The sequence below is a fragment of the Lissotriton helveticus genome, chromosome 9, assembly GCF_964261635.1.
Source record: "Lissotriton helveticus chromosome 9, aLisHel1.1, whole genome shotgun sequence".
NCBI lineage: Eukaryota > Metazoa > Chordata > Amphibia > Caudata > Salamandridae > Lissotriton > Lissotriton helveticus.
Genome location: NC_136070.1, coordinates 804,371,612 through 804,659,969, shown reverse-complemented (window position 1 = coordinate 804,659,969; position 288,358 = coordinate 804,371,612). Strand labels below are relative to the sequence as shown.

Below are 288,358 nucleotides of genomic sequence, written 5' to 3'. Positions count from 1 at the left end.
ACACGGTCCCCAAAGTGCACAAAGGCACCTTTCCACCCCCCGGGAGACCCATTGTGTCTGGAATCAAGTCTTTGTTAGAACCGCTATCACGATTCTGTGATTTCTTCCTCAATCCCCTAGTCCAACAGACTCCCACCTACCTCAAGGACACTAAACATCTACTAAATGTAATCAAGGAAATCAACTTTGATCCGAGCACTGAACTACTTGTGGGACTAGATATAGAATCCCTATACACTAGCCTCCCACAAGACGCCACGCTCAAGGTACTGCACGATGTCCTCATGACCAACGCTTGGACTTACAACACCCCCCGCAGCTTCATCTTAGACTGCGCAGCACTAGCTCTCAAAGAGAACTATTTCGAATATGAGGGCACCTATTACCTCCAGACGAACGGTACATCGATGGGCAGTGTTTTTGCTCCCAGTGTGGCCAGACTGTATGTGGCCCACTTCGAGGAGACATACATACAACACCCAACCAACCCTTTTTCCATCAATATAAGAATGTGGCGTCGCTACATCGACGACATTCTCATAATATGGAATGGCAACCAGGAATCGCTTGACAGATTCATGCTATGGGTCAACCAACTAGACCCGTACCTGCGCTTCACATGCACTAGCAGTCCCACGGAGCTACCCTTCCTAGACCTGAACATCAGACCAGAAAATGGAGGACTCTCCACCACCACCTTCTACAAACCCACAGCAAGAAACTCCTTGCTCAGGTTTGATAGCTTTCACCCCCGACACCTGAGGGAAAACCTGCCCTATGGGCAATTCCTGCGCATCAGGCGTAACTGCAGCAGCATAAAAGACTATAAGCAACAATCCAGCGACTTGGTGCACAAACTAAGGGACCGTGGTTATCCCTCCAGGATAATCAACAAAACCTGTAAAAGAGCCAGGAATCAAAACAGGGAGGCTCTCCTAGAAACAGTCCAAAAACCGGAAGAAGACCCTGTGCTAACCTGTGTAACAACGTACAACACAGCATCTAACCAAGTGTCTAACATCATCCACCGCAATTGGAAAATCATAAACTCTGGCACTAGACAGTGGGAAAAGCCTCGCTTCGCCTACAGAAGAGCCACCAACTTAAGAGATCAACTGGTGAACACCAGACCTCGTCCAAAAAATCAAGACAAAGACAACACCATCATCAATGCATGGGGCTTGCCAAAAATCACTGGCCACCAACCCTGTAATAACTGCAGTGTATGCCACCTGACATCCCCGTCAAAAACACTTAGTTTGGAACCAGGCAAGACCTGGACACAAAGACAGTTCACAAACTGCAACTCCTCCAATCTAGTATACTTGATTATCTGCAGATGCGGCCTCCGGTACGTTGGCATGACGACCAGGAGAGTACGCACAAGAATGACAGAACACAGAAGCACCATAAGATGTGGGAAAAACATCAGTAAGCTCACAGACCACTTTCTGACCCATAACCACACACCCAATGACTTCACGTGGACCGTCATTGAGAAATTTGACAACCTCAGGGATGAGAAACTCCTATTGCAAAAAGAACAACGCTGGATTTACCGCCTTTCCACCCATACCCAAGGCCTTAACGATTCCATTCCATGGAACAGTCTGGCCACATAGACACTCTTGCTAAACCCTTCGGGTAGCAGTGCCATCATGCTCCTGCATGAGCGCCCCCTTCTCAGTCCATTCTTCTCCGTCTAATTCTGTCCAATGCGGCAGAAACGCACACTTGCTGATACCGTCACGTGATCCATGCTCGTGTAACTGACCTTGTCAAACTATAGAATACCGGCAAACCTGAGAACCGGTTCAGACGCGCTTTTCCTCCTGCGCATGCGCACAATAAAGATCGCTACAGCAGCCAAACGCGCATGCGCTAGTAACGCGCACCACTCCTCTGCACACGCGCAGCGAGACTCACCATGAGACAGCGTTTATCGCGCACCCCTCCCTCTTTCTAACCTGAACAGGTGCATCGAGTCAAACAAACAATATAAATACAAAGCCAGGCGGCCCACTCACCTCACACCGGGCGCCGCAGAAGGACGAATAGGTCCAAGGAGGAACTAGACCGAACTACTCGTGAGTAAAACCGCTGGTCCAACAACATGGGGTAAGCGAAAACACTTCTCTCCTTACAGGTTAGACAGCCTTGTGAACCTCATTTATCTCCACAGGGTCTCTTTCTCTGCCAGGCGACCCATGAGGCTTTTTACCAAGAAATAACAGAGTGAGGACCCAGTACCAGTACTTTCCTGTACCTCGTCTTGTGATTTCGTTTTTTAGCCCACCACCACCCACTTACGGTTGTTTCTATAGTCTCACTAGCCTCATACAATTGCTATGAGCTCACCCTAGCCGGATTTAAGCCGTACACCACCCTAAGAGCCGGCCACTATGAGTTCTAAGAAAAGCCATCCTAACATGACTCTCCCCTGTACGTCTTGTCCTTGTCCCATGTGTTTTATGTAGAAAAGCTTGAGGGAATCCCCCTCTAACAGCTACAGCGCCTTAGCGAGCGCGACACATAGCCAATGAAATAACACAAACACTTAATATAGTTTATTAGTTTATTATTTAACTGCACCTTATCACTTTACTCTTTGGTCCTGAGGAAAGCCAGCTTATAATAGAAAAGGCACTGGCAGAAACATGTAGACCACACTGGACATGGGAGATCATCATTTACTCCACTTTGTCCTTTCGCCTTTTAAAACAGCTAACGGAGGCCCAGTTTATTAAATACTTGTTAACCCTCGGGTGCTGGGACCCCTTGTATAGCTTTTTAAACTTTCACTTCTCACTCCTTCACTGCACACGCAGCAATATACCAGCTCCGCAGTCACCTGGCGTTGCAGCACACCCGGGGCACATTCGGTGCCACTGTGGTGGGCCCGATGATGAAGCATGCCACCGACTAGGTCGGTGGGTGAGGGCTTTCAAAGGAAAACATTGCTTTTTTCCTTTTTATTGTCTGACGTACCTGAGTCACGTATTATTCCCCTCTCCCCTTAAATTTAGCTAGTCCTCATTGATACTTACATATAACATAGGGGATACGGGCTAGCGTACCTAGTCCTCTCTCTCTCTTTGATCTGTACAATTTGGAAGGCAGACATACCAGCATGGTCCTGCTAGTTTCACACACATTGCTACACAAGACTAGAGACCCCAAATAAAGTCGAAGAGGAACTAGGTTGCATCTGGCATATGTAAATGCATATTTATTTATAGCCACACTATACTAGGCACCATGGGGCTGTATCAAGGCGCCCGAGAGGGCAGAAGGGGCATGTGTGTCATATTTCCTAGCCCCTTTGCATATTACAGAAGGTGATGCAGATGCATATGCATCCCCTTCTATAATAGATTGCACTGGTGTTACAGGTGTATTCCCAATGAGGTATTCCCTCCATGCAATTGAGGGAACATTTTGCCTCTGCACCCCTGCCATAGTATAGACATGGTGCAGAAGTAAAAGAGCTGTCAGGGGTGCCCGAATTGTGCACCTTACATGAGGTGGCATATAGTTTGAGCATTCCTCCCAAGCACCTCTCCCCACCATCCCCACCTGGAATCAAGGAAAGGTGGCCGAATGGATACCCCACACATCCCTCTACAGAAAGTCACTTACTGCACCCTGCTGCAGGGGGATCTCTTTACCATTTTGAAAGGCAGGCCATGGTGCCCTAATTGTGCACCTTACATGAATTGGCATATAGTTTGAGCATTCTTCCCAAGCACCCCCCCCCCACCATCCCCACCCGGATTCAAGGAAAGGTGGCCCAATGGATACCCCACACATCCCTACAGGAAGTCACTTACTGCACCCTACTGCAGGGGGATCTCTCTCCCGTTTTGAAAGGAAGGCCATGTTGCCACCTGTGAAAGAAAAACAGACTGGCTGCTTTAAACAGTCCGTCCACCTTTCACTAATGCACTACCCCCTGGGCTGGCACAAGTTAATGGCTGTTCTTGGAGCAGTACATTAGCTGTAACAGGAGGCACTGGTTAGAGCTGCACCTGGACACACAGTAACAGGTGCACTATGGCGCAGACCAGGGTTTCTGGGATGTTGCAGTACTGCATTTCAATTACTATATCTAAATTGTGAAAGGGTAGGTAGATTACTAAAGGCGTTGATTGTAATTAGTTTGATTTCGGTCCACAGAAAATTATGGATGTAACCCACTGCAGAAAGCGTTGCTTACCCTTAAACACACTGTGGAGACGAGAATAGTGGGAGTGTAAACAACAGCCTAATTCAATGAGATGTAAAAGAGAAGTACTAAACACAAATAAAAGTGATTTTATGGATTACTAGCAGCCCGTCCCAACGTTGTCCGGGTATGAAATAGAATGTGTGTATTTGGCAAGGGAAATTTATTTTAAAATCTCGCGGTAGACAACCTTTTTTGTTTCATAGGGATGGAGAAGGCCCAGCTGCAGCCCTGGTTGATGTTAGCAGGCGCGTGTAATTGGTGTAGTGATCCGCCGCCTGAGCCCGGCTACAGCCCTGGTTGATGTTAGCAGGCGCGTGTAATGTCGTTGAATGAGAGTGTTATCAGCCGCGGGAAAATCCGTTTAATGAGAGAGTTGAGTGACAGCGAGTAGGAGAGGCTGCAGTAATTGTCCCCGCAGACACGCTCATTTGCGTGTTCCACCGCTTGAGGCCCAGATGCAGGCCTGTTTGATGTTAGCAGGCGCGTGTTACCCCGCTTGAGGCCCAGCTGCAGCCCTGGTTGATGTTATCAGGCACGTGTAATTAGTGTACTGATCCGCCGCCTGAGCCCGGCTAGAGCCCTGGTTGATGGTAGCAGGCGCGTGTAATTTCGTTGAATGAGAGAGTTCAGTAACAGCACACAGGAGAGGCTGCAGTAACGTTACTTACCAGGCCTCCAGGTGAACGCGTTTGTCACGCCCCTAGCACACGGCCACAGCAGACGATCTTCTGATTAATGTACGACCCACATGGCATGAAGGGCGGAATGTAGCACACGCCCCCAGCGTGGCCCTTGATGCGGCGCAATTGCGATCACATGGCATGAAGGCCGGACATACGCCCCCAGCGTTTCTCACGCCCCCAGCGTGTCATGCCCCCAGCGTGCCCCTTGATTCTGCGCAGCAACGTAATTGGCGCTTGTATGTACGACTCACATGGCATGAAGGGCGGACACACGCTCCCAGCGTTAGTCACGCCCCCAGCCCACGCCCACAGCACAACGCAGACACGCCCACAAGGGACTACTTTGCTGGCACGGTTCTTTTACCTTTTAAATGTATAGAGGAGTTGGCCTAACGGCTAAGGCGCTCGACCTTGGACCTGGGGATCTGGGTTTGAGTCTTGGTAACGATGCCAAACATCCTGTGATTCTGGGCAAATCACTTAATCTCCCCGTGCCTAACACAAATGAATGTGTGTCCTCATGTAACAAAACTGGTGATATGTAAAGCGCTCTGATACCTGATTCAGTTTGGGTCAAGTTTGCGCTATATAAAACTCTGCAAAACAAAAAATATATATATGGTGGCCGTCTGCATAGCCTATGTCCTTCTGCTGCAACTGCCCTTTTCAATGCTGTATTGGGTGTTGTAATTGGTGCTGTGGTTACTGAGATTACCCGCCTCAAAGGTTTGGGCTCTCTCTTTATAATATTAGTATGGATAAATACATTTGAAGTTTTGGAAAAACTAACGCACGGATGAACGGTGTCTAAAATAATTGAATCGGTGGTTAGGTACTACAGAGTATTATAACACGTAATACACAGAGTGCTACAAAAGATGGAAAAGACAGTGCATGAGTCAACTTGGGGTAAGGATTCTGTAAACACTGAAGCTCTCCAAAGGTTGTACACAAAGTGGCTTAAAAAGGTGGCAATCAGCAAAGTAACACAGGAATCGCAGTGCAAACACAAAGGTTTTCATTCAAAAATAAGGAAAGGCCTCCAAAAGTGAAGACCTGTTGCCCCTATCATCAAAACCCTTGGGTCCAATGTAAGGGGGTGAACAGAGAAGGCCACAATAACTGAGTAGGCTCTCAGGAGACTGATGGGCAGATCAAAAATTCAGCTCAGTAGGTATAGGCCTTTTAGCATACAATCCGTCTCTGCACTGCCAGACCAAAAATGCTTCTGTTAGGCAGTCAGCAACAGGTCAAAAAGCATCTTGAAAATAGTAGAGAGGTTCAGAGGCTGCATAAGACAACTGTGGAATTTCATTAAGAAGGTTGCATTTAGGATCCACCATGAAAGGGGCAAATCGAGAGCCTCAGCAAACCGCGTTGTTGGTGGCCCTGAAGAGTACCGAATGCCCCCTCTGGAGAGGTGTCAAAACCACTATTATGTTGAAGGTCCAAGAAAAGCACAGCTTCAGTATAATGGGGAAGAAGGTTATCAGCCTTAGACGGATACTTTTCAGTGCACAAGAAATCCTTGGCTAGCATGTCTGAAGTGTCAGTTTGAACAAAAAGATCTTTAGTTGAGTGAAACTCTGGGCAAAGGGTTAGTCAAAGCATGCCCATGCTTTCTCCCAAGCCACTCTAAGAATTTCCTATGACTTTTGTGGTAAATAAATAAATAATTACCGGTACTATTTTTCTATGCATTAACTAAAAAGGATAGCTCAATAAATAAGAGGCAGAATCTGTGGTATCTGAGTCATACGGGCTTTACTTAAGTGGCTCGAGCCAATGGACCATCGGGTACCATCACCTGCTAAGGTTCAGGAAGGGACAGACAGGAAAAGAGGGGACAGGCGGGACAGCTAATATCTCATTAACATCATACAGTATATATAGTAAAACAGTACAATTGCATTGAATACAGTAGGCGTAACAAGTGACAAACGGAAGATAAGAACATATGGGCGTAAAAAGAAGGCGTGCACAGGGCGTGCACGGAAGTGTGTGGTGTAAACGTCACAGAAGTGTCATAAGTGGGTGGATACATGGAGGGGGCTTCATGGGCAGCTGGAACCTTTAACCTACTGGTGCGCGCAAACGAGTCATGACGTGTAACTGGGGAGAGCTGGGGGCTCTGACTTCTAGCACTAGAAGAGGAGACTGAAGTCTGGGATGTCAGAACGACCTGTACCTATAGCATATCTGATATCTTGTGTTTGGAGTACATGTTGCTTGAATCTAAAAGTCATCAGGGCAAAGGCTACTTGTCACTAAGGCTAGTGCATGCATATATTACTTCATGTATTGCGTGTGCTATGGATCTTCTATGGATACTAATGCAGTAATTCACTTGCATGGAGACAGGAAGACTAGACTATAGATGAAGATGTTTATGCGGTTCGTTAGCTAGGAATGTGAAGCCGGGGAGCTGAACAGATAACTGTAGGCATAACATATTCTTGGCAGGCAGGCAGACTAGGCCAGGCCGGGCACCGCGCTGCTTGGCAGGAAGTAAGTGAAGGGTCAGGAATGCGGGCGGGGCTGCATCTCTCCTCGGAGTGGTTCAGGAGACTTGAGGCTCGAATCTGGTGTCCGGGCCCTGTGAGGCCTAGAAACGGGTGCAACTCGATGATTTATCGTGCACAATGTAAAGACGTTGGCAACATAGGCCTAGAAGCCTAATTCACGTTGCTTTAAGAAGGACTGGATAACTGGCATACTAACGTTGGACACAACTATAAATGCGTCTTTATTCGGTCAAGGGGGTAAATATGCATATTAATCATGCACATATAACATATGATGGGGAACACGTAGGGACACACAACAGGGCAAAATTCGATTTTCCTCACTTTGAAGCCATTAACCTTGCTCCTGGAGGGCTATCCAATGACACATGAGATGCTTACTGAGCCATCTTAGACTATACTGTTAGCAGTTTGGGATCAAGCTGACAATTATCAAGCTTGAAGGCGGCCTCCAGAAAAGTGACATCTTGGTCAAGGTCTCTTGAACCACAAAATCAGGTGGTGTTGGGAAAAGCAGAGGAGCCGAAGGATCTGCTCAGCCCATAAAAGCTGATGGGGCCTAAAAAGGTCCAGCCCGGGCTGGTGAAAGATTTTTGCTTGGGTGGAGTTGACTCAATAAGCTGAGAAGTACTGTTCGAGCTTTTCCAGTACTGGCTCCAAGGAAGACAAAGAAGGTGGCATCAGGGATCCACGAATGGTCAGTCCTGTGATCAGTATCTCTTCGTGGATGATTTGTCTATCTACTCTATCCTTGTGCTTTTATGGGAATAGTTGTTGGAGGTCTGCTTCCTGCACAGTCATTTAAATTAAATGTCATTGTATAGCAATGTGCAATACCCGAGTCTGAATGGAATTCATTCAGTTCAAGACAAAGAACATTTCTTTTTTTTAAGTTGTCCCCCTTCACCTAACAAGGCAAAGAGTGCAAATAAAGTCTACATTTATGATTCAATAGGCACAAAAGTGAGAAGGTTTTGATGAGAAGTGGGGTAAAAGTAGCAGAAGTGAGCTCTGAACTACTGCAACAGGCCCTCTGGTAAATGGTTAGATAAAGGGCTGCTTGTATGCAGTAATTTGAAGCATCCATGTTTCTTGTTTTTTTATATATCACTTCATATCACAATTGTTGATAAATGCTATAAAGAACAGGTTACTTACATTTTGTCTCATTTTATCTGGTAGAGACTAAATCTAGCCACAAATTCCTAAACAGAATGTTCCCCAGACTTCAGACTGAACCAAGAAACTTTTTGAGCAATACCTCTGTGCACTGGTAGGTGGCATCAATTGGCTCCACGTCGGCATCATCCACGCTGAAGTGACGTGCACGGTACCTATATAGGCACCACCCCAGCGTACTGATATCAGTTACGTTTCATGACATTTCTACACCAAAAGCATGAAGCCACAAAGGATGCTGATGTACCAGAGTGTAGGCACTAAGCACCTCATAAGGGTCAACCCAGATGGAGAAATCTATTTGGAAAGTAAGGAGGATGGGTGGGTTAGTAAGTAATCTGTGGCTAGATAGAATGCATAATCAGTATAATTGATCTTATTAGCAGTTCGAGCTTTTTTTAAGCTTGTTTAGGAGCAATCATCTAGGTCACATGGTTTTTATGCTTTACAGTAGTTGCACAGCAGGTTTAAGAAGGCTGCACGTGTGGTGTTCACAAAGGACATTCTCTCATTGGATTAAGGTTGTGCATCATTAAGGATGATTATTTCACTCAAAAAGCTGTCCCACTGACAGTTGTAGGGCTGAGTCAGAGTTAAATTTAAGCAGAGACTTGTACCACTATTAGCGTGGGTGTTCGGTGCCTGGTTTTTACACACTGTTTGATTTTAGCATCGGGTTCATTCACTTTTTGCTTTATTTACTTTTCAGTGCTTTATTGATGTATAGATTTTTCGGTGTAAAGGCACATATATTCATAGCATGGGTAATTTGTTATTAATTGATAATAGGCATGCACGTTTTTGGTATAACTGATGTCTGAGTACAGTATGCACAGCATATTAAATGAATTTTGAAGTGTTTAAAATTTCTATATAGTTTCTGATGGACTGTTTTTAAATTCCAGTTACCCCTGACAAAGGGCTTGTAGCCCGAAATGCATTGGGTGGACATTTAATTTGGTTACTCAGACTGAAACATGATACACCTAGCTGTTGGGAAAAGCCCAGATGGGCATTCTAGAAGCATTAAAAGGTTTTAAATCACATCACATCAGTCTGAACTTTAAATCTAAGAGAGATAAAAATGGATATAAATGATTTACTTACAAGATTACTGGATTGTTTATTGTGATGATTGGCTGATCGCATGCAGTGAAGCTGTAAACTGTTGAGTGACGATGCACCAGGCATTCTTTGTTAGATAGAGTGTTTACCACATAAGGCGTTAGGGAAGATAAGTAACTTTCATCTGATAGAGATGTCTAGCAGCAGATGTCTTACCTTAGAATAGATACCCAATCGACACCTCTCCAGAAGTGGACCTGCCAGCACATTTAGATCAGGAAGTCCTCGGGGACTGAACGGGTTATGACGAGCCTGACTGTCAAAGCAGAAGGGCTTGCTAAACGTGTGCGAGATGACCACATCACAGCCTGACAGATATCCAAGACAAGGATTACATGAGCTAACCCAGTAGTTGCAGCCTTGGCTCTGGAGGAATGAGCCAGCAAGTCCTCAGGGGGTTGCTTCTTGGCCAGTACGTAGTAGATTTTAATGCAGAGTAAGATCCAGCTTGAGATTATCCTTTTCAGCACTGCCTTTTTGTTTTTTGGTCCAGCAAACACAATGAAGAGTTGATCAGACAGCTGGTGTTCCTCAGTACGATCAATGTAGAACAATAATGCTCTTTTTAGGTCCTGGTAACGGAGTCTCTCCTACTCTTTGGAAGGGTGAGAAGGTGAGGTAGAGTAAAGAAGGTCAACAGTGTAATGACTGGGCAATGTGGAAGGGTGTCACCACTTTCGGCAGGAAAGAGGCCCATGTTCTAAGCATGAGTTTGTCTGTAAAGAATGTGGAGTATGGAGGGTGCATGGATAGTGGTCCCAATTCACTAACCTTCCAGACGATATAATGGTCAATAGAAAGGCAGTTTCGATGTTCAGAAGATGTAAAAGACCGTCATGATTGATTCGAAGGGCAAGCACATCAAGAATGTCAATACAAGATTTGAGTTCCATTCTGTCATGATGAATGGTTTTGGAGGAAACATATGTTATAGACCTTTTACTAAACGAGTCATAACAGGTGACTTAAACAGGGAAGGCTGATCCAGCAACTGCAAGAACACAGATATGGCTGAAAGATACACTTTAACTGTGCCCAAAGCAAACCCTTGCTAGGCTCGTAAGAGATCGAACAACAAAACCTCAGATAAAGGTGTATAAAGGTAGATCAACATTTTAAGAAGTGCGCCAAGCCACAAACTTGTCTCAATGGCAGGTGTCTACTCTCTTTGTTGTGGGGCATCTGGATGCCAGAATAACATCACAGGTTTGTAAATGTAATGTAAATGTTTTTGTACTTGTATAGCGCGCAGCTACCCGGACCGGGTCTCCCGGCGCTTGTACTCATACCGCTAAGGAACCCTTCCTGGTTTTCCTTGTGAAGTGTCCACTCCTGGGCACCCCCATGGTGAAACCAGGCATTCTCACGCTGTTGGGGCCGTTGTGGAGATTAAGCAACCTATTACCCAGAGTTGCAGCATAGGACCTATGATTAGAATAGGCACTGAGGCGAGAATATCCGGTCAGAGGAATTTGTGCCCGAGACCCGCCGAGGCGGGTATCGAACCCTGGTCCCGGGCCAGAGCTCTGCATCAAGGTCTGCCGCTCTAACCATTGAGCCACACTTCTCCAGGTTTCTGTGGGGAACTCAGAAACTGTAAACTGCCACCTTTCAATCTCTACACATTAAGGCAGAGTGTGTGCAGGTTCGGGTGCAGAACCCTGCCCTGTTGCTGTGACAGTAGGTCCTCCTGAAGGGGAAGGCTAATCGGAGGTATGACACTTATGCTCAGGAGTTTGGTTTAGTAACAAATGCCATCTAACACGGTAACAGTAATATGAATTATAGTAAATGAATTATACTATAATTCATATTACTATTACCCTGTGAGATATTGTTACTATATTTACCCAGGTCTGATCTGGGTTTATGGGTTTTCTCCTGTTTGTATCACAAGAGTTTGGTATAGCATACTCTCCATGCTCAATCTGGAGCAGAAGAATGACAGGGGCCCGGTCTCTCCTGATCTTCCTGAGAAATCTTGGTAGGACTGGTATTGGTGGAAAGGTATACAGGAGGACAGAGCTCGAAACCAGACTAAAAACATCCCCGAGCAAAAGTCGCTTTTGAAACTCCAGCAAGCAGAAGACCTGGCATTGCACATTCTCAGTGGTGGCAAATAAATCCAACATTCTCCCCAGACGTAGAAGAGACTTTGCACCACCTCCATATGGCGACACAATTAGTGGTCTACTAGGCATTGACAACTAAGTTAGTCCGCTCTTGCATTTAGAGAGCCCACCAGATGTTGAACCACCAGGAATAGGTGCAGACGTCCAAGCTATGTCGAGAGATGCAGGACTTCTTGAAAAAGGTCCAAAACTCCACCCATCCTGTTTATGCAGTACCACATTGAGGTGGTGCCGTCCCTTGATGGAAGAAAGGCTTTCCATGCCAGGGAATTGCTGTCAACTCCAGAGGTTAATGTGGATGTGAGACTCTGCTGGAGACCAGAGTCTTCGAATCTGGACCTCTCCCAGATGGCTGACCCAACCCAGGAGTGACACATCTGTCACTACAGTAAGTTATAGGTGGGGAAGGGAGAGGGGTCTGCCACCCACCCAATCGCAGTTCAACAAACACCACTGCAGATCTTTTGCTTTTCCCTCCAATATCTGAATCAGATTGGAGAGATTCCCTTGATGCTACGCCAACTGACACTTCAGGTCCCACTGCAGAGCCCAAATATGCCAGGGGGCATGTGTTACCAGCAGGATGCGGGAGGCCATGAGGCCCATCAGCCCCAGAGTTAGTCTCACCAAAATCAAGGATAAAGGCCCAAACACTGGAATCTTAGCTTGAATATTTTGGACTCGCTGCCCCAGAGGATAGACTTGAAACTGCACTGTGTCCAGAGTAGCTCCTATGAAACAGAGCATTTGAGAGGGAGCCAGTTGTAATTTCGGCACGTTGATAGCGAACCCCAGCTGATGCAAGAGGTCAGCCATAGTCTGGAGGTGGGAGACGACTGATTGGGGCGAGCTCGGCTTCAACAGTCTTGCAGTCAAAGTATAGCAAGACTGGAACCCCTGACTTCCCCAGATGTGCTACAGCCACAGCCATCACCTTGATGAGCACCAGAGGGGCACTGGTGACACCAAAAGAGAGCACAGCAAACTGAAAATTCTCAAAGCCCACCATAAACCGAGGTAATGCCTGTGGGCAGACAGGATGGGATGTGAAATTTGGAGTCCTGTAAGTCTCGCACAACCATCCAGTCTCCGGGATCTAGAGCAGACAGAACCTGCTAACTGAATATTTTAGATTTTTCCCTCTTAAAGAAGAAGTTAAGAGGGTGCAAGTCTAAAATAGGGCAGAGGGCCCATCCTTCTTGGGCACCAGAAAGTAGTGGGAACAGCAACACACAAGCTATTTCTGATCAGGCACCCTCTTGATGGCCCCTTTCTTCAAAAGTGCCTGTACTTCCTGACAGAACAGGGAGAGGTTTAGGGATTGTTGCATGGGTGATGGGGTTTCTAAAAAAGGAATAGAGTAACCCCACTGAACAATTTGAATTATTCACTTGCCCAATGTTATGGACTGCCAGTGGGGCAGGTGATGTTTGATCTTGCTGCCCACTCTGTGACCATGGTGGTAAGTAAGAGGGCAAACTAAAGGGTTTTGAGGCTGTGGTTGCTGGGTTGGGGAGGGTCGGACTGGGTAGACCTCTAGCTGTGTGTCCCAAGAGGCTTGTGGGAGCTGCAGCCACAGCCACTAAAGGGCTAGGGAAGACTGTGGGCCTTGGTGGCTGCAGTCACGAACGGACTGGGCAGTCTGTGGGTCTTGGTGTCCGGGTTGGAATGGAAGTGGTTGTTGGACCCTACTGTGGCCACGTAAGGGACTAAAGGCAGAATTGGGTTCACGTGTGATCATGGAGAGACCCAGGGACTGGGCAGTGGCCGCCTGTCCTAAAAGCAATCCAATGTGGAATCTGTCTTATTGACGAAGATGTATGGGACATCAAAGGGAATGTCCATAAGCGATGCCTGGACCTCCCCCGACAATCCAGCAGATCTCAGCCGGATGTGCTGTCTTTGTGCCACTGATGATGCAATCACTCTGCCTAGCGAGTCGGTTCTGAGACATTATGGCTTCGGCCTTTTCTGAGACCATGGGTAGCACTTGAGCAACCAAATTCCAAACCGTGTGGCTGTATCAGTCCAAGACGCATGCAGTATTTACCAACTACAGTGCTAGGATGGTGGAAGAGAACATCCTCTTGCCAAAGGTAGCCATACTCTTCCATTCCCTATCCAATGGTGTGATAGGGAATGCACCAGGGTTAAATTTGGAGGTGAGAGCTGGGCAAGCAGATTCTCCGGGGTGTGGTAAAGGGTGAGGGAAGTTGGGTTCCCAGGAGCAGGGAGATTGAGCACAACTTCCTTGTGTGCAGGAGCCCCTGTGCAGAGCTTGGCCCATGACCTACGTAGGACATCTGTGAGGTCTCAATTTTAGGTGAGGAGAGGTTCTGTGGTGTTGACTCCTGGCTGAAGCACTTCTGTCATTCGTCTTGACTGCCACTGAGGGGCTCAACCAACCGTCTCACCACCATGGCAAAGGAAGCCCCTTCCTCCCTAGCCCCATTAGGAGGAGAGACTAAACCAGTGGCTGAGGAAGTGTCCATACCACTAGCATCTGTCAGTTCCTCGTAAAGTTGTTATCTGGCTCTTCTAGGGGGTTGTGGCATCCATAAGGTTCTTCAGATCCTGCCCAATCATACTCCTCCCCAGGCCTGCCAAAAAAAAGCCGGTCCTGGCTCTGACTCGGAAGGGCAAGATCCAGGCGGGGCTGGAGCAGAAGTTAAGCGATGCCAATCCAGCTCTGTAGCAGAATTGGGTATGATGAGGGGGCCCCACGAAAGAGCCAGGAATGCTGGAATGGGCACTGGGGATTGTCGGGATCTCACATTTAGGGTAATTTGGGTTAAAAAAGCAAATTCAGGCAGCTCGATTAGCACCTTTGGCGGCAACAGCTGATGCCATGGAGCCCGAAGGCGCTCCAGAGGGGATGGCCCACCCAAAGAAGAGGTGCATAGCCTCAAAATTTACAAAGTTGGGTCGGGGTCACTAAAGCTCCGGGAAACTCAGAGAGGGGCAGAGCAGACACAGAGACAGTAGGAGCAGGCCTAGATTGGCATCATTTGTGTGCTTCATCGGAAGATTTGGACCGGCACTGTAGAGAGGGCTTAGACTACTTGACAACTACTAGCTCAATGACAAGCACCTGCAAAAGCTCTGTAAGTGGAACTGGGACCTTACTCACGACCAGGACCTGGAACGTAGTGGAGGCGACCGGCATTAGGTGACCAGGAGCATTAAAGAACACTCCCACGACGCATTGGGGTTTATGGCACGGCAGTCCTCATAGGCATTGCAGTTGTGGTTTATGGCACGGCAGTCCTCATAAGCATTGCAGTTGTGGTCTGGCTACAGGCACCAGAGGCAAACCAGATGGGGACCTGTCAATGACATCTGCCTTTGACAGGAACCACGGGGTTCAAACCCCACATATTTTTTTAAAAGGCTGTCTAAAAATGTAGACAGATGTAGCTATCTCTGGATCTGTGCTGACTGGAGTGGAAAGAACTGATGTCAGCGCACTGCCGTGGCACCTATATAGGCACCGTGCATGTCACTTCCGACACAGATGACGCAGAGCCAGTCCAGTGCTCCTACAGGCGTTTAAAGGTACTGCTTGAAAGATTTCCAGAGCAAGTCTGACTCCTGGGGATTATTCTTAGGTAAGGACTCTGCAGCTACAAGTCTCTATCAGATTAACAGATGTTTCAGAACAAAGGTCTTTTCATGATTCCATTTAAAAGTTTCTTTTTTTAAATTTTTTGCGCATACATTTATTTGAAATATCTCTTATTTAGCGTAAGTTTTACTGACAACAAAGCTCGTAAAGCACAAGTTACTTACCTTCGGTAACGATATATCTGTAAGAAACGGTAGTTAGTATTAGATTCCTTACCTTAGAATATCCTCAGGCGTCAGACTGGATCCGGAAACTTTTGCGTAGCAGTTCCCTTGCGCGTCGGTAGGCGTCGTCTGCGGCTCCGCATCCGTCGTAGGCGTTGTTGACGCCGGGATGACGTCGCCGGAGTACTTAGATGCCACCCTCGCGCGCTGACGTCAGTTCTTATGCATAGCTTTTCCGCGCCAGGAACGCAGAGACATGATAAAAACCAACACTGGTGCCATGAAACTAGGGCCCTGAAAGGGGATGACCTTAACCCTAGATATCGGTTCGCAGAACAGGGAGGATGGATGGGGCGGTAAGGAATCTAATACTAACTACTGTTTCTTACAGATATATCGTTACCGATGGTAAATAACTTGTGCATCTGAAAGAAACAGGTTAGTATTAGATTCCTTACCTTAGAATAGATACCCCAGCAATACCAACCCCGGTGGTGGGTCTGCAAACCAATGATCACACCAGAAAGTCCTGGAGAACGGAACGGCCGAAAAAGCCATCTCTCCGGACTTGGCTGTCCAGGCAGTAGTGTCTTGCAAACGTGTGCAGCGAGGCCCACGTAGCTGCCTGACAGATGTCCTGCAAGGGGACTCCCCGGACCAGGGCAGTAGTAGCCTCCGTGGCCCGTGTGGAATGGGGCCTCAGCCCAACAGCAGGCTCCTTTTTAGCCAAAGAGTAGCATACCTTGATGCACAACACGACACAACGAGAGATGGTCCGCTTGTGCACCGCTCAACCTTTCTTAGCGCCCACATAACCAACAAAGAGTTGGTCATCCACCAGGAACCAGCGTGTGCGATCAAAATAGAATGAGAGCGCACGTTTTGGGTCCAGACGGTGGAGCCTCTCTTCCTCTTTCAAGGGATGCGGAGGCGGAAAGAAGGTGGGCAAGGTGATGGACTGCCCGATGTGGAAGGCTGTGACTACCTTGGGCAGGAAAGAGGGTCGCGTCCGCAACACAACTTTGTCCGGATGGACAGAAAGGAAAGGAGGTTTAGAGGAAAGAGCCTGGAGCTCACTCACTCTCCTGGCAGAGGTGATGGCAACCAGGAATGCAGTCTTGAGAGTAAGGAGACGAAGAGGACAGTTATGAAGTGGCTCGAAGGGAGCGCACATCAGATAAGTCAAAACAAGGTTCAAGTCCCACTGAGGCATCACGAAAGGAACAGAAGGAAACATATGAGTGATGCCCTTCAAAAACCTATTTACAACTGGGGACTTGAACAAAGAGGGCTGATCATGGAGCCTTAAGAAGGCGGAAATGGCAGAGAGGTAGCCCTTGATAGTGCCCCGAGCAGAGCTCTGCTGGGCAAGAGAGAGAAGAAAGAGGAGAAAATCTAAAAGAGGGGCAGAGAGGGGATCCACAGCCTTTGCTGTGCACCATGCCACAAATTTGTTCCACCTGCAGGCGTTTACCGATTTTGTGGAGGGACGCCTGGCTGCCAGAATGACATTACAGACTTCAGGAGGCAAGTCAAATGGCCTCAACTGCCGCCGCTCAATCTCCACGCATGTAAGTGGAGACTGGACAGGTTCGGGTGGAGGACCGTTCCCTGCTGCTGCAACAGAAGGTCCTCCTGAAGAGGCAGACGAATCGGGGGATCGACAGACATGCTGAGTAGCTCGGGATACCAGTATGTTCGTGCCCAGTCCGGAGCCACAAGGATAACTTGGGCCCGGTCGCACCTGATCTTTTTCAGCACTCTGGGCAGAAGTTGTATAGGCGGAAAGGCGTACAACAGACCGCAGCTCCACTCGCGACGAAAAGCGTCTCCGAGTGAGTGCCGCCTTGGAAATTCCAAAGTGCAGAACTGATGACATTGCGCGTTCTCTTCTGTGGCGAATAGATCTAACCAAGGCTCTCCCCACTGCTGAAAGAGGCCTTGCGCCACGTCCGAGTTCAGACGCCATTTGTGATCCATCATGCACCGACGGCTGAGTTTGTCCGCCCTGGCGTTCAGGGAACCTGCCAGGTGTTGAACCACCAGGGTCACGCCCTGATGTTCCAGCCACTGCCAGAGGCACAGAGCCTCCTGGCATAGGGTCCACGACCCCACCCCGCCCTGTTTGTTGCAGTACCACATGGCGGTGGTGTTGTCCGTGAACACCTGCACTGCACTCCCCCGTACAGAGGGGAGGAATGCCTTCAGTGCAACCCTGATCGCCCGCAGCTCCAGAAGGTTGATGTGGAGCCGGGACTCTGCCGGAGACCAGAGGCCTCTGATCTCTGCCTCTCCCATGTGGCCCCCACAGCCCTGGAGGGACGCGTCCGTCACAACTACGTGCTCCGGTTGGGGTAGGAAGAGGGATCTGCCGCTGACCCAATCGCGGTCCGCGAGCCACCACTGCAACTGTCTTGCAGTGCCCTCCGAGATCAAGACAAGGTCGGACAAGTTGCCCTGATGCTGGGCCCACTGAAACTTCCGGTCCCACTGCAGAGCCCGCATCCGCCACCTGGCGTGAAGCACCAGAAGGATACAAGGGGCCAGCAGCCCCAGAAGCCGCAGCGTCAACCTGACTGAGACTCGGGATAACGGCTGAAAGATCGGAATCAGAGCCTGAATATCCTGAACCCGCTGTTCGGGAGGATAAACCCGAAACTGCGCAGAGTCTAGAACCGCTCCGATGAAGAGGAGCTTCTGAGAGGGACACAGGTGTGACTTCGGCACATTGATGGAGAACCCCAGCTGTTGCAGGAGGTCGGCCGTAGTCTGGAGGTGGCTGACGACTGTCTGGGACGAGCCCGCCTTCAACAACCAGTCGTCGAGGTAGGGGAAGACTGAAACCCCTAACCTGCGCAGATGAGCTGCGACCACCGCCATCCCTTTCGTGAACACCCGTGGGGATCTGGTAAGGCCGAAGGGGAGCACGGTAAACTGAAAGTGCTCGTGGCCTACGGTGAACTGCAGGTAACGCTGGTGGGCCAGCAGGACGGGGATGTGAAAGTAAGCATCCTGCAAGTCCAACGCTACCATCCAGTCTCCAGGGTCCAGGGCAGCTAAGACCTGAGCCAAAGTCAGCATCTTGAACTTCTCCTTCCGGAGGAAGCCGTTGACGTTCGCAGGTCCAAGATAGGGCGTAGGCCCCCTTTGCCCTTCTGGGGAACCAGAAAGTAGTAGGAGTAGCAACCACACCCTACTTCTGGCCCAGGAACGCGCTCGATGGCCCCCTTGGCCAAGAGGGCCATAACTTCCTCTCGCAGAAGATTCAAGTGATCCCCCGACACGCGGTGGTACTGCGGTGGCATGGCTGGAGGGGTCACCTCGAAGGGGAGGGAGTAGCCCCTTGGGACGATTTGCAGCACCCACCTGTCTGAAGTGATGTTGCGCCAGTGAAGGAGGTGATGGCGAACCCTGCCCCCCACTGGCGTCATGTGGGCCTGAAAGCTCGGACTAGGAAGGCTTTGAGGCGGATGCTGCGGGGGTGGATGTGGACTGGCCTCGCCATTGTCCCCGGGCACCGCCACGGGGGTTACCACGTCCGCCACCGCGCTGGATGTTAGTCTGCGGCCCGTGGCTGGCAGGACGTGTGGGGGCGCCCCTTCCTTGGCCACGAAAGGAGCGAAAGGCAGCAGGTTGTAGCCCTGGAGTCCTTAAAGCGCTCAAGAGGCGACGGCCATCAAACGGCATGTCCATAAGGGTGTTTATTAGCAGAAAAGTATCCAGGCAACAATAAAGTAGACAGTTGTCTACTTTATTGTTGCCTGGATACTTTTCTGCTATCAATTGCTTTGCCCTGATCCAGGAATCTGATCTTATTCAGGGGGTCCTTGTTTTAATGCCATAAGGGTGTTTGGGACATCAGCCGAAAAGTTGGCGGACCTCAGCCAGATGTGGCGTCGAATCGCCACCGTCGTTGCCATCGCTCTACCTAGCGAGTCTGTTGTATCCAGTCCACATCGGATAGAATACCGTGCCGCATCTCGACCCTCGGCAAGAGCTTGGGGGAGTTTAGTCCGGGCCTCCTCCGGACATTGTGGCAGCACGGCCGCGACCGTGTCCCACAGAGAGTGGGTATAACGGCCTAAGAGGCACGCGGTGTTAACTGACCGCAACCCCAAACTTAGGGAGGAGAATATTTTCTTTCCGTACTGTTCGTACCTCTTGGATTCCCGATCGGGGGGAGCCGTCGAGAATGCGGTCTGGGAGTTAGAGGCATGGATGACCAGGATCTCGGGGTGGGGTGGGTGGACAGGAGGAAGCAAGGGTCGCCCGGAGCCAGGCGGTGGTGTCTGGCCACGTTCCTATCTACAGGCAGACCTGTAGCGGGCCTGGACCAGGTGCCCAGAAGAACGTCAGATAAGGCCTCATTAAACGGCAGCAGAGGCTCCGAGGAGCTTGCCTGCGGTTTAAGGACCTCAGTTATGCTCAGGAGTTTGGTTTAGTAACAAATGCCATCTAACACGGTAACAGTAATATGAATTATAGTAAATGAATTATACTATAATTCATATTACTATTACCCTGTGAGATATTTTTACTATATTTACCCAGGTCTGATCTGGGTTTATGGGTTTTCTCCTGTTTGTATCACAAGAGTTTGGTATAGCATACTCTCCATGCTCAATCTGGAGCAGAAGAATGACAGGGGCCCGGTCTCTCCTGATCTTCCTGAGAAATCTTGGTAGGACTGGTATTGGTGGAAAGGTATACAGGAGGACAGAGCTCGAAACCAGACTAAAAACATCCCCGAGCAAAAGTCGCTTTTGAAACTCCAGCAAGCAGAAGACCTGGCATTGCACATTCTCAGTGGTGGCAAATAAATCCAACATTCTCCCCAGACGTAGAAGAGACTTTGCACCACCTCCATATGGCGACACAATTAGTGGTCTACTAGGCATTGACAACTAAGTTAGTCCGCTCTTGCATTTAGAGAGCCCACCAGATGTTGAACCACCAGGAATAGGTGCAGACGTCCAAGCTATGTCGAGAGATGCAGGACTTCTTGAAAAAGGTCCAAAACTCCACCCATCCTGTTTATGCAGTACCACATTGAGGTGGTGCCGTCCCTTGATGGAAGAAAGGCTTTCCATGCCAGGGAATTGCTGTCAACTCCAGCAGGTTAATGTGGATGTGAGACTCTGCTGGAGACCAGAGTCTTCGAATCTGGACCTCTCCCAGATGGCTGACCCAACCCAGGAGTGACACATCTGTCACTACAGTAAGTTATAGGTGGGGAAGGGAGAGGGGTCTGCCACCCACCCAATCGCAGTTCAACAAACACCACTGCAGATCTTTTGCTTTTCCCTCCAATATCTGAATCAGATTGGAGAGATTCCCTTGATGCTACGCCAACTGACACTTCAGGTCCCACTGCAGAGCCCAAATATGCCAGGGGGCATGTGTTACCAGCAGGATGCGGGAGGCCATGAGGCCCATCAGCCCCAGAGTTAGTCTCACCAAAATCAAGGATAAAGGCCCAAACACTGGAATCTTAGCTTGAATATTTTGGACTCGCTGCCCCAGAGGATAGACTTGAAACTGCACTGTGTCCAGAGTAGCTCCTATGAAACAGAGCATTTGAGAGGGAGCCAGTTGTAATTTCGGCACGTTGATAGCGAACCCCAGCTGATGCAAGAGGTCAGCCATAGTCTGGAGGTGGGAGACGACTGATTGGGGCGAGCTCGGCTTCAACAGTCTTGCAGTCAAAGTATAGGAAGACTGGAACCCCTGACTTCCCCAGATGTGCTACAGCCACAGCCATCACCTTGATGAGCACCAGAGGGGCACTGGTGACACCAAAAGAGAGCACAGCAAACTGAAAATTCTCAAAGCCCACCATAAACCGAGGTAATGCCTGTGGGCAGACAGGATGGGGATGTGAAATTTGGAGTCCTGTAAGTCTCGCACAACCATCCAGTCTCCGGGATCTAGAGCAGACAGAACCTGCTAACTGAATATTTTAGATTTTTCCCTCTTAAAGAAGAAGTTAAGAGGGTGCAAGTCTAAAATAGGGCAGAGGGCCCATCCTTCTTGGGAACCAGAAAGTAGTGGGAACAGCAACACACAAGCTATTTCTGATCAGGCACCCTCTTGATGGCCCCTTTCTTCAAAAGTGCCTGTACTTCCTGACAGAACAGGGAGAGGTTTAGGGATTGTTGCATGGGTGATGGGGTTTCTAAAAAAGGAATAGAGTAACCCCACTGAACAATTTGAATTATTCACTTGCCCAATGTTATGGACTGCCAGTGGGGCAGGTGATGTTCGATCTTGCTGCCCACTCTGTGACCATGGTGGTAAGTAAGAGGGCAAACTAAAGGGTTTTGAGGCTGTGGTTGCTGGGTTGGGGAGGGTCGGACTGGGTAGACCTCTAGCTGTGTGTCCCAAGAGGCTTGTGGGAGCTGCAGCCACAGCCACTAAAGGGCTAGGGAAGACTGTGGGCCTTGGTGGCTGCAGTCACGAACGGACTGGGCAGTCTGTGGGTCTTGGTGTCCGGGTTGGAATGGAAGTGGTTGTTGGACCCTACTGTGGCCACGTAAGGGACTAAAGGCAGAATTGGGTTCACGTGTGATCATGGAGAGACCCAGGGACTGGGCAGTGGCCGCCTGTCCTAAAAGCAATCCAATGTGGAATCTGTCTTATTGACGAAGATGTAGGGGACATCAAAGGGAATGTCCATAAGCGATGCCTGGACCTCCCCCGACAATCCAGCAGATCTCAGCCGGATGTGCTGTCTTTGTGCCACTGATGATGCAATCACTCTGCCTAGTGAGTCGGTTCTGAGACATTATGGCTTCGGCCTTTTCTGAGACCATGGGTAGCACTTGAGCAACCAAATTCCAAACCGTGTGGCTGTATCAGTCCAAGACGCATGCAGTATTTACCAACTACAGTGCTAGGATGGTGGAAGAGAACATCCTCTTGCCAAAGGTAGCCAGACTCTTCCATTCCCTATCCAATGGTGTGATAGGGAATGCACCAGGGTTAAATTTGGAGGTGAGAGCTGGGCAAGCAGATTCTCCGGGGTGTGGTAAAGGGTGAGGGAAGTTGGGTTCCCAGGAGCAGGGAGATTGAGCACAACTTCCTTGTGTGCAGGAGCCCCTGTGCAGAGCTTGGCCCATGACCTACGTAGGACATCTGTGAGGTCTCAATTTTAGGTGAGGAGAGGTTCTGTGGTGTTGACTCCTGGCTGAAGCACTTCTGTCATTCGTCTTGACTGCCACTGAGGGGCTCAACCAACCGTCTCACCACCATGGCAAAGGAAGCCCCTTCCTCCCTAGCCCCATTAGGAGGAGAGACTAAACCAGTGGCTGAGGAAGTGTCCATACCACTAGCATCTGTCAGTTCCTCGTAAAGTTGTTATCTGGCTCTTCTAGGGGGTTGTGGCATCCATAAGGTTCTTCAGATCCTGCCCAATCATACTCCTCCCCAGGCCTGCCAAAAAAAAGCCGGTCCTGGCTCTGACTCGGAAGGGCAAGATCCAGGCGGGGCTGGAGCAGAAGTTAAGCGATGCCAATCCAGCTCTGTAGCAGAATTGGGTATGATGAGGGGGCCCCACGAAAGAGCCAGGAATGCTGGAATGGGTACTGGGGATTGTCGGGATCTCACATTTAGGGTAATTTGGGTTAAAAAAGCGAATTCAGGCAGCTCGATTAGCACCTTGGGCGGCAACAGCTGATGCCATGGAGCCCGAAGGCGCTCCAGAGGGGATGGCCCACCCAAAGAAGAGGTGCATAGCCTCAAAATTTACAAAGTTGGGTCGGGGTCACTAAAGCTCCGGGAAACTCAGAGAGGGGCAGAGCAGACACAGAGACAGTAGGAGCAGGCCTAGATTGGCATCATTTGTGTGCTTCATCGGAAGATTTGGACCGGCACTGTAGAGAGGGCTTAGACTACTTGACAACTACTAGCTCAATGACAAGCACCTGCAAAAGCTCTGTAAGTGGAACTGGGACCTTACTCACGACCAGGACCTGGAACGTAGTGGAGGCGACCGGCATTAGGTGACCAGGAGCATTAAAGAACACTCCCACGACGCATTGGGGTTTATGGCACGGCAGTCCTCATAGGCATTGCAGTTGTGGTTTATGGCACGGCAGTCCTCATAAGCATTGCAGTTGTGGTCTGGCTACAGGCACCAGAGGCAAACCAGATGGGGACCTGTCAATGACATCTGCCTTTGACAGGAACCACAGGGTTCAAACCCCACATATTTTTTTAAAAGGCTGTCTAAAAATGTAGACAGATGTAGCTATCTCTGGATCTGTGCTGACTGGAGTGGAAAGAACTGATGTCAGCGCACTGCCGTGGCACCTATATAGGCACCGTGCATGTCACTTCCGACACAGATGACGCAGAGCCAATCCAGTGCTCCTACAGGCGTTTAAAGGTACTGCTTGAAAGATTTCCAGAGCAAGTCTGACTCCTGGGGATTATTCTTAGGTAAGGACTCTGCAGCTACAAGTCTCTATCAGATTAACAGATGTTTCAGAACAAAGGTCTTTTCATGATTCCATTTAAAAGTTTCTTTTTTAAAAAATTTTGCGCATACATTTATTTGAAATATCTCTTATTTAGCGTAAGTTTTACTGACAACAAAGCTCGTAAAGCACAAGTTACTTACCTTCGGTAACGATATATCTGTAAGAAACGGTAGTTAGTATTAGATTCCTTACCTTAGAATATCCTCAGGCGTCAGACTGGATCCGGAAACTTTTGCGTAGCAGTTCCCTTGCGCGTCGGTAGGCGTCGTCTGCGGCTCCGCATCCGTCGTAGGCGTTGTTGACGCCGGGATGACGTCGCCGGAGTACTTAGATGCCACCCTCGCGCGCTGACGTCAGTTCTTATACATAGCTTTTCCGCGCCAGGAACGCAGAGACATGATAAAAACCAACACTGGTGCCATGAAACTAGGGCCCTGAAAGGGGATGACCTTAACCCTAGATATCGGTTCGCAGAACAGGGAGGATGGATGGGGCGGTAAGGAATCTAATACTAACTACTGTTTCTTACAGATATATCGTTACCGATGGTAAGTAACTTGTGCATCTGAAAGAAACAGGTTAGTATTAGATTCCTTACCTTAGAATAGATACCCCAGCAATACCAACCCCGGTGGTGGGTCTGCAAACCAATGATCACACCAGAAAGTCCTGGAGAACGGAACGGCCGAAAAAGCCATCTCTCCGGACTTGGCTGTCCAGGCAGTAGTGTCTTGCAAACGTGTGCAGCGAGGCCCACGTAGCTGCCTGACAGATGTCCTGCAAGGGGACTCCCCGGACCAGGGCAGTAGTAGCCTCCGTGGCCCGTGTGGAATGGGGCCTCAGCCCAACAGCAGGCTCCTTTTTAGCCAAAGAGTAGCATACCTTGATGCACAACACGACACAACGAGAGATGGTCCGCTTGTGCACCGCTCAACCTTTCTTAGCGCCCACATAACCAACAAAGAGTTGGTCATCCACCAGGAACCGGCGTGTGCGATCAAAATAGAATGAGAGCGCACGTTTTGGGTCCAGACGGTGGAGCCTCTCTTCCTCTTTCAAGGGATGCGGAGGCGGAAAGAAGGTGGGCAAGGTGATGGACTGCCCGATGTGGAAGGCTGTGACTACCTTGGGCAGGAAAGAGGGTCGCGTCCGCAACACAACTTTGTCCGGATGGACAGAAAGGAAAGGAGGTTTAGAGGAAAGAGCCTGGAGCTCACTCACTCTCCTGACAGAGGTGATGGCAACCAGGAATGCAGTCTTGAGAGTAAGGAGACGAAGAGGACAGTTATGAAGTGGCTCGAAGGGAGCGCACATCAGATAAGTCAAAACAAGGTTCAAGTCCCACTGAGGCATCACGAAAGGAACAGAAGGAAACATATGAGTGATGCCCTTCAAAAACCTATTTACAACTGGGGACTTGAACAAAGAGGGATGATCATGGAGCCTTAAGAAGGCGGAAATGGCAGAGAGGTAGCCCTTGATAGTGCCCCGAGCAGAGCTCTGCTGGGCAAGAGAGAGAAGAAAGAGGAGAAAATCTAAAAGAGGGGCAGAGAGGGGATCCACAGCCTTTGCTGTGCACCATGCCACAAATTTGTTCCACCTGCAGGCGTTTACCGATTTTGTGGAGGGACGCCTGGCTGCCAGAATGACATTACAGACTTCAGGAGGCAAGTCAAATGGCCTCAACTGCCGCCACTCAATCTCCACGCATGTAAGTGGAGACTGGACAGGTTCGGGTGGAGGACCGTTCCCTGCTGCTGCAACAGAAGGTCCTCCTGAAGAGGCAGACGAATCGGGGGATCGACAGACATGCTGAGTAGCTCGGGATACCAGTATGTTCGTGCCCAGTCCGGAGCCACAAGGATAACTTGGGCCCGGTCGCACCTGATCTTTTTCAGCACTCTGGGCAGAAGTGGTATAGGCGGAAAGGCGTACAACAGACCGCAGCTCCACTCGCGACGAAAAGCGTCTCCGAGTGAGTGCCGCCTTGGAAATTCCAAAGTGCAGAACTGATGACATTGCGCGTTCTCTTCTGTGGCGAATAGATCTAACCAAGGCTCTCCCCACTGCTGAAAGAGGCCTTGCGCCACGTCCGAGTTCAGACGCCATTTGTGATCCATCATGCACCGACGGCTGAGTTTGTCCGCCCTGGCGTTCGGGGAACCTGCCAGGTGTTGAACCACCAGGGTCACGCCCTGATGTTCCAGCCACTGCCAGAGGCACAGAGCCTCCTGGCATAGGGTCCACGACCACACCCCGCCCTGTTTGTTGCAGTACCACATGGCGGTGGTGTTGTCCGTGAACACCTGCACTGCACTCCCCCGTACAGAGGGGAGGAATGCCTTCAGTGCAACCCTGATCGCCCGCAGCTCCAGAAGGTTGATGTGGAGCCGGGACTCCGCCGGAGACCAGAGGCCTCTGATCTCTGCCTCTCCCATGTGGCCCCCACAGCCCTGGAGGGACGCGTCCGTCACAACTACGTGCTCCGGTTGGGGTAGGGAGAGGGATCTGCCGCTGACCCAATCGCGGTCCGCGAGCCACCACTGCAACTGTCTTGCAGTGCCCTCCGAGATCAAGACAAGGTCGGACAAGTTGCCCTGATGCTGGGCCCACTGAAACTTCAGGTCCCACTGCAGAGCCCGCATCCGCCACCTGGCGTGAAGCACCAGAAGGATACAAGGGGCCAGCAGCCCCAGAAGCCGCAGCGTCAACCTGACTGAGACTCGGGATAACGGCTGAAAGATCGGAATCAGAGCCTGAATATCCTGAACCCGCTGTTCGGGAGGATAAACCCGAAACTGCGCAGAGTCTAGAACCGCTCCGATGAAGAGGAGCTTCTGAGAGGGACACAGGTGTGACTTCGGCACATTGATGGAGAACCCCAGCTGTTGCAGGAGGTCGGCCGTAGTCTGGAGGTGGCTGACGACTGTCTGGGACGAGCCCGCCTTCAACAACCAGTCGTCGAGGTAGGGGAAGACTGAAACCCCTAACCTGCGCAGATGAGCTGCGACCACGCCATCCCTTTCGTGAACACCCGTGGGGATCTGGTAAGGCTGAAGGGGAGCACGGTAAACTGAAAGTGCTCGTGGCCTACCGTGAACTGCAGGTAACGCTGGTGGGCCGGCAGGACGGGGATGTGAAAATAAGCATCCTGCAAGTCCAACGCTACCATCCAGTCTCCAGGGTCCAGGGCAGCTAAGACCTGAGCCAAAGTCAGCATCTTGAACTTCTCCTTCCGGAGGAAGCCGTTGACGTTCCGCAGGTCCAAGATAGGGCGTAGGCCCCCTTTGCCCTTCTGGGGAACCAGAAAGTAGTAGGAGTAGCAACCACACCCTACTTCTGGCCCAGGAACGCGCTCGATGGCCCCCTTTGCCAAGAGGGCCATAACTTCCTCTCGCAGAAGATTCAAGTGATCCCCCGACACGCGGTGGTACTGCGGTGGCATGGCTGGAGGGGTCACCTCGAAGGGGAGGGAGTAGCCCCTTGGGACGATTTGTAGCACCCACCTGTCTGAAGTGATGTTGCGCCAGTGAAGGAGGTGATGGCGAACCCTGCCCCCCACTGGCGTCATGTGGGCCTGAAAGCTCGGACTAGGAAGGCTTTGAGGCGGATGCTGCGGGGGTGGATGTGGACTGGCCTCGCCGTTGTCCCCGGGCACCGCCACGGGGGTTACCACGTCCGCCACCGCGCTGGATGTTAGTCTGCGGCCCGTGGCTGGCAGGACGTGTGGGGGCGCCCCTTCCTTGGCCACGAAAGGAGCGAAAGGCAGCAGGTTGTAGCCCTGGAGTCCTTAAAGCGCTCAAGAGGCGACGGCCATCAAACGGCATGTCCATAAGGGTGTTTGGTAGCAGAAAAGTATCCAGGCAACAATAAAGTAGACAGTTGTCTACTTTATTGTTGCCTGGATACTTTTCTTCTATCAATTGCTTTGCCCTGATCCAGGAATCTGATCTTATTCAGGGGGTCCTTGTTTTAATGCCATAAGGGTGTTTGGGACATCAGCCGAAAAGTTGGCGGACCTCAGCCAGATGTGGCGTCGAATCGCCACCGTCGTTGCCATTGCTCTACCTAGCGAGTCTGTTGTATCCAGTCCACATCGGATAGAATACCGTGCCGCATCTCGACCCTCGGCAAGAGCTTGGGGGAGTTTAGTCCGGGCCTCCTCCGGACATTGTGGCAGCACGGCCGCGACCGTGTCCCACAGAGAGTGGGTATAACGGCCTAAGAGGCACGCGGTGTTAACTGACCGCAACCCCAAACTTAGAGAGGAGAAAATTTTCTTTCCATACTGTTCGTACCTCTTGGATTCCCGATCGGGGGGAGCCGTCGAGAATGCGGTCTGGGAGTTAGAGGCATGGATGACCAGGATCTCGGGGTGGGGTGGGTGGACAGGAGGAAGCAAGGGTCGCCCGGAGCCAGGCGGTGGCGTCTGGCCACGTTCCTATCTACAGGCAGACCTGTAGCGGGCCTGGACCAGGTGCCCAGAAGAACGTCAGATAAGGCCTCATTAAACGGCAGCAGAGGCTCCGAGGAGCTTGCCTGCGGTTTAAGGACCTCAGTGAGGAGGTTAGTCCTCAAGGCCATGACGGGGAGTTCAAGGGATGAGGCCTTGGCCGCCCGCGTCAACACCACACTATAGGCAGCCCCCTCCTCCGTAGCCACGGTAGGGGGGGGAGACAAAACCAGTGTCTGGCGAAGTGTCCAGACCACTGGCATCCCCAAGCTCACCTGCCCAGTCCTGATAAGGCTGGCACTCACGTGCCAGAGGGTTCTCAGACCTCCCAAATCCTCCTCGCCACCCTTCTCCTGATATTCAGGATCAAAGGATGGGGTCGGGTCATAGAAGTAAAAATCACCTAGCGGCGTCGAATACGAATCGAGGGTAGGACCAGGGACGGCGTAGTCCTGGGACGGCGCCGGGGGCGACACCCTGGGGGTCGGCGCCGGTGAGGTCGTTAGGTCGACAGGCGACGACCCGGATCCCGAGCCGGATCCGGCGGGGCCCTGCGGCGCCGGGACCAAAGTCGCCGGGGCCGAAGCACCCGACAGCGCCGGGCCAAAGCACCCGGCCCGCTTGGGGACCCATTCGGGGCCGCTGGGCCCGAAGGCGCCGCAGAACCTGACGGAGGAGCGAGCGACCTCATGGCCATGAGGAAGGCCTCGATCTCCTCCGGCGTCGCGTTCTGCCCAGGAACCAGAGGGTATGGAGCAGGCCGCGATGCCTGCGGCTCCGACAGAGCCGCGTGGGCAGTGTCGCCCGAACCCCCGGCCGCGTCACGCGAGCGTCGGGGGGAGTCAGAAGAGCGATGACGCCTCTTCGACTTCTTGTGCCTCTTAACTGAGGACTTGGAGCCCGAGGAATGATGCCGCCTCCCGGAGCTATGACGACTCTGGCTCCGCGACCGGTCCCTCGACCTCCTTCCGGACCGGGACCTCGAACGGCGCGGGGCTGACTGCCGGAGCTCGAGGCGTTTGTGGGACCGCTCCCGCCTAGCCTTCGACGTCAAGGCCCGGCAGTCAGGGCATGACTTGTCGTCGTGGTCGGGCCCCAGGCAATGAAGGCACCGGCGATGGGGGGTCGGTAACTGACATCAGTCGGCTGCAGTCGACGCAGGGTTTGAACCTGAGCATCCCTACCGGCACCGTCGGAGTCGGTCGACTCGAAAAGCAGAACAAAAAGATACAAAAAGTTTAGTCAAAAATTGACTAAAGGGTGCCACTTTCTCCGGACCTGCGCTTGCTGGCGCGGAAAAAAGAAGAACTGACGTCAGCGCGCGAGGGCGGCGTCTAAGTACTTCGGCGACGTCATCCCGGCGCCAATGACGCCGACGACGGACGCGGAGCTGCAGACGACGTCTACCGACGCGCAAGGGTACTGCTACGCAAAAGTTTCCTGATCCAGTCTGACGCCTGGGGATATTCTAAGGTAAGGAATCTAATACTAACCTATTTCTTTCAAATCAGGGCAGTAACTGTCTCTTGAGAGTGCCCAGCTCTTCTGTCAATTAAACATTCACTAACTCGGAAATATCGCAAGTTAATGTATGCACTCAAGATGACATAAATTCCATAGACCATTTCTGTGCCGGCAGAGTATAGAAATCATCATAAGGCTCCAGGGGTGTTGCTATCATAGTTTCAGTGGCACCAGGTGTTTGAATGGCTTCACAAATATAACCGTCTTTTTCTATCCAATTGAAGGCTGGTAACAGTCGTTTTCCTTGCCTGCCAAAGGCCCAATACTTACCTTTTCTTTATGCAATGGAACTTAGGACCATATCTGCTGCTTTTATTGTTCCTGATCTTTATTTTTTTATTGAAGAGTTGTGTATAACAATTAATATTGCCTTTCACTAAATTTTGTTAGGGGCATTTTACATTGCTGCTGTGGTTGGTGCCAGAAAGGAAGAGGGCTTTCTGGAACCAAGATATATTACAGTACTGGAAGCTATTGACTTAGGCTAGTGTGTAGTTGTCACCACCAGAAGACAATTTTCAACTCCAAGATCATATTATTGCGAACCATCTACCGGCACAACAACCAGTTTGCTTGCAGTTCACACTCAAACAATCAATCAGGGTTTTGTAGAACGCTACTCCCCCGTGAGGGTCTCAAGGCACTGAGGGGGTGTGTGAGCACAGAGGCCACTACCTTATACATAGTAAGTGATGCACTACTTACCACAGATAAAGATGACACCTATTGCTGAGCTGCTAAGTTGTCTTCAACAGAGCTGACCATCTCACGGTCCTACACACCCTGGAGTCTTGAATAGAATTCACAGGCAATGTCTTTCACTGGGTCTCCTCCAGCCTTTCCAACTGGCACCAGTTTGTTCACAGGGGTACCTCCAGGTCCCAAAAGATTCCGGTCACCTTTGGAGTTCCATACAGTCTTCTGACATCTTTACCCTCTCATGAAGCTGTGTGGTGCTCTACTCACAGATAAAAGCATCACAATTCACCAATATGGTGATGATACACAACTCTCCTTGAAAGCCTCCTCTCCTTCAGACATCCAACAGACCTGGATGTCCAGAGCCTACTTGAGGCTCAACCCATACAATACAGAATTCCAGTTATTTGTCAAGCACAACAAACTAGAAACAATACATATCTGGTTCATTAACATTAACCTTAATGGCTTTCTACCCCACCTCCACTGAATGCCAGTCACTTCAAGTCACCCTTTACAGCAAACTCACTGTAAAGGAACACATTGGTAAAAACACACAGATGGTCTGATACTAGATCTCTCTTCTAAAGAAAGTGAAACCATTTCTTCTAGAAAGCTACTAAAGAACTGCTATTCAAACTCTTATACTCTTACATCTTGATGCTGGTAACGCTGTCCTCCATGGTCTCCCACAATCCACAACGGCACCCCTTAAGTGCGTACTACACAAAGCAGAACATCTCACCCAGGGCTGAATGAATATGATCACATTTCCCCATCCTGACAAAACTTCTTTAGCTCAGCTAGGCAGCCAGCACCATCTTCTCAACATCAGGACATCACAACGACAAATCTGCTCTGATCTTGCAGACAAACTCACCACCTCTGGTGGTTCCTGAAACATCCTAGCCACAATACCATCATACTGTAGACTTGGAGTGGAAAAAAAAACAAGGCTACAGGATTTTACATCTATGCACCCTGGATCTGGACCACCATTCCTGTATCCATCATGACCACCACTACTGCTCCAATTCATTAAAGAGTTGAAGACACACACCGTTAAAGAACACTACATCATTTTGTATTGACCATCCACAAACCAACTACTTCTCCTATCACACATTGACTGTATGCTTGTATTTGGCCCTGTACACCCATCTGCAGCCTTCTACCTGGGTTCATTCTATAGAAATACCACATACATACCAAGTAAGTAGTGCTTAATATGAGCCAGTGAAGCCCACAAACATTCATTTTGGGGGACCAGCACTTATTTTTCATCTTCAGACATTGAACATGAGCAAGAGAGAGAAAACCCCACAAAGCACAAATAAGTAGGAAGAGAAAGGCAAAAATAACACTGCACAGAGAGAAAGCAGAAACCTGTATGAATGAGATAAAGGGGCAGGGAGTGTCCGATAGAGGAAGGAAGAGTCATGAGGTTGATTAAAAACTATGTAGCCTTGGTAATAGGCGTTCCATATATAAAAAGCACTGGCCTGGGGTTTCTGAGCAGATCTTTGGGCACTGGCACTAATTATGTTACAAATGAAACACTGCACTTAAGGTACTGATTTAATGTAGGGCAGCCCAGCTCAATTGTTCTTTGGCCACATTGAAGAGTGCTTCTGAGAAGAGTCTCTGCAGCAAATCTGCACACTCCAAATCACTCAGTTCTCTGAGATAGGTTCCCCTAGATTCCCCAAGCGAGGAAGCATGCCTTGCACAGCTCCCAATTTCATTTGACTGAATGCAGAATTTATGTTTATGACCCTAAAGGTATAGAAAGAAAAAGTACAATTGAGAATAGAATTGTGCTAAGAGAACTAAGACAATGTCATGGACACACAAGGAGGGTGAGGAGTGATGTGTAAGGGGCAGGGATAGTGACATCCATTGGCGTCCACAGAGGGGGGGCAAGGAGGGGCGCTTGCCCCCCCCTGCGCACGCCCATGTGCACAAATACATCCCGGAGGGAGGCCTGACGCCGGGGCTCATCCTCAGGCAGGACATCATCCAACCGTCCGCCTTAATTTTAGGCATTGCAGGGAACAGCACAGCTCCCTGATGGGGCCACCTCGCACTCCCCTGTGCACAAGAGCAGGCCCACCCCGCCCATTATCATTCTGTGTGGGGCTGATTGCCACATACAGAATGACAATGGGTCAGTCTGGGCTGGCACAGCATGTGGTGGCCTCCTGCAGCCTCGGTCTAGGGCAGGTCATTCTGTCACATGGAAGTGTAAAAATGGCCATTCTGCTGCTAGGTGAAAATGCAGTTAACCAAAGGAAGGCGGTGAAATAGCAGCCAAGGTTGCTGCTTTTTTATTTTATGCAACTAACAACCATAGACAAAGCCAATAGTTCTGGCTTGTTTTAGGTGTACCGTTACTTGTTCCAAGTGTAACGTTACTTGTTGTATTATATATCTGGATGCAATGACAGAAGCCACAAAAATACCAGTCGGGCAGCACATTATATTAGGCACAGATTTATTTCAGCAAACACCCTTTTGGAGAGACCCCCCTAGTTTTTTCATCCCACTTAACGCTCTGGAAACAACACCATGTCAGTCACCCCACGTCAAGGCACTGTGCATCATGCATGACTCATGCCTTCCGCTTTTTCAGATTGCCAATGTGCAGGGGCATAGTGAACCCTGTTCCAACCCACCCCTTGCTTTAGGAACTACAGCAAGGGTGGAGTTCTTGATAGGTCCCATAATTAATGTGAAAAGGTGAGTGAGTAAGTAAGTGAAGGGATGGGTGGATGGATGGGTGGATGGATGGCTGGATAGATGAGTGAAATGATGGATGGATGGATGGATGGATGAGTGAAAGGGTGCATGACGGGCGAGTGAATGGGTGGATGGATGGATGAGTGAAATGATTGATGAATTGATAAGTGAAAGGGTGGATTGATGAATTGATAAGTGAAAGGGTGAATGGATGGACGGATGAGTGAAAGGGTGGATGTAATGCAGGATGAGTGAGTGAAAGGGCGGGTAGATGGACAAAAGGATGGATTAATGAGTGAAGGAGTGAAAGGGTGGATGGATGAGTGAAAGGATGGATGGATGAATGATAGGTTCAATGGATGGATTCATGAGTGGATGAGTAGATGGATGGATGGGTGGGTGGATGGATGGAAGGATGGATGGCTAAGTGAAGGGGAATTGAAAGAGGAAGGGGGATGGGTAAATGGATGACTGAACGGGTGAATGGCTGGATGGGTGAGTTAATGGATAGATGGGTGGAAGAGTTGATGGATGAGTGTATGGATGGATAGGGTGAAAGGGTAGATGGATGGATGAGTAAAAGGGTGGATTGAGGGATAGATAAGTGAGATGATGGATGGAAGGAAACGTGATGGATAGGTTTGTAAATGGATGAATATGGACATTGTTGGGCACACAGATGGAAGGACAGAATGAATGGTGAAAGACTGAATGATGAATGAAAGTATGATTACACATTGTAAGCCCCATTATCTTAAGCAACATTTCCTATACATTGACATTCCCATTTATATGAGTGATTGTCTCTTTATAATATGTGTGTGTTGTAACGCACTCCAACGTTCTGCCCCACATACTTGGGATGAGTAGCACTATAGAAGAAATTAAATACACATGAGAGAGGGTCTATGTGAAGATGAGGGTCGCCATTGGAGGGTGGTATCAAGGCCAGACTGGGCGGACCGAGCATCAGGTGTTTTCTCTGGGAGCTGGAAAGGTGGGCGTGGTTTTGTAACCAGAAAAAGACCTGGAAATTTGCTTAAAGCTGCGCGTATACTGACAAACCATGAAGTGCACAATTGTCTCAAACTAATGTTAACTTATTTTTACTTGTACTTTAGTGGTTGTCAATTTACTTACTTACATCAGAGAAGGTTGCGCAATAGTATATGTCTGTAAACCTTACCTTTTGTCCTGAATTTTGACCCGCTGTCCTGAATTTTTGTCCCGAATTTTGACCCTTTGTCCTGAATTTTTACACTCACTGTCCTGAATTTGCACCCATGCCAGTTGGCTTGTAAATCTGCCTGTAGCGTTCAGCTTTTGGGATGCCAGTGAGGTAATTTTAGGGTTCAGGGTGGGTACGGGTTTTGGGGTGGCAGTGATCATTTTAGGGTTCAAGGTGGGTATGAGTTTTGGGGTGCAAGGGGTAATTTTAGGGTTCAGGGCAGGTATGGGTTTTGGGGTGCCAGTGGAAATGTTAGGGTTCAGGGTGGATATGGGTTTTGGGGTGCCAGGGGTAATTTTAGGGTTCAGGGTGGGTATGGGTTTTGGGTTGCAAGGGGGGACATTTTAGGGTTCAGGGCGGGTATGGGTTTTGGGGTGCCAAGGGGACAATTTTAGGGGTCAAGGCGGGTATGGGTTATGGGTTTTTATGTTTAAAGTATTTTTATTAGAGAGGTACAGTGGTAGAGGTAGACAATCATACAAAGGGTCAGTGCTCGTGCCAGAGGCATCTCTGGAATGCAGTTCAAATGTCCCGGCCTCTGGGGCCGTCCAGCACCCGACCCAACATTATGCAACATGCAGGAAACAAAGGCCTAAAAGCCATACCCAAACCAATCCACCCCCCCATTAACCAACAAACCCACCCCCCACCGTCCCTCCCCCCACTCCGTCCGGCGTCATGTAAAACCAAAGCCTTGGTGTAGACTCTAGCACTCACCCACTCCTCAGCACCACCCGCTAGCACTACCCTTCAACCCACGCCAACAGTTCTTCACAACGGTGGTGTAAGCCTCATGAGCCTCAGGTATCTAGGGCATGTTATTTCCTTGAATTCCGTGGACAGTAGTGCATGAAAGGGCTGCCACAACTCCTCAAAGCCATCCACCTCCCCAGCTAACGTGAGAGAGAGCTTTTCCATCCCCAGAACATGCCACAGCCTATGTAGCCACCCTGTCAAGGAAGGAACAATGGGTGTGCGCCAGTGTATTAAAATGTTCTGAACTGCCGAACCCAACATTATCTCTATCTGCCTCCCCCGTCGGGATTTTAAAGGATACATTAATCTGTTAGGGAGGCCTAGCAGGGTATAAGCAGGAAATCTGGGCAGTTCAATCCCAAAGCACACATCAATCTCATCAAGGATCTCTGACCAGTATGCCTGAATAATTGGACAGTCCCACAGGATATGAGTTAGAGTGCCTTTCTGCCCACAGTTGCGCCAGCACCTATCATCAATCAGCCGGTTCATCTCGTGTAACCTCTCCGGAGTGCGGTACCAATAAGTAGAGACCTTGGTAAACGTTTCCGTGAGGCCCACATGGTAAGCTGAGTGCCGCGCTCGGTATGATACGTGTTCCCATTCCTTATGACTAAGAGTCCTCCCTAATTCCCTGTGCCACCTTTCCCTCCCGGGGAAATGGAAATGTGAAGGCGGACGCTGCAGCATCTTATATAGATCGGAGATCAGTTTCGTGTCTGAGGTGCGTGTCACTAACCATTTTTCATACGGCAACAGTTCCCTGTCCGCCGATCCCCTAACCTGCGGGTGAAGGGCCCAGTGTCGAACCTGCCAGTATCTCATGCGGTCCGTTTCGTCCAACTGGAATTCGTCTTTCAAGCTTTGGAAGGGGACAATCCCGTCAGTCGTGTACATGTGGTATAGTGCCTTACAACCCTTCTCCCTCCAGCGCGAAAAGCCCCCAGGTTCTGTCCCCGGCGTGAAGTCGGGATTGTTCACTATAGGTGTGAAAGGGGAGGGGAAAGTGGTGAAGTCAAAGAGACGATTGGTGGCGTCCCACACCCTTAACGGGACCCGTGTGATGAAAGAGGCATAGAGATTCGGGGGACGGTGCGATCGGCGGAGAAATGGTACGTCCTGCAGCGGGCGCCCGGCTACAGCCTGATCCTGAAAAAGCCAATGCTTGTCGGATTCCAACCTGCTCCATTCCACCAGGTATCTCAATTGAGACGCCTGGAAGTATTTGCGCAAGTCCGGGACCCCCAATCCGCCCGATTCCGGAGCCAGAGTAGTAAGTGCGCGGCGCATTCGGGGGGCGCGGCCCTGCCACACAAAGCGGGACACTTCTGTCTGCATCCGTTGAAGCCACCCCTTGGGGGGCTGTAAGGGCAGAGCGCGAAACAGGTATAAAATTTGTGGTAAGACCGTCATCTTGACAGCTGCCACTCGCCCCAGCCAAGAAATGGTCCCCTTGTTCCACCTCCCCATTTCTTCCTTGACTTTCGTATACATCGCCTCGTAGTTGATGGTGATCGTCGCTTGCAACGTGGGGGCCAGCGCGATCCCCAAGTATTGCACCTGGTCCCGCGACCAACGGAGGGGGAAAAGCCCCTGCAGCTCGCGCTTAGTCGCGGGTCGAAGGGAGACATCTAATGCAGTGGATTTCGCTACATTCATCTTAAAGCCCGCCACTCTCTCAAAAGCTTCGAGTTCGGTCATGCTAGCTGGTAATGACCGCCCTGGGTTCTCTAGCGCGAAAATCACATCGTCGGCATAAAGGCTGATCGCGTGGGAGTAACCCCCCATCCTAATGCCCGTCACATCCGGATTCTGTCGCACTCTCTGAGCGAAGGGCTCCATATAGAGCGCGAAGAGGAGAGGGGATAGAGGGCACCCTTGTCTCGTACCTCGCGCAATGTCGAAGCGCCCCGAACTGCAGCCATTCACCCGCACCACCGCGGACGGGAACTTATAACAATTAAACACCATGTTACGAAACTTCTCCCCCATCCCTAACCGTGCCATCACAGCCTCAAGGTAGGGCCAGTGTACACGGTCAAATGCTTTCTCGGCATCGACCGAAAGCAACATCCTCTCCCCCGGAATACGCGTAGCTTTTTCCAAAACGTGCACCAGTCTCTTCGTGTTGTCAACTGTCTGCCTGCCTGGCACGAAGCCAGCCTGGTCCGGTTCAATCAAGCCAGGGAGGTATCGCGCAAGCCGCGCTGCTAAGATCCCCGTATAAAGTTTCAAATCTATATTCAAAAGAGAGATCGGCCTATACGAGCCGCATTGGGTCCTATCCTTCCCTGGCTTGGGTATCACCGACACTGTTGCCTGCAAGAGATCTGGCGGAATAGCCCCTGGGTCCGAGAAGGAGTTATACAGCTTAGTTAAAATAGGGGCGAGCAGCGAGCAAAACGTTTTATAGAAAAGGGCCGTGTACCCATCCGGGCCCGGGGCCTTTCCATGTTTAAGCTTGGAAATTGCCGCAATCACTTCTTCAATCCGTATCTCCCTTTCCAAATAGACAGCTTGGTCCGGGGTCAAGGACGGAAGGGGCACCGAATCCAAGTAAGCCTCCGGCTCCGCAATCCGAGTGTCATCTGCAGCGTATAGGTCAGCGTAAAACCGACGGAAGACGTCTGCCACGGCAGCGTCATCTGCGAGCAGCTCCCCGGTCGTATCCCGTAGCTCCTTCACCCTACGGCATTGGTGTACCGCTCTAAGTTTAGCCGCCAGTAAACGGCCACACCGGTCCCCCCCCGTGTAATAGGCGTGTTTCGTTCTCAACGCAGCGTACTCCGCTCTATCTAAATCCAAAGAGGACAAGAGTTTCCTGGCGGCTTTGAGCTGCCTCCAAATTCTCGGAGCCCCAGTCCGGCGGTGAACCTGTTCCAGTTCCCGTACCTTCTGGGTGAGCTCGTCCCGTTTTAGCGCTCTATCCTTATTGTCCGCAGCCGAAACTGCAATGAATTCTCCCCGCAGCACCGCCTTAAGGGCTCCCCACTGAGTTGAGAGTGAGGTATCCGAGTTAGAGTTATGCAGCTGAAAGTCTTGAACCGAGCCTGCGATCCGCTGCACCACCGTTTTCCTGTGAAGGAGTGTGTCCCGCAACCGCCAAACCCCGCGCTTCGCAGTATCCAACCGGAGCTGGAAAGTCCCCGAGACCGGCGCGTGGTCGGAGAGACTGATAACCCCTATTTCCGAGGCCGTGGCCATGGCGCGGACAGGCCCCGTAACCAGCAAGTGGTCCAATCTGGCGTATGTCTTGTGTGCATGCGAGTAGTAAGAAAAATCTCTGTCCGCCGGGTGTAGGCTCCGCCAGAGATCGTGCATGTCCAAATCTACCAGCTGGGCCTTAAGCGCCGGAGACAACTCACCAGCCTGGGGACGCCGCTGCGCAGATCTGTCCGCGGAGGAATCAAAGACCATGTTAATGTCCCCTCCCAGAATGACATTCCTGTCTGGAGAAGCGGTAATGTCATCAAGGGCGGTGCGCATAAACCTGTCTTGCCGTTCGTTCGGGCCGTAAATTGTCCCCACCGTGAACAAGTGGGACCCCAATTTGAGGCGATAGGCCAGAAGTCGACCCTTCTGTTCCACGAGCTTATGCAACACCTCCCCCCGGAAGGACTTGGAGAACAGGATAGCTACCCCGGCCGTTTTAGTCGTGTTGGAAGAAAAGAATTGCGTGGGGAAGTGTCGGGACCTTAATCTGTGACAGTCCGCAGCCAGTAAGTGGGTCTCCTGAAGCAGACAGATGTCCGCTTGAGAGCCTTCAAGCAGCGATAGGATCGCTCTTCGCTTCGTAGGATTATTCAACCCCTTAACATTAAGGGTTACCACCTTCAGCGTCGCCATGAGATGTCTGAGCCCTCCCCTTTGCGCAATGTATCGACTGCTTGGAACCGAGAGAGTGTAAGTAATGGCGCACATGAGTCAGAACAGGTATGTGTGTATGCCCCTAGAGCGCCGGACAGAGTGGCCCCAAGCCCCCAACACCCCAACTCACCCCCACCCAACACCCAAACTTCTTCAACTCCCCGCCATCCCAATGACCCCAGTCTCCCTCCCCCACCCTTCAATTCACACCCCAACTGTCCCATAACTACCTGAAAGTGTCCCAGACAGGCCCAGACGGACCAGTCCGTGGAATGTTACCTTAGTGGACGTCCAGCCACACGTGTTCAATCCGTCGCCCCCACCCCTCACCCCGAGCCAGCAATTGAAGCGTTGCCATGGTGAACTCCCCCCGGAGCACATTCAAGCGGTCAGTGCCGCCACCACTGTGCCTCCAAGTTCTTCAGAGGCTGTCTGGATAGCATCTTCTCTCGCCGCTCTGATAGTCGGAGAACCCGGCCGTCGTGACACCCCCCTCGTCCTCCTGCGTGACACTCGTTGCCATCCATCGTCAGCTGTGCGGCGCCTCCTCGGCGTTTGGGACCTTTCCTCCTCCGCAGTGATGCCCAGGATTTCGCAAGTATCTTGTAGGGATCGCAATTGGTGAGTCTCTCCACGCCATGTGAAAATTATACGGAAGGGGTGACCCCAGGAGTAAGGCGTATCGTGCTGTCTGAGGAAGTCCGTTACAATCTTAAACGCCTTACGTCTCTGAAGTGTGAGCGTGGACAGATCTTGAAACAGCGCCACAGGGTGATCGCGAAAGGTGAGTGACCGTGTTTTCCGTGCCTCCACCATTATCTTCTCTTTCAGTGGAAAGTCCGGGAGGAACGCTAGAATGTCCGGCGGAGGGCCATTAGCCCGTCTAACTGGCCCCACCCTGTGCGCTCTGTCGATTCTGATGGGGAAATCATCCCCTTCACCAAGGACTGACCGAAAGAGTTCCTGCAGGTATGTGACTATATTCGGGTTCTCCTCTGAGGACGGCACACCCCGGACCCGTATGTTGTTTCTTCTTGACCTATTCTCCAAATCCTCGGTATGCAGTTGGAGGTCCAAGTGTTGTTCTCGGAGGGTCAGCACTTCCTGCTGTAGTAAGGTAATCTCCTCATCCTGCCTGTGGGTGGAACCCTCTACTGTAGCCACCCTCTCGCCCAGTCCGTCCACCTCCCTGCGGAGCTCTCTCACCTCGCCCGCCACTTCCTGTTTCAATGCTTGGAAGTCCTCCCGCAGCGTGCCAAATAGGGATTCCAAAAAGGATCTAGTGACCGGGGGTTCCGCCGCCACATCCGACTGTGAGGTCCCAGCAGCTCCAGGGGGAGAGGCGGCCTTATCTCCTTTGGTCTGGGGTCTGCCGAGCATCTCTGGCAACGTGCGATCGTTCCGCTTACCACCCCTCTGAGTGGTCATGGTGCAGGTCCCCCACCGATTAGCTTGCCCGTCACCCCTCCGCTCCTCACCGTTCCTCACCGCTCCAGGGGTCCGCTTCCAGCCCGGGCCCGGCGTCGAGCCCCTCGAAGACCGTAGTCCACCGTGGTCCAGTAACGCTCCTCAGTTCAAAATGGGATGATAACTACTCCAAAGGCTCTTACGGCGCCGTGTCGCCGGGGCGGGCCGCGGCACTCGGGCCCCAGAGCTGCGTTAAGGGCCTCGGGATCCGTGGTCAAGGGCCGCTCCCCAACAGCCCGACTCCCGTCAGCGCACTATTTCAGCTCCTCGAGGCGGCTCCCGCTCCTCCACAAGCTAAGCCCCAGTCCTCGCTCCTGCTGGCAGGGGCCGCCACCTGGATCGCTGCCGTTTCTCAAGGTGGCAGGGGCGGGGAGAGCCTCTGCACCCACATCTGCAATGTGGCCCGGGCAGGTACGGGCCTCCCTGGCAGGGTCTCACTGAAGCAGACCGGGGCTGGGGGGTCGTGGGGCTGCCTGCCCGCAAAGATGAAGCAACCTTCTCGCCACCACCAGCGTTCACATGGGGCGGAGCTCCAAAGACCGCTACCTCCGGCTCACCGCGCTGCCCGGAGAAGGCCGCAAAGCCGGGCAGTCGCGTAGCTCCCACCCCGGCTGAGCCAACGACCCGGGGCAGGGAGTGCACCAGCCGCCAGCCAAGGGGTCCTCGTTGCTGTCAATCCGCCCGGGTCTCCTCCGAACGCACCAACCTGACGGCGGAATCAGCAGTCCCCGCTCCGCTCACGCCGCCTGGGTGCTGGTCCTCTCGCAGGTTCGGGGAGAGAAGTCCCGGCCTCAGGCCGTCGCCATCTTGGGCCGCCGGGGAAGGGCGGAAGCTCCACCTCACAGTGCCGGGCAGGTATGATCGGGACCCCGACCACGGTCCGCCTGCACAGAGCAGCCTCGCCTCACCCCGTCCAGGCAAGTCTCCGTTACTCGGCGTCTCGCAGTCCACAGCACCGCTGGGACGATGGCGCCTCTCCGGCTCAGGTCCGCTCCGGTCTGCCGCGCAACACTCCAAACCCAGCGAGTGCGCGCTGTACCGGGCCAGGCTGCGATGGTCAAGCAGCCACCGACTCTCCCGCTCACTCAACCGCACAGCGCCGCTCCGGGGGGGAGAATTCAGCTGCAGGTAGGGCTCAGGGCCTTAGTCGGGGTCGGGAGCTCTGGCAAACACGTCCGTCTACCCCGCCATCTTGGCCACGCCCCGGTTATGGGTTTTTAAGGGGCTAGGGGGGTAATATTGGGGGTTCATAAGTGTGCTCTAATTGTTGTCCAGTTTCAAATGCCAAATTTACTTTTTTTTCAACTTGGCCTGAGCATTACCCGATCCTGATTGTCTGCCCCTATTGATTAACATTAGCCACGACCCTTTGTTTGCCAGGTTAGCCCCCCCTAGAAAAATTTCTGCGGATGCCCATGGTGACATCTGGACTTAAGGGACGGTTTAGAAAAGTGCATGAGTGCAATATCCGGTTGGATGTCCTCCAACTGCTTAAAACTTAACTCTAATAAGACCAAAGTCTTAAAGTTCAGGAACAATCCACTGGTGTGGACACCAGAATAGTGGCCTGAAGAATTGGGTCCCTGTCCTACACCCACCAAGAAGGCCAAAAACTTGGGGGTAGGTGTGGACAACACACTTATCATGGGGGACCAAGTTAGCTTGGTGGCCTCAGCCTGTTTTATGATTCTTAGAATCATAAGGAAAATAAAGTTCTTCCTGACAGAAAGTAATCTTAAGACAGTGGTCATGGCCCTGATTGGTTGGACTATTGTAATAGTCTATATTTGAATATGAAAAAACAACAGATGAATAGGCTTCAATTAGTCCTGAACGCAGCGGGCAGGCTGCTGTCTGGAACTCCTAAATTTGTTTCTGTCAAAGGCGAGCTCATGAAGCTTCATTGGCTACCTATAAAACAAAGATCCCGCCTTAAAGCTCTTTGTATAGTCTTTAAAGCCATTAACGGTATCGGTCCGGAATTTCTCAGGCAAAAGTTCCAATGTTATGTGCCAAGGAGGACACTGAGATCTACCAGTGCTAAATTAATGCAAGTTCCCAGGCTGAAAAAAGCAAATTGGGGAGGCAGGAGTTTTACTTACGGTGCCTCGAGAGCCTGGAACGAGCTCCCCTCGTTTCTCAAAAATGCTCCAAATCATCTTACGATTCGGAAGAGCTTGAAGACATGGCTTTTCTCACAGGGATACTTTCTCTGTTTCCCAAGGAGGACCAGTACTTAGCGCCAGGACACCCAAGGGTAATCGCGCGCTCTACAAGTGCTAATAATATAACATGGCTTGTCCAGTCCTAAGTTTCCTGTTCACCAAGAGCAGCGAGAAGCAGCAGCGAAGGAGCGGGAGACAATCGCAGAGAAACGCAGAGAACGCTGTGGCGGTTTTCTGACCCCCCTGCCTGCCCGTTCCATCGCCCGGCCCAGCCCGCTCGGATTCTACCGAGGCTTTAGCTTCTTACCAGCCCACCGTCCCTGCGAGCACTGGCTTGAGTTGTGTCCATGGGTAACGGTACTGACCGGCAGAGCTGAGCTGAGAGGGCTTGCCTCAGGCTCTCTCCAGCCTGAGGTTCCCCCGACAGTACAACAGAGCAGTTGTGCTGTGGCCCACCGTTGACACTGATCAAAGCATTGGAAGTTTGAGAGGGTGTTGCTTGATTGTGAGGTGAGCTAGCGAGAGAATCCAGAGGACCCAGACCGGAATTTTCTGTGCGCTCTCGAAGCAAGAGCGGCTTCGGAGCATGGCACAGCAGGCTGCGGTCCTCTGACCTGTGGGACTGTTCTTCCTTATCTCCGTCACCTGTTGCCCGCAGTGGCAGGCAGGCAAGCCCAATTAGCCCCTGGATCAGCGAAGCGTTGCAGGGCGGCGCAAACTTACGGGACTCACAGGACTGGTTCCTTCCAGCCCCCATTACCGGCTTCTTCTAACTGCCCCGGATCAGCGGAGCGCGTGGGGCGGCCTTGATCGGATTGAAGGCACTGAAGGCAGTCCTTATTCTGTTTGCCTCACGGGTCTGTGTCTGCCAACTGTAGGGCGCTGGGGGTGCAAGGAACTTAGAGCAGCTGCTCTTAGTCTGTCTAACCTGCGAGCTTGAGCCTGTCACCCTGCAGAAGCGACCTGGAGGCTCCGGAAATGGTCAGCAGCGTCTGGAACTCGCCTCCTTGCTGTGCTTGTCTGGTGCTTTCATCTTTGGGTCCTTACCGCCACTCTAACGGTAAGAAGGTTCTGACTCTAAGCCGGTGCAAGATGTCTGCTAAAAAATTAGGCTTGGGCCGTGTACTTTCCTCGTCTCCAAGTTGTACAAGCAGATTAAGGAGATCATTTACAGCATCTCTGTTATAAAGGTCAACCAGCCATTACTGGCTTCTTCCGCAAAACTCCCCAGTCTGCTTGACCCAGTCTGCTGGAGCCAATACTGGGTCAATAAAGCTTGCTCCTTAAGCCCATCCTAATAACATCACCTCATTTATCCTTGGGGTAAGCACGGAAGATTCCTTGTGGCCTCACGGGGGTCAGACAAAGTACTGCGAAGGGGCCACGTCACAGACGACCCAGACAAATTTAGGACTGAAGGATGACTCAAGTGGGCAGCTATCGGATCCACCTCTATGTATAAATATGGGCCCCGGTTAATGCGTCCGCCATTCAACCCAACAGAGCCAGCCGAGTATACAGCACATTTCTCTAAACCAATCAAACTTAGAGCACCTTACTTCTGGTTCATTCACTGCATCAGTCGTTGACTTTTATGCAACACTGGACTCGGAACATCGGTTTACCCAGCAGAGTCATCAAAATATTACTGTGAATAGGGAAAAACCTAATAGTATGACTGCGGCTGTATCCGTTGTCTCTCCGGAACAGGGTGGCGCTGACAAGGGATCAAGCATTGACTGTGCACTTGGGCGTACCAGTGGCCCACAGAAGGTCTCAGGGGGGGATGTTCTGGTTACGGATGAGAAGGCAACTGCATGCGGAAAACTCCATCAAAGGGAAGATTTCACACTCCCAGACATTGATATAGAAGTACAATCAAGGGGTTGGGAAGTACCTAATGATCAAGTTGACAAAGATGGCTATTCTAAGATTAGATTTAGGGAGAAGAATACCCCAATAGTAAGCTCTTCCCCCAGACAACTCTCATTGCCTTTCTTATATTGCAGCACAAGTCACCTGATTGGTACTTCCGTGGAGTCTGATCATGATGCACATGATGTACATGATGTTTTCTTGCCTTGTTCAGAAGTGAAGATGGGAAATGAAAATGAGAAGCATGATGTGCCCTCTAAATATTTGGTCTGTATTGAAAGAATACTAGGTTCCATTCTGTCTATACTGGAGAAATTTGTATTGAGCTCAGACCATATGCTTGAAATGATCTCTGTAATGTTGTTCGAAGTGCAAAAGGTAACAAAATCTATCATCATTAACCATTCGCCTAAGATATGTACGCAAACGGGAGAACAGACAGATGCTAGGACTCTTTCTCCTGTTCCCCGGAGAGAGCGGAGTGATGCGTCTGTTCAAGCAGGAATACCCCTTTTTCTATTACTCCCCATTGAACCTTTGTGTAATCTTGACAAGGAAGAGCTTTGTTTAAACTCACTCTTCGGGGAGTCCATAGTGGACACCCCTCAGGGAAACGTCACACTAAAACCTTACCCCTTGTTTATCAAGGGAAGAAAGGGGGGCAGTATGGATAATAGGAAAGATGAGAAAATCAGGAGCTTTGTGGGGCAAAAAGGGGGGGGGAGATGGAGGGGGAGGCCCCATCCCCATCCACCTCTCAGGGTCAACCCCCTACTTCATAGAGGAAAGCAGGGTTAAAAGCTAGGAAGAAGGAAGGTTTCACAATAATTCCTAAAGGGGATAATATGGAGAAAAAAAAACGGAAAAATATAAGACGATTCCCTAAACGGAAAATGGCAAAATTGCATTTCCCACAGATCCCCGATTGTCAGTGATCCCCAAATTACAATGGAGGAAGGTGGTCTTAAATTTCCAGTTGAGGAGGGTGCTCCTAGATACCAGACTATAGTACATTTTACATTAGACGGGGTATGGGGTGACAGGAATGGCAGATATTCCATCAAGTCCAGTGTTGCAGTCTCCACAAGTACCTTATTCCCTCAAGACCAGTGAGTCGTGCGCTCCCTTGAGTAGAGGGATTTTAAAGGGAGGTGGGGCTGCTATACCTCAGACACGGCCTAGAGCATTGGGGGCCAGAGTGGATGCAAGCTTAATGGTGGGGTCTCATGTACTGGGTAACTTACAGATGGGATGTAATAGAACTTTCACAGGGACAACAACATCGTATAACAGAAAGTCAGATATCCCAAACACCACTACAGTGTCGCATTTAACGACTCAGTTTAATGAGGAGGCACAAGCTGTCAGTCTTGCTGATAGAGTGCCTCTATGGATCCCTCCAAAAGACCCTGTAAAGAAAGATAATGGGGTACAGAATGTCTCTTCCTCCATCGTGGATTTTATCTGGCTATTTGACGGTGAATCCTGTCCAGTAAATAGCGGATTCATTCGGCACTAAAGTTGGTGGAAACTAGGGATATCTCGTCCGTGAAGATTAACTTGCATGAGAGCTTCTTCTATTCCAGGGTCATTTTTAGCTCTCTGATTGTGGCAAATTTGGTCCTGCAAAACTGCGAACATTTTCTAAAACGAGGGCTGGATTTAATGCCTATATTAAATTCTAAGGAATATCACACTTTGTGCCCTACACTTCAGTACCCGAAAGTACAGAGGCCCGGTAATCCTGTGGTGTTAGACGCTTTGGGCCCCGACTCAGAGTTCCCATCGGGTAATGGTCTAAATATTAAGGTGTCATTAGATAAAAGTGGTCGCTCAATAAATTTAGTGTCAGATGCCGTAGGCACCTATCAGGACACAGACATAGATGACGATTTGGCTCAGTGGAGTTGGGTTGCAAAATCCTTGAATGCCAACTGCCCGGTGGTAGAAAGAAATGGTTCATTGAGGAAGCCGAGGGGGGGGGGGTACTTCTGTCCTGGAATATGGCCGTTTTAGGTCATAAAGATGAGAACCTGAATTTTTTAAAATCCTTGAATCCCCCAATTATATGCTTACAAGAAACCTGGTCATGTAAAGATTTCAATTGTGATGGCTTTTTTGTTTTCTCTTGTTATGCCAAGCACTCCGAAAGGGGTCATGCTAGCAGGGGGTATTCATCTTGCTCAACAATACGATAAATTCGAATCAGAAAGTCTTCCACCATCCATCTAAACTTTGTATTTGCCTCAAGCTATCATGTTTGGGAGAATCTGGCAGTCTTATTTTCTTTCTGGTGGCAAATCTATATATCCCTCCAGGGAGAAACTTTGACCATTTGTTAAGTACACTTTTCTCATGTATTCATGAGATAGCTACCCTGGAAGAATGCCACTTGGTTGTATCAGTGGGTGATCTGAATGCGAGAATGTTGACTTCTGCACTGTATGCCAATCCAGACAAAGAGAAAATTTGACATATTCCAGATTCTCTGCTACCACATAAAATAACAAGCATTGGCATAGCCAATAGGTCTCGCCTTTGAGACCTTATAAGTCTTTACTTATACAGCACAATATCCTTGGTGCAACAACATCAACTGTTGCATGGCTAAACACTTATAAGGTCCCAAAGGCGATGTGTGCACCATTACCAACAACACTGCACCTCGACATCCCATACCTTATATTCTTTGGCAAGATTATTCTAATGCAAGACTATCCTACATTAAGGCTAAGGTAACATAGCACACTAAAGTCAGTACACAATGGTGGTGATCGAGGGTCATCACAGATCATCAGACCATTAAAGTGGCTGATTCACTACACTATGTGATAGGGAAAAGGCGGTTGGAGAGCTGATAATGTCGTCCTGTCCCATGACCATTCAATTCCAATCAGTGCCTTAAGAGTGATTGAACTGCTAGGGGAGGAGTAGGCAGGACATAGAGAGGTGCTAGATAAATGCAGAGTTATAGTAACGTTTTATAGTCATTGGTCAGGTCAGATATCACCTGAATTCTAGATTGTGAAACTGGGGAAACCCTGAAGAGAAATACTAAGAATGAAGGAAGAATCTGCATCTTAAGTTCAAGAAGAATTCAAATGTATTTTGTTTTATGAGTGCTGGAGGAGAAATGTGCTAGTGACATCTTAATATCTAACGAGAAGATGCAAGAAGGTGTGGTTCTAGAACAAGAGAGCATGAAAAGGCTTAGAGTCGAAGAATGGGGCAAGCTCGAAATAGTGGTCAGGATGCTATTAATTACTGGATTTTGTGTACAAGTTGTGTTTACTTAGGCAGATGAGGTGTTGTTCTTCAGCACAGGAAGCCTGGTGGTGTACTGTAATCCAGTGGCACTGGTAAAATCTAAAGATGCCGGCCTTTTGCTTGATGTTCTTGTGAATCACATTGACTCCACCTATAGAAGTCATCAGATATCAAAACAAAATAAGCTTATTTTCAAGAGTGATTTCAGACCCAACAACAAGATGGAGGAATAAGGTACAAAATGTGAATCTACAAGTTGCAGAGGATTGTTACAGCTAAGTGACTTGCTTTTTGCAACAGTAACTTGTCACTTTAGAGTGGAGTCTGTTGTTTGTGTTGTGCTAATTCTTACATTCTATCCAAAGGCCCAGAGGATTCCAGCCCTTGTTTTCGTGTCGGCCTGTGGCAGCCGTGCGCGGAGCTGAGTGAGAGAGTGAGAGAGCTGAGCGAGAGACGTCACACGCTGCACGCCTCACGGATCACGGTCCCTGGCATCCGGCCGCCCCGGCCCCCGGCCAAACCCGCTGGCTCCCTTCCGCACCTGCGAGTGCAGTGCATGGATTGCACGGACTGATCGTTCTGGTCAGTCCGTGTGAATAGGCGAGGTGGACCAGCAAACGGGAGTGAGCCGCGCCTCGCAGCAGGTGCCCGAAGTCTTCCACAGGCGCTCGAGCGGGGACAGAGGCGGCTGGTGTATGCGGCCCCCGGCTGCCGGAGGACAAAACGGCGGGACCTTTGTGGACAACAGAACTCCGACAGTCCTCCATGAGTACCTGCAGGGGCCGCTGGGGCAGGTTTGTTAGTGCAGCCTCAAAAGCTCCCTTAGGACTTTAAAAAAGCCTTTGAGGGACTCTAAGGGGGCTCCAAAAGTGTCTACAGGACCCTACAGGACTTTAAAAAGCACCCAATGAGCATGAGCATCTGAGGGGGATTGTAGCTGCGATTTCCCCCCTCCCCCCACAGTACTTTTGAGCTTCCAAGCTCCTAAGGCAAATTGCGCAGGTTGGACGGAAGGGGATTCCTCTAGCAGCTTTGCTTACTGCTCTCTTAGCCTACTCCAATTCGGGCCCTTCGGTCCATTTTTGCCTCAAGCTGTCGACAAGAATAGGTCACAGAGGCAAGTAGGGAGTCTGGAGTCAAAGTTAGGCGGTTAAACACCGGGCTCACTGCACCCTAAAAACACCACAGGCGCAGCAAAAGCAGATCCAATCTGCTACAAACACAGCAGACAGCAACTTAGAGCCACTTCATGCGCTTGTCCACCCAGGCAGCCGGAACGCCTGATCTACAGAAGGCAAAGGACGGCAAGGGCTGTAGGACTGCCAAACAGACTTCACAATCTCCGCGCCTTTGGCGTTTAGGCAGTCCCCAGGCGTCTGTAGGGGAACTCATGCGGTCGGGAAGGGGAACTAAAGGGAAGGATTCAAACCCCTGCGGGAAAAACACCACTGAGCCAAACCTCATTACAATCGAGCACGATGAGGATCAGGACACGGCTGCAGCAAAGCAGCAAGCCACAAGTACAACACACAGTATCCAACCAAAGATATACACAAAATGCAGCTTTTTAAAGGATGCTGCCTCGGCTATTTTCTCCAGTAACAAATCCTTATTAGGCCTGCAAACTCCATTGTTACCAGCATCATCACCTTCACAAAAGCCAGTATTTATCACAAGCCTTTTGCCTCTAGACAAATCAAAGGTACCACAGCATCAAGACGAGGCTATGATCCACAGAAACAAGAGCACCCCCCAGAGGTCTCCGACTAAAGGAGAGAACACCCACGAATTAGCTAACGATCAGCCAGCATCTCCATCACAACCCACAGACAGAGTGGAAAATGCCTGCCTGGTCAACAGTCTGAGGATTACGTCAGCAGGACACAAAGAGAATGAAGATGCTACTTCAACATCACAACTAGACGACAAACCAGGAAACTGGACCTCCGAAAGGAACGATGTCAAGCAGGCGCCCGGGGTCGAACCAAGGAAAACAGCAGATGAACAAATCAGGGAAATAAATCTCAGTGCCTCTACAAAAATGCTGACCAGAAGCCACAGCACACCGATTAAGCGAATAGATATAACAATCAAAAGTCCACCAACAATCATAGACATGCACGGATATGCCCAAGGCAGTGCGTCTATCAAATTGGGAGAACCGGGGGGATGCTCTCAGGATCCAAGCCAGAAAGAATATGCCAGGGCAATGGTGTCTTAACTTAACACACTTGAATGGGAAGACAAGATTGCTACTAATAATCCAGACCAGAAGGAGCACCCTCATCAAAACTCCTTACAGGAGTCTCCCAGGGCCACTGACCAGGCAGCCCACAACACCAATAAAAGCAAAAGCAAAAATGAGAAGGAACTCAGGGAAGAACAAAATTCTGGCACCTGGATCTCTCTTTTAAACACAATCCAACTAGCCGCCAAAGCCCTACAATACCAATCAGAAAAAATGGAGTTACAACTCACACTTCTGAACACTTTGGTTGTTTTAACAGCCATCATTGACGAAAAGCTGGGCAACCTAAACAGCTTGATAACAAGAGCACAAACAAATACCTACCTCAGTTGCAACTGCAACTATATAGTCGTCAAACTAGCTATGTTGCCCTCAATGCTAGCTTGTCTTCTAAGCGACATAAAAAATTCAACAGCAGAAAATGCAATAAAAGATCTGGGCACCAGCAAAAGCGAAGAGCGGATACCCAGAATGGAAAAATGCGGCAAAGGCTCAAAGGTCAACCCGAGACCCAAAGCGACGAGACGGCACAAATTGGAAACGGGAATCTGCAAAAACTTAATGCCAAACAACGCCGCCAACAAAAAACGAAAGGGCGGAACCAAAAAGCACAAACAAATACAACTAAATATTTTTCCATTTTTTCAGGCTCTCGGTAAAAACACGTAACAAACGTCAGCGATGCAGAGTCAACACATCAGGCAAACCTGGTATCAAATACTCCCGAACAACAACACAAATTAAATAGAAGAAGCACAGATTATGATGTACCAAAGGTTCAAACCTTGCCAATAAAAGATAAAACTAATCAAAACGAAGGACAAAAACTAGTAACACTGAAGAACTGCTCGCCTTCAAAAGCAGACAGCGGAAAGACCAGCCAGGGGCAACATTGTCAAATTTTAAGGAGAAATCCAAGATCCTCAACCAACGAATCTACCTCTTCAGGGCAAGCAGGGTCAGACGTGTAATTCAGAGACAATAAGCCCAACTGAAATTACGCAAATATCCCCAAATTTAAATCCTTATACATGGGATAGAAGGGGAATCACTGGACCAATAATAGGGCCAAACCAGGAAGCACCGCCAAGAGAAACAGATGCTATGAGCACACACACTATGCCCAGACCAACAGCGAACCCATTGGCAAAACGGCCACAGGACAAGGGGATAGAACCAAAACAAACTCCTTTAAAACACACAACAACAATATCAAATGCAAAGACCCCCTCAGCAGCTGAACCAAGCAAGTGCCCGGATACTAAGGAAGAAAAACCATACAAAGATCTAACGGCAATAATACACTTACTATCAACGAAACAATAAAAACCAGAAAACAGTTGTCAACCAACAGAAATTCTGGTTTTCCTCCCTGAATACACGTCAAAGGAACAACAGGACTTGTTAAACCGCGGTAACATCCTCAGATTAATTAAATCCATCCCAAAGATAGAGGGTATAAGCTCAAATGACTTTGTCTCCGTAGAATTTTTATCTGCAGCCAATCCTCAAAGCTCGGAAGCAACTAAGACATAGCAGACTTGATCCTAGCAGAACAGGAGCTATTCTACACCTGGGGAATTAGGATCGCCCCTTTCTTAAAACCAGCTTACCCCTTACCATTTCTGAGTATGCCGAGCTTAGCATCAAAGACAAATCAGGCAAACCCTACCAGTATGCTTAGAGGCGCCCGGGGAAGCTCACCAAAACGGAGCATAAGCAGCCCATGGGATCGACCAGATTTACGGTCGGTGGCATCAGCAGAGTCACAACAAGGCCCAACAAGGAAAACACTGTCCCGTACCATCATAATACGCTCCGAGGAGGACTGACGCTACCTCCAAGAGAGAGGTCGTAGGGGGGGAAGGGAACCAATCCTAGGCTTATGTTCTTGGAACATTAACGGTCTAATCACAAAAATAGACGACGCAGATTTTCTGGATTACATCTCCCTTTTCGACATATTAACGCTCCAAGAAACATGGCTCAAGGACCCACAGCAGATCAAGGGCTACACATGTTTTGCCACACCAGCCTCAAGGACCAGCAGGTTTGGCCATCACTCAGGTGGATTGGCTACTTATGTCTCCACCACAACAATAGCGTCAGCAACTATTATGGACTCAACTTCAAATACAACACTAGCAGTCAAAATAAGAATTGCCCTTGATGGAAAAGATGAGGAGGTATGCATAATCAACTCATATGTACATCCAAAAAATAAAGCGAAAGACCCAATTAAAATTACTAATCAACTGGCCAAGTATACCACCCAAATGGAAAATCCACTCTTCCTTCTGACAGGGGACCTAAATCAAGACCTAATTGGCTCGGCAGAAGGGGAGGAGGTACTGGCTTTAAATAGAACTCATAATATTCCATTGCAAAGCGTCCTCTTCGATAGGAAGAAACGCCGTAATAGTCGCTTACTTAACGAACTTAGAACATCAAAATCTCCGGGCACTGAACGGGAGATTTCCGGCAGACTCTCCTCCAGTCACTTCCTTTTACTCAATTAGAACAAGTTCCATATTGGATTACACCTTCGCAAGCCTTGTGCTGTTTCCTTACATCTTGGGGTTCAGAATGGGCGATAAGGGTGATAGCGACCATCTCCTCAAGGAATGTCACATAATATCAAATGTGCCTACCTTAATTAGGCCACATACAACAATGGGGCCGATCCACTCTTTGAACCAAAAGAGGATCAAAAGCACGATTGCTAATACGAACCTTCAAGCCGAAACTGCACTTCAACTTTTCGACATTCAAGCATCGATTGCGGCCGGGCACATCACTTACTGGGCTCACTTTACTGCAATACTGCTAAAAAAGCTCGCAGTTAACTATCTCTCAAAAAACAACCTCCGTATAGAGGGCAGTAAACATAATCTAAACAAACAACAGAGAGCACAACTAAGGAACCTCAAAAGTTCAGCAAACTCGACCCTACGCAAACTGAGAAAAGCTCCTAAAAACATCAGCCTACGAGCAGTACTTAAACATCAAAGAGCAGCGCTAAAGCGATTTAAATGGAACATCAAGAGAGAGGGTGAAAACGAAGCGTGGGACAACTACTATACAATACAAAGAAATAAGATCTCACATCACTGAAGAGACGTGGATAAAATATCTTTACAGCCACTTCAACGATGACATAGGACCTAGGAGACCAAACGGGGACTAGCAAGATCCCAGAGAGAAATCAGAAAACGTGTATGCTAGAGACACGGGGCCAGGCCTTATCAGTCACAAACACCATCCACTCAGAGACATCGAGGTGTCAGCAGTCAGATTTAATCAAAAAACAAATAGCTAAAGGCAGGAAAGAAGGTGCCCCTGGCCCAAATGGCATACCGCCTGCCCTCTACAAAGCAAAGAACAAACAGTGGTCTGAAATCATGCAACCTCTATTTTTTGAAATCAGATTACTAAACAGAATTCCAGAATCTTGGAAGGGCTCGACGATTGTCCCAATCCATAAAAAGGGAGACAAGGCTGAACCAAACAACTATCGCTTAGTAGCCCTCATTGACAATGAGGTGAAATACTTTGCCAGCACTATACTAGAGGAGCTTACACTTTGGGCTGAGTCAAATATGATAATACCGCTGAATCAAACAGGCTTCATAAAAATGACTGGAACATCAACAAACATTCTCGCCATGTCATTAATAATCGATGCAGCAAAATCATCCAAGATTCCCTTACATCAGTGCTCTATCAACTTTAGCGCTGCATTTGATAACATCGAGAGAGGCAGACTTTGGGGTAAACTAGCGTAATGGGGCCTACCACAGCCGACCCTAAATATGCTGATGCTCCTCCATAGGGACACCTGGGTACAGGTGAAACTAGGAAGCGGCACCCACCTGTCCTCAAAAGTCCCAACTACTAAAGGCTTGAAACAAGGCTACGTGCTTGCGCCAACCTTGTTCAATCTTTACATGGCGGACCTATCGAAAGCGCTCGATGACTGTAATTCTCATTCGCCAAGGATAGGAGGGATATCCTTGAGCAACCTTTTGTATGCAGATGATGTAGTGCTACTCAGTCACACTTAAATTGGCCTTCAACGACTCCTTACTGGAATGCAGAAATACGCGAAGGAAAACAACTTAAAAATAAATCTCAGCAAGACACGCACAATGTCAATTAACACCAACAAAAAACAACAGAAGAGCTGGTTTCTTGGTGGCATTAAAATGGACCCAGCTTGTGAGTATAGATATCTGGGAGTCACATTTGATTAAGAAGACTCTTTTGCGCAACAGAAGCAGGAAATAAGAAGGAGAGGCTCATTGATTGCCTTGACAATGAAAAATATGGCAACCCGACTGATGGGTCCGACTATGACCCCGTTTCTGAAGGTAATACAGGCAAAACTGCTTCCCTCGATCACCTATGGCAGCGAGGCAATGCAGGGAAGGGAATGCAAGGACCTGGACAGCATACAGGTCAAGGCCTAGAGAACAATGTTCTCGCTCACGATTTATACATCTCCAGCACAAATAAGATTGGAGTTCGGCCTCCAAAAACAAGACCTAGTCAGGCATGGAGCATACATCATTTGTTGCCAAAAACTAAGAAGCGCTACCAGAAACACACTAAACTCTCTGCTATGGAGCGACAAACAAAGCAGGGACGCTTCAGAGACAAGAAAATACCTTCAGTCAGCCTTGGAAGTCACCAAACTCTCAGAGCTCTGGGACAAACAACTTGGGCACAGCAACTTCAAAAAAATAGTCTAGAAAAGTGTCAAATTACTCTCCCTATTGGAGGATAAGGCTTTATTTTCAAAAAGATCGCATGCATGGATGACTTTAAACTCCTACAAATCATTAACACCACAAACATACTTCAACCAGGGGTACCCCAAAGCCATAAAAATGAACATTTTAAAGTACAGACTAGGGATTCTGCCATGCACAGGGCACTTACCACCATGGCTGAGGAAAGATGGCAATGAGACCTGCAGGCTATGTAACGCCAACAATGGTGACGTCCTTCACGTAACTTGTCTATGTGAAGAACTGCAACAGGCACGCCAACTGCTTCTCAAAGACCAATTTAAGTGAAGAGGGATTGGCACCAGCTTGCCTGCCTGAATCCATCAAAGACGCAACTAAACTGCAGATATGTGAAATTCTTGAGACTGGCCGAACAGAGAATGCCAAAACTGGCGGAAAATACTACAGACGCAGCTTTTTAATAGAGAGACTGGCACTGTCAAAATCGTGATTTGTCCTGCTTGGCTGAGTTTCTTCTTGATTCACAGAAACTTTCTACTGCACGAATAATTTCAATTGTTTTATAATGATGTTTTAAGAATCTTTGAAATCTGTGTTGCAATGGTTTTAATTAACTATACAAATAAAAATGAACCTATCTAAAAATAAAAAAAACAGTTGTTTGTGTTGTGCATTAGGTCATCCATCTCCTCCTCAGTGCTCTTTGGTTCTCTCTTGAGTATGTTGTTTTAGTATCTCCTCAACAACCCAGGAATAGGTGTTTGAGTACTACCGCTGCTCAAGTGGACGCCTTTTTCCTCATGGGAATCATTTTGGCCAGAATGAAGCAGTTGCCCTAGAGTACACCCTAGCTGCGCGTTTCATTGTCCTTTGCCTTGTACAGCAGCAATTATTTTGTATTTACAGTACATAACGTATTTTAGCACACACCTATTCGATTCCTTCGGCCTCAGCACAGGGTTAATAAACACTTCAAACCTGTAATACAAGGTGGTGTCCCTCGAATGTGTCACCACTGGCTCAGTGCTAGAACTCATGCTATATTTAAACCTGGTTACAAAGTGAGCTTGTCTCCCGCAGGAAAGGGTTAACATCTATGATCTGTTGCTTTGGATGGAGGCACCCGCTGGCGGTGCATGTGGGCCATATGATGATGCTGTGGTTTCTTCGTTGGAGGTTGGGATCCTGTGTTGCTGCAGCGCCACCCACTGGAGGAGCCTTTCTTGGGATGGTCGTGGGAAAGAGTCATTACTCTGTGACCCATTCAGAGGTTTACCCGTAAAATGATGTGCATCGGGTGCGAGGTACTTCACTGGGGTATTTCATTATCACATGGCCATTTTACCTAACTTTGTGGCCTTTTACCTAGAGCAATTGATCACTGTTAATCCAGACCCCATTGGTCAAAATACACAACCATCACTGCCCTTCTCTGCCTATCAGTCGGTCATTCTTCAAGGAACCAGGAAGGGGGAAGCTACCAGCACCCCTCGAGTCCTCTGCCTTCTTAAAGCTTTCTGCATTACTTTGTTATACAGACCGTCTATTAAAATGAATGTTTTTCCTGCAATTCTACATTTCCCCTGAGGCAGAGTAAGTTGTCTGTGTCATTGAAACTTTTTTCAGTGTACTCTCTATACTCCAGTATGCGCCTGGTAGCCGGGCTTTTTAAAAGACAGCTTCTCCTGTTTCAGCTTTGGCACCAATACAGACCCAAACACAGCAAGTGACAGCTGAGCTGTTGGCTAAATAGAAACCAATCCGGGCCACTCATTTGTTTCAGAAGCACACTTCGCAGTGGCTCTGGCAGGAACTATTTCAGCATCCTCTCCAGCAACCACGGATCCGCCAAGCTTGCTTATGTACTCTCTTGTATTAACATACTAATGTTGCGAAATGGTAAGGTTCACACCCGTCACACTGAACAACAGGACTTGATGTTCCAGCGATAATCTCGTATTTAGAAAATAAAAATAATCTCCTCGATCACCATTAAATGCATAAATTACACAGAGGGAGAGAAGTGTTGATTTTGTCGCGCTAGATGCGTGACATGCATGTCGTCAGGGTGATGTCTGGCATGAGGATTCTGTAGGTTCATAGGCCAACGTTAGTGGGTCGATGCTGTTTTTTGGAAAAAACCGTAATGATTGCTACAGATCTCTTTCCTAGTAGCGCATGCGTGCTGTGTAGGCGAGACCTAAAAACGGACAAACAGGGTCTTCTCTTGCTTGATAGTATCAGAAGCATGGACTTGGCCATTTTAAATGGTAGGGTTCCGCTTGATAAATTAGCAGATTTTACTTTCAACTTCCATCATACACAAAGCCTTTTGGACTACGTGGTTGTCTCCTACCAAATTTTTGGGGCCTGGGAAAATGTAGTGGTATCTCCATCAATATGGAGTGACCACAGTCTATTGGGTTTGACAATAGCCTTCAATTTACCCACATTGAACCAAGGGAAGCTGGACCAGGACTCAGTGGTTTATAATAAAGCTAATGGCCGCCCCTTTTGGACCCCAAAAGATACCACAGAGGTAGGTGTGATGGTGAAGAAAAATTACGTAGAATGGCAGGGTTCTGATTTCTTAAACATTTTACAGTTTTTCGAGGCACAAATGAAGGAGATAAAAAATGTAAGTACTGACTCAACTGGCCCCTGTGTTGCAAACCAGGGTTTGCCACTGCTGAAAGTATTAAATCAAAAAATTAACAGTTTAATCAGAAAACAACATTTACAATTCTCCATTGGTAAACAATAAGAAATCAACCGCCTTAAGCGAGCTTGAAATCTTTATACATTTAGAGAAAAGAGAAGGTAGTTTGATGCCAAATGGATCGGTTTAAGGGAAGCCGTCAGAGCTAAAAACTCAAAAAAATACTGCCACGTAATCGCAGAATACTGCGATTCAAGACAGAGGGCTCCGCCTATTTCAATTCCAGAAAGGGAGTGGGTGGTCTATATTTCACTATTAGATCAAAATAATGGTACAGTACCTTTTTTGACGCCCTCTATAGAGGAGTCTTCTCTTTTGGAATATGGTCCTCCATCAAGGGATGAAGTAGTGGGTTTCATACAGAATAGAAGATCCTCCGGCGCACAATGGCCGGATGGAATTCAGATTGTGTTAATTAAAAAGGAGCCAGCGGCTTGGGGAGCTTTTTTAGCACCATTGTTTTATTTCTGCTTCCGAACTATTATAATCCCCTCCTCTTGGAGGGGGGCATTATTGTTCATAAAAAGGGCCCAAAGAGTCAACCTACTAGTTTTAGAGAGAATGCGTTGTTGGATGCCACGGGCAAATTATTTGCAAAAAGCTTACCCTGTCACCAGCAGCAATGTGCCAATGATCAGAACATCTTACCACCCGAACAGTTAGGCTTTAGAAAGAACCATGGAACCCTGGACAACATTGCGGCTGTTCAGACCATTGTAGAGAAATATACTTTCTCACGAAGCATGCCAGTTTATACGGCTTTCATTGATTTCTCCACGGCATTTGATAAAGTGGATCATCAAACTCTGTGGAGAAAGCTTCATCATCTCGGAATGCCACACCATCTCCTGGGCCTCTTGACAGAATTACATACAGACACTTGGTGCCAAGTGATGATGGGAGGCCAGCAAGGTCTATCTTGCAGGATCGAGACTGATAATGGGCTGAAGCAGGGCTGCCTGTTGGCCCCTCTTCTGTTTTCCTTTTATATATATGATCTTACAGGCACGTTAAACTCAGTGAGGGGGGATGCCCTTAGAATTGGTCCATTGTCCATAGGTTCCCTACTATTGCAATTTTTGATTTAACTCCTATTGGCTCGCAACGTCAAGTGGATGCCCTAACTAAATATGTGGAGGATCATTTCCTGAAAATTAATATTTCCAAAAGCAAAATCTTAATCTTCCCCAAGAAATGTCATAGAATAAAGAAAGGGTATAAGTGGTTGTTAGGGCATGAAGAACTAGAATTGGTCAACTCATATTTGTATCTGGGAGGGGGGCGTGGCCACGGCGGAGAGCGGAATGGCTGCTCTTTTGTGAGGCTCCTCCATGCGGGCTCCCGGCGGAGACGAACACGATGTGATCCGCTGCTCCAGTTTCTCAAAACCTACCTGATTTGCTTCCTGATGCCGCCCTGTGCCTTTGGGTGATTTTTGCCACCTTGGGAGCGACCTACGGCGGTGTGTGAGGCGGAGGAGAATCGAGGCCTCCGGACCTCTGCGCCATCTTCTCTTCTGCGCCGGAGCGCTGGGTGAGTGCGGCGCGGGTCTCGGCTGCCGGGCCTCTTGCTCTCAGCTGCTCCCTCCGAGCCTCCTAGCGCGCTGCCCTTCCCCCGCGGGCCCCCCGGTTGGGGCACCTGATTCCTGGGGCGCGACCGCGGCCAACCGGCCTAGGGGCGTGCTGGGACCGGGGCCTCGATTTGCGGGCCCACGCTGGTTTTCGGGCGGCGGGCGGGTGCGCTTGCCTGGGGGCGGCGGGGCTCGGGGTTTGCGGCGGCTGGGGATCCCGGCGGCGCTCCCCGGTGACTTCCAGCGGCCCCGCCCCACGCACGCCTGGTGAGACACCTGGTTTCCCCCCCTTCCTCCTGGGCCTGGTGTCAGGAGAGGGTTGCTCCCCGCCCTACGAGCCACTGACGACGCTTCATCATCAGTGCCCTGCCTGCACTGTACCCTGCTGTACCCTGCCATTGGCCATCGGCGACTGCTGGGCACCATTGCGCCACATATACGGACCGAGCCTTCGTTGCCTTCGCCGGACGTTATCAGACACTCCACACGTCCTTGGGGCCTACCGGAGCGCGGGCCTGCTTGCGGCCTCTTGCTACCTACCTTGCTGATTGGCGCCGTGAACGGTCACCGCTACTACTGCGTCTCCCACTCAGTCTCGGCGATGGGGAAGAGGGACCCGAACCAATGGAAGCTCAGCTTCGATAAGACCTCCCTCCTCACCACGGACCCTCCGCCTGGGGCAGCCTCGGGGGCTGCTGGCGCTGTAGACGCAGGAGACGCTGCGTCTATGATGGCCGCCATGATGGGAGAAATGCGTGCTGGCTTCAAGGCTCTGGACACTCGCTTTGACGCTCTCGACCAACGGCTCTCTGACATGAGCTCCACAGTACAGGCTCATGATGGCCTTTAGAAGGGGACTTAAGACCTGGCTCTTCACTCAGAAAACCTGCTCACCCACGCTAACTCTATCATACCAGCGCCAGGACACCTCCGGGTAACAGAGCGCTTAACAAAAGTGTTAAATAAATAAAAAATAAAATAAATAAAATGATCGTAGACTCGACTTAGCGGAGTCCAGGATATCGGATGTGGAGGACGGTGCCGCGAAATCGCTGAAACGGCTGGAGCGTGTCGAGAAAATTCTAAAAGAAGTGGCCATAAAAAAACGAGGACTTGGAAGCGCGTAGCCGGCGCAATAACATTCGAATCCTTGGTGTGGAGGGAACAACTGCCACAGGCCGGTTTGACACCTTTGTTGAACATCTTCTTCTTGAACTATTTGGTAGGGACACCTTCACTGCTGGCTTTGTCGTCGAACGTGCCCATAGATCACTGGAGCCCAAACCGCGCACTGGACTCCCACCCCGGCCTATAATAGCTCGAATCATGAACTTTCGCGACCGAGACGCCGCGCTTCGCGCTGCACGGGAGGCGGGAGAAGTGCAGTGGCAAGGCAGCAAGTTGTCCTTCTTCCCTGATTTCACACTCATGGTGCAAGAAGCGCGTCGTAAATATGCTGGAGTCAAGTCAGCCCTCCGTAACCTTGGCCTAAAGTACGGCATGCTCTATCCGGCAAGACTGAAGGTGGAGGTGAATGGCAGATTCCGCATCTTTGACTCTCCAGCTGAAGCGCAAGACTTTTGTCACGGCTACAAAAAACAAGGCTTAACATCTCCCTCTGGCTCCGGCCCGCATTCTCCACCCCGCAATGACACGCAGGCCAGCGCTGATCTTTTTGCCGAAACCGGCCGGGGCTGAATGTCCTGTGCCTCTTCCTCCTTGAACACTACTTGTTCTGTTATTAATGGTTGTGTACTTTCAGGTTTTGTTGTACGAACATTGACTATGTGGTCGCTTTGCCGGGCTGCCCGCGTGGCGCGGCGTTGCTACCCCCCATGGCGTACGCCTGCTTGCATAATTTCTTTTGGGGTTTAATGTCTTTTTTGTTGCAAGTATATTCTTTCATATTGTGGTTTTCACAATTGGTAGTTTCTATTGTGTTTCAACACTTGACTGGGGTCTGCCTCTCATGGGATGTTGGGAGGCTGGGTGGTGGGTGGGGGACGGGATGTGTGTTGTTTTTGTGGTCTTTTTTGTTTGTGTGTGGTAGCGAGATTCATGAGAATGGCTTGTCGGATGCACGATTACGCTTGATCGACCTTGGTGTGGCGCTATGGCCAGGATAGGTCTTCAGGCTGGCCCTTGCAGGTTGACGCTGATGACTTGGAATGTTCGGGGCTTGAACACCACGCGGAAACGCAAACAGGTTCTGAACTATGCAGCGCGTTACAAGGTGGATGTCCTCTTCCTACAAGAAACCCACCTTGTACAGTCAGACACTAACTCATTGGCCAAGGGATGGGGTACACATAGAGTATTTTCGTGTTATAGTAAATACGCAAGAGGGGTGGCGATTCTGGTCCATAAGCGTGTTCCCTTTGTGTTGATTGATAGCAAGACTGACGATGAGGGCAGATATGTGCTGATCTTTGGCGTGTTGTATGGGTATAAAATTGCACTGGTGGGTGTCTAAGGCCCTAATGTTGACTCCCCTGCCTTTTTCCAAAACCTACAGCTTATGCTGCTTCGTTCCGACATTGATTTACTGGCGATGGGGGGTGACTTCAACCTCTTGCTGAATCCTGGTAGAGACAGCACCTCCCTCTCCCCTGACTGCAAACCGCTTGCCCGCTCGGTGATGGCGGACATTTGCTCTCACTTTTCCTTAATTGATGTTGAGGCGAGGTTGCACCCACTCACCCCGGACTACACACACCACTCAGGTTTTCATAACACTAGCACCAGAATAGACTACTGGCTACTCTCCCCAGGCGTGGCGGGTGGGTTAAAGATCTCTCCACTCCCCCGCGCACGCTGTCCGATCACTCTCCTGTGGTGTTGACACTGGCGGTCCCGAGACTGGGTGGCTATGAACGGCAGTGGCGTTTCCCTGGCAGGGCCCTGCTGGACCCGGTTTTTACTGAGGAGGTCCGTACGGCCATTGATGATTATTTTGACATTAACACTGGCTCTGTGACCTCCTGGGCCACGCTATGGGAGGGCTTTAAGGCCACCATCCGCGGGGTTTGTATTGCCAAACATGTCGGAGCCCTACGTGACACTCGCACCACTTTAACCCGCATAGAGGCTGAACTCTCCGCACTGGAGGGGGAGATACTCAGGGATCCCTCTCCGGCCCGAGAGGCCAAACGCCTCGAGTTACTGCTAGAGTTTAGGGACGCTGCGGACAGGGAGCTACGATTCTTAGGTAAACATGACACAGCGCGTCAGTATGGTGAGGGAGAGAGGCCGGGCAGGATGCTGGCGCAGATGCTCCGCCCGCCACACCAGGCAGCTTACGTCACTGACATCCTCGACTCACAGGGCACACGGCATCACTCCACTCCCGACATTTGCGACACCTTTTTGTCATACTACAAACTTCTTTACACTTCTACACTGTCAGGGGACCACTGCAACCCGGGGTCGTATCTAAATGAGATAGCCATGGTATACCTGGAGAAAAACATGCAGGACCTCCTGGCTGAGCCAATTACGCCGGATTTCATAATTGAGGCTATAGACTCACTGAGGAGTTCCTCGGCGCCGGGTCTTGATGGGTTTTCTGCCAACTTTTATAAGGAATACAAAGAGGAACTGGTGCCACGACTTGTGGAGGTATATGCGGAGGCGTTGGAGTCGGGCATTCTACCCCCTACCCTCCAGGAGGCGGTCATAGTTCTGCTGCCCAAGCCGGGTCGCGATCCCTCATACTGTAGTTCTTATAGACCTCTGTCCCTCCTAAACCTCGACTACAAAATTTTGGCCAAAGTTCTGGCAATCCGCTTGGCGCTGCTTGTGGATACCATAGTCTCACCGGCCCAGTCCGGCTTTGTCCCACACAGGTCTACCTCCTTAAATCTCCGTACACTGTTTTCTGTTCTGCATAGAATTGACCCTTCCACCCCGGCGGCTGCGGTGTTTCTGGATGCGGAAAAAGTGTTCGACACCCTGAAGTGGCCCTTTTTTTTATCGATCATGCGGAGAATGGGCATGCCCGCAATGTTTGTGGCCACGGTAGAGTTGCTGTATTCAGCGCCCACTGCTCGGATACGTTTGGATGGCACTATAACTGAAAACTTTGCACTTTCTAGAGGGACCCGGCAGGGCTGCCCCTTATCCCCGCTCCTGTTCATCCTTGCGATGGACCCCTTGGTCCGTCATTTCCAGGAAAAGCACCTCCACAGAGGACTCCAATTCCGCACTGGCCCACTCCTCATCTCTCTATATGCAGATGACACGGTCTTGTATGTTCGAGCTCCTAGTACCAATTTGGAACCATTGATTCATGAGATCACGCGCTTCGGCGAATATTCCGGCCTCAAGATAAATTGGCACAAGCCACTTATTTTTCCACTGACCCCCTCCACCGTGCAATGGAATTGCTCCTTCCCTCTGGAATGGTGCACAGACTCCGTTAAGTACCTTGGAGTCCACGTCCATCTTGATATGGTGTCCATTGTCCAACTGAACTACGGGCACGCCCTGGATTTTTTGGAGGATAATACGGAGCGGTGGCTCCGTCTTCCGTTGTCCATGGCTGGCCGGATTGCCATTGTCAAAATGATTGTCCTCACTCGGTTTTTGTACTTATTCAATATTATACCGATCCCTCTTACTAAGGTTTTTTTTTTCACAACTTCGCTCTACATTGCTGCGCTTGGTATGGGGCGGGAAGAACCCTCGAGTGGCCTGGCGCACGTTGACATTACTTATGAGAGAGGGGTATTCGGGGTGCCGGATTTTTATCTTTATTACTTGGTGGCACAGTGCTCATATGCACACTCCTGGTTTCACCCTGATGCCAGGGTCCCTTACCTGCGGCCTAAAGCCGATACGGCGCTCCCGGTGCCACTCATCTCCGTCCTTCCCAAGGGGCTCCCCCGGGACCCGCAAGACAGACATACAGCCGATGTCCACCACGAGCTGGGCTTGGGATAAGTTGCGGAGACTGCTTCGCATGGACAGGTTGTACTCCTCTGCACTTCCACTTCCCAACTCTCACTGGCTCCCCATTACTGGCGAGTCGGTGGTTAGCCGCACACTGTCCAAATTCCAAATACACACGATTGGTGACCTGTTTCCAGAGGGACATGCTTTCTCCCTGACGGAGGACGTCTGTTTCACTACCCGTACATTTATGGACGCTTTTACTTTAACTAGACTCCGGTCCATGCTGCGCTCTGAATTCCCCACATTTCCATTGCCTCCTGCAGATGACCCCGCACTTACATTTATAATACAAAACCAAGCGGGTACTCACGTGGTGTCGAAGCTATACAAACTATGCCTGGCCTCTCTTCCTTCCTCTGTTGCTGCGGTGCGCGCCGCACGGGAGGGCGACTTGGACATTCAGATAACGGACGATCAGTGGGAGGCGTGTTGAGCTGTCACGAGAGACGTGTCAATGAACAGCAGGCATAAACTTATACACTTCAAGTTCCTACGGAGGATGTATCATACTCCTGCGCTTGCTCATAAGATAGACGTTAGTAGGCCGCACTGTTGCCTCAAATACGCCGCCCCGTATGCTGACTTCTCCCATTTATCATGGACGTGCCCGCGGCTGCATGCATATTGGCTGGAGGTTCACAGGGTCCTGGGTGACATACTGGGCATGACACTGCAGCATACCCCTGAAATTGCGTTGCTTGGTTATGTTGCGAATTTCCCACGCCCTCTCCGTAGACTGGCGCCCATTTGCTTCCTTTTGGCCAAGAGGGAAATTGCGCTGCTCTGGTGCGCACGTCGCACTCCGACCGTCGGCGCATGGCTCAGGAGTGTGGCCTACTGCAATGTTAATAGCGTGGAGTATTCGGCACTGCTCCCGACTGCTTCCCGCCCGACAGACATTTGGGGGCCATATCGGAGCTATGTTGAGAAGCTTACCCAGAAGACGCAGTCGCAATCCCTTTATTCCATTGTACCAGCGGGGGTGGGTTAGGGCGGGAGCGGCGCAGGCTGCGTGCCTGATATCACCTTGCTTATACACGCATCATATACAGGCCCTATCCTATGACCTGGGGGGGTTGAGAATGGGCGTGGGCACCGGTGTGCTTCCGAGCAAGATGCTTGTCTGCTATGGAGCTTTACCCCTCTTGCATGGAGATTTGTACACATTGACCTGTGGCACGATGGGTGGGCATCGTATTGCTTGACGCGACATTCTGAACCTGTACCTGTTACTGTGCTACTCGACTTGCTTAATGACTCTCGCACATTTTTGATATGATTTACCCTTTGGTGTATTGTGTTTCCTTCTTTTTCCTTTGCATTTATTTAATTTTTGTCTTTATGGTTTTATCGTATTGAAAATGGCACAATGTATTATTGCTCGAACCATTCGGATTACCCACATTCCTGCATTGTTCTCGTTAGCTTATTGGATGTTTTTTCACCAGTCATTACATATTCACTGCATTGGTTCGTTGAATGTAACTGTGAACTGCATTTTGTGCTTAATAAAGTCTTATTAAAAAAATATATATATTTGTATCTGGGAAAGGTTTTTGCAAAAAATGGGCGAAACTCAGAACATATTAAATTATGTGTTGGTAAGGCTGCCTCCCATGCTGGAGCTCTGAATAGATTTTATAAAATTTGTGGGAGACGTCATTTTAGTCATGTCATGTCAGTATTTAAGGTTAAAATTTTGCCCTCATTAACTTATGCTGCAGACATATTGGATAATAATTACTGTCTAGCCTTTGACAAGTCTGAAGGCCGGTTCTTTCGCCAAATTTGTAATCTATATTCACTGGCCGCCCCACATGTTTTACGCTTGGAATTTGGTTTATTCTCCTCTTTTATTTTAGCTTTGTCAGTGGTCCTGAGGTGGGGGAACGCTCTCCTTTGGGGTGATGAGGGTTCCCTTAGGGCGGCCCTGAGAATGGAAATCTTTGACAAGCTAAAGGATCAATCAGCATTTCTTAGATCATTTGCTTACGCAAATGACGTATTTGGGCTCAGTTTAAATAGTAACTCATCTATGCCAAAGCCTGCATTGGAGCTATTCATAAAGAAGTCTTCAAGCTCGGTTAGTATGGCAAGAGATATTGCTCTAAGTAAATCTAAGTCCCAAAATGAGTTGGTCTGTGGTAGTGCCTTGGGAAAAAGGCCACAACCTTATTTAATCTGGAATCATCCACATGGGATTAGAAGATTGATGCTTCGTCTGAGAATTAATCTGTTGCCCTTAAGAGATGTTACTGGCATATGGGAAAAAATCCTGAGAGAGGAGAGAATTTGCGAATTGTGTTCTACTCAAATTCAGGATGTTAAACATGTCCTATCTGTGTGTCCAGAATACCAAAGGGCAAGGCGTATGTTTTTATGACCATCATTTATTAAATGTAATATTCATTCGGCCCAGCAGGCCAGAATATTTGTTTTATCCCCACCAAATGAAATGGTCTGTTATAGGATGTTCTAATTTTTTTAAACTTTTCTGGCTATTTATTAGGAAATACTTAAAATCTTGCTATTAGTTTGTATTGTCTAATGGGTTGATATCAATGAAGTTTGTACAGTATAAAAAGCATATTCACCCTTCTTTCACACTTGTTAATCTATTGTTGTATTTTTAGGGAAAAATGGAAAAAAATTGGTATTGTATTTAAAATTGTCTTTTTTACTGTATTGATGCATTTTGTGGACCTCCGTAGGAGTTCCTTAACAAATAAAACTCTTTGACTTTAGAAAATATGTGAGTGGCGAGTTGGAGTGGGGCAAGATGGCCGCTGATAGCCCGTAGAGAGTGGCTGCGCTTTCTCCCTTCTCCGGTGCATAAAGGGAATCTATACTTAAAAAATGATATGAAGGCTATCAATCAGATGTAATGCTCTACGTAGTCAGAATCTTACTGCAAGTCTTGTTTGGACTCTATGCAGATACCGCAGACACAGCTGACATATATCCTGCTGTGCTAAAGCCCACGCTGTGGAAACGCTGCGCTCGCTTTTCACAGAGAATCCGGGCTTCTGTAATGGCCCCGAAAGGAGCGAGAGCACTGAAAGTGAAAGAAAAGGATAAGGAAAAGGAAAAGGATGCCGCGAATCAGAGTGATCCTGGTGTGCCCTTCTCTAACTCGAGGGGAGCGGTGCAGGTACGCAGGGCTGCCACGAAAAATAGAGAAGAAGACAACCCCGGAAGAAACGAGGCACAGATAAAGGAGAAAAAAGAGAAAGGAAACCTGGGGAAAAAAGTTTTTAAATTGCGGGGAAACGAAGATATCCCTCTTCGACAGCCTACCTTGCGTGTAGGATTTTTGATTATAAATGCACCAAACTCTGCCGCAGGCTGAACTCTGGACACTCAAACGCATACATCTACGTCGGGCTCACGCAAAGACGATCAACAGGATGCTGAGACACCGCAGGCAACACTGTCGGGCCCAGAGTTACAGGAGGACGAGATGGAGGAAGGAAATATGGCAGAGTTCGACGCTCAGCAAGAGACGTCTGAATGTCCGGACCACACGGAGAAACAAATGCTGGAGACTTTGCAGGTACGGGGAAGTAATAATGGCGGTGGTCCTGCCGGTCAGCTTGTGTTACCCGCTTTGCCTGATTTGACTGTTCTGATCAATATGAGCGATGGGGAGGGCGGCGAGGATCTGCAAAGGCTGGAACTAGCTGGGATTAATGGCAATAGCAGTGGGGCTGATGTTTTGCTGTTATACAACACAAATAATCCAGACAATCTAGACAATCAGGAGAAGGAGTGCTCTAGAATTGAAGAGACTGAAGAGACTGCAAAGCAAGCAAAGCAAGCAGCTGAGCCATCTGCTCGCCCAAAAGTTTATAATGGGGCTTATATGCGGATAAAACGAAAAGTGAAAAATGTGTCCACTTCTCAAATCCCGGTAGTCCATATTCCAGTTATGGCAAACGATGCCCCCCCAGGTTCTCCCAGTGATGACTGTTTTTTTTTCAGTGAATGATGCTGAAAATGGTAAAGCCGAGTCGGGCTTGACATCGACCCCAGAGGGAAGCAGTTCAGAACTCTCCGACCTAGAGTCTACAGACGGGGGTGTGGACAAAACATCATACAGGCCTAATGTCTTTCGTAACACACGGACAGCTAACAGCAGATTACGAAACAAACCAAGAAGAGTCCATTACAGGTGTCCAAAAGACTGGATTGGGACTACTCAGCTACCTCCCAGATTCACATTGAGGGGGAAGTAAGTAACGCCTTACATTCACATCCACAACCTCACCCTCAGATTCAGTCTAATACTCAGAATCAGCCTACTACTATGGATCTGTTATATAATATGCTAAAGCAAATGCAATTAGAGGCCAGAGTCGAAAGCCGGAGGGCTAAGCAGGCGAATAAAAAGATTCAAGGGTCTATGAGGAAAGTTAACAAGTTATATGTGGATATGGCAACAAGAGTCACTGAGGTAGAGGAGAGAACAGGTCAGCTGGAAGACGAAGTTAATACATGGCAGAAATTCAAGCAGGACCAGGAGGAGATGACAACGGACTTCCAATGGAAGCTCGAAGATTTCGAGAATCGCCAGCGGCGAAATAACATTAGACTCCTTGGAATAACAGAAGGACTGGAAGGGCAAGATGCTCGTACTTTTGTAATTAATCTTTTCAAGGGCGCCTTTCCGGAAAATAAGATGTGGAACTGGGAGGTTGAGATACAGCGTGCTCACCGGTTTCCGTTTGTTCAGAAAAAGGGACAAGAATCTGGCAAACCGAGAGCAATTCTGGTTTATGTGGGGAATTACCTGGCAAGACAAGAAGTAATGGAGAAAGCTAAGCCAGAGGCAAGGCGTACCTTTAAAGGAGTAACTTTTTTTGATAGGCCAGATTTCTGCCATGCTACTGTGGAAAGGAGATGGCAAATGAGGCAATTAATAAGCCCTTTTCAAAGTACTGGTGCCGAAGCATATTTGCTGTTTCCATGTAAACTGAAAATTGTGGTGAAAGGTCATGCTAGATTCTTTCTTTCAGAGATTAAGGCCCAGGAGTATCTGGCGGAGCTAAAGGAAAAGGGAGGACAAAGTAGCATGGTGGTTGCAGTACGACAAGGGGCATCGAAGCAGTATAGGAAGTAAAAAGAAAATAACTTCCGTTAGTATTATAATGCCAATATCATGATTTGTTGAATGGTAATTGAATAAGGATGTTTTCTAGTAAGAAGCAATCTGAGGACAGACTGATAGACCTGTCTAATATTAGATAAATATTATATTTGCAATTTATAGGTGATGGCACTGGGGAAGGGGGCCTTAGGGGTTAGGAGCAGTCACATATAGGTCAGGATTGACCTAATTGCCTGTATGGGGGAGCAGGAAGGGGGGTCAGGGGTGAGGCGAGTATTGGTGCAGGGTATGCTGCAAGGAGAAAGCATTTGGTAAAAAATATGGTGGTGAAACAGAGGGTATTGAGGGCTCGTGAGGCAGGTGAGGCAAGGGGACAGAGAGATGTGAAGGATAAGTGTACAAACAAAAAGTATAATAAAATAATTGTGGTGTATGGATATATAGAAAAAGCAATACAAGATAATAAATGGAAACCCGAATAGTTACATGGAATGTGTGTGGGTTAAATGATAGACAGAATAGGCAGCGGGTGGCAACACTATTAAAAACGATGAGACCTGACTTTGTGTTTCTTTAGGAAACCCATGTAGAGGGGATGAATGCAAGACTATTAGAAAAGTTGGGGTTTAACCTTTTAGCTTATTCCAAACAGGGCTCTAAGAAGAGATGTGTGGCCATTCTGTCTAGGAGTAAAAGTATTATAATAAAAAGGAAACTTGAGGATCAGTGGGGGATGTGGGCTTTGGTAGAATGCATGATTGGTCAGGAGTGGGTCACGTTGGCAACACTCTATGGATCAACAGAAGATGATCCAGAAGTGATTGAATTTATGGATTCTGAATTGGCGACATGGCCTCCTCGTATTATTTTTGCTGGGGATTTGAATATCAATGGGGCAGGGGGGCTTTGGGATAAAGGAAGGAATTTATATCACGGGAGAAAGCAGAGAGTACATCGGGCATTGACTAGTCCTATAAATAACAATGCTCTGGTTGATGTTTGGGGATCTATGAAATCTGATGATCCAGGATTCACTTACTATTCGCCCCACAGAGGGTTTGTGTTAGACTAGATTATTTTTTCATTTCAAACACTCTAATGTTAGGGACAAAGATACAAAGAATGCCCAGGATACTCTCTGACCACAATCCGCTGGTATTAACATTAAGTATGGCAAGGGGAGGAAGACCGAGAGAAACTGGACATTTGAAAGGGGGTATTGAAAGATGACCAATATGTTCAACATATGAAGCAATGGATTAAATCATTCTTTGAGATCAATAGAGGGAGTGCTAGCTCGGGGGTTGTTTGGGATGCCTTCAAGGCTGCGGCCCGTGGTGAAACTTTAAGTTTTAACATTTTTAAACAAAAACAGGAGAGGGCTAAAATAACGAAGCTGTCTTTGGCTGTGGAAGAGGCAGAGGGGGCCCTAGCAAGAGCTGTTATGGTAGGCGTCCCACCGGATCAAGCACTTATTAGAGTAGCTAAAGCAAAAATGGAAGCGCAGGAAAATGTAGCAGAGAAGGCTGCTAAAACATATCTTGTAAATAGAGAAAGATGCTATGAGTGTAGCGAGACTATAGGGCTCACACTAGCAGTACGGGCAAGGCAGAAGGTAGCCTCCGGTGAGATTAGGGAAATTAAGGATGCTGCTGGAAATACTCTTAGGGATGCGGAGGGGATACGAGAGGTTTTTAGGCAATTCTATGCTGTATTATATAATATGGGGCAGCCGAAGGACTTAGACAAAATAAGTAAATATTTACAGGATGTTCCGAGTCTGACGCTTTCGGAGGAGGATAGACAGAACTTAGATCTGCCATTTGATCAGGATGAGATTGAGACCGCAATGTTAAGTCTATCATCAGGCAAAGCTGCGGGTCCAGACCAACTCCCTGCAGAATTTTTTAAGACTTTTTGGGGCCGGGCCGATATTGTGGTTATCTTAAAAAAGGCTAAACCAGCGGATGTGCCAGGTTCATATAGGCCAATAACCTTGATGAACGTTGATACGAAGATCTTTTCTAAAATATTGGCCCTTAGATTTGCTAAAAACATTGAGAGTTTAGTAAGTATAAACCAGCATGGATTTATACCTGGGAGGGGCACTACTTACCATACAAGAAAGGTCATCACCCTGTTTGACGCCGCAGAGGTTCCAGGAGACCAGATGGCGGCGATGCTGCTGGATGCGGAGAAAGCTTTTGATCGGGTCTCCTGGGACTATTTGTGGGCTATTTTAGAAAGAGCGGGTTTGGTCAGGGGTTTCTCAGAGCAAAATAGGTATTATATACAACACCGACAGCTCGTGTACGAGTGAATGCAGGTTATACCCTTCCGTTAAAAATCATTCGAGGGACGAGGCAGGGGTGCCCCTGTTCACCATTGTTGTTCGCTCTGTACATGGACCCATATATACGTAAAATTGAAGCTAACAACAGTATTCCCCCAATTAAGACCCACAGAGGGGACTGTAAAATCTTGGCTTATGCAGACGATGTGGCGATAATTACATCAGATCCCACAGAGGCCATAAGGGAGGTGGAAAGGGAGGCTTTACGTTTTGGCCAAATCTCAGGGTACGCTTTGAACACCTCTAAGACCCAAATTATTCAGAACAATATGTCACGATTCGCTCCCTGTGCTCTCGTGCCCACCACCAGGGGGCTGAATTGTGGGGCTTTCCAGTGTTCTAATATGCCTCCAGACACTCCCCTGTATGCATATCCTGACTTCCAGGCATTTGGACATCATTTAGGAATTGACATCCATTCCCGCTCCATGCCGGGTTTTGTGAAAGCCAGCCTGCTTATACTTGAAGCCAGCCTACTCATGCCTGAAACTCCATTACCCAGAATTCCCTGCTCACTGCTTTGTCTCCACCCCTGCAGGCCAAGGATGGGTGGAGGAATTCAGCTCACCTGTGGCTGGCTGCTGCTAGCCTGCTCACACCTGATGCATATGATTACTGTGAGCTCTTTTAAGCCCCAGCTCCGTTCAGGCAAAGGTTGGTCATTGTAGCTGTTTACCGGTGAGACCAATCCTTGTTTCCAGAGTTCCCTGAGCTGTTGCTATTCTTGTTTCCAGTGTTTCCTGAGCTTTAATTATGCCTTGTTCCTGGCCTGCTGCTGTTTTCCCTGTTTGTTCCTGAATTAGCACTGCCTGCAGTGCTACCCTTACCCCATAGCCTTAGTATTCCTTGTTCCTGAACTGCAGCAGTTTCCCTTCTCCTGAATTAGCACTGCTTGCAGTGCTACCTTGTTTCCTGAGTTCCTGAGCTATAGCTATTCCCTGTACCTGAATTAGCACTGCCTGCAGTGCTACCTTGTTTCCTGAGTTCCTGAGCTATAGTTATTCTTTGTTCCTTGGCTTAGCTATTTATTGTTCCTGATTTGCACTGCTTGCAGTGCTCTCTTGACTCCTTGTTTCCTGAGCTGTAGCTATGTCCTGTTTCCTTGAACCAGCATTGCCTGCAGCGCTACCTTGACTCCTGAAGCTTTGGTAGTTCCCTGTTCCTGAACCAGCACTGTCTGCAGTGCTGCCTTGACTCCTGAGCCTTACCTCACTTATTGTTCCTGCCCCAGCACTGCCTTCTATGCTACTTTGTTTTCTTGATTCCTTAACCCGCACTATTCTAGTATACCCTTGTAGCCTCCCCTTCTGTATATCCGTTTCCAGTCCCTGCCTTGCTTCCCATTTCCTTGGTTCCAGTTCTAGTTTGCTGCCTTTCTATTCTGCAGTCTTACTTCTGTTACCTTGTATGTTTGTTACCTGCTTTCTGCCAAGTGTGCCCTGTCATTTCCTTCCTTTCCTGTTAAGCACTCCTCCTTGCTAGCTCCTTGTCTATTGTGCTTGTGTTTAGTTCTACCCCTTTGCTGTTACTGCCTTGCGTGTTCCTGTTTGATCGCCTGGATCCGTGGGCTCAGCTGACTACCTAGGTGGTGTTTCTTGTTCACTGTCAGTTTTGTCTTTGAGTTACATTTATAACATCACTATAGATATAAGCTCCACAGACCCTGCCTTTGCATGCATATCCTAAATGTGGGTATTTGCAGTCAGTATCTGTAACAGCAATTGCGGGTAAGAAACTTACTGAGCTTCAGTCTTACCATGTGGAGCTCCTGAGTGCTTTACCCCACACTCCCCTTTATTGTTAATGTTGTATTATATATATGTCTTGCAAGTCCGTCTTGGGTGTAGTTAGTCTGAATAATAAATTGCCTTGTGAGTGCCCTTCCTTTCTACGTCTTAACCATCTTGTTCACTTGTACAGGCTTCCCCTTTGGATCCCTTTTCTCCGCTGACTCCCTGTATGATCCTGGGCAGCACTGTACTCCTCCTTTCTGTGTACGTCTTCTACCCAGTTCCCAGTCCTTGTTCAAGTCCCTGACTGTGTTCCCCACATAGTCCCGGACAGTCCCTGACACAATAATGTGACATGTAATGATCCGCGGGTAGTTTCGTCCGGTATATATCTAGGGGTAACAATCACAACAGATTTAGATAAATTAGTGGAATTAAATATAGCCCCAATAATAAGCAAAACCAAGAAAGATCTGGATAGACTTCATAATTTACATCTTTCCATACTTGGGCGCACCAATATTATTAAAATTATTTTTTTGCCTAAATTTTTGTATATATTTAGGGCAATCCCGTTATTATTTGAATCAAAATGGTTTAATATTCTGGAGTACACAATAAATAGATTCATATGGGCGCAGGGAAAGACAAGAAGGGCAATGAGGTTTATGACATTACCAAGGGAGAGAGGAGGGTGGGCCTTACCGGACTTGAAATTATACTACTGGGTGGCTGCTCTGCAGTATATGTCCGGTTCAATGGGAGGAGCAGAAACGGAAGGCCAGGACTCTCTTGGGACAGTTGATATCTATGCATTGGTATTCGGTATGGAAGCAAAGAATGTATTTTTGAAATGTACTGATTCCTCTTACTTTAAAAGGACTACATTTAAGACGATATCGGCTGCCTATAACATCTGGAAGGCCTTTACTAAATAGTACGGATTAGGGAAATATAATAAGTACACTAGGTTGTTACATAATAACACACTACCTCCTGATATATTTTCAGATTCGTTTTTTGTAGAATGGGGTAGGCATGGTATTCAAAAACTAGGGGATATAATGGGGACACAGGGAATGTTACAATTTTCTGAAATACGGAAAAAATATGATTTTGATCAAAGGTATTTTTTCAAGTTTTTGCAAATTAGAAGTTTCATGGTGGCAAAAAAAGGAGGATTAGCAGGATTTAACTCAAATCCAGTTCTGGAGGTGATTCAGGGAGGAGGATGTACAATTAAAAGACTGTATGCAGAATTGCTTACTGGTAAACCTGATGATCTAGAGAAGCAGGAGCATAAATGGACGACCAAGTTGGGCATAGATAAAGACATTTTTCATTTGTCGCTAAAAATGGGGCAGGAACTTCTATGCTCAGTGTCACTTCAGGCGCAAAATTACAAAACATTATATTCTTTATACTATACTCCGGCGAGGATAGCGCAGTGGGGAGGAAGTACGGGTATTACCTGCCCCAGATGTAGTTCAGATCAGGCGGATATAGTACATATGTTTGCAACATGTACCCATCTGTAAACAATGAGGGAAGGAATAGAGCTGTTCTTAAAAAGATCCTTAGGAATAGAAATTAAATTAACACCGTCAATAATCATTTTTGGAGTAGGGGAGCCTGAAGTGCAACCAGAGTACGTCTACTTTATTTTTGTGGCCATGGGAATATTTCGCTTAATGATTGCAACAGCATGGCTTGAAAAAATCCCACCAACGTATCATGATTGGCTAGGTAGGCTGCTGTCGGCATATAATTTAGAAAATGCAATTTATACTAGAAGAGGGAGAAGGGGGAAGATGTTAGGGCTCCAGATATGGGGTCCGGTAACTATATGGAGGGAAGAGGAACCCTGTTAAATTCATGAAATTATGGAAGTACGGTTTTAGATATTAATTTGTATGCCTGAGCCCGATTCTTAAGGACAATCAACTGGATGAATTTAGCTATACTGTATTTATTCAGCCTTTTGGTATATGTATATTTTTCTCTTGCTACTCTTTGCCTACCGTTTTTACTATTATTTTTATTCATCTATGCTCTTCTGCTATTGCCTTCAGTGTTTCTTTTTGAACTATTATGTAAAAATTGGATTATGAAATAATTGTAAATGTGTAAATGATGTGACATGCTCTGTACCAAAAGGGGGGGAGGGGAAAAAAGGGGGTAAAAAACCCAATAAAAACATTTAAAAAATATATATATATATATATGTGAGTGAGAAGCACAAACACCCTGATATCACTGAACACACATACAGGATAAGGAGAGCTTTACGGCAGGGGAAAAGCAAATCTTTTAACAGAACACTCAAAAGAAGGAAGTTTCTAACAAATACTTAAGCATCAGGACACCAATATAGGCTTGAGAAGGGTGCAGAATGTAGAACTTTGCCTTTTCAAACATCTCACCAAAATGGGAAAGATATGAATACAAAAAATGGAGTTCAAAGAGCAGTGAGTTTATTTGGAATCAAATTGTGAAAATGCATACACAACTCAATACAGTATTTTCTTTTGACTATTAGCTTTTGACCAAAAGGTTACTCCTTATTTCCAATAGAAAGTTGGAAAACATTATTCAGATGATTTTCACTTAATTCGCTGCAGTTTTGCACCTCTCAGAAAGTATGCGTCGATATTATAACCAAACTGATTCCATCCCGCCCCTGTACGCCCCCTCTCATTGTTAAATGCATTATTTCCACATTGCCATGGCCAAATTACTTCCAGTAGCACTAGAAACATGATTTACTAATAACAGGTGTTGTAGATGTTCCTTTTGAAGCTTACATATTTAGGTCATCCACAAATATTACTTTTGACTATGGTTTCTTCTTTTTTCTTGTTTTTTGTAAACTCGATTTCCTCTTGGTATGCAGTTGAGATTCGAAGTGGAAGATTTTTTAGGAAATTGGCCACTCAGTTTGGAATTATACTCACCGCGAGAGGTGATGCAGAAAAAAAAAACCACACTTGAATATTCCTTTCAAAATGTTTACATTAGGGGCTCCAACACATCAGGAGGAGAGGTTTTTAGTGGCCATCTGCACATTTTCACTCCGCTTATAGAGTGCTCTTCCCCTTGGGCATTAGCACATTTATCCACAAGGTTTTCGACATTATTAATTTCAATCCACAACATCCTTTCTGAATCCCGTATGCTAGGATATTCTTTAGTACAGTAAGTCATAGAAATGTTCTAGTCAGGTGCACTCGAGGAACAATCAGTATTTTGGTTTTCTGAGATACTTTCCACATTAACTCCATGTGACCAGTTGCCGCGTTGGTGCATCTTTTGTGCAATTGGTGCACTTTGTGCTTCAAACCCATTCTCCAACAGGTTGTGTCCACAAAATGGTGTTCCCATTACCTCACAGGTACGCCTTCACTTGATACCGTCTCCAACATAGTGCAGATATTACATACATGCATTGGCAGGTTTCATGTCAAGAGCATACTCCTTTTTACCTTGGTGATGAGGCACCCTCTTCATAAACTTTCACTTTCTGAAGTATCTTCCACATACTATATTTATTAAGCGCTCCATGTTTGTGCCTCATTTAGTATGATTAGTATGCAGATATGCAGATTAGGAGGTTGGGTCACAAAGGCCCTTGGAGCCCATAAAAGAGACATTTGGTTAAGTTCTTATGAAGCTGAAGTGTCTTCCAGTCAAATTACGTTTTGACTCACATGCAATGTTAGAAATAACTTAAACTTAATTTAATTCTGTTTTCACGTAGGGCAGGATAACCGATAGAGCCCCCTTCAGGCTTACACTTAAATCCGACTAAACGGCTGCTGAAACACTCTCCACATTCAGTACTAAATGCACATTGTCCGTCCAACACTTCTTTTCATGTTCTAAACAAGAACTGTGATTGGTAAACGGTTTACTACAGTTTTGACAGCTGTAAGATTTCAAATGATTGTGCGATTTGTGGTGTCGGAGAAAGGAAGATGTGTCGCTAAAGCTTTCTCCACACAAATTACACAAATAGGGGTTCTCCCCCGCATGACTGAGCTGGTGTTTGCCCAGAGCGTAGGGTGTGGGGAAGCCCTTGCCACATTCTTTACATATGTTCAGTTTTTCCCTAAAGTGCATTCTCTGGTGTGAGGTTAGCTGCGTTTTCCAACTAAAAGTGTCTCCACATTCCCCACACTTAAAAATTTCTGCGTGTGCCAGCTTGTGTTTTAAAAGGTTTGCTTCTAAGCTGAACCACCTTCCACATACACCACATTTATTTGGATCTAAACCAGCATGAATTTCCATGTGCGCTGTAAGGTTGGATTTCCTGCTATAAGTCTTTCCACATTCAGTACATACATGTGGCTTTGGAGCTAGGTACTTGTCACTACTGGGCAAAATGGGTGGAGGGTCGCAGAAGTGATGCTCACTTTCGAAACTTGCAGGGAGTGTTTCACCCGGGTTTACGGTCTCCACGCTTCTTTCTTCAGTGAGCTTTTGATCCTCAATTCTCCCCATGTTAGTGAAAGTGTTCTCAACTGCACTTTGTGTATCTTGTTTCTTTTGTTTGTGACTTCTCTGATGTGTAACCAGATGAGAGTATTTCTTGAAGGTTCTTTTACATGTACTACATGTATGTCGTCTTCGCTTTTTATGGGATTTCATGTGCATCGTAAGTGTATATTTTCTTGTAAAGCTTTTTGAACATATGGTACATTGATATATTTTTGCTTCGGTCTGCAGTGAGGCACGCCCCGTGGAGTTTCTCGGTTTGTCGAGATGTTTTTCATAGTCAGTGGTGTGTTCTTGGCTGTCAAATGCAAGCTCTCCAAGCTCCTGCTTTATAAGTGGCAGAGGTTCCTGTTTGATCTTTCCTAACGCAACGTATGAAGGCGTCAGCTCTTTAGTACTTTTTCCTATTATGATCTTGTCCTTGGGCTTCTCCCCTGTTGGGCATAAAACATAAGAATTGAATCAATGAGTTAACTTGAATTATAAGGAAATCATATGTATGAAAATGCAGATTATAAAACATTGATTTCTATCATTCAAGTGGATACAAACAAGATGCGTGATTGTGGCCTAAATCCCACCATTAAAAGCCACATTGTTTCCCACTAGAAGAATCAGTGAATTAGTAGTAATTCCACATGGTTAGTCTTCGAGAGGATGCCTGATTGGACACGTATTGTATATAAATGTTTAAGACAGGGTTATTTTACACCAAGAAGAGCTAGTGTAATAACTGCCACACGGCCTCTATACTAAACCTATAGCACACAACTGGAATGGCAGTAATGGTTCACTGTACACCCTCAGGAAAAAAGGGGTAATCTAGATACTAGCCCGAATAGAACGTTCGAAATATTGGTCAGATAGGCGTCACCCACTCTGCTGGGGAATGCTTTGTCATCGGCCAGTCCGACCCACTGTGTTAGGATGATATCAGCACCGTGGTCTCAACCTCATTGAGGGAGATCAGAAAACTCTTGTTCTGGTCAAAAATGGGCCCCTGTAATTCTTAAAGCATCCGAGGTGTAAACCCGAACATTTCCTTTACACCCAGGTACACTTGGTCGGATTAAAATCTGAGTACGGATGATCATGAGAGACTATGTCTCAGGCATCCCATCACAAATCTACTTTCCACCATGTTTTGACTACTCACTGGATCCTTCAAAGGAAGGTCTCTGGTTTCCGTCAGGGTAGTCCAGGTACCCCACACGTCAGTCATTGGTGCACCTCAAAAAGTGCATGAACAGTAAGAAAAAGTCTTTCCTCTAAGGTTATTGTCATAAACCCTACATTCTTAGGTTTATCTGCCAAAGGCAGTAGTGGCCCATGCAGGTGAGTGTGGTGGAGTAGGGCGGGGCTGGGGTGGAAGGGTGAAAGTGTCAAACGACGGGATAAGGAAATGAATGAATAGATAAATAAAACTACTCCCTGGTGTGTCCCTTTGGCACATAACTCTAAGAGTGTAGGGTGACAACAATAACCGTAGAGGTAAGACTTGTTCTTACCGTTCACGCACTTTTTGAGGTGCACTAGTGACTGACGTGTGGAGTACCTAGACTGCCCTGACGAAGGCCAGTTACCCTTCTTCAAGGGATCCATTGTGTGGCCGAAATATGTTGGCAAGTAGATTTGTGATGGGACGCCCAAGACATAATATCTTGTGATCATCCGTACTCAGATTTTAATCCAGGAAAGTGCGCCTGATAGTAAACAAAATCTTTGGGTTTACACCTAGGCTGTTTGAAGAATAATTGGCCCCCACTATTGACCCGAAAGAGAATCTTCTGATCTACCTCTCTAATAAAGTTGAGACCACCGTGCTGGTATCATCCTAACATGGTGAGTCGGACTGGCCAATGATTAAGCATGCCACAAAAGAGTGGGTGAGGTCTATCTGACCAATATTTCAAATGCTCTATTCTGGATAGTATCTTGTAATATTGATTATCCCTTTTTTCCTTGAACAACATTTTCATTGGAGCACTTCTGCCACGTCTAGCCAGAGTATAACACAAACTAGAGTATGAAATTTAAAAAATGAAAATTGTTCTCCAAAGCACAGCAGGGAAGAATCATAATGGTGCACAGAATACCTGCACATTATGGGTAATCAATACTTTCTGTGCATTTTTCCATTACAGGAACGTGTCTACAACCATGAAATAGTTCTGTTTCCATTACTGACTTAATATATCATAAACTGATAAAACCACAAAATACATACAGAAGAGAAAAATCTGCAGCAGAAGAATAAAGAAGCTGGCACCCAGGTAAATTTCAGTATACAGCCCTCTTCGCACAGTAATCTTCAATCGATTCTTCAAGAGCAATTACATTCTCCTCCTTTATGTCAGCGTACAGAAAGACTCTTTTCAAGGTCTAACATGGATTTTCTGGCCCAGCAGTTTACTCATGTTCCACCTTATGTTGGTATTTACTAGAGAACGATAACCATGTTGGTGCTATGAGAAGAAGAGGTTTTGAGAGGCAAGATGGCGTCTGAGTGAGAATCGCAATCACTCACCTCCGCTCTGCTCCGCACCTCGCTGTGCTCACTCCCGAGCAGGACTGCCGATGAATAGTTGATGCTGGATGAAAAGCAACCCGAATGTCACCACTGTAAGGATGAAGCCAAACTGAACGGCCCCTTCGCTAAAAATTAACCGGGGAGAAGATCAAGACAGCATCGAGGGAGATGCGAGGGCTGGCAACTCTATCCTGGTTTTGGTGGCTCTACAAGTTGAACGGAGCCCGGCGGTGTTGATGCACGACAGCCTGCCCCATGCACTGGGAATGCATCGCTCGACTTCTGCTAACAGCCGCAGGGAGATGGATCTGCTCGGGCTGCAGGCTGGGGTTGCCTAGCAATGGAGAAATTGAGGGAAACCTCGGAAAGAAGCACACAGAGGCTATGGCAGCGCGAGGAGGTCGTGGCAGGATGCGCCTGAACACACTCTGTGGGTCCCGCAAGGAGAGTGACCCCAAACCAGAGATGGAAGCTAAAAAAACAGACTTTTGCAGTGGCAAATGGGCCAAATCGAAGAAAGGATAGGAGAAAATGAAGGCTCCCAAGAGTGCAAAAAATACTGAATCAAAAGGTATGTTGCCGGGGGGGCATGGAGAGAAAAATAAACAAATGGCAAGTACCAGCATGTTTCCCCCTATCGAGAGTGATAAAGAACCGGGGGCCCCTGGAACATTACAAATAGACGGAATGGGGTCTAATCAAGAAATGTTAAATGCAGAGAACTCCCTGAGCGCCCCCCTAGCTGTTTCTCCAGAACACATGGAAGAAAGGAGGCCATCCTGGGGGTCATGTGACGAGAATACTGTCCTTGGGCCCACAGAGGAACCATATAGAGATCCCCAAAGTGAGGCGCATAGCAAAGGGGGTAGCAGGGTAAAGAAGAACACCCTTACAATGCATGAGGGAGAGGGAGCTGGGTCTGAGCAGCTGCATAAAGGAACTAATGATGAAGGGGCCATCCGAAAAGGAGCCATGAGACAGAATTATCTCTCCCCAGACTCTATGGAAACATTTTATTCTCTGCATGAGGAATCAGCCGAGTCAGAGACCGGGCTCTCCAGCAGTAGTGAAGGAGTGGAATGTGAAGATACTTCCACGAGTAACTACAGCCAGCCGGAGGAAAAGAGAACCCAGAAGAGAACGAAACAGGGTTCTGATGGGAAGAACAGACATAAGAAAGACTTTGACGAAGAAGGTGAACTTGGATGGGATTACTCTGCGAGGCAACTAATAGGCCCCAATAGTCCGAAAGGAGCAGAAAAGCTTTCAAAAGAACATCAACTCAGCCAGGGGGAACCAAAAATTCATGATGAAATCTTAGAACCATCTCTGTCAATGATTTTTCAATCTTTAAGGTCGTTTCAGGACGAAATCAAGAATGAGAATCGCCAGGCACGGCTTGCCTCAAAAAAACTGCAAGGCACCATGCGTAAAGTTGAGAAAACATGCACAGAAAATGCAGACAGACTAGGCATGGTGGAGTAGCCTACGGAGGACTTAGAAAACACGGTGGATACACTAAAAGAGCAGGCATCCTCACAAGATAGCATGCTAAAAGACGTAATGTGGAAACTAGAGGAAGCCGAAAATCGGCAACAACGGAATAACCTGAGACTGCTGGGAATTCCAGAGAATGCCGAAGGAAAGGATGTAAGGGAATTTACCATAAATCAGCTGAAAAACTCTCTACCAAAACTGGCACCGTGGGACTGGGACAAAGAAATCCAGCGGGTCCATAGATTTCCCCTGTCAATTCCCAAACGCCCGGTGAATACACAAGAGTATCCACGTGTGATCTTAATATACCTTGGGAATTTCTCACTCCGTTAGGCCGTCTACGACCTGGCTAGGCCTAACATGAAAAGAAAGGGGGAAAACTTTTTTTACTTTGCCAAACCAGACGTCGCGTACGCTACCGTAGAGAGAAGATGGCGACTCCGGCAGCTCATAACCCCTTTCCAAAAAGCTGGCGCATCTGCATTTTTACAAAACCCAGCAAAATTGAAAATCATCCATCAAGGGCGGAACTTTTACTTTATCTCCAAAATACAAGCCCAGAAATTGCTAGTCGAGATCATATCAGGGGGGAAAAAAGCTATTGAGGCTAAATGAGTCTAGGAAACAAAAGCCTTGAGGCAGGAACCAGGATTGGGAACATATGTTTTTCACCTTTTTCGGCATTTAATCCACAGTAGTAATAGCAGTGGAATGTTGATGGATTGCAAAATGTGGTAACCTTTCAATGTACAATAGGATGGGCTTTGTTTCACTTCACTATTAGATTAGCATCTTTCCTTCTTCTTTGGTTTTTGTATTTATAGGGTTGAGCACAAGGCGAGGAGACGAGGGGAGGGAGGGGGGCGTGGACAACCCAGACGCTTTCACACAGGCTCAGGATTGAGCCTGACTGCCCTAAGAGGGGTGGGGGTGGGGGTGGGGGAGGGTGGGGGTGGCGTCATCCAGGATGGGTGGGGGAGGGAAACGGGATCACAGGCATCCGGCAGGTATAAGACATGCAATCAAGACAAATAAATCATGGGGCATCAAAATGTTCATGACCCAAGGGTGGAACGAATGGCATGACGGATTCGTACGATCAGGGAGGGGGGGTACAAAACCCTGAATGGCTAAACTAAGAATTCTATCCATTAATATTTGCGGCCTCAATGACCCGAAAAAAAGTCAAAGAGTAGCGGTGGGATTAAAAGCAACAGGGGCTAACATTATATGTCTCCAGGAGACACACATGGAGGGGTCACAACGACAAATTCTTAAAACCCTCGGGTATAGGTTGATAGTAGCCACAACGCAGGTAACCAAGACAATGGGGGTGGCCATCCTGGCAATGGGAGGAGGAGTACAATTCACCAGATCAGCAGCCAATAGGTTTGGCCGATGGACAATGACAGAATGTCAGCATAGTAACGGGAATAAACTATCTATATGTTCTATATACGGTAACGTCACAGACGATCCAGATGTATTGGAATTCATCACTAATTAATTAGCTCACTGGCCACTACCACTGATTGTCTGTGGCGATTTTAATTTGAATTTACCGTGTGATTGGTCACCAGAGTCTGGATTTGTTTATAGTGGGAGAAAACTGAGGGTATATCGAGCTCTTAAAGAATTGTGTACTACTCATAGTCTGCGGGACTGCTGGCAGGCAAAGCATCCTAAGAATCCAGGATATACGTTTTTCTCCAACCCACATGCCAGATTTGCCAGGTTAGATTATATATTTGTGACTAGTACCAAGTTCTCAAAACTCACAATAGACAGATTGCCACGAGTCCCATCGGACCATAATCCCCTAATTATAAGTATTGATAGTGGAGGAATACACAATGACCCGAGCATTTGGACGGTCGAGAGGGCCCTGCTCCTAAATGAAGAGTACTGCTAACTTATGAGTAAATGGATACCCGAGTTCTTACAGGATAACCTGGGTAGCACGTCAATAGAAACAGTTTGGGACACCCTCAAGGCAGGAATAAGGGGAGAAACCCTACGGTTTTCGTTAAAATCTAATAAAGAAGCTAAATTAAAAATGGGGATACATCAGAAGAAATTGGCGGAAGCAGAGGAGGGACTTATAAGGGTGGTGCAAGAAGCACAGGACATTGAGGGGGCACTAACGGTGGTGGCAGTTGCTAAAAACAATATTACTGATATTTTTAAAGATAAACCAATATGTAAGGCTACAATGAATAGAGAGAACACATATGAATTGAGCGAACAAGTGGGGCATCAATTGGCGGTTGCAGCTCGGCTAATACAATCAAAGAGATTAAAGATCCTAATAACGGACTTCAAAATGACCCTAAAAAGGTAAGAGCTGCGTTCCAAAAATATTATCAAGAACTCTACGAAGAAACCAATAAACAAAAAGATGAGATTGAGAAATATCTAGATCAGACTTTAACCCTAAAGCTCCCACAGGAAGATCAAGATAGTCTAGACGAAATACCTCAATGGGAAGAAATGTTATTGTCAATAAATAGTCTAGCCACAGGGAAGGCAGCCGGGCTAGACGGAATACCCACAGAGTTTTATGCTAAATTCAATAAACCATTAAAAGGGATTTTAAGTGAGCTAATCGCACATGTCTTTCAGGGAGGGCATCCGCCGGGGTCATGGGCTTGGGCTAAAATCATAGTGTTCCCAAAGAAAAATAAAGATGCTACAGAACTGGGATCTTATCATCCTATCACCCTAATAAATTGGGACTCTAAAATATATGCGAAACTGCTAGCCAGCCGACTCGCGCCAATCATCCATAAAATTGTTTCAGGCCTCCGGCATGGGTGCATCCCAGGAAGATCCACCACCGATCATGTGCAGAGGGTGATTACACTCTTTGAAATTGCCGAGGTAGCAGGAGACCCTAAGGCACTAATATTTTTAGACGCAGAGAAAGCCTTTGATAGGGTCTCCTGGCAATATCTATGGGCGGCAATGTTAAAGAGTGGAATAGGGAAACGATTCATAAACACTATTCGTATGTTGTACACAAACCCTGAGGCAGTAGTAATGGTGAATAGGGCAATGTCAGAAAAAATTGATGTAACCAGAGGGACAAGACAGGGTTGCCCTTGTTTCCCCTTATTATTTGCAATCTTTATCGACCCGTTTATCCGCAGCCTCGAAAACAATCAGGCAATCCCACCAATAAAATCCCAGAATGGCGTCACAAAGACTTTAGCCTATGCGAATGATATTGCGCTGGTTACAAGTGATCCAGGCGAAGCAGTAAAAGCAAAGGAAGAAGAGGCTAAAAAATTTGGGAACATTTCTGGGTACAAGCTGAACCAGGATAAAACCCAGATAGTTATCAACAACAAAAGTACATGTAGGGATGATCGGGTAGTAGAGAGTGCCACATATCTGGGTGTTATCATCACTGCCAATCTGGATAATCTGGTTAAGGTTAACATGGATGTATGACATTACAACGCATGCTTTTACATCGCATGCCGTTACAACGTGGTTTTTACAACGCAAACCTTTACAACGCATAGCGCTTTGGGGTGCTGGATAGTGAATAGTTTAATTTACTATTCCAACTCCAGTCCCCGTGGACACTAGGGAAGGTGTTGGATAGTAAATTAAACGTATTCCCTATCCTAGAGCGCCCCCCAGTGTGGTTCTGTAATTCTCAAACCTGACTCAATTTTAGTCTTGCCCTCACGTAGGCTTGTGAAGTAGGCCCAACGAACAAGTGGCCTGGCCTTCTGGTTCGTGCATATATTAACTTGGGTTTTTCTGACTCTGAATGAACTGCAGAGAGAGTGACGCTTTTCACCTGAAACCGACCTTTTGCAGAACCAGTTTCACTAGCTGATCGTTGTCTGAAATTGGCAATCACTGTTCAGGACCTCGTTAACCTTTAGTTTCCTTGCACATATCTTATCCTAATCAGCATCTATATTGTTTCTTTCCTTACGACTTTTCATTACATGGGTAGTGCTTTCAAATATGGGTTTGTCCGGCTTGTGGAAATTGAATTTGGGACAGTCCTAATAATTAACTTTTGGGTTGGGTTACTGTAAATTGGGTTTTTGTTAATGTGATACTCAGTTAGAAAATGTGTCCTATTGGTCAGAATTTGGTGCAGTGGGTGTACATTTATAATGAAAATATTGTGTATAAAAGGTGATGTCTTGCTCTATGAAAATTGAGCAGTTTCTTGAGTTGTACACCGTGTTGTATTGCTGGGATTTCTGCTACTAGCTACAGCTAATAAATTTGATCTCTGACGCCAACTAGAAGTATTCCGTGTCTCTGTATACCAAGGCAAGGGAACCCAGAGGACTTCGGGCGTGTCCCTGACGCCGCTGGGTACTTGAAATCCCAGTTCTTCAGTTGGCGCCCAACATGGGGCGACTTCAGTGGTTCCGGTCCAAGCCTGAAGATTGCGAGGAGCCACGTGAGGAAACTCTGGAGGAGGGCCCCCACTTCATCGACCCCTGCATGTCGACGTGGACCGAAGGTCTTTTCTGCGAGGCTTCCCGCTTTCCAACGGCTACGAAGGACTGCTGCCCTGACTGTCGCCTTGTCTTGGACCCTCCGATTGATGTTTGTAAAGCGAGACGATTGACGGTCTTCTGGTGGCGTGACATATATTTGGTTAAGTATAAGTGGGTCGCTCCCACGACTTTGTTTGGCTCCTTGGTTTTGATTTGGTTGCTGCAGTACCCAAAGCCAAAGGGCTTGTATATTACGAGTGTATCATTTTTTGACTCCCTTTGAAGTTTGAAACCAGACTTGTCAGGTTCTGCCTTGCCGCGCCTGCCTAATCTTTAAGAGACTACGACTTCCATGAGCCTTTGCTGCAGGAAGTATAAGGTTGGAAGAGACAGGAGGGAAGTTGCGCGTAATTTTGAGTCCTTTGTTTGTGTTTACTGAAGAAACGCTGGCTGCCGTCAGCGTCGCGCTGCTCAACGCGGGGGAGATTCTTCGTCTTCCGAAATACCCGATCAACCGAGAGGTATTATTGTTTGCAGGAGATCCGCTGGGAGCCGTTGCTCGCGGTACTGTAACTCTTGTTTTTGTACATGTCCTCCAATTGTATCAATGGAGAAGCATCGCTGATGCGTGATTACTTTTGGGGCATTGTAGTGAGTCCCGCGGAACAAAGCGGCAGGTCGCTGTTTGTTGCCGTTTAATAATTGGTTACACCGAAGGTAATTCTGGGGAAGCAAGAGCAGCGGAGCGTTGTAGGGCTCTACACGTTGCCGTGTGCTACGCTAAAGCTTTTTACCGGAGCTGTGTGGTGGAAGCATCTACCTGCTACCGGTTGGTGGTGTTAACTGTTTTGCATGACAAGCGGAGCGTAGTGGTGGTCGCAAACACACGTTGCCGAGTTGTCTTTTCTTGTCTTCTCCAGATATGGATTAAGAGTGGATAAACATCGTGAACATCCTAAGTTGTGGAGTTATTCAGGGCGCCCTGAAAAGAAAATAAGAGACATCTGATTTGAGTGATGATATAGAGAGTGTGTCTCTAAACTTGAATTGGATTATAAAGAACACCGGGGAATGAACTATGCACTATTCTAAGTGAAGTAACTTATAGATTTCAAAAAAGGGTCATGACAAAGTCTAGTTCCTCATTATATGGTGTGTATTTGTAGAGGAGTTGAGACAATTAGGATTTACGTTGGTGTATGACATGATTAACCAGTGTGTTCTTGGTTACAGGAAACAGGACTAGTTCTATCTTGTATTGGTTGGAGGAATAAGTACAGCCCTATAAGGTATTACAGTTCTAGTGAGAATTCTTGAGAGTAGTCTTGGTTATTGTACAATGTATATAATGGTTTATGCTCTGTCTTTTCAGATCCCTTGTCCCTGCTGACCCTTTCCCTTCCCCGGTCTTTTCTCTATTATTATCCCTCGCCTGATGGTTTGAACCCCCTGTGAGTACTTTCAGGGTGTTGGTAACATCGGGAGGTGGACCCCTTTGTTCATCGTTTGAATCCTGCGAGGCGGGCCCTGACAGAATTACGCGCCCAAGTAAAAAGTCTCGCCCGGTTTAAATCGATGAACAAACATGGCTACCCTTGAGGATGTGTTACAGGCTCTTGTGCTGGTACAGCAGGAATTAATAGCCTCTAGAGCAGAAACCTCTGCCTTAAGGGATAGGGTTGATAGATTGGCTGGTAACCCTTTTGACGCTGCTACACTAAATCCCCGTACCCAGGTCACTGTACCCCCTCCTATTCCTCTGGCAAGTCCTGAAAGATATTCCGGGGATCCTTCTAAGACGCAGGTGTTTCTCACTCACATAATGATGCATTTTTCATGCAAACCTGCGTCTTTTCCCAATCACCATTCGAGAGTGGCATTTGCCATCTCGTATATGATAGGAGATGCTGCGAATTGGGCAGTCCCTCTAGTAAGGAAGGATGATGCTATACTGTCGGATTGGGGGGCCTTTAGAGCTGAATTTGAGAGAGTATTTGACAGACGTGCTACTACATTTAGTGCAGATAAAGAACTGCTTGAATTGAGACAAGGGCGGAACGAGCTGGTAACTTACTTAACAACCTTTAATAGGTTAGTGGCGGAGTCTTCATGGCCTGAGGAAAAACAAATGTCCATATATTATCAAGGTCTGAAAGAGGGACTTAAGGATATAATTGCCCAAATAGATCCACAGCCCACTACCTGTGCAGGAATGGTCAGCCTTTCCTTAAGGCTGGATGGCCGGATGACAGAAAGAAGTGGAGACAGGAAGAAATGGGATAGAGGTTTTCACAGATGAGATTACGCTATACGAAAAAACCCACAGGGGGTTAATGAAGCTCATGAACCTATGGAGATTGGAGCTGTGAGGGCTCCTTTAACCAGAGAGGAAAGGGAAACCCGCCGAACACAGGGCTTGTGCATGTATTGCGGGAAAAAAGGACATTATGTAAGGGAATGTCCTTTGAAGCCCAAGACCACAGGAAGTTGGGTTAAGAAAAGATTGGCAGTCTCTAATACCGAGCCAAATAGTGAGCAGTCAGGAGAGAGAAATGATCACGTACCTCTGAAACTTCCCTCATTGGTTTGCGAGGTTATACAAGATTCAGTCTCGCACATAGTTTTGTCCATGTGTTTGGAGAGTCAACAGAGAATGCATCAGGTTTTGGTAATGATTGATTCTGGTGCCACAGGCAATTTTATAGATAGCGGTCTGGTGTCCTTGTTGTCATTAAAACGTATACCTAGAATACATCCTGAGGAAGTGTGGGCTGTGGATGGGAAACCATTAAAGTCAGGGTTGATCACTGAACAGACAGAAGAAGTGTTACTAACGGTTGAGGTACCAGAAGGGGAACATCAAGACTGTCTGATTCTGAACATAATTGAGGCACCTCAATATGAGGTCATTTTAGGCATGCCCTGGCTTGCTTTTCACAATCCTGAGGTAGACTGGAAAGAGAAGAAGTTAAGTTTCCAGTCCGACAAGTGTAAAAAACATATGACATTGTGTGGGGTCACCCAAGCAGCTGGGTTGTCTACTCCTTATCTGGTTGCTACTGCGGCAGAGAAAGAGGTGGAATTGCCCTCTGAGTATCACTCCTTTGAGGATGTGTTCAGCGAACAATTGGCCAATGAAATTCCCCCTCATAGAACCTATGATTGCTGTATTGATTTAGTGGAGGGAGCAGTTCTACCCACGTGTCGAGTGTATGCTCTATCTGTACCAGAAACAAAACATTTGAAAGATTACATAGAACATTACCAGGCAATAGGTTTCATCAGACCTTCTAAATCACCCGCTGCCTCTCCTTTATTTTTCATTTCTAAAGCGAATGGGGAGTTACGGGCGTGTGCGGATTACAGGATGCTAAATAAGAACACTATCCGTAACAGATATCCTCTCCCCCTCATTCCCGTACTGTTAGAACAAGTCAGGAATGCTAGCGTGTACACCAAGCTTGACCTCCGAGGAGCATATCACCTGGTGAGGATGAGAGAGGGGGATGAATGGAAAACAGCATTTAAAACTCGTTACGGTCTGTACGAGTACACAGTCATGCCCTTTGGGCTATGCAACGCCCCGGCAGCGTTCCAATATTTTTTGAACGATGTATTGAGAGATTTTGTGGATATAAGTGTGGTTGTCTATATAGACGACATTCTCATCTATTCGGAAAATGTTGTTGTCCACCAGGAGCATGTTAAACAGGTCTTACAGAGGCTGAGAGAAAATAAATTATTCTGTAAGATCAGTAAATGTGAATTTGGGGTTGAGAAGGTGGAGTTTCTGGGAGTTATGCTTTGTCCCGAGGGGTTACAGATGGCTGAAAGAAAGGTACAAGCTGTGCAGACCTGGCCCGCACCAAAGACAGTGAAAGAAGTCCAGTGTTTCCTGGGCTTTGCAAACTACTATAGGAGATTCATTGATGGTTTTTCTAGAATTGCAGCTCCTCTTTCACGCCTTCTTAGAAAAGGTGTGGGATTTAGTTGGTCACATGAAGCTGAGGCTGCGTTTGATTGTCTTAAAAGGGCATTCGTGTCTGCACCCATACTAGTGCATCCACAGCCTGCCTTACCGTTCATCGTAGAAGCTGATGCCTCAGATGAAGCTGTGGGTGCTATTTTGTCCCAAAGAGATGCACAGACAGGACAGCTGCATCCAGTAGCTTATCTATCAAAAAGGTTGAGTAAGGCTGAAAAGAATTATTCAATTGCGGAAAAAGAGCTACTAGCCATAAAGAAGGCCTTTCAAGAATGGAGACAACACTTGTGGGGGGCTTCCCATCCTGTAACTGTGTATTCAGACCACCGCAACTTGCAGTATATGAGAACAGCCAGACATCTGAGACAATGAGGTGGATGCTGTTTTTTGCGGAATATGACTTTATCATCACATTCCGTCCTGGCATTGAGAACAGGAAGGCAGACACCCTGTCACGCTTGGGGGACACTGTGATGGAGAAAATAGACACCCCATTGAATGCAATTGTAGAACCGAGTAAGGTGATTTGTGCGCTTAATGTGACTACGTTCCTTGAATCAATCAAAGGCCAAAAGACTGAAGCAGGATGGAAGAGTTGGCGTGCTGGCGACACAGATCGTTCACTTAAGCAGGGTTTGCCTTTTGTTCAAAATAAACTGTTTCTGCCGTCTGCGGAAAGTAGGAAAAAGGCTTTCGAATTGTGTCATTCTTCACCTTTGTCTGGTCATCAAGGTATCAAGAAAACGGTGTGTCTTGTGCAGAGACAATTCTGGTGGAACACCTTGTCTAGAGACATGTCTTTGTGGGTGGGGAAGTGTGAGGTGTGTGCTCGGGCTAAGAACCTACAATGCCAGAGTAAGGGTAAACTAATGCCCATGCCCACACCCAAGAAGCCATGGCAAAGTATCAGCTTGGACTTCATTACTGGATTACCTTCAGATCAAGGACACACAGCTGTGCTTGTAGTGGTGGATAGTCTCACCAAAATGGGACACTTTATCCCGTGCAGAAACCTTACCACAGCAGGTCAGACGGCTCAGTTGCTTTTGTCTAACGTCTTCCGTTACCATGGGATACCGGAAGTCATTATTTCTGATAGGGGTCCTCAGTTCATTGCCAGTTTTTGGAAATCATGGTGTTTGGCATTGCATATCAAAGCTTCGTTATCAACCAGTTTCCATCCTCAAACGGATGGTCAAACGGAACGGCTCAATCAAACTTTGAAAAAATATCTGCGATGTTACGCTGCAGAGGCACATGACTCTTGGGTATCGATGTTATGGCTTGCGGAGTTGGCTTATAACAATGCTTGGCACAGCTCATTGGGGGTATCCCCCTTTTTTGCCAATTACGGGTATGACGCCCGGGTTTTGCCCATCACCATCCCTAGTGATGTGAGTAGTCAGCCCTCTGTACTGAGTCAGGTTCGCCATTTACATTCGGTACAGAGAAAGGTGTCTAAGCAGTTGATCCGGGCTAAGGCGACGTACAAAAAGTGGGCGGATAAACATCGGGGCAACGATCCATCGTACCAGGTGGGGGACAAGGTATGGTTGTCCACAAAGAACATCCGTTTTAAGCTCCGTTCGGTGTTTCACCCCAGATACATCGGTCCGTACGTTGTATTGAAACAAATAAACCCTGTGGCATATAAGCTGAGGCTTCCGGCTTCACTTCGTATCCATCCTGTTTTCCATGTTAGCTTGCTGAAGCCTGCTCTTTCTGCTAGACAGAGGACACCTCCTTCAGTGTTGTGTGATGGAGGATTGGAATATGTGGTTCGCTGCATTAAAGACTCCAAGCGTAGTAGGGGTGCGCTGTGGTATTTGGTGGCTTGGAAGGGGTACACTGCTGAAGATGACTCCTGGGAGCCTTCCTGCAATGTGCATGCTCCTGTTGCTGTCCGGTCCTTTCATCGACGGTTCCCTGCTAAACCTGGGCCTAGGAGGCGCTAGGGGGGAGGGCATACTGTCAGGTTATGCCTTGCCGCGCCTGCCTAATCTTTAAGAGACTACGACTTCCATGAGCCTTTGCTGCAGAAAGTATAAGGATGGAAGAGACAGGAGGGAAGTTGCGCGTAATTTTGAGTCCTTTGTTTGTGTTTACTGAAGAAACGCTGGCTGCCGTCAGCGTCGCGCTGCTCAACGCGGGGGAGATTCTTCGTCTTCCGAAATACCCGATCAACCAAGAGGTATTATTGTTTGCAGGAGATCCGCTGGGAGCCGTTGCTCGCGGTACTGTAACTCTTGTTTTTGTACATGTCCTCCAATTGTATCAATGGAGAAGCATCGCTGATGCGTGATTACTTTTGGGGCATTGTAGTGAGTCCCGCGGAACAAAGCGGCAGGTCGCTGTTTGTTGCCGTTTAATAATTGGTTACACCGAAGGTAATTCTGGGGAAGCAAGAGCAGCGGAGCGTTGTAGGGCTCTACACGTTGCCGTGTGCTACGCTAAAGCTTATTACCGGAGCTGTGTGGTGGACGCATCTACCTGCTACCGGTTGGTGGTGTTAACTGTTTTGTATGACAAGCGGAGCGTAGTGGTGGTCGCAAACACACGTTGCCGAGTTGTCTTTTCTTGTCTTCTCCAGATATGGATTAAGAGTGGATAAACATCGTGAACATCCTAAGTTGTGGAGTTATTCAGGGCGCCCTGAAAAGAAAATAAGAGACATCTGATTTGAGTGATGATATAGAGAGTTTGTCTCTAAACTTGAATTGGATTATAAAGAACACCGGGGAATGAACTATGCCCTATTCTAAGTGAAGTAACTTATAGATTTCAAAAAAGGGTCATGACAAAGTCCAGTTCCTCATTATATGGTGTGTATTTGTAGAGGAGTTGAGACAATTAGGATTTACGTTGGTGTATGACATGATAAACCAGTGTGTTCTTGGTTACAGGAAACAGGACTAGTTCTATCTTGTATTGGTTGGAGGAATAAGTACAGCCCTATAAGGTATTACAGTTCTAGTGAGAATTCTTGAGAGTAGTCTTGGTTATTGTACAATGTATATAATGGTTTATGCTCTGTCTTTTCAGATCCCTTGTCCCTGCTGACCCTTTCCCTTCCCCGGTCTTTTCTCTATTATTATCCCTCGACTGATGGTTCGAACCCCCTGTGAGTACTTTCAGGGTGTTGGTAACATCGGGAGGTGGACCCCTTTGTTCATCGTTTGAATCCTGCGAGGCGGGCCCTGACAAGACTAGTGAGCAAGATGCCTGGTCTTGGTAAATTTGGTAATTGGTTTGTTTGTGGTAGTAACAGGGATTCCCGATTGGAGGATTCGTGTCCGATACCTCCGGTTGGAACTCCGACTTATGAGCTCTATTCTAAACACGGAGTGGGCCCTATTACTTATAATGAAGTATGGGTCCGCTACACAAAAAAGATGGTGTTTTGCAATGGCCCCCACATGGTAGTTTTGAAACAGAGATTTTAGACAATCTAGAAGTTAGGCTATTTAAGAAGAAAGCCCGGCCGGCAATGTTTGACTCTTTCCGCATTTTGGCGTAAGGAAGCCAAACAGCGAGAAATTAAGCAAGCAAAAAGAGATAGGAAAGATAAGAATATGTCAGTATTACAAGCTGCTAGGCAGTTTAAGGAAGATGGAGAAGAGCGTGTGAATGAAGTCTCAGATAGGCAGCATTGTATGGCCATAGATAAATGTTATACGGCCTTGCCGTCTTCTCCTCCAAAAGTGATTGAAGACCTTGAAAAAGATCCTTTGATCTCTCATTTACTGAGATTGCCACTTCCCTATGTACAGGGTGCTACTGCACCTCCATTACCCCCGGTTGTTCCACCCTTTGTTGTTCAACCTCCTGCTGTTGTTCAGCCACCCGGTGCTCCACAGATGGTTTTGCCTCCTCCTGCGCAACCCATTCTAGGGTCGCCAGCCTTGCTACCAGCTTTGCCTCAAACTCCTTTGCCTTCTGCTTCTGCATCTTCGACTTCTACTGTTCTTGTCCCTACACATTCTTTGCCTCAGAATACTTATTCTCCTGTTCTTATGTCTACTTCTTCCCCTTATGCTCGAAAACGAATGACCGAGACTGTTGTTAATTTGTTGTCACCATTGTTTGGGTCACTGATTATGACCCCTGTTTCGGAATGTAAGCAGAGTCGTAGTCAGCTTCCTAGTTCTGAAGAACGGACAGTGTTGGATTTGTTGGCTCGTAGGTGGATTTTAAATGCTCCGAGGTATGATTTGCCAGCAGTTATGGATATTTTCTTTCAGTGGAAACCGCCTAAGCAAAGGTATGTTTTTGATGTAATGTGTACTTTTCTGCGTCAGGAATGGGAAGATAATGAGTTGGGTCCGATTCCACAGGATGTGCTCGATGTTCAGTCAGATTTTGCTAAAGGGATGATAGTGGAATCTGATGTTACAGATGCCGTAGAGACGATACTTGCTTTCAGATCTAGACTTCCGCCTCAGACATTGTATGAACCTGATTCTTCTGTTAGGAGGAAAGTGAAACAGTATCCTATGAGAGAAGTTCCTCCTGTATGGAAACTCAGGGTATTCAGGCCGCTCCAGCTCATTTTCAACGAGTATGGGTACATGTCCCTTGGAAGAGAGCAGAGGTCTTGGCTCTTAAGCAGACCTTACCTGACCCTCATAAGAATCCTGCTGGTTATTACAAGGAGTTGTCCCAGACAGTTGAAGCATGTATTATGAATTTAGCTGACATCGATATGTTGATGGGTAATGTAGTCCCTCAACCTTTGTGGGCGAAGATTCGTCATGAGAATCATGCTGCTGAATTAGGTGATACCTGGGCGAATATTGCTGCTGCAGATGGTAGACAGGAGGGAGGTGCTAAACCTAGTTTCAGAATTACCAGGTAGGATTATTAATTTGATGAAAACGATGATGCCCGCTTTACGAGTGAATTGGGATAAGTTAGCAGCATGTAAGCAGAAGAAAGACAAGAGTGTATCTGATATCTTCACTAGGTTTGAAGAGACGTTTATTGATCATAGTGGTCAGGATATGAGTACGGAGGGTGGTCAAAGGTTGTTTGTGGATACATTTGTCTTTAATTTGCTTCCCGAACTTTCTAATAAGTTAAAGGACTCTGAGAGTTCATGGGCTGTTTCTTCGTCGGCCCAGATATTGGCTACTGCACAATATTACGAGAATAGGGATAAAGATGAGAAGGATAAAGTGGAGAAGAAAACTAAAGAGTTAAAGTCGAAAGTTCTTTTGCAGCAAGCTTATCTGCCTCGTCAGAATCAGCCTCAGTTTCAGCAACCTCCACAATTTCAGAGATTGTTACAGAAGCCTGAGCCCTATGCTCCGCGATTCTTTCCTGGCCCAAATCAGTGTGCTTATTGCAGAGAGGAAGGTCATTACAAGAATAGTTGCCCGGCTTTGTTACAGCGTGCGAATGGTGTATCTGGTCAGAGAGGTCGTGGTAGTTTTCAGCAAGCTCCTAGGGGTAGGGGACGTGGTGCGTTTCCCCAGAATGAGCGTTCCTCTTCCCTACAGACTTCTGCGAATTATTTTGACAGACAGAATGTTCCGAGCGGTCAGTCTGCCCAGTACTATGTTGAGGATTACTATGTCGAAGGTGAGAGTTCTGGTTATAATGATAACTAGGACAGCCAAGGACAAAGTGAGGGAGTAGTGTCAGTTCCAGTAGATCAGTGTGGACCTTATGTTGAAGTGATTACATCAGGTGTGGTAGAACCTTTTCTTTTGGATACTGGTGCGATGAACAGTTCTATTATTCACTCTAAACTTCCTGGCGCACCTTTGTCTGGCTTGACCAATATTTCAGTAGGATTTTCAGGCGCCCCAGTTCGTAATCCGGTTTCTAGTCCTTCGTCCCTTACCATTGGCCCTTGTGAATTGGAAGCTCCACTTATTTTAACGACTGGTTGTGGTGAGAATCTGTAGGGTTTGGACTTGCTGAAAAGATTGTATGCGACATTGCATTGTTCTCAGGAGTACAACTTACCCTCGGTAAGAAAGTGATTTTTCCAATGTATTTGTCTAAGGATTGTTTGCCACTGGAATTGCGTTCGCTTCCTGATACACTTTGGGCCACAGGTCCAAATGATGTTGGTCTTTTGCAGATTCCTCCGTATGTTGTTACCCTTAAGTCGAATGCTAGGCTGCCTCGTATTCCACAATACAAGATTTCGAGCGATGGTGAGAGAGCTCTTTTAGCGATTGTCTATGATTTGGTTGAGAAGGGTGTAGTTGAGGAAACGAGAGGTAATGTGTGTAACAGTCCTGTTTTGCCTGTCCTTAAACGTACTGATGCTTCTCAGCCACCTGTGTACAGGTTTGCGATCGACCTTCGAGAGGTCAATAAGATAGTCGTGCCACAGTTTCCTGTGGTACCTGATATCACTGCTTTGTTGACTTTGATTCCTTCTTCGGCAGCTTGGTTTTCTGTCATCGATTTGAAGAATGCTTTCTTCAGTATTTCTATTGCTGAGGAGAGCAGGGATATTTTTGGCTTCTCATTAGGAGGCCGAAGCTTCCGGTTTAAGAGAGCTCCCCAAGGTTATTGTGAAAGTCCCTCCATCTATAGTCAGGCGTTGAAAACTCAGCTTGACGGTTTTGTGTTACCTGTTGGTGCTACTCTTATTCAGTACATCGATGATTTGTTGATTACTGCTGATGATGAAAAGATTTGTAAAGAGGCTACTCTTTCTTTGTTGCGGTATTTATCTGACCTTCATCATAAAGTGTCACCTTCAAAGTTGCAATATTGTCGCCAAGAAGTGACCTACTTAGGTCATCTCTTGTCGAAGGAGGGAAGGAGATTGACCCCAGAACGAATTCAAGCAATTGCGCAAATGAATGTACCATCCACACAGAGAGAAGTGCGTGCCTTTTTAGGTATTACATCGTATTGTCGACAGTGGATCCCTAACTTTTCACTGTTGGCGAAACCTCTGTTAGCATTGACTCTGAAAGATACTCCGCATCCTCTTCCCTGGTCTTACGAATGTCAGAAAAGTTTTTCTGAACTACGCGATGCATTGTGTTCGGCTCCTGTGTTGGGTACTCCAGACTATAGTAAGCCTTTCACGTTGTACGTGCACGAGAGAGAAGGTTGTGCGTTGTCAGTGTTGACACAACCATTTGGGGACAAGCAGCGTCCATGTGCGTATTTTTCAGCAACGTTAGACTCAGTTGCTAAGGCGTTGCCGAGTTGTCTGAGAGCTACAGCTGCAGCGGCTGTTTCTATCCGACAGTCTGCTGGTTTGGTATTGGATAATACGTTGATTGTGATGGTCCCACATGCAGTAGATACCTTATTAAACAGGACTAAGACACAGCACCTTACTAGTGCACGTCTGTCAGGTTACGAGTTGACATTGTTGGCTAGTCATGTTCACATTAAAAGATGTAATGTGCTGAATCCAGCTACGTTGTTACCGATCTCTACAGAGACGGATCCTCAGGAACAGAATGATTGTTTTCTTCGTACAGAGGAAGAAACGAAAGCTAGAGTTGACCTGAGGGATACTTCCCTTACGGATGTTGATGGTACCCTATGGGTAGATGCTTCGTGTTTTAAGCTTCCGAATGGTGAAACGACTGCAGCGTATGCTATTACAACTGTACATACAGTTGTTGAGACAGCACGCATACCACAGAATTCTGCGCAAGCAGCAGAGTTGATTGCACTGACTAGAGCGTGCGTGTTGTCAGAAGGAAAGCGAGTGAATGTTTACACCAATAGCCAGTATGCGTTTGGGGTTGCCCATAGTTTTGGGCGTTTGTGGAGAGAGCGTGGGTTCCTTACTTCGCATGGGACAAAAATAGAGCATGGGCAGTTGGTGAATGAACTTTTGGATTCTCTCAATCTCCCAAAGCAGATTGCAATTGTGAAGTGTAGTGCGCATAAGAAAGTTGTGGACGATGTTGGTCGAGGGAATGCGTTTGCAGATGAAGTTGCGAAGGAAACGGCGAAAGACATGATGAGCCGTATGTATGTTGCAGGCCCAGCTAATTGGGTTATGGCTGGTGGAATGTGTGAAGACACAATAGAAAGTGTGAAAATGATTCAGGCTGAAGCGACTGAGAAAGAAGTGAGTGTTTGGAGAGAAACTACGGGTATGTTGGATTCGACAGGTTGTTGGGTTAAGTTGTCAGAACACCAGCGATGGCTGTTGCCATATGCGTATGTGCTCCCAGTGGTTACTATGGCTCATGGAATGACTCACATTAGTTCGAAGGGAATATGCAAGTTGTTGGCTCCAGTTTGGCAGAATGCTGGAATTCTGAAATGTGCAGAGAACGTGGTGAACCATTGTATGATTTGTCTGAAGTATAATCCTGGTAAGGGAACTCCAACTCCAGCTGGTCATTTTGCTCCTCCGACGTATCTGTTTGAGGTGATACAGCTAGATTATATACATATGGAGAGATGCAATAATTTGAAGTATGTCCTTGTGGTTGTTTGTGCCTTTTCCAGGTGGATAGAGGCCTACCCCCTAAAGGATAATACTGCCTTGTCTACAGCCAAGGTTTTGCTCAAAGAATATTTCCCTAGGTATGGTTTGCCCAGAATTGTATGGTCGGACAATGGGAGTGAATTTGTGGGTCAAATCATGAAGAAAGTATGCTCTGGTTTGGGGATAAATCAGAAGTTCCATGCAGCGAATCACCCCCAGTCTGCTGGACTTGTTGAATGTTACAATGGTACCTTGAAGCTGAAATTAGCTAAGGTACAAGCGAGCACTGGTCTTACATGGCCGGATGCCTTGCCATTGGCTCTTTTGTCAACAAGGACGACTGTGCATTCTCGAGTGGGACTTAGTCCGTATGAAATTGTGTTTGGTCGTCCGGCCAATGTTTGGGGTGTGCCTTGTCCTAAAGAATACAGCAGTATTGAGTACCCTATGTTGGTGGATTACTTACATGACTTGACTGCTAAATTACGTGTTCTCCACCAACAGGTCTATGACAGTTTGCCGACAGCTACTACAGATCCAGGACATTCAATCCAACCTGGTCAATACGTCCTCGTCAAGAACTTTCAGCGTACCAAGAACTTGGAACCTAGATGGACTGGTCCTTACTTAGTCCCTTTGGTTACTAAAACCGCTGTTAGAATAGCTGGCAAAAAGAACTGGGTGCATGCCACCCACTGTAAAAAAGTTCCTTTGCCTTTACCGTATGATCAGTGGGTGAGGGATGGTATAGCTGACACAGATTGTGAGAAAGTCCCCAGATTTGTGCCCTTTAGTGATGCTCATTTGACATGGACACGGTCAGAACGCGAGGATGATGATGTTCTGCAAGCTGCTGTGCCTCCTCATCTAAAGATTGACACCACCAATCCGGATCTTCTATTCAAGGACCAGACTGTACCTGATAAAGAACGCTACGATTTGAGACCAAGAAAGCTTGTACATATGGACAAATAAAGTGAAACTGAAATATTTTTTTAGATAGTGAATTTACACTTTGGCAGATCAAGAAACTTTTTTTTTTTGCTTTTTCCTTTTTCGAATCACCATCCGGACTCCGCTGCAGGGTCACGGTAGGAAGTTCTCAAGGGGTGAACCGCGCAGTGACACAAGGTCCGTGGTCCAGGGTCGTTAGTACGATCTTGGCACACACTTAAGTGAAGAAGGTAACGACCGTGAGCAGCACGTTAGAGGATGGAGTTTTTTGATGCTGACCAGAGTGTTAGGAAAGTGGGTTCTAAAGTCCGAATATGTATATTGATTCGTAGCAAATGTTTTTTAATAATGTGTTTTCTTATGCTTGTGAATATTACGTAAGCTTGTGTGGGTTGGATTTTCTATGTCACACAATTGCCGCTCACATCTACCTCCCAACCTATTCTTTCCTTTTCTACTGTTTCTCCACATGAGTTTCATACGTTACCTGAACATGAACAGACACGAAGATCAGAATTTGTGAACAATTCGTTTATACAGATGTTGCATCAGCATCAGCTAGTCATAAATACCACGAATTGTTGGGTGTGTGGTCTTATGCCACATACTACAGACAAGGGAATGCCATATTTGGTTTTGCCTTTTTCACCTAATGGGTCAGTTTGGGCACTCCAATCGATGTTTATCTATGCGAACGAAGCCTCTCCAGTGCGTTCTGTTAACGATAACGTGAGCAAGAATCTTTGATACGGGGAATAGTCGATATGATTAGAGATATTGACACGTATAATGCTATCCCTAAAGATGAGGTACGAGCATATGTCGGTTGGAATAGGACGACATATAGTGTTAGCTTGACGGAGAAAGAAAGACAGCGAAGGTCTCCTCCTATTTGGATTGTACCCCACCGGGGTCATCTTTGTTTGCAAGGTAATGGTCAGAATCCGAGAGCTCAGCTTGGTAAGAGTGTGTGTGTTCACACATACGTCTATACGTCCCAGAAATCTCCTCCGTTCGTGCCAGCTAAAGGCACGTATTCTGTTTGTCACGATAGAGCATACACATGGTTGCCATCTGATTTTTCCGGCACATGTTACATGGCATTTTTGCTTCCCCCTACATACACTGCTGTTTCCGATTACCATAAGACAAGATATGGTAGAGGTGTAGTCAATGCGAAAGATACTGTCGCACAAGAAGCTGGAGACTTCTTTAAGGATTTCCTACCCTTTTGGGGTCCTTTGGCTAATAGTAGGAATATTCGTCAGCTTACGAGAGTGGTTGAGGCCACTATAAATGAGACTGCAGGTGCCCTTAGCAATATTACAGCTGAGCTTCAAGCGGATCGCCTTATGACATTACAAAACCGCTTTGTTTTAGATATTATACTTGCAGATAGAGGTGGGGTATGCAAATTCACTAGATCTAGTTGCTGCGTTTTCATACCAGATAATGCCCCGACAGTGTACCAAGCCATCTCTAGACTACATAAGATTTCTGAGTCTATTCATGTGGACGAAGGTAACTGGTAGTTGATGGGATGGTTATGGGAATCGCTGTCCAAATGGGGATGGAAGATTCTGATGTTCCTTGGTATCGCGTTAGCTATCCTTTTTTCGTGTTGTTTATGCATCCAGTGTGGTCCCGCCATTTGTAGTCTTTGTGCTACAATCTGTGTGAGAAGACCCGTCCCGAGAGAAGTAGAGGATAATAGGACGATGTTTCAGCAACACCTTGATGACCTGATGAGAATAGATATAGACCTAGATTCAGATTGACGTGAGTTTAGGTTATTGCCTACGTAATGGCAAAAGGAGGATCTGTGGTTCTGTAATTCTCAAACCTGACTCAATTTTAGTCTTGCCCTCACGTAAGCTTGTGAAGTAGACCCAATGAACAAGTGGCCTGGCCTTCTGAGTTCGTGCATATATTAACTTGGGTTTTTCTGACTCTGAATGAACTGCAGAGAGAGTAACCCTTTTCACCTGAAACCGACCTTTTGCAGAACCAGTTTCACTAGCTGATCGTTGTCTGAAATTGGCCATCACTGTTCAGGACCTCATTAACCTTTAGTTTCCTTGCACATATCTTATCCTAATCAGCATCTAAATTGTTTCTTTCCTTACGACTTTTCATTACATGGGTAGTGCTTTCAATTATGGGTTTGTCCGGCTTGTGGAAATTGAATTTGGGACAGTCCTAATAATTAACTTTTGGGTTGGGTTACTGTAAATTGGGTGTTTGTTAATGTGATACTCAGTTAGAAAATGTGTCCTATTGGTCAGAATTTGGTGCAGTGGGTGTACATTTATAATGAGAATATTGTGTATAAAAGGTGATGTCTTGCTCTATGAAAATTGAGCAGTTTCTTGAGTTGTACACCGTGTTGTATTGCTGGGATTTCTGCTACTAGATGCAGCTAATAAATTTGATCTCTGACGCCACCTAGAAGTATTCCGTGTCTCTGTATACCAAGGCAAGGAAACCCAGAGGACTTCGGGCGTGTCCCTGACGCCGCTGGGTACTTGAAATCCCAGTTCTTCACAAGCGCAATGCGTAGTAAAGGCACTGCGTGGTAAAAGTTGCGTTGTAAAGGATGTTTCCCGGTTAACATGGACCCTCTTATAAAACAAACGGAAAAGGATCTCAATAGATTACACAATCTGCATCTAACTATAGTGGGCAGATGCAATGCGATAAAAATACTATTTTTCAAAAAAATGTTGTACCTTTTTAGGACAATTTGTTTAGAGTTTACGCCACAGGTATTCAAAGATATAGATAGCATGTTCTCTCGATTCATTTGGGGATATAGAAGACCGCGTAGGGCCCTCAGATTCATCTCTCTCCCGAAAGATAGAGGCGGCCTCGCCCTGCCTAATTTTAAAATGTATTGGGGGGCCACGATATTAAAATACTGTAATGTGTTATTAACCCCAAAGGGAATACTAGACAAGATGGAGATATACCAACACCACAGGAACTCATTCTGGGCAATGAGGCTAGTGAGTATCTAAAGCGACATGCATACAATTGCTACTTTAAAAGAGTACGCTTCAAAACCCTGTTAGGTATATACATAGCCTGGAATAACATCCGTAATTCCTGGGAGTTGGTAGATTCTCCCACTATACTACTCTTTCCAGAAATAATAATCTCCCGAAGATTTTTAACAATACATGTATGATTAAATGGCTACATGCAGGGATTACCTGGTCTGGCTGTTTTTTTTCTTCAACAGGGCTTAAAACATTTGAAGATATAAGAAATGAATACACACTAGATCAGAGAGAATTGTTTAAATTTTTGCAAGTTTGAGATTTTTTAATAAAGAAAGGGGGCGGACGATCCAAATTTCAGAGAATTCAGACCATTGAAATAATAAATAAAACTGTTAAGATTGGTGAAATTTACGGTAGCCTGGTTGCCACACTCCCTGATGACATAAATAAATTCATCACTAAATGGCAGGACAAACTGGGGACGACAGCGGAGACAGGTCTGAGATCTTACGAGCTATCACAATCACTATTAATGTCGGCTAGACTACAAGCCCTATATTATAAAACATTTTTTCAGCTGTACTATACACCAAACTGGATAGCCAAATGGGGATCCGGTAAAGGCACTGAATGCCCATGGTGTGCTTTATATGAAGCTGATATTATACATATATTTGCAACATGCAATACATTACGACCATTGATTAGGGACATCTCTAAATTCCCATCTGAAATTTTTAATGTAAGAATCGAAGTCACAGCGGGAGAAATAATGTTATGTATAGATGGAAATATCCAACCAAATTATATGCAGGGGTTGATATTTATTTCTATGGCAGTTTTCAGAATATGCCTGGCTTCGGCATGGCTGGACCCAAACCAACCGGCATTCCAACAATGGCGGGCGCAACTACTAGCCGCATACAGCTTAGAGATAGCCATGTATAGAAGGAATGGACAGAAGAAGAGGAAAAGGGGGCTGGAAATCTGGGATCCCCTGTGGCAATAGACACAAGGTCTAGAGTCTCGAGAGTAATGCCTAACTTGTATGGATAATAGCACAGAAGGAGAAAGGCTGTGATTGTATAATGGGGACATCACTAGCGCAGAATGAATTTTTGATGCATTATAACATATCTATTTGATTTTCTAATGTAATACAAATGATGTTATAAATATACCTGACGTATGTAAATATCAAAGAAATATAATGCCTGGGGGGAGGCGGGGGGCGCAGGGTGGTGTGTATGTATATGGAAAAATGTTGCAATAAAGACTATTTTAAAAAAAAAAAGAGAAGAAAAGGTTTTGTTGTTCGCTGTCCTTGTGGACCAGTCCCACACTCAATCTACCTATCACAGGAGCACCCCGTGTCCTAGTGAGTGTGAAGGTTACCCCCACAGCCCAACATTCAAACCACTCGTTTGGTGTTTTGCCGACGTCTGGGTGAGTGGGTGATATATTGAGTCCATGAAGCACTGTGGTTCCTGCAGATCCCCCCTTCTCATGACAAGTAAGGAAACTGCAGAAACACGTTTGAACAGGTCTGTGTGTGCCTCATAATCCACATTACGGCAGTGTGCCAAACGTTCCAGATATTACTAGATTACTAGTAATAACCGATTTTAGCTGTCCACTGCATTGATTTTTTTTTTTTTAAATAAAGCGAGAAAAAACAAGTAAGGCAAAAAGTCATCCTTGAATAGTTATTTTAACGCCATCAATTATGACTGCAATACAGATGGCGAGAAGAGCTTCTTAATGAACGATTCTAAATAGTTCTATAGATGCAAACAACGCAGGGAGTGCAGCCAGGAGCTATCTAGCACACTCTTCAGAGCTTATCAAAATGTAATATTATTAGGCATTCTCATAAGTATAAGGGAGGCTGCATGTCAGCAAAGCAGTTGTATGTTTATGCTTTGCTCAAGTTTTCATGAATGTTGGACTTGGCCCTTTTTGAAGGGTCATCCCTAAACCTTTTGCCTTTCTCTGAGCCTTTTTTCTGACATGGTGTTGGTGGTTTTAGGACTCTGGGCACTTCAGGACTGCTGTCCAGTGAAAAGTGTGTGTGCTCTCTGTGATAAATATAGTAAGATTGGGCTACACCTGTTTGGCCTATTTAATTTACCTGTTGGTCCCTTGTAAAGTGGTATCTCAGATACCCAGGGCTGGTAAATTAAATGCTACTGGTGGGCTTGCAGCGCTGATTGCGCCACCCACCAAAGTAGCCTTGCAAACCTATCTCAGGCCTCTGCCATTGCGGGGCCTGTGCGCGCAGTGTCACTGCCACTGTGACATGGCACCTAAAGTGTGTGCCATGTCTGTGACCCCCTTTTACTGCATGTCAGTCACCCCTAAGGTAGGCCCTAGCTAGTCCTATGGCAAGGTGCATTGTAGGTAAAAGATAGGACATGTACCTTAAGTGTGTGACATGTCCTGGTAGTGGCAAACAGCCATTTTGGTTTCTCACTACTGTGGGGCTGCCCTCCTATAGGAATGCATTAGGGATTCTCTGATAAGTGTTTCAGTGGTAATTCCTGATATGAGAGGAGCAGCGTGGTCAAGTTTGGTATGTTTGAAATAGTAATAATAAATGCAATGGTGTGCGCAGATTTATTATAACTATTTTAGAAATGCCACTTTTAGAAGTTGGCATTTCTGTGTGCTATGTGTCTGCCTGCCTGATGTGAATTGCATGTCTGGCTTTTGAGTGACAGGAGCTGGTGAGGTGGGCGTGGCTCCAGGAGGGGCAGGGTGAGTCAGCGCTAGGCTGAATGGGACATCTGCATTTGGAGTTTGTGGGAGGAGAAGTCCCTGGTCCCTGAGGATTGTGCCTGCCCTAGTAAATGCTGGCTCCGCCCCCTTGTGGTGTGTCTGATGACGAGCCCCGACCTAACAATGGAGAAGAGGAGCCCTGTCAACAGAATGCTCCAAATCCCCCCTGAACCAGTTGCAACTGGTTCCCCCAAAGCCCTGTCCTGCAGACAAAGGAAAAGGTGATATAAATATATGGGCTGTGATCCCATGAAAGGTGTGCTTGCTTTGACACTGGTGGCTGCTGCTGCTGGACTCCAGGAGTAACCGCCACGAGGCACTGCCTCCCTGCTGGAGGGCCCTGTGTGTTGGCCTGCCTGAGCCCAGCTTTGTGCCCCTGACCTTTACCCTGGACCTAGCGCCTCGTGTAGCACCTCTATTGTGGATTTGCAGCCCTGGGCTGCGACCTGGAGCTTCCCCTGCACAGCGTGGGGAGTGGGGGCCCACCCCGCATTTTTGCCAGGTTTCATCGGCGGGTGCCCACCCCGTGTTTCTGCACCTTGGGGCAGTGGGTGCCCACCCCACGTTTGGTACCGTTGGTGGGTGCCCACCCCGCTTAAATCATTGGTTCCGAGTGGGTGCCCACCCCGCATTACCGCCGTGAAGAGGAGCCGCCGCCGCATCACCGAGATCGGCCCGTCGGAAGTCAGGCGGTCGTGCCTGGTTGGGGGCATGGCCTGCTACCCCCGAGCCGGAAGGAGAATCCAGGCGGGAGCCCGCCCCGCACTGTACGGTGCCGGAGGAAGCCTGTGATCCAGCGGGCCTCCCGTGAGCTGGGGGGAGCCTGCGCCCTCACAAAGCCATCTGAAGAGGGCCTGGTGGAGCGGGAACTGCTGCTGCTGGAAGAAGTCCCGGGGAGTCCAGAGGAACCCAGAGGAGCCGGCCATATGCCCCGGTGAGTGAGGCTCAGTGCGAGGAACCTGGCTGCGGGCGGGGCTCCCTGTGAGAGAAGGGAGAAGGCCCGCGTGTGTCCCAAGCCACCGTCCTGGTGGTTTCAGCGGATGGCTGTTGTCTACTTCGCTCAGCCCCCAAGGAGTGGTGAGTGGGGCTGAGCCTCTCTTTTTCTTTTGTTGTGCTCCCCCAGGCCGCAGTGGTGAAAAGCCAGTGTCCCTTGGGCTACAAAGCAGCGCCACAGAGGCGGGCAGCTGCAATGTTTTTGTGGACCATTTGGTTTAGAGTTCCAGTGGGGCTCTCAGTGTAACGTGAGTACAAGGGCTGATTCATTGTTGCCCGTAGTGGGCAACTGCAACGTTGGGCTACATTTGTTGAGAGAGCCCCAGAGCAGGGCCCCAGAGCCCAGCGCTGTTTTTCCTGTTGGTCATATTTGTTTTTAGGGCCCCAGTGGGGGTCCAGAGGGCACAGTAAGTGCCCGTGCCCACATTTTTTGCCTGCACAGCTGCACCACAATTAGCAGCAGCTGCCACGTTTAGGCCTGCGCAATTGCACACTTTTGGGATTCTGCTGCATTAGCAGCCCGCCCTGTCACTTTGGGACAGAGGGCATTTGAGCCCCAGCTAAAGGCCAGTTGGCCTGAGGTCAGTTGTAAGTTGGTATGGTGCAGGGCCCTAATGTGATTTATGTCTAAAGTACCAAATGTGATGTAGGCACCCTGGTTTATGCCTCTAATGATGTCTATGCTTCCTATGAGGTTACTGCGTGATGTGTTTATGCTAATGAGGTTTGGGCCTAATGTGGTTATGCCTAATGTCATGCTATGATACTTTAGGATGGTGTCTAATGCTAATGTGATAATGCTTAGGTCATTATGGTACCAGTCGTTACTGGTTGTGTTTTGCATTTACTTACCTGATCTAATGGTTCTGACAGTGGCCCGATTGACCCTGTCCTGTAAATAATCCCCTGTGAATATTGCCCGTGCCAGTTGGCACAGTGTAAATGTGTGATTATGTTTCTAATGTGTTTATGATAATGCAAAGCCTATTTTTTATACAACCATGTGTGGAGTTTCTTTTGTGGTGTGCCTAGTGTGTTGCTCCTGTGTGTGTGTATTGCAGTATATACTAGAGTGGTCCCAGTGTATTAGTAATATTCATACAAAAGGGAGGGATGAAGAAAACAAAAGATCAACATAGCATCCAACATTTAAATAAAGAAAACAGCTATTGTCCCAATGTTATTTAATCACAATGGATATATGCATCTATGCAAAGAAACAACCTTTAGTCAACCTAACAGGGTAACTGATTTCAGAGTAAAGGTGCCCAGAAGGGGGGAGGGAGTGCGAGAGATGTGGTGGTGAAAGATATAGTTAGAGGTGGTGACATAAAATCACAAACAATTCAGGCATATATTATTCATATGCCGGCTGGTCAGGTACAATTTCCTCAAAGTACAAAGAATATAAACACAATTGCCATGAAACACATGAGTTCACAGTATATTATATTCATTACTGTTGAATGGATTGGCAAAAGTTCAAGTGTCGACGTTTCGACCCCATTGGGTATGTAGGTATCTTGAACCTTACTCATGGGGTCTTCCTCAGGACAGGTGAGAAATGTTAAGGGCTCCTTAAGAGAGAGAGGGATGGCGTGTCATTACCTGACTGTTAGACGGAGACCTGGAGGGTCGGCCGAGCACAAGGGGAGAGGCCTCCGGTGAGGGCCGTCTCCGGCGAAATCGTACAGACAAGTAACTTCCCCCCCACAGATGGACACCACACGAAGATCAGATTAACACCCTTTATAGGCAATTCTTGAAGTAAGGTAGTACGATACAAGGGGGATCAGGACACGAGGATCCTCTCAATTCTAGTCTCTAGTAGGGAAAGGGGGTAGCGGGACAGTCTTGGTACCTACTGGTACTGAGGTGAAACGGTGGTAGCTCACAATCCTCGAGCTCGGCGTTCGGATGGGTCGGACCGCGGCAGCGCCAGCAGGTCCCGAAGAGGTCATAGGTGGCAACGGACCGCGGCAGCGCCAGCAGGTCCCGAAGAGGTCGTAGGTGGCAACGGACCGCGGCAGCGCCAGCAGGTCCCAACGAGGATGACGATTACAACGGGCCGCGGCAGCGCCAGCAGGTCCCACGAGGATGAAAATTACAACGGGCCGCGGCAGCGCCAGCAGGTCCCACGAGGATGAAGGTTGCAGAAGGCCGCGGCAGCGCCAGCAGGCAGGACGATAGCTCACAAGGCAGGGCTGCGGCAGCGCCAGCAGTCCGTCAAGGATGAGTTCTTCTCGGGGTCTCTCGACTCCAGGATCCAACTGTCTTCCTGCTCTGGGGCTGCCTCAGTTATAGGTCTGGCGCCCTTTGATGTCCGGACCCTCGCACTGGGAGGTCGGGAGGTCCGGGATGAGGGAGTCCAGACACCCAGCAGGGGGGTGGAGCCAGCACCCGGGGAGGCTGGGGGCGATCGGCACCTGGCGGGGGAGAGCCATCGACACTTCTTTCTCCCATTAACCTGCCAAGTGGTCCGTCACCTCCTGGGTGGATGGTGGTGCCGGGATGTCGGGGGCCTGGCCAGGCCCAGGGTTGGGGTCGAGCTGAGGCCACGCGGCCGGGTGGTGCAGTGTCCAAGATGGCGGCTGGGCCGGGCAATGGGGCTGACGGGGGCCCGGGCCCGTGACACAGAGATATCCAGGAGCAGGCGTCCCGTAGGGGAAGGGTTGCGGGTTGTTTCTGCGGGTAGTACCCGGAGAGCCGGTGTCTGGGCCCTGTCATGGGGGGGGGAGCGAGCCCTTCATGGGGCCTGTCCAACATGCGTCCCCCCCAGCTGAAGGCGGGGAGAGTCACCCATCCTCTTGGGGACTCTCCTCGTCGAGGCGGAAAAAGCGGGACAGGCCATCCGCGTTGGCGTGGTCTTGGCCAGGGCGATGCTCCACAGTGAAGTTCATCCCCTGCAGGGAGATGGACCATCGCAATAGTTTGGGGTTCTCCCCCCGCATTTGCATTAGCCATTGCAGGGGCCGATGATCTGTTTGCACCCGGAAGTGGGTTCCGAAGAGGTAAGGCCGGAGCTTCTTGAGGGCCCATACTACTGCGAAGGCCTCTCGCTCAATGGTGCTCCAGCGCTGTTCTCGGGGCAGTAGGCGTCTGCTGATGAAGGCCACTGGTTGGTCGACTCCCTCGGGGTTCAGTTGGGAGAGGACGGCCCCGATGCCATGGTCTGAGGCATCAGTTTGGACGATGAACTCACAGCTGTAGTCGGGGGCCTGGAGCACAGGAGCGGTGCACATGGTGGCCTTCAGTCTCTCGAAGGCCACTTGACAGTCGGGAGTCCAGTTGACTGTTTTTGGGTTGGTCTTGGATGTGAGTTCCGTGAGGGGCCCCACAATGCTGCCATAGTCTTTCACGAACCGTCGATAGTATCCGGTGAGCCCCAAGAAGGCTCGGACCTCGGTTTGGGTTACGGGGGGGCGCCAGGACTGGATGGCAGCGATCTTGAGCTGGAGGGGGGCCACCAGACCGCTCCCCACTTGGTGTCCGAGGTAGGTCACGGACCCCTGGCCGATTTGGCACTTGCTGGCCTTGATTGTGAGGCCGGCCTGTTGGAGGGCCTGCAGGACCCCTCGGAGGTGGCGGAGGTGGTCTGACCAGTGGCGGCTATACACCGCGATGTCGTCCAGGTATGCGGCGCTGAACTCTTCGAGGCCCGCTAATACCTGGTTCACAAGTCGTTGAAACGTGGCTGGAGCGTTTTTCATGCCGAATGGCATCACTCTGAAATGGTAGTGTCCATCCGGGGTGGAGAAAGCGGATCGTTCTTGTGCCCTGGGGGTGAGGCCGATCTGCCAGTAGCCCGCCGTCAGGTCGAAGATGCTTAGGTAGCGGGCCGCCCCCATGCGGTCGACTAGTTCGTCGGCTCGGGGGATGGGGTGAGCGTCGGTTCGGGTGACAGCGTTCAGACCCCGATAGTCGATGCAGAATCAGAGCTCGGGTGTGGTGCCCGGGGCCGCAGCTTTGGGGACCAGCACAACCGGACTGGCCCAGGGGCTGTCCGAGGGTTCGATGACTCCGAGTGCGAGCATCTTGGAGACTTCTTCTTGGATGCAAGTGCGTACCCGATCTGGTACTCGGTACGGCCGGTGTCGGATAGGAGGACTGTCGCCAGTGTCCACGTCGTGCAGGCACCAGGGGGTGACCCCGGGTGTGAGGGAGAATAGGCTTGCAAATTGCAGCAGGAGGGCCCGACAGTCTTGGCGCTGCTCCGGGGTCAGGGCCTCGGAGAGTTGGACCCCGTCCACTGAACCATCTTTTTCCCCGGTCCCCAGTAGGTCAGGGAGGGGCTCGGAGTCCTCTTCCGCTCCACTGTCTGTAGCCATCAGCAGGCTGAGCTCCGAGCGCACGAAGTGGGGTTTGAGTCTGTTGGCGTGGAGGACCCGGAGGGGGTTTCGGGGGGATTCCATGTCGATGAGGTAGGTGACGGGGCTCTTACGCTCGATCACCTTGAAGGGCCCCGTCCACTTGTCCTGTAAGGCACAAGGTTCGGTGGGGGACATCACCCATACCTGCTGGCCCGGCTCGGATTCGATGGAGGAGGCATGTTGATCGTACCACTTCTTCATGTCCTCCTGACTGGTCTCAAGATTGGCTTTGGCGATATCTCTGAATCGCCGGGTCTGATTACGGAGGGTCAGGAGGTACTTGTAGACGTCTGGAGGGGTCTTCAGGGGGGCCATTTCCCACTCTTCTTTAACTAGGCTGAGGGGCCCGCGAACAGGGTGTCCGTACAGGAGTTCGAAGGGGCTGAAGCCGAGGGACTTCTGGGGGACTTCTCGGTAGGCGAAGAGGAGGCACGGTAGTAGCACGTCCCACTGGCGGCGTAGGGGTTCTTCCAGCCCCATGATCATCCCCTTGAGAGTGCGGTTGAATCGCTCGACCAGTCCGTTTCCTTGCGGGTGATAGGGGGTTGTGAATCGGTAGGTGACTCCGCACTGTTGCCATAGGGATTTCATATATTTTGAAATAAAGTTCGTGCCCCTGTCGCTGACGACTTCCCTGGGGAAGCCCACTAGAGAGAAGATCCCCATTAAGGCTCGGCCTACCACTGGTGCTGTTACAGTTCGAAGGGGAACCGCCTCAGGATAGCGGGTGGCGTGGTCCACCAGGACCAGGATGAATCGATGCCCTTGTGCTGTTCGGGGGTCCAGGGGCCCTACAATGTCTATTCCCACCCTTTCGAACGGGGTGGTCACAACGGGGAATGGTTGCAGGGGTGCCTTGAGTTTGCGTCCGCTCTTCCCGCTGGCCTGGCAGGTCGGGCAGGACCGGCAGTGGTTGGAGACGTCATTTCTCATTTCCGGCCAGTAAAAGTGAGTCACCAGGCGGTTGTATGTTTTGTCTTGCCCCAAGTGTCCAGCCAGGGGGACATCATGGGCCAAGTTCAAAAGGAAGTCTCTGAAGCGGAGGGGCACCACTAGCACTCGACTGGCCCCCAGCTCCGCTATTCTTTGTTCGCTGTACAGTAGGTAATTGTCCCAATAGATCCAGTGGGCCCCTGCGGTGTCTCCTGCGCTTTGGGCGAGCGCTTGCTGTCGCAGTCCCTCGAGGGAGGGACATGTCTTTTGCTCTTGCCGGAATTGTTCTTGGGTGGGCCCCCCTTCCTGACGCCACTGAGCCAGGTCTGGAAGGTCTTGGGGTTGAGTGGGCTCTTCTTGGGTTTGTTCCGGGGGGTCGGTAGGGCTGGAGTCTCCCTCTGGAGCGATCGGGGGAGGAGGTGCGGGCCACTCGGGTTCTTCAGATCTAGGGATGTTGTCGGCGGCCATGGACCGGGTTGTTACGCACGCCCAGCCCGGGAGGCCCAACATCCCCAGGTGCTCTCTTCTTTCAACGGCTGCCCACGGGGAACTCTCGAGATCGTTCCCCAGGAGGCAGTCCACGGGGGCATCGTCGCGGACAGTTACTTTTAGCATACCGGACACTCCTCCCCATTCGAAGGGGACGCAGGCCATCCGACACAGGCTCTCCGAGTTGTCGGCCGATCGGACGGGGCAGAGAACGTTTGGCAGGATTTGTTCTGGGGTCACCAGGTGGCAACGGATGGCCGTCACACTGGCCCCTGTGTCACGTAGGGCTTCGGCCTTACGCCCATTTATGTTCACCCACTGACTGTATTTCCTGGTGTTGGCTGGTAGGGGAGCCCGCGGGATCAGGTCTCTTCCCCCTAGGCAGGCCAGGGACATGGCGGCAGGTTCCCACTCGGGCTGCTCCTGCTCGTACTCTTCAGGCTCTTCGGAGACTTGCTCTTCTCCTAGGGCGGCGGCAGCCACCTGGCGGGGCCCGGGGGTCTGGTTCTTTGGGCAGGTCGGATCACTGGCATAGTGGCCGACTCGCTGGCATCGATGACACGTAACGTTGGCTCGGAACCCCGGGCGCATCGGGGGGTTGCCCCGGCCGGCCGGGGGCGGGGTGTTGCTTGCGGGAGCGGCCGGGACGGCGTCTCTGCCCCGGCCCTGTCCTCCTCCTCCTCCTCGGGGACGATGATGACCTTGGTTGGTATTGTTCTGCTCGGTTGGCCCATTCCGGGTCACTCGGGTGCTCTCCCATCGGTCAGCCTCGGCGGCGAGCTGCCGTGGGTCAGTCAATTTACTGTCGAGGAGGTGCTGCCTGAGCTCGACGAAGCAGTTGTTGGAGAGGTGCTCCCACACAATGAGGTTGAAGAGCTGCTCGTAGGTTGTTACGTTGCTACCCTTGATCCATCCCTCGAAGGCTCGGCTGAAATAGTTCACATATTCTATCCAGGTTGTACCCGGGATCCGGGTGCAGTTGCGGAACCTCTGGCGGTACATCTCGGGCGTCAGCCCATATCGACTGAGGAGGGCGGCCTTCATGTGGTCATAGGACGTCATTTGATGGTCCGGAAGCTGCAGCAGGGCATCACGGCCTTCATTGACGAATCTCCCCCATAGACCGGCTCCCCAGTCACTTCGAGCGATCCGGTGGGCAGTCATGGCGATCTCGTAGGCCTTGAACCACTGCTGTATGTCGTCGTTCCGATAATATTCACGGACCACATCTTTAGGGATGTGGACCTTCTGTTCGGTAGTACCTGGGGGGCGTGGTTGTTCGGGCACCCCTAGGTCTTTGTTCTGTTTGCGTATTTCTATCTCCGCTAGCTTGCACTCGTGTTCGTATGCCAGTCTTTTTTCTTCGAGTTCTCTCTGTCTCTGCTTTTCCTCTCGCTCTTCTTGGAGCCGTAAGTGTTCTAAGTTCATCTTTTGTTCTGCCAGTTTCAATTCTCCGTCTAATTTGAGCCGTGCCAACTCTAACTCATGTAGCCTATTTTTCTCTCGTTCTCGGATCTCTTCCCGGGAGAGATCCGTTCTCCTTTCTTCTGTCAGAGTGGCGTTTGTCTCCGGGGTTTCGGCGGTATTTGTCTCTGCCCAGGATTCTAGGGCGTGTTTGAAGTCCTCTTTCGTGCTCAGACCGGTGGTAGCAATGCCTAGTTCTATGCAAAATTGTTTTAGCTCTCGGTGGTTGTACTCTTCCAATTTTTCCATCTGGAATTCCTCTGCAGATCCGCTCTCTCTGGTCGTTATTGTGGATTCGTCGTAGGGTGAGTTACTCTCTGTACGGTTACGCGTTGGTTCGGATAGCGCCGCTGGCCACCAATGTTAGACGGAGACCTGGAGGGTCGGCCGAGCACAAGGGGAGAGGCCTCCGGTGAGGGCCGTCTCCGGCGAAATCGTACAGACAAGTAACTTCCCCCCCACAGATGGACACCACACGAAGATCAGATTAACACCCTTTATAGGCAATTCTTGAAGTAAGGTAGTACGATACAAGGGGGATCAGGACACGAGGATCCTCTCAATTCTAGTCTCTAGTAGGGAAAGGGGGTAGCGGGACAGTCTTGGTACCTACTGGTACTGAGGTGAAACGGTGGTAGCTCACAATCCTCGAGCTCGGCGTTCGGACGGGTCGGACCGCGGCAGCGCCAGCAGGTCCCGAAGAGGTCGTAGGTGGCAACGGACCGCGGCAGCGCCAGCAGGTCCCGAAGAGGTCGTAGGTGGCAACGGACCGCGGCAGCGCCAGCAGGTCCCAACGAGGATGACGATTACAACGGGCCGCGGCAGCGCCAGCAGGTCCCACGAGGATGAAGATTACAACGGGCCGCGGCAGCGCCAGCAGGTCCCACGAGGATGAAGGTTGCAGAAGGCCGCGGTAGCGCCAGCAGGCAGGACGATAGCTCACAAGGCAGGGCTGCGGCAGCGCCAGCAGTCCGTCAAGGATGAGTTCTTCTCGGGGTCTCTCGACTCCAGGATCCAACTGTCTTCCTGCTCTGGGGCTGCCTCAGTTATAGGTCTGGCGCCCTTTGATGTCCGGACCCTCGCACTGGGAGGTCGGGAGGTCCGGGATGAGGGAGTCCAGACACCCAGCAGGGGGGTGGAGCCAGCACCCGGGGAGGCTGGGGGCGATCGGCACCTGGCGGGGGAGAGCCATCGACACTTCTTTCTCCCATTAACCTGCCAAGTGGTCCGTCACCTCCTGGGTGGATGGTGGTGCCGGGATGTCGGGGGCCTGGCCAGGCCCAGGGTTGGGGTCGAGCTGAGGCCACGCGGCCGCGTGGTGCAGTGTCCAAGATGGCGGCTGGGCCGGGCAATGGGGCTGACGGGGGCCCGGGCCCGTGACACAGAGATATCCGGGAGCAGGCGTCCCGTAGGGGACGGGTTGCGGTTTGTTTCTGCGGGTAGCACCCGGAGAGCCGGTGTCTGGGCCCTGTCATGGGGGGGGGGAGCGAGCCCTTCATGGGGCCTGTCCAACACTGACTAAGAACAGTAAAATTAAAAACAAAGTCCCAACTAGGAGGGCAAGATTGATTATTATTACCATGAGTGATAGGGCGGGGGGTCTCTCACAAATCAATCGTGGAGGATGGGGGGGGCTCCGTTGCTCTCCATGAGGTACTCTTGGGTAGGAGTGAGGCGACACCTGTATAGTAAAAGGTGTCGGTTAGCCAAAGCGGCATGTGATAGGTCAGTGATCTAAATGCAAAGTACCAATACAAACTTACTGAATGTACACAGGTGGCGACTAGGGTCCCATTAATCAAAGGATTTCCTAGCATTCGGGCTGAGGAGTCCCAAAATTACTATTGACAGTGTTGGCAGACCTGAGTCAATCAAAGGCGACATGTAGAATGAATCTGGGCAGGAGAGGAGAAACCAGCTATTGGGTATTTCACAACTGGCATGGTGTAAGAACTAATATGCCTAAGGTAAACGGCAGCAATTAAGAAGCGATGATTCCGAAATAACGTGTGATATACAAATTATTGAAGGTGGTGGTGTGCTGATGTAGCTCGTGCCCAGGACGAAAACTCACAGCTGGGGTGGTAAACATGCATGGGAAAAGCGTTAAAAGTGGACTGAGCCATCCGGATTGTGAAAAGGGCAGCCTCCATACACTAGATTTCAGAAACCGCGTGAGTGAAGCATGCAAAAACCGACTTAAAGTATCTGCTGAAAGGTGAAGTAAAAAACATTCCCCTGCTGTCAACGAGTGCAGGGATCGTGTTGCAGTGGAAGCGACCCTGAGATTGCTGAAAGGGGGGCTAGGAGTGCCGTGGGATACGTGTCCCCTAGCGAGATAAAGCTAACGTGATGGTGCAATTGTTGGCCGGCACGGTGAAATAGTGCTCGAGGGACGGCTCAAAACTAACTTCTGAAAGCCGAGGAGCCATCCCTAAAGTGCGATGGAGCAAGGCCGTTCTGAAAATAATAATAGTCGTGAGCGTTGTGTGTGTATTGCGCAAACGCTTTACGCATTGCCTCTGGGATAAGCCGGATTGTTGTGCCAAGCTACCAAGGGGGTGGGCAAAGATTATCTTCAGAGTGTAACTCCCTTGCCCTGAATAGAGTGGTGGTTTCTGTCTGGCTTTGGCGCAAGCCTTAGGCAACCAGAAATCCCATTTCTAACAATGAATATGCTGAAATCTCGACTGTGCAGACGTGTATTTGAACTTCATTTTTTCATTATCAAAATGATTATGCATTGATTAGCAAAATCAATGAGTCTGTGATTTTATGAGAGGATAATAATGGAAGAGCATGCCAAGAGGCAGGGCTACTGGAGGATAACGCCACATTATGCAGCAGGGTTGACTACATTATGCAGCAGGAAAAAGCAAATTATGCAGTATAATGCAGCACATTTTGTGATATTACTACTTCATTATTTTGATATTTTTAACATCTTAACGCTGTCTCAGTAAAGCTTTCGCTATATTAGTACCACTTTAACGCCCAAATACTAAAAGGTGATCAGTCAATCTTTGTGAAGAGCCTTCCACTGCGATACAGCACGTACGTGCTGCTGCTTTTTAGTCATTTTTGATCCGTTTGAGCTACAAGCAAAATGTTTTTTGTTAAAACCTGCAAATTATGCAGGTGATGATGGATTATGTGGCAAATGCTGCAGATACATAATTATGCGGAAAACACCCCAGCCACTGAAGCACAAATTTCCAGTGGCCCTGCCAGTAGGCCAGGAAGACATCTAGAAGGATAACTCAATTTTGAAAGACAATTTAGTGTTAAGAGAAAAGCTTGTACAACGCTTAATCTTAGGGCATTTGCTGTACTGACATGAATGTGGACTGCCTTGGTGGTGAGATCTGCTCACATTGCACTTTAGGGAGTAAATGGAGGTTTATGAGATAGGGGTCAGACTGCGATACAGCCTGCTTGTGGCCACGAACACTTGAAACTTGTGGTTTGGGTTGAGCTCAGTGTGCGTTCACTTCATTTATTGCAGGCAGATTATGTTTCAGTAATCCATAAATTTACTTAATCAATACTTGCATCAGCTGTGTTGCTTTAAAGCAGTGGCGGGTCCTCCGCTAAGGCTTTTAAGCATGTCACTAAAGAAAAAATAAAATGATGATAACTCTAAGTTATTATCATTTTATTTTTTCCTTGTTGCAGCAGTTTTGCCGGCAGGACGGGTGGGGCTGCTCTGCTGACAGAGCAGGGGAAGGAAGGAGTGGTTTGCACTCCCTAAAGTGCTGCAGTACAACCTGGGTGGAGAACATTCCCAAGATCATATCCCCTGGCTGAGCTCTGAACTACGGGAATCAGACCAATCACAAAACGCTGCATTGCAGCGCTGTGATTGGCTCAGGGGAGCCTGGGTGCTTACCAATCACAACCCTGCATTGCAGAGTTGTGATTGGTTCAGGGGAGCCTGGGTGCTTCCTGGGGGCTCTGTTCCGGAGAAGACTATGGAGAGAGTAGCGAGACCAGCTATGATGTAAGTTTTTTATTCTTTTCCGCCTCTCCCGGCTCCCCCACTTCCCCGCCCTCCTAACCCCCACCCCCAATCTGTGGCAGAACCTGCTGCTTTTCAGATATTTTGTACTTCATTGTATGTGTGTGCAACTGAGTCTGGTAGGACAGTGGAACAGTAAGTCGCATTTCAGCATAGAGGCACCATGTCAAGCGTGAAAATCTGCTGCCAGTTCTAGCTTTCAGCTAAACGGACTTCACAAACAGAGACCTGGGAGCATTAACTTACTGCAGTAAAAAAAAAAGTAATACTACAAGCCCCAGAAGGCTGTGTGCTGCTAGCTAGAAATTCTTAACCCCTTCGCTGCGGGGTGTTTCCCCCCCCGCTGTGCGGGGTCGGGGGGGCAGCGCGCGGCGCCACTGTGCTTGTGACGAGCTCGGCTCGTCATAAGGCACAGTGCAGCTGCGCTCATGACGAGCGGAGCTCGTCACAACCACACCCGTTTTTCGAAGGTTCAGCACAGCGGGGTAATTATCCCCGCGTGCAACGTTCCAACAGCTGTGACGAGCTGAGCTCGTCATGAGTGCAGCTGCACTGTGCCTCATGACGAGCTGAGCTCGTCATGAGCATAGAAGAGGTTAACTGGCTGAAGGGTCAAACAATATGGGGCAACTTGGAGCTGCTGCACCAGCCAGGATCATCTCTGAAAGACATGAAGTCTTGGAGCAGAGTCTTTCGCATGTTAGTGCAACCATCTGCAGGCTAGCAGGTGAAAGCAATAGTCAGTCACAAGCCAGGGTCACCATCATCAGAAGGGCTTCGTAAGAGTCAGTCACATGATAGATTTGCCTCTGAAATATGGGAGAGATAGCTCTGGATGAGTCAAGAGTCAGATCACTCACTGAAATAGTAGAAGGACTAGGCAAACTCATTCATATATTATGATCACATCTGTGAAGCTGGCCTGAGCTTTTCAGTCTTGCATGTAACAGTGCAATCGAGTTTGGGGGTCCCAAGTACCCCCAAACTACCTGAACCTCTCTCAACAGTACTGCATCACATGTTGAACATTATGTCGACTTTGCAGAACAGAATAGGTATATTTGTAGAGCACACGTTCAGCCCGAATTATTGTGTTGGAACTATTGACAGATATATAATATTTCTCTTTGCCATATTCATGGCACATATTTATCAATCACTGAAAGATGAACGGTAGAGAGCACCCACTGGGATATGAATATGTGATAAAGGTTCAGACACAAATGCATTCTGTAGATGCGTCAATCTAATGATGCACGAGTCCTAAAAAGCAATTATTTTAACAGACTAAAAACCTGTACGCAACAAATGTTTTACTCCTCCTTTAAGAAATGATTAGCAAGACAAGATCTTTTTATTTCTTGTTATTCTAGTACATTAAGTGAGTTACTCGACCTGAAGGTCCAGAGACAACTAGTTAATTTTTTAAGTTCTTCATTAAGTTGTAGTAGTAGTAATGATCTTTATTCGGTAGCCAAGTACCCACAAAGTGCTCATATATAAAAACATTACAAAAGGTATATCATAGAACCATTTCATCACATGCCATAGCACAATTCATTAAAAACAACAATATTCATCTACTTTAGCCATTACTAATGTGCAAAATGTGTGCGAGAATCAGGCAAAACTGTGTGTAAATCAAGCAATAAATACATAGAAAATACATAAAAACTATCTTCCAGCTGTATAAATAAAAACAATATAAATAAGATAAAAACAGTCATTAAAACATTTTGATCTAGGCATTTTTGGGCACAGTCAGTAGTCTACCACGTTTATGCCATACCACCAGTAAAAATTTGCTCGTAGCAATGGCTATTACTGAAGCAGTGTCACTCCTTAATATTCTGAGGACCACTATGTATTTTGTTAATTTCAGATTTTGGCATACAGGAATAATCCATTTCCGGCGTTGGACATGGTAGCTCGGACAGAAGAATAATATGTGGGCCTCATCTTCATCTGCCAGACCACATGCCGGAAAAGTGTTAATACCGGGTGTAGTAAGGTGGATATCTGACTATGGTTACCCCCAACTTTTTGCCTAGTGTTTTGCTGGTTTTTGACTTAGTTAGCCTGGGATCCTGCTATTCAGGACCCCAGGCTTCCTGCTCTCTCTGTTAAAATGGACTCAATGTACCTTAGGTACATATCTAATTGGATACTGAGTCACCTTATCAGTCCCTGTACAGTGTACCTTAGGTACCCAGGGCATAGGTGTACCCAGGGCCTACCAGGGGCTGCAGCATGTATTATGCCACCCCTGGCTGGCCATCCAAACTGACACAACTGGCTGCTAAGACAGCTGGGGCAAGGTGGTGTAATCACCCTTTGCTGTAGATATAGTATACCTATATATAACCCCAAAATGGACACATATACTCCTATAAGTAACTCCTATGGCAGGCCTTATCAATCCTGAAGGCAGAGTGCTTGGAATTATGTGAGATGGTGCTCTAGCATGAGCTGAGCCTGTCTACAGCTTTCGGAACCAAGTCCTTTAGCTGTTTCCATGATAACGCTATACCATATACTCTTAAGTGCATTATAATCCTCGCGGTTATTGCTAACTTTGGTATAGCTTTATCAAAACATGTCGAGTAAGGTGTCATACGAATTGGAATACTACCCCCTCGCCAGTTCTGGCGACGGAGGTAGCATTCCACCCTTCTAGAGGGACACGACATGTGTGTAACTGTGAATCCCGGTTAAAGTTAACTCGAGCCTCAGCATCACAAGATGGATGCTGCCACCACAGACACAAGTCTGACCTCCTGCTGCTGGGAGCCCTTTCGGCGAGGGAGGCTTGGACAAAGGGTTTCCTGCCTTGGGAGGTGCTAGCACCACCCCAGACAGGATTTTTTGTATTGGGTAGGACCGGCCTGAAAGGAATGAGACATGCCTGGGGCACACAAGGTGCCCTGTGCATACACCGGTTCAAACCAGTCGCTGGGGCATCCCTGCCCCAGCTCTGGCGCGAAGCCGGACAAAGTATAGGGGGTGTAACCACCCCCCTTCCTAGTCCCACCCATGGGAGGGACCTAGTCGTAGTGCAGCCCCCTTTAGGAGAATAAAGGTAGGAGCTGGTCCCATTCCAAATTAGATTATCCTGAACAACTTTTACAAGAAGAAACTCTGGACTTCGACGTTCTGCTCCACAGAAGACTGAAGAATTTCCCTTGTGGGCAAGGAGTGTCCACCCTGCAACTGCAGGCAGCATCAAGCGTCCAGCGGCTTCACTTTGTCGTCTTCCCTTGATGATCCAGACTTCAGAGCCCGACGAGACCCGGATTCCCAGACCTCTCCGACCTCAACACACATCTGCAGCACAGCTGAGATCCGTGGGTGCGACGAGACACGTGGGACCGGCCATCTTGAAAGAAACTGCACTTCGCTTCCAGCACGACTTCTGAGGTAAACTCGACTAAGTGCTTTGGGGATTGAGAAGCCCCAGCCCCGAGCAGCCCCTGCACCGAAGACCAGCCCTCAAGCATCCACGAGATCTGCGTGCGGCCATTTTGCTTGGTTGCTGCTCGACGCGTTGTCTGGTCACTTGCCGGCTGGCTAGTGACCTCCTAGACGACGATCCTTGAAATCTTTACTACTGGTCTGGTTGCTCCAGACTGGCCCTTGCTCCCCTCCAAAAGAGGAGCACCCCGGACTCTCCTAGTCCGCACCAGACGCCTTTTCCACTCACCGCGCGGGTTGCCTTTGCCAAGGCCTGTTGACGCCGAATCCGGAACAGACACCGCCGACAGCGAGAGCCTCCGTGGGACAGCTCGTGCCTCCATCCTGGTCGTCGAAGACACCTCCTGGTCCACGTGGCTGCAGAGTCAAGCGTCCACTCTTCACCTGATCGCGACGACGACATCTGGTTCCTTCCTGGTTCCACTCCGGTCACTGGCTAGTGACTTTGAACATTGTCCCCTCTGCTTTCAGGTCCTCTTCTTCCTCGATCCACCCGTGGATCGCACCGGACATCTTCCACTTGGTCGCCTGCAGCATCTTTCTTCAAGGCTCCATTGACTTTGACGCGGAAACCCGACACACTTTGACACCTATGCACCCGCAGCCCGTGGGTGAGGTAACAAGAGCATTTCGGTGCTCAAGGGTAGATTAACTCTCCTAGTGTCCAGATTTCCAGTCGTTTTAGTCCTAGATAGTAAAGAATGTCCGTACTTACCTTTTTCGTAAACTATACTGTCCATTGACTTTGTTCCACATCCTGCGTGTGAGTTCACACTCTGCACACGCGCTCCGTGGGCCTCCTATTACTTACCTGTGGTTAGGATAGTGTAGTCCCAGCGAACCTACAGCTTCTGGACAGCTCCATTTCTTCTATCGATTTCCTTATACCATTTACTTAGTATATGGCTTGTCGTGTCCCTAGGGCACCATTGTAATTTTGTGCAACTTATCGTATTTTTCCTAAGAGATTGTCATGTGCTTAGCCCTCTGACCTCATAAAGAGTTCAGAGGTGTTTGTTATTAATAAATATATTGTTTATTTTCATAACAACCTGTGTGGTGTCCTTTCATCTGGTATTCAAGGGGTTATATGTGATAAAACAGCTGGCTTCACATGCCAAAAGAGTTTAGCCTAAGACTGCTTTGTCCATGTTACCATTAGGATAGCTGGTCTATAAGGTTGACTTACAACCAATCACCATAAGGGTTGTTTGGACTGATACAAGGTGATCACTAGAACTAGTGAACACCATATATCAGGCCAACTTCTCACACCGGGACCTCGCCCATTGACTCGTAACTGATCTCAATGGGAGGGCGCCAAATTGAAAACGGATATAGAGACTTTTGGCTAGAGGGGAAGAAATCAAATCAAAAAAATCCCCGTAACAAGAAAACAGCTTTATGTGTTAAAATCTGTTTGTTCATTTACCAATTGAAGAATTATTTAAATTGATATCTTGGATGTAAGTCCAATAACTAGATTTTATGATGCTAAGGTCAGTTTTACACATTCTTTCTGGATTAATCCATAACCTTGTCAATCCCAACTTGTTAAACCAGTCGGAGACAAATTTAACCCAGAGTATTGACTTGGCACCCCTTAAGCTCAACAATTCAAACAGGCAATCTCTAAATTCCTTCAGCTCGGGAGTGACCCATGATCGAATCCCTTAAACGAGTGGTCTAAAGGCGGCCAGATCAGCAATTCTTTTAAGTCCTAAATCATAAAACAACGGAATTAAAGGTGTACTTCTGGGGACAGAAACCAGGCTTCTAGAAAATCCATTTTCATCAGCAGTAAGTTGGGAAGCATCAGTACATCCCCAAATCTCCGCTCCATATAAGGCTGCCCCTTCTGCTTATGCCACGATAAACGTCCAGGGCTGGCGATGCTGCACGGAACTTGTTTGCTTTTGCAACCTACTAATAACATTGGCTCTATATTCTAGTAGCAGTGTACTTTTCTTTGTCTGATCATTCCACTTCATACTCCCCATTACCTTGACTCCTACATAATCAAAGCTCCTCACCCTCTCAAGTACTTCTCCCCCAGCCCGTAGGATGGAGTTTTTGGCAGCTCCCTTGCCAAAAACGATGTACTTGGTTTTATTGGCATGGAGCTCCAAGTCCCGTAACACACACAAATCGGTGAATTTGTCGACGAGAAGCTGGAGACCCATTGGAGTCTTACAAATTAAAAGGGAGTCATCTGCAAATAAGAGAATCGGTATCTCATTACCGTTTTGTAGAAGGGAATCATTTCTGCAGTTTTTCAGGACGTCAACCACATCATTTATATAGAGGGTAAAAAGCGTAGGGGCAAAGACACACCCTTGGCGTACACCCCGCTGTATGGGGATACACTTAGCTCTCCTGCATGCCCACACCATACCTGAGCAAAGTTGTTATCGTGTAGCTGGGACATAAGATGGATTAAATTCCCTGGTACACCCATTGTATTTAAAACAGACCACAGATTTGTATGGGGGATACGATCAAAGGAGGCTCTGAGATCAACATATACCACATAAAGATTCTGCTGTTGTAATATAGTATTGTGTGGTAAATCTGAAAATGTGATCTACGGTGCTCATCTTGGAGCAAAACCCTGCTTGTAGGTCTGACATGATCGCGGTAAGAACAAATTATAACAGCTTGTCCTGGCGCACAGTGTCTCAAACCAGAGTGGTGAATAGTAAGAACCTCCAATATTTTATATCAGCTGATTGGTGGATTTCTCACTTCTCTGATCTCTATGGGGAAACATCCTTTACAACGCAACTTTTACCACGCAGTGCCTCTATGACGCAACTTTTACAACGCAAACCATTACAACGCATTGCGCTGGGGGGAGCTCTAGGATAGGGAATAAGTTTAATTTACTATCCAACACCTTCCCTAGTGTCCACGGGGACTGGAGTTGGAATAGTAAATTAAACTATTCACTATCCAGCACCCCAAAGCGCTATGCGTTGTAAAGGTTTTCGGTGTAAAAACCGCGTTGTAAAGGCATGCGTGGTAAAAGCATGCGTTGTAATGTCATACATCCATCTCTATGAGCCCAAGAAAAACATACCACAGGGCACTGAATGTGTTATAATGCCACTTAGGGACTTGGCCTGCTTTGTTACTCTACAACCTGATGGCCCTGCTGTCACCTTTAGCCTTGAAGATACCATAAATTCCATTTGTGCGCTAAAAACAGCTAAGGCACAAGGACCTGATAAAATCCCGGGGGATCATCTATAAAGCAGAACCCCAGGTTTGGTCACTTTACTTTAATCTGTTTTCAAATGCCATAGTGAGAGGGGGAGAGATACCCGATTCTTGGAAAGGGACTGAGACTGTCACCATATATAAGAAGGGTGATGCATGTGTACCATCAAATTATAGGCCAATTAGCCTAATCGACAATGCCCAGAAGATTTTTGCCAATCTTATAGAGGTTTCGTACACACGCCTTGCTTGGGCTATTTGGTCCCTCCCACCTTCCAGGAATGCACACCATAAAAGATATTTGGCTGCTTACAAGGGGAATCGAACCAGGTAGTTTTTTCCCCATAGCTAGTTTCTTATTGGCCATGTCTTTATAAAATACCTGCTGGAGCTCTTTAAAGAGTCGATTGTGTATGCTCACGATTGGAATTTCTTGTTCATTCACTCCTTCATAATTGGCCAAGGAGTTGGCATAAAGCCCATAAATCTGTAAATCTGTGGCAGCAATGTTTGAATTGCCAGAACGTAGCTCCTACAATTAGATATTATCAGATCAGGCAACACTGCGTGGCATATATTCGGTACATACACCAATGGGGCTCCGACCAATGAAACCACCAGTGGGTCATGATCACTGTCAGTAAGCTTGTCTACTATCATGTCATTCAAAAATGGCCAGAGTCTCACATCTAAAATGACAAAATCAATAACAGTTACATGATTACCTCTTCTAAAAGTGGGGGCTCGATCCAGGTCAGACGTAGTACGTCCGATACATGCCCTGAGCCTTCTGCCCACTACTATAGAGCCTAGTTTACGACCAGTTGCAGGAAAGTTTACTAGAGGTTTCCCTGTTAGAATTCTAATACCCCACTGTTCATCTTCCTCTTCTGTGACTTCGTTAATATAGGAAGAAGTTTCATAGGATGTATTAAAATCACCGGGCAGTATTACTTTTGTATTCAAATGCAAAGAGTCTAAAGCTTTTTCAAGGATGGACAGAGTGGGAGATTCAATAGAGGCCGCAGTAGATCTCACATATATCCTTAAAACTGCCAAAACAAGTCCTTATGGTAACAAGGCAATGATCCCCATTAAATCTAAGCATTTTATCTGCAACACCGTACATGACTTGAATACATTATTCTTATCTTGACGAGGATCAGGAGACCACCGATTGCCCTCCCATAATGGTTGGGGCGTTTAGCTTCTACATTATAGCTTGTAAAACCAACAACAAAGGTTTTTTGAGTTGCCCAGGTCTCTTGAAATATGCAGATATCATGCTCACCGATGTACAATAGCCACTCAGGATCATCCAACTTATAAGCAATACCTGCCAGGTTCTAGGATATTAGATTAATACCAGCTTGTATCTGGGTACCTACGGGACCCATTGCATGCAGATAACTTGGGATTACAATCAAAGATGTAGTAGTTGTGTCATCAACACTAGTTCCACCCTCCACATTATCACTGTCAACATTTTCAGTTGTCCTACTCAGGCTGGTAGAAGCACATAATAAAATGTCTTCACTATTTCTATTAGGAGACACTCTGTTTATCATTCTCAACGCCCCTGCATTGCACCTCCCAGTATTAGCAAAATCGATGGGTTTATTGGTGGAGTCAACTATCATGCCTAAAATGTCTGAACTAAGCTAATCACAATTACTCTGTACATGCATTACACTCAGTCAATCAACTGCATTCAGGCTTGAAGTAGAAACTGGGTGACTAGCCTGTGAAGAAAAGTTAGCAGGTTGCGCTTGGGAGGTTCTCAGGAATCTATTAGTTCCCAGTGCATAATTTCTCAAAAGGTGACATGTTCGAAGTTCAAAATTAATGAGATTCTCAGCTAACTGGCTGTCACATAAAATAACCTGGATGCAATCAAAGGTTTGAGTGCCTGAGGGACACCGTCTAGCACTCAAAATATCTGATCTAATTACAGAGAGGAACTTGCGCCTTACCCTTAGCCAGAATATTACTCTGCTAATGAACCCATCAGTATCTTCGTAGGTTCTGAACTTGAGTTTGGGCCCTTGCGTCATGTAGATTTAAATTGTTGCAGTCTTGATTTGAGGTTCTACGGGTATAATCAATTGAAGTTATTAATGAATAGTCTTGTTAGAAGTGAGGAATAGGTTCATGTGAATCCCTCCGGTGAAGAGGAAAGTTTACAATAGCACCAGCCATAGCTATCTTATGCAAGTCATCATCAGTTACTCTTGTACTCATATTAAGAGCTGTTTGATTAAGATGCCTTACGGGTCGCACTGGGCGATTTGCAGAGGATACACTGGAGAGTTGAGGGGTTTCTGAGGACTTTATAGCACTTGAGACAGCAGCAAGATTTTTTGTCTGATCCAATCTATTTAGATCTACTGGCGCTTTCAGATAGGCTTGGTTCACTTTGGGGTTTGTAGTAGTTTGAACTGGGTCTTTTTTACAGCAGCACAACAAACTTTTTTGTTGTAGCAGAGAGACTTGATCCCCCAGGGCAACAATCAAGTTGCTAAGCAGGTTCAATTTCAGTGATAAGGTTGATAGGGATACACGCACAGTAGATATAATCGAGCCTGGTTGGCATCTATTCCCCGTGTGATCAACATAGCTATATTCAGGTTGCGACTGTAGTAAATTTGGCCCTTCAACATCCCCTGAAGCTTGAAGAGCTGCAAACCGATTATGACAGGGAATACTCTGGGGAAATAATGACTTCAGGAAACAGAGGGCAAAGGGTTTTGGAAAGCGGTATAGCTGGTTCCTCTTCCACAGCCTTAAGCTTAGATTTAGATGATGAAGAGATTGTACTCACAGCGGATTCTATTACCGCACACTGATAGTCTAAGGCTGCAGGGTTTATTAGGTGTCTAGGGACTGCTTTCTGCAGCTTTTTAACTTTAGCCTTTTGAACATATCCGGGACCCTTGCGGTATCACCTCTCCCTTCATCATAGACTACTGGGCTTAATAAAGACTCGGCTTCTTCAATTAATAAGTCAATTTCAGCCAATTTATCAGTCTTAGGGCACACATCCAACATATGCTTTTTGTGGCCTGGTTTCCGAGGTTTCTTAGCACTGGTTCCAGCTCTAATTGAATCACCAGCTTTCCTTTTACCCATAATAGGGGTTAGCTCAGTCTGCAGCAGATGGAAAAAGTGTTACTTACTCATCTCAGTATGAGAGGGTCCTTGGCGACCGAAGATTCCACCAGGTCCTTCCTTCCATGATAGTACGCTCCCAACCACAGTCACTAGCCACACGCTGCAATATGATCTTGGCTTATTCTGCGCCCCAGCAGCTGGTATGTATAGTGTTGTATTCCCATTTGGCATTGTTTGTATCTTTCTCTTTAAATAATATGTTCCATTTAGATCCTTGGTGGAGTAGATGTTCTGTGCAAAGTATCTGGTTGGCAGTTGCCTGCTAGTCTTGGTGGGAGCACCAACTACTCTCTGTTACTCTCAATAAACGTCATTATTTTATTATCTATTATTGGTACCAGTTTACTTCCTCTACAACAGATGGCGACGATTGACTAGCAGAATTCAGATGAGTACAGAGTGAGGTTTCATTATCTATTATTGGTACCAGTTTACTTCCTTTACAACATATAGATACCAGATGCCAGATGTTAGAGGGGGAGTCCTGCCCGGCCACCTACGGTCAGTGACGGGCAAGGATGGGCCGTCCCTTGGCCTGGGCTTTGCTCTGGCGTGGCCTGCGTGCGTCCCGCGCAGCGGGGACTCTCCATTAGTTAAATGAACCTCTGGGCACAAGGTAACATGACGGCAGTGCGTGAAGATGCGAGGGACCCTGGGTGATGGAGTCCGCTTGCTGGCTCATGCCCTGGTACATGAAAGCGCTGTATACATTCTGGATAAAGAGTGTTTTCCTAAATGTGCAGCTGTTGTGCAACCATAGTTAAAGTGATGTGTTTCGCCGCGGCCGGCCATTAGCATGCGAGAGCTGGGCCCATGCCGCAGACATTTTGGGGGGTACAGTAGTCTTCTTACGACGTGGCTCAAAATCAAACTGTATTTAAACACTGCTGATGGAGGGTGTGAGGGGTATACTGGTGCCTGTGTGAGCACTTTGACTTCTTTTCTTCTCATGGACGCCCTGTCTCTTGCCCCCTTCACCCTTCGTCTACCCCTACCAGGGGCAAAACAGCCATTAGGTTAAAAGGGCTTTAGCACCCTCTCCCTCAGCCTCCAAGGGCTGGACTGCCAGGCTGGAGGTCAGTCTCATGAGAAGTATTCCTACGGCCCTCTTTAGTGCCTACAAGTTTGACGAAGCTTCGTTTATTTTACATTGCTTTCTGAACCTCCTGCGTCCCACTCTCGACCTGGTCAGTCTCCATGCATAACCACATGCAAGGGAGATGAAAGGCAAAAAGAAACCCAGCACGGGTGCCCTGTGTAAAGTCGGGCGCTAGGCCCGCATGCTGGAGAAATGATTGTCACGCGGACACAGTCAGGTACAGGGTGCAACTGGCCTAGAGCACGTGCGCTCAGCCACTTTTATTCAGGCAGCGTCACCTGATCGGTGACGTCTGTGGTGGGTGGGTTTACAGTGTAGGGTATCCTCAGGAACACTGATGTGCTGACTGCACATCACTACATCCCTCCCAAACTTGGTGAAAAATCAAAACCCCGGAAAAAATCAAAAAACCTGTGGGAGGAAAATGAAACACAAAAATGAAAAAGCGGAAACACCGCTAAGTCTCTTCAGTTGCTCGCAGAATTGCTATGTTGGCAAACAGCGGCTTGTATACCAGTTCACGTTGGAACAGTCCATGAGAGCTTGGCGGGTCCGGCCTCCACTTGGCTCTGTTACTGGACGTTGCTCTGCATTCATGCTCCGCTTCGCTCTTGTGGTGACAACCATCAGCTGGAGAGATGGTGGGCGGCTAGGTGTTGTTCTTCTGCCAGTCAGTCCTGGTTCTTTGCGGTGTCTTCGGGCAGGCTTTAAAGTGTCTCTTCGCAAATGAAAGGAGTAGGTCCAAACATCCCTCTCACTGGGATGCCCCTCTCGCCAGTATTCCTCTCTCACAGGATGGCCGGGAGGCCCTCTTTGCCAGGCTTCCACGGGACTGGTGCTTTCGGTCGTGTTGCTCCACCATAGCCTTCGGGCCGCGAGTGGGACGCGCTACAAGCCTCACCGTTCTGTCCTTCGTTCCACCTGAAGGGTGTGTTGTGTAGCTCCTGTCATTGCATGCAAGGTCTTCACCCTTTGGGACCTGCAGATGTGCGGCTGTGGATCTATCTCTCGTCCGGGAATTGCTGATTCCAGAGTCCCTTGAGGCCTCTGCCTTTGGATTTCCACGGGCTGGTGTGGAGTGGTCAGTTCCTTTGTTTCCGGATGCCTGAGCACTCGCGCCATCCAATCTTCCGCTCAACCCCAGAGGTAGGTGTTGCTAATAGTCCAGCCTGCTCCCACCTACGGTCGCCTTGGGGATGGAGTCCTCGTCGGTAAACGTCTTAGCTCCGTGCCGCTGATGTTCTTCCCAGACCTTATGCTCCGATGCACTCTGACATTCCAGCTCATGTCACCTTCCTTTTCCGGTGTGTGTGTTGACTTGTCACACCTCTTTTCTCCTCCCTGGACGTTGTTGTCTCTGGTGGTGCCACGCCACTCAATTCCCTTCTTCTCTTTCTTTTCCTTTTGCGACGTGGTCGGTCCCTTCCTCTTATATTCTTCATCCAGGCCATCTCCATGTGGCGTGCACTCCACATGTGTCTCCCTGGTTGTGTCCTACCCCTAGGACAACGCTTGCTTGTCTTCTGCTGACCGGACCAGGTGTCGCACCTTTCTTCCTGTTGATATCTTCAGACTCTTTCTTGGTCCTGTCCATCGACCTCTTCACACGTTCCCAGTTGGTCTTCCTCCTTCTTTCCTTTTCCTTTTCCGCTGCGACGTAACCTGGGGCGACCTCCTTACATCTTTTCTGGCCGGGCTCCCTCGCGCAGCGCGCGCACTCTGCACGTGTCTTCCCGGTCTTGTCCTAGTCCTAGGACACTGTCTTCTGGTCAATCCAACCGCCAGGGTTCGCATCGCGACCTTCCCTTCACCTTCAGTTTTCTCTCTCAGGTAACTTTTGATGTTGAAAGTTCGTTGGTCCATGTTCGCGGACCACGTCTTAGTTGAACTTCTTGGACCTCTTGCCAGTCCACTCTGCCTATCTCTGGCAGGCTACCTTCAGTCCACGTGTCGGACTTCTTGTTATGTGGATTCTCGCTGACCTCTGCTTCGGTCTCCTCCTGTCGCAACCTTCCCGTTGGTTGGCTTCTTTGCTTGGGCCACCATCTGGCTGGTCGGCTTCTTTGCTGGGGTGACCATCTGGCTGGTCGGTTCCTTTGCTTGGGCGACCATCTGGCTGTTCTGTTTCTTTGCTGGGGCGACCATCTGGCTGGTCGGTTTCTTTGCTGGGGCGACCATCTGGCTGGTCGGTTTCTTGGCTTGGGCGACCATCTGGCTGGTCGGCTTCTAGGCTTGGGCGACCATCTGGCTGGTCGGTATCTTTGTTTGGGCGACCATCTGGCTGGTCGTCTTCTGGGTGCGATCATCGGACTGGTCGCCTTCTGGGATGCGTCACGTCGCGTGACTGTCTGTGGTTCCTGTCCTGCACGATGGCACTCCATCCGCTCTTCTCCCTCCTTGCGGTGGCGTCTTGTCGCCACATGGCGTGCATTCTGCGCCCTTACGATTCTGTTTCTTTGGATGCTTGCTGCGCACATCTTCAGTGCCTTTTTCCCTTTTGGCGCTGTCGTGTATCATCCACGTCTGGGGTACCTCTGCGCACTGTCGCCTTTGCGTCCCGCTTGTTCGCTCTGCTGGTTGTGGCGGCAGCCTGATCCTTGGTGGGCTGCACGTGGCTTGTCCTCTAGTTTCCTCCTTGTGACCAGTTACAATTTCCCTTTGACGTGGCTGCAGGCAGGTGGCTGCACTCTGTCTTCTCTTCTAGCTTTATTGATTCTGTGTGGCGTCCTTGTGCCAGTCTTATGCTGCTGTGTGTCCACTTTCCTGCTTGGCAGTCTTCACTTTGTCCCCGTGTTGCCTTTCAGTTCTTTTTGCTATTATTTCTTTTGTCCTCTTTTAATATAGCTTTAGTCTGCCTCTGTTAATTAATCTTTGGGATAGGTCTGAAGTACCTGTGTCCTTCACCTCATTGCAGCCATCATGTTGCTTATTTTGGTTGTTAGGCGCGATATCGCCTGCTGGCCACTAGGTGGCAGTGTTGCTGCATTTCTCCTTGAGACTCGTATTCTCGGCAGCTTTTCCCAAGGACGGGGGCACTTTCACCACTGGCTGCTGCTCACGCCTATTCCTCCGGACCCCTCCGGGCCGCGGGACGGCTCTTCTCCCTGCTGTGTTTTTGTTCCCCTGTGCACCTCGGACGGGTGCAGCTGCAATTACTTATGCGCTTGGCAGCCCTCACGCACTTTCGCTCGTGTGGTCGTGGCTTGGGATGAGACGGTCACTGGTGTGTTTGGGTGAGTCTCAGTAGCTTTGTTTGCACTGCAGGCCACTCGCACTCACTTCCAGCGGCGGGGGGGGGGATGGCACGGACGGAGTCCGCTCTTCGCTTCTCTCGCCCTCGCGTTCGCACTTCACTGGCTGCTCGGGGATTCAAGTTGCAGCTGGAAGTCTGTTTATTGTGCAGGGGGCTGGCCTCAGCATATGCTGGCTGCTCTGCCCAGTCGCAGGTTGCCCGCTGTCTCTCTCACGGCCGCTCCGTGATCACAAAACCCGGCGGGGTCTTTCATTTGGTTCTCCCCCACCGCGGCAGCTTCAGGCACGCTGTGTGCGGGTGGGGGGAGAAATAGGAGCTGCTCCGTGGCACTGCAGGCATCCTTCACTCTGGGGCAACTTCCCTTCAGGATCGTTCGCTTCTTTTCCTCACGTTTCTGTGGTGAGTCACCGGTGCCGCCCGGGATCACACAGCCCGGCGGTGCTTTTGCACCCACTCCTCTTTGCCCTCCCCCGCTGTGGCAACCACACACTGTTCATGTAGCTGCGCGCGGGGAGAGGGTGGCGCTTTTACCGGCACCAGGGATTTGCTGCTCCGTGGCGGGGCAAGGGTCCTTCGCATTGCGGGTAAGCTCGTGCTGGCCTCACAACGCTCAGGGCATCCAGCGCTCTGTCAGGGCTCTCGTTTACTTCTTCTGTTCGGGGCAGTGTTCAGGGTTGGTCATGTAAGCGGGGTGGGCTCCCGTTGGCCTTACTTCATATGGGGCCGCTTCTCGCGCACAGGCTCACTTCCGACCTGCGGGCCTCCTTCTTTCAGGCGGGTGGGCTCCGCACAAATTGTCGCCTTTGTGGATGCATCCAGTTCTGGTTTGGTGGCGGCTGATGCGGGTGGGCTCCGCTCGGCCTTCAGTTTTGACCCCACGCAGGGGGAGGCTCACGCTGGGCTTATAAGGTGTGGGGTAGGCTCCCGGTCACCTTCTTAACTCCAGGCAGGCCCGGGGCTCGGCACACGCCCTGCAGGCCTCTCGGCTGCTGGCGCCGATCACGGGAGGGTGCCCTTGATGCGGGCAGCTCCCTCCCCCTTTTCCCACAATGTTTTCTGTGAGCTGTGGCACGCGTGGGCACAGCTTCCCTCGTCGCCAGTGTAAAGTCGGGCGCTAGGCCCGTATGCTAGAGAAATGATTATCACGCAGACACAGTCAGGTACTGGGTGCAACTGGCCTAGAGCACGTGCGCTCGGCCACTTTTATTCAGGCAGCGTCACCTGACTGGTGACGTATGTGGTGGGTGGGTGTACAGTGTAGGGTATCCTCAGGAACACTGGTGTGCTGACTGCACATCACAACACCCTGCACGCTCTGTGTACAACCAAAACCAGACATTTTAGCTGTCATTAGACTGTAAAAAGGCAATACAGTGATAACATTGAAACTAATGGACAACAAGTTTGCCCTTAAAAGTAAACAAATATGACATTAGAACAGAAATATCAAGAGAAGATTCTGTGAAGAGGTTTATAACACAAGGCATGGAAGTTAGCTATATTCAGTGCTAAAAAGGGCAACATCTGCCACAGGAAATGTTACATACAACTTAACTTATATCTGTTATATAAAATTCAACAACAAAAAAAAATCTATGAAACTAAAGCATATAACACAGAGACCACAACAACTAGTTATGATAGCTGAGCGAAAAAATTGATCATGAATTTGTATTTAATGCCATGGCCAAGGATTCAAATCCTTACTGAACCACTCTGCCTTTAATCCTTCGAAGGTTGACAAATTAGGTACCATTGACTAGCAAAAACCATTAACATCTGTCATTTGTCAGTCGTCCCAACAGAGGTACTCAGGGTGAATGTGCACTACTCAAATATACCTCATGAACAAGTTACTTACCTTCGGTAATGATATAGCTGTAAGAGACATATATTAGTTATAGATTCCTTTCCTTAGAATTACCCCCAAGCGCCAGCCTAGATCCGGAGAATTTTTCTACAGCAGTATCCCTGCTCGTCGGTAGGTGGTGTTGGTCGACTACGCATTCACGGTTGGCGTCGTGATCGCCGGAATGACGTTGCAGTATCTACTTAGACGCCGCCCCTGCGCGCTGACGTAAGTTATTTACACGACATTCCATGCCAGAAGCGCAGAGCCGTGCAAGACACTGACCACTGGTGTACAAAACTAGGGCCCTGAAAATGGAGTCCCTTACTCTAGAAGTTAGTTCGCAGAACAAGGAGGATGGGTGGGGCGGTAAGGAATCTATAACTAATATATGTGTCTTACAGATAGATCGTTACCGAAGGTAAGTAACTTGTTCATCTGAAAGAGACTATTAGTTATAGATTCCGTACCTTAGTATAGATACCCCAGCAATACCAACCCCAGAGGTGGATCTGCAAACTAAGTTCACACCAGAAAGTCCAGGATAACTGAACGGCCAAAGAAGCCGTCTCTCCGGACTGGACTATACAGGCAGTAATGTTTAGTGAACATGTGCAGTGATGCCCATGTGACTGCTTGGCAAATCTCACTGAGGGGGACTCCAGGTCCCAAAGCAGTAGTGGCTGCCATTGCCCTGGTGGAATGGGCCATCAGTCCTCCCGGAGGCTCCTTTTTCACCAAGGAACAGCACATTTTAATGCAAAGGATGACCCATCAAGAGATGGTCCCCTTTTTCACAGCCCGACCTTTCATGGCGCCCACATAGCCAACAAGGAGTTGATCGTCCACCCGGAATTGTTTTGTGCGATCCAGATAAAAGGATAACGCACGTTTTGGATCCAGATGGTCGAGTCTCTCCTCCTCCTTGGAAGGATGCGGGAAGAAGGTGGGCAAAGTAATGGTCTGTCCTTTGTGGAAAGAGGTAACTACTCTGGTAATAAAAGAAGGTCTAGTTCAGAGGACAACCTTGTTCGGATGGACAGCAAGGAAAGGAGGTATAAAAGACAGAGCTTGAAGCTCAGTCACCCAGAGAGTAGATGTGATGGCAACTAGAAAGGCAGTCTTTAAAGTCAAGAGTCTGAGAGGAAAATTATGTAGTGGCTCAAAATGAGGACACATAAGATAAGTCAAGACAAGATTCAAGTCCCACTGAGGCATTATGAAAGGAATAGGAGTAAAAAGGTGAGTTATGTCCTTAAGAAATCTATTTGACTTGAAAAGTGAAGGCTGATCAGGAAGGCGAAGAATGGCCGAAATGACCAGAGGCAAAGGAGGTGTGGGTCCATGACAGACATCAATGTGTGACAGGAGTCACAAAGCTTGAGACCAGTATGTCAATAGGACATCCCTATGTGCACCAGGAGTCGAACGACTGGAAAAGAAAAGATGTCGCCAGAAGTCGAAAAAACGTTAGTCAAAAAGTTACGAAGGGTACCGCTCTCTCTGGATCTGCGCTGGCTGGCGTGGAAAAAGAAAGAACCGATGTCAGCGGGCAGGGGCGGCATCTAAGTAGATACCACAACATCAATCTGGCGTTCATGACGCCAAAAGCGAATGCGTAGTCGACCAACGCCACCTACCGACACGCAGGGGTAATGCTGAAGAAAATTCTACGGATCCAGTCTGACGACTGGGGGTAATTCGAAGGTAAGGAACCTATAACTAATAATCTCTCTCAGATATGTTAACATAGACATGTCAGGCATATTTTACTTGTGCACATTCACCCTGAGTCTATGTCTATGTTGACACGCAGCAATAAATCTCTCAATTACAGAAAAGTTTCCTCCACAAACTGCCACTATGGTAAAAGTGCAATGTCTCTCTGCACAACATTTCCTCAGTGAATTACCTTTTTCTCCAGTGGGTGGACACTACGCAACTATACATGTGATTTTTTTAAAGAAAAAGTTGATATTTAACTGCACCCACAACGGTGTTTACTCTCACCCTTTCCACTACACCCTATGCTTATGCGCAGCAGCAGTAGCCACACCTTGCTTTCATCATATGGTTCCTAAACTCACACACATCACTCAAGATGTCAAGAGTCCAAACTTCAAAAAACATTTCACACTAAAACAACCTAAAACTTTGGTGCAAAAGCAAGCATCAGTGAGAGCTTGCTAAATGGCCAGCACCTCGTATTTGAATAGGAAAGGATTGCTTGATTTCTGAAATACCAAATAATTTTTATACTATCTTAAGGAGAAATGAGTCTCATTCCAAAACGCAGGGTCCTCAGAGAGGAATGACCATCCTCCACTGCAAAGTTTGGTTATCCGAGAACCATGAGACGATGATCCAAGATGACATTTTATTGTAGCAGATTTTATGAGTAAGGCAGATGATCTTAAACCTGTTAATTTGGTATCAGTGAATCCTACACCTTCAAACCATTACATGATCATTTTTCATTTACGGTCCAGAATAAAAGTAGCCAACTTCACTCTAAAGCATGAGCATTACTGTAGCGCAAGAATCACTTGGAAGGAATGGTAACATTTTCCTATGTGCTTTCAGTAACCCAAAGCAGGGATTAGCAACAGAGGAAACATATGTGGTGAAGGACAGATTTTCATGAAGAATCATAGTAATTGATTTGATCTTTGCAACAGGGACTGGTGGGTCAACCATGGAAGAAGACAGTAAACATTTGCTCTGGCAAAGTTTCTCTACTGAGAAGTAAGATCTCTGGCTTGTCTGTGTTCAGGTTCAGGAAACTATAGTCCATCCACAGCAGAACAGTGTCAGAACAATAATTCAAGTTGGGCCAAAGAGCTGGTGTTTTTTGGTTCAACTTTTTAAAGGTTAAAGCAATTCTGTCCATAGAACTCTATGGATGCGGTGATTTTAGCACAAAGTACCTTTGATGCGTCAAAATCCAAGTCCGAAAACAGCTGCAAAGGCGGGAAGCATCAGAAAACATCAATTCTTGAGTCCCAGGGGAATGGAGGCATTAGTTCTGCCACACGCAGGAGAAGTGTTGTATCAATTCCCAACTGTGAGCAGAAGCGATGCGTCTATTTCCAAAGGCGGTTCCTTGCTGCGGGGCGATGTGGTGGAAGTTTGTCACACAGGTGCAATGCGTGGAAATCCAGACACCCTCGGGAAGATGCGGCGGCCAAGCAGACGCTGCGTCAATTCTTCCAGCCGTGGACCGGGGATGTTGATTTCTTCAGCTGCACAGCAGGGCCTGCGTCAGAGTTGGCGCGGGGGTCTCGGATGTCGGAGACACCGTGCTCTGGACTCGGGCTGCGGTGGTTATTCTGGTTGCGAACAGGCGCTGCGTCGATTTTTCAGCTGCACCATGGCGATTAGTTGGTTTTTTATCCGCACATCGTTGGTTTTTTATCCGCACAGCAAGCTTGTGGCAGAAAAATCTGTGCTGGAAGGGTGATATGTGTATTTTGAGTCTTTGAAGCAGCCAAACCCCCTTCTAGAGCCCAGAACTGGACTTGGCACCACTTGGCATGTCAGGACCCGCAGCAGAGGGGTGCCGGTGGGGCTGTGGATGAATTCTTTGATGGCCCTGATACTTCTTAACAGGAGGCAAGCACACACAAGCCCTTGGTGAATCTTCTGAAGCAGGATAGAAAAGCAAAGTCCAGTCAAAGGGGAAGTACTCCTTCTGGCAGGTCTCCAGCTGTGCCTCTTGGCAGAGTCACCTCTTGATCCAGAAGTGTCCCAAAAATTGAAGTTATAGGTCCAATACCATACACATTTTGGCCTTTGAAGTAGGCACACTTTATAGGAAAGTCTTTGTTGTTCACAAGATCCTATCTTGCCCTGCCTTGGCTCCAGACACACTCCAGGGGATTGGAGACAGCATTGTGAGAGGACAGCCACAGGCCTATTCAAGTGTCAGTGACGACTCCTCCCACCACTCTAGTACAGGAAGGCCCATCAGCTTGGTGATGGGCCATAAGGATATGCAGGGCACACCTAAGCTCTCTTTGTGTGACTCTCTAGATAGAATGCACAAACAGCCCCTGTCAGTATATACCAGACGTTGATTTCACAGGCAGACAGAGACACAGAATGGTAAAAAAAGAAACTACCCACTTTCTAAAAGTGGAATTTTCAAACACACAATTTAAAAACCAACTATACTAAAATGTGTATTTTTAAATTTTGAGTTACGAAACCCCAAACTCCAAATCTCTATTGCTTCCCAATTAAATTTACACTTGTAAGATGTTACACGGCAGCTCCAATGATAACCTATGGGAAAGTTAGTCCTTGCAATAGTAAAAAACTAAATTAGCAGTATTTCACAATCAGGAATGTAAAACATACCAGCACATGTCCCACCTTTCACATGCACTGCACCCTGCCCATGGGGCTAACTTGGGCCTCCCTTAGGGGTGCCTTACATGTGGTAAAAGGGAAGGTTTGGGCCTGGCAAGTGGGTGCCCTTGCCATGGCTACATGACAGTTTACAATTAATGTATAATTTTTGAACGGAAGATGGCAGTGTTAGACTTTGACAGGATTTCTCAGAAACAGTAAGCGTGGTAAAAGTATGCATGGCAGTGGAATGCGTGGTGAAGGTGTTTCTAATGTGAGTGAATGTAAATGTGTGCTAGTGGTATGCGTTGTAAAATCTAAATTTGCAATGTAAAGACGTGCGTGGTGAAGGAAGGCATGGTAAAACCATACTACTGTGGGTGGCACAATCAGCGCTGCAGACCCACTAGTTGCATTTGATTTACAGGGCCTGGGCACACACGAAGCACACTACTAGAGACTTACTAGTAAATTAAATATGATAATCATGGATAACCAATCATAATCACAGTTTACACAGGGTGCACTTGCCCTTCAGCACTGATCAGCACTGATCAGAAGTGGTAAAGTGTCCAGAGTACAAAAACCAGCAAAACGAAGTCCAGCATACAGTCAAAAATACAGGAGATAGAGGCAAAAAGGCAGGGAAAACCATGTCATGGATGCCAGGTCTAACAGCGCAGGGTACTGATTTTCTACTACTGCATGAACCTTTCACCTTGAAGAAAACTCCTATTGAAATACACTCAAAGTTCTCTAATGCAAATGACAATTACCGGGTTCCACTATAGTCCATAATGTAATCCTGTGTAAGCCATGTCTATCTCAGGATTCTACACACATGTTTCACAAATATGTTCATTTGAATGACTTCTGCTTCATAGAGTCGCTGTCTTTATTGACCACAATAAACATGAGTGCAATAAATATTAGAAACGTAACACTATTGCAGCCATTCTTGCTAACTTTTGGTCACCATGCCATGAAATGGGAAGAGTGAAAAGAATATCTTTCCAAGGCACCCATTGCCTCAAGACCCTCACGAGTGAGTAGCTCGCTTCACAAATCCCTGATTGATTGAATTAATATCTTAACTATATATTATAGCCCGCTGCTGAGGGACAATAACAAGATAGAGGATCTATAACAACAACTATAGCATGAGGCAGAAGGGTTGTATGGCTGATGGAACATTTCCTGCCACTAAGGGTATAATGTCCTAAATTAACAAGCATTGGCATAGCCAATAGGTCTCGCCTTTGGGAACTTAGATGTTGTTGCACCAAGGTTATTGTGCTGGATAACTAGACACTTATAAGGTCCCAAAGGCGAGACCTATTAGCTATGCCAATGCTTGTTTAATTTTGGGTTGAATAAGGAAGGAAGTAGTTGGGAACTGACACTAGTTTTACTGTGTTGCTCTGGAGGACTTTCTTGGAGTTTTCAAAGCACAGTGCCTGTGATGCATTTGTGGTCGGTTGAGGGCAAATACAGAGTTATTTGCCACAGCCAGATCAATCATTTAGAAGTCACACCTGATCATAGTCATGTTGACATTGGAGTTGGCGGAGTTACTTTTTTGAGACCAACATTTCCGTGTCATTTTTACCCTGGGTAATATGACCTGCAATGAAAACTTCTAAATGGTGGCATGTGTGAAATGTTGTGGACTGAATAAGGCGGTTATAGCATAATATTCATTTAGGCTCTGACTTTGGATATTGTCATTACACGCAGCACGCTCATTGCCAACGCACCTGCAGATGTTTTATGGCTTCCGTCACACATCCAGCCATGCAAAAGCCTGTCTAGTTATGGCTTTTGACGTCCAAAGGGAATTACTGCATCTATAAAACAGGTAGCATTTTCAGAAAAATGGAGTTCATTTTCTGTAGTGTCGTAAGACCAACTGCCCATGTATGCATAATCTACAGCTGAGTGGACGGTCTCTGGTCTGTGAGAGACGGCCCTGCTCGTGGCAACGTGACAGCGTGCTCGTCAGAACGGGCACGCTGCTATCTGCCCCTGATCTGGCATTGTGTCTGTGCTGAACACAGATGTTTGAGGGTGTACATCTCTCTCCTTTAGTAGAGACGAAATTGCAGCGAGAAGAGTGCGTACGAATGCTGCAGCGCTTAAATCGGTTTTGACAAATCAGCGAATGCATCTGAACATCTCTGTTCACATCCCACACTAACAAATGAAGGCCCTCCGAGAACCAAAGTGAGATTGATAACTCCTGCTGCATCTCATATCCAAGATTCTGAATATTGAGGGAGGTGCAAGGTCCCTGGGGAGCCCGACCTCGCTTCCCTTTGCTTAGCCCCCACCCCCGCCGCCTCTCTCACACCCAAGTGTTTCCAAAGAGCCGTCGAGTGGAGCAGCAAAAAAAACAAGCGCGGCAGGCTGCAGTGGGAGGCGTGCGCGCGCCTCGTGCGGCATCAGGGGGGAGGAGGGGATCTGCGCGATTCCCTTGTGAGAGCGATAATTGCTACCATATGGCGGCGCTAATGATAGCTAAAGGTTTTTTTGCCTAGGTAGCGCATGTGCGCTGCATAGACGAGACCTAAAAAGGGGAAAAAATAAGGATCAACATTGGAATGTTAGAGAAGAAGGCTTATACCAGCAATTATAAGCCCGGAGCCGGTGCTTTAAATGGGCAAGTACTGTCCGTTAAGGAGCAGCTGCATTTTTTTAATTGGAAAGAGAGAGAAGCTGCATTTCTCAGCATTGCTGAAATTCATTTAATGGGAGAGTACTGGCTCTTCTCAGGATCAAACTGGTACTTTAAAAAGTGTGTACCTGCACTTCTATTTTCCATGTAAAGAAGCACTACCCAGAGGTACTCTACTGTCTTTAATGGAGATCTCAACATTCGAATGTTAAAATTCAACTTTTGAAGAAAAAGAGTTGTCCTCGGAGAGGAAGAAATACATCTTTTTCATTTACTTTGAAACAGGGGATTCCAAATAATATAATCATATTTATAAGAAACCCAGGCAAGAGGGTCAAGAAGAAATTTTTTCCTCAAGCACTGAAGGATTTAGGCGGTTACATTTTGACAACGGTCTGACTTGCCACTAACCATCAAATTATTCCACTGGAAACAAGTAACAGAGGATTATGTTTCTGCTCTTAAGGAACTGGATTTGAATTGCAGGTCGGGGTCCCCTTATGATGAATTAATCAGGGACCAAATTTTTATGCACATGAACAACAATATAATCAAATTCACTATTCATGACAATTTTTCGACCAAAACCACCAGCTCAGGAGGGGGCACATGCAGAAATTGGAATAAGATTGAAAAACTCTTATTTCTCGACTCACTTGCTAACTCGACTCCTCCCACTAACTTTTCAATTAATTTGGCTGATGCACAGTTAACTGGCCGGTTACTGTCTGCCAGCGATAAGTTTGCGCCTCCCAGGAAGACCTACGCCATTCGTCGCCATGTCGCTCCGAAATGGTTCTCCACTGAGCTGAAAAATCAACAAGCTTTTACAATGCAACGGTCTCGCCTTTGCCAAAGTTCGAGCTATTGGCATTGTAAATGACAAAATTGTTATTTATGTGTTGGTTTTGAAAACAGATAAATGAATGGCATTGTCATTTACAATGTCAATGGCTTAATCTCCTATTGCATTTGCACCCACACCCACACCCACACACACAGAGAGCCACACACACACACACACACACACACACACACACACACACACACACACACACAGCCACACACACACAGAGCCACACACACACAGAGCCACACACACACAGAGCCACACACACACACACAGAGCCACACACACACACAGAGCTACACACACACAGAGCCACACACACAGAGCCCCCACACACACACCTAGCCCCCCCACACGCACAGAGCCCCGCCACACACACAGAGCCCCACCACACACACAGAGAGCCCCCACACACAGAGCCCCCCCACACACAGAGCCCCCAACACAGAGCCCCCCACACACACAGAGCCCCCCCACACACACCGAGTCCCCACACACACAGAGCCCCCCACACACACAGAGCCCCCCCACACACACAGAGCCCCCCACACACACAGAGAGCCCCACACACACACAGAGGGCCCCACACACACACACACACACACACACAGAGCCCCCCATATACAGAGAGCCACACACATACAGAGAGCCCCCCACACACAGAGAGCCCCCCACACCCACACAGAGAGCCCCCACACATACATAGAGAGCCCCCATATACAGAGAGCCCCCCACACACCCACAGAGAGCCCCCCACACACAGAGAGCCCCCCCTCACACAGAGAGCCACACACACACACACACAGAGCCCCCCCACACACAGAGCCCCCCCCACACACACAGAACCCCCCCACACACAGAGCCCCCCACACACACACAGCCCCCCACACACACAGAGCCCCCCCACACACATAGCCCCCACCACACACAGAGCCCCCCCCACACACAGAGCCCCACACACACAGAGCCCCACACACACACAGAGCCCCCCCCACACACACAGAGCCCCCCCCACACACACAGAGCCCCCCCGCACACAGAACCCCCCACACACACAGAGCCCCCACACACACACAGAGCCACCCCACACACAGAGCCCCCCACACACACAGAGCCCCCCCACACACACAGAGCCCCCCACACACACAGAGCCCCCCACACACACAGAGCCCCCCACACACACACAGAGCCCCCCCACACACACAGAGCCCCCCCACACACAGAGAGCCCCCGCACACACAGACAGCCCCCACACACACAGAGTCCCACACACACACAGAGTCCCACACACACACAGTCCCACACACACACAGCCACACACACACACACAGAACCCAACACACACACAGAGCCCAACACACACACAGAGCCCAACACACACACAGAGCCCAACACACACACACACACACACACACACACAGAGCCCCACACACACACAGAGTCCCACACACACACAGAGTCCCCCACACACACACAGAGCCACACACATACACAGAGCTCCCCCCACACACACAGAGCTCCCCCCACACACACAGAGCTCCCACACACACACACAGGGCCTCCCCCACACACACAGAGCCCCCCACACACAGAGCCCCCCCCCACACAGGGAACAGAGGCCAGGGGCATAAAAACGAGGGAACGGTGGGCATAAAAATGAGGGAACAGAGGGCAAGAAAAACAAGTGAACAGAGGGCAAGAAAAACAAGTGAACAGAGGGCAAGAAAAATCGAGAGAACAGAGGGCATAAAAACAAGAGAACAGAGGGCATAAAAACAAGAGAACAGAGGGCATAAAAACGAGGGAACAGAGGGCATAAAAACGAGGGAGCAGAGGGCATAAAAAACGAGAGAACAGAGCGCAAAAAAACGAGAGAGCAGAGGGCAACAAAAACGAGTGAACAGAGGGCAGAAAAACGAGAGAACAGAGGGCATGAAAAATGACTCAACAGAGGGCAAGAAAAACGAGAGAGCAGAGGGCAACAAAAACAAGCGAACGACGGCAAGAAAAACGAGTCAACAGTGGGCCGGAAAAACGAGAGAACAGAGGGCAAGAAAAACGAGAGAACAGAGGGCATAAAAACGAGGGAACAGAGGGCATAAAAATGAGGGAACAGAGGGCATAAAAACGAGGAAACAGATGGCAATAAAAACAAGCATTCACAATACAATAGGTCTCGCAGCATTAAAGTTTGAGTTACTGGCATTGTAAATGACAATGCTTTGCATTCATTTTTTTTTTATTTGCAATTGGTATATGAACATTGTTTGTGAATGGTTAGCTGATGTTGTGGTATCCCCGAGTGATGTGGTGGTGTCCCCGAGTGATGTGGTGGTGTTCCAGAGTGATGAGTGGTAGTGTCCCCGAGTGATGTGGTGGTGTCCCCGAGTGATGTGGTGGTGTCCCTGAGTGACGTGGTGTTATGTTATGTTATGTTATCCATTTTGTAAAGCGCGCAGCTGCCCCAGCAAAGGGGCGTCCCGGCGCTGACCACGGGAGGACACAACAACTATGTAGACCTGCCTAACAAGAAAGACAGCAAGAAGAAACCTGAGGTAGCGGAAACAGGAAGGTTTTGATAGCCTTCCTGAAAGATGGCAGAGAGTCCATGGCGCGGATATGGACGGGAAGGGAATTCCATAGTTTGGGGCCAAGGTACCGGAAAGCACGGCCGCCCGTCCTGGTGAGTCTAATTCTAGGCACCACTGCCAAATGAGACTCTGCCGTACGGAGAGGGCGGGAAGGGACATAGTGGGAGATAAAGTCGCCTAATAGGACGGGACTCGTGCACTTAAGGATTTTAAAAGAAAGACAAAGTGTTTTAAAAAGGATACATTTATCCATGGGGAGCCAGTGTAGCTTACGGATGGTACTAGAAACTGAGCAGAAGCGCGGCAAGCCCACCAGTGCTCTGACAGCAGCATTTTGAATGCGCTGCATTCTCAGTATTTCCGCCTTGTTTGCCCCTAGGAGAAGGGAGATCGAGTAGTCGAGGCGTGAGAGGATGGTAGCTTGTACAATGAGTTGGCGAACAGAGGGAGCAAAGTATTTTAAAATGGGTCTCAGACCACGCAGAGTGCCAAAGCAAGAGGCGGCTAATTGTTTAGTGTGAGCCTGAAAGGAAAGGGAGGAGTCCATCATGACACCAAGGTTCTTAACTGCATTTTTTGGGGAAGGAGTTGCTCCTAGGGCTGACGGCTACCACTGCTCAGTCCATATATTGACGTTCTTACCTACCAACAGAACCTCCGTTTTTCCGGCATTTAATTGTAGGTGATTGGCTGCCATCTAGTCGGCGACTGCCGTCATCCCGTTTTTGAATCTGGAGGCCGAGGGGGAAGAACCGTCCGCCAAGGTGACTACTAGCTGCGTGTCGTCAGCATAAGAGACTATCGTAAGGTCCCATAGCTTGGCGACCGCAGCTAGAGGCTGGACGTTTAAATTAAAGAGCAGTGGACTCAGGGACAAGCCCTGAGGCACACCCTGATCAATAGCGTGAGTCTGAGAGGAGTAAGGGGGTACTGATACTCGAAAGGATCTATTTGTCATGAATGGGCGGAGCCAGTCCAACGCTGAGCCCTCAATCCCTGCCTCCTCAAGCCTCCGGAGCAAAATCTCATGGGACACCGTGTCAAGGGCGGCGCGGAGATCGAGCAAGATCAGCGCCGCATTTTGACCTTTGTCCATGAGAGATCGCATTTGCTCGGTGGTAGCCAGAAGGGCGGTCTCTGTACTATGACCCGGTCGGAACCCATTCTGGGAGGTATCCAAGATGTTATTATCGTTCACAAACTGGGTTAGTACACTGTTGACGTGGGCTTCAGCGATTTTTGCTGCGATTTTGGTGGTGTCCCTGAGTGATGTGGTGGTGTCCCTGAGTGACGTGGTGGTATCCCTGAGGGATGTGGTGGTGTCCCTGAGTGATGCGGTGGTGTCCCTGAGTGGTGTCTCTGACTGATGTGGTGGTGTCCCTGAGTGATGTGGTGGTGTCCCTGAGTGATGTGGTGGTGTCCCCGAGTGATGTGGTGGTGTCCCTGAGTGATGTGGTGGTGTCCCCGAGTGATGTGGTGGTGTCCCCGAGTGATGTGGTGGTGTCCCCGAGTGATGTGGTGGTGTCCCTGAGTGATGTGGTTGTGTCCCTGAGTGAAGTGGTGGTGTCCCTGAGTGGCGTGGTGGTACCCCTGAATGGTGTCTGAGTGATGTGGTGGTGTCCCTGAGTGATGCGGTGGTGTTCCTGAGTGATGTGGTGTGTGAGGGTGAGGGTGTGAGGGTGAGGAGGGTGTGAGGGTGAGAGGGTTGTGAGGGTGAGGGGTGTGAGGCTGTAAGGGCGAGTGAGGGTGTGTGAGGGTGAGTGAGCGTGTGTGAGGGTGAGGGGGTGTGAGGGTGACGGGGTGAGTGTGAGGGTGAGGGGGGGAAGAGACATGCGCTATTTTAACCTAGCCAATACATCTCCGTAAAGAGTGCCCCACCCCACACTTAAATGTAAGTAACCCTTTTAGAGACCCCCCCTTTCAATTTTTTCATTCCACTCAAAATCCTCGAGTAAAGTTCACATTTCGACAACAGGTGATTAATGTATGCGTTTTTATTTAACGTGAACTTTACCCGAAGATGTCTGATAGAACCAGTTACATTACATAAGGACTTTATCAGAGTACATGAATAACATAAAAGATACAAACAGATAAACTCTAAAACCGCATACAAATGGTAGTAAGTACATAAGTCTACCTACTACAAATACAAATGGTCAAAGTTACACATAAACACACAAGTTGCAAATTTACTAAAGATGACATTTTAAGAAGACTTGAAGAGAATGAAAGAACATACCAAATAGTATTCACTGGTTGAAGTTATATGTTATGCATTAAAAAAATAAAAGTAGAACTAATCAATGTCCAAGCATATTTTCTCATAAAAAGAGAAGCGTCTCAAAAACCGACATCGTTCGTTGGGCGAAACCATCGCCCATGAATCTTCATATCGAGTTTGAGACGGAATCTTAAACAGGACCGGACCCCCGAGCTCAAATTAAAGGGATTAGGGGCGGGTGTGGTGGTGTCACCGTAAGATCTGATACTAGTTGCTGTTATAATTAGAATCTACGTAAGGAAGGTGTCTGGTAGTGGTACGGCACACATCCTTCCTTACATCTCCTTCTAACTGTTCTGGTCATCTAACAGTAACTGAGGCTCTCGTAACTTACCTTTCAAAGCCATGAACCGGCTTCGAACCATGCAAACTGTTGCATTCACTGGACTTCCCAACACAGAACTGCTTCTCTTATTTAAAAGCCGGCTTGCCTCATCTCAATTAGCTGAGGGGCGGGGCCGCTACCCCGAAAGACCAAAGTAGCGCAGAACTAGTGAGGGGTGGACAGGTACCAGTGCAGAACAGAGAGAGTACGTTGGAAAGTGGAACGGAGAGAGGCATGGAATGGTAGAGAAACAGAGAAGAGAAATAAAACAAGAGACAGGACAAATCTGGTAGCGAAAACGAAACTTACCAGCGGCTGTCTACAGAGAAGCTCACGCGCGCGACCCAATCCGAAGGCGCGCGTCGGAAGCCGCCTCCTCCATAAACAATGCTGCGCGCGCCAGAAGCCCCTACCCACCGTGCTACGTCAGAGCCTCGCGCTCCTGCCGGGCTGGTATCGGCGACCGGGGCTGGACACGTAGCCGCTCCCTCCTGCCATGATGCCGGATGACATGCCCCCAGTGATGGAAGCCCTGCTTGTGCCCGGTGAGTGGGGTTGGGAGGGTGTGTGTGTGCACGTTTGTGTGTGTATGTAAGCCCTAGGTGTGCCGGGGGGGGAAGGAAGAGGGGGGTGAGTGTGTGCGCGTGGGAATGTGTGTGCGCATGCGTGAGTGTGGCTGTGTGTGCGCGCGCGAATGAGAGAGGCGAGAGGCTGCTGAATGTTGAAGAGGAGATGTGCACGTGCGCGCCCACGAGGTGAAATCCGCCGAGGGAAAGCGCGTGCACATCCCCTGTCCAACATTCCCGCAAGCCGGCGACATAAGGTCTTTCGCTGACGCGAGACCAAACGAGTGAACAGAGGGCCGGAAAAATAGGGGAACAGAGGGCTGGAAAAACAGGGGAACAGAGGGCCGGAAAAACAGGGGAACAGAGGGCCGGAAAAACGAGGGAACAGAGGGCAAGAAAACCGAGTGAACAGAGGGCAAGAAAAACAAGAGAGCAGAGGGCAAGAAAAACGAATGAACAGAGGGCAAGAAAAACAAGGTAACGGAGGACAAGAAAAATGAGAGAGCAGAGGGCAAGAAAAACGAGTGAACAGAGGGCAAGAAAAACAAGAGAACAGAGGGCAAGAAAAACGAGAGAACAGAGGGCAGAAATTACTTGGAGAGAGGAGTGCTCCACAAGACCACGTTTCTCCGAGGCGAGGCAGAAATGACTCGGAGAAACACAGCGTCATTTTGGGATTCGGGGGCATGTTGCTCTTTCTCTCCTCTTCCCATTGGCTGGAAGGTAAAATTCTAGCCAATGGGAAGAGGGGAGAAAGAAAAGAGAAAGAAAGTTAAAAACACACCCCCGAATCCCAAAAAGACGGGGCTTGAACGGAGTGACGCCCCTCTCCTCCAATGGCTGGCCTCCGTTTAGGAAACCAGCCAATGGAGTAGAGGGGCGGGTTCAAGCCCCACTCTCTGAAACATCAGTTTTCTCCCAGCGAGAGCTGCGCAAGCGCAGCCTTCGCTAGGCGAAACCTAAAAACTAGCTCTACGGCAAGTGGAAAGAAAGTGGAGACGTAACTATCTACCTGAAGACAAATGGCCTTACCATCCTGACTGCCAAAGCGACAGACTTTTCTTGCAACTCTTTAAATCTCTTCTTCATTGATAAAATTAAAAAAATTAGGTCCAGTATTCTGGCTTGCGAAAATCTGGATTTGAGCTCTCGTTCCTCTCGAAATCAAAGCACCTTCACGCAACTCCCTATAATCTGTGAGCATACCCTTGTGGGTCTCCTTTCTAAAGTCAAATCTGGCTCCCCCACTGACTGCTGCCCTCCTAGCATTTTGTAGGAAAATGTTCATGCCCTCCCCAGTCCTGCCTTCAATCTTTTAAATGAGTTGCTGTCCCAGGGTATCTTCCCTGCTACTTTTTGAAGAAGGTGGGTGCAGATCCACTAATCTTAACCAACTATCGACCAATTTCCCTTCTTCCTTACCTAGCCACGGTCTTGGAAGCCTATGTTACGAGATGCCTCACTTATTTCTTGGAGGAATCCGAATTTCTTGACACCCACCAAGCAGGGTTCCGCCCGGCTCATTCTACCGAGGCGGTGATCTTTACAGTGTTGGACACTCTCCGTAGTGAGGTCGATGGTGGTTCCTCGCGGGCTATCGTCCTGCTTGATCTTTCCGCTGCCTTTGATGCTGTCAACCATAATCTTTTAGGGGAGGAGAACAACGCTTCTGCCAGCGCTACTGGCAGCCAAACTTGCCTCGAAATTTTCTGCATCTTAATGACAAAGGCCCTGATCAAACTAGTGAAGCCCTTAGTCAAATTATAATTGATGATGATATTATACCATGCTCCAATAGATATATGGTACTGGCGGACATACAGCATGAAGAGTCCAATGCCAATATAAACCATAATTCCAGCTGTGTAGCTATACCATTGCAAAGCCCTGAAGTTAGAAATGACCCTGACCCTAGAAGTTCTGAAGATAGTGTTGACCTAGAAACTGCTAATGACTTAGTCAAACTAGTCTCCCTATTGAGAGATGAGATTGAGGTTATGAAACATCTAATTATCAATCTAACTTCAACAGTAAAATCTATAACTGGCGGGGATTCTTGGGGTCAATCTGGGGCCACCCAAAATAAAATCAACTCTTATCCAATCAAATCCAACCAAGGAAATCTCCAAGCTTCGGAAAAACGTAGCACGACAGGTACCAAAGTGTTTGCTGCCTGTCCCATAGAAGGAGGAGATAAAAGGTTTTCGAGTTTTCCAAGTGCCACAACAACTAGGGCTCAACATCCCCCGATGAAAAGTAGATTTGAGAACCCAAATAAGAACGTAGAACAGAGAACCCAGATGAGTCCTTCTGGGGGTAGTGGTCCAGTGGGGATGGTCCAACGAATGGTAACAAAACAAGCCACTGACTCGGGAAGGGTGGGGATACCGCAAAGTAGCTCTTTTAATTTTTCTAACAAGGAGAAATTAAAAAATACTATTGAGCCTACATGGGGGGGGGGGTCCGCAACAATGGAAAATTTGCCACAAATAAAATGTATATGACTAATGTTCCAAAACAAGATAGGAGGAGTAATGGCAAAAGAGAGGGGGTCGACTCTCTAACGAACAAAGCCATACATTGGCTGCGCTACGTTAGAGGCTGTCGATCGGTCATAAGAGAAGACATTTTAAAAGCGACACGTTTGAGTTACCAAGGGGAGAGCCATGATGCCATCGAACTCACGTTGTGCTCAGAGGTATTAGCTGAGAACTTAGATCAAGCCCGCCAGCCTATTCGAGCATACAGTTGAGGAAGTTGCCCCCTTTTTCCTTTTTACATGCTTCCCCAATGACTATACAAAGAAATAGGTTTAGGACGAGTGGCTCTGGCCTGGAGAGCTTAGATTGACTACCAAAGACTGTGAAGGAAAAGGTGTATAATGTAATACTGGGGACTAGTGAAAGTGATGATAGTGATCCGGCTGCTGTCTACTTGGAGGGAGAGGGGATGGATAATGAGGACCGGGCAGTGGATTGCTCCGCAAATGGTCATGTATCTAGCGACATCATGGGAGTGGAACTTCATCTCCCAAATTTAGATCCAAGTATGAGCAACAGACCTATAAGTCTGACTGGTCTAAGTACACCCATTGGAGCAACTTCTGGGCTTTTGCAGGATTTTAGTCTGGAGGGGGGGGGGGAGTTAATCTTGTGGAATATTGCTGGGTTGTGTACTAGAATGCAATCGCCAGAATGGCTTACATTCATAAATGATTTTGATCTGTGTCTCTTTCAAGAGACCTGGGCATGTGAGCCCCAGTTCTCCCAGGGTTTTCTGAATTTTTTTGTGCCTGCTTTGAAAGGAACTAAAGGGCGCCCGAAAGGGGGGCTCACTATCTGGCTACGACAAGAACTCTTTGATAGAGTTAAAGAGCTACCTACCAAAAATAGTGATATCCAGTTGATTAGAATTCAAAGTTTCCCCTGCTACAGGCCCTACAATATCAGATCTTTAGAGATGAAAGAGAATCACCATTTAATGGCTGGACTGAATGACCAGAGAAAATTCATCTTCTCCCATAACTCTTCTTTTTGTTCACAATGTTCTCAGCAGGGGGGCCACCACAGTGCTTTAATGACCTAAATAGACTCTGCTAGGATAGAATGTGAGAATTGTAGCAAGGATGAATTTATGACTCCTGAATAAAGAGAAGGGATTTCTCCTTCCAGACTTGGTGGGTTATTACCAGGCAGTCCAGAGCAGAGTGGTAGTAGAACACCTTAAAAATAATGGTAGACGACTAACATTTCTTTAAGACTGAGCAATGTTTCCCTTTTGAATGGCGTGGGTCCAGAAAACATAGTGTGGATTGTAGTACTGTGGTTAGTGTGGGAAGACAACCCATTCAATGCAAGGCTATCTGCTGGGTTCTCTCCTCTAAGATCAATGTGGGGACCCCACTGAACACCTACAAGAGTGCTCCCTCAATTAATCAAAGATCGACAGATGTGAGCCTGGAGAAAGCTGGCCAACTATTGTGGAAATGGTAAATGATTACATTATTGTAGGCTGAATTAGATATTGGATTTTCACTTTTTATTTCTGAAAAGGGGAACACATAGGGAGCAGATAGGGACAAAACCTGAGGACCATGGCTCTCCAAGCTGCTCCACCTGTGAGGAAATGATGAACCAAAAATATGCAGGTTGCAGAGGCCTAATCTTCTGACTCTGTAGATGCTTTGCAGTGAGTGAACCCACTTCCTTTCTTAAGTACTTAAAAGAATGGGAGAGAGATATGATGTGTTTTAACAGGGTATCTTTGGATGAAAATCCGCAACGAAATGTTATAGAGGTCAGGGTGGCATTGGAGTTAGTCGGTAGTTCTTTTTCAATGGAGAGACACAGTGGGGCTGTGGATGTTCCTTCTTGGAACCAGCACAATGTCTGAATAAATGGGCAATCTGGTATCTGGAAAAGTCTCTGAGGTTAATGCCTCCTAGTGATTTTGTGAATCTGAGTTAGGGTAGTATAAATCTAGCTTTTTCATAAGACAGATTTATTTGTTAAAACTTTCAGAGAAATTCTCAGATAGGGGCATAAGGAACATTCTAGTTATAAAGCTGACATGCAGTGCAACCATCATTTTTATACTTTGAGCCCTATCTCAACACGTAAAATATATTTTGATGACTGTTGTACTACTGAATATTGAGAATTGGAATATCATGACACCTTAATATAGTGGACAAAATATAGAGGACCAAAATATTAAAAGGTAAGTGCATATAGAGGATGTATAGATTTACTATTCGTGACTCCACATCTACATACATTGAAGATATATCATCAAGGTACATATATGTGGAATTCGATATTGAAAATCTAAAAAAATACTTATCATTCGATATTCTGTTCCTCGATATATCATACATGAGATTAAAGTACCCCGATATTTCCTATTTGATATTCAGGATCCACACCTTTGAAGACCATACCTGATGGCATCCTTAATTTCCAATAGTATTATTGAATTTGCCAAATTCTGCTGTGTTTCGAAGGAGCCAAATACACAGGTATTTTATGCAGTTTTTTTCCATTTCATTCCAGACTGTCCTAGTACTGAGAAGGTACAAATGCTGTTTAGGAAAAAAAGATGCTTTATCTCGATATCTGGATATCAGATACTGCGGCATAAGAACTGATGGCAAATTCTGTTTCTGGGATCGCTTTTTCTTAGTTATCAGTATATCATCTGTATATGCTGCATCGTCTGTGAACCATATTGAAATGGTATCCTGTTTATATATTTATTCTCCCTTATGGAGGTCAGCTGCGGCTCATTCGCTGGTAGGAGCTCTCTGGTAGCTTGTGATAGGGAAATGTTTCACCTTTATTCAGGCTGTAGGTTCAGCATACGGTGCAAAAATCATAAGTATGCAATCATCACCAAGTAAGGATCTACGTAGGACTGAATGCAGCAAGGTTCAAGATACCTTATCAATGGCCTTCTCTGCGTCCAGTGCCATTGGACTGATAGGGTGGTCAACAGCTTTGCCCACATAACATGGCCAAATACTCTGATATTCTTGCTGGCTAGTCTTTCTTTTAGGAAGCATTTTTTGAAATTCATGTATCAGAATATGTAAAACTGTTTCAAGTCTTCCTGCTAAGATTTTGTAATCTACATTAGTGAAAAAAGACAGTGATTCTGTGTTTCCAATGGGTCTTTTCCCTTTTTATGGATTACAAAAATTGCGGTGTTCTAGGTCAGGCCTTTGATTTCACCTGAGCTAGCAAAATGATGGAACAAGGCATCCAGGGGATTTAACATTGAGTCTCAGCATTCCATTTGGAAATTCGCTGGAAAGCCATCTAAACATATGGTCTTGTTGGGATTTAGTGTGCATACAGCTTCAATGATTTGAGTTCTCTCTACAGGTTTATGTAGTTTTTTCCTCAGAGTACTGTATATGAGAAAGCAGTGTTAATGAAACAACGTATGCCTCACATTCCTCCGAAGAGATTGGCTTATTGGAGTAGTCCAACGAGAAGTAAACGACTCACAAAGAATAATAAGAAGCACCATGGATGGCCTGAGTATTCTTGATAAAAACAAAAACAAAATGACTAAATCAATGTACACCTCACTACAATTTGACCCAAAAATTAGGGAAGAGGAGAAACCTATATATGGGTGGAATGGGGAGAGAAATACATCTCTTTAATTATAGGCATTGAAACTCCAACGCATTTCTCATACTCATGTGGTGCCAACAAAGATTGGAAAACCTCACTTACCCACTCTAACACAACTGCTTAAAAAATAGCATCGCTGGGGCACATCACAGCCACAGCATACAAACTACTGTCAACAATCAACACACCTTAAATTGTAAGACACGGGAAAAACTGAACGACATATGAATAAAGTATAATTAATCTTTATTACAATCATCAAAGTATCCCTAAATCTGTAAACCAGTAAATCTGTTCAAGATTCCCCCTGCTCTAGCTCGAAGCAAGCTCTGGTCAATTCACTGGGCTTTCTGGACAGAGGACAGACCTCACTCCTTCCTTCCACGCACATGTGTACAAATATTTTGAGATTAACTACAAACACTAATATACAGCTGTCCCCAAACCTTCCTTCCAAAAGTCGTACTGGACGTCTTTGCCGCCAATACTGTCCTGCCCGTTTTAAAAACATGGCTATTACTAACAAACCCGTTTTTAACCCTAAGTTTCAAAATGACTGTAACAATGGAAAATATAGAATATCCGTCATACCATACATGGCAGGCTTGTTTATGCTTCACTAGGAGCGCAGACAACCTTCACTTACTCTAATATATCGAAACAAAGATCACCAATGTGGCTGTGGAATAAATTAGATCAAAATCAAGCCCCAAGGAAGAGTCAAATGTCGATTCACCCTCATCAGCTGGTCTTCCTCCAAGCTCCAATAAACCAGTTCTTTATGACGCTCAACATGACGAAATGAAACACACCCAAAAAACTTCTGTATAATTGGTATCTGACATTCCACCTTACTACTAACCCCTCCTTCTCTCTTCTATCAATTCTGTCCCCTGAAAACTCTACTTGTGCTCACTTCAGCAGGATACTAAACATATTACTGAACCTTCACGACCATATTTGCGAACACCCACTCATCTGCAGTCCGATACCTTCCGTTTAATGACCCCATGGCTGAAGGGAAGGCCACAAGTGCACAGAGGACCATCCTGAAACATCTTTAGAAATCTGTGAATAAACTACAGAGATTACTGAGGCTACGGCCAGTGGACAAGGGCCTATTACAACAGCTCCAAAATAGCAAAGCCGAGCTCAGGAAATTCAAATGGGGCATGAACAGACAAACGGAAAATGAATTTTGAGCCAAACTTTACCACGCTTCTAAAGAAAATAATAGTGCCCGATTCTGGCTAACAATAAATAAAATCTTAAAATCAGCACTTGGCGGCTTCACCTCACACATTACAGAAAACACTTGAACACTGTACTTGGAATCTCACTTTCACCAACAAACATCAGTTTTTTTGGCATCCGAGGACAATCAGCCAGCATCTCTAACCCATACGGCGACGACTGCCGTGGTCGCGGCAAAAGAAATCGATACAGCCAAGGTCAGGGAACAAATCTCTGAAGGGAGGAGAGATGGAGCACCTGGGCCAAACAGGATTCCCCAGCAATTTTTAAACAGGATCCAGAATACTGGTCAGAAATCCTTACTCCTCTCTTCAACTCAGTCAGACTGTTTGAGCATCTTCCTGCATCATGGAAGGGCTCCATCATTACACCAATTTATAAAACTGGAGACAAAACCAAACCAAATAACTATTGCCAGATCGCACTGTTAGATGTTGAGGCAAAATATTTTGCTGGAACCTTACTATCAGAGCTGCTAGAATGTGCATCAGAGCACAACATAATTCCCCCTTGTCAAACAGGTTTTTCCAGGGAGACCGGCACTACAACAAATCTTTTACCGATGTCATTACTTATCGACAAGGCGAAATTAACTAAACAAACCTTGCATTTCTGCTTTGTGGACTCTAAGTCAGCCTTTGACAACATTGGCCGTGCTAACCTGCGGAGGAAATTGGCTCTCTGGGAGATCCCTTTGCCCCTTCTGAACCTTCTGATACAACTACAATCCAATACATGGTTACAGGTTAAGCTAGGCAACGGTTCCCATCTTTCAAAGCGCATACCTACAACAAAGGGTCTAAAACAGGGTTATGTGCTTGCACCAACTCTTTTTAACCTTTATACAGCAAACATGACATCGGCACTAAATTACTGCAACTCGCATGCCCCTCGATTAGGGGAAGAAGCTACCTCGAGTATGTCATATGTGGATGACGTCGTTTTAGCAAGCCACACTCAAGTTGGCATTGGAATTCCAATAAGAAACACGGAAAAATCTAAAGACTGGTATAAGACAATGTTTAAACAGATCCACAAGCTCAACAAAGATGATGACTCGGATTCTTATCCAGCACATTATTCATATTCGGATGATGTAACACCTCAATCTTCAGTGCCACGTTCCAAAAGTGAAATGGACACCATTGATGCTGAAAAGGTTATTAAGAGATCTGTGAGTCTACCACTACCAACACAATCTTCCTCATTGAAACCAAGCCATGAAAGGAAAAAAGAACCTACAATAGGGCGTTCACTGGAGCAGCACCAAGAATTTGGAACTCTTTACCACCTGACATCAGAAGAATCCTCTCTCTCGCACGTTTCAAGAAGGAGTCCAAAACCTTCGTCATGGGTAAATTCCTCATCTAAGTACCTGCTCTCAACCACCACATTGTGCCTGATGAATCTAAGACTATCGCTCCTTCCCAGGATCACCAATATATGGGACCATTGCTCTCTTTTACTGACTCTAACTGTGACTGTAACCTTACACCTGTCTCCCCATTTTCCCTATGTTCTCAGCATCCCGGCCCCTCATCTTCATCTTGATTGTTTGATTTTGTTATCTCTGCACTTTAAACTTTTTGTTTGTCCACCACTGTATACCGTGTAAAGAGCTCTGATACCCTCACGGGTCAAGTTCGCGCTCTACAAAACACTGAAATAAAATAATAATAAAATAATACTTGACTACGCAACCACAAACTGTTTGGAAGTCAACACCAACAAAACAAACACCTTGACAATCAATGGGAAGAAATGATCTCATGCTTGGTTCTTGGGTAAAACTAAAATTGTGAACACCACATATAAATATCTAGGCATTAAAATTGATAAGGGTGGCTAATTCGTGAAACAGCTTGAGGCCATAAAAAGGAAAGGGATGATGATAGCGACAAAGTTAAGACAACTTAAAACAAGATTGACTGGACCAACCTTATCACCACTGCTACGTATGTGTTGCACAAGCAAAAACTCCACCGTCAATCACCTACGGCAGCGAAGTGCTGAGAGGCAGGGACACCTTATTGCTGGATACCACTTTGGCAAAGGCATATAGAGTTATGCTGAAGCTCCTGTCATACACCTCGCCTGCACAGATATGTCTTGAGTTAGGCCTAACAAAGCAACTTCTTGGAAGGCGAGGCTCGTACATTAAGTGCTGGCATAAAATCAAGAACTCACCAAGGAACACACTAAATTACTGGCTCTTGCAGGAATTGAGCAATATATCCATCTCACCGGCCAAAGCCTATTTGGAGTAATCGCTGGCCATTACAGGTTTAGCCGAACTATGGGAAGTTCCAACAACGCACTTGCACTTTAAGATTGTTGTAAACAAGGTTATCAAGAACCTTTCCTTTATAGAGGCTAAGCCCACCCTATCACACAGGAGCCATGCATGGATGAGTCTGTGCAGCTACAAATTATTTGGACCACAGGCATACTTCGAACTGAGGTACTCCAGGAAGTCAAAAGAATCCTTTTTAATATACAGGTTAGGAATCCTTCCTGTTATTCCACACCTTCCACAGTGGCTGGGAGAGAACTGCAGGAAACTATACAGGCTATGCGGGGAAGGAAACGAAGATATCGAACATTTAATATGCTCCTGCATTAATTTAAAAAAGGAAAGGGCAGACCTTCTAAAAAGCCACTTTAATGAACGCAGCATATGGACACGGAGACAAGAGGTGCTTGCTTGCTTCAACCCAAGTGACCCGCAGCTAAATGGGAAGTTAGTGAAGTTCTTGAAACTGGTGGCATCTAAGCAAGGCCCGCTGTAATCTTGTGTGAAACTAAATATCATAAAAACTAACATCTTTTTGATATGAAATCTAAGCACAGACTTTGATGCTTTAGAGGAAAATTGCCACACCGGGAACTTCGCCCTATTCCAACATTCTTGCACTTTTTATAACAGGTAAGAATTTTATAAGAGCATGAACCGGAAAGGGTAATTAATCAAAAATGTTTTATCAGGGTGTATTTTTGTAATGGTTTTAATTAATCATAAACAATAAAACATTTTACTTACTTACTATAACTGAACATTTGATTACTAATGTATACCAAAAAGAACAAGACCACCGGATTAACATTCAAAAGGGACATCACATGGGTGTCAATATTTTCTGTTAACCGGAGGGCTGTAATAATGTATAACAAACATCTGTTAACTTCAACCATAGATCGTATTGGTCTGTGACCTAAATATTTGTATTCATACAACAAAAAGGGAGAATACCTGTCAAACCGTATAGAGACAGAGAACCTAGAGAAAATATCTATGTGAAGTCTGAGAGCAATACAGATTCAGCCTCACCATACTGAGATGAATCCCATCAGCCCACCACACTGGCGGAGCATCGTCATTTGGGAATGGTTAACCTCTTCCACGCTCATGATGAGCTGAGCTCGTCATGAGCCACGGCGCTTCGGTGCTCATGACGAGCTCAGCTCGTCATGAGCCGTGGAACGCTCGCATGCGGGGATAATTACCCCGCTGTGCTGAGCGTTCCACGGCAGGTAATGCACCTGTGACGAGCTGAGCTCATCATGAGCACAGGAGCGCCGTGCCTCATGACGAGCTCAGCACATCATGAGCATGCGGGTGCTGTGCGCGCCCCCCTCCCCCCAGCACAGCGGGGGATTAACCCCCACAGCAAAGGGGTTAAGTGAATCTAGTGCAGTCCACCCCTAGCTCGGGGGAACTCTCCTGCACTATACTCAAAACTTGACGATCGGCCCAAGTGTGATCTCAATCAGTGGTGCTGAAAAGTTGCAGTGCAAAAGAAAAATTGTGAGAGTTAAAAATGGCTACTGGGACACACAAAATATTTTAATGAGTGCTATCCTAGTGCCAAGATTAAAAACAGAAGCTGATAGTTTGAGAAAATAAGTATCTTATAGCAATAGGACAAAGGTCAACATGTTTCAGCCTTATAGGTAACAATAACCTGGCTTTCGTCAGGACCATGAGTGGTATACGCTACTCAAAAATATTACAAAAATACTGTGAACCACAAACTTGCACCTCCAGTAAATTGGATACCTTGGCACATCCGTGCCAAACAGGTCCTGGTAGGGTGTATCGTAACAACGATTTAAAAGATTTGTTTTTGAATTAAAGTTTGTGGTTCACAGTATTTTTGTCATATTTTTGCAGTAGCGTATACCACTGGGTGGCGGCGGGGAAGGATGTCGGGCGGATCGCCACTGCCCACATGGGGTTGGCAAGCCGCCCGACATCCTAATGGGACCCCTAGTGTGGGGAACCTCGATGGAGTTTTTGGAGGTCTGGTAAACCTTTTCGCATAAATATGCTGGTGGCCCAAAGTCATGAACCAGCTAAACACTTCGATCTTTCTTTGTGCATTGAACCAGTCATAGTGGCATCCGGCCAAAGAGAGCATGAAAAGCAAGGCAGGTGGCATGATATAACATCAAAGAAGAGCACAAATATCACTAAATAAAGACTACAGAATAGAACTACTGTGAAGGGATGGCTGTACTGAGTGGACCTAGATGAATAGCAGAGAGTGGCCGATACATTTAGTCCTTCTCTTCTCCTCATTTCTGTCAAACTCTTCTGCCATTTAAACAGGATCATCATGGGATCCTCTCAGGATACCTAGTACACACAGGTAAGATACGATATCAAATATGTATGAAATTTGGGGAGATCTGTGGCTCAAAGGTGTTGCACTGCTTTATACTATATTTGTTATTTAAGTGAAAAGAACTCAAGAAAAAGACATCTAAAGAATGCAATGCCATCATTCACTGCGCCATTAAGCATTCTGACCCATTTCTTCTCGTACAGAATGTTTAACTGCTTGTCCCTGCGATCAGCAGGCGCAAATGTATAGCCAGTCCATCTTTCAAAAATGTATGGTCTAGTGGCAAAACTTTTTCTGTTCCGGTAGATCAAGTGACAATATATATATGATTGATAAACTGGAAAGCTGTTCTGGTTAACTCATGTCAAACGCTTACTCGCCATTCTTCAGATAAATGGATCAATTGGTACCCTACACATAGAGAATCACAAATCGAAATTACATACCGCACAGCTGTCTGGATCAACTACTTTTCAGGTTCAAGTCAAAGGGCCACACACGTGCATTATCTTTAAAAACATGAGGTACCTTCTTGTTTCAAACAGCCAACTCACCTGAAGAGGAACTGACAATGCATTCTGCCCCTACTGATAGTTCTTCATCGTTCCTTATGAGTATCATAGGTAGTCCCTGCAGATCACAGGCAATCACATCGTCACCTTCTTCAATGGCCACTTCAACAGAGTGGTCCTCATATTCTGAGGCATAGAGTTCCTCATTTCTTTCTATTTTGATGTGGCCCACGAGCCTTTGGTAATCCCTAAAAGATGACTCCTTGCTTTCCTTACTCTTAATTTGGTCTAAATAATGTTTTGTGACTTTAACAGATTGCTCTTCCTTTTTAATGACCACCGGGCACATAGTGTCCCCTACAATCTTGGCTGAAGGTTTCTTTGTTTCTTGACACTTGACAGTGGGTTTATGAAATTCCAAAACACAAGATTGTTCACCGTCAATATTGTTGTTCTGATCCGAATGTACCACTACCTCTTTAGATGTTTTCTTGCCTTCCATAATAACTCTATCAAGTGTGTCCTGTGGATTCTGTAGAAAAGGCTCTGCCAATTCCCGGTTCTCCACGCCTACAATACAGCCTTGTAGGCCAGAGGTAGGTTGATTCTCCCACTGTGCAATCACCACTTCCACAATAGAGTCCTCAATATCACAGGGAGTTGCTGCTGCCTGTTCTACAATATTCCCTTGGTCCGAGGGCACCAAACACTCTTTATATAAAGGCCCATTCACCGGCTTAGGCTTCCCCTTCACGGACGAGTTTTGAAGATGCCAGGCAAATAGCTCCTCCCATTGCTCTATTGTCCTTTGACCGCTGAAGCTTGGAATATATTTAAAACATGGCTCCTTTCCTTCATCAGTTTGTGGTGGATCTGGGACATTTTTGAGGGCCCTGGCACACTGCACTTCCCAACTTACTTTTACCAATTCTGTGGAGTCACGAACATCCCAAACAGATGGCGTCTGAATCTCTTCCATCTGTATGGTTTCCAAAATGTCCGTGTTATCCCCCAATCGTGTTACAGTCTCTTCTGTATTACTTCCTTGTAGTGAACAATCCTGAAAAGTCCTTGGAGGCTTCTCCCCTTCAATGCGGTCTCCATCCTGAAGTTTCCACCGAGGCAAATCTTTATTTTCTTCAGTCGTTGCTTGGCTCAGGACATTTTCACTGTCCCTAAAAATCTTGCTACAGGGTTTAGGAGTCACATTTTTGATTTTTACTGGTTCTATCGATTCCCAAGGATCAGTAAATGAAGGGGTCTCTTTTTTGCCCACCTCTATTGAGCAGCTGTAAGCTGTGTTGTCAAAGGAAGAATACGTTTCTGTTCCTTTCGTTTGGACTGTGAATGTTGAGTCTTGCAAATCCCAAACAGGGAAGTCTTTTTTTTCAACTAGCGAAATAATTTCAGACTTTAAAGGTGTCATCCCTAGGAAGAAGAAAAAATACAATTTAGCATCAGGATGGCAAGGATACCTAACATACATCACCAAATGTAAACTCACAAAGGCACATTTTCATGCCACCTCTAATGGATAAAGGCATCAAGGCTTCACAACTTGCCACCACAAGATTTCACTATTGATGCAAAATTCAACCATGCATGATTCCATAGAGTGCCACGTGTCCAGTTGCATGATGAATCTGACAGGCAGTGGTCATATCCCAATATAGACAGATTGTAAATCCCAATATTTTACACAAACAGAAGAAAGTTGGAGTAAGAAGATTACTTTGCAATAACACCACTACAAAGAAGACAAAAGTACAGAATAAAAGTAGCAGTTAAGTAATGTTTATTGTGGGGGATATGTATACTTCTTATATAGATTATTTTTTAGGCAGAAAAGTCTGAGAAAGACATTGCATTCACAACTGCAAAAAGTCAGTTCTTTATAGAGCCAGGCAGGACATATGGCTTAACTTTCGAATTCTGTTAGAATATGCTTTAGTCTCAAAGCTCTACTCAACCTTATATACAATCCCAGGGAGCTATGCATAGGTGGAGTACCCTTGAGGTGAAAAAGTCAAGCATGAATAGGTCTGAAAGGACTAGATGGTTACTTCACTCCTTAATTCATAAACACTTTACAACATTGGAAAAAAAAGAGATTCATGATATTTGACTCCAAACATTCCCACACTCGCACGGTTTGGTGCAAAGTCACTTATGCAATATCTGCTAAAAATTAAAATTGATGATTTAGCAATAATAAAGGTCAAGGATGTGGAGAACATGCTTAATTTTTTAAGCCCTTCAAGACAGCATGGAGTGAATCCTCAAAGTGCCAAGAAGCTGCAGAAAGCCTTAAAAGTAATATCAAAAGATTTGCCATTACGTTGCTGATGGCCAAGCGGAGGGTATCTATGTGTTGGGAGAGTAGACTGGCCCCTACTACCAAACAATGGCTGCAAGATTTAACCTATTGTCGGGACCAGCTGGTCTGCTATGCTGAAGAGCTGCCCGCATCTTCGAGGCCACGGGACATTTGGTCGCCCCTCACTACCTACTTACTATCTGTGCCCACTATCTAATCTCCTGTTACTTCTGACAATGGGATGAGTATACTTACCATATGCCTGTATTGCACTGTACCCCCTTGCCTCTGTCAGTTTGCCTTATTTTTCGAATGAAATACCTTTTATATGATTGTTTGTGTAGCCCTGACTTGCCCCCAATGGATGCTTCTTCTTTGTGTAATGTATAGATACTGGCTCGTATGCCATGTACTGTACTTCTTTGTGATGTTTGTTTTTTCTTGTTCAAAATGATCAATAAAAAAAAAAGTAATATCAAAAGATGTCATGTCACCTCCTTTCAACATGTGTGCATAGTTAATGGTGACTGGCAGCAGACTGGTGGGAATGGCCAGGTTCTTATATGGGTAGATGTCTCCAGTGTGAATGACAGTCTTACATGCTAGGAAGGCTGGTACAAAATTGAACAAGACTGGTACAAGAACAGAACCATGTCGGTCACCAATATATTAAATCAATCAAACAATCTCTATTTGATTTTAGATAGGATCATAAAAGGACAATCACAAGCACATCATAATTAAGATTATAAAATAGAGTTCTGCAAGCCATAGAAAGTGCGTGTCTAGTGTGCAATGACAAACGGCCTTCAAAACAGTTACAAAAATGTATACCACCTAAGAGAATATAATAAAATAGAATGCTAAAAGCACTTAACATGCCATTGATTTACGTGATCTTATGGCTACTTTTTAAAAGTTGCTAACCTTGACACATAGCTCAGCATTATCTAAAAGTTGCGCATAATAGCAAGGATACGTTGCACTGTCTGGATGCTAAATGTTTTTTAAAAAGGCTTTAAATATAAGTTAAAATACCGACTACGATATTCACATAAAAAACATAAAATGTAAGAGTGACTAAGAAGACACTTCATCAAAATGGAAAACTATTACTGTAGAAACCCGACCCAAGAGGAAAACATAATAAATGCCAAACTGACGCTGCCCTAAACCAGAAAAGCAGGGGCCTTTCCAACCGAGTTAAAGGGAGATCTAAAAACAGGACTGTGGCAGGCACTGGTTCCCCTTAGGTGAATGTTATCCTTTATAGAACTTTTGGCTCCTTTGTTCCTTAGCCTCTCAGATTGACTATACTCCAAGAATGTATGCTTTATCAGCCACTTACCTTTCTTGAAAAAGTCTCAGGAATGGTAAAGAATTCAGGAAAACATATCCTACTTCGAGAATCCTTCAAATGTCGTGTAGTTTCTAGGAATCTCCAGGACCTACGCATTTTGGATTACCTAAACTGAGGGCTTGGTGTCCAAACCAGCCCCGGAAACCCCAACAGGATGTGTCAGCCGTTAGACCAGCTAGCTCTACCGTGCCACTACCACCCCCCTGTATCCTACAGTGTTGTAGGCAGTTTCTGGCAACCACTGAACAGGACTACATGTTTCCTCAGTGATCGTGGAAAACAGTACAGTACTTTTCGCTCAGTCACTCGTGCTTAATTATTCTCAGAAAATACAAAGTATGGTGATTAGGACGTTTTCAATAAGTATTCATTGGTCCTGCATCAGTCTTGTGTAAAACATGTTTGCTGCGACAATCAGGAGACAGAAGCATAGGAAAGAAATCGCAAGTACTAATATAGTAAACAGTAGATACATTTCTACCATATTGCTTAAAAGATGAACTTATATAGTCCAGATAAGACAGTAGTACTTGCATACTCTTATAATGCGTGCTCTACGTAATTTGCCTAAATGTACAAAGCATAGATATGTAAGTGTAGCATGTATATGTGCATATATGTATGTATATAGCCAAGAATCCCCTAGGGAAGCTTCAACCCCCTCATCTGATGGTAGAGAATGAAGGACCCCCATCTCTGCTCAGGGATCGATACCCCGCAAGGGATGTCAGGCTGCTGCGTTTCGAAGATTCAGCAAGCAGGACCCCATCTCAGTATGGAAGGAATTCTCCTCTAATTTGCAGGGGGGAATAAGGGTGTTATATACTAGAATGGTCAATCCAAGGTTTCTTCTAGAATTTATATGTTTTGAAAACAATCATAAGTGTTATGAAAACAATAATAAATATTCTCCTAAAACAAATGCGATCATGCACAGAGGGCTTGTTGCCTAAGGATGAAAATAGCAGTGATCCTTACACAGAATAATTATGCAGCGCCTGAGGACATGTTTATGTACGTCAGGTATAGGGATTATGATGAAGTACTAAGAACCTGGTGTCAAAGAGACAGGAGCAAGCTACTAGGTAAAAGGTCATCTGTTCAGAACCGTTATTGTCGGGTGGATGGGACAATGTATGTAGAAAAGGGGGGGTACATGACAGGATTCGCTTAACGAACGTGACACAAATATGCTAATCACGGTAATCCTCCCCAGTGCTCACAAGATAAGCAGTATTTAATTATTTCCCCGTTCAATCCTGCTTCCTGGGTGGTCTAAACAGATACCCAAAGCATCAGTGGAGCCAGACACACTAAGTCAGGTATATACAGCAGTGCCAGGATATTGTGTGAGCTGACATGTGGAAGAGAAGGGAGGCGTCTGCACATCAGATTTTCACTAATTTGGAGTGGTGCAGGATTGGAGTAACCCCACATGCCTTACCCACATAAAGCAGCAGGGATGCAGTGCATTTTGTAGATTGACTGTAAAGGACTGAAAATGGGAAACCCACTCCCTACAAGTGAAACTTCAACGCAGCGTATTTGACGGAGCTATCCTCTGACAGAATCTCTAATGATCTTCCAGAACCTTCTACCTTCCTTGTGAGTAGCTGCAACGTCCAATTTAGCAAAGTCTGCCTCAAGCAGTTCAATTTTTCCTTTCTAATAGCCTTCCTGAAGTTACGATTAGCTAGGGAGCATTCCTTGTTAAACCAACTTGGCCGCTCTGGGATAAACTTCACAGGCTTCATTTAACTTTCTTTACTACAATAGTTAAGCTTCCTAAAATAAGCCAACATGGATAACTTCCAAATATCCTCGTAGAGAGAGAAACATGGAAGATCTCAAGATGTTTAACAATGAGAGAGCCAAGAAAAGACTCTGGATAAGGTAAAAACCAGGATAGCCTACAACGATCATTAGAAGAAGACGGAAGGGGCAGCTGCCTATCAGGGTAAGCCTTTTTTTAATTGGAAAATGCCCTACTACCATCAAGTTAACCAAAAGAAAGGGAGATAGAGGGAAGAGAAAGCTTAGGCTCACCCTCCAGAAATTTGTAAATCAGAAATAGATCTCTGCGGACAGAGATCAGGAGCCTAGCTATTGTCTACGGTCCTATTCACAACACTCACTGGGGTTGGAATAGTGTATGTAGAAATGGAAAAAGAGTATTACTCTTTTTCTTGGTGTCCCCTCACTCACCAGGGTTGCCCCACGGTGACATGCTTCATCATAGGGGCCATCCCAGTCCTCTACTGACCAGGGCGTGCTGCGACTTGCGAAATTACGTAGGAGCACTTACAATTAGACTATGTGTGGTGCGAGAGATGTGATGTGATGGAGTGGGGTGTGTGTGAATAACTAAAATTACCTGCCTAGTAAGCTTTAAATACTTTATTCTTGCTCCCAGGTGGTAGAGTTAAAACCGGGGTAGAAGTGGTAGGATGCCTAAATGACAATGTATTTAAGGTGTACCTATCAACTTCTGTCTGTCAACATGTTTCGTGCGTCCCCCAAGCACTTCCTCAGGACTACACAGGGACCAGCCCTGTGTTCGCCACTCCTAACCTATGCCCAATAAGCTAATAAAGGAAAAGATTAATTATTAATTTGGTGAAGAATGCTGCAATTAATAAAGCATGCATCTGGTACCTACGTAACCAAATGTAATCACGTGGTTCCTGAAAGAAAAAGAACATAAAGGAATAGTTAAGGGGTATTTAGTCTGTGACTCCTTGCTGCCAAATTGACGAAAATAAAGGTGAATAATATAACGCTGTGTGGGCGCTTCAATGCGAAAGCAACTTTTTTTGAATATATATATATATATATATATATCAGAATGATCGCCACACTGCAAGCTGCCGCTGCCGAAAATCTAAAATGACGAGGAGTAGGCCCTTCAATTGCTGGTGCAAAAAAGTGCTTTTTATTGAATTTGTGCCAGCTCGTCCGCCATGACGCGTTTCGCCTCAAGAAGAGGCTTGATCACATGACAAACTGCAAGCCAATAGGCAGACTATTTAAAGTGACTGTGCAAGGCAACAAATTATAGACATGGAAGAAATACTGTGCAAATTTGCGTCAATGGAACAATAAATAAATAAATAAATAAGTATTGTACCAAATATGAAACAGCCTGTATATACATAGCAGCAAACCTGTAAAATGGCAATTTAATATATTATGTTAAAATTAAAAACCATATATATATATATCCCGGCTGAATGGTTGACGCAGGTTGGGAGCGTTAAGGGGACCCAGGGAGGCCGTAATTCATAATTTCTGTCTGGCCTGCTCATCTCCATACAACGCGCCTTTCCCCAGTAATTTTGCTCACGGCACCCACAGGCTGAAAACATTGCATTCTGGGACTTGGAGTTTCACATGGGTCGCAGTGGCAGTGCGACCATGTGACTTGGGGCTGAAATTTGACCCTTCAATGGGGGTGAGCACAGGAGACCTAAAAGGCAGGGGGGGAGCTACCACCGGACTTACAGCGGCATCTGAGGAAGGCCACAGTGCCGAAATGCATCATGCCCATGCTGTTACTCAATAAAGGCTTTCTCTGCTGTCCCCGATGTGGCCTCTCACCTTCTTTATTCGGAGTGGTGTTAATTGGATATTTCGCGCGCCTGCCAGTGGCGTGACAGAGGCCCCGCTCCTTCAAAGCGGCAGGAGATTCTGGCATCAGCTGTTGCTGCTTGTTTTTGTTCTCCAAGGAATTGGATTCTCTCCTGCCCACCTTCGTTGCCGACGACGCCAGGGATGCTGCTAGGAGCAGCTCGTGACTTCACGGGGAGCCATTTGCACTGACAAATCGACTCACATCCCGGCTGAATGGTTGACGCAGGTTGGGAGCGTTAAGGGGACCCAGGGAGGCCGTAATTCATAATTTCTGTCTGGCCTGCTCATCTCCATACAACGCGCCTTTCCCCAGTAATTTTGCTCACGGCACCCACAGGCTGAAAACATTGCATTCTGGGACTTGGAGTTTCACATGGGTCGCAGTGGCAGTGCGACCATGTGACTTGGGGCTGAAATTTGACCCTCCAATGGGGGTGAGCACAGGAGACCTAAAAGGCGGGGGGGAGCTACCACCGGACTTACAGCGGCATCTGAGGAAGGCCACAGTGCCGAAATGCATCATGCCCATGCTGTTACTCAATAAAGGCTTTCTCTGCTGTCCCCGATGTGGCCTCTCACCTTCTTTATTCGGAGTGGTGTTAATTGGATATTTCGCGCGCCTGCCAGTGGCGTGACAGAGGCCCCGCTCCTTCAAAGCGGCAGGAGATTCTGGCATCAGCTGTTGCTGCTTGTTTTTGTTCTCCAAGGAATTGGATTCTCTCCTGCCCACCTTCGTTGCCGACGACGCCAGGGATGCTGCTAGGAGCAGCTCGTGACTTCACGGGGAGCCATTTGCACTGACAAATCGACTCACATCCCGGCTGAATGGTTGACGCAGGTTGGGAGCGTTAAGGGGACCCAGGGAGGCCGTAATTCATAATTTCTGTCTGGCCTGCTCATCTCCATACAACGCGCCTTTCCCCAGTAATTTTGCTCACGGCACCCACAGGCTGAAAACATTGCATTCTGGGACTTGGAGTTTCACATGGGTCGCAGTGGCAGTGCGACCATGTGACTTGGGGCTGAAATTTGACCCTCCAATGGGGGTGAGCACAGGAGACCTAAAAGGCGGGGGGGGAGCTACCACCGGACTTACAGCGGCATCTGAGGAAGGCCACAGTGCCGAAATGCATCATGCCCATGCTGTTACTCAATAAAGGCTTTCTCTGCTGTCCCCGATGTGGCCTCTCACCTTCTTTATTCGGAGTGGTGTTAATTGGATATATATATATATATATATATACTAGCTTACCCGTCGCGCGTTGCTGCGATCTCAGAAGAAAGGAAATTCAAGGAAACTTGTTATGATAACATTCAATTTACATTGTGTCATTTTAATTGAAACGTATTCATTTTAATATGGAAAACATTTCAAAGTGTCGTTTTAATTCTATTTATTTATTCGAGTGCTTGTGGATACACAATATTTTTTGTTTTTCCGTCTGGTGCGTACACAAATAAATCAGAAGGTTTTCCGACGCGTGAGCTGGCCACACACAGTTGTCAGGGGCGGCTCTAGGCTCATGGTGGCCCTGGGCAGGGAGCGTAGTTAGGGGGCCCCGGAAGAGGGGGTCCGGACATGGCGGAGCGCGGAGGCCAGTGAAGAGGTGGGGGGTCAGAGTGTTTACAATTGGAATAGAGCCGGAGGCTGCCAAATCCCTGCCAGAGGCCACCACGCAAATATGTATCCATCCTCAGAGGATTGTTATATTAAGGATATATATTGGCGTGGTGGCCCCTGGGGTTTGGTGGCCCTGTGCAGGTGCACAGCTTGCACATGCCTAAAGCCGCCCCTGCAGTTGTCCATGTGAGAAGCACGGATTCTCCAAATGGAGTCCACTCACTTGCAGCGATTGTCCTTGTGCTTTGTTGATGGTCATTGCAAAAGCGAGTCGCACCGGAAACTGTAAACGTTTGAATTCAAATGGCATATCTGTTGGGATCATTGGAATACGTGGCAACAGTACATCTTCCCCCTTGAATTTCCTATTCAAAATTGTAGCTTCGATGGCATTGTTAATCATCTTTTTCACCGAAAGTCTTGTACCGTGCAAAGTCGTGGTGGATTGATGTTTCGGAGAAGAATGATAGGCACGCCAATTTTCAATGTCAAAATGTGCGGTGGCATACCGGGCAAATCCAGTGAATTCAAGAATTCCGTTGGGTAATTGACAACTTCGTCTTGATTCATCACAGTATCAATGGACTTATACGTTGTCGCTTCGCCTGGTATTCCGTTTTGAATGCCGAAATTGATGGCATTTACATCGTTGTTCGTAGCTGCTAATATAGCACGTGCACTGAGCCACTGATGATTTTTGTAATTCCGCGCGATAGTCGAAAGATTATGAGGGCCCTGGGTGGCCGATATTTTAAAAAATGTTATGCCAGAAACCTTCGCGGGAGTGTACTCAACAACTTCCTAAAGTTTCATGGCGATCGGATGAATGGTGTAGTAATGCATAAAGGACAAACAGACAGACATACATTAGTTTTTATATATATATATATATATATATATATATATATATATATATATATATACACATATATAATAAATTAATAAATATTGTATCAATTAAAGAATACAATACATTTTTAAAAATACATTAGATTTAATCTACATTCTAACAAAAACTTAATTTAAAAAAAGTTAAACATACATATATAATAATGTATATATATATGTTTACTTTAAAACAATTAAACTATTTTTAATGTATTTTATCATTTTAAATTTATATATAAATGTAATATATATATATATATATATATATATATATATATATATATATATATACACACACACACACACACACATATACCAATGCAGTAACATAGAATCTATTTAAAAAAAAACATTATATTATAAATTAAGACATGAAACTATTTAAAAATCTTTAAACTCAAATGTCCCACTCCAGTCAGTCCAACAGTAGGGAAAGTGTTGAATAGCGGAGGTGGGGGGGGGGGATTACTATCCCCACTTCAATGAATGCAACAGTGGTGAAAGTGTTGGATAGCGGAGGGATAAAATGTACTATTCCCATTCGAGTCAGTGCAACAGTAGAGGAGGAGTAGAAATTACTATTCACACTCTAATTAGTGCAACAGTAGGGAAAGTGTTGGATACCAGAGGGGTACAAATTACTATTCCCACTTCAGTGAGCGCTACAGTAGGGAAAGTGTTGGATAGTGGAGGGGTAAGAATTACTATTCCCACTCCAATGAGTGCAACAGTAGGGAAAGTGTTGGATAGTGGAGGGGTACAAATTACTATTCCCACTCCAATGAGTACAACAGTAGGGAAAGTGTTGGATAGCGGAGGGTTAAAATGTACTATTCACACTCCAGTCAGTGCATCAGTAGGGAAAGTGTTGGATTGCAGAGGGGTAACATTAAGTATTATCACTCCAGTCTGTTCAAAATTAAAAACAAACAATATATCAACAAAATAAAAATATTTTTTTAAAGTAAATAAAAAAAATATAAATACGTTAAAAATAAAAATATATTTAATGTTAAAAATACAAATCAAAAACATATTATGTTAAATGAATATCACAAATACCTAAAAATATTAATATTAATATTAAATTTAAAAAATGTAAACAAATAAATATTTTTATTTACAAATTATTTATTAACAAAAACATTGTTACATAAATGTAGTCTATTTACTTTCTACCCTATAACACCATGCAACCCACATCAAAAAAGAATGTAATTGTATAATTAACATAATTATCAATTAAACAAATATTGTTTGTTGAAAAACAAATTAAAAACACAAAATGCAATTAACTTCCCACCCAAATCACATGTAATCTTCACAACCCACCCCTAAAATTCAACTGTAAAAAAAGTTATTACACAATGAAATAACTAATAGTATTTAACAACTAATTATAAAGTGAGTAAAATTAATTTACTCCCCACTCTTCACTTCTATAAACCCAAAACCCACACACAAGAGATAATTATACAATGACCCTAATTATGAATGAATTAATATTAATTATCAATAAATAATAATTAAAAATTAATTACTTCCCAACCTTTACCCCTAAAAGCCCCACAACTTGCAACTAAAATTATTGACACAATTTCCATATATAATTGTCAATTAATTAATATCAATTAACTATTAATGAATTAAAAATAAATTACTTCCCATCCATTACCCCTATAAACCCTACAACCAACACCTAAAATGTACCCCAAAAATTAAACACAATTAACATTGTAAAGTCTCAATTAAATGAATAGTAATAAATAAACAATATTTATTGATATATTCTAAAGATATTACTTCCCACGCTATTCCCCTATAGACCCACAACCCGCTACAGAACTAAAAAACACACAATTGAATTTGATGTTCATGAGCCATAAGCTTGTACTCCTAAAGCAGCTTCCAACCCACCTCACAGTACAACTGCATGTGATAGGAATCACTGATTAAGAAATACTGGCTCATCCCTCCTTTCCTATGAAGTGATCCCGCCCTCGGCAATGGTGGTAGTTACCTGTCTGGCGTGCTCTCTCTGATGCGGGCTGCTGAGCGGTGCTGAATGTTAGAAATCTGAAAACGTCTTCTCACGGAGATATGCGGAGATACGCGCTGAAGAATTGTGCTCCTGTTATCAACTCACCTCACCTCTTAAGTGGAGCAGGCGGGCATGCGGTGTGAAGGACTGGATTCGGACCAAGAGAGGTTCGTTTGTTCTTGCTTCCGGGGGGTCATCTGCCGTTTTGCAGGTCTACAGAGAAAGGCGGAGGCGCTAGCTGCAAGGTTGCCAAAGGAAAGAAGCATGATACAGGGGGACTCTTTACTTGTTGTCACCACCTCACCTGACCCCGGGTTCCTGTTCGGGGCCGGACCGCAGCGTTTCTGGTCCAGAGGAGGGTGCTCGGTCACTGTACTTTTGCCGGCCGCGCTGCTCTGAGGGCGGAGAACTACATCCCCCAGCCTGCACCCTGAGGCGTGCACTGCCTGCATCACCTGCAAGAGCCCGGAGGCGCTTAAATCGGCACTGCGCCTCCCGCGCCCGTCCGCGACAGGAAGAGCCAGGGCAGGGCCACCTCCTTTACATTTGTCATTGGCCATTTTCTGTGTGGACTAAATTGTATAGACTACTAAGCCGTGATCATTTGAAAGGTACTGTTTTACTATTAAATCAACAAGAACTTTGTAATTGCAAAACCGCTTTTTGAACGGTGATGTCATGCTTATGGACCGTATAGAAAATCTAGTTAGCGATTGTGAAAACTTGTTAACCGACTCACAAACCAATGCATTGCACACAGATGACCCTCTTGAATCCTCCCAGGCACCACTCATCCATATACCAGAGATGTTCCGAAAGTTCCCCATCTTAAGTAATAAGTTGCCCTGCTCTGATCCTAGTTCATCTCCGCAGAGATTATCCCAGAGATCATCTCAGCCTTTGGACCAGCAGGGGCCGAGTCATTTGGAGCCTACCGTTGTAGTGTGCTCCAACCGGTTTGCGGTACTCGCAGATGAACTAGCCACCAGTAACAACATGGCAGCACACGGACAATTGGAAGCCCAAAATAGTAGCCAACATGGGGGGGGAACTTGATCTGGGGAGTAGATCCACGCTCCTTATATCAATGATAAAATTGCTAACAGTGGAGGTGAGGGATTTAAAAACATTAGTCATAGATCTAAAAGCCTCATTAGCAGTCCAAGCGCCTCAATCGTCCCCTAGTAATAAGCCACCTATTTCGCAGCATGCAGACTTATGGCCAAAAAACCACACACAGATAGGTAGATCATGTCTCACAACTAATCTTTCACTATCTGCTACTTCATCCCAAAATGTAGGGCTAGCTAGGAGTGCTGGGATACCAGCACATGGTAGTAAACAAGCTAGCGTTTGGCCTATTCTATCTCCCTCTATCCCTCGGATACAATTAAAGAAAACAGCAGAACTAGTCGTACATTCTGCTGGACGCCCATCCCATTCTACCCAGACAGTTTACATGGTTAATGTCCCTAAGGTGGCGGGTCGGGAATATGGGGACTCACTAGGCAATAAGGTCACACACTGGATTAGACACGTAAGGGGTTGCCGCTCATTAATTAGAGAGGACATTGTGAAGACAATTAGGCATTCCCACCCAGTGCAGCGTTTTGACACCATTGAGCTTACATTAACATCACCCCACTTGGCCGAGGGGCTATTGGCTCTGGAGTTCAGGACTTGTCCCCCGGGTACATCAAATATACAATTTAGATGCTCACCGCTGATAGGCAATACCATTTTGGGGGATGAAGTTGGTGATCTTTCTAGTGGGTCCGTACTAAACAGTAATGATTGACTGATGGGATCCCCTTACCCTCTAGAAGTTAGAGTTGGAGACCCTGTCTCTTCACATAAGTCTGGCGTTTTTGCCACAACTGCAATGCTACGGAGAGCGAACACCCTGGACGAGTGCTCCCATCCTCTTTCCCATCACCTTCCCCAGAAGGTCCTAGACATAGGACAGGCAGCTGTAGGACCATTCATTGTAGATCCTTCTGCAGAATCTAACCTTCCCCAGATTAATTTATTGAAAGAGCAAGGCCATCTGAAAGCTGATAGCACAGGACTTAAGGTCCTCTGCTGGAATATAGCTGGCCTTTCTAGGAAACTACCTCTCCCGGATTGGAATACCTTCATTGAAGAATATTCTATTTGTATTTTTCAAGAGACATGGAGCCAGGTTATTGCCCATAAGGTGTGCTTAGTGTCTTACTTTGTCCCCGCAGTTCCGACACTAACAGGAAAAGGGGGCCCTTTAGGTGGGTTGTTAATATGGATCAGCATATCGTTAGACTGCTCAATGAAACAGGTCCAGTGCATTTCCCCTGATCTGTTACGAATAACTATGAGGGATAATAAAGGAGGTAGAATTTTAGAAATCTTTAATTTTTACGTTTGCGGAACCAAGGGAGGAGCAGAATCGCCAATAGTTACATCTCTAGAGGCTGAGCTCTCCAACTGCCCCGGTGACTCGCACATCCTAGTAGCGGGAGACTTCAACTGTACGTTTGAGCCTCTCGCTGCCGAGGATGTGCTTGACATTGAGGAGGATGATGCAAAGCGGGGTATACCAGCACTCTGTATCCCTCCAATAAAAAGGTGGACTAAACTTGCTGTACAGCTGAACTCTTTAGCCATTGAGTATGGGTTAAGAGCAACCAATGGCAGGACAGTGTCTGATTCAAAAGGGGCGCACACTTACAATAGGGTGGGCTGCTCCTCGCGAATCAACTACATTTTCTTGAACCTCAAACTTTGGCAGTATCTAATAGATATGTCAATCATACCAACAGTTGATAGTGACCATAACCTTTTGTCCCTGTCTTTGCATCCAGGATGGCTGCCTAATTGTGATGCTCTTGGCCCAGAACAACTAAGCCAAACAAGGGGAGTGATTCCATCCAATTGTAATAGGTTTTTGAAATGGAACAGAATATCTTTGAATGATAAAAACCTAAGTGACATTAGCAAAACTGTGGTCGAGTCCGCAGGAGCTATGAGAGAGGCCTCTATAGACCCAGGGTCTCTAGGTAAAATCCCTGAGATCTATGAAAAAACTATTGACACCTTGAGGAGCTTTTTTTATATACCAACCAGAATAGGCTCCCGCCTAGTGCATGAGAAACAGAATTGTAACGGCAAATGGTACACGAAGGGATGTAGGAGGAAAAAAACGCCTTGTTAGTGGCAGTTAAAAGTAAATCCCTCCCTAGGATCCAGTTAGCAAGGAAAGAATACAAGAAGGTATTGACCGATGCTAAAGCAGAGTGGGAAGAGCAGCATTGGCAAGACTTGAAAACTGCAAGCTTGGAGAAGGATGCTAGCCGTTTCTGGGACCTCATTAGATCTAAGACACGACCGGACAGTGAATCAATCACATGTAATATCCCAAGCCTTACCTGGCATAACCACTTTTCGAAACTTTATTCCTCTACTGAGGATGTTTTGTGGGAAGGCTTGCATACTGATCCTGGTTCAAGTAGGGGGGACCAAACTATTTATCCTTTCTCGGAAAGAGAAGTTGAAACTGCCATCCGGCGCTTAGTTCCAGCAAAGGCGGCAGGGCCAGATGGTATCCCCGGGGATCTCCTTCGGGCAGATCCCAAGGAATGGGCAAAAATTATAACCATCTTAATAAATGCTATTGTTAAAGGTTCCCCAGTCCCAGACTCCTGGAAGGGTGCAGAGGTCGTCCCTATTTACAAAAAGGGTGCTAGGGACGACCCTGCGAACTACCGCCCAATAAGCTTAATTGACTCAGTTCAAAAGGTAGTTGGGAGGGTGGTGTTGGAGAGAATCTTGGAATGGTCTAAAGAAAACAGGATCCTCTCCGACTACCAGGCAGGTTTCAGGGCAGGCACAGGGACAATAGAGCAGGCATTTAGACTAATGCTACTCTACTGGAAGGTAGTACTGATAGGCAAATACCTTGCATTTATAGATCTAAGGACTGCCTTTGACCTGGTTCCTCTGGGGCATCTATGGCAGGTCCTGGCTGATCAGGGGGTCCCAAAGAACATCTTAAACATCTTGATGCATCTACATGAGGGGAATTACACCCAAGTAAGGTGGGGTACCCAAGGACAGAAAACCGACAGAATATCGGTGAACAGAGGTGTCCGCCAGAGCTGTGTACTAGCCCCTACCCTGCTCTCATTAAATGTGAACGGGGTGGTTGAGCATCTACAGCAAGTTCCATCTGACGCACTAGCCCTGGCGGGGGAGAAAATCCCATCCCTCTTGTTCGCTGATGCCACCCTTCTTATCTCCAAAACCCCGGTAGGCTTACAGAACCTACTAGATAGTTTTCAGTTGTTTTGTGATAACAGTGGGTTGGTTATCAATTCCGAAAAAACAAAGTACTTAGTGCTGAATCCCCCTAGGAATATCAGGTCCTCGCCAGTATTGAACTCTGTTCCACTAGAGAGAGTTACCACGTTTGATTACTTGGGCATCCGCATTTCTGATACAATGCTTTGGAACACCCACATACAAAAAATGCTCCTGAATCATAAGAGGGTGACGGGGGCAATCCTCAGAGAGCATCGCACCTCAACAAGTAGGCCCATTGCCCCTGCAATTGATATATACAAGGCCAGAGGAGTGAGTTCAGCCCTTTACGGTGCTGAACTCTGGGGTTTTTCCAATATCGACCAAATCACGAGATCAGAAAATACATTTTTAAAAGATCTTATGAGGTTGCCGCAAAGGACCCCCACTAAACCCTAGTTGCAGGACCTGGGGTGCCACACATTGAGAGATTTGGCCAGACTGCGGCCCCTACTCCTGTGGACCCGCCTATGGCGAACCACTGAATTGGCAGGGTATGCAGCAGGGCTAGATGAATTGATGAGTATGGATGGCTGGCATAGGATTAAATGGTTAAGGGACTTGAAAATGTTGCTGTACGACCTTGGTCTTAAGGAAGCGTGGGAAAAAAGAACTGCCCCACCTAAAGCAGAACTCAAAAGAGTGTACTGGTCCTGGGTTCGCACTAGGTGTCTCCTTGATCCTAAATCGGGCAGGTTATCTGAGGAATTCATGCAACATAAGAGTTCCACTTGCTATGAACAATATCTAGATGTCATCCAAAAACCTCATGACCGTGCCTTGTTTTTTGCATTTAGGGTTGGTTCCCTTCCCACTCGCGATATACCAGCCCGGTGGAAGGCCCCGTATCAGACACCTATTGTTTGCCCGTTCTGTGAGGCTATTCCAGAAACAATAGCACACATTATGTTTGTATTCCCAGCCTATAGAGTGCCAAGGGATTGTTGGCTCAAGCCACTCTGCAGGGAGTTGGGCACTCATAGTCATCTTGCAGCGCTACGCATTTTAAGATCTGATGCGCGTCCCCTGTACGCATGTGGCTTGGCCAAATTCCTGAGCTGGGCCTGGAACATCAGAATGAGATTGCTGAAAACTCTCCTATAATGCTGTTATGTGCTATTTGTATTTTAGAAAACTGTACTTTTTCTGCTGCATGTTCCTATGAGCCATCTGCATTTGATTAATTCTATTCATTTTCATCTTATGGACTATATATCACACTTTTAACCCCATTTTTAACTTTTTAACATGTGTTTAATGGTGAACTTTTTCCATTCAGTCATTAACAGTGTTTTTATTGTATATGAACATGTTTTTCCTCTTTTATTATGTAGTCTTTTAACTTGTACAATTGTAACTTGTAGCTTTTAAGATATGTTTTTATATCGAAATAAAGCTAATATGACTGACTGACAATTGAATTTATACAAAAAAATACATAACATACATTTAAAATATATACTAAAATACATAGCATTAATTAAAAAAAATATATTTTAAACTATATTTTTGAAACTATATTAATGACTTCTATATTTTTAAAAGCGATATTCCTTACCTTAAAGTCGATATTCTTGACCACCACATTCTTGCTGTCGATATTTCTGAGTCACAATATTTAAAACTCGAAATAAGTGTAAGTCGGCATTCCCAACTCAATGTTTTGACTGAATACCAAGGGAGGGCCTTGATCTGGCTTTTAATGACTTTTAATTTATCCTGAAAGTGACATAGTTCCACTTAGAGAATCGTTGAGTATCTTTTACAGCAATCATCCATAAGAGACTTTGTAATAGAAGGCATGGAGTTGATGTGCAAGTTGAGTTTCCCTTGGCTAGATTCCTCTACACGGTGGCCCTCCATTTAGACCGCTTAGCAACTGGGGATCCAGGACTAGTGGTATTTACTGCTGTCAAAGAGGAGTCTGGTAAAATAACAGAAGAGATGGGAAGGGGTACTGTAGCAGATGAGTTGCCACTAGCAAACTCGTTAGTGGGCGAGGAGCCTAGGCATATCTATAGGCTCCTTTTGGTAAGGGCTATTTCATTATGATGCCACCCACTGCCCTCTCTAACATAAGGTCAGTAGAAGTACTTTTGGCTGGTGCACTAACCACTGCACGAAAGCTGGCAGCCTCACGTTCGACCATGGTGGAAATATGAGGTGACACTGGGACAAGGGCTACACTGCCAACGACCAGAAAAACACCAACTGTGTGCGTGAGCCGGCAGTAAAATCACACGTACGTTCCTATGGATGAAGATAAGGAATGGCACATTTTAATGCAAAGAACGACCCATCGAGAGATGGTTAATTTTTGCGCAGCCCAACATTTCTTGGCGCCCACATAGCCAACAAAGAGCTGATCATCCAACCGGAATTGTTTTGTGCGATCCAGATAAAATGAAAGCGCACGTTTTGGATCCAGACGGTGGACCCTCTTTAGAAGGATGCCGGGCAGGAAGAAGGTGGGAAAACTGATGGTCTGTCCTATGTTGAAGGGGGTAACCACTTTGGGAAGAAAGGAAGGTTTAGTGCGAAGGACAACCTTGTCTGGATGAACAACCAGGAAAGGACGTTTAGAAGAAAGAGCCTGAAGCTCACTCACCCTGCGAGCAGAGGTGATGGCAACCAAAAAGGCAGTTTTGAGAGTCAATGGTCTGAGAGGACAATTACGTAGCAGCTCGAAAGGAGCGCACATAAGGCAAGTCAGAACCAGGTTCAAGTCCCACCGGGGCATTACGAAAGGAATAGGAGGAAACAGGTGAGTAATGCCCTTAAGGAAGCGGTTTACAATAGGGGAGTTGGAAAGAGAAGGCTGAACAGAAAGGCCAAGAAAGGCCAAAATGGCCGAAAGATAGCCTTTTAGAGTGCCCAGAGCAGAGCCCTGCCGGGCCAAAGAAAGAATGAAGAGGAGAACCTTTGAAAGAGGGGCATAAAGGGGATCCACAGACTTTGCTATACAGCATGCCACAAGTTTGTTCCATCTACAGGCGGATACCGTTTTGGTGGAGGGATGCCTGGCTGCCAAGATAACGTTACAGACTACGGGAGGAAGGGCAAAAGCTGTTGTCTGTCACCACTCAATCTCCATGCAAGGAGGTGGAGTCTGGACAGGTTTGGGTGAAGGACCGTCCCCTGCTGCAGGAACAGAAGATCCTCCCGAAGAGGCTTTCTGATCGGAGGATCAATGGCCATGTTCATGAGATCGGGATACCAAACTCTTCATGCCCAGTCCGGAGCCACAAGAATTACTTGGGCCCAGTCGCGCTTGATCTTCTTCAGCCCTCTGGGCAGAAGTGGTATAGGGCAAAAGGCTTACAGAAGACCACAACTCCACTCATGACGAAAACCGTTGCCTAGCGAGTGGGGCCTTGAAAATTCCAACACGCAGAACTGCCGACATTACGCATTCTCTTCAGTGGGGAATAGATCTAACCAAGGCACTCCCCGCTGCTGAAAGAGACCTTGCACCACCTCCGAGTGAAGAGGCCATTTGTGATCCATCATGCACAGGTGGCTGAATTTGTCTGCCCTGGCGTTCAGGGAACCTGCCAGGTGTTGAACCACCAGGGACATTACCTGATGTTCCAGCCACTGCCACAGATGAAAGGCCACCTGACAGAGGGTCCACAACCCCACCCTGTTTGTTGCAATACCACATGGCGGTGGTGTTGTCTGTGAACACATGCACTACTCTTCTTTGACAGAAGGAAGGAATGCCTTCAGTGCAAGACGAATCGCCCAGAGCTCCAGAAGGTTGCTGCTCGGGAGGATGAACCCGAATCTATAGCATGTCCAGAACCGCCCGTTGAAAAGGAGTTTCTGAGAGGGAATCGGGTGTGACTGCGGCACATTGACTGGGGACGCTATTGTTGGAAACTCCTGCAGCGCTTTGGACAGAGCCCTCCTCATCACTTTTAAAACCTTCCAACCTCTTGCGGAACCCGCTCCGCGGGTCCCGCTGCGTCTGGGGCATTTTACCGGATCTTCAGGAACTCAAACTCTGCACCACTACAGGCGAGTGACAGGCGGGGCTGCGAGCGAGAGCAGGCGCTGTGTAGGGACTACCGTTCCCAGGAGCGCCTGCCAGCCCCAATCTTGAACACCTGGGCCGCTCTCCCTGTCTGCTCCTCCCCTTCCCCTGTGTTTAAGACTCGTGCGTTTGAGCCTGCATTTGGGACGCTATTGTTGGAAACTCCTGCAGCGCTTTGGACAGAGCCCTCCTCATCACTTTTAAAACCTTCCTACCTCTTGAGGAACCCGCTCCGCGGGTCCCGCTGCGTCTGGGGCATTTTACCGGATCTTCAGGAACTCAAACTCTGCACCACTACAGGCGAGTGACAGGGGGGGCTGCGAGCGAGAGCAGGCGCTGTGTAGGGACTACCGTTCCCAGGAGCGCCTGCCAGCCCCAATCTTGAACACCTGGGCCGCTCTCCCTGTCTGCTCCTCCCCTTCCCCTGTGTTTAAGACTCGTGCGTTTGAGCCTGCATTTGGGACGCTATTGTTGGAAACTCCTGCAGCGCTTTGGACAGAGCCCTCCTCATCACTTTTAAAACCTTCCTACCTCTTGCGGAACCCGCTCCGCGGGTCCCGCTGCGTCTGGGGCATTTTACCGGATCTTCAGGAACTCAAACTCTGCACCACTACAGGCGAGTGACAGGCGGGGCTGCGAGCGAGAGCAGGCGCTGTGTAGGGACTACCGTTCCCAGGAGCGCCTGCCACCCCCAATCTTGAACACCTGGGCCGCTCTCCCTGTCTGCTCCTCCCCTTCCCCTGTGTTTAAGACTCATACGTTTGAGCCTGCATTTGGGACGCTATTGTTGGAAACTCCTGCAGCGCTTTGGACAGAGCCCTCCTCATCACTTTTAAAACCTTCCTACCTCTTGAGGAACCCGCTCCGCGGGTCCCGCTGCGTCTGGGGCATTTTACCGGATCTTCAGGAACTCAAACTCTGCACCACTACAGGCGAGTGACAGGCGGGGCTGCGAGCGAGAGCAGGCGCTGTGTAGGGACTACCGTTCCCAGGAGCGCCTGCCAGCCCCAATCTTGAACACCTGGGCCGCTCTCCCTGTCTGCTCCTCCCCTTCCCCTGTGTTTAAGACTCGTGCGTTTGAGCCTGCATTTGGGACGCTATTGTTGGAAACTCCTGCAGCGCTTTGGACAGAGCCCTCCTCATCACTTTTAAAACCTTCCTACCTCTTGCGGAACCCGCTCCGCGGGTCCCGCTGCGTCTGGGGCATTTTACCGGATCTTCAGGAACTCAAACTCTGCACCACTACAGGCGAGTGACAGGCGGGGCTGCGAGCGAGAGCAGGCACTGTGTAGGGACTACCGTTCCCAGGAGCGCCTGCCAGCCCCAATCTTGAACACCTGGGCCGCTCTCCCTGTCTGCTCCTCCCCTTCCCCTGTGTTTAAGACTCGTGCGTTTGAGCCTGCATTTGGGACGCTATTGTTGGAAACTCCTGCAGCGCTTTGGACAGAGCCCTCCTCATCACTTTTAAAACCTTCCTACCTCTTGAGGAACCCGCTCCGCGGGTCCCGCTGCGTCTGGGGCATTTTACCGGATCTTCAGGAACTCAAACTCTGCACCACTACAGGCGAGTGACAGGCGGGGCTGCGAGCGAGAGCAGGCGCTGTGTAGGGACTACCGTTCCCAGGAGCGCCTGCCAGCCCCAATCTTGAACACCTGGGCCGCTCTCCCTGTCTGCTCCTCCCCTTCCCGTATAGACCCATATATAGATATAGCCACTCCCGCTGCGCGGTAGCGCGCAGGAGCGCCGGGAGAAGCCCGGGACAAGGGCGGGCCGTCTGTGGCCGTCAGGGGCCGGCAGCGGATGGGCTTGGCCCCCCCTCTGACAAGTTCATTATAAGGTGTGGCATTTAGTGGACCAAACTGATAAAGCTATTACATGGGTCACTTGTTTGTTAATCCTGTATATTACTAATTGTTTTCAGGGGAAACTGTGAAGTTTTAGTTTTGTTTTTTATATTTATTGGGTATTTCTTATATTTGACTAACAATTGTTATCTATCTAGGTGATACCCTTTTAATCTTTTTAGTAATGTCTAGCTCTGGTCCTAATTCCCTTCCTGATCGTGTAAATACATCAATTCTCGGCCCCCTGGATACATTTTTTGCTAAGGCTACCAAAGAAATTGATCGAGAGTTAGTCTTAGCAGAAAGGAGGGCGGAACGTCGTCTTTCCATTGAGTCCTTAAAGAAACAAGCTCCCCCTCCGAGTATATTGAAATCATCTGTTAGTATTGCTGAACAAATGGAGTTGGATGCGGAGCTATTTAATACTGATACCATACCCTTAATTTTTCAAGAAACTCCGACATCCCCAGGGGTCTTGGATGAAGCTGCGGATGGTATTATTGATCTGTCCCCAGTAACATCCGATAACCTCATTGATCTTAATACACCCCTTCCTCAGGAGTTAGATTCTCATATTATTAGTACTATTTTACCTCCACCTTTAAAGATACAAACTGAGATTGTTACATTGTGTGCCTCTAAGTTAAGCACCAAAAAAAGCGGACCAAGTAACAACCAAAATCCCAAAAGTGTGGTATCCTCACCAGCTAGGAAAAAAAGGAGGAGGGGAGGGAAAGGCAATAATGGGTCTTTAAACCCATGGTTGCCTCAACACGCCACAATATCTAAAGAAACTCTATCACAACAGGCTGGGGACAAAGGTATAGATGAGGTAGTTTTAAAACAAGGGGATGTAGATACCAAAAATAAAAATACATCTAGAGAGGAAATGTTGGAGGCTATTGAAAGTCTCTTAAAGGCTTTTGTTCTTCCCCTGGTTGAAAGGCTTAAGAGGATAGATGCAAAATTGGATCGCCTTTTACCAGATGTTACTATCCCACTGAAAACAACTGAGAACACAAATAAAATCCTAAACCAAGTCGGGAAGCCTGAAAATACTCGATTAAGTCAGAATAATTCCCCCAAAAAAAGTGTCACTGATTTAATTAACAAAGAACGTAGTGCTCCAGTAGGGCCAATCACTGGGACAGTTCCAAATACGGTAAATAAAGCAAAAGCACCTCTAGTGCTGACAAAGACGGTCCCAAATAGGATCCCTGTCATCCAAACCAAATACCCTAGTAGAAGTAAGCCTAGTCATAAAAATATTGTAGATCTACCACCAGACTCTTTTAATTTTGTTATTGTCCTAACGGGTGTCACTTCTGTTTCTGATGGTGTAACTGAATCAAATACCAGTTTAAAAAATAAAGTGATTCACTGGTTAAGTACGAATAGACCACTACCGCCACATTTGAATGGTGACATAGTGTCAGTTAGAAGATGCCACTGGGTGGGTATTCGCCCTAAGGACATAGAAGGTGACCTGGTTATAGTTAACTTCCGGGATCACAGGGTAGTATCCTATATAAGTGATTGGTTTGTGAATACTAGCAATGGGGGAGTGTTAACCCGGAATTTAACATATTTTATCCACAAAATATGTTACCCCCCCAGAAAGAAGCTAGGCCTTGTCCTGGGTGGGATATTTCCTTCCAATTGAAACATTTAAGGAAACAACCGATCCCTAATAGAAATACTGACTATTTTCCACATGTGGGCTACCGAGAGGCATACCCTGGGCCAAATAACTATCTCCCCATAAACCCAAAGGAATTTTGGAATATTCCTCTATCAAATATGTTCCATCCACTGACGCCTATGAGTCTCAATGATTGACTGTATCCATTTTCACCACCATTAATATCTGTTTGTGATGACAAATCCACCTCTATCACCCTGGAACATGTGAAATGTAAATCTCAGCCGGATGGGGGTAGTGTGGAGGGTGCAAGTACACCTAAGGAGACAAATAAAGATCAAAATAAGGATCAGGAAATAGATGGAGGAGATGATGTTCAACAAAATGAGCTTGCGGGGGGTGAGCAAGCACATTGTATAATTGTAACAGGACAGGAAAAGGTAGAGAGGCCTGTGGAGTTTAGAGACTTTCGTTTAATATCTTGGAACATAGCCGGTTATTCTCGTAGACTGGATGATCCAGTGTGGTTGAATTATGTTGATTCTTTTGACATAGTCTGCCTACAGGAGACATGGTGCACTAAAGATCAGAGCCTGGATGGGTTCCAAACGTTTACTGTCCCTGCAATACCATCACAATCAGGGAGAGCAAAGGGTGGGTTATTGACAGCGATATCTGTAAGGCACAAATCAATGCGTGTGAATAGAGTCTTGGAATCACCTTGGTACCAACTAATTATGATTAAGGACCATTTCTCATTAGATGTGCTCCTAATTAATTGGTACTATAATATTTTTGACCCCAATGACACTGGAGTTATTGATAATTTGCAAAAGGAAATAGTAAAATTGACGAATAGTGTTTTTCCTTTGGCAATCATATGGTTAGGTGATTACAATTGCGAGTTATGCAAGTTTAGTGGGTCCAGAGTGTGTGGCCTGTTGGACTTAGAAGACCAACCGATGGCCCATTTTAAACATTCTAATCAAGGAGCAGCTCTTAATAGTATTATTTTGAATAATGATCTGTGTATCTTGGATATGTCCAATTTCTCGGGTTTAGCCAGTATCCCTACCTTTCAAGGTACAGGTGGTAGAATGACTACAATTGACTTTGCTATGGTCTCCAGGGAGTTCTCCCGTTTTGTAAAAGACTTTAAAATTGAGGCGAACCCTGTTAGTGACCATAATCCCCTAATTCTGAGTTTTGAATTGGCTTTTGTGGATAAAACGTGCCAAGAACAGCAAATAGTATATAACCAAAATAAGGGGGTTACCGTAAGGTGGGATAAGGTAAATGTAAAGCAGTTAGAGATGGACATCTTTAAGGATAATATAGATCACATAGAAGCTTGCCTGACACCTATAGTTGACCCAACTTACACAATAAAAAGTTTTGAGACACTTCTGAGAAATGTTGCCTTATGACTTGTTAAGACAGGGGGTAGTAACCGACACCAAGGCCCTAAATGGTTTGATGCCGAGTGTTCCTCTGCCCAAACTTACTTAACAAAGGCCCTTCACCAAGTCCCACGTGACAAGGATATGGTTAGACTGGCCCGAAAGAAATACACTGATGCCATCAAAAAAGGAAAAAAGATTTAAGGACAAGGGCATGGGATGACCTAGATAAAGCTGTAGTATTAAAAGATAACAGGCTATTCTGGGAAATAATTAATAGACCTTTTTTAAAAACAGGGGAAGACAACACAATCAGGACACACATTCCTGAAAACTCCTGGGTAGAACATTACAGTAAAATATTTAACCCCAAAGAAATAGCTCAAACTGTTACCTTAGGAGATGGTGACTACGATGACCCCAATACTGAATCAGCAAAAACACTTAGTGATTCATTAACAATTACAGAACTGGAGTCAGCTCTTACTAAGGGGGCGGCGTTAAAAGCCCCTGGGCCGGATGCTATCCCTTTAGATTTGTTTAAATATAACCCTAAGGTTTGGTGCCCATTGCTTCTGAATGTCTTTAGGGCGGTAGTGTTAGGGCGGGTACCGTCCTCATGGACTGAGGCTGTTGTGGTGCCTATTTTTAAAAAAGGAGATAAGCTGAAGCCAGGATGTTATAGGCCAATATCTCTAATAGATGCCTCCTGCAAATTAATGGGTAGAGTGATATTGGCACGCTTGGAAACTTGGGCAGAATCATCGGGGATCATTGTAGAGTCGCAGTATGGGTTTAGAAGAGGGAAGGGTACTACTGAGCAGTGCCTGAATTTAGCACTGATTATGGGCAAGTACATGGGTGCCAAGAGAAGTCCTATTTGTCTGGCATTCATGGACTTGTCCAGTGCTTTCGACACTGTATGCAGGGAGAAATTGTGGGTTATGATGGAGGCTATGGGCTTTGAGGAGCCTTTGGTAACTCTGCTCCGTAGGATGCATGCTGCTACAACAGTCAGGGTTAGATATGGTCCTGGAGGTGAAAAAACCAGGCATATTTTTCCACTGAAGGAGTCCGTCAGGGATGTATATTAGCTCCCTTTTTATTCCTGGTATATACGAACGGTTTAGAAAGCTTTTTGATTGAAACTGGTTCCGACTTTCCTAAGATTAATGGTAAAAAGATCCCAATGTTGTCATATGCTGATGATACTGTGCTAATGACCCTTACCCCCAATAGCATGCAGACTTGTCTGAATGCCTTTGATTTATTTATGGGTAAATTAGATCTTGGGGTCAACTTTAGCAAATCCTTTGCCATGATGTGTGGTCAAAAGAAGAATGCTAAAATCCGCAACTTCAAGGTGAGGGAGTTTAGCATAGAGAAAGTTGATAACTTCAATTATCTGGGCAACCTTTTTAACAAAAAATTGAAATGGGAACCGTTGTTGTTAAACCGAGTACAAAAGGTTTCACAGCTAAATGAGGCTCTCTTTCGTTTTGCCAGTAAACTAGGACAACGACGCATTGCTGAAATGATATCTTTATACCAAGCTAAATGTGTGTCTGTTATAACATATGGTGCTGGTGTTTGGGGGTCACAGAACTGTGACAAAATACAGATTGCGGAGAACAAGTTTTTAAAACGCCTATTATGCGTTCCCTCGGGTACGTCAAACTCTTTTTGTCATAGTGAGGCTGGAATTGAGTTTGTTTGTGATACTATTCATATTGCACCCTTAGTACTATGGTCTAAAGTTTGGCAATCTGATGATCTGAAATTGACGAAAGAAATTCTCACAGATTGTCTCAAACTTGAGCACCTCAGGGAAATCCCTTGGCTCCGATATGTCAGAGATACCTTTTGTAAGATCGGGCTAGATATTATGTTTAAAAACCCTGATACTTTGAAAAAGGACTCTAAGACTGTCATTAAAAAAGCATATAGCCAAAAATTGGGATCCTTGAGTGGTAATGAACAGGTACTACGTGTACAGGGAAAATTAGTGCGCCCATTTTATCTAACATATATTTTGAAAATGCAAGGACGCTTCTATCTCACTAGGTTTCGTCTTGAAACCTTACACTTCCTTTTTGCTTTCCCGAACCAGGGGGGTTGGAAGGTGACATTACCTTGTTGTCCCTGTAATAATAAAGTGTCACAAAACACCTTACATCTCATTTTATTCTGTACTTTGTACAAAGAACCAAGAAATTCCTTCATTAAACCATTATTATTATCCCTTGGAACGCCATTCTACAAAGAAGGTTATGAATATTTGTTATCATTGTCAACGGACAAGATCTGTAATGCTGTATTAAGTTTCATTAGATCGGCTCTTGCAATCAGAAACCGTTATTGATCTATCTTGTGTAAATCAGAATTGTGCAATAATGTTTTATGATGTTCCATTTTTTCTTCTTCTTCTTTTCTTCTTCAGAGAAATCGTTATTGATTTTATCTTTATTTAGGTTTTAATAGAAATGTGCAATAATGTATTATGATGTTGCCTTTTCCTGGATTATTTGGAAATGTATTGTGATTATTGTTGGTATATTTTTAAATAACTGTATACTTTTATGATTTCTTCTGAGAAACCGAAATAAAGTTATTTGAACGAACGACTGTGGACCCCAGTGTCCGCCGTAGTCTGGAGGTGGGAAACAACAGTGTGGGCAAACTCGCCTTCAACAGCAAATCATTGGGATAGGGAAAGACTGGAACCCCTGATCTGCGCAAATGAGCTGCGAGCACCACCATCAGTTTTGTGAACACCCGAGGGACGCTGGTAAGGCCAGAGGGGAGCACGGTGAACTGGAAATACTCATGGCCTACCGTGAAAGTAGGTAACGCCGATGGTCAGGCAGGATGGGGATGTGAAAAAAGGCATCCTGCAAGTCCAACGCTACCATCCAGTCTCCTGTCGAGGGCAGACAGGACCTGAGCCAATGTCAACATTTTGAACTTCTCCTTCCGGAGGAAGCGATTGACGTCCCTGAGATCCAAGATAGGACGCATGCCTTTGTCCTTCTTGGGCACCAGGAATTAGTGAGAATAACAACCACAACCAACTTCTGGCACAGGAACTCACTCAATGGCTCCCTTGGCCAAGAGAGCCGCAACTTGCTGACGGAGAAGGGCCAAGTGAACCTCTGACATGCGATGGAAAACAGGTGGCATGTAGGGAGGGGAAGTCTCGAAGGGGAGGGGGTAGCCCCATTGGACTATTTGCAAAACCCACCTGTCCGACGGGATGTTGTGCCAGTGGGGGAGACTTCTGGCAAATCCTGCCGCTCGCTGGCAATTGGTGGCCCTTAAATGCCGGACTAAGAAGGTTTGGAGGCTGCTGCAGAGTGGTGGACTGGTGGACTGGCCTGCCCGCTGGCCCCCACTTCCTTGGCCGTGCAGAGGCTGGGTAGCTTGCACAGGCCTTTGGCTCTGGGTGGAACATGGCGGGGCACCCCTTCCATAGCCACGAAAGGGGCAAAAAGCGAAGTGCGTGGGCGAGAGGTGGTAGCTAGGCACAAGGATCTGGCAATAGCCCTGGAATCCTTAAAGCGCTCTAACGCGTCATCCGCTTTGTTGCCAAACAAGCAACGGCCATCAAAGGACATGTCCACCCGAGAAGCCACTGGACCTCAGCCAGGCATAGCATCTCAGGGTTACCGACATTGAAATCGTCCTGCCTAGCAAGTCAGCGGTGTCCAGCCCACATCGTATGGCGAACTTAGCTGCATCTCTACCCTTAGCCACTACATGGGAGGGAACGGCCTGGGCCTCCTCCAGGCACTGTGGCAGCACCTGCGCTACAGTGTCCCACACAGAGTGGGTGTAACGGCCAAAAGACATGCTGTGTTCTCCGACCGCAGTCTTTAGCTGGTATAAGAAAACGTATTGAATTCTTGGAGAGGAAAATGGAATCGCCCGGGGCTGGGCGGTGGCGTCGGGCAATCATCTTATTCAGATGGGCCCCTGTGCTGGGTTTGGGCCAATTGCCCAGATGGATGTCCGGGAGGGCCTCATTGAATGGCAGCAGGGACTCCGAAGAGGCTGCTGCTGGTTGAAGCACCTCAGTTCGGAGGTTAGTCCTGACTACCTCTGTAGGAAGCTCAAGGTTCAAGGCCTCAGTCACCCTACACAGCACCACAGCGTAAGAGGCTCCCTCCTCTGTAGCCACAGTAGTGGGAGAAAGCATGCCAAGGTCTGGAGAAGCCTCACCCAACTTCTTTCTCCAATCCAGTTCTTCCAACTGGTCTGCCAAAGGGTCCACTGACCCATCACAGTCCTCCTCACCATCCTCTGGTTGCCACTCAGGGCAATAGGGAACACTAGGGTAGAACAGAGGTACAAAAATACGGGCCAGTGCCGGTACGGCTCCGTGTCCATGTCAAGGGGGAGGCCGGGGTCGGCATCGGTGGGGGACACAACCAGTGTCGGAGGGGGCGGAGGTGTCGCCAATGTGTTCAGCGCCAGAGGTGGTGTCATAAGGTCGACTGGTGCCTGGATCCCCGGTGGCCCTGAGGTGCCAGGGCCTAAGCTGCCGGCATCGAAGGCCTAGAACACCCAGCTGAGTCCGCGGGGCCTCAAGGCACGCCGGCAGAGTGGAGCTGCCCAAAGATGGAGTGGAGGGGTGCGTAAAAACTACGAAGTTGGGCAGGGGTCGCTCCGGCCCCCGGAAAGGGAGGGAGGCTCGGAGCTGACCCAGTAGCAACCGCGGGCAGAGCCGAAGGACGACGACACCTGCATCCCGCGTCGCGTCAGCCGACGGACAGGGAGAATGCGAAGAGCAACAGTGCTTCTTCGCCTTTTTTCTGTGCTTGGACTTACCCGAAGACGAAGCCTTCGAAGAGGAATCGCTCGCTCCGGATTTGCGCTCGCTGGCGCGGTGAAATAATGAATTGACGTCAGTGCGCAGGGGCAGCATCTAAGTAAATAACGCAATGTCAATCCGGCGATCCCAACGCCATCGACGAACACGGAGGCGACCGACGTGCCTATCTATGCACAGGGGTACTGTTGAAGAAAAATTCTCCGCATCCTGTCTGACGCCTGTCAAGGGGTATCTATTCTAAGGTAAGGAATCTATAACTGATAGAATCTTTCAGGTAAACACTGCAACCTGTGGCAGGCCCAGAGTGCAGGGTTTTACAGGGGGGTACCCTCAGTAGAGGTCGAGTAAATCAGGCTAAAGGTCCCAGAAAGTGCAGAGCCAGGTGATTGCTGATAAACTTTAAGGTGATTTCTGAGCGTGCCTCAAAGAGGAATGATTATGTGTACTTCTGCTATCTGTGGCCCCAAAGCACTTTTACTTTTACTCTTGCTTTGGAACCAACTCACTCAGACCCTTTCATCCACTGGCTCACTTAGGTCAGACCCCTGACTGTAGTACAGTACTTCCAAGAAAATAAATTTGCAATATTTCGAGCCCAACATGGGGTGATATGAGTGTGCCAATCACGTGGATCTACAATAAACACAAACTAGAAATGCTCACGTTCAAAGATCTTTCTTTGCTGTACATCCTGTGGGAGTGGTGTCAGTCAAACCAAACTAGAAGTGGTCTTCTGGAATGCTTTGTATTTTATTTGCGGTGTTGTCCTGCTGTTAACGGTAGAACACTGCCTCCTTCTTGTGTAGCAGTTAGACTCCTAGCCTCTAACATAAAAGCAGAGGGAGCTGCATGGGGATTGGCCCAATTGTCTGCCAGTTGACCAACCTACAAGTCGGACGTTGTGCTATTTTATCTCTGAGTCTGCTTTTGTCACAATATGCTCATCGTTCACTGCTGGATCCTAGAGTCACATTCTATGGAAGAAGCCGTCGGAGCCGTGCAGTCAGACTGAATATACTTAATATACTTAATCAAGTTAATCTCCAGTTCCAAGAGCATTTCCTAATAGGAAGGTCCTACAATTATTCAGCTTAGGGATTCTAATTGCTCAAATTGCTGCTTGATATTGGTCTACCCCAGGGGTCTCCAACGAGTACCTTCAAAGTAGCTCTCAGAGATGAAGCCAAGCTTAGTATCAAATTCAGAGAGTAGGCGCCTATTAAAAAAGGCAGCACTGCTGATCTCAAGATCCTAAGAGTGACAACCAGCCAAACCTATGGCAGTAACTTATACTAAACAACAGTATCGGCCTGTAGGGCCTGCCACTTGACAGTCTGTAGCTAATCTCAATATAACTAAGCCACAAGGAGATTTACCCTCTTGTATCCCTGCTTTATCAGTCACAACATGTGTGTGACAAGTGGACCATAAAAGAAGTACGACAGTAGTAGCCTGAGCAGTAATGAGTGCTGACTCACCAAAGTGTGGGACTGAAGGAGTCAGAGTAAAAATGTGTCAGTTGGGTGTATAACGAGCTCAAGACCTGAGAAGAACAGGGCATGATTCAGACCAGAGAAAATGAAGAGACTCATCAGCATTTATGTGCGTCCCTAATAAACACTATTGCTTCTGAAAGCTGCGCCTGTTGTCAAGGCCCACTAAATGTCTATGTTAGCCCCATCATAAGGGTGTTATCTCTGACATAATTGTGCCCATTCCTGGCATAATAGTGCCAATGGAAAAATAATGGTCATCCTTGACTATTTGGGAAATTTTTGGTCTAGTTGGGGTATACTGGCAGCCATCATTTACATACTGGAAGAATGACTGGCCTATATTCACGTATTCCTGGCGTAATAATGGTCATGACTGATATATGGTCTCTGCCTTGACCCTTATGGTTTCAAGCTTTGGCCCAACTGTGGCCCTAGTATAATGGTGGGCATTATTGGCATAATACAGACATCTGTGTTTCTGGTCCAGGAAGGACCTGGCTTGGCAGTTCGGGCTGGACTGTTCCCTTGAGGCATAGGGTCAAGACTGATTTGCATCTGGCTGGGTCTAAACTGGGGTGGCATGGTGAGCAAAAGAACAATGGATTTAACCCAGATCTCTTGACTAGGGGTGAATGTATGATTCATTCAGCATTCCGTCCATCATTTATTTGCGTAGCACTTTTCACCCTAAGTGGGATGGGTATGCCCAGACGTGGGTCCCTTGCTCACTGTGCCACTGGATTCAAGCTAGCCTGACTGATGAAGGGTGACATACCCTGAAACCGGTCCCAGGATGCCTTTTTCTGGTCTAGTGAGGACCTGGCTTGGCAGTTCGGTCTGGACTGTTCCCATGAGGCACAGGGTCAAGACTGATTTGCATATGGCTGGGTCTAAACCGGGCTGGCATGGTGAGCAAAAGAACGATGGATTTGCCAGAGATCTCTTGACTAGGGGTGAATGTATGACTCATTCAGCATTCCGTCCATTATTTGTTTGAGTAGCACTTTTCAGTGTAAGTGGGATGGGTATGCCCAGACGTGGGTCCCTTGCTCACTGTGCCACTGGATTCAAGCTAGTCTGGCTGATGAAGAGTGACATACCCTGAAACCTGTCCAAGGATGGTTGTTTCTGGTCCAGGGAGGACCTGGCTTGGTCATTCAGTCTGGACTGTTCCCATGAGGCACAGGGTCAAGACTGATGCGCATATGGCTGGGTCTAAACTGGGGTGGCATGGTGAGCAAAAGAACAATGGATTTAACCCAGATCTCTTGACTGGGGTGAATGTATGATTCATTCAGCATTCTGTTCATCATTTGTTTGCGTAGCACTTTTCACCCTAAGTGGGATGGGTATGCCCAGACGTGGGTCCCTTGCTCACTGTGCCACTGAATTCAAGCTAGCCTGGCTGATGAAGGGTGACATACCCTGAAATCAGTCCCAGGAATGCTTGTTTCTGATCCAGGGAGGACCTGGCTTGGCAGTTTGGTCTGGACTGTTCCCATGAGGCACAGGGTCAAGACTGATTTGCATATGGCTGGGTCTAAACTGGGGTGGCATGGTGAGCAAAAGAACAATGGATTTAACCCAGATGTCTTGACTGGGGGTGAATGTATGATTCATTCAGCATTCTGTTCATCATTTGTTTGCATAGCACTTTTCACCCTAAGTGGGATGGGTATGCCTAGACGTCGGTCCCTTGCTCACTGTGCCACTGGATTCAAGCTAGCCTGGCTGATGAAGGGTGACATACTCTGAAACCAGTCCCAGGATGCTTGTTTCTGGACCAGGGGGGACCTGGCTTGGCAGTTCGGTCTGAACTGTTCCCATGAGACACAGGGTCAAGACTGATTTGCATATAGCTGGGTCTAAACTGGGCTGGGATGGTGAGCAAAAGAACAATGGATTTAACCCAGATCTCTTGACTGGGAGTGAATGTATGATTCATTCAGCATTCCGTCCATCATTTGTTTGTGTGAGCATCTGTGGCACCAGACTGTAATACCTGGGTATTCAAAGTAGTCTGTCCATATGAGGCATTTGTACATGGGAGTACTTGATGAAAATGAAATGCTGATGTTTGGGACCGTGCATTTCCTAAAATCTGAAAAAGGGTATTTTAAAGGCAGTTTTTGTTTTCAAAAATGGATTTTCTTCTGTTAAATTGAGTTTGTTTGCCCACAGTGGAAAGTGGTATTTGATAGAAAGAAGTGCACTTTCAGAAACTGATGAATAATAATTCAGGCTGAGCTGGGTAGACCTACTGCTGTATTTATATATTTTGTGCCATAGGGCATGTCTAGATTTGAATGTTACTTCATAAGTCAGATGGAGGCATTTTATACTGATGAATCTTTTCCTGGCATTTTTTATGGTAACCGCACCAGGAATACTTGGGTGGTAACTACTGATAATCCTGCTTAAGGTGGTCATAGCGTAGTCACTATTTTACAGTTATAAAGTTTGCAAGTAGCTCAGGAAGACTTTCCTTGAGCAGAAGTAGCTCTCACTACAGAAAAGGTTGGAGACCCCTGGTCTACCCTCTCATCCATACCATAGACCAAGTTGACTGATGTTAGAAGTATGCTACCCGGAAATAGACCCAGATGTCTGAAACTCTTAATATCATTTACCAGCAAATGGAGGAATGTATCAGGGAAAAAAAGAGGCCTCTTCCCTTCTTATTTACTAATACTGCTAGGACGGTATGACAAGAGACGTGACTGTGGGGAGCAAAGTGTCCTATTCTCCATCTCCCCTCCAATACCATCCCTGAAGTTTTAGCAATAAATGAACAACTACACTTTTTATGTGTAGAACAAAAATGGTGCTAAATCCTAAAAAGAAGAGAAGATGGCGACTTGGGGGAGGGGGCACTTGTATCAAAGAAATAGCCGCAAATTGAGAGACAAACTTTTGCTATGAACTTTTAATTTTGAGATGAGTATTATGTAATAATAAATCAAATTACAAAATGTCCAATGAAAGGGGGTAGCAGAACGACCTGCAAAGGAATATTATTTAGATAAGTTGCTTTTTGCAAAACTCTGAATGGCTGCAAATAAAGGCATACAAGAAACAGCAGACCAGAACACTATCCCTGTGTTTGCATTCCCTAGTGGAAAACTATTTTTAAGGTTACCCATGTTCCGGTTGTTCCCTAAAAATGAACCGGTGCTGCTTTCGTAAAAAGGAAAGTTTTCCTTTTCACATTGGAGCGGTACACCGCTTATTCCCCCACACAATGCACCAACTGCAACTTCGGCCAGCTTCCTCGTTAAATAGCAGTTACTACCTTCTTCCAGGTGTTGGTAACTGGTTGCATACCATCGATACCATTGTGACGCGCAATTAGGATGCTTCGTTCATGCCCCTCCCGATTGCAATTTGACATGGACTGCAAACCCAATTTTGCATTTCGGAAATACTTTTTCAACTTGCAAAATAGGTTTCGTACATACTTAAAATCCCTTTTGTGGTAACAAACACAGTGATTTTGTGAATTGCAGCACTTTGAACATCTAGCCCCTGGGTAACTATCTTCAGAACGAACAGATGCTTGAGGGGATGACAATGATATTACGTTATGATTAGGGTGAAACAGGAAATAAACTTAGGTGAGCCAGTAAGGAGACATTTATCCTGTATAACAAAACAAAGCAGGGAAAAGCAGCTACAGAATTGCAAAAAGTAGATGTGATTAGAAATGTGGCTTTAAAAGGGGGACGCCATATAACTAAAACAAGTAGGCACAATAAGCAAAGCATAATTCTATAACCAGTAGGCTACAGATTCTATTTCCAAAATCCCTGCAAAATTTAAGAAACATTCAGGAAGATGTTCTCGATATTGTTATCAACGTTCATGTGGACACAAAAGTGGTGTGATATATTTTTGGATACTATCTGCAAGATTACTGATGAGCTGAATTGTATCACTGTATGAGTTGTATATTGTCAGACCAGATAAGCCTTTTTTTGAGTATTTTCTCTATTTCTATTCATGGTTTCTGCCCATAAAAAGGAGTTTCTTATTTTCGTCCCAAATACTTTTTCAATAATTTGTAAAACATAAGCATTAGCCAGTGTACCTTCCCAACCAAAAGCTTGCTTTCTCCCGCCAAGCATATGCACACATTCCTATATAATAGCATTGTGCACCTTCCCATTCATTGCTGCTGGATAGTGGACACTGAAGGTTGTGGTGCCAAACACAAACCTTCGATCCATTCTGTCAATTATATATACCTTCCTAATTTGATCCTAGTGTTCTCCATACTGCTTTGTTTGGGTTCAGCTTCTTAACTGTACACACAGCTGTTTGTTCCGTACACAGGAACCCTCAAACCTTATGCAGCCTGTGAATTGTACAAGCATAGAGGTTCCACACGCCAGTCAAATTTGAAACACTGATTATCCATGCCACCAGAGCTCTGTGTGTTTCCAGTGTATTCTACAACTGAATCTGGCTACACACACACACTCACATGTATGAGTTTCTAACTATTTTGTTTTATTGTTCATGCTTTATCCAACTCATGCTTGCTTTAACACAACCCCCTATTCCTCAGTTAGTTAACAGGTTCATTATTGAATACCTTTTTAAGAAAACATATAAATTATTTTCTCTGCTCTCCAGTGCACTGGCTTTCACAGCACTACCATTAAGTGCAATCCCTAAGCAAAAATATACTCTTTACTATCTTTTAGGTTTGGGGAACCTTTGCGCCCCTTGTGCCTTTCTATGAAAGACTCCCATGGTTAACCTTCGTGAGCTTTCCGCTCTACAACTTCCCTGAATTACATTACTGACTTTAATTTTTTAAGCTCATTCCTCCTATTGTTCGGTTTATGAAACCCTATTAGCCTATGCTTTCATGGAAACTTTCTCCTGGTGGTGGGGGTCGAAATGTTCTTGACTTATACAACAATAAGACTAGCAATCCCTTGCTAAATTTAAACATCTGAAGGGACGTGGCAAAGATGGCCGACGCTTGAACTACAACTGCGATTAGGAAGAGTGCCCTGACACAGTATAAACCCTCCCCCCTCAGCAGCTGAAGAGGTCACAACGACAGAGGCAGCCCCCCTTGTCAGCAGAGACTGGCAGTGCGAGTCGGCACCAACAGGAACCACCAAGGAGAGCCCAACCAACATGGAGTGGACTGGTTGGAGGTGATGAGGAACACTGACAGCGAGGACCCCACCTTCCCTGGCACCTTTATGGGGTGGTGATCAGTCCATGTGAATGTAGAGGGGACACCTCAACTGGGCCAGTCCCCCCCCCCCCCCCCCATGACCCGAGGACATTGTGGGCTTGGCTTGCACCACAGGAGCTTCCCTGAATGTCCTAGAGAAGACGAGCATGCCCAGGACCCATGGACTGGCTGCACTGAGGGGGGTCCTCCCCCTCCAGAGGCAACCAACAACACTGCAGGAACAAATTGAGTGGTGTTGGATCCTGGGGTTCTGGACGGCGATGGTCACTCACCCTGCAGCAGGAACCGCGACAGATCGAGATTAGGAAGGTGCGGGGCAACAGGACAATACTGGAGGGTGGTGCAGATGATGGCAAGAGCTACTGAGGGTGCTGTGGATGAGACTGACCCAGGGGAACACAGAGGAGGCCCAGAGGTGGCTGATGGGAGGCCCCGGAAGACAGGCCAGGAGACGGAGGAGCCCGGAGCTGGGTCCAGCAGATGGCAGAGGGTTGAATGTTAGATGCCAGAAGAGGCACCAGGAGTAGCTGGTATCCCCGCAGGCCACTACTGTGTAGGGATATGCCAGACATTTGGCGGCAGCCATACCTGCACACAGAGAATTGTGATGGACAGACTAAAGACCAGGGCCCAGGGACTGCCGCAAGGGTCACAGAACACGCAAACAGACCCACTGGACGTGGAGATGGCCCTGGACCCAATGCCCCAGCAGCTTAGGCTCACTCTGGACAAAATCCTAGAGGCCATAGATGACTCAAAGTCCGCCTACAGCAGTAGCTTGGCATGGTGTCGGTTGAACTGGGCCTGTTGCGCGCCAATCACCAAAAACTAGCAGACAAAGTGAATGACTCAGAGGCAGCAACAACTGAATTGGAACCGACTCAGCGAGCAAGTAAAACATAACTGGCTGACCTGACGGACCAAGCTCGGAAGCTGGAACATCGGGCTGAAGTCACAGAAGGGCACAATTAGCGCAACAATGTGCACACAGTGGGCCTCCCTGAGGGCTCAGAGGGGCCAGACATCGTGACCCTCTTGGGGAAATGGATGCGCACAGAGATGGCATCGACCCAGCTCACACCATTCTTTGTACTCGAAAGAGTGCATAGGGTCCCGAGTCAGCCACAGGCCCCTGGGCACTCACCTAGACCAGTGATTGCCAAATTGCTACATTACAAAGACAGAAACCTGCCACAGCAATGCTCAAGAAAAGGAGGCCTACTAAGAGTTGGTAGTGGACATGTGTCCATGCTTCCACACTTTACTGCAGCAGTCCAGGCTAAGGCTCTTCCTTTCTAAAGGTGAAAACTGATGGAATCTGTTACTCCGTCATTTTCCCACAAAACTGAAGATCATGATGGATGGTAACTCCCATTTTTTCGAAGACGCGGACAAGGATTGGTACTGGTTGACGGCCTAGTGAGCGGGGATGAGGTGCTGGCGAGTGGTGCAGTGGATAGCAAAACGCACAATATGATGGACGGAATGTTGCACAATGGCAAAACAGTCACCCCCAGTCACAGATCTGGGTTTAATCCATCGTTATTTTGCTCACCAAGCCACCCCAGTTCAGACATGGCCATATGCAAATCAGTCTTGACCCTGTGGTGGCGATGGCGATCAGCTCCAAAAATAACCCCCCAGATGGCGGAGTAACTCATATAGAGAAGCAACTAAATCCGATCAGACGAAAAGGGAAGGGCCTGGTTATAGTCATTGCAGTTGACAGACTCGCCATTGCAGGACACTCCCCCCTACTCGCCTGAACATGGGCCCCCATAAGGACAGTGAGTACATTATTGGAGCTGGCACAGTCAATGGAGACCACAAGCTTGTTCGGACCTTGAAACACCTCCCCCATATTGCCATTCCCATGTTACAGGAATGGTGGAGAAGCATACTACCTCCACTTTCTAACAATGCTGTTTGGGCGGCCAGCCGTTGCTGGACTACTCTGGGGTTGGGGAGTCAGGAAATATGTTTAGTTTTATGGCACACTGTCTCAGGGGTGAAAGTAGTGGAGAGGGGCCATTTGTGGGGGGGCGAGGACAAGGGTGGCGGCACTGCCTGGGTCAGAACACTATACCCACCATGGCCATTACACATAACACTTTAATGAAGTGGGCTGAGGTCAACGACTAAGCACCACAAAATCCTCATGCACCTCAAGAGGCGCAAGCGTACACATTGCCATGCTCCAAGAGTCACATCTCACGAAAACGGAGGTGGAGTGCATTCAGTGCCATTGGCGGGCACAAGTACACTCCACAACATATTCAGCCTTCGCACAAGGTGCACATATTTGGGTGAGGGCAAGAGTCTTCTTTGAGGCCACAAAGGCTAAAATAGACAGAGAGAGGGTAGATATGTCCTGACATGTCCTGATAGAGGGTTTCCTTTGTGTCAGACAGGTGATGCTGGGTAGCAAACACTCACCGATTCAAGATCATGTGCCATTTTTGAGCCCCCTATGGGCACAGCTGGGCCAACTGACTGCAAGGACACTGAGCCTCGGAGGAGACTTATGTTGTGTGTTTGATACCACATTGGATTGCTCTACCCCCCCCCACGCCTGCTTCTTGGTGCACTCACTCAGACGGCGGCGGAGACCATGAGAGTCTGGATGTCGCACTCAAAAGTGGAGGACATCTGGTGCATGCAACACAGCCGAGAGGGACTACTCTTTTTACTTCAGCAAATACAAGGTCCACAAGCAGTTGGACCACTTAATTGACGCGAGAGGGCTGTGCAGATATTCCACATGGAATACCTATGTCACAGTCTGTAAGACAACAGTCTGCTCCTACTGGCATTCCAGGTGATGGAGGAGTGCCCCACGATAGTAACAAGGAGATTGCACCCAGCAACACTCGTGGATATCCCCTTCCAGGCCATCTTGCTGGAGCACGTGGAACAATACTTTGCCACAAACCCTGGGACAGACTCACGTCGTCTGGTGTAGTGGGAGGCCTTCAAGTAGTGGTACGAGGGTACTGCCTAAGCCAGACAGTGGGGATCCGCCGTGAACTTGACCAAGAGCTCAAAAGGCTAAAAGATATACTGCATAAGCTAGACAAAGAGCTGGGCCTCGGCTCAGATGTCCGCCTGAGGTTCTAGAAACCATAGAGCAGTACACAGCAACCCTAGAGTCCCTCAAATGTCACAACAATAAAGAGTATATTAGCTTCATTCATGAGGAAGAGGGGAGGTCGGGAAGACTTCTGGCCTAGCTCGTCCACCGTGAGAGCAGGGGAACCCCGTTCATATGCCTACTGGCCCCGGGTGGGGAAACACTCTACTCCTCCAGCGACATCAATTCAGCGTTCCTGGACTACTACGTCTCCCTCTACCGGTGACTTTAGGCATCACCTTGAAATGACTGGTCTTTCGAAGCCTACCCAAGGAAGCAGTGGAGGGGTCGGGGGGCCCGATAATGACCCAGGAAATACAAAGTGTCATCAAGGTCATGGCGACTGGTGAGTTCCCATACTCAGATGGGATATCTTTGGAGTTCAATGTGGTGTTTGTGGCAGTGCTGGCTCCGTGGCCGAAGGCACTGTATACCAAGCTCATGGCCATGACCAGGGAGGCATTTGCATTTCTGTTGACCAAATACAGCCCCCTGAGGCGGCACCCACAGCTTTCAGACCATTTTCCATGCTCAACACAGACTTTAAGAGCCTTAGCAAAGTGCTCTCACCAGGTTGTTGCCCCAAATGCAGGCTTTGATTCATACAGAGAAAAATGGGTTCATCCCTTTCAAGTAATACCTCCCTCATCCTCTGCCGGCTGTACAACATAATTCACAGTCAGGAGATGACAGCCAACCTAGAAGACATGGTCATGTTGGTGTACCTGGAGAAGGCCTTCAACACCATAAGAAGTGGCCATGCTCCACATGGGGCTGGGAGAGCGATGGGTGAGGTGGGTATGGCTCCTGTACATGACCCCCATAGCAAGAGTCAAGACAAGGTGCAAAATGTCAGACACATACAGCATGTTACAGGGCACGAGGCAGGGATTCCCACTGTCCTCCCTCCTCTTTACTCTCGCAATTGACATGTTGTGGAGTGGTTCCAAACAGATGGCAAGGGCAAGGGATTCATGGCAGAGGGGAGGGAACATGTCATCCCCCTCTACAAAGATGATCTGCTGATTTAGCTGCAGAACAGCATAGAGGACATCATCCATTTGTTGCGGCTCCCTGAGGAGTTTGGCTCTGTGTCAGGTCTACAAATGAACCGGGCCAAGACACGTCTTTCCGGCAGTCCGCCGTGTCCCCTGCCCCGACAACTGCCCATTCAACATCCTTTGGGCACCACGCACCTTTAAATACCTAGGCATTCAGAGCTTCCATGAGGCGACAACTTCCAGGAGGGAAAATCGCTCAAAACTTGCATCCCCTTTTGGATATCGCTTAGACTTCCTATAATGGTGTGGATAGCACTTTCAAGATAGTTATGCTCCTGTGGCTGCTCTTCTACTTTGTAAACCCCCCAGTGAGGGTCCCAGTGCCCTGGTTCAGGCAGCTAACTGCTCGCCTGTGGGACTTAATATGGGACTGAGGCTGCCACAGGGTCGCACTTGACACCCTTCATCGCCTCCCACTCTATGGCAGACTGGGAGTCCTGGATATTGAGTCATATTTTGCAGTGGCGCAACTTGAGTGGATCATCAGGTGGCTGGACTGGAATAAGCCGGCAGAACTTGACCCGATAGGTTCTGAATCAAACCAGGGGATGCTGCGAGCCAAGCTGCTCAGAGCTGCACTGGCGGTCCCTCGGCTAGGTCTCCTCCTGTTCACAGCATTGAGCTGCTGGCTGCGCTGCGTGAAGTATCTCAGTGGTATGACGCTTTATGCCCCTGAGCTTCCACTGGTGCGATTAACCCACAGGGATCGCATTAACTTTTTTACAGCAGGCCAGATGAGCGCTTGAACAGAAATGGGGATACTGAAGGCAAGCGAATGTTACCATATGGGCACCCTTACACAGCTGCAGTATTTTTCGACACAGACTGACTTGCCATCAGGCCAGGTACTCATCTATGAGTCACTCACATGCCCATTTCGCTACCTGTAGGGCACAGGAGATGATGAGCATAAGACTGAGGCCATCCTCCAATTACTGCGGAGAATGGACCCAGGCAGACACCCGATTACGCCGTTCTATAATGCTAAAAAACAGCATGTGCCAGGAAACCGCTGAATGCCCTTAGGGTGTGTTGGACCACAGAGCTGGTTGTAGACCTATCGGACACCGAATGAGAGAGAATGCTGGCATACACACAGGTATCCCGCAACACACCTCAAGCACATGCAATACAACTAAATGCACAGGGAACACCTGACACCACACAAGACCAAGGCCATTTAAGGGGCGACCCCAGGAGATGCCCCGCTGTGTGACCCTAAACGCAGACTTCAGACATATGAGGTGGGGTTGCATCAGGCTTCAGGTATTTTGGGGAACGGTCTTGGCAAAACTCAACGTGACCCTGGACCAAACTCTCAAGAATGCCCTCAAGGTGAGTCACTTGGGCTCTTTTTTTCTAGACCTCTGCCCACGAAGGTCGGGAACGGGTTCATTCAGCTAGGATAAATACTGGTGAACAGGTGCCTAAGTATCGCCTGGAAATCCACAATGGAGCCTAATCCAGAGACCTGGGTCAGAGACTTAAGCATGTGGGCCGCCGTGGAAAAGAGCGAGCTGCTGAGGGAGGAAGTACACGGGTGCGCAGAAGACCGATAGCCGATCTGTGGATGGAGGTGGTAGATGAATGGGAGTATCTCTCAGCCGCAGGGGACCATACAGATGACCTGTGGGATGGGGCTGGGGCGAAGACCTAGCCCTGACTGGCTGAACCTCCTCATGGTGATGCCCTGGATGATCAGGCAATTGGTCGCCAGATGTGGGCATTGTGGGGGCACCCCAGCAGATGCTTCGACTCTATGCGTGGTGTTGCAGCTGAACAGGACATCAGTTAATCGTAGCTTCCCCCTCCCCACTCAGTAGTGATAGTCCCTACAAAGACTCCCCCGAGCCAAATCAGAGATCCACATCACCCCCAAGAAGGTAGTTAGAGTTAGTTATAGGTTTGCTGAATAATTTTACTCTATATTTCATATTCAACACATCCCCAACCCATATGAGGTCATAATGTGGTTATGTAGAACACCCAGCAAACCCAGTCGCATTTGTAAACAATTACACCGATACCCAAGGAGCGTGTGCCCAGGTCATGCTAGCCAGGCTGGTCTCCTTTTTAGCACACACCAAATAGTGGGAAGACCTGAAAGACAGCGGTGAAACCTACAGCCGCTAAGCGGGCACTGTGATAAGGGTGTGGATACTCTACAGAAAAAAAATATATTATCTCAAAGTTTGTACATCGTTTCTCTGTTTTTCTTCCCTCAACTATCTGTCAAATGGCAATAAAATATATGTGTTTCAAAAAAAGGTTTAGACATTTGAAACCTTTTGACTTAACCTGTCCAGTTTCTAAATCATTATTGGTCATGGCAACGCTCCAGCGCAACCCTACAATGGTGGGATCACTCTCCTAGACACGGAGGCCTATTACTGGGCAGCCCATATGGTTGTGATTGGCTATTTACACACCAAGATCAGTCTACCTACAGACTGGAGAAAAGGCAGTTTGCGTGCTAGCCATGCTTACACTACCTTTATGGTGTTAAGGGAGCTCTATGGCTACTGCCTGAGACACAGGTGCTGTTGGACGCGTGGCAGAAAGCCACTAGACTAATAGTTTGAGGAGGAAAGATAACATGGGCGAAGTTGGACTGAGAGGGTGCATGGATGCGTGAGATGGGAACATTCAGGGGCTTTGAGGTCAGGGACCTGTTGGCAATCTCCCGGGTAGGGGACCTCCTGGAGGAGGCCGTTTGATTGCCCTTTTCGTACCTAAGACAGGAGTATTCGAAGCATCAAAACCAGTTTCTCAAATCCCCACCATTGTGCCATGCCTTGCAGGCAGAAAGATTGGGAGTACTGGACCTACCAGAGTATGCCCGTTGGGAGGCAGGTTTGATACTTGAAGAGCTAGAACAGAAAGCTATTTCCCTCACATATTAGATGCTGAATATTAATATGCTGAATACATTGACTAAACTGAGGGCCAGATGGGTAACAGACACGAGAGAACTAGAGGACGTTGATTGGGAAGCGGCCCTGATGCCCCAGAGGGAAGTGGCCATTAAGCCATGACTGTGCCGGATACAACTTGAGACACTCCATCAACTCTATTATGACAGGGACTGCATGCACTGCCTGGGAAGGGCAGCTTCCCCAACCTGCCTTCGCTGTGGGGACAATAGAGGTCCATTCTTATATACGCTATGGGGATGCCCAGCCATTCATACATATTGGTCTCAGGTGGTGAGGGAGCTCAGCTGAGTGTTGGAAACAGTCATTCCTCTTGATCCTAAATATATTTCACTGCGTATCCCAGGCGATGTTGACATTCCAAGATCGCAACTTCTTTTCGACAACCTGGGGTCAGTAGTGGCTAAATGGAATGTGGCACGCCATTGGGATGCTTTGGAGGCTTCTACCATGGCCGAATGGAAGGCAGGGATGGGTCTGTATATGGCTGCTGAGAACGTTAAGAATAAAAGCAGAAGGTGCCTTCGTAAGTTCGGCATTACTGTCTCTACCCGTTGGATGATGCATCCATCTTTCACTATGATCCTGATTTTTCTGTATACTGTGATGTCGTTTCAATTCATAATGTATTTTATTTGCCTTTGTCTTGCAATGCAATTGCCTTTTGTGAATGGTTGCATGTCTCCTTTCCTCCTTTGTTGTTTTCATTCATTTTGGGAGCAGGCTTCCACCCTGCACTATTGTTTATTGGTACATAAAACTTTAATAAAGCTATTTTTAAAATAAAAATCATACTTACAATGTATAAAACAACAAATTCAACTCACTATTAAAAAAACTCCTTTTTCTTAACATTAATTAACTGACTCATACCATCCATACAAAGTAACTTCTATTGTAAAGGTTAAACCTTTCTTGCCACTTAGAATGAATGCACTTTCTCTAAACACCGACCACTGTATAATGTAAAAAAAAGTTATATTTATATTTAAAATTACAATATAATATGAACAATATTACATTATACTGATTAAAGAAAATCTTTGCTTTGTGTTTTAAAATCGCTAGTGGATAATTAAATATCAGAATAATAAATTCTGGCTCAATCTGGTTCACTTCTAGTTATTATAGACAATAAAAACAGTAACTACTTCACATTAACAGTTAGTAAAAACCAACAATAAAAATAACTCAAATATTCATTGTTAAATCCCAACAGAATCAAATCTATGACCTAAGTTGTTGACCCAGCATTTCGGTGTTTTTTTTTTTTTATTAGTTCCCTCCACCTTCAGGACAAACAATTATAGTAAGAAACATGAATTTGTCTTTTCATATTTTAATCTCCAAGTTTTTCTCCTGAAGATTGCTTATATTTAGCTTCCTGTCCATTAGTTCTCTGCCTACCTGTGTGGAGAGATAGAGATACCTCAGTTATCAATGCTGTGGAAGAAACTTATTAATTTCTTCGTTTCAAATATAAATATAAGAGGAGCCATTTGTCATTCTTTGTATAGTGGCTCACTATATAAGAGGTATTTCGATTGATATCTGCCCTCGCGACCTTTTGTTTTCACAAAGCGTCCTGTCTTTATAATCAGGTTCTTCAAATTCTTATATTTATATTTGAAACGAAGAAGAAATTGACACGTTATACACACACACTGTTACCTGACAGGCCACAAGATACATAACCCAATTAAAATGTATGCAACGTAATAGTCCTCCCGCTGCAGCCAATCAGCTTGTAACAGATGTAACTATCAACAAAATCCTCACACTGAGCACTACTTACTACAGCTCACAAACTGCGATCTGCATGACTAATTCAAACCAGCCCGAGAAGGTCTGGACCAAAAGGCATTGAGTGACTATCGTCATGACAAAATGTTCACCATATGAATATAAATAAAATGTTTAACTTAAATCCCATCAAAGTAATCTATTCTAGAGATCGCCTTAGAAAGGGTCAACGGGGTTTCCAAATTACATTAATTAGCTTGCCTTACATGGCAATGGGCACAGTGTTATACAATCGATAGACCAGAATGAGGTCAGTGTAGTCCAATCTGAGGATAGCTAAATGCAAAAGAACCATTTCAGGATGTTTGGAAAATATGCATAAACTCATATGAAGCAAAACAGAGATGTATGGAGGGGTGTAGATTCTTGTGCATCCTACAGGACTAAGAGGAAATCATACATGGTAGGGGTAAGAGGTGTGCCTCAAAAGGTGGGACGCATGATAAAAAAGTAACTATCAATAAAACATGTGTATTAACTAGATGTGCCCGATGGTTTAAAGCTTGCTCTAATATTCTCTGTGGATCAGGAACACTGCCTCATATTTTAACATAGTTTTGATTGATGCTTCTCCATTAGCCATTGGCATAAACAAGAAACAATTGTTATCTTGCACCGATTTGTCATATTACACAGAATTTAACATCTCGTCTACTTGATGGTTTAGTTTCTTGATGAAGACTACAAGAGTACTGGGTAAAAAAATAGGGTCCTAAGCAAATATTTGCATGCTATGGGAACATGTCGAGACAGAGATGCATGAAAGGGAGATATATAACTCAGGTTTTAGTACACAGAGAAAACCCAAGACTGGCATCTTCATATAAACAAAAGGAATTCTGATTGGACGATTTCTGTCTTTAATCAATTTCGAAATAATTGAGCCAGTTAAAATACAAGTTGTCTGCAGTAAATATTAAGATGAGGAAAAATGCTTAGAATAAGAAGAAATCATGGATACTGGGCGAGGAATCAAGCCTTTAGAATCTTGAATACTGTTACTTTTATGATATAGTAGAATATTGGAAGCTGGAACAGCAAAAGGAATAATAAAAAGGGATTCACGAATTTATAGCATATTTGAGCAATATCTAGATGTCAAAATGTAACTAATGTCCAAATAAATGCCTAGTTCATTATGCAAAGGTAATAACAAACAACATCATCTACAATAAAGAGAAAAAGGATATACAACTACTTTTTGGTTCTTGATTGGAAAGTCTTATAAATCTTGCAATTCAATCTCAAACTACATTTTTTTAAAAACTAAAAGAAGAGTCTCTTATATTCAACCATCTCAATCTAGGTGTTTTAGTACAGTGCTTATTCGTGCCTTTGTTAAAATTGTCCTTCAGCTCCCAATAACATTCGAGATATGGTGTTGGCTCAATCGATTTTAGAATGTTTGGATACCATGGAAAGGATATTCTGGAAGGGGCAATAGAATTGGCTTCAAAATCGTAGCTTTTAGATGGTTACAAATTAAATATTTGCAGAAACTAGAAATCTAGCCATTAATGTGGGTTGAGAAATGGGCTGTATAGGAATTCCTACAGATGTTGAATCTCTGTATTACTTTATGAAAATTACCTGTAAGCAAGCGCCGTCTATAATGCTTTTTTTTTACTTTTAGTAATGCAATACTAAAACCCTTGGTATTTGTGTTGAGGGGGATTTGTTGGAAGTAATTCCAACAGTGATTACGTTTACAGTGTGTTATATGTGAAAGGTACAATTTGGGCATTTTACAGTACCTGAACTTGTAGGCTGGTATGTTTTATGTGTAATGTGCAACATGATGGACTGTTAAAATACTTTCAGTGTGCCTGATAATATAATAGTGACAATAGGGCAATACTGATTAAAATTGCTTTGAAGGTTCCGTAAAACATAGGAAAAGACAACGTTGGTAACTCTACATTTTATTATATTTTTATTGCCCGATGAGCAGTGTTGCTAGGTTTTATTTTTCATATTTACTATTAAAATATATTTATTTAGAATAAATGTTGAATATGCATAAAATTTAAAGTGGAGTGATTACTGCCACATACCATTATTGATTACTGCAACATGAACTGTTTCTAGGGGTGATTACTGGCAATTGAGATCATGATGATTGTGCCTGAGGTAAAATACACTAATAATTATGGGGCTACAGCTGCTTTTCAAGATAAATGATCATTTAGAGTGACTAAGTGATTTCCGCTGTAGAATATCCGGATTGTAATACTGCATCAATAATTGATGGGGTAATCAGCAGAACAAGATTATGAAACTAAATTTGCTTTGTCCATCAGGTGGTTGTTCATTAGCGAATATGAGGGAATATGTTTATTAACAGGATTTCTGGCACGTCCACAGGCACTACAATGTCAACAAATGAGGATTTTCACTGTGGCAGAGGAAAGCTGTATTGAAAAGTGACTTCTTCATGTTGCTGTGACGGAAATATTTCAAAAGGAGTCTAGGTATATCATAAAGTCATGCATAGCTATGAGTTATGTTGATGCCATTTGTACTGCATGCAGTCTGACAGTTTTATGGCCTTGAAGCGATGTTTGCTGCCTGTGGGTGCTTCAGCACTAAATTACATGGTTTCGATCCCAAACAGACGTCTGGATTATGCTGTGATGATCTGTTTTGTGTATCATGCGCTGGTCTATCTCTGGTTGCAAGGAGGGGTTGTGTTCAAAGAGCTCTGGGAATGTGTGACTTCTGTGGTGTTCCGATGTGCATGGGCTTGCGTGCGACCTAGCTGAGGAAATAACAGGACACACACACTGGGCTGGTATGGTACGGGTCAAAGACCACGAGCGGTCTTTTCTCATGTATTTACAATGGCCAGAGGGTGCTACATTGTTTGTGTGTTCTTCCAGAGTGGACCTCTAGCCTCGCTCTCACGATTTTGGAATCATTACATCCCTACCAAACTTGGTATCAAACTGTTCCAACATAACTTTTAACAAACCAAGTCCTTCAGTCTTTGGCTGGGTAATGGGTTTGGTCTTAGGTTGTATCGTTGGGAACTGGACCGGCATCTTGCACTTTGAGGGGTTGATTCTGGCCTGGGGCTGATATTCAGCTCTTCATCCCGGGTAGATTAAGCTGCAGGGTGGTTCGGTGGATTGGCCACTTGCGATCCTCCTAAAATGAGTTGTGAGCTGCCCTCGGGCGATTCAGTTTCTAATTCAGTGTTGTTCAGCTCTGGTGGTCCCTGACTTGGGCGTTCCTCTCTTCAGAGCCATGACATGTTCCTGGTGATCACTTCTTCCCCATATTGGGCAGTGACGGCGTTTCATCCACTCGTACTACGTTCCAGGTTTCTGGTTCGTAGGGTGTCTTGATCTTCCATCCTGCTTGGCGATTACAAATCAACACCAGGTTCCCTGGCACACGGCGCTGAGGTTTGGCACATTGCCTCTTACTAGCCCGTTCTTCGGGCCTTGGTGTTGGCCAGTTCGTAGGGTGTAGGGGTTCACCGATCAGATAAGGGGATCGTATCTCGTTTGTGTCTGGCATGTATCAGGGACCACGGAAATCTTCGCATTTTGCAGTGCGGTGTACTGCGGTACTTCCGCAGGAATTGATGTAGTGGTGCATCTGGGTTCGTCTGCTCTGCCACAGCGATACGAAGAGTCTTATTCAGTGTGCGCATGAATCGCTCCACTTTACCATTGGCTTCTGGCCATTGAAGGGGTGATGCACCGGTGTCGTATGCTTAAGGATGCAAGCAGGTCTCTGAATTTTCCACCCTGGAAAGGATGTCCGTTATCGGTTTTCAGTTCTTGAGGCAGCCAGAATAAAGGGAAGGCTTTCTCTAGGATTGGTGCAACCTGGGTGAACGCAGTGGAGTTTACCACTCAACCACTAGGTATTTGGAGTAGCAGTCGATGAGCACCGCCGTCACTCTACAGCCCGGGAACCTCCCAAAGTCGAGGCTGGTACCAGGGGGAGGCCGCCGGTTCTTCTGTGATGATCGGTACTGGGGGTTCTGGACTGTTGGTTATTTGGCAGGAGTGGCAGTTCCGTGCCCAGTTTTGACTGCTTCCTCCATCCCTGGGAACCAGATTTTCTCTCTCATTTATGACTTCATTTGGACAGCTCCTTGGTGGCCTCCGTGTGCAGAGGTTGTCACCCTCTCCTGAAGGCTTTCAGGGATCATGACCATGGATCCTCTTAACACCAGACCTTCGGCTGTCGTGCTTCGGTCATCCCACACTTTCCACCGTTTGCCGAGACGTTCTCTGTCTGGACTGTGCCAGTTGTTGGCATCTTGTAGGAAGTTTTCCGAAGTAGAGACTCCACCATCTTCATCAGGACCGAATCGTGCTTGGTGGTCGTGCTGATCTCCTCGAGGGTGTGGGCGCGGGGACATGATCCTTGTGTCACCATAGCTACATATTCTTCTGTCCTTGCATCATTGTCGATTCCGCCTTCTCCTGGATTTGACGGATGCCAAGAGAGGAAATCTGCAGGTTCTGTGCTCCTGGATGGTACATTAACTCCATTTGATAGCAATGCAGCTGGATCACCCATCTCTCTATTTGTGGTGGAGGATAAGGTGGTGAGCCTTTGAACAGTGTGATTAGTGTCTGGTGGTCGGTGACTACACGAAATGGGAGGCCGCTGATGTAGAGATTAAAGAGAATACACGCCCATCTTATAGCTAGCGTTTCCCTCTCAATTTAGGAGTACTGTATTTCTGTGGATGTGAGGGCTTTACTTGCGAATGCGAGGGGTGCCCACTTGCCAGGTTCCACCTCATGCGTGATTACTGCTCCTAATCCTACCGGACTCACATCCAAGAGCAGTTTGGTGCTCCTTGTGGCATCAAAGTATGCCATTGAGCAATTTCTTCTTCATTCCCCCACTTCCATGCAGCATTGTTTTTGGTGAAAGCCTGAAGGGGTTCAGATATTGTTGCTAGGTTGGGGATGAAGCCCCCTTAATATGTGGCCATCCCTAGGAAACTGCATACTTCAGACACAGTCGTTGGTGCTTGTGCTTGTTTTATTGCGTGAGACTTCCATGGATCTACTTGGACTCCTTCTTGGTTAAAAATATATCCAAAAAACTCAATGGAGCTTTGGAAAAAGGAACACTTGTCCTTATGGAGTGTCACGCTGTGACCTGCCAGTCAGTGTCAGGCTGCTTTGAGGTGTTGATGGTGTTCTTCAATGGATGGGCAGTGAATCATAATGTAATCGCTGATGTTTAGTACCCCTTGTAGGCCCGACAGAGTCTCTCGGACTGCATCTTGGAAGATTTCTGCCACAGACGATATGCTGAAGTTGAGTCGTTTGTAGCGGCATAGCCTAATGTGCGTTGAGAAGGTCATTATGTATTGGCTTCCTCCGCTAGCCTTAGCTGATGGTATCCCGCGTTAAGGTCTAGCTTGGCAAACCATCTGGAGCCGTTGAGGTCGGCTATAATATCGTCCATTGTGGGAGTTCAGTGTCTCTCTCTTTTGATCGCCTGGTTGGGCAGGTTCATGTCAATTCACAACTGCATTTTGCCTGGCTGTTTTGGCTTCTCCGCTATCACAATAGGTGAAACCCACGGTGTCGGCACAGTGACTTTTTTGATTACTCCTTGTTGTTCTAGATCACTCAGTTCTTGTTCGACAAGGGGTCGAAGGTGAAATGGTATCCGCCGGTGACAGAGTGTTACCAGTTTGACCGAACGGTCAATGTGGAGTTCGAAGGGTGGTCTCTTCATGCACTCTAGCCTAGTGAATAGGTGTGGGAATAGTTCAAATATCTCCTCCGTTTGGAGGGCTTTGAGCGCACGCGCAAAGATGACTAGGCCATGGTCTTCTGCCGTGCGGCTCTTTACCAGGATGTCAGCCTCCCTGTCGACCATTTGGAATGTGGTTGTGATCTCCTGGCTCTCTTCTTTCACTTTTACAGTCATCTTCTCTTTCAGGGGCAGTGGTGTTTGACTTCCATATGTGAAGATCTTAATATTTGTCTGAGTTAGCTGAGGGCGTGGGTGTAGTTGTTTATATTGTTGAGTGCCCTTGACATTGACGGACTCCCCGGTGTCTATCAAGGCTGTGATGCGAGATCCTGTTATCTCTATTATGCACGTGGGCTGGGGGCGCCTCCTTCACTTTAAGTTGCTGGCGAATGATATGCGAAAACATTCTCCCTCATCTTCGGTGGACGAATCTTCGAGGCGGTGGCGCTGTCTTTGTGATCCTCTACTGGTCTTTGGGTTGTTATATTCTTCTAGGGACAGTTTCCTCATGAATTTGGATGGTGGTCTCCCCCACGGGCACCTCTGTTTCTGGGTCCTCCTCTGCACACTGCAGCAAAGTGGTTGAGGGTGCCGCATTTGGAGCAGGTTCATCCTGGAGCACGGCTCTCTTCCAGAGGATGTTTCTCCCATCCACAGTATCCACACTTGCGACTGTAAGTTGTTTCTGCTAATGGTCTTCCTCTGCAGCTTCCTCTTCCATGTGTCCGGATTGCGTCTGCTTGCTCCATCTTGATCGAGATGGGACTCTCGGGTTTCTGCATGATAGCGAAGTCCATTGCTGTGGCTCCGGCATCTGATAGGCCATGACGAGGATATCCTTCGGATAGATCCCTGGCTGGCGGAGGATGAGGCTTCTAAGGGTTTTATTGCGGCGCCCCTGTATTACTTGTGCTCTCACTCCTTGGGCCTGGTCGTCCGCTATGCACGTGCTGGCCAGTTCCCTTAGGAGTGTGTGGAATGCACCTATGGACTCCCCTTCCCTCTGGCGGAGCTTGAAACATTCATAGCCTGGATTAAGTTGCAAGTCAAAGTGTGCATCCAGGGCTCTGACAGCTACGTCATAGTCATTGGTGGCTCCTATGTTTGGCAGGTGTGCGAAGAGTTTGTATATTTCCCCCCTGTGAAGTGTAGTAGCAGAGACCTCTTGATGGTGTGGTCTGCTTTCCTTGTTGCGATGAAATAGTTGTTCAGGCGGCTAGTCCATATCTTACACCGATGGAAGACAGTAGGAGGGTCAGCGAGTTCACTAAACGGCGGCATCGTTGGTGCTTGATGTGGGCCTGCTTGTGCTGCGTTGTTTGTCATGGTTGTTGCTGACTGGCATGGGAACAGTGTGTCCTGACCTTCCCAAGATGGTGCCTTCTTGCAGGTGTATGTGGAGCCATTAACTGGTGGTGGGAATGTCCTGCCTCAGTTTCATTTGTGGAAGAAAGAAACTTTTTCTATTACTTTTTCCTTTTCTTTAATTAAAAAAAATAATAATCTTTCAGTGGCCTGGGCAGCCTGTAGGGGTTGTGAGTGGCTGCTGGTACTGCCGCTGCCTGGTTCCCTCCCCCTGTGGCAGCGATATGCTTTTCTTCCCTGCCTCCCACGTAGTACTTGCACAGTGGCTATAATATTCCGGCGCCGGCTTCCTGGGGCTGTTCTGGCCGGTATGCAGCAGCGCGCTCACTTATGCTGGGCCGCGTGACAAAGGGGTGGCAATGCTGGGCAGGCCTCTGAGCGTCTGTGACTGCACGCTCTACTGCTGATGGGCTGCACCTGGTGGTGAGATAGAGCGGTAGTCCCGATGTTGGCAGTTGGCTCCGTTACCAGGAACAGGCAGCAACGTAGCCCTCGGGTGCCTCCCCCCCTCCCGCAGCGATCCCTGCACTGACGGTAGGGCTACAAGCACAATAGCAGTGGTTGATGCTGTCACAGGGTTGTCCGCACCCTCATCGCTAATTTGGTTTTCAGCTGCGCATGGACTTGCATGTGGCCTAGTGGCGAGAATAACCAGACACACACACTTGGCTGGTGTGGTACGGGGCAACGTTTGTGTGTTCTTCCAGAATGGACCTCCGGCCCCACTCTCACGATATTGGAATCATTACAACTTCAATCACAAAGGTCTGCCATGGCAATTTAGCAGGCCTAAGCAAACAACATGCACTCTGTGAACGAGGTGATTAAGAGACGGACTAGGCCTGGTGTAGGCATATAAGAATTCTGACTGTGAACCAGGAAACACATAAAAAGAGTATATAGGTCCACTTTCCCAAATACCATGTTTGCAGGAAAGCAGAACACAAGCTGTATACTACTGTAATGTTAATATACTTTTATTTACCCAATGATACCAGGGTGTCATAGTTCTCCTTCATTGTGCTCCTGTACAGTTCCTTTTGATGGACATCTAAAAGCGCCCACTCCTCTTCTGAGAAATAGATTACAAGGTCACTAAAAGTAGGTGGCACCTGAAAGAACAAGCAAAGATAAGAGCGAAATTAATCAGTTCTGTAAAAATGAATTTCGGATCACATTATGCATAAAACTCACATCATATGTGGCTGACTGAAAGCTGAAAACCTGATTAAATATATGTCCTACATATGTGTTCTTATTGTTTCACAATTAATTATCCAGATGGCTCTTAATTTACCATCTCATCATCGATCAATTCTAATACTCAAACCATGCTTTGCAACACAACATTCTAAAGCACTGAGGAACTTTTAATACACTAAGAGTAAAAAAAAACTGAAAAACTAAAATAATTAAATCGGCCTCAGCCTCTTCTATAGACAAACAATACAAACAAGATTTTGTAAGCAACATTGAGGGATTCTGAGAAAGGATAAATGTGGCTCATCCAAAATTGAAATGTAATATACAACAACGTTAGCAAACTGGGGTTCAGTAAAATCCAGATAACATTTGAAGTGCAATACACACGTACCAGACATAGAGAACTGCAATACCCGAGCATGAACATCTTAGTAACCCCGACTCCTTGTAGCTCCTATATGCAGCCTAAATAACCGCAGAAGCACCATTATCGAGTTATGCAGAAATCATCCAAAATTGTGCAAGGCCAAAGGTATAAAAGCAATCACGAACACACTTGAACCATCAGAGAATGAGTGCACTCTAAACTCAATACACCTGATAGTGCATCCCTATAAGGACACAATTCTTCCATGCTCCTGATTCCAGTCCCATTGGGGTCTGAACCAAATTAATTCTTCTCAGGTCCAAACATATCAGGGTATAAGGGGTGGTGAAAGGTGAGTTCAACAGAACTTTTAAGATTAAGCAGAATAACTGCAGTAGTAGCAATAATCGGAAGTGACCATATCAGCTTTCCATACAGTCTTATTTAGTGTTGGTTCCACTTCGTGTACACAAATATAATGTAGTTAACAACAAACAAACAAAAATTAAAACTTAATTTCAAAAAAACATATTGGAACAACATTCCAAAACTGGTTTACTCCATCTGCTAAACATTCAATATTTACGTTTCCTGCTATTTTATGAATGCGTGCAATTTGCATATGCTAACACCATGTGTGCAATACATAAATTAGCAAAGAATAGAACACTTGAAATGCTATACACCCTTAGCTAGGAAAGATTGGTTGTCAGAGTATATTTTTGTGTAAAATGTTTTATTATTATTTTGAAAAAAGAAAAGTATGGCTAGGACATTCCACTGTATTTGCAAAGCATAGAAATAGTCTGCATTTAAAAACAACTTATTCCAGTCAGTTTGTTGGGTTCTGTTTGATTTGTGTATGGTCCCATCAAACCTAAACAACAGCATAGAGCATTTGTTCCTACAAATACTTCAACTTTTCATCATGGACTCCTCCCTACCCACACAGCCCTCCTTCCAAACCTGCTGTCTTTGCTTGTCCTTTGTCTTCAGAGGCCTATCTACCTCTGTCAAAAGTATATTTATGCTAAGACTTGAAGTTTCACTTTTTGGCAGGCGGCATGCTAGAAAATATGTGGTTGACAAAAAAGCCAAGACCACAGAAGCTGTGACATGAGCTGCTTGATACAAGTAGGGTTGACAGTTGAGGCCATGGCACCTTGTCCATAGGACAACCAGGTTGTGATTTTTATCTTTGTAGTAAACCTGGTGTCAAACACTGTTCGGGGCGCCACAGGCCAGTTAGAGACTGCTAGGCCCAAATCATGGTGGTGAAGATTGTACTATGGCTATGAAAACTGAGCCAAAAGCAACCCTTTCCACACTTGATTCTCAGTGCTGTGAGGTTGACCACTGTTTCAGCACCAAACAGTTCTGCATTCAATCCATAAAGAGTCGATGTATATTATTACAGTTTTAGCAATGACTATTTTCAAGGTTTTCACACATGTTCGCCTTTTTGATACAGATAGGAGCGTCAGTAAAGATGGATAAGGGCAAGACATCTGGGCATTACGAGATTACACCCAAATAATTCCTAGCAAGGCATACCAATCTTCTGATGTATTCAAGACCTTGTTGACTGGAGCACATTATGTTTTGACAAAAGTATGGCAATGTCTCTGCCACTCTGTAGACTCTGAAATGCTTTGAACACTTGCCAACTAAAATCTCTCCCAGATTTCTTGCGTTCTTTATAAAGGGCCACGAGTGGTTGAATAATGTTTTTCAATTTTTGTAGAAGGAAAGTTAGCAAGAACCAACTGGTCCGACAAATTACAGCCTCTGAGAAACATAAACATGTTAGGTCCAGTCAAAGAGGTCCCAGCGCCTGGTATATATGATAATGCCTCATGATACACTTGGTAACAAAGTTGAAAAGAGGATTATGAGTAGTAACCCAAACCAATGTATTATCAGAATATTTTGGCTGAGGCGTGAATAAGCACTCCCTCGGGCAGCATCAAGCAATACCAAGTACGAGTATGGGTAGCACCAAGGACTGAGCTGTTGCGTTAAACTCTGTCTTCCAATTTAATGCACGCAATTTAATGCAACAGATGGGTGTTAGAAATTGAATTACGGGTATACACCCTGTCCAGGCAGGTACCACAATCCTTGTCCGGGTAAATACAATACAAACTAAATTATCCTGTGCTTACCCTGTGGCAGCGTGGCACAGAGAGCAGTCAAGCCTGACTTATAAGCATTGTGTAAAGTATTTGTATCACACTTCAACTAGTAAAATAGTGAAAACACCACAAAAAGACTCCACACCAGATTAGAACAATAGATTATGATTTAAAAAAAATAAAACAAGACCAAATGACAAAAATCCATCAAGTATAAGTCGAGCTATGAATTTTTCAAGAATAAATGTCAAAGTAGCACTTAGTAGCAATAAGCGCTTAAAGGCATAATCTGGTCGCACTAGACCGGGGCAAAGTCAAAAGTTCAGGCTGACTGTGATGGAGGGCGGGACAGATACACCCAATTGGGCCTTGATAAGGGATGCGTCATCATTGAAGTGGATGCGAGGTGCAGCTGAGTCATAGATTTTCTTTATGCAACTGCAGTGATGTGTCAATTCCAACTGCTAGATGCTGGTCTCAGACACGATGCTCAGCTGCTGCTCCCACAGTGGGTGATGCGTCAATTCCGAAGGCGATGCGATTGTTCTGAAGGTGATGCAATGGTTCCAAGGGTGATGCAATGGTTCCAAGGGTGATGTGCGGGATCCACTCCATGCCACAACACTTCCAAGGGTACAAGACTTGGGTGGCACAGCTTGGCAGGGCAGACTCACAACTTGCAGAGCCTAGGTGCAAATACAGGAAGTTGATATTCCTGAGATTCGGACCAGGAGGCAAGCCAGCAAGACCTTGGAGTCAGTCTAGTTTCAAGTGATGCAGGTCCAGTCCTTCTTATTTGAGGCAGGAGAACAGCAGGCAGCAGGGAAGCTCAGCAAGGCAAGAGCACAGCAAGCTGAAGTCCAGCAAAGCAGCAGTACAGTAGGATGGCAGTCCTTTCAGCAGCACAGCAGTTTTTCTTCCTGGCAGGGTATGTACAGATCCAGAAGAGTACTGACTTGGCAGTGTCAGTGATCCAATACTTAAACACAGTGATGCCTTTGAAGTGGGGGAGACTTCAAAGAAAGCTGTGAAGTGCTCAGAGGTTCTCAATTCCTGAACTCGCTCCAGACACACAACAGGGAAGTAATCAATCCTTTGTGTGGGAACAGGGCACAGCCCTTTCAGGTGTGTTAGGTCCTCCCTCCTACCCTGCTCAGGATGGCCCATCTGCATGCAGATGACCACTCAAACACACCTACCCTTCATTTGTGTGTGACTGTCTAGAGGAAATGTAGGAAGCCAATTGTCACCAAGCCCATACGTGTATTCCAGAGACAGGCATGAGGCAGCAAATGGCTAAAGTAAGTAAATCAGTACAAAAGGGGGTGGTGATGGACGGAGCATCTGAACCAATCAAACACTCACACCCAGTCAAAAGATCTGGGTTTAATCCATCACCGTTCTTTAGCCCATTCTGCCACCCCAGTTCAGACATGGCTATATGCGAATCAGTCTGACCCTGTGCCTCATGGGAACAGTCCAGCCCGAACTGCCAAGCCATGCCTTCCCTGGACCGGAAACAAGCTTCCGAGGACCGGTTTCTGGCATTACGGCTGTCTTCAGCCCAGCTTGCTTGAATCCAGTGGCAAAGTGAGCAAGGGACTCACGTCTGAGCATACCCTGCCACACTTATGGCGGCCAAAAGCAGTACAAAAGGGGGTGGTGATGGACGGAGCATCTGAACCAATCAAACACTCACACCCAGTCAAAAGATCTGGGTTTAATCCATCACCGTTCTTTAGCCCACTCTGCCACCCCAGTTCAGACATGGCTATATGCAAATCAGTCTGACCCTGTGCCTCATGGGAACAGTCCAGCCCGAACTGCCAAGCCATGCCTTCCCTGGACCGGAAACAAGCTTCCGAGGACCGGTTTCTGGCATTACAGCCGTCTTCAGCCCGGCTTGCTTGAATCCAGTGGCAAAGTGAGCAAGGGACTCACGTCTGAGCATACCCTGCCACACTTATGGCGGCCAAAAGCAGTACAAAAGGGGGTGGTGATGGACGGAGCATCTGAACCAATCAAACACTCACACCCAGTAAAAAGATCTGGGTTTAATCTATCACCGTTCTTTAGCCCACTCTGCAACCCCAGTTCAGACATGGCTATATGCAAATCAGTCTGACCCTGTGCCTCATGGGAACAGTCCAGCCCGAACTGCCAAGCCATGCCTTCCCTGGACCGGAAACAAGCTTCCGAGGACCGGTTTCTGCCAAAGTAAGTAAATGGCAACTTTCTAAAAGTGGCATTTGCTGAACTGGAATTTAAAATCCAACTTCACCATAAGTTCTGGAGAGACCATCAGCATTGGTGTGGTCTGTTCCCAGGTGATGCTTCATCGTAAAGTCTAATTGCTGTAGGAAGATGGACCACAGCAACAGTTTGGGATTTTCACCCCTCATCTGCATGAGCCAGAGGGAACGGTGAACTGTCTAAACCAGGAAGTAAGTCCTAAACTGGTATGGACACAGCTTCTTCAGTGCCCAGACCACTGCAAAAGCTTCTCTATCAATGGCACTCCAACTCTGTTTCAGTGGAAGTAACCTCCTACTAATGAAGGCTACCAGTTGGTCTAGTCCCTTCTTATTCAGCAGTGTTCAGACTGCCTCTATTCAATGGCTGTTGTGTGTGGCACACTGTTTACTCCTAGTTTTTGATTGATAATTAATCCTTTGTGTATTGTGTGGGTGCTGGTGGGTAGCTCCCTCCTACCTAGGGGAGTTGAACTTAAATGCAACCTGGAAGCACTGTTAAAACAGTAACAGTGTGCCCAAACAGCACTCCTTTGTGAGACTGGCGTCTTCTGCTTGTTTTTCGAATGTAGTATAGGGAATAATTGAACATATCAACTTTGGAAACTGTGACGTGTCTATCAGAATAACATGAGAATGTACGGAACAGTTCATAAAAATTGTGCTGCAACAATGAAATTGAATCAATTTTGTCGAGATTAAAAACAAGAGACGTCAAGTGAAATTTGAGTTTAATGTGATCATTTGAATTACTTACGAGATACATTGGAAAAATGAACAGAAGACGCCAGTCTCACAAAGGAGTGCTGTTTGGGCACACTGTTACTGTTTTAACAGTGCTTCCAGGTTGCAGACTGACTCTGTGCCATGGTCTGAAACGTCCATCTGCATGATGAATTCCTTTGAGGAGTCAGGGGCCCAGAGCACAGGTGCTGTGCACATGGCTTCCTTGAAAGAGTCAAAGGCTTTCTGACAAGCCTCTGTTCAGATCAAAAATCTGGGCTGCATCTTAGTAATCAGGTCAGTTAAGGGGGCAACAATGGTGCCACTACCCTTAACACATCTATGGTAATAGCCAGGAAGGATGTCATTCTGTTTGAATTTTAGGTGGTTCTCAGGCCATAATGGTTTAAATCTAGACCTTTGGGGCTGCACCTTTCCATCAAATACACAACTGAACCCTGCCCAGTCTGGCACTTACTGGCCTTGATGGTCAGGCCTGCCTGTTGCAGGGCCTGAGGTACCTCTTGGAGGTGATGCAGGTGTTCCTCCCAGCTGGAACTATAGACAGCAATGTTGTCTAAGTAGGTGGCACAGAAAGCTACCTTACCAGCCAGGACCCTGTTAACCAACTACTGGAAGGAGCATTTTTTGATCTAGAGGACATTACCCGGAATTGGCAAGGACATTCTACGATTGAAAATGCAGACCTCTCTTTTGCCCCCTCAGCCAAGGCAATCTGCCAGTACCCCAATGCCAAATCAAAGGTACTGAGGAATTTGTCAGCGCCCAGCCAGTCAATGAGCTCTTCAGCTCTGGGGATGTGGTGTGAGTTAGACCTGGAGACTAAATGCCGTCCTCTGTAGTCCACGCAGAACCGGAGTTCTGGTTTGGTGCCCGGTGGTGCAGCCTTTGGTACCAACACCAAGGCTCAAGACCAGGGGCTGCTAGCGGGCTCAATCACCCCTAATGCTAACATCTTAGAGACCTTCTCCTTGATGCTGGCTCTCACCTTTAAACCTTGTTTTTTACAGGGGGACTGTCTCCCGTGTCCATATGTGTGAGTCCAGGGGTGAGGGAGAGCAGTGAGGCACACTGTCTCAGCCACTGGTAACAGTCATCTTGCTCTTCTGCCGTCATTAGATACCAAATAGGTAGTCAGGGGAGGGGATTGCTCTCTCCCCAGTATCCATGCCAACAACCAGACTGTTGTATCACCTTCCCTAAGTAGACATTGTCTTTACTGTTTCAGTGTAAATCTAGGCGGCCCCAAGTGTTGCTTATTCGTCTGTGCAGTGTTTGTTCTCAGAGGCTGTCCCCCGTTTTTCGAAAAGCCTCGTGTCTGCAGCTCTGCCAAGGCCCTCTCCCTATCAGTGAGCTCCCTCTGGAACTGTCTCCCAACACCACAAGTCAGACCCAGGCATGTTCCCCTCAAGACAGCCTTCATCGCCTCCCACACATTAGGTCAACGTGTTGTAGAGCCCCAGTTGATCATCATATAATCTGACAGTGCCCACGAAAGCGACACCTTCCCTTCAGGGTCCTCTAGGATGTCCGCGGACATTCTCCAGAAGTGAAACTCTTCTGCCGGTCCACCCCATCTCACAACACAGTTGACCAGTGCTTGATCAGACAGGAACTGTGCCATATGTGTCACCACAACATCATCCAATCTTGGGATGTTAGCCATCAATATCCTGTCCAGTCTACTATGGGTACTGTGTGTAGCCAAATAGCATGTGTAGACCTGCTGAGTTGGGTGAACCAGCCTCCAGACATCATAAATCTCCAGCTTGTGTATTACCCCTTGTAGGGCTTTTGTCATTTGGAGTTTTGTACCCGCTCTGGGGGGTCCAATATGCTATTAAAGTCTCCCATCCACAGAATGGGCGCTCCTATATATTGTGCAATTAAATTACACATGTTTAAGTCAAACAGGGGATCATCTGTGTTCGGTGCGTATGTGTTTAGTATAATTACATTCTGGCCATCCAGCTCCCCTTATTGTACACATACAGTCCGCCCACATCTGCCTCTAAATATGTAAGTGTGAATGGAATTCCAGGTGCCCCCCTAGTCAACGTGGCCCTAGCATATGTAGAGTAGGAGAAATGGTACACTTGGCCACGCTGCTTTTTAGCTAAGCGCATGGCGCCTGAGTCATCCACGTGTGTTTCTTGTAAGCATCCTATGGTTATTTTATGTCTTTTTAAATGAGCTAGTACTCTATTCCTCTTAACATACATTCCAAGTCCCCTGACAGTATCTTAAGGTCCGGTTCCACCTGGGCTTCAATTGTCGGTAACTGTCTTCCGCCCCGCCCCAGCCCACTGTCCACTTCAACTGTCCGCTGCCGATTATGAAATTGATACAACCAACTCATAACTCAAACTTCCCCTCCCCAACCTATGGGCATGTATAGTACAACTGATTACCCATAAACATCCTGCTGGTGTAAGGGCAAATACTGCAACCCAATCGGCCGAACAGGGACCAACAAACGTATCGTAACAATCAGCTCCCCGGCTAATCACTCTTTTCTGTTTAAAGTGTATAGGCCCTAAATTGCTGCCTTGTCACTTCCCTCATCTACTTAGTATGGCACACCTGAACTACCACTCCGCGGGCATCCTCCAGTACAGGTGCTTGTTGCATCAATGTCGGGCTTTTGGCCCGCATCATACCAGAGCCACAAACCATGTCCCATCTGATCCCACACAAGCACTCTAGGGCCACACAGTTGCTCCTGATAACAATTTCAGGCATTCTTACATCACCAACTCCCAGTAACATCGCCAATATTGTGTCTCGTATACAGTCCAGGGTGGTGTTCAACGACAAAGGAGTTGTCCCATCCGTGTTCATCAAAGGGTTTTCTTCCTGTTGTGATACCCAGGCTTCCTTGTCACCCAGTTGCATGGTTCAGTGTCCTCTGACCGTGACCCTTCGCTTTCCCGAGGGTACTGTGTTAGCCTCATTACCAGCCAAGCCAATTTGATGATGCAGTCTTTTAGTGCGGTACCCCATCTTTTACATTGGCTGTGTAGTTTGTGCAGGGGCAGCACATCACTTCGAATTTCCAACCATTCCCACACTTCCTCAGGTGTGTCAAAGAAGTGTACCTTCCCCAGAGCCAGTACTTTCAGTTTTGCTGGATACAGAAGCATGTACTGGAATTGGAGGGCCTGCAGCTTCTGTTTTACCCCTATGAAGGATTTGCATAAGTCCTGCACCTGTTTAGAGCAGTTCGGGTATATGGTGATTTAGGCATTCTTATAGTGTAGGTCAGGGTGTTCCTGTGCTGCCCAAAGTATAATATCCCTGTCCCGGTAGTTGAGGATCTTGGCGATTATCGCACTGGGTGGAGCTCCGGGGGGTGGCAGTGGCACCAGTGCCCTATGAGCCCTTTCCACTACAAAGAATTCGGAGAGTTCTTAAGGGCGGAGCTCTGTGCGGACCTAGTTCTACAGAAATTGTTAAGCCGATCCCTTTTCTGCTCGTTCAGGAAATCCCAGGATGCGGATATTGTTTAACTGTGACCTGTCCTCCGCATCTTCTGCCCTCCATAATGAGGCTCTTATGACGGTGTACATCTGTGGTATTTGTTGTTTGAGAGTGATTACCTCCCCCTGTAGGTCAGCGATATAACCTCCCATGGTTGTTACTTTGTCCTCCACTTTACCCAAGTCTGCTTGGAGCAGATTCACGTTAATACATACTGTTCGTATTTGTTGTGCCAGCGCTGATCTGGCGCAATGTTCCTCTCCATTTTTGCTGGGGCCCATTTGTTTTGTAAACCTCTGCGTGGGAGGTCCTGGAGTGGTATATTGGGGTGATTGTGTTTGTAGAGGCAGCATGCACCGCCTTGTCTTTAGCTATGTTACGTGTACGTAGTGTACGTGTCTGTAGAAAGCAAGTCACTCACCGCCACCCGGTGCCCCTCCCCAGTTTATACTTCTGAGTCCTTATTTCAGTATCTTGGCAGTGTGGATTCAGCACACAACGTCCCTGCGAATTGCAACCTCAGTCATGCTGCAATCAGGCTCTTCCACTCCACCCAGATCTTGTGATCTCACAAGCCTATGTTACAACTCAGATTTTTTTCTTCACACCAGGGATATTTATTTTCTTTATCAGCCAAGCTCTTGGTGATGTGCGGGAGCAGATATCAAATGGGATCTCTCCCTGGCTTATAAGGCTCAAGAATAGCACCTAATGCCACAGGGCTAACATCTACTGTACAAAGTTCTGGATAAAAATACTTTAGATCTGCTGATCAAGACACATCTTCCTTGATTCCCGTGAATGCCCTTTTTGAAGATTTTGTCCCTTTTGACTATTTGGCCTTTCCTAGTCAGTTCTCCAAGTGCAGCATTAATGGTAGCATAATCTTTAATATACCAGGAATAGTAACTAGCCATCCCTAAAACAACATAATTTACACATATCTTTTGGACTAACAGCAGAGTTTAAGGACAAACTTTTTATTGTAGCAGGTCTGATCCCTTCTTTGGAAAGTATGCGGACATTAAAAAGTAGTTCAGAATTGTGAATTTGAAATTTCCGCATATTTATCATGAGATTGTTAACACACATCATTCATAGAATAATAATGGTACTCTTGTCACTTCCCCAAAAACAAAATATTACTACAGTTTATAGAATCCATCTCTGGCTGTATATTTATTATAACTTCCTGGAGTATTTCAGCAGCTGAATCTATACTAAACTTTAGTCTCTTATAACGGAATAGCCAAAGAAGTGGAGAAAATGTTATGTATCTTAATTGTTCATTATTTTCTAACTTGCTGTACCTTTTGTACAAACCTAACTTTGATAATATGATGGTTCCCTTAAGATTACTAACGATGTCTCTGTCTCACTCGTACCTATACAGACTTTGATGTTACATCTATTTTTCTTTGTATCTACTTTTGTGGGGGAACCAGTGCTGGACTTTAAGCCTTTATTTCTGTTTCCACTTTGCATATAAGCAGTTGGAATAATTGTGTTCTTCTGCAAGAGACTTGACTGTTTCATCAATATTTAAGCAGTTTGTTTGTCTTTTTAATTTCCCAAGTTCTTTGACTTGCATTGATATTCAGTTAATATAAAATAAAAATGATAACTATTAGCCCCATTATCTGAGCACTGAGATCGCTTAGTAAACATTGACAAGCAACTTCCCCTTTCAAGGCAAGTTGTTTTCTTTCCTTAGTGGATAGGTTTCTAAGTGCTAGTTTCCTGCCTTGGAAAGTTTGGGGGAAAAAAATCAGTGTTTTGCTCTCCGCAGGAAAAAGCTGAAGTTGGATGGAACTAATACTGTTTTCTGTTGCATTTTATGATACTTTCAGACACACATAATTTTGCACGGTCCTCCGCCATCAACAAAAGAAACTTTTTGACATACAATCATTAGGTCATCAGACGCTGTTTTCTCTATATGATCTCTTTGTATCAAATGAACTTGGTTAATGTCAATTTGCTCATGCATCCCGGGTGTCATACATAGTTCTGTCTGTTCAGAAACGTGTGTGCAGTACTGCTGTAGACTCTCTATTTGTCTGATAAGGTTAATATTTCCTTTTGTTTGTTTTTTCCTAACATCTGACATTCTCATTTGTATCACGTTTCAGTCTGCATTCACTTGCGAAATGGTTTAACTTTCCACATTATTTACACTGTTGCCCTAGCACTAGACAAGAATTTAAATGTGGAAATTTGATTCACATCTCATTTCTTTCTGTTTAAAGTTCATTTTTTCTACTTAGTTATCTTTCGTAAACATCCGTTAAATGAGCTGCATTGTTTTCATTCTTTCTTTTTCCCTTTTTAGGTCTCGACCTCTGCCAAGCGTGACGCTTCCCCAGCGCGCGCTTGGCCTCACTTCTCAATCACACCCCATATGGTCGTTCCCTCCCACTCGCTCGCACATCAAAGGCTGCTGCTCCCCCGCCCACCCCTCCCCCCCCCCCACCTCCCCACAGCATGCCGAGAGCTTGTTTTTTTACGACCGCGCGGCCGCTCACTTCTAAAATGTTGGCTTCTTGTAAATATAACCTTTCTCATGCCACCTCCTCTGTGCGGTCCTTTCTTGAGGCATCTAGAAATATCTCCACAACTGCCGATAGCTGGCAAACTCTCCGGCCTGCACAGCTTTCAGGCTTCAACGAGAGAGCGTAGGGGAAAAACATACCTGGCTGTTTCTTCTCTATGTGGGATTTAAAAGCTCCCTTGTTTTACTTTAAGCGCGAGGCGCGCATGCGGCCAATGCTTGTGTTAATTAGCGTGGCCTTAGCGCGATCGCTTTCACTTTCACGGCGGCCGCGCTTGTCTTTCAGCGCTTGTTTGTTAAGGGGAGAGTATGTGTTTTGCAACCGATACCAACTTCTGGGGTACATTGCCTTTCTCCCCAAAATCCCATCAGTGCCTGATTTCATTGAATGAGCAGAACAAAGGGATTAACAAAGGTCAGTTAATAAGCGTTGTTATGTATAGTGCAGGAAAGTGACTATCACCTTTACTTTGAACGAGACAACGTCACTGCACCTTGGTGTAAAGGTCACTTCCGGGGTTGTAGTGATTTCTTTCGAACTTGTCGTGCTGCATACTTGGCTTTGGAATCTGCCAGAAAAGCTTGGGGTTGCGTAGCGCGATCGCTTTCACTTTCACGGCGACCCCGCTTGTCTTTCAGCGCTTGTTTGTAAAGGGGAGAGTGTGTCTTTTGCAACCGATACCAACATCTGGGGTACATTGCCTTTCTCCCCAAAATCCCATCAGTGCCTGATTTCATTGAATGAGCAGAACAAAGGGATTAACAAAGGTCACTTAATAGGCGTTGTTATGTATAGTGCAGGAAAGTGACTATCAGCTTTACTTTGAATGAGACAACGTCACTGCACCTTGGTGTAAAGGTCACTTCCGGGGTTGTGGTGATTTCTTTCGAACTTGTCGTGCCGCATACTTGGCTTTGGAATCTGCCAGAAAAGCTCGGGGTTGTGTGCAGTGAGTGGGTGTGCACGCCGAGTGCTCGTCTGCTGCTAGCGATGCGGACGCGCCATTTGATCTTGTGCATGCCCATCGCCCACTGTGATCCCTGTCATTTGTGCATTCTCACACTTGTTTTGCATTTGCCAAGACGGGCATATTTTTAAAGTGCCTTTTTACTCTTGAAAGATTGGAACGCCCGTCTGAACTACTTCCTACAACACCCCCTCCCCCCCGCTTCCAAAGACCCCCGAAAACCGTCCAGTGCAAGAAGGGCAAAAAGTACACCTACTGCAGGTAAGAGAGCGCCCCTACCTTGTGTGGAAATGTTGCATCTCGGGGTTCGGCTTGCATTGTCAAGGTGCCATGGCCTCCCGAGTCCTCGTGCCATCAGAATCTCGCAATGCCTTTCCTCTGACATTGTGTTTGATATATTTAGCTACGCTGTCTAATAAATTGACCCTGCCGTTGTCTTGCTTCCCACAAACCTTCTCCCGAAGAAGCCCAGAAGTGGTCAGAAGCGTTCTGTGAGCTGCTGTCAAGTACATGTAAGATAATTTTTTGCACCGAGTCTAACCTTGTCCGTTATTGTGGGAGTACTTTGTATGCTTATCCGGTTTTAACAGATCCGGTAAAGGCCGTTTAATCTACTTGCCTGTCACACTGGGAGCTCGCCATGGGTTAACAAATTAACTCATTTTTATTTAACTACTTTTATTGATGGTGGTCAATGGGTTTTTGGGCTAACAAACTAGCTTCACGCTAGTTCTTGTTCTTATGATTTTTGCTATATTTGCCTGTTTGTGCACATTCTGATGCTCTCTACTCCAGGGTCCGTATGTGATGTGCTGGTCTTTGTCAGGTTTTCTCTTTGACTTCTAGGACTTGTTGTAGCATGCCTCTTTACTTGTGTATCAGTTCGAGCTACTGTTAAGATTATTTGAAAGACGGAATTTCCATTCAATAAATTCTTTTTAAAATCTAACAAGTGACATCCTTAAATTATGCCCAATCTTAACCCTTCTTCATAATTGAATATTTCAAACACACAGAATATTACTAGTTTTCTTAACTTTTGACATATTTTCATCAATGGACAGATATTCTTGACAATCCATGTTTAAATTATATCTTTAAAAATATACTTTCTCTCTACAGCTCAAACCTCCCATTGAGACATTTCACAGGTTGTCTATATGTGTTCTTTTCTTGTTCTGGAAATGTTAGAAGCAGATCCTCTACGTCAAATAAATTAAGTAGCAGATCTGTTGCTTGTTCGTCTGTATACTTTTAACATGTATCCTTTAAAAAAATGCTTAAATCTACTTGTCCATTTTTCCATCTTTGTGCAATGGTTTTCTGGCCCATTATATCAAATAGAAAAAAATCATACTTGAAAGATTCTTCTCGTCATGTAGATACATTTGATCTGTAACCATATTTATAGCTATTTCACTTTCACCTTCTTCATCCAATGTTATTTAATTGAATAATTATTATGTACATTGAGTTTAGTTATATCAGGTGAAATGTCCTTCTTCTTGAGGTTAATTTGCTGATTGCTTGACTTAAAATTAATTCTTTCATAGAAGTATGAGGATTCGCCTGACTTAAAGATGGCTGCTGAGATCTCAAAAATCTTGCGTTACTTTATGCTGGATTATAAAATAGACGCAGCTACAGATTTTGTTTCATGCTAACTTCTTCCTCTTCCTGTGTGACCGAATACTGGCCTGTAGGAAACAAGGCTTCAACATGAAAAATGTCAGCTGGTTAGCTGCATTTTAATGTTACTATGCAATGCTTGAAATAGGCAAGTTATATTGATCGATCTTGCTTTGTGTCACACTTGACTTGTTTTGATTAGTGCATATCTGCGAGGTAATGCGATTGGAGACAGTTACACAGTTTATTACTATCCGCGTTATATTATTAGCACTCTTACTGCTTCTTGCCACATGTCTGGTGACTTGCCGCTCCAACATGCAACATGACAACCTCAGAGTTAGTCACCAGTTTGTGGGTGATCCTTTGATGAAAGAGTACACACAGCAAGCTTTAAATCATGTCATTTTTTAATGTATCCATCATTCAGAGTTACAATAGACAATCTTAAAAACAAAGGTCTATATTAAATATATTGCGGGGACGCCATTAGTATATTCATATAGACACACACCATAAACAAGATGAAGCTTACATTAAAACTTAGAAACAAATTGCAGAAATAAAAAAAATGCAGGAGAATATTCAGTTATACACACAAATTGATCCCAAATCTTGAGAAATGTTGGGCAAGTGCCAGACCATACAGCAAACAAATTCTCATGTTGTCTTACTCTTCACATTTCTCTAATCCAATCTGAAAAAGAGAGGATTCATTTCGTTCTCCACTTTTGCAGTAATAAAGACTAGGCTACCAACAGAGAAATATAAATCAGTTTTTGATATTTTTACAATATTCCCCTCATTGTATAATGACCCAGCAACACTGTAATAGGGGTTTGAGCAATTTAAATCTCAAATTAACATTCCAGATACTGAAAAATTGAATATCAAAATCATCTAACATAGAGGATAGCCACATAATATTTGACCAATTTGCTGCATCTCCAGATTCACATCTAAAATAATGGCAAGTGCACTCTGAATGAATCATATTTGAAAACAGCGAGGCGAAGTAAATAAACAATTTAAAATAAAATTGCAAATTTTAGAAAATACACACCTCTTAAAGCAGAAACATTGAACTCATTTATTCCAGACGTCTTGGGATAAAATCATATTTTCCTGTTTAGCCCATTAACTTGAAATATAAAGAAATGTATCTACATGATTAATATTCATGAGATATTTTTCCAATACCCTAGCTTTCTTGCTCCATCTGTGCACTTCAATTAATGACCAGGTCCTTATTTCTCTAAATCAGGCTTGGATCGATAATTTCCAATCTGAGGTATTTAGCATTATATGATCAGTGTAGCCACTTTTTACCTCTCATTAGTGATGCTCAATATCTGTCCAAGTTTCCCCAGCCATTATTTTTTTTTTTTTTTAATCGTCAATTTTGAAAAACTCATTTAACTTCCATTTAATTATAATTGTTTAACTGATCACAGCCTCCCACCCCAGTTGCATATCTTTAAGATACGTTGTCATATTAATGAAGGGAATTGAATAGGTTTTATAAAACTGGGCGTTCTTTTCAGAGAAATATTATAATGCCCAATACTGGAATTCCTTAGGAGATTTTATTAGCCTAAGAATATCTTTGCAATTTTCTCCTAATGTTATATTCATTATTTTACTATCAAAATGTACATGCGAGAAGAGCACTTCTGAATTTAAATGAAAATTGTGCAAAATGTCAATTGTAGTAAGTTTTGACATTAAGACATGCTAATCCGCCTAAAAATTATGGCAATATAAAGTGGTTCAAAACAATCTAGGACTGGAATCTCACCATAAGAAAGGTTACATCTTAGACTATTTTTAAAGAAAAAACGAGCATAACATAGAAAAATAGAAATTAAACAGAGGCAAGATTTTGGTTAAGGCTATTCTACCTAGTAGAGTAAGAGACGCATGTTTCGATTGTAATAATAACACTTTCACTTGCATTAGAAGAGGCTAATTGAAATCATAAAGATGGTCTATATTTCCTTGGTAATTAACCCCCAAATAAGGTTTCGGCCAATCATGAGAACACCTTTGTAACTCGGGTAATATATGTTCTGGGGAGCATTTACATAAAATAATTTCAGTATTAGATTTGTTAACTTTATAGCCTCCTAAAATCTAAATAAAAGCAACAAAAACTCTCTTCTGTATTCCCATGAGCTCAGACATAACATTATATAATCTGCATAGACTTTAATCATTGCCATTTAAAAAAATTATCGTTGAATTATATTACTTTAAATAGCTATAGCTAACAACTCTATGAAACAGCTATTAAACTGGGGGAGAGAGGGCAACCCTGCCTAAAGCCACGTTTAACTTGAAGAGTACCTGCATCTGTCAATTTTAAAATCAGTCCCTTTATACAAATTGTGAATGATCCCCGCGACCTCAAGAGGAAATTCTGAATTTTTCTAAAATGAAAAGAGGGTCTCCCAGGCCAAGAGGTCGCAAGCCTTCTCAGCAACAAGTAAAGAAAACACCTATAGCTGGGATTTGTAGTATACTAAAAATGTTAAAGGCCTCAATTAAATAATTTGTATTAATACAAAATTGTCAGCCTGAGATAAATCCATGTTAATCTTCATGGATTCATTTCATAATTATTTTGATAAGAGTTTGAAAACGAATTAGTAATTAGCACAGTGTTTTTAAACTTTAAAAAAAAAACTAACTAGAGATCCCGTATTAAAAAAAGACTGATATGATTCGCTAGCCAAAATGAAATTGGCAAGTCTTAAAAGATGTATATTTAACACATTCAATGCATTGGAGAAGGCCTTAAAAAACTCTGCAAGATTACTGTCAGGATCTCCTTGGTGGTCAAGCAAATACTGTATCTTGACATCGTAAAGTGCTAATAGTGCTTTTGGATATTTTTCACAAAATCAGCCTGGCCATACATTTACCTGCATAAACACCCGCTTCATACTTTTTCTGAAGGTATATGGAGACGTTTAAATAGCTCTCAACCTAATATTGCCTTTATAAAGAAGATTTTTTTCTGGTTCTAGTGCCTTTTTATTTTCCCTTGTGTTACATGACAGAAACTTTTCATAAGCTCTTCTGACATGTGCTTCCAACTCCAGCTTTTCAGCTTTATTAAATGTTCTATTGGCAAAATCCTTGGAGATTATCTGCACTTGTAAGGATGGTTCTAAAGCATCTAAAATAGCATCACTGTGGGAGTGCCTTAATTCCTCATAAAACACCTTGGTCTTAAACCCTTAAACCTATCTTTTATTTTCTACATATATTATATTAGAAGCCCATCTCCTAAGAATGTATGTTATTTAAAAACAAATGTGGAGCTCAAGAGGAGCTAAAAACCATTTAAAACCATATGGAAGTACTGACAAATACTCAAACCTAACTATAGAGGAGGTCAGGAAAAAAACACGATAAAAGTGACTTTTTAAGTCTAGCTGAAATCCTATTATATTTATCTAGTGTATTTTTACTTGGTCAGAAAAGCAGTTCTCTATATATCCTCTAACATCAGATCTTTTGATAATCAGCCATTGTTTTTGCTAACTTAGGCTTCTGTTGTCTCCAATTACATGTGGTGGCGTCTATATCTGGAACTTGCAAGAAGTTAAAATTCCCTCTGATATCAATTCTTCTGGAAACCATAAGAAGTGATAGAAAAACATTAATAAAAGGTTCTAGATTGTCATTAATCTGTGCATAAAAGATTACTATGGTCATACACATAAATGAAATAGAACAATTAACCCTGGACAAACCGCCTTTGTTCTCATGCTGCCAAGCGTGCATTTCTAAGTTACAACCCTTGGAAATAAACATCACAATGCCCCTATGGATTACTCCTACAGAGGAAAAACATTTAAACCCCACCCAGGATTTAAACACAATAAATTTAGATAATGTAGTAGGTGGTATATGAATCTCATGTAGCAGAATGACGGAAGGATTATGAACCAAAACTTATGTTTTAATGGCATATGTTTTTCTCTGATCATTTAGGCTATTGCCATTAAATGCAAAGGTCTTCAGTCTATTTTCAATTTATCTGATAATCTAGAAACTACTGTCTTGACCACTAACTTAAAAGGACAAATCTATCTTTCATATGAAATAACATTTAGATAATGGTGCAATAAGACTTTTGTCAAACAGCAACAAAAGAAAGAAATATCAAATTATCCAAAGAAAGGGCCTTGTCTACCACAGGGCCTAAAGTGCAAAGACCACAGCTTATTATACCATCAGTATTAGATAACATATGTAAGGCAATTGGCATAAAGTAAAATACACTAAAATTCCGAAAACAAGCAGCCCCAGCACCAACCTAATAAACATGTTACACATCAGTAAGCAAAATACACATAATGTGTGCAGAAAGTGCATCTGATAGTGCAGTAAATATAACTTGACACGATGAATTTGAATAAATCAATATTAGTCTCAAGGCATTTAGCATAAATACTTAAGAGCTCGCAAAACCACGCTCTTAAGATGTTAAAAGTACCAGTGTCTACAGAAATGTGTAAATAATTCCTATCCTGATAAAGGGCCCATAATTTGTAAATCCTGTGCAAAAAGTTATCAGATGATACTTTATCATTTTGTACCTCCTTCCATTTTTACCCCCAAACAACTCTTAAACATTTGTGGTCTGGAAGGTGTCGCGTCCAGCAGCTCACCCTCAGCACTACCACACAACCCAAAAAACGTTAGTACCATCACATGATGCTAAACTCATGTGTACCGATTAATCATGACCATATCTGCTTTTCATACAATGAAACACCAACACTGCATTTTAGTATTCGAGAGACTAAGAAGCATACCCTTGTGATTGTTATCATTGAATTAGATCAAAATCAGAATTATTCAATGCATTTAAAAAAAGCATTGTCTAACTTAGTCCTTGAAAGTAATCCTTAAAGCCTCTTAACATTGTTGCCAAGTAAAATTATCTACAATAGTCCACTTAAAAATCCATTGAAGAGCAGTTGTTGGTAATCTAATTATGCGAAAAACGTCAACATTCTTCAGCTGGTTTAGTTATGAAGGAAGGACATTGAGAATCAGAATAGCGGACACTTAAACTTGCACCATGGTCGGCTACCCAGCAATTGATGTCATCGAACACTGAAGTCACAAAAAGCAAACAGTCCTCACAATACCAGAAATATCATGGCACCACAAAGGCTTCCTACATTGCTACATGCTTCCCCAATCCGCCACAGTCTTATCTTGTTGAACGTTTGCTTTCCCTCTTTCTCAAACCTCCACTTCACAAGAGCAAAAGGGCTAAACCCACGTCAAACAAGCATTTGCAATGCAATAGTTCTCGCATTTACGCAAGTTTAAACTATTGACATTGCAAATAACAATCCTTTTATTTTGTTTTTTGTTTTCAAAACATAAATAAAAGGCAGTCATTTACAATGCCAGTAGCTAAAACGCATGTAACTGCGAGACCAATTGCATTGCAAATGCTTGTTTTAATTGAGTGCCACTGCAGCTAATCAAACTCCAACAGAAATTCATCAAGGCTATAAGGAGCATCTCATATGGTGCTGAAATTTTACAGGGTGCAGTGTTGTTTCTACATGCAAAGGGATAAGCAAACAATAAAAGTTGTTACAGATGGAGCTTGAGAATCAAATCTTAATCATTTATTATTTGTAAGTTATTAATGAGAACGTGTAAACCGGTGTTGTCACCTCTTAAATGACAATGTATGCTAGGAATGCAAATAAATGTTACCTAATTTGAACTGCAGTATAGTTCGCTAAGTGCCTGAGGAGATCGTGCTTAGCAAAGATCAGAGTGAGCTCGTATTACCTAAACCCTGCTGCTAAGGAATGTGTGAGGTGTGACCGTCTACAGCGGGGGGAGGGGCAAGGGAGTAAAACCGGAGTAGCCACTGCAGGAGTGCACTAATGCCCACCGTGCATCCCTTTCTAGGCACACAAGGGCCCAAGATTTCACATAACTTCCTGATGTACACACCAATTCAACCAATGTTCTGTGTAGTTTTAAATAGCTCGAACACAACCTGAAGGTATTGGAGCGCTTTCAATGAGCACTGGTTAAATCACATATGGTCACTTTGGGTGTGGGGGTAGATTTGTGGGGTGCGGAGAGTTTTAAGTGATTTGCACAAAACCAGAGGACGCTAAGACTCTAATCTGGTTAGCCAGTCTCAAAGCCACAGGGGGTGGAGGGGAGATATGTTCCTTCTTAGTTAAGTGTTTTTTTGCAGTTCTATATAGTGCGAACTCGACCCTAAGGTATCGGAGTGCCTTTACATGAGCACCAGTTGCGATACATAAGTAAAAACAGGACCCAGGGACCACTGGAAAGGTGCTTTAGTGTACCGGCCCCCTGGACCCAATGCTGGCTTCACGTTAGCCCTAACCGAAATATTAGCCCCACACATGAAGGCCAAAGAACATTTTATTTTACTTGGAGATTTCAATTTCCACGCTGATGTATCAGAACACTCTGACACAAAGTCCCTCTTAGCTGACCTCGCTCTTCTAGGTCTTCATCTGCGTAACTGTGGCCCCACTCATAGGGGAGGTCATACCCATGATTTAATCTTTACCAATCACTCTTCCATACACTGCCACCCCCCCAAATTTATAAACTGGTCAGATCATAGTATGCTGGAATTCTCCTTCTTGCAGTTAGCCAAATCTACTGACCCCCCTACCACTCTGAGTATTAAGCGGAGATCTTGGCATAAAGTCACCCCGGACACATTTGAGCAAGTCTGGAGAGAGCCAATAATATCTGACTCTGATAATATCGAGTCGACTCTATCCAAACTTAACAATGCACTCCTGGATGCTATCAATTTTTTGGCCCCTCAAAAATTAGTTAAACAATCCTCCACTGCCAAAAAAGAGATATGGTATACTGAAACATTAAAATTAGAAAAACAAGGATGCAGAAGGTTTGGAAAAACTCTGGAGGAAAACCCACACCATCGCTAGTAAGGAACACTACCTGCAGGCAATGTCCACCTATTATAAAAATATTTAAAAAGCTAGAAAAACTTGCTTAACATCACAGCTAGCTGAAGCTGGCAATTCGACCAGGGATTTAAACAAAATTCTGCAGACCTTCACTAACCCTTTGGTATGCGAAAGCCCCGACACATTCTCCCAAGAGTTGTGTAATAATATCTCTCAATTCTTTGAGGATAAAATTGAAACTATTTACAATAAAATCACCTCGGCCAAATACCCCATGGACATCGACGTCCTTAGTACCCCTCGCATGGAGACTCAAAGAGACACCTTTCTTGACATTCCTGAAGCTACTGAGAGCGACATTATATCACTATTAAATAACATGAAAACAGGCTCCCCTCTTGATCTGCTCCCTGCTAGACTGGTGACCACTTTGAGCAGAACATTATGCCCAATCATTTATAAAATCTTGAACCTCTCCTTCAAAGAAGGGCAACTCCCTCAGCAATGGAAAGAGGCAGTAGTGAATCCTATACGGAAAAACTCAGCTTCACCTTGGACGGAACTCTCTAACCTCCGTCCCATCTCTCTTCTGCCCCTCCTGAGCAAACTGGCTGAGAAACATGTCAACACCCATGTTTCCAGTTTTATAGAGGCGACAGGGGGCCTGGACCATTCACAATCTGGGTTCAGGCCCAACTACAGCACCGAATCAGCACTCCTCTCCGTGACCAACAACATCAAGATGTCACAGGATAGAGGAGGCTCAATGATTCTGGTGCTGTTAGACCTGTCGGCCGCTTTTGATACTGTGTCTCACCAAATACTTTTGGGCCGTTTGCAGGGAGTGGGCATTGGAGGACAAGCTTTGTCCTGGTTGGAGAGTTTCCTTTCCGGGCGTTCACAATCTGTCAGCTTGGGCCCCTATCGTTCCACCTCAAGGGTGCTCACGAAGGGGGTGCCACAGGGCTCATGCCTAAGCCCCACATTGTTTAATGTGTATGTGGCCCCCCTTGCTGAGATTGTGAGGAAGTATGGATTCACTCCAGTGTCCTACGCTGACGACACCCAACTTCTCTACCCTTTCCACTCTCTGAACTCTAATATCAGGGAAAATTTTGCTGAGGGTATGAGGGCAGTATCAAATTGGATGGCTTCCAACTGCCTCCAGTGTAATGTCGGGAAGACGGAGGTAATGCTCTTTGGGAAAGCTACTATACTCTGGTCCCCCGATTGGTGGCCTTTGGATCTGGGACCAGTGCCCTCCCCAAAGCTGACCGTTAAAAACCTGGGTGTGAAGTTAGACCAAAACTTAACCTTAAAGGAGCACGCGAATGTAATCTCCGGAGCATGCTTCCGCACCATTGGCCTGTTAAGGCGAGTTTTCCCTCTCCTGCCTGATACGTATAGAAAGACTCTTGTACAGGCCCTGGTGATAAGCCGGTTAGACTATTGTAATGGGCTCCTGATACTAGCTAACGAGGATGCCTTAAACCGGCTACAGGTGGTCCAGAATACGGCGGCAAGACTGATACTGGACGCTCCTTCAAGAACTCCCTCCAAGCCCCTATTGAGGGAACTTCACTGGCTACCGATACGGCAACGTATCAAGTTCAAAATCTGTTGCACCATTCATAAATGCCTTTTTGGAGATGGACCCAAATACCTAGCCCAAAAATTCCAACTCTATAAACCAGATCGCTCTCTTCGATCAAGTAACCAACTGTTATTAAAACCCCCACGCATTAAGAAGACCAGACAAGGTGGCCGCGCCCTCTCCCTTGTGGGGCCGACCTTGTGGAATAATTTGCCCTTCGGTCTCAGACAGAACACTAACCACTTATCCTTCAGGAAGATGCTCAAAACACTCAAAACAAACGTATTCCTGGAAGAATAACGGTCTTAGCTCATCTATTTGAGACCCTAGCCCATCCACAGAGCTACATTCCTTACCAACCTGGCGTGCAAAGCGCGGAGATACCGCGACAGGGTCGATTCCGGCGCGATATAAGTAATTAAATAAATAAATAAATAAGGACCGATTTATTTTTGGTAGGCACGGGGAGATTTAGTAATTTGCACAGAAACACAGGATGTTGAGCCGTCGCCGAGACTTGAAGCCATTTCCTCAGTTTCAAAGTTGGCAGCTCTCGTTACGCCACATCCTTAGTTTAAAGTTATCTATGGACGGCCCAAACCCGCTAGACTGGGCCATTCGCAATTAATGGTGAAAATGACCGCATTGTTTCTACGAGGCATTTAGTTTTCACTTTGGGGAGTCGCATGAAACGAGCATGCTGTTTGGAAGCATTTTATACAAGCTTTTTTAAATATATATATTTTAGTCAGGACTCAAAGAGCAAGCCCGACTTATTGACTTTATAGCAACGCCCGCTACTGATCCATAAATAAGTTCCTTATTTTCCTGTCTCGAAGCACAGAAGAAAACCCTAGTGAGGAGGGACGTCTTGGAGGACTGTTGCACACCAACTGGAAATGTTCTTGGCTGGAAACATGGAAAAAGATGGCTCCCCAATTAATTTTGCTTTCGGAGAAAAGGTAGCACATTTTCTACATCATGTGACTAGAACGGCAGCTCTCATTTGGCTCGGTCTGTTTTGCCTCGGGACAGTTTTAGCTGAGTTGAGCACCATCAAAACTGAATACCATCAAGCGTCCGGAGGTTCGAGGGTACACAGGGGATCATGGGAGCGCTACCCATTCGTAGTTCAGACCGTTGGCACCAATATTACTAGAATGCTAGTAGTCCACCTTTACTCCCCCCACCCCTTCTAATTTGGAGGCAGGCGCCTTGGAAGCTCTGGTGCAGCTACTGCCGCAGGAACAGCCCCTGGGCCAAGATCCAAAATTAGAAGAAAAACTAACTAAAAAATAGTCGTTGTGTATGCAAATCGCGTGCAGACGGCCTAGCCGCCAGAGCGGTCGCCTTGGACAGTTCACAACCTCTCTTTCCTTCTTTCATTTAGTTGCTTCCCTGTGAAATGCATCCAAAAAAGAACAAGCCCACGAGTGGTGCACGCGGGCGCCACAGCAAGCCATGTGGTTTCAATTATCGCGCCCGTGTCTGGGCACGATAATTCAAACTACATTGCAGCCGCGTGGGTAACTGACATCAATAGGCCATGGGCGGAGCAATGCGCACGCCTTTGGTCAATTGCGTGTTGTCTTTGTTCTGGCCCAAAACAAAAAGCACACGCACAAGCGTGTGCGATTCCTATGTTAATTTTCAAACCCTCTACAAGAATTCTCTCGCTGCGCGAGCAATGCTGCGCACTGCAACGCTAAGCACAAGACCTAAAAAGGGAGCTACTAATGAGCCACAATCGTCTCCAAGATGGGAGCTCCTCCAGAGTGAGCCGCCGCCATCACAATCCACCTGCTGAGATAGAGGGCGGGCCAACAGTAGGAACCATAAGCTATAGGATGCGCTAAACCAGTGAAGCAGTGCCCACCAGCACCCCATGTAATGTATTCATGACACGACTGTATGCATTAAAGGCACAACTTCTCCATTCTTATCCTGGAACAAAATTACATCTAACTCTAGCTGCTATACATTCCAATTGGATCATTCTACTGCTTACCTCACGGTAGCTATGAAATCACTACTACAGTCTTGCTGTCACATTACTTTTACATGGTCATACAAATAGAAGATGCCAATCCACATGCAGTCCCTGCACCCCTGAGACACAATGTAATCCTGAGTATATTTACACTGCCTCAAGAAAACCAATAAACCATTTAAATATGCACCACCTACAAAATCATTGTTAAGATGTATATGTGAATTAATAACATATCTGAATTCATCCCAAGTGGAGAGAATTCATTCATTTAAATATAAACTGTGACCTACCTAATTGAAGCTCCAAAATTGGTCCTCAAAATCTGCTCTTATTAACATGACTACTGGATTCTCATCCAAAAACAAACTTTTAATCAATTTACAATGTGAACATTACCGGTGGGCAACTTTAAAGAAGGGAAAGGGAAGCATGTATACTTGGCAATGCAAAATGTTTCCTATCCACAATTTAATAACAACAGAAACAGAAAATTAAACTCCATGTACGTTTTCTGTTCTTTTTTAAGTGCAGCAGTTTCACCACCAAACATATATCACACTGTTTACTGTCCACTCTTCCTCGCACTGTCTTACAGTATTTCATCGAGAATGGATTCCTGCTGACAGTGTTACAACCGTCCAACAAGACAAACCATAATACATCCCCCTTTTTACCACCTAAGAATGACATTAAAAAGCTACAGGATGAATAACACAAAAGGAAAATAGGAACTAGGATGCATATCTTCAAAACTAAATTGCAATTGTTACAGATCTCTAAATTGGTATATAAACATGTTCTTCCAAGTTAAGCTTGTACAAAATCCTTTAGCCACCCTGTTTTCCTTAATTATCTCTCAGGACGGAGACGATGCAGCATTTTCACTCTCCTTTTCCTGCAGAACTCGTTCTATGCCAAGAACTGCATCTGTGGGGTTTCAAGAATGGCCCGAATTACTCTCAACCTTTACCAACCATGACATGCTCTATGTACCCTCAGTTTCTAACATTACCACATTCTCTTAACTCCTATTATTTTACAATGTCTCATAAAGTCTGTGGTCCCTTTCTTCACAGACCTAGGTTTCTTCACACATACCATGTCACCAACACACCATTTGCCACACTTGACCCGATGAGAGAAGTCAAATTGCTTCTTATACTTTCCTGGTGTTTTTCGACACACATAGCAATCAAATATGAATCAAACAGGTTCTCCCCCTCTTCCAGGGTAGAAACAGCTCTCTTATCTCTGATAGAAAGGCTGGAGGCTGAGACTAACTAATATAACAATTTGAAATAACGAAGTAAGTTAGCAGGTTAAAATAAGAATTTAACATACCAAACTACCACAAAAATTACGAGAGCCAAACATTTAAATATTGATGGTTGGGGCTTAGTTTCGAAGGAAGTCTCCAATGGTAGTGTGCTGGACTTGGCCTTTTCTGCAGAGTCATCACCAAACAGTTTGTCTTCACTTCTATTTTTGCTGAAATTGTTTTTGTTGGCCTTAGGACTCTGCGCACTTTACCACTGGTAGCCAGTGCTAAAGCGCTTGTGCTCTCTCCATAAAACATAGTAAAATTGGCTTATTCCCAATTGGCATACTTAATTTACATCTAAGTCCATAATAAATGGTGTTAGTGTGTACCCAATGCATTTGAATTAAATCCTACTAGTGGGCTCGCAGTACTGATTGTGCCACCCACTTAAGTAATCCTTTAAATATGTCTGTGTGTGCAGTTTAAAGCTGCCATTCCGACCTGGCAAAATAAACCTTTTGCCAGGCCCAAACCTTTCTTCTTAATACACGTTACCCCTACCCAGGCAGGGTGCAGTGTATTTAAAAAGTTGGACATGTACGTTCAAGTTTTACATGTCCTGGTAATGAAAAAGTCTAAAATTCATTTTTACTACTACAAGGCCTACCTCTCCCAAAGGATAACACTGAAGTTATCTTATTACATTTAATACGCTGTAACTTTTAAGTAGGAACAGGTACCAGGTTCAATTTAATGTCTTTGAAATTGTAATGAAAAAACCTCTTTTATTGTAAAGTCAGATTTTAAATTACAATTTTGAAATTGATACTTTTAGAAAGTTTATATTTTCCTGCCTTAGCCATCTAGTGCCTGCAGCTTGTCAGTGGGTCACATGGCTGGCATAGTTGGCAGATTCCTCCTAGACAGCCTCACACAATAGAAACCTTAGGTATGCATTGATGGGCCATCATGGTAGGCTAGGAGGGAAAAGCAGGGCACAGCCCTACCTATTTTTGAATAGACTGTGTTCTTCCTCCACACACAGGGCTGCATACCCCTGACATTAGTCTAAAACCAGGGCAGGGGAGGCAGGCAACCTGTGCAATTCAAAGGGAAACCTCTGGAAGCTTCTCTCACTTCAAGGGAGACACCAGGTATAAATATTGGTCCTCTGACACCAATTCCTCAGTACACTTCTGGACCTGGGGAGACTCTGCCAGAAAGGACTGCTGTGCTGCTGAAAGGACTACAATGCTACTGGACAGCTGCCTTGCTAGACTGCTGCCTTGATAGATTGCCTCCCTGCTCTCTCAGTCACAGGCATATGAACTGCACTTGAACCAAGGACTCCCAGAGTGATCCAAGGGTTAGTCTGCAGGCCTCCTGTTATAACATAACAGCCTCCCAACCACCTGAACCAGCACCCATACCAAACTGAAACAAGCCCTTGATCCTCAACTGGTGCCCCTCAGGTCCTGGACCCTTGGCGTAGCCTCAGTGTAGCTGAATTGAAGTTTTTGGGCTTTTCGCGATGGCAAAGGGGCCCATTTGTGTCAAAATCTTGTTGCTTGCACTGCCCACCAATGCAGAGTTCCATCAATCCAACACTTCCCTCAACCCAACACGTTGCTGTACAGCATTGACTGCTCACGGAGAGGACCACCATGAAGCTGTGGCCCGACTGTTCACATTGAAAACAGAATATTCGCGCTACAGCGACGACCGTCCGCGGCGCCATGTCTAACCTTTGCGTTACATCGACCATCTGTGACGCTTCCCTGCTCCTTGAGGCCATCTCCACTGTGAACTGGACTCTTTGCGCTGGACTAAGAAAGTAACTTTTCAGCAGAATTAATCTGGTCCCTGTATCTGACCAGCGCTACATCACGGTCAGCCCAAACTTGTGACTTTCTCCCAATTTTGCACGATCAGATAGCAGCATTGACACTTTAGGCTTTTTTGGCACTATTTTTACTTAAATCTTTAAAATCCGATTCTACTGATTGGATTGGATTTTTGTCATTTTGGTCTTGGTTGAGTTATTAAATTTTGCTCTATTTTCCTAAAGTGGTGTGGCTTTTTTCTTGCCCCCAAGTTAAGCCTGGCTAGTCTGTGCTAAGCTATCAGAGGGTTAAGCACAGGTTAGTCTGGGGTTTGCTTTTGCCTCACCCTGACAAGGACTGTCGTTGCTGCTTGAGCAGGGTTTCACCCCCTCAACCAGTCACCCAATTTCTCACATAAAGTATCCCTCAGACTCACGTTAAAGTTCCCTAAAAACTGACAGCCTAAATTCATTAATATGGCAGTATACTGAATTGTCTAAACATCAAAAATCGTTCTGTCTGTTAATGCAAGGTATGTTAAAGTTACTTTGTGCATCTCAACTGTGGAACAAGCCTCACCTGAAGATGTATCTCTTTGTGCGCATGCCGTTTCAAAACCTGTTGGTCTACATGGTAATATTGCCTTCCTCATTTTAAACAAAATGGCGTCTTGTCACGTTGCCCAGCGTGTGTGAGATAGCATGTGACGATGTTCCAATTCACGTCTGACGTGTATTCTTTAGACATGGTGGAGATGCTTACGCTGCCTGTTTGAGTAACAACAGGAGCACATGGGTCTTCAAGCTGCCCAAGTAAACAACAACAGGAGTACAAGAGTCCATGACAGCCATTGATGGTGAGTGCATTTTGGCAACAAGATCTCCAAAATCTAGAATATTTCCTCATCTGATCTTGCCTAGACCAGAAACAATGGTGACCTCCTCTGGACAACACCCAGCCAGGGGAAACAACTGCGTTTGGCTTCAGGGGTGGTGGAGAGCGTACCTGTCCCTGCACAGGTCCTCATCACCACGTGCTGGCTGGCTTCAAAGACAATATAACTCAGTGTACTTTTTTTCTTTGTTAAGTATCCCGGTTTGACCACCTAACAGGTATCAGACCGTTCTCTGCCTGCTCTCCCTTCACACTGAGTGTTCCATCTGGAATGGAATCTTCCTGACAGTGTTACCACCCTCCACTCAGTCAAATGATAACAGGGTGCCATTGGCAAATCGCAGTGTTGATCAAGATGCAAAAAAAACAGTAGACCCAAATATGTTACATTTTTAGGGACACTTTACAGAAACCCCAAAAAAGCGTTATGGCAGAATCTGTAATAGTGGAAGTAACAACCCTCAAGTAGAAAATCTACTCGAGCGGCAGAAAGAAGATGTGCCCTCTTGTGTTGTGAAGTTTGTGCTGATGTTACAGCGCGAGAAAAACTCCTGTCACCAAAAATCAGTGCGACTTACTGCACTCCGCCGCTTGTGGAACGCCACAGGGCACTGCAGAGTTTTTTCAGCACTTTGCAGAGTTCCACATAGCAGAACTCCACAAACTGCGCCCATGCCTACACTTTATGGCCCTTTATAAGGGCCACCATCTATTTAGAAACTCTTTAGCTCAAGAGATGTTGGGAAAGCATGAAGTGAAATGTACTTTTCCAATAGCCATAAAAGGCTGAGCGTCCAGAGTTACCAGAACTCCCATAAAAGGGGACCTTGGCAGAACCAGACGAGAAGTGCAATGTTTTTTCCATCACTAGGCAAAGCAAATCATGGACGATCCCAGGGAAGCTCATTCTTTCCATGGATCAAGAAGCTCCACAAGTGGCCATTCAAGTGAGTCTGGTGCATCTTATCCTCCTTGTAATGTTGGGGACTAGAAGACAATTTGACCACAACTGGCAACTCTAGGAGAAGCATGAGTCCTCCAGACCGGTCTATGCTTCAGCGAAAAAAAGAAATCTGCACCCTTGCTGAGCTGGTGAAACCTATAACCGTTTTTTCCATAGCTAAGCAAAGGTTGATAGAGTATGAAGTTGCAGGGCTAGAGGTCAAACCCGCTTAGCATCACTTTGATTCAACTTTGCATCACTTTGGGTTTTTAGAAAACACTTTTCTGGTAACAAACAGAAGATGTATTCATGCTTATGTTTTTCTGGAGTTTCAGAACTCGGACATATCCATCGATTTACAAACACTGTTATTCAAGGTAACTGGAAAGCGAGGTTAGATTCGATGAATGTCTACCTAAAGATACCAATCTTCAGCCCACGAGATAGTTCTTGCAATTCCAATGGCACGATCAGATCACAGCCTTACTTTTTGGCCTATCATCTGCCCCATGGTACTCTAGAAAGCTCATGAAGTCATTAATGGAACACCCATAAGAAAGGGAAGTCAAACTAATGCTTTATTTGGGCAACAGGGTTTTTCATGGCACAATCAATCAATCAATCAATCAGTGACACTTATAAAGCGCGCTACATACCCGTAGGGTCTCAAGGCGCTGGGGGGGGGGGGGGGTGCCGCTACTGCTCGAACAGCCAGGTCTTCAGCTTCTTCCTGAAGGAGAGGTGGTCTTGGGTCAGGCGCAGGTCGGGAGGGAGGGAGTTCCAGGTCTTGGCGGCCAGGTAGGAGAAGGACCTTCCTCCTGTAGTCGCTCTTCGGATGCGGGGGACGGCGGCGAGGGCGTGGTTGGCTGATCGGAGGTGGCGTTTGGGAGCGTAGAAGTTGACTCGGCTGTTGAGGTAGCTCGGGCCTTGGTCGTGTAGGGCTTTGTGTGCGTGGGTGAGGAGGCGGAAGGCGATTCTCTTGTTGACGGGGAGCCAGTGAAGGTCTCTAAGATGTCCGGAGATGTGGCTGGTTCGTGGGATGTCGAGGATGAGTCTGGCTGAGGCGTTCTGGATCCGCTGGAGTCTCTTCTGGAGCTTGGCGGTGGTACCGGCGTATAGGGCGTTGCCGTAGTCCAGACGGCTGGTGACGAGGGCCTGGGTGACGGTCTTCCTGGTCTCGGTGGGGATCCACCAGAAGATCTTCCGTAGCATGCGTAGGATGTTGAAGCACGCCGAGGAGACGTTGTTTACTTGCCTGGTCATGGAGAGGGAGGAGTCCAGGATGAAGCCCAGGTTGCGTGCATGGTCTGTCGGTTTGGGTGCGGTGCCCAGGGCGGGGGGCCACCAGGAGTCGTCCCAGGCGGAGGGTGAGGAGCCCAGGATGAGGACCTCCGTCTTGTCCGAGTTCAGTTTCAGGCGGCTGATCGTCATCCACTCGGCTACCTCTTTCATCCCTTCGTGCAGGTTGGCTCTGGCGGCGGCGGGGTCGTTGGTCAGGGAGAGGATCAGCTGGGTGTCGTCGGCGTAGGAGATTATGCTGAGGTTGTGTTTGCGTACGATGGCCGCGAGGGGGCTCATGTAGACGTTGAAGAGGGTGGGGCTCAGAGATGATCCTTGGGGGACGCCGCAGATGACTTCGGAGGCCTCTGACTTGTACGGTGGTAGGCGGACTCTCTGTGTTCTTCCGTCGAGGAAGGAGATGATCCATTCCAGTGCCTTCTCCTGAATTCCGACGTCGCTGAGGCGCTGCACTAGGGTGCGGTGGCAGACAGTGTCGAATGCCGCGGAGAGGTCTAGGAGGATGAGGGCCGCTGTTTCTCCATTGTCCATCAGGGCTCGGATGTCATCGGTGGCGGCGATGAGGGCGGTCTCGGTGCTGTGGTTGGCTCGGAAGCCGGACTGTGAGGGGTCGAGGGATCCGTTCGTCTCGAGGAAGGCGGCCATCTGCTTGTTGACGGTCTTCTCGATGACTTTGGCTGGAAACGGGAGAAGCGAGATGGGGCGGTAATTCTTGAGGTCGGTGGGGTCCGCTGTTGGTTTCTTGAGTAGAGCGCTGAGTTCGGCGTGTTTCCAGCTCTCAGGGAAGATGGTGGTGTCGAAGGATGTGTTGATGATGTCTCGCAGGTGGGGTGCGATGACAGCGTCGGCCTTGTTGAAGACGTGGTGAGGGCAGGGGTCGGTCGGTGATCCGGAGTGGATGGAGTTCATCGTGCGGATGGTGTCTTCGGTGCTGATCGGGGTCCAGGCGTGGAGGGTGGTGGTGGGGGGTGGTTGTTCGGTCATGGTGTGCGTTGGTTGGTTGTTGAAGCTGCTGTGTATGTCCGTGATCTTGTTGTGGAAGTATGAAGCGAGGGAGTTGCAGAGGTCTTGCGATGGGGTGACGTCGTTGTTTCCTGCGCTGGGGTTGGAAAGCTCTTTCACGATGTTGAAGAGTTCCTTGCAGTTGTGTGCGTTGTTGTCCAACCGGTCCTTAAATGCTGTTTTCTTGGCGGCGCGGATCAGCTGGTGGTGTTTCCGGGTGGCAAGTTTGTAGGAGGTCCTGTTGTCCGGTGTCGGTTCCCTTTTCCAGACTTTCTCGAGGGCTCGGCAGTTCTTCTTGGAGCTCTTGAGTTCGTCGGTGAACCATGGGGCCTTCTTGCTGCCGGGTCTGCTAGGCGGGGTCCTCAGAGGGGCGAGTTCATCCGCGCAGTTGCTGATCCACTTCGTGAGGTTGTCGGCGGCCTGGCTGGGGTTCGCTGAGCTGGCAGGAGGGTGCTGGCTCAGGGAGGTGGCGAGCTGGACTGCTGTGATCTTGTTCCAGCTTCTGCGGGCGGCCTGTTGCTGGTGTTGGTGGGTAGTCGTTCTCTTGAAGGTGAAGTGGACGCAGCTGTGGTCCGTCCATTGAAGCTCTGTGGCGTGGCTGAAGTCGATGTCTGTGCTGGATGAGAAGACGGCGTCGAGTGTGTGTCTGGCGCGGTGGGTGGGGGTGGACACCAGTTGCTTGAGTCCCAGGTTGGCGAGGTTGTCGAGCAGGGTGCTGGTGTTGCGGTCGTTGTTGTTTTCCAGATGGAAGTTGAGGTCTCCCAGGAGGATGTAGTCAGCGGAGGGGAGGGCATGCGGGCTGACGAAGTCGGCGATGTCCTCGCTGAATTGCGTGCGTGGACCAGGGGGTCGGTAGATCAGAGTGCCTCTGAGGGTGGTGTTCGGGTTGGTGTGGATCTGGAAATGCAGGTGTTCGGCGCTGGTCAGGGTGTTGTCGGTGCTGGTCGTGAGATGGATGGTGCTCCTGTGGATGATGGCGATGCCTCCTCCCATCTGGTTGGCGTTTCGGTCCCTCCGGACGATCTTGTAGCCCTCTGGGATAGCGATGGCGATGTCGGGAGCTGAAGAGGCGTTCATCCAGGTCTCCGTGAGGAAGGCAACGTCAGGGGCTGTGGCGTCTAGGAGGTTCCAGAGTTCGATGGCGTGTCTGTGGACGGAGCGGGTGTTGAGCAGGATGCACTTGAGGTGGGTGCTGCTGGTGTTCGACTTGGCGAGAGCTGGTGCGGGGCAGGTCCGGATGCAGGAGAACTTGCAGGCGTGGCAGCTGAAAGGTCCGTGGGTACGTTTTGGAGTGGCTTGATGGCATTCTGGGAGTCGGCCGGTGTTGAGAGCGGCGAGGGTGGCGGCGGAGTACGTCAGGCGGGTTGGTCGGGATCTTCGTGGGCCAGGGGTCCTGGCCCTGGGCGCGGTCCAGGCGCGGACGGGCGCAGACGGGCTTACCTTTGGCGCGCCTTCGGCGCACAATCGGCGCGCCCGCTGCGCGTCAACGCTGCGCGTTCGCACGGTCGCCATTTAAGGCGAAGTGCGCGGGTGGGCGGAGCAGCTGGGAGGCGGGAGGGTACAGAATAGAAAAAGGGCGGGGAAAAGCGGCGTTGGCGGGAAGGGAGGGCGGAGGGCGGCGAGGTAGGCGGCCAACAAGGAAGGAACAGCAAAACACGGGGAAAATGAAATTAAAACAAAACAGGCACAAATAATCTAAAAAACAAGGGCAAAATCAGAGTAAAACAAAGCAGGCACAAATTATCGTCAAAACAAAGGGCAAAAACAACCGCAGCGGCGGCAGCCGGCAACCGGCAAACGAGGCAGCAAGGCAGGCAAGGGGCACACGCAGCAGCTGGTGGCCGTGCGGCGCGGGGGTGTCCCACAACAGGATCCCAACAACCCCTTCAGAGAACTTCTTCAGAGTCTAGGCTTTATTAAAATTTGAGACTAAGTCAAGCCTGACTCCAAAGACAAAAAGAGGGTTTTAGTGGGGTCTGTATCCCTGACTGCTGGAAACTTGCCATTTCTGCAGGATCGTCCCAGATGTTTGCTTTCTTTGCTTTCTTTGATTGAACTAATTTTGTTGAACGTAGGACTCTATATACTTTAATCCTGCTCGAAAGTGGAAAATTGCTAGTGGACTACCTTTTAAACATTGTAAAATTGGCATATACCTACTTGGTACTTAAGAGCCACTGATATATGGTACTATATGCACCTAGGGCCGGCCTGTAAATTAAATTGTAAAGTGAAGTGCAGCACTGATTGCGCTGCACACTAAATTAGCCCTGTAAAATTATGCCCTTAGGTCTGCCATTGCAGCCTGTAGCATGACTTAAATTAACCACTTTGAATTCGGAAAAATATACCTTTTACCAGTTCTAAACCTTCATTTTTAGGTCTCGCCTAGGCAGCGCTTGTGTTGTCTCTTCAGGATATGCTGTATTCAGGATATGGGCTTGAAGCTCCACCCACTTTCTGCCGATCTTTTTAATTGGCTACTGTCACTGTCATTTGTCAATGGTGGCTTTTCATTGGTCAATAGGTTTAGTAGTCCCTCCTTAGAACCACCTTTTCTTTTCTTGTAACCTCCCATCAGGATACCCCATGTTAAATGTGTTGTTACTCGATAGGTTTTAATTACAGCCTCTGAGCACTCTTTTGTTAAAGGGCTTTGAATAATGGAGGCCACGCTTTTCTATTGTTACTTACGATCGCCAAACGCGGTGCAAGCCTTTTTTTCTATTTATTTACTTTTTTTTTTTACAATGGCGGCACCTGCGCTTTAACGTTAAACATCTTAAGCTAAACGTGGGTGCCAAGATTGCTTCAAAAGTAAAGAAAAATCTCTTATTTCTTTACTGTTGAATCAATCGCAGGACCCGCGCTTTAGCTGAAGATGTTTAACACTAAAGCGTGGGTGCCACCATTGTAACAAAATTAAATAAATAGAAGAAAAAAAACGTGCCCGCCATTTGTTTTCTATTTGTTTACTTTTGTTACTAAGGCAGCACCCGCGCTTTAGCTTTAAACATCTTAAGCTAAAGCTTGGGTGCCGCGATTGCTTAGAAAGTAAAGAAAAATTGCATTTTTTTCTACTTCTTTACTTTTGAAGCAATCAAGGCACCCTCCAGAACCAAAGTACTATCAATTATGAGATTTTCCTTTTCAGCAAAGGGGGTGGGCAACTAGAGACCTACCAAGAGAAGAGATGTTGGGAAACCTGACAATTCTGTGATGCCTGAGAGGGTATCTGAGGTGGGACCATTGGACTTGTAAGGTTGGATGATACCATCTAAAGAGACAAGTGTGGTCTCCTATAGCAGAGTCCCTCATACCTCATAACTGTGTTCAGGGTGATGTCTTAGGATATACCAGGAAATTACATGTATGTGAAGACCCATTGAGGTCATTTGGCAGGTACTAATGTTCAACAAAAAGCCTTTTGCAATGGTGTATTCTCCAGGTTAGCAATATGGATGTTTAGGTTAAGGAAGAGGCTGGTTCAAATAACAATGTACTGGGATGCCGCCCGGTGAAATTACCAGTACTTGCAATTAATTCAAGAATTTTGTCCATCAATTTTCTGTATACTTCAATCGATGCCCCAAATGGAACAGTTTTAGCGCCGGGACGCCTCTTCGCTGGGGCAGCTGTTTTGCGCTTTACCAAAACTATAGAATAGAATAGAATGCCCAGACGTGGGTACTGTGCACACTGTGCCACTGGAACCAAGTTATATCTGACTGTTGAGCCCTAATAAGGGTCAATCCAGTCTTGGGTACCTTGTGTTCTGGTTCAGGGACGACCTAGCCTGGCAGTTCAGGCTGGTTTGTTCCTGTTGAGCAGGGTTAAGACTGATTTGCATATGGTTGGTGCCAAACTGAGGTGAATGAATGGATGACTAAATGTTTACATGCTTATATAGCGCATGGCTACCCGGAGGCATCCCAGCGCTTTGTGGCGTGGTATGCAAATAACGATGGACAGGGATGTGGCCTGAGTGATTAATTCAAGCATTCCATCCATCACTTTTTTGCAGACTTCAGTATGATGCCCTTTGTGGGATGGGTATGCCCAGCCTGGGTTGAGTGCACACTGGGCCTCTGGAACCAAGCTATACCCACCTGATGAGCCGTAACAAGGGTGAAACCAGACTTGGTTTGTTTGTTTTCCACTTCAGGGAGGAATTGGCCTGGCAGTTCAAGGTGGACTATTCCCACAGGAGCAGGGTCATGACTATTATGCACATGGTTGGATCTTAACTGAGGTGCCATGGTGTGTAGAATAATGATGGACTGCGATATGGGCTAGAGTAATTACCAAGGGCTGAGATTAATTCAGGCATTCCAGTCATCACTTTTTTGTATACTACGGAAAGGGGTTAGTTAGACGCAGGAATGTTTGGGGCTAAGGCAATTCTCTTGGATGCAGGCTGCAGAATATTATGAAGACTGTCCATCAGACATTGAAATTTTACTCGAAGCTAATCAGATATTGCAACTTTGATGGTCAGTGGCCTTTCAGGGGCTTAGTCCTCACCTGCAGTCCTGACATAGAGTAAACAAGCATTTACAATGCAATGGTTTCGCCTTTGGAAAAGTTAGAGCTATTGGCATTGTAAATGACAAAATTTTTATTTATGTGTTGGTTTTGAAAACCGATAAATAAATGGCATTGTCATTTACATTGCCATTAGCTTAACCACCATTGTTTACAAAGAGGACGAGAAACAGATTATGCAACAGCTAATGTGTGAGTATGCAAACCAGCGAGCCAGAGAGACAGACACACAGGCTTGTCACTGTACATTATATTTCTGAAGTGTGATGGACACCACGGCTGCCAGCCCAAGCCACTGTGCTGCGTCTGAAGGACGTCTGTCTGTATGAACTGGCTGCATCCACCCCATTGAATACAATTAATTAGACGTGCAAAACATACTCTTTAAGAGGTGAACGCTCTCATCAGATGGCTTGCCCGATATATTTTTAACTTCAAAACTGACATATGTTAAATTCTGGATATTTGACCGGAAATCACGAGCGCCTTGTTTGGGTGCTTATCTGGACCCTGCCACACATCTCTCCCTTCCCTGCACACATCTAGCAATGGTTACTCGGGAAATTAGCCGCCACTCACTTTGCTTTCTACCATATTTGCAGACATTTTCCATCATAGAAAAAGCTTGGTTTAATCACCTACATGCTAGGGAGCTGGCTGTTTCGTGAAGAGTGGCAAAGGCAGAAATATCTGGAATTGCAGTGCAAGTTTCAGGCATTCTGCAAAGCACAACACATCCTGGCCTTTTGGACTCACTCTGTGTGACTTCCAATCACTGATGATCTTTGTGTCACTGAACCGCTTGTCAAAGATCTATCTCCATGTGCTTTTTTTCCTTGTGGCAGTGGTTCCCAAACTTTTGTGGCCCGTGGCTCCCTTGACCTACTTGGCAGTTTTACCGGTGCGCGGGATGTAAGCCCGACCTCGGGAGTACTTTCTGTTGTCTTCCTTAAATCCTTAGTACATCTAGCCCTAAACTTCAGCTTTAGAAATGGCATGTACTTAATTTATGCATCTATGCAAAGTAAAGACAATGAAGGGCTCATTAAGTGTAAACTGGAGACAGATTAAAGCGGTTATAAATTCCCTCATTTAAACATTTTAACATTTTTACTGGCAGCTTGTGAGAAATTGATTGTGTTGCAGGGTGACAGCGCCTAACTAAGGAAAAACACTCCCACTTAATGCCTGAAAGGCACTTCAGAATTGTATGAGTAACGCCAGAGGAGATGGCACCAAATATGGCAACCAAATATAATGAATGCACACAAATGTCCCTAGATGCCCTTTCAAAATATCCTCCGGTGGCAGATATAATACAGCCCCCCAGAAACTAATCTGACAGTGTGCTCAGGTGCAGTGGACCATCCAAGTATCCTGCCTGAAGCGGCGGGGTGCAGAGTCCGGGGTCTCTCAATGTTTTATTCCACGGCTCCCACTCCCCCTCCCCCCCCTTTGCTTTACAAGTGTGAGTTCAGACACCGCTCTGCCCACCCATCCTCCCAGAGAGCCACACACTGCAGCCGGGACTGCTCCTCCGATGCAGGGGCCTTTTGTTTTTGTGTTTGAGGAAACACACAAATAAAAGGCCCCTGCATCGGAGGAGCAGGCGCGCCAGTGTAGGGGTGGTAAACAGATAGCAGGGCCGCCGAAGTGCGTATATTTTTAGGATGACGCGCACAGTCAGTGTTTTATTTTAGTCATAAATTAAACCGAGAAAACTAACACAGATGGGTCTTGGTTTACAACTTTGCAAACAGTTTAATACCCGTGGGCCTTTAATGCCTGCAAGGCAAAGGATGGGCTGGTGGCTCGGAGATTTCGCGAGTCGAATTGTAAACTTGGCATTCAAAATGCAATTACAACTTCAGTTTCCTGCTACGAACAGACAGAGAGGAGAGATCACAACATGCAGGCAGGGGAAAAGCAGTGATGGACAGGGAGCAGATATAACAGCACGGAGACAAATCATCCCAGAAACTTTCACATTTACATGAAAGTGTGCATCGAGGGCACGGCACAACAAGGCTTACAAGCCCTTACTTACCGAGTTCGTTCTGAAGAGGGTTCAACGAGGCGAGGCACGGCACGGGGAGGCGGGCAGGAACAACGCTACTGAAACGCTCCGAGCTGAGCAGAGTAATGGGAAGACTATGCATCGAATCGCACATAGACGCGTGCGTACGTACGCACGTAGGACAGTGCGCTCTTGGGCCAAACTATTTGGCCAAACCATTTTTTAAGTGCCATTTCAACCCCCAGCCCCCCTCTGCATGTTTCTGCAGCTCCAATTTCCCACAATGGTGAATGGCGGCGCGGCGCCCCGGGCGGCGCACAGTTTGGGAAGCACTGCCTTGTGGCCTCGAGTGATAATGTGAAAACATTAGGCAAACCTACAAGTACCAGAATGCAAAGAGCACAATCAGGACTAGCTACTCATGCTGACATGAGACCTCTGAAAACTAAGCCCTGCAAAAGACTGAACTCTGTAAAATCACTTGTTGGTGACCTTCATGTTACGTCATTGCATGGCACATATTAACACATCAAAAATGCACAGCACAGTAGAGATCATATTTTGTTCGTGTCAGGCCAGAGTTGCTCATCTAGTCGTATTTTACTCCCTGGCATTCGGGGACTTGAAGTCTTGCACTTGTGACTGAAAACAAAACTACAAATATCAGATGAGCCAAATCTGCTAAAGGATCTTTCATGCTTTTGGGATGAGTGTGCCGTTGTAAGACACTTTAAGAGCAGGGACGCAGCGGGAGGGGGGACGGGCTCACGGACAGCGGGAGGGGGGGCGGGCGGGCACACGGACAGCGGGAGGGGGCGGGTGAACGGTCTCACGGGCATAGGGAGGGGGGGGTGGGTTAACGGGCACACGGACAGCAGGAGGGGGGCGGGCGGGCACGCGGACAGTGGTTGGGGGGGTGCACTCACCAGGACTTCTTCCGGCAGCGGTCGGCCGTGGAATGACCAAATGAAACCTCGACGACCAAAAAAATAAACCCTGCCCACCGCCGCACTGACGTCCTAAAAGGGGCTGGATGAGAAAAATTCTCAGGAACGCCCACGAGTCGCCTCACAGAATGACGGACGCCTCTGTTTTCCAATGGCTAGCCTCCATTTATGGAGCTAGCCAATGGAAAACAGAGGCGGGACAAGCCCACATACTGGTAAACAAAAAGTTTTTCGCCTGCGCCGAAAAGCTGCGCGGCGCAGCTTTCAACGAGGCGAAACCTAAAAATAATCTAAGTAATGTGTACATTTTCGATTATATCACCCAAGTCTGAATTGGGTACAGTTGATTTCTAATCTTGCCTGCTACATTGTGGGATTGGTTAGTGATGATTCGCTAATTTGTAATTGTGATTAGTTTTGTGTTGACATTCGGACACAGGAAAATTGTTTTTATTGTGGATGTGGAGTAGAAAAAAGACTCAAGTTCTGAAGCCTTAGATGAACAAAGTTAAATATTTATGGCCTTTTTTGCAGGAAAGGAACAGGTCAAGATGGAATCCCGAAGACATTTTATGGGACTGTGATTACATGGTTATGTGATTGCTCTATGGATATCACATGTGTTGCAGTTTCTAACTTCCAACATTTTGGGAACTGCAATGTTTACGGATTGATCATGCTTACATAGTTGAGTAGAAAAGAAAATTAAGCATGATCCTGGCCTCACAACACACACAATCAAAGTGTTCCTTCTTGATGGCAATGTTTTTTTTTTTTTGACAATTACTTTCTATCAGCAGGACATGTTTCGAGTTTTGACCTTTAGTTTTCTGATGTTGTGATGCAGTTCCATTGAACCAAGTGTACTAAGACTACCATTTCCGGAAAGTTGAATAAAATAAATATGTTGAAAAGCAAAAGGCTTTCATACACATTTAATCAGGGGCAATCCTTAGCATTGGTTGTGCAATGGTTCTTTTACACTGAGCATGGGTCTGGCAGAACTAGCTTCAGCAGGCTACCAGTGAGTCACAGGTTGGGGGAGCTACCACAGCGAAGGCTCAGTCATATTAGTTCATGGTGTACTCTACTTTGACCAAGTCCTCCCCAAAAGGTGAGCAAAGCAACATCTCCTTTTCAGGTCATGCACAGTTAGAAGCTAAATTAATGATCATCCCTTTAAATTGAAAACAGGAAATATTGAATTCAGAAGCACCTCTGCTGAACTAGTTGGTAATTATGGCTCCAAAAAAGGCACAAGTACAATTTTGTGACACTTTTTGAATCAGAACTGTCAATCTGTAGATGGATCAATTGTGTTCCGCTGAAACAATTTCAAAACGACATAACTTGTATTCTACTGCAAGCGTTCTTTGTTAATAATATAGCATTTTCCTTAAATTTCTTTGCTGCCTGTAACCTTGCATGTGGTGATACAGTGGCAGTTGTGTGATTGGCCAAGGGTATGAGCTGTGTCTGGAGGATCTCCGTTACTGTGTCATCAGGGTTTTAGTTTGTAACATTGCATGGTAATTTTTAGATGTGAATTTCAGATGTGAGCTGGATACAGTATGTACATTTTGGTCTACAGGCATGTGCAACTATATTTTGTTGCATTCTCATAATTGAGTTTATTGTTGCCTGTGAAATGTAGAGGTGTCTATAGGGTGAATGTACTATGTTCATTGGGTGAGATGCTGTGATGGGGTGAATCGATCCAAGCCAGATGAAGACAGGAATTCAACCCTCTCCTCTCTTTATATACAGCCAGCAGGGACCTGGAATAGAGCAACATCAAGTGTGTTCGCGCCAGATGAGGAAAGCGAGCACTGTTTCTTTAACTGGGCCGAGTTTGGACCCAGCCCCACCCCCTTTTGTGACGTGACGCTCCAGGAAGTAGAAATTCCCGGTACGGGTAAGAAGCCGGTGTGTTCTACACCTAGAGACGGAGTATCGAGTGAAGAGAAGAAAGCGGCGAGAGTCCAAGGAGAGAGCGGAGAAAGAGAGTGAGCGGACGCCATCGGAAAACCGGCAAAGCCAGGAGGCCAACGTCAAGGCGAATCCCCGAGCCACGCTTCAAGGGAAGCGTGGCTTAGTCAGGTACGATCAAGGATCACGGCGTGGGCGGGAAGGAAGGGTCCAAACCCAACTTGATTCACCCGTCCGGCATTCCCTCTCACCCCCTACCCGGAGCACCTACGGCACCTCGCGACCCATTCTTTAAAGACTGAGAACCGTGTGTCTCCTCACCCCCTACCCTTGCACGTTGTATATAGAACACCCGTTTGAAACTGGTCTATATTTTCTTTTCCTTCCTTTACCTATCCCGACTTATTGGAGGAACGAGTCAACCTGGAGTGGAGAAGAAGGAGCCCGGAGAGACGTATAATTCGTACCTCCCCGGATAAGAAGGACCGCGAAACCCCTCTCCCTTACTACAGAAGTACTTTACGAAAACGGAGGGTGCTAAAATCAATAAAACCCTCTCTCAGCCCTCTACGTGTTCCTGTGAGTTTCTCTGACCGGTCATAGATGACTATTGTGCTGCTGTGCATGAAATAAAGATTACTTCATCAAGATGGAATGCCCGGTGTGGGCTCTTCAAATCTTTGGCAGTGCGCTATTGATCTAAGTCCTATTTCGTAAAGTTTCTGTGGAGTGTAATACCATCTGTTGAGGAACCTGTGGTGTACTAATCAGATTCTATAATTTGACGGTAGTTCTGTTTATGAACAGCAGTATTCTCATTGTTTATCATTTATCTAAAGTTGCAGTTTGTCTTCCCAGCTCTGTGTTGAATTAGCTGGCAAACTGGGGGGTTCTTCTGAATTCCTTTGTACAAGTGTGATACTCGTTTTTAGGGGTAAGCGGGCCAGGACATTTTTTAGTCTGACAAATGTCAGTGGTGTGGCTGGGAAATTGTTTTGTCCTTTGCAGCAGGCCTCTCTGATCATGTACTACAGGAAGATGTCTAGGGATGTGTGCTCGCCTCAGTGAAGTAATGCTTTTGGTTGTCTCTTCCTAGTAGAAGTCTCATACAGGCACTCCAGAAACAGAAGGCGCATCTGAATAGCCGCCTGCTGGACATATGCTGTCACTGAACACGGATTAAAAGACAAAAGTATGCTGGGGGGAATATAGCTCTGCAAGCTGCGTTCATTTTTTGGACTCTGTGCAGCTTGCTGTATCTATATATGTTGGTGGGCACTTGCCTGCTGAACAGATCAGGCTATTCAGGCACCTTGGTCCTAGATGGTCCATTTCCCCTTTTACATCGGACTGTTACAGCATCAGGAATTGCCAATAGTGTAAGTATTGGGCCTGCATGCTCAAATCATATAGCTTGAGGTCAGCCGCCGCCAGTCCTTGTATTGTACTGTCAGTATTTCCCATTTTAAGCTGTGCTGCTTGCCTGCCCACGCAAGTTGCAACAGACAAGATCTCAGCCTTGCGTATAAGGCCGTGTTTAGCCTTAGAGGTAGGTTATTAAATAGATATTGGTATTTGAGCAGCATCATTATTATTGCAAGTGCCAGGCTGCTAGCCAGCGAAAATGATTGCTGTATCGACCTATTTTTTCCTTGCCAGAGCCATCATACAGGTGTTTTGTATAATGTCTTTTGTGCTTTTACACACTCACGTTGTTGGTTATGGACATGGTCGTAGATTTGGCCCAGTGTATGTGGACCCCAGAGTATCCAGCAGATCTGAAGAAAGTGACCCGAAACCGGCCACCGGATCACTCGCGCATACCTCTCGGCTTTCCCAGAAATGAAGAGATGGGACGACGGTGGAGAATGCAATCTAACTCTTTATTAGTAAGTACGCTGCAGTGGATTCCGGTCTGACCAGCCTCATGGGATGGCTGTGGAGGGACTGACTTCAGAACACTTGGTAACACAGAATAAGCTTTCCAACATCTCCCAAGTCCCGCCTCTGGTGGAAAGATAGAGCTTGGACAAAGGCTGGAAAAAGAAGGCACAGAAGGTTTAGCTACCACCTGCAGAATGGGTAGACGTTATCAGACTCCCAAGGTTGTCTTGCTCGGTCTCAGCGCTCTCTAGTGTGGGAGCATAATTATGATGAGGAATAGGCATGCAAAAGCAGAATAAGCTATTCATTAGTACATCTGGGTTTCAACCTTGAATGCGATAAGAGTGAATACCTGGACAGCAGATTTCTGCTGAGGCAAGGAGAGAGGGGCACAGAGTCCAGTTTTCGATCACAGTGCAACTTGGCGGTTACATGACTAAAAATGGCGTCTCAGATGCTAACTTTAACCCGCACAATGTTAGAAGGGACTGGTCACATGCATTTGCAATAGTGGTCAATAAAAAATAGCTACATGAATTCTAACATAACACAGTATACAGCATAAGTGATGGGGCAATGACACATTCAATTCTAACAGATCTCAGGAATTTTCTGATCAGTGGTGACACATCTTGTTCTGGTAATTTCACATGGAGGGTGACATTGTTTGCAAAAAACAAAATCTACCAGCCGCCTGGAGGTGAAGTTCAGTCCTCTTTCCACATGGTGTTCGTGTAAGTGAGTCATAAGTGGCTCCATTGCTAGGGCAAAAAGGATGGCAAAGCTCTTGATATGTTTATTGGGGCCATGATTATTCAATTTAGCCTCATGAGCGCCACTGGGCTAGTATATAGCAATTTTGTCCACCTCACAATTCTTGCATTGAAGCATAGTGGCCCCAGCAGATGGAAAGGATAGTCCCATTCAAGGGAGTCTAACACCTTTGTGGCGTCTAGGAAGACCCCGCCATCTCTGGATCGATGTAGTACAGCAGAGTAAGTGTAAGTGTCTGACCTGGAAAATTCAGTTTGAGGACCACAGGTGAGTGATCGGTTAAGGTCCTGGGGAGGCGTTTGACTCTAGCCAATAGTCCATATAGACCAAGAGCAATGGGTGCCAGACATTCAAGTTCCCAGCTGCATTTTTGGGTGCCAGAGATGCCACACATCCACTAGATTGTTATTGGCCCTAATGTCCTGTATTTATTTTGCTGCCAATGGGTGTGGTTGCCTGCTTATTCCTGACCTCTACATGTCTGATTCTAGTAAGACATTAAAATCGTCTCCCCAAAAAAGAATTCCAGAATTGTATTTTAGAGTGCAAGATAATATAATGAGTTGAATGTAGATGAGCATGTGCAATATGGTGTATCGTCCCTCAGGGTCTAGTGTCTTGTGTAATGTACAAATGGGGCACTGCACTTGATCCACCGCCAGGATGACAAACGCAGGCTGCAGCACGACCACGCAGAGGATGTGCACAGTGGGCATGCCACCAATGCCGGTGGTACAACGTCCAGCGCCAGGACCCCTGTCCCCCCTGCCACCCGGCGGTACACTTCCAAGGAACTCCGAGACCCCAGACATTGAAACAGATCGTATTTCCTCCTCCCCCAGATCCACCGAAGCACCATTCATCTACTGACACGGCCTCTTCGTCTGCAACACAACGTATCAAAGATTCTGCTTCACTCCAGCCCACAAGACTACATTGCGACCACTTCACTGTATGCTGCTCAATGCCTGCTCACCCTGCAAACATGCAATACAAATCTGTAACACCCTCACCACCCTCTCCATGCACGATGCCTTCATCACTGAAACATGGCTTACCCTCTCCTCAAACCCCGACATTACCACTGCCACCCCAGAAGGCTACAAGATGATACGCTGTGACCACACCAACAAACAAGGCTGATACATCAACATCACCTTGAAGGAAACCTTCAGATACACCATCACCAATGACGACCCCACACCTGTCATGCAACACCTCATCTTCCTACAACAAACTGATGCAAAGACCACGATAAGAGGCACGCTTGTCTACAGACCCCCGAGCAACATTCTGCGATGTCATCCACAACCTCATCGCCCCCTTAACAATCAAATTACACAAGGGAGTGAAACCGCCGGCCAGAGCTCCCATCTGGAGGGAAGGTGCTGAATGGCAGCAGGAGTTGCGAGCACACCCAGTGAGAATGCACCAAACATAAATTTGCATCACACAATAATAACCCTAGCACTGCTGGTGTGTGCCTGACAAGAACTCTGTGCCCCAGGATTCAGCGGGGCGCCGACCGGACAGCTTGCCCCTCCCCCTGGTGAACGCGGGCTACGAAAACCTAGTGCGTTTCCCGCTTCACGGGAAATGCTTCGCGCTGCTGGTGTGTGCCTGACAAGAACTCTGTGCCCCAGGATTCAGCGGGGCGCCGACCGAACAGCTTGCCCCTCCCCCTGGTGAACGGGGGCTACAAAAACCTCTTGCGTTTCCCACTTCACGCTGCTGGTGTGTGCCTGACAAGAACTCTGTGCCCCAGGATTCAGCAGGGCGCCGACCGAACAGCATGCCCCTCCTCCTGGTGACAGGAAGTACTTAATTGACCAGTTCTTCCTGCCACGGGACACGCGCGGGCAGGCGCCGGGCTAAGCCCGGGAAAAGGGCGGGCCGTCTGTGGCCGTCGGGGGCCGGAGGAGGCTGGACTGGGCCACCCCCCTTGTTATCGCCTCTAGAAGGTACTGTTGACACTGCAAGAGTGCTCTAATAGCACGAGGACCTAAGTAATGGGGAAAAGAAAATGTATGGAGGGAGGGGGTGAGGGCTCAAGTGTGTTGACAAAGGGGAAGAAGCCAAGAAAGTCCAAGAAAGTTGTAACGCATACTGGGGGGAAGTGTGTTATGGACCGCATTGATGAACTAATTGATGAATGTGGAGCACTACTTACGACCAACCACCTCCCTAATCTGAAGCCAGAAAGGGGTTCTAGGAGCCCCGTGGAAGTACCGAGGGGGGGATTAAACAAGGCCCATCAGAGGTCACTGACATGTTCCTAACGAAAAAACAATGTGATAGAGCTCAAGAACAAGGGAATGCTGAGGGGGAAAAGGAGATCACTAACACTGGTATAGAACATAGAGCTATTTGTCCCCTCGTGGTTGATACAATTATTATTTGTAAAAATCGATTTTCAGCCCTAGCAAATACTGATAGCTGTAGTTCTAGGATTGATGGTGAAGTAGCCCAATTCAGCACACGTGAGACTGATGTTCCCCAAGGAGTTAGTGAACCATCACTGGGGGATCTTCTTGATTCTTTCGTTCCTACTGAGGAAGACACCACTGCCCTGACCATTGTGGTCAAACAATTATGTAAACTGGTTGAGGGCATGCAGGTTAAGATCGAAAGCCTTACCGCCACAGTAAATAACACCATATTAGATTGTGGTCCCTGTCCTACTTGCTTAGCAAATAAGAAAACAAGTGGTATACCTATAGATCAGGCAGATGTGGCAGCCCAACGCATTGTGTCTCACTCAAGCAGAGATAGTGTTTTGAGTCAGGCTGGTGTTTTGTATAGTGAAGCGCCTAGGGTAAGGAAGGGGTTGTCGCAAGTCCCTTACACTAATGTTGTCAAACAATCAAATGTAACGCATGGGGAAACACAGCTAAGGGAAAGAAGTGGTGATTCCAAACTGAGCGGTAGACATTGTGACCAACCTAGCATGTCCAAACAAACTAATAATAAAATTGCTACAATGGACAGAGGTGATCAACAGCACCAATCCGAATGAAACACCGAAAGTTTATATGGTGAATGTTCCGAATTTGGGCCCTGGCAGGGACCGAGAATCAAATGAATCTCTAACTAATAAGGCTATCCATTGGATTAGGCATACCAGGGGTTGTCGATCCATGATAAGAGATGATATTGTTAGGGCACGAAGGCTTATACAACAAAGGGGCAAAACCGACTGTATCGAATTGGTCTTCAAACAGGCAAATATGGCAGAAAATGTAATATTGTTGGAGTTTAGAAGTTGCTCCCCAGATCATTCTGCCATACAAATGAGATCTCCTCCCCCCCAACATTGGCTGGCTAAAACTGGAAAGCGAGTACTCGAAAGCGAACAAGGCTGTTCGGGCTTAGAGTCTAATGATTGACTACCAGATAAAGGTGACCAATCAGGTCTCCCAGTCTGTATCGTTGCGGAAAGTCCGAGCCTGTCTGCAAACCCTAACCCAGGCATTCTTTGCACGCCAGCAATTCCGTAGTCATTGGAAGATCACGATAACCCCCATGTCAGGTCACGTCCCAGAATGCTCAAATTTAAATTTAAACATGAATCCTAACCTTCTTGATGGCCTTGATAAATCTGGTTCAATCTTATCTTGGAATGTTGCAGGATTGAACACGAAGATTCAAATTCCGGAATGGGCCTCGTTTATCAATCTGTATAATATCTGTCTATTCCAAGAAACCTGGCTACTTGAAGCACAGTATTTCCCGGGGTTTTAAAATGTTAGCGTACCCGCGGAAAAGGGTGAAAGAGGGCGACCTTCAGGGGGTTTAGCTATCTGGGTCAGGCAGGACCTAGAAGTTAGTGTAAAGGCGCTCACTTCAAACCATAGGGTTATACAGATTGTCACCCTTAAGTATAAACAGGCTAAACCTGTAGATATCTACAATGTATATGCGAGGAGTACAGGGTGCAAGAAATCAGAGACTATTGCCGCCCTAGAAGAATTTATAGAAAGATACTCCGTGCAATCACATATAATTGTAGCAGGCGATTTTAATACGACTTTCGAGCCGTTGTTAAGTGGCGATTGGAACCTCACGGATGAAGAAGATAAGCAGTGTGGAGTTCCGAAATTAGAATTGGAGCCAGTAAAGAGGTGGACTGAGTTGGCAATCCAGATTAATTCAATTTGCTTGAATAAGGGGTTGAGGGCAACCAATGGCAGGACATCGCAGGACAAGTTGAGTGCTACCACTTTCAAGAGTGGTCTACGGGAAAGTAGAATTGATTACATCTTAGTGAGTCTTGGAATGTGGAATCACCTAGAGGACTTGATGGTTGTCAATCAGTTGGAGAGCGACCACAATCCTCTATGTATGTTCTTGTCATACTGGAAGGAGCCTACGGCTGCCAGGGGATCAAATGAAGTGCCCTCCCCAAATACAGTTCTTGCGAATGATAAAATGGGCTAAATTGTTAGAATGACAGGAGCATATAGATTTTATTTCAAGTAAGCTAGAGCAAGCAACAAGGCAGCTGGGGGCACATCCCAGTAGTGGTGATACGGATCTAGACTTAGAATCTGGTACTAGAATACATGAAACATTGTTCAATCAATTAAAAGGTTTGTTTGTTAGACCATGCAAGATGAATAAGGCACAAACTAACCACTTTCCACGCTGGTATTCCAAATAATGCAGACAAGCACGTTATGATTTGGGTCAGGCTATAAAGTTTGGTTCTAGCATCACTGTACGCCTTGCAAGGGCAGCCTACAGTGGGGCTGTGAGGGCCAACCTGAAAAGCCGCAAAACTGGGTAGCCCAAGAAGAGTGGGTAGCTTATTTTAACCCCTTTTCTGCGGGGGTAATTCCCCCGCTGTGCTGGGGACAGGGGGGCGCGCACAGCGCCCCGGTGCAGATGACGAGCTCAGCTCGTCATCAGACACAGTGCTCGTGTGCTGATGATGAGCTGAGCTCATCACGGCCACACCCGTTCCTTAGAACACTCAGCACAGCAGGGGAATTATCCTCGCTTGTGAGCGTTCTAACGGCCATGACGAGCTGAGCTCGTCATCAGCACACAAGCACCGTGGCTGATGACGAGCTGAGCTCGTCATCAGCATGGGAGGGGTTAAGCCCCAATATGCAAAAAGCGTGGAAACAAATACAAGTGCAGAGGTTATACATACACCCTTCTTGGAAGATGCATTTAATATTGGGGATATAAATTGTGCCTTAGATTCTGTGGTACCAGGTACGGCGTCAGGTATAGATGGCGTCCCAGCAGATACCTTCTTGCATGATAGAGAATCTTGGGGGAGGTATATATTATTGTTGGCAAATCTAATAGCAAAGGGAGCACCTATACCCGAATCGTGGAACGGTGCGGAAATTATACCAGTTTTTAAGAAGTGGGATAAGGCACTCCCCGGTAATTACCGCCCAATCAGTCTGATTGATACCATGCAAAAGATCTTTGTTAGACTGATTTTAAACAAAGTGCAGGAATGGGAGTGTGAGCAGAACATTTTATCCCACCTCCAAGCAGGTTTAAGAGCCTGTATTAGCACAGTCGCCCAAGTATTGCATTTTGCAATGCTTTATTGGAAGACGGTCCAACTAGGTGGGGGTAGTCTATATGCTGCCTTTATTGATTTAAGGGCAGCCTTTGATCTTGTTCCACGCTGGATCTTGTGGTCGGTTCTACTTGATATGGGTATGCCTCGTGCCCTTCTTTCGTTAATTATGAGACTCCATGAGCATAATTATGCGCAGATTAGATAGTGTTCCCCTGGAAGCGTTACCAGCCAGTTTCCAGTAGAAAGAGGGGTACGACAAGGCTGTGTGCTAGCGCCAACCCTGTTTTCTCTATACATTAATGATGTGGCCAAACTACTGATTGAAGCTAATGTTGATGCCACAACCCTAGCAGGTGCGAAAGTACCCATTTTAATGTTTGCTGACGATTGTCTAATTATTGCTAAGACCCCGAGTGGATTGCAAAAAGCGCTAGGTATCTTTGAAAATGTTTGCACCAACCGAGGTCTGGAAGTAAATGTTTTAAAATCCAAATTTATGTCTTTTAATCAACATAAATCATATAAGGGCAATATATTTATGAATGAACTACCCCTCGAGCAAGTCAAGGCATTTAGCTACCTGGGTGTTAGTGTTCAACATGATTTGCGATGGAACCAACAGTCTGAGTTGGCAACGCTTAAGCATCGCCAACTGCCTGTAGCATTGAGCTTAGAGCATGCTAAGTCATTAACAAAACCAATTGCCACTGCTCTTCGTGTTTACGATGCAAAGGTGGTTAGGTCAGCCCTCTACAGCGTAGAGATTTGGGGATTTGAGAATCTAGGTAAAATGACTGCATCTGAAAATAGGTTCCTACGCAATCTTATTAATTTACCCCAGAGTACCCCTATCCGGGCTATTTTCTATGATTTAGGAATGAGACGAATTGAACTTATTGCTAATTTGCTACCAGTATTATACTGGAGGCGCTTATGGTCAACTCCTGAACTAAGAACGTTTGCTGCAGGATTCATGGATATAATTAAAAGTGATACCTTTCACAAAATCAAATGGTTATCGGGCGTTGGTGGGATTCTTGTAGAGTTAGGAATGCAAGAGCTATGGGAGGATCCACTCAATGCTAGGTTTCCACCGAAAAAGGTCTTAAAGGGTATGTACTGGGAGATGGTGGCCTCTAAAGTTTTTAGGACTACTGCCCCACTTTTGCTCACAGGGATCTTCCTGGATTTTAAAGATGTGATTATTTTAGAAACATTCTGGGATGATATAACCAAGCCACTGGATAGAAAGCTCTATTTTCAGCTTAGAATTGGTACTTTACCAATTAGAGCATTCACATCTAGGTGGTCAACGGTAGTAAGGCCTCTTGTCCCTGTTGTCCGGCCCCCTTTGAATCAATTAGTCACATGCTATTTGGGTGCCCCGCGTACTCTGCTCCTCGCAGGGCATGACTCCGCCCAATGTGTAAACTATTAGGTACCAGGAGTGGTATGGCAGCTACTAGAATTATTTGCACAAGTACTAACCCTCCTGTATATATAGCAGTGGCAGAGTTCCTAGGGTGGTCTTGGACTATTAGGAGCAAAATTATGAAGGGGTTATTTGGCCATATTGTGCTCTTGTGGTATTCTGTGGTATACTGTGTATTTTAGCTATTATGAACTGTATGCCCTTTTTTTAAAATTTTAAGATGAATTGCATTTCAGATATTATGAATTTTATGCTTTTTCTAACCTTTGAGATGAATTCTATGTATTTTATGCTTTTATGACATTTGTCGAATAAAGCTTGCTTGAATTGAATTGTAATTGCACCACTACCTCCTTCTGGATGATCTCAACTTCCACATTGACAACCCCTACGATGCCAACTCCATCACCCTCCTGGAGAACCTGAGCAATACTGGCATCACCCAACTGGTTTCCCAACCCAAGCACAAAGCCGGACACACAATGAACCTTATCTTCACCTCCCTTGACAGAATCAAATTCAGCCACACCACAGAACTCACATGGACTGACCACACCATTGTACACTTCACCATCATCGTCGCCCAACACAACATAAGCAGGCAGCAGATCTCCTCCCAGCACAGCACACAAGGTGACCGAAATTCAGTGGTCACAGACCCTCACCAGCTCACAACCTGAGGCCTCATCAGACCTAAACAATGGCTGTTCAGAACTTCACTGCCTGGATCACTGAAAACGTTGCCCAACTGAAACCTACAAAAACCAACTAGAGCCCCAAAAATACCAGCTAGTACACAGCAGAACTCAGGACCACCAAGCAAAACTGCCACCAGCTGGAGAAACGATGGTGCACCACCAAGAATCCTGCCAACACAGCTGCTCACAGAACAGCCCTCAGCAATTAGCAGTGGCACATCAAAGAAACCAAGAGAGCTGCCATCACCACCCACATCGACTCCGCCACGAGCCACACAAACTTTTCAAAATTGTCAAAAAATTCTCCAACCCGACAGCCATAAAGAACACCATCCACCCTTCCCAAGAACTCTGCAAGACCCTTTCAGACTATTTCCAAAGCAAGATCACCAACATCTACAACAATGTCAACATCCATCCCGCCACCACCAACCCTTACAAGCTCAACCAACCAGCAAACACCAGCCAAACCATCACCACCTGGTCATCGCTCACCGCCCTGACCACCTCAGCCATTATGTCTTCCATCCACTCCGGAGCACCCACCAACCATTTTTTCAACCTCACAACGAATCCAATCAGCATGCAACTGTAAACAGCATCCTCAACACCTCCAACTCCACAGCAACGTTCCCTGCCAGTGTGAAAATCAACTTCTGCAAGCCATGACCAATGTAGTCAAATGGATGAGAGACAATTGACTCCAACTCAACTCCGACAAAACTTAAGTACTGATCTTCAGGATGAACACTCCTGCATGGGACCACAGTTGGTGGCCTGCAGGCCTCACAACCCACACCGACTGACCAGGTACACAACATCGGCATTACCCTCGACAGCCAGCGGACCATGAAACGACAAGTTGACGCAATTGCCTCCTCCTGCTTCCACACACTCTGCATGTTCCACAAAATGATTAGATTTATCTCAACCAACACCACAAAGACCGTCACCCTGGCCCTTATCAACAGCCGCCTCGACTACGGCAAAGCCCTCTACGCTGGAATCTCCCTCCAGCTACTCAGAAGACTCCAGACTATGCAGAATGTCGCAGTCAGCCTCATCCTGAACCTCCCCAAACGAACCCACATTGGCTCCCACCTGAGAGCCCTCTACTGGCTCCCCATCCAGAAAAGATGCCAGTTCAAGATCATCATGCATGCCTACAAAGCCCTCCACAACTTAGGACATGCCTACCTCAACCATCGACTGAACTTCCACCAACCTGCTAGATATCCACGCTCCTCTTCACTCGCCCTCGCCCTCGCACACACCTCTTGCATCCGCCACACCTACAGCGGTACAGCTCTTTCTCCTACATCTCAGCCAAGACTCGGAAAGACCTCCAGCTCCATATGGCCCCCTCGCTGGCTGACTTCAGAAAGAGACTCAAGACCTGGCTCTTCAACTGAGACAAAGCACCTAGACACAACGAGGGGTGACAGAGCTGCACTTTACAAATAGGGATTACTTGATTGATTGATCAGTATAGCTGTGCCACAAGCATATGAGGAGTTGGATGCATTGTATTTAGCTACGATACGTTTGGCTCATAGTCGTGCCTCAGTAGAGCATGTTAAATGTGCTTTGTGTAGTAGGCCTATGTCGATTTAGTGTATTTGAAAGTACTCTAAATATTGTCTCAGCTTATGAGAGACACTAAAATCATGGACGTTCCAATTCATAAGTTTAAGCTGAAAAACCATGAGGGCAACCAAGTATCTTCCTGTCTTAAAGGTGTATACATGCGGTCAATTTGTATCACGTGTCATTTGTTCACACTGGTGTTGAAGTGCGTGAGTAGTCTCAAGGCACTTCAAGTATAGAATGTCAATATATATATCTTGCACACTATTCACACACCACCCCTCGCACTCTAGCCTCCAAAACATGCCAGAGGTATGAATTACCCTCATGAGTTTGCCAGCATTTTGCCCAACCATTGGTATTTCCGCCTTTTGCACTTTGCGCTTTACTGTGAGGTATTCCCTCCTTGCACTTTGTACTGCTATTGTAAAGTCAGGATATACAGAAATGGGATTCCCATCATATTGCAAGTCGAGTTGATCTCTAGCTAGCCAGACCACAGTGTCAAGATCCTTGAAGTTAAAGAGTTGTGTGATCACTGGGTGGATTAGTGCCACCGAAAGTGGTCCCAGTGATCTGTGGGCTCACTCCACTGAGAAGAGAGGACTAAATTAAGCAAACAAAGCCCAGATTTTAAGGAGCTTCTCAAAGTATTTCTCCATAGGTTCCATGCTTGTTGTTTCTGCGATGCTAAGCATTCCCAAGTTGTTGCGCCATGAACAGTCTTTTAGATCTTCATTTTTCGGTTTTATTACTTCAAATAATTTTGCCATCGGGGGTATTTTCACTCTGTGCTCTTTGGTCGGGTGTTGGTCGTCAGATGTGAGCTTCTCCACCTGCCCAATGCCGTCTCCATTCATGTCAACATGGTATTTCATGCGGTCCAGCTGGTCTGCAAGGGTGTCCATCTTTGAATCTATCTTTTCTAAATTAGGTTCCATTTCTAAAAATAACAACCACAAGACAAGAGTCTTTTTCTGTCACTTTGTGTAATTGTTCTGTTAAGATTTCAATTGTCTCTTCCCGTGGGTTATCAGTTACCATGTGTCGCATTTTCGAAGTGGAGCTTCACTTGTTTTTCATCTGCTTTGTCCATTGTGCCTGGAAAGTGGAGTTTGATCTACCTTATTGGGTTCGTTCAGAGTGGCGTCTGTTCTCTATATCAGGAAACAACAACCAAAATGCCAATACTGATGTCAATTTTCTTTTTATTTTCCATTTAGGCGCATTTTCACCACCTAATGCAACCTACAGACATCTGTTTAAATGACTTTTTTTTATTTCATATTTCGAAAGACTGATACATTTTGAGTCTTTTTTCAAACACAGTAAATTTTTTCACATAAATTATTATAAAACACCACATCCAAATTTCACAAAAACAATTCCTGTAAGACAATTTTTTTCAAAATACCATTTGGACACACAACAAATGATCACTGACAACATATAACAATTAATGACAGACAAATTGGAAACATTGAAAGACAAAAACATGAAGAAGACAACTCACACCTGCCCTAATAGGTTCTGCACTCTTGTTTAATCTTTTTCAACCCATTATCTTGGGCATGTCCCAAACAGTGCTATGAATTTACGACTCCCTGTTTGCTTGAAAACTTGAATATATTCAATTCTTACTACTCGTGATCTATTCAGAAACAACAAGGGATACTTTCTTTGTATAAGGAATGCTCTTGTTAGAGATAACCAAGGTCGACGCCTTTCGAACCCAATTTTTAGTCATTAGGGTTCTCCTCAGGGCCAAAACAACTATTTTTCTGAGATCAACCGATCTCTTCTGTTCGAGTTTGATCAGACCCTTTTCTCCACTGTAGTCTTTGAATACATTTGTATTATCATAGAGTGGTGTTTCCTGTAGTTATTCCTAGTTCTTTTAGTGGTTATTGAAGTAGCTTCAACATTATTGATATTTTTCAAATTGACGCCGCCAGTTGACTGCCGTTTTTCAAATTCTCTCTTTTTGGGGTCAAATCTGCTGCAAGATCCAGTGCTTTCTTTTACGTTCTTCGTTGTGCTCGAAAAGAGACGTGGTCTCCTTTTTAGCACGTCAATCCGGCATGGCGGTGTCTACCTTTCTCAGTTTAGTCCGTTCATCCTAAAAATAAAAACGAAAATTAAGATCAGTATTGGCATTTTGGTTGTAGCTTCCTGTTGATTAGGCTCAGCCTTACTGATAAGAGCCAAAACCATCTTGTGTTAGTTGGTTGTTCTCTATATCAGGTATTGTCAGATCACTGTGGTTGTCTGGGATGTGACAGTGCTCGCCAGTTTAATCCTGGGGTCTTATTAATTTGCGTGCTGGGATTGAGCACAGTACCGTTATCTAAGTGCTGTGGCCGTCAGGCAATCCCATCACACCCCAAGACCCTCCTCTGCAGTTACTGGGGAGCACAAGCAGATTTACCCATCAGCACAGGCCAATTTACACATGCTTTGATGCGCCGGTAGTGATGCATGCTGTTAAAAATGTTGCAGCGGCATACCAGTTTTAACTCTAGTTCATACTGTTTGATGTGGTTTGTGATGTTTTTGAATGTTTCTTTTCCCATCTCTATTGCATTAGAAACCAGGGAATCGGTCATGGAGCTTTACTGATGTAAGTGTGTGCTGTAGCAGTCATGATGCTGTGTTGAGATTGTTGGGCTTTAGATATTTATAGACATCGACTCATTATTTTTGCATCTCGCACCTCAGCTCTTTTTTATGTACTTTAGATATGCCATACTTTTATTGGTGTTGCTGTCCGGAGCTTTTGCCACCACCTGTGCATAGGCAGCGTTCTTTCCTTACCCAGCATCTGGTATCGGATCTGGTACGGTCGGGCCGCTCCTTGACTATTGCTCTTGTCCTCCTCATCTGACTGCCCAGTTGTTGGACTTTTAGCTCTGCCATGGTAAATATCACAGCCACTGGTAGGGCCTCACACAAAACCAGAGGGCACGATTCAAGCATCACCGCTGGAGCCTGCCCCACCTCATGCCACTCCCCACGCAGGGGTCCGGTCCATCTATGAGTGGCTCGCACATCTCATCCACCAGTGGCTGACACCTTCTCAGAGGTTTTCAATGAACTGCTCCCTTGTAGAGTTTAAGATGTTGTCTGGCAGCCACGTCCGTGGCTAATCATTCACCACTTCCATAGAGTACGGACTTCTTGGCACAGCCATTTAACTACGGTACCAGCTGAAGGCCCGAGGGGAAGGATACCACAATTGTCCTTGTCACAATTCCAATCGGTGCAGTTTATTTAGTTCCCCACACATGCAATATTGTGCTTAGATAGGCACTTTAAAGGCTGGTTGTGGTTCCTTCTATTGATAAATGTCAGCCAGCACCTTACTTGAGTGCTGCCATCTTGCAGCCATGCTCTCCTGTGCCACCTCCCCCCATTTGCTGGACTAATGACCTTAGCTGACAGAAGCAACTGGTACTTCAGTTTTGAACCAGGCCTTCCATCTGAATAATCAACAGGATTGCCCTCCTTGAGCGCCGGTTCTATAAGGTTTTTACTGGCCTTTTCTTTTGACAATGCAAGATAAGCCTTTTGTTGCCTTGATCTGTGTTCTTGGCCCTGCGACGACCGCTTTCTAACAGTCGCCTGACCCTAAGATGGCGGCCAAAGTGAGTGGTAGGCACTCTTACACCAATTCAGCTGCAATACCAACTGCGATGACCCACTAGGATCTGCCAGCAGGTACGGTCCCCCTGCTGTACGTTTTCTTTAACTCAATCTAGATGAACGCAGCAGTTCCCTTCACACAACCAGCAGCGTGTTGCCTGACCCTAAGATGGCGGCTCTTCTTCTAGTTCATGTTACAATAGTTTGTTCCCCCCTTGCCCTGACCTAACATCCCCTTGCACATGCAGCTCTTACAATTGTTCCACCGCTACCAAGGGAAACCCACACAATTCCACCATCCCTGAGTGGATCAAGCTTTTGCAATTTTCCAGACAACACAGTAGTGACTGCTTATCTGGTTCCCGGAAGCATTGCCACTGAGTGCACAACAACCCACCAGCAAAACTCCGCCTGTTCCATTTTAGAGAGCTGCGCACTTAACAGGACAGATTCGCGCAGCAACCCTTATGACACCAAAAAAGTATCGTACAATATCGCAAACTGACTTTGCGGCTGTCGAGTAGGGCCCAGCACACGACGAAGGGGAACCATATACTCCAATGGCTCTTACCTGTGATGACCCAGTGGCAACACTGCAACACTTTTAAAAAGAACTGTGCTCGGAGACTGAGCAATATGGCCGAAGCCCGGGGGAGCTGCCAAGACAGCTATAGAGGAGATCAACCCTGGTTCAATCCCTTGGCCGTCACCTACCCAGCCGGACTTTTTGGCACTGTTTCTCCCAATCTCCCTGCTATGTCCCCTTTCATACCTGGCTATTTGGCTGATGCCCTCTGGAGCTACCTGATAGCTATTGAGGAGATGGGCTGTGGACTTCCCCCTCGGGCGTCACCTACCCAGCCGAACATTGGACAGACTTTCCTTTGTCTCTCCGCTTTGTCACCCTCCCCATTGCCCTTTTTCATTACCCCCTTTTCCTTCGACTTGCCATGAACCAACTGATGTAACTTCTAATCTGATGCATCTTCTGTAACAATGTGTAACCTGTAACTTATGTAACGTCCCTCATGTAAAGCGCTTTGATACCTACGGGTCTAGCCAGCGCTATATAAAACTCAAGTAAATAAATAAATAAAATCTGCTCTATTGTGAGATGTAGGTCTCAAATGAGCATGGTCAGCATCATATAGACCATGGTACCTCCTTACCTTTTGTATAGCTGGTATGTCCACCTTCCTGAAAATACACAGTTTGGACCGCTGTCACAAAACATGTATTGCACTGCCCACCTACCTATAGTGCACGCTGCAGCGATCTCTAGTTTAAGCCTATCTTCTCTTAAGTCTATCGGGTGTTAGACATCATCTGGTCATGGCCCGAAAGGCTTTCTCCATATATCGAACGTCCGGCAAACCTATTCCCCCAATACCAACCCAGACACCAAACTGAACCTCTCTACACAACGTTTCCTCCTAGCTCTGTATGCATTTCAATTTATGTTCTAGAATTACAAATCTTTGTATACCTTTAAACTCTATCTCATACATCTTGAACGGAGGTGATTCCCTCAGCATTGTGAGCAAGCGAATGCATACACTTTTAAGTTGGTGGTAGTGAAAACCACAGCTTTCTCCTAAATAAAACATATACTTACACTCCTCAGAAGACGTCACATTTGCCTAAAAAAGAAAATAGTGATAACTCTACAGTGTACCGCTCACAACTTAGTGTTTGGCTGCCATTTGCTGGCCAAACTGGGGATTGTGAGGAATCAGGAAAAGGAGGACACAAGATTTTGAGATATTTCTCTGTTACAACCAGAGGACACAAGATTGTGAGGTATTTCTCTGTTACAACCACATCCTACACTTCAAGCATTACCCTTGGATTCTAATTACAGTAGCCATCAGTAGGCTTGTGGCTTCTTGGTAACCAAAGAATATCCCATTGAACCATTCCCACTCGCGGCTGCTCTTTGTTAGTCCATTGCTTTTGTGATCTGCATAGCATCCAATAGGGACCTTGATGCATTCCCATGCCACCCAAACCTTAACTAGTCTTTCAGCAATTTCTCCAGAACCCCTTTATCAATCCTCATTGTGAGAGATTGAAACATGTGGGAGGTTGGGACAGTTTAATTTTGACAGAGCCCTCTCTTGTTTCTCAACCCATGAAAAGTCAATGCCTGCAGAAAAAGGAAGCAAAAAGGAGTGACTGATTTTAACACACATTGGTGCATTTCACTATAACCTGCCCAGCAAAAGATATCCATAGAGTCGTTCTCAGCAATGTGTATCTCATAAAACTCCAGCCCACCTTGGAGAAGTCTGCTCCAATCCAGCGACACCAAAAATGATTTTTATCTATGTTTCGCAACATTCACAACACGGTGGTTCCACTGTTATCTTAAACTGTTGATTGGTCTTTTGCCCCTTTCAAATAAGGTCTAATCAGAGTATCTTAAGGAAATGTCACAATCATAGTTGTACTGTACGCCGCACAGTTTTCCACCAGTTTCCCCACAGCCAATATCCTGAACTCTCTTGCAGCTGAGCTTCAAGCACACCAATTGAGATCTTGCATGTCTCCTCGTGCCGTCTGATTTCCCTGCCGGATCCACCTCTAATCTTCATCTCCTTACTATGACTTCCAAATCCTGAAATGTTCCAGTTTCAGTCAGTTCCAAACCAGGGTAGGGGCCTCAGTTTACATCATAGTGCCTCCTCACCCACAGCTGCTGTACCAAACAGCCAAGCTCTGAGTAAAGAGAGAGGCGGTAATAAGTAGTACCTCATCACTTCCAGGGTGGAGGGTGCATTCAGCTTACCGTTTTAAAGCCCACCATTAGGATCTCATAACTAAATCAGCATCCGCCAGTGCCATAGAGATTTTAATTTGAAGCACTGGGGACACAGCAAGAGTCCTCAGACATTGCAAAGGAGAGGAACCATTTCTTGAGCCATGACATCTAACTACACCTCCTCCTTAGTACAGTTGCACTGTATAACGCATATTTCAGTGGGTGTAGACTCTAGCCCAGTCAGCAGATCCAGAGAAAGGCATCACCCATGTTATCCTAAAAGCCACCTGTGTTGTCACATGTAGGGAAGGGGTGCTCTAAGGTATGGCATGCACACAGTCAGCACAGCTTCATCAGCCCCAAATTACCATCAGCAGAGACACTATCACTCTAGGAACCTCATCACCCTGTCCAGTGATCACTAGCAGTATCATGAGGGGTCAGGGTGATTCAGCAAGTAGGCAGTAGTAGGGAACCTCTAATTAGTCTTTCACCATTACAAATCTCCAGGCCATACACTCTGAAATTACACTTTAAATTCAAAGAATGTCTAGGAAAGATTTTCCTTTCCTATGTGAATATACTTGCAGATTCTAATACATAATAGAAAAGCCTGATTAATAGTCCTTACCCCTGAACAAAAAAACTCTTTAAGCAAGTAAACGGCCCGAACATGTCACTGTCCGATTTGGAGAGTTAATTCCAAGAACACTGCAAATGGATAGCTCCTCGAAGAGGGAAGCTGTATGAAAAAGTTTTAAATTCTTGAGCATTTGAGCCAATAGAACTAAGTCACTTTTTGGTAGTGAACTGGGAGAGGGCGAATCACAGGTGTCTGGCCAGCTAATGGATAACAGGCATTAGAGGATTCAGTCTGTGCTACATGGCATAATTGCGGGTCCTCTGAGTTAAGCTTGATATGTTTATATCGTATGCTCAGTAAAAGTCCTGCATCTGCAAGCCTCTCAAAATGTATAGAAACTCCTTTTCATGTTTGAAGGGTTTAGGGGTGGCATTCCAAATGGTGGATTCATGTACTTGAAAAGATTTGAGAGCTTGATATGAAGCTGGACAATAGATTCATTCAGCTTGATAGATAGTAACACTGACATACAATGGTTAACATTATGTTTCTTTCATCAAGACCAACTGTCGTGAGACAAAGTGTAATTTGGTCTTTACTCTTATCCTGAATATGAATCATGCACTATGCCTCTGGATTATTTGAACCTAGACACATGTCCTTGTAAATGCTGTTAGAGCAAGCCAGGCAGGATACCATCACAAAGAGTGAATTGTATGTTTTAGCAAAAGAAAGGGGCGACTGCTTGTCTTTGTTGTCGACAGTAGATGGGACTTCTGAGATAGTCAGTATTGGGATTTCTGTCCCACAGCATAGACAGAAGCAGAGTCAATATTAAATCAATAGGTCACATATATCCAGGGGGCATTGTGTTTGAGCAGCATACCATTTCCTACATCTTTGCAAAGCCAAGAAGCTCCGACATCAGTCTATACTTAGAATTATGTAACTGATTGCTTGCTTTCGACGATTGGGATTATGGTGGCCAATTTCTTGGTGACTTCACCTGTGGATATCAACGCTTTGACAATGCAAATGTGAGGAGAACTATGCTTTGACGTCAATGTTGATAGCTTTTAAACTGCTAAACAGATGTGACTTGATGAAGAATATTTGGAGGGATCTGTGTTTATGGTCTGACTTGACAGCACAGCACAACTGTGGCCTAAAAATTATGTAAGCATCACTAGGACAGGGGGTTTATCTCCATCCACATGTTGGGAGTCAGGAGTACATGTTTTGATTGGGCAGAAGTTGTGTGATTCACAAAAGAAGTGTTTGCTCTCCACGCAGCTGTGATCATTTTGTTATTTATCAGGTTGCCTAAGCTTGAACTTGTAGGGGCACACACATTAAAGTGTCATTGGTAATTAAAAAATATTTGTTGTTTTTCTCTGGCAGCAGGACAGATGGGAGGAGGGTAAATCATCGCACCTTTGATAAGTTGCTTAAGCATGTTTTGCACTAATGTTTCCACTTGTTCGTCAGTAATGTCTGTGTTATTTATACACTTCAATCAAAGTGCTATCCAATGACCACCACAGATTTCAGGTGTTTGCGTGGACAAGCTTGTGCCAAATAGATCGCGTTTTCAATTGCAGCACACCCATCCATTCCCTTGAGCCATTTTAACCAGTAGGAACATTTGGGATATCCATTGTTTTGCTATGTCATGTTTTGCAAGTAGAAATCCTTAGTTTTTAAGAAATCTTATGCATCCCTCTTCTTTTACAAGTACTATAAAGACTACATTTGGGTACAACGTGGTTGGAATCTGCAGTATCTCAGTCAACGTCCCAGCTATTGTGGACCAATATCTTCAAATTATTGAGCAAGACCATTAAGGATTAAGGATTAATGTTGAGTGCTCTTCATTGAAGAAGGTGACCCAGATATGGTTTGCCCAGAAGGGAAGCCGGTACATTCAAATATTAGGTTTTGGGGTTGATGAAAATAACATGCCTAATTTGTTGTCACTCGAGTTGGTTTGTCGCCCTGGAAGGTTAAGGAAGTCCAAGGAAAGTCCAAGTCCTTAATGCCTGCTTGAGAATAGTTGTTAAATTGGTCTACAGCCCATATGTTCAAGTGCCTCTAAATAAAAGACGAAAGTGCCTGTGTAAGAGAGAGAGACTGGTCCCTGATAGCTGCTGGTGCAGATTGGAATGTATCTAATGGTGAGGGATAAGAACACCAGTCTGAGCCTTAGGCTGAGAGGACCGCTTGAATGTTGAGCATAGAGATGCCTTGTTTAACTTAGCAAGTTAACCGTAGATTTGTTACACATCAGTCCAATGATTGGATAAAAAAAATTGAATCACCCTGAAACGCAATGCAGAGATGATGATATTGAGATTGTGAACCCCACTGGGCTCGATCGTCACTCCTACCCGCTCTGGTCCGACGCAGTAACCAGTACCGTTGCGCGGAGGGCGGGATAGGGAGAGCCAGGCACTTCCGGGGGGCCGGTTAGCAGTCTAGTTGTTGTGCAGGCAGGCATAAACAAAGGGGCCCCTGAGGTCGCGTTGCGGTGAGTTGGGCGGTGGCAGAGCCCTGTTGCCGCTTTCACGATACCGGCTGTCTTTCACAGTTTTTTTATCCTGAGAGTATGTTAACGCTGCGGTGCTCAGCTCCTGCACTGAGCTTTTAAAAATCTTAATTTTAAATCCAGCTTGGGGGCAATCCTTCCCTGGAGGCTGTGTCCTGGGCTCGATCGTCACTCCTACCCGCCCTGGTCCGACGCAATAACCAGTACCGTTGCGCGGAGGGCGGGATAGGGAGAGCCAGGCACTTCCGGGGGGCCGGTTAGCAGTCTAGTTGTTCTGCAGGCAGGCATAAACAAAGGGGCCCCTGAGGTCGCGTTGCGGTGAGTTGGGCGGTGGCAGAGCCCTGTTGCCGCTTTCACGATACCGGCTGTCTTTCACTGTTTTTTTATCCTGAGAGTGTGTTAACGCTGCTGTGCTCAGCTACTATGTGATGTCACTATATATCACCGTGTGATTCTAGACCCGCAGGTACTTTTGACTCATCTTCCCAGTGTTTTGGTGACCCATGGTTTTATCAACCCTCTCCATGTCAGTGGCCTGACTAAATTGGCCCGATCAGTACTAGCCTCTTAGAGTTTAGTCAATGCTATAGTCGATAACGGTACAGGCGTGCTAATACTATCCTGGCACGACTGATCCACTCCTGTGGAGCAATTACTTGTTAGTAATTAATTTATGCTGATTTTCCAATTGCCCATTGTGTGCCCACCCTGATTTTAGCTTGATTCTCATCCCGCGGAATAATATAGGTTCCCTTTATTTATTTTCATTAGGTTGCCTGCCCCCACCCCCGGTTTGGTCCTGAAGAAGACCCCACAGCAAGGGCACAACCGATCCCTGCATTTAATAGAGGGTCGAAACGTCGACAGCTACCTTCCTTTTGTCAACTTCACGCCTTTATTGTAACAAAAATTGTACTATGTGGAGTATGCCATCTCATTTAATTGCTTGAACCTCTGGTCATTTTTGTTTCGTATTCAATTCGTAAATATAATAATGCTACTTGTCTGATTTTATTGTCACCAATTGCTTCTATCCTCACATCCTCACTTGACTATCACCCCCCTTTCCATCCTGGGCACCACGCAACCGTCCTACATTATATGAAAAATTGCTTGGTATATTGAATATACTTTATCCCATTGTGAATTAAAACAGTGTGGATACCTGATTTGTTTTGTGAGTTTCAGTCCGTGATTTGTGTTTATTAATTCTAGTTCACACTGGGACCCCTTTCTCCTAGTACTTTGCGAATGTGGCAGGAAAAGTGGTGAATGAACAAATGACGGCCTATATTGAGGAATATGATCTTCTCCACCCCACCCAGTCCGGTTTTCGAGCAAGTTACTCGACAGAATCAGCTCTGCTTTTTGCCACCGAATCCATCAGGCAATTTGTGGACGCAGGTCAAACTGCGGCCTTGTTCCTGTTGGATCTAAGTGCCGCCTTTGACACTGTAGCTCATCACAAGCTGGTGCAATGTCTGAGGAATGGAGGGGTGTCTGGTAGTGCCCTGAGTTGGCTAAAATCTTTCTTGTCGGGGCGCTGCTTCCAGGTGAGACAGGGTGAACATTATTCTAGAGTCATCAAGCTGAACCAGGGAGTGCCGCAGGGCTCGACCCTGAACCCGACCCTGTTTAATCTCTACGTAGCTCCCGTCGCGGAGAGGTTTGGGATCAGGGTCGTATCCTATGCCGATGGCACGCAGTTGGTGGTCTCCCTGACCCAGGCACCAGAGACGGCTGCCTCCAACTTCATGGCATGCATGCAAGAATTGGCTGCATGGATGGCAAAGAACTGCCTGTAGTTGAATGGCAACAAGACAGAGGTGCTTGTGGTGGGAAGGGCCCCGACTGTGTGGTCATCGGCATGGTGGACCCAGAATTTGGGGACGACACCTACGCCCTGTGCGCAGGCAAAACATTTGGGAGTGTGGTTAGACCCCAGCCTTTCCTTCGACTATCAAACCAGGTGGGTGGCAGGCGCCTGTTTTGGGATCTTGAAGGTCCTGCGTAAAACCCTGGAACTACTGCCTGTGGCGGCTAGGAAGATCCTGGTCCATGCCTTGGTGACGTCGTGCCTGGATTATGGCAACATCCTCTATCTAAGTGCAACGACCAAGTGTATGCTCCGTCTGCAGGGAGTGCCGAATGAGGCAGCCCGCTTAATCCTGATGCGCCCGAGAAGGTCGTCTGCAAGGGCAGCTCGGGCTGCGCTACACTGGCTCCTAATAAAAGAAAGAGTCGTTTTCAAGGCACTCTGTGTCTGTCACCAGATCCTGCAGGGAAAAGCCCCTTCGTATTTGTCGGATCTTTTGACCCTCTATATCCCCACACGTCAGCTGAGGTCAGGTGGGGTAGGTTTGGTGTGTGTACCTGCTATCAAGAGAGCCAGGATGGGAGGTCGGTCTATCCGCCTACTGGCTGCCAAGCAATGGAATGCCCTCCCGATGGAGGTCCAGGAGAGCTGTTTCAGAAAAAAACTAAAAACTTACCTCTTTCTCCGTGAAAAGTAGGGTGGTGGTAGTGGGTAACTGAATCCTGGCTAACTCTACCGCAGCGCGGGGACTCACTGGTCTTAGTGTAACCATTGCGCTTTATAAATGTGCCTATTATTTATTATTATTATTACTAAAGTTACATGGTTGTCCTCATTACTTACTGATAATCCTCATTACTCTTAGTCCTACTCGTTCTCGACCCAGTCATAAACACATGAGGTAGAATCCAAGCACAGGCAGGAAAGGCTTGCTAACCCCACCCTCCTGCTAAGGGTTATAATAAATTAGCCATACCTCAGCGCTTCCTGAAATACCAAGCACACAAAGGCCTGATACCGGTAGGGTAGGTGGGAAGTACAATTTGGTCAAGGACAAATAAGAGTAATGAGGGTTACCAGTAAGTAATCAGGACAGTACCTCTATGCCCCTCGTCCTCGACCCAGTCATAAACACATGAGGCATACCAAAGCAGACCCCCAACAGTGAAGGCCTTTGGAATACCACCATAAACAAAAAACAGACACCATACAGGACAAATGTGCACCACAGTGAATTTAACGGCATGGCCAAACAGATTAAACAGGAGCAGCAGGACCCACAGCACGAAAAACAGCACTCCCAAAATGTAAATGGTCATTCAGAGAGTAATTCAAATGGTAATGTCTGATAAATGTAGACTCAAAAGCCCAAGTCCCAGCATGATAGATTTCATCCAAATTCACACCATTAAAGGCGACCCAGGAAGTTGAGACACCTGCAGTGGACCAGTTCTGGACATTGAAAGAAGATAGCAAGCCAGAGCCCTGATACGCCAAAGTAATGGTGCCCTTAAACCAACACCCCAGGGTCATTTAAGAAACAGCCTTCCCTTGACCTGCAAGACAAAGATTGCCTTTTGGAAAATTCAGGAGGAAACCGTGGCTTCCTAGTGTACGCATGGGCAAGTCCAGATGCTGCTGCATCATCAGAGCAGACTGGGTCTGAAGCAGCCAGTCTTCCAGGTATGGAAACAGTGAGACCCCTGAATGTGAAGATGAGCGACCTGGGGAGCTACTAGTTTGGTGAAGACTTTGGGTGAGGAAAGCTGGCCAAAAGGTAGGAAACAAAACTGCCAAAGATGACCCTGCATAGAGAACCGCAGATACCCCTGGAACCTCAAACCCATAGGCACATGCAGCTAAGCATCCTGAAGATCCACTGGAGTCATCACAAAGCCTGCCTGAATCAATGGAATAATTTGTTGCAGGGTCTCCATCTTGAAAGGGATTTTCCGTACATACCAGTTCAGGGGCTTGTTGTTGATCACTATCCACAAACCCCGTAATCTTCAGGACCAGAAAGATGACTGAATAAGTGCATTGACCCCTCTTCGACCTCGGTACAGGGACAATCGCCTTTTTCTGGAGCAGCAACTGAGAGCATTTTTTGGAATCTGTGTCCGTACAGTTCCAGGCAAAAGGGGGGGCGGACACAAACACGATCTGTTAACCCCAGTAAACAACCGCAAAGGTGCACCACAAAGTTTTTCAAATAACAATTTTGTTAATAAGTTACGTAAAGGTGATGTTTTTCTTGTTTTTCAAAATACTTTATTTTCCAACGTTAGCACCATACAGCAGACGCGTTTCGTCCCTATGGGACTTCTTCAGGGCTTGTAAAATGGAAAACAGTGCTTTCAATTCGAACCTTCAAAGTAGGAATTCTGTGTGGCGCCTTTCCCAATGTCAATGTCTTTGTGAAGAGTTGAGGAAGGCCTGGGCTAAGTCTCTTTCTATGTAAGGAGTTGAAATCAGATGATGTGGGTGATACGGACTTCGTATGGTTGTGTATCAGCTCTGCCACATAATGAAGATGAGTTTATAAACAATCAAGGTAATCTGTGTTGGTTTCTATTGTTCTCTGGCTGTACAAATATGTCAACCACTAGGACTTGTATGTGGGCACTGGGGACCAGTAGGCCGATCGTAATAAATCGTCCTGTAAACATCCACAAAGCCTTCACCTTCTCCGAAATCCGTAATCCGAGCAGCCCATCTGGTAACCCCTCTTCAGAACATACAGAACCCATCTGTCTGAGGTCATTATCCGTCAAGCCATCAGGAATTGATGTAGTCTCCCACCAACCTCTGCAATCATGACAGTGGCTCCCTGGACAGCGGCATCGTCAGGAACGATGACTACCAGTCCCGGAATCTGGATGAGATTTCTGCTAAAATATGCCATGGAAACCCTTCCCCTAGACCTTTTGACCCCTGAAGATATTCCGATGTCGCCGAGAAGGCTGACGAAAAGATTTTGCTGAAGAAAAGGAGGCCTGTTTATGCTGCTTCCTAAAGAAAAATTAATGCTTCTGCTCCTTGAAAACCATTCCTCAAGGTCCTTCACAAAAAAGTCTAGGATCCAGCAACCGCAAAGCCATTAACCTTTGAGCAGCATCTGTGTTTCACCCCTTCAGCAACAAGTTGTGCCTGGCCTTATTGGAAGCCCCACAGGACAAGGCCAAAGCTTTTTCTGAATCAAAAGCAATTTACGAAAGAAACTCAGTTTGACGTCCCATGTACTCCAACAACTCAGGACAATGCTCTCCCTCCTGCATCCTAGGGAACAAAGTCTTGAAGTCAGATAACAATGACTGTGCAACATATGCTCCATAAACCCCACAATGAATGGCAAGATGAGACCCCCGCACACACCTTCTTCAAAGTGGAGCAATTTTCTTATCTGCACCTTGTTTCTGGACATTATCCTCTGCCATGGACAGGCGCCCCACCTGCTAGCCACAATACAGTCCACATGAACTGTCTCTATCCTACATGTCAATCAACCGATACAGTTTAGACATGAAGCGAGGCATCAGGATCCGCTCAAGATCCTTCCACTCATTTTAGAGGACATCCTTCACAAGCAGATGAATGGGTAGTGATTTTGTAGATTGCTGCCTAAATTGAGGCAACACCATGTCTTTAGACGTGCTGCCAACTTCTTCATCAGGGAACCCCATGTTGTCACTAACATGGTACAGAATGTCCGTCAACATATCTTTAGAGACAAATATCCCTTTATGGTCCATCGCGTCCAATGAGGACCCATCAGAAGAATCAGAACTGGAAATGTCAGACTATAGTTCCTGCCCACCTTCTTACTGAGCACCAGCCTTCTTTTTGTGCTTCAATGCAGACAAAGTCTCCAAAACCATATTTTTCAGTCCCCTGTCCCTTTGCAGACAGGAAACAAAACCAGAAGTGCTGAATTATGGCTAATGTATTATAGCCCTTGGCAGGAAGGGGCGGGGTTAACAAGCATTTTCTGTTTTGTTTCCTGTCTGTGACGTTACACTACCTCATGCATATATGCATATATGACCAGGTCAAGGACAAGAGACCTAGAGCAAATGACACATATAATTACATTCTAGCTGTTTAAGGTTGGGAAGGTCTATTTAGTAACTTTCCCCTGAGAGGCAGGGTTAGGTAGGTCAAAGTAATGATTTTGATCTAAGACAGAGTATTGGTGGAAAAAGATAAAGAAGGTTTTTTTTTAACCTTTTTGGGATATGGCTAGTTTGCCTTTTTTCAGGGAATAGTTGTAAGTGGAGTGACTAGACTAGTGACTGTGGAGAGGTGTGGCTCACTGGTTAGAGGCGGCAGACCTGTAAGCAGAGAACGGCCCGGGACCAGGGTTCAATTCCCGACGCGGCAGGGTCTTGGACCAGGGTCAACGGACTCGATAATTCTCGCCTCAGTGCCTACTCTAACCAGGGAACACACTCGGTAACTCTGGGCATTAAGCTTGCTTCATCTCTACAACGGTCCCTCGCAGACGCCAGGGAATGCCTGGTTTCACCCTGGAGATACCCAGAAAAGGACCATATCACAGGGAAAACCAGGACGGGTTCCCCAGCAGTCTATAGCGCCAGGACACTCGGGTAGAGTAACAGTGCGCTTTACAAGTATCCCACATTTACATAGAAAATAATCTGTTCCATCCGCTATTTGTCATTGAAGGCAGGTAGATACTTTTGTGGATGTGGTTCAATTACCACACAAATTCCAATCCGGTGGTGGTAGGTACACTTTAATCAATCAATCAGGGGGTTTAAAGCGTGCTACTCACCCACAAGGGTCTCAAGGCGCTGGGGGGGGGGAGGATTGGAGGGGCAAGTTTCAGATTAGCCGAAGAGCCAGGTCTTGAGGCTCTTCCTGAAGGTGTGCAGAGTAGGTAAGCATCTGATGTTGACTGGGAGCTCGTTCCAGGCTGTGGCTGAGATGTAGGAGAAGGCTCTTCCACCCGCTTTGGTTCTGCTTATGCGCGGGGTTCCTGCCAGGGTGAGGTTGGTGGAGCAGAGGCTCCTTTTGGGTACATGGAAGGAGACTCTTTCGTTGAGGTATTTGGGTCCGCTGTTATATGTAGCTTGAAGGTTACTCGCTTCTCGACGGGGAGCCATTGGAGGTCTCACAGGTGTTCGGTGATGTGCTCATGCTGTGGGATGCCAGGGACGAGTCAGGCTGCGGTGTTCTGGATGGTCTATAGTTTGTGTAGTACTTCCCCTTTCACCTAATGCTCCTGGAAGGTAAAACTTTCTGTAGTTTAGATAGAGATGTAACAGTATGGGAGTAATGTAGGTAATCTCCCACACTGACATGTTCCTGGATCACAGGAAGTATTGGTGCTGAATGTAGCCCACGAGCACTTAATTGTTAGGCAGGTCCCCAATGAATTATAAAAGAGGGCTGGATATCTGACACGGTGAGTAAAGACCTGACAAGGACAGTTCTGAGCCTCAGTACAAAGAAGGGTTGAGTGGGGAACGTCACTGCAGAAGGAGGCCATAACAATTTACAGAGAACCTACTCCTGTGTATATTCTATCTGGGGCATATTCAGGGAACCATGAGGCTTAGAAAAGATGGTGGTGCACCACTGCCTAGAAGCACAGGTGACAGTGGCATAGAAACATGGAGATTTTCAGATGTTGTTTACAAGATCTGAAAGATTTGCTCAAATTTTAATGGGGTATATGGGAAATAGGCTAGAGGGACAATACTCAGCAGTGATGTGCATTTGGTGCTCTGAAGGAAAGACAGGATCCATACAGAGTTGGGCCAAACATAGGGGCTCAAAGGTAAAGCAATGGGCGAGTGGGTGTAGAGGAATAAATATGATAATCAGCTCACACTGTCTAAAAATATTAGATATTATGCAAATGACACGTTTGGTTTAACCTTATTCTTGGATCCAGATCCACGTAGTTTTGCCAGGATTCAGCAAGCAGATGACAGAGCTTTACCACGATGGCTAGTGTTGCTCTCCAGTGATGGAGAATGTATTGGAAACATTCCTACTCTTGCTTTATTATGGTCAGATTGCAACATAGCCAACCACTGGAACGACAATACAACATCTGAAAGAAAGATGCCCACCTTTCAGAAGACGCTAAGCCAATAGATTTCACATGTTTGCCTACCTGTGAGGTTGACAATCCAATGGCTATCACAGAGAACAATGCAGTGGTGGTCACGCATGCCCATTAATTGCAGAAATGACAGTTCAATGAAGCTCAAATGTATAGCCCTACTCCAGAGTATTTTAATTTAACATTACCGAAGTTAAGAACAAAAGCTAAGTTGGAACAACTCTCACTCTTGCTGTATTCTTGACGATATTAAATATTCTAAAAAGTTCAAATATCAAAATGTCGTCCCGTGTACATTAGTGCTTCTTTTATGCATTATGTAAACAGCTGAGATGTGGACAATGATGGGGTTCACGTTATACAAAAGCTCAACTAAATAAACAAACAAACATCACATATTTTCCCCAAAATTAAAGACCGACCAGCCACAATTGTACACCCACCCCTAAGTATAACAATCCAATAGACGAATTATGTTTCATATCGCCATGGCAACGATCCAATGGATGTAACTGAATCTTTTCCCTAATTCAATAGGTGCCACAAATGTCCACCTGCCAGATATAAAAACCCCCCACTGGATGTCACACACCTACTCTATCACAAAGAGTAAGTTAAAGGGTATCACACATTTCTTGATCTCTTTGGCTCCTCGTTGGGCATACAGAGAGCCATAAATTAGAAACTACAATACCTTAGTCAATCACAATTCAAGGCACACCAGTCACATCCTATCTCATGCAGTGCCAATTCAATGGGTATGACAAATATTCACCTCTCCCAGAGACTGGGTATTTCAAAGGCCCGTATAGAAACGAGTGATGAGATCAGAACAGTAACATATTTTAAAGAGGTGTGGGGAAAGACTCAGGTAAGCAAGTATAATGCAAGAGCACAAAAAGGGGTGGAGAATAAATTGGGTTTGTGGGGCTATTCGCATTAATAACATGTGCATAACAGTCCTCCTGCAAAGTCTGCAACTATGTATCTCTCTATATCAATCCAACAGAGCACAGTACAAGAAATCCCCTTTACATCCTTCCTTGTGGTACAAAGCAGCTTATCCCAGAAATGTACTGCAAAGAAGCAGTCCTTAGCCGGGCCAATAGGGGTAAAAAGGGGTCACTCTGTTAATTTCGTGCATTAACGCCCACTACGAGCCAACGTCCCCTCCCCCATTTATTGCAGAAGCGAGGCAAATCCAACCTGGTCAGACATCTTCCAGGTGCCTCTTTCCCTCGTTGCAGGGAGCTTTCCAGCAGAGGTTAAAAAGGGACCATGTCACGGGGACCTGCTAGCCAGACCCTTGAGCGCAGTTCTTGCCCCAGGCCCGCTCTGAAGCAGACCAGGTACACAGCGCCAGATGCCCCCTGCTCTGGAAGAATAAGTACCAGAAGGAAAAAAAGGCACAAGAGCCGTAAAAAATAAGCTAAAACACAAGCTCGACCCACTAATGATGCGGATAGGCTAACATCTAAATGTGCTTTCGAAACATTTAAAAGATGTGCATGCCACAAGCGTACGCTTTCACATGCGTCTCTCTAAGTGTGTATTATGCCATAATGCTGTATGTTTTAAATCACACACATCTGGAAAAGACTAAGCATCATTGTCTCATCATTCCTTAACGAAAGTTTATGCGAGACTCTAGAGTTATATATTTTGCTTTAGTGTCAACTTGGATTCATTGTCATATTACAAACACACATACACATATATATATATGTGTGTGTGTGTGTGTGCATGTGTGTAGTAAAACGTTTTCATTAATATTAAAGAAATAATAATGTTAACGTTTACATTTTATCATTTTGAAACAGACATTGTTTTATTAAAAAGAAAACTTATTGCACGCTTTGAAGGGAACTTTTTGCACAACCCTGACCACTTCCCTATAATAACAATAGTTTGAGTACAAAAAAATATACTTTTAAAAATTCACCTTCAACCCAATATGTTAAAAGTGAAGTGAAAGACGCACACGTAAATGATAAACGTTCTGGTCTTGATAACCATTTAATTCAATTATTTATTTACTATAATTTGCATTTCAAACAGTGTGAACGATTCAAAATAGGGATTTTGTTATTTGTTTTTAACTATCAAAAGATGTCAAGCACCTTACAAGATGGCTGCGGCAATTACTAACATCAGCGAGGGGGCGCTCTGCTCGTGCTGTATAGCTCTCCTCCTTACATTAAGAGCGCAGAAAACCAGCGGCATCGTTCTGAGGCGTGTGACACTATTGCCAGTGTTTAAGAAATACTGCTTTCAATTAGTGGTGAAAATTAAACATACCTTCCCAAGATATCTGACGCGCCTTCCTTCCTAATCATTCGATATTTAAAAAGTTATCTCGCAGAGTCCTTGAAATAGATATACACATAGGCGCATGTACATACATATTGAGCCTCTAGAAATGAAGTTGTTGCACTTGCTGCTTTCATCAGATCATGTTATTTATTATTTTCAAAGTTGTTTGGCTAGCCATACTTTTTTAAAAGAATTATCAGGCTCGTTACCACAAGATTTTTGTGTATAGAATAAATGGTTGATTTGACAAACAAAGCTGCAAAAATACATGTTTGGCACAATATGAAAACAAATGACTAAAGTCGCAACATATCGTTTTCATGGTCACCACAATCGTCATTAATTAATTGTGAGTATTTAAAATATTGTATTATACATGGGAGTCTGCAATCACTTTATTAAAACCTGTCTCCAATTAATGCATTGAAGACAACGTCTGACGTCCCTAACTGCCTTTAGCATTTTGCTAAAGAAATGACATAGCCGCTCAACTGTACTACCTTATTAAGTTGAGTTCCGACATCACAAATCCTGCTGCCAGCAGCCAAAAGGAAAGGCGGGCCACAGAGCATTAAAAGTGCACTTTAAAAAGCGAAAACAAAATGTACTGTTTTCTTCTGCTCTGTTTTTCTAGATGAACAGTGATAAGCAGAACAAATATTTATGCCAACACGTTTATTTTTTCCACACTTTAAGTAATTATATTAAAGACAGAACCTCTCTTTGTGTTTCTACACATTCTGAGCTGCAGCATAACAAAAATCTGACTTGTATTAAACTGACTCTAATATCCTTTTACAACAAACATCTAACTGCTTTGGATGCGTGTTAAATGTTTGCAATAGAGATTGAAATGTTATTCTTCGTGTTTACAAATATCCTACCTCTTTCCAATAAAAGAGTATTACACCAAGGATTTCAGCGGTTTGTGGGGAGGGTGATGTTTGACCATGTATATAAGGAATAAAGTACCCCCTGCCATACAGTACAATGATATTGCAAGTCATCATGGAGTTCCATAACATTATAAAGGAACTCAGCCTATAGCCTCGTTCCTCTATATTATCACGGAACTGCTCTGTGACTTGCACTCATCTTATAATGTAGAGCACAAATATCACTCATGACTATAACAAGAAAGATACATTTTCAAACACACTCAGGTTAGAGAAAAGGGGGGTCTACTGGGGAAAA

At 46.5% G+C, this 288,358-nt stretch overlaps 1 protein-coding gene across 1 annotated transcript; it reads right to left on the bottom strand.

The window, feature by feature from the left end:
• Positions 1-76,064: 76,064 nt before the first annotated feature.
• LOC144781883 (uncharacterized) lies at positions 76,065-286,233 on the bottom strand. Its single transcript, XM_078660933.1, has 4 exons — positions 286,058-286,233; positions 213,929-214,055; positions 160,298-161,683; positions 76,065-78,540 (listed from the first exon to the last, which is right to left on the bottom strand). Exons 1-4 carry the CDS (start codon positions 286,067-286,069, stop codon positions 77,417-77,419), a joined length of 2,649 nt encoding a protein of 882 aa, XP_078517059.1. The 5' UTR covers positions 286,070-286,233; the 3' UTR covers positions 76,065-77,416.
• Positions 286,234-288,358: the final 2,125 nt, after the last annotated feature.

Excerpts from the sequence above, each read along its gene's own strand:
- LOC144781883 (XM_078660933.1), bottom strand. Across the intron at positions 161,684-213,928 it reads TGACACCCTGGTATCATTGG|GGATGACACCTTTAAAGTCT; the intron begins GTAAATAAAAGT and ends TCTTCTTCCTAG. Across the intron at positions 78,541-160,297 it reads CATTGTCAGTTCCTCTTCAG|GGGAGAAGCCCAAGGACAAG; the intron begins GTGAGTTGGCTG and ends TATGCCCAACAG.